The sequence below is a fragment of the Barbatula barbatula genome, assembly GCF_947034865.1.
Source record: "Barbatula barbatula genome assembly, chromosome: 14".
NCBI classification, from domain to species: Eukaryota; Metazoa; Chordata; class Actinopteri; order Cypriniformes; family Nemacheilidae; genus Barbatula; species Barbatula barbatula.
In genome coordinates, this window is record NC_136777.1 from 17,994,697 (window position 1) to 18,221,791 (window position 227,095).

The window sequence follows — 227,095 nt, forward strand, 5'->3', positions numbered from 1 at the left end:
ATTAAGTGAATGCTTGGCTGAAAAGATGCGTTTTTAATCTAGATTTAAATTGGGCGAGTGTGTCTGATCCTCGAATAATATCAGGAAGGCTATTCCAGAGTTTAGGTGCTACATATGAGAAAGCTCGACCCCCTTTGGTGGATTTAGTTATTCTAGGTATTATCAAAAGTCCTGCGTTTTGAGATCTTAGAGAGCGTGATGGGTTGTAGTATGATAGAAGCTCTGTTAGGTAGGTAGGGGCTAAACCCTTTAAGGCTTTATAAGTGATTAAAAGAACTTTAAAGTCAATACGATACTTAATGGGTAGCCAGTGAAGGGTTGATAAAATTGGGGTTATGTGATCATATTTTCTGGTCCTGGTTAGAACTCTGGCAGCTGCATTCTGAACTAACTGTAGTTTGTTTATTGATGATGCAGGACAACCACTAAGTAGCGCATTACAGTAGTCAAGTCTTGAGGTCATAAATGCATGAATAAGCTTCTCTGCGTCAGCAACACACAGAATATTTCGTAACTTGGCAACATTTCTTAGGTGGAAAAAGGCTGTTTTTGTGACATTTGAGATGTGATTTCGAAATGACAGGTTGCTGTCTAATATAACGCCTAGATCTTTTACTGTATTTGTTGGAGTAACAGTACATCCTTCAACTTGCAGTTTATAATCAGAAATATTTGGTTTGCGTGTCTTAGGTCCGATAAGTAATATTTCTGTTTTATTAGAATTTAAAAGAAGGAAATTATAGGTCATCCAATGTTTTATATCATAAATGCACTCTGCCAATTTGGGTAGCTGGGAGGAATCATCTGGTCTTGATGAGATATATAGCTGAGTATCATCTGCATAGCAATGGAAGCTAATTCCATGTTTTTTAATAATGTTTCCAAGGGGAAGCATGTATATGGAGAACAGCACGGGTCCCAGAACCGATCCCTGAGGTAATCCATAATTTACTTGCGTTAAATAGGATGATTCCCCATTTAGATGGACAAATTGATGTCTGTCTGACAAGTAAGATCTAAACCATTGTAGTGCCTGTCCCTCAATACCGGTATAATTGTGTAAGCGATCTAGAAGTATGTTATGGTCTACGGTATCAAACGCAGCACTAAGGTCAAGCAGGACCAGGAGTGAGATGTGACCTTTATCTGATGCTATAAGCAGGTCGTTTGTAATTTTAACGAGCGCAGTTTCAGTGCTATGATGAGATCTAAAGCCTGACTGAAATTTTTCGTGCATGTCGTTATTTTGTAAGAAAGAGCACAACTGAGTGCACACTACTTTTTCTAGAATTTTAGACAGGTATGGGAGATTTGAAATCGGTCTATAGTTTCCTAGTTCATTTGGATCTAAGTTTGGTTTCTTGATAAGAGGCTTAATGACGGCCATTTTAAAGGGTCCTGGGACATGGCCTAGATTAATTGACGAGTTAATAATGTTATAGATGGGCTCAATTGCAACAGGTAGTAACTCTTTTAATAATTTAGTTGGTATGGGGTCTAGTAAGCAAGTTGTAGGTTTAGAGGTTGCGATAAGTTGAATTAAATCTTCCTGTTTTATAGTTGAAAAACGCTGGAGCCTTTCTTTTGGAGCGATGGTTGGTGCTAATTCATAGGACAGATTTGGAGGTTGAGTTTTTACAATTTTGTCACGAATGTTTTTGATTTTCTCTGTAAAAAATTTCATGAATTCATTGCTACCAAGGTGCGGCGGAATAACAAGGTCAGGTGGTGTCTGTTTATTTGTTAATTTAGCAACTGTGCTAAATAGAAACCTTGGATTGTTTTTGTTGGTTTCTATGAGGTTACGAAGGTGCTCTGCCTTTGCTGCTTTTAGTGCCTTTTTATAACAATTTGCACTCTCTTTCCATGCCATTTTAAAGACTTCTAATTGCGATTTTATCCATTTGCGCTCTAGTTTGCGTGTTTCTCTTTTAAGGGCGCGAGTGGTGTACCAGGGTGCAATATTTTTCTCATTAATCTTTTTTGACTTCATAGGTGCAACAGCTTCTAATGTATTAGAGAAAATAGTGCCCAATTTCCTGGTCATGACGTCGAGCGATTCGTTATTTATTGGTCTGGTTATTAAAGGAGTCAGATCTGGCAAGCTCTTTGCGAAGCTATCTTTAGTAGCAGAGGTGATTGTTCTACCCTGTCGATAACGTGTTAAAGGGCTGATTCCAGACGTGCGCAAAGTACCCGTTATAAGATAGTGATCGGTGACATCGTCGCTTTGAGGCATAATATCTATATTGGTTAGATCGGCTCCGTGAGATATAATCAGGTCTAGTGTATGATTAAATCGATGAGTTGGTCCTTTAATGTGTTGTATTACCCCAAAAGATTGTAGTAGTTCTGTAAACGCCACAGCTAATGCATCGTTAGCGCTATCTACGTGGATATTGAAATCTCCGACAATTAGTATTTTATCAACGTTAACCAATAGGTCCGATAGGAAGTCCGCAAACTCTTTCAGAAAATCAGTATAGGGACCAGGGGGTCTATACACCGTAGCCAATGTAAAAGAAAGCAATGGTTTTTTACTTTTGTTAGGAATAATTATGTTCAACGCAAGCACTTCAAATGATTTAAATTTATGCTCTGTTCTCTGAGATACAGTAAGAAAGTTTCTAAATATTGTAGCGACGCCGCCACCCCGACCAACCGGACGTGGCTCATGCATATAACAGTAACTTGGTGGGGTACACTCATTTAGGCCGAAATAATCATTTGGTTTAAGCCAGGTCTCGGTAAGACAGAGAATATCAAAACTGTTGTCCGTGATCATTTCATTTACAATAACTGCCTTTGAATTTAGTGATCTAATATTAAGTAGGCCGAACTTTATAAATTGGTTTTGGTTGTTTATTACATTGTCTTCAGGTTTAATCACGATCAGATTTTTTCTCTGACTTTTGCCAAAATGTTTACTTTGTAGTATTATTCGGGGGACACATATAGTCTCTATATATTTGGAAACAGTAACATTTATAGCAGTTGAGGCGCACATACTATGGTTAAAGTTTTGACTTACCTGAGGGAGACTTACCTGAGGGAGACATAGTCAACCGGTGCGCAGCGCCTGCGAGATGTTGTCGGACAGGAGAGCCGCTCCGATGCTGCTTGGGTGCAGGCCGTCGGGGCGGAAGAGCCTAGGTCGCTCCCAGAACAGATCAAAATTATTTACAAAGAGCAGCTTCTGTTCAATACACCATGACATCAACCATTGGTTAAGTGAAAAAAGTCTACTGAACTTATCATTCCCTCGTCGGTAGGTAGGCAGCGGTCCTGATACGATAATCCTCGCTGTGGGCGATGCGTTGCGTACCGTCTCGATCAGACTCCTGAAGTCCCTCTTCAGGATCTCCGACTGCCGCATCCTGACGTCGTTCACTCCCGCGTGCAGCACGACAGCTTCGACGTTAGCGTTGTCCTTCAGGATCGCAGGTACCTGCGCAGACACATCAAGAACACGAGCGCCGGGAAAACAGTGAGTGCGCACCTTACCTTTAGTAGATGTAGCGCGTATGTTCCGGACGATCGAGTCTCCGATGATCACAGCGTTGCATTCGGTCTCGCAGAGGGCGGCAAAGCGGTTCCTGGTCGGGATCTCGAAGACTGGTGGCGGCAGCTGAGTCATCTCACCGGTCCTGGCTAGCGCCTTTCGCCGTTGGTGTGCCGGTGCAGGAGTGAAGTTCATTTGGGCTGGTCGTGTTCTCTTAGCCTGGGCTCTGTGCAGAGAAACACGCGGAGTAGAAGTGGAAGAAGTATTATAATCGCGATGAAAACTTACCGCGGATTTGCGAGCTTCAGCACGGGATGTTTCCAGCGCCGTTATTCGTTCTCGCAGCCGTGTTTGCTTCTCAAGTAAATCCTGGATCTGCTTCTCCACAGCCTCCAATTCCGACTGAAGCGCAAACGTTTCCTCATCTGCACTTAAAGGTACAAACACGTCTGAAGCATTAGCATTAGCCATTAGTGATGTAGTAATGAAATGAAAACAGCGAGTTAAGCAGTATGCAGGCGGATAATGCTAATAGCCTAAGGGCTAACACAGAATGATCCGATACAAATAATGTATCAGTACGTTTAACAACGATTTTTGTTTATGCTATAGTTAAGGATAGGTTTCACTCTCGCTTAATAACGATTTAAGAAACAATTCTTCAAGATGTAACAAGAATAATTAGATTTGAAAGAGCTCCCGCTCAAATCACGCGCTCTCAGTAAACTCTCAGCAAACAGCAAACAGGAAATGACGTCGGGACAAGACAGGACTAGGACTAGCTACACTATACAAAGACTTAAAATAAACTCAACGCAAGAATACACAAGAAAAGAATACACAAGAATACACTTGCTTGGTGGGGGACAGTCTCACATATGCTTTATGCTGATGATTTGGTGGTTTGGTCTTCCTCCAGTGCGGGCCTGCAGCAACTTCTTAGAATATGCTCTCAATATGGACTAATGTTTGATATAAAATTTAACTCTATGAAGAGTGTAGTGCTGATCGCCAGAACAAAGGAGGGTCCTTTTTCATAGCGGATACCGGTTGGAAACTAGTGAGAGGATCTGCTGACTGCCTGGATGACGGGATCCCGGGACAGAGTGCACCCCTGGCGGATCAGGATGACAATAAGCAATCTCCTGGTCTATCTTCCAGCAAATGAGACTCAGGAACATCTGAGATGGGAGTATAGGTTCCGGAACACCGGTCTCAGGAGCCGTACTGTTTTGTCTAGAGAGGGCATCAGCTTTCCCTTTCTGGTGCCCGGGCCGAAAGGTTACTTTAAAGTGGAACCGGGTGAAGAAGAGAGCACATCGAGCCTGCCGGGTATTTAGATGCTTGGCCTCTTTCAGGTACTCCAGATTGCGATGATCTGTTACGACAATGAACGGATGATGAGCCCCCTCCAACCAGGTTCTCCATTCCTCTAACGCCAACTTGATGGCGAGGAGTTCCCGGTTGTCTACATCATATTCTTTCTCCGCCGATGAGAGCTTACGAGAGAAGTAGGCACAGGGGTGAAGTCGAGGGGGGCTCCCCTGCCGCTGGGTGAGTATTGCTCCAACTCCTGTCGAGGATGCATTCACCTCCACCACGAAGGGGAGATCAGGGTCTGGAAGCACCAAGGTAGGGGCTCGGCTGAAGGCCTCTTTGAGTTCCTTGAATGATGTCTCGGCCGCCGAAGTCCAAAGCAGTGGCTTGTTTTTCTTCCCGGTCATGGAAGTTAATGGCGCGGCTACTGAGCTGAACCCTGCGATGAACCTTCTATAAAAGTTTGCGAATCCTAAGAACCTTTGCATTTCCCAGATTCTCTTCGGCATAGGCCACTTCCGTACCCTATATTTACCTTGTGAGGGTACATGGTCACTTGGTTGTTCGAGATGATATACCCTAGGTACTGTATGGTGCGACAGGGGAACTCACACTTCTCGAGTTTCAGGTAGAGGTGATGATTGCAGAGACAATGGAGCACAGTGCTGACCTGCATCACATGTTCAGACGGGGAACGAGAGTATATGAGTATGTCGTCGAGGTAGATACTACAAATCTTCGGATTAAGTGGCGTGCTTACAGTGAGCTTGAATGCAAGCAATACAAATGATGACAAACAAATCCGCACAGGATAGAACACACAAGGGCAATATATAAGATTGACAAAGGATAATTAACAAGGGGCAGGTGTCGGGAATGAAACACTGAAGGCGAGTCAAACGAGAGAACAAGAGGGGCAGGGCTATGGACGAGACCGGAGAGAGCGCATGTTATGTCAGAACCAACAATCTCTCTCCACACAAAACATGAGGACCTGCCATGATTCTGCCACAAGACCAAGAGAGACATGACATGATGAGGCAGAATCATGACAGGTAATATTAAACATCAGGACACGAAATTGAAATTCTTAAGAAAGTACAAATTTATTATTTCATCGTCAACCACAGAACTTATTTGGTAGACTGCTAATTACAGATATTCGAAGTAGATAAAATCATGTAATTACATAGTAATTACATAAAAAACGCCCGATAATATGTTGCTAAGCAAAAGTGGCGCAAATCTTCAATGGTGGGAAAGAGCACTGAAATGATACAATGTCTGTAATGCATATGATCAATCTGACCGACATGACAGTACAAGGTAGAAATATAATTTTGCAGCAATTTTGTGTTTTGTAATTTTAATAAAAATATACATATATTTAAGAAAAGTCAGCGTACAGTAGTTATATGGGTTTTATTTCAACAAAGTTGTTACATTGCAAACTTTGAAAAAGGTCAAAATGACACCATCTCTTTTCTACTCTTTCTATCCATTAAAAAATGTTGGCTGTGTATACTTTGGTAGGCTATATGAGACCAGTTTTACTGTGCTTATGCTTTTTGTTGTCCTTTTCTTGTTCCAATTGGTTCCATTATTAACAGTACCTCATTTGCCAAAGCGTCTGCTTAATGCCAAAATGTAAATGTGTAAATGTAGTAAAGTTCCTAGATGCTACAGTGTTTTTGAACCTGTATCATGCTGATCCTATATCAGTGTGAATTTGTAAATCACGTTCATGCAGTCTATAGGATATTTAAACTTGTAGGAGCACAAGTAGGAGGGTCTGGGGCGCACACAACGTTCTGACGCAGGCCAATTAGGGAGCAGCCTGTCATGAAACTGCTCCGAGACTTAGGGTGAGATCCAGATGCAGCTTTATTAGAAGGGTAATCCAAAGGGGTAATCCAGATAACAGGCAAGGGTCATACACAAACAGGCAGTCCAAACAAAGAAACAAACAAAACAAAGAAACAAACAAAACAGGCAGGGACCAGAGGCAAACGCGGAAACGGGGAACAAGGCACGAAATCCAAAAACCAAATGACAAGAAACCAGGAAAACGCTCGGAATTGCAGTGTGAACAAAACAAGACTTCGCAAAGATTGAGAGTCCAAACACAGTATATATAGGGGAGTGGTAATGGGAATCATCTGGTGGTGATTGTCTGTGATATGAGACACCTGGTGGCGGTTAGCATGGGATTCTGGGAAATCAGTGCTGATGAGTCCGGGTAGTGAGTTATGGGAAATGTAGTTTGTGAGTGCATGATAAGTTTGATGTGGAGTGCCCTCTGGTGGTTTTCAAGGGCACTCCAGCTGGTGACCGTTACACAGCCTCAGGTCAACTTTCTGCAAAAAGTTTGTGTAGCTACATTAACATTCGTTTGTCCGGTGCATGCACGTAGAGTATATATGTATTGTCACAAATTAACCAAATACAATTTTAAATAATATTTTTAAAGAATGCAAACACAGCTACCAGACGAATATAGTGTGAATAAATCTGTTTATTTCAAAATTATTATGTTGACTGGCCGCCACTGCTCACGCGACCTTCCAGAACTGTCGCTACGCTTGATTTATTGGACTGTTTTCAGTTAGGGGTCTCACCTATCATAAGTTCAGTACAGAGTTCCACAGGGCTCAGTGCTAGGCCCTCTGCTCTTCACATTATACAGTATATGCTATCCCTAGGAGCTATTATTAAAAGGCATGGTGTTAATTTTCACTGTTATGCTGTGTAAAATAATGATATAAAATATATATTTAAAAAACTGGATGACTTGCAACTTTACCAGGGCTATACATATATGTGGATTGTTCTTTGAAAAAATCTGTCTGTGTCAAGAATACATTTACCTGTGTGGCATGCATGTGATACATTTACATTTAGTCATTTAGCAGACGCTCTTATCCAAAGCGACTTACAAAGAGTTTGGGGAGCAATAAGCGATATGTCATACAAAAAGCAATAGTACAATAGATGCTAATACAAAGTTACTAGTTTCAACAAAAGCTCGATCACTACCTGTTGAGAGAAGATCTTTTTTTTCATTTGTCTGTCAAGTGATGACGTTTGGCAACTGCATTAACATAGCTGTGTGTTTACGTGAAGTGTGTTTGTTATTGTTCTTGTAAATGTGTGTCATTAATCGCATCGCTATTTTACTCATACTGAACAAAATTATAAACGCAACACATTTTTTGCCCCCACTGTTCATGAGCTGGACTCAAAGATCTAAGGCTTTTTCTATTAACACAAAAGGTACACACAATTTTTTTTAAATACTGTTCACAAATCTGTCTAAATCTTTGTTAGTCAGCACTTCTCATTTGCCGATATAATCCGTCCACCTCACTGGTATGGCATATCAAGATGCTGATTAGACAGCATGATTATTACACAGGTGTTCCTTAGCTGGCCACAATAAAAGGCCACTCTAAAATTTGCAGTTTTATCAAACAGCACAATGCCACAGATGTGGCAAGTTTGTAGGCTGCGATTGGCATGCTGACTGCAGGACTGTAGGACTGTCCACCAGAGCTGTTGCTGGTGAATTAAATGTTCATTTCTCTACCATAAGCCGTCTCCAAAGGCGTTTCAGAGAATTGGGCACCTTATTATCAAAGACATAAAGATTGGACCATTGCAATGCCTTACTGGTGCTCTGATACAAAAACTTCAGTTAGTCCAAAATTAAGAAGACACCCAGATAGCAAATTGGTTATGGGCCTAATCTGGTAGAATTTGGGCAGTAGTTATGGCCCAGTCCCCTCGTATGGCCCTTAGCTGCCTAAAGAATACCACATTAATACCACCATTCCTGAAGCAGACCAAAACTCACCCACGACTTCTTTCATGTTTCTGGACCTTAATGTCCCATAACACTGCCTGAATCCCCTTGTGTAACCCAGTAAAGAGCCTAAACTTCCAACACCTTTACACAAAACTCACCCACAACCCCCAAATTCAGCCATAACTAAACCAACATTATCCCAAAATCCCCAAAACTGAGCCTGAATGCACTCTTAAATAAAATTTAATTGTTGTGAAATAATAAAACCACATGCTTTAAACATTTTGTGTTTTACCTATAAAGCCCTGCATGGTTTAGCTCATCATTACTTGAGTGAACTTCTCATGTATTACAGTCCATCACGTGTACTACGCTCTCAGGTGTCAGGTCAGTTGGTAATACCTAGATTTCAAAATGAAGTGCAGGCGGCAGATCCTTTTCCTATCTAGCGCCTAAACTTAGGTACAATCTTCCCTGCATTGTCCGGGAGGCAGACACACTCTGTTCAATTCAACTTTATTTATATAGCGCTTTTCACAATTTGCATTGTTCCAAAGCAGCTTTACAGGGGAAAAATAAAAAAACCAAAAAGGGTAAACACAGTGTTTTATATAGTAAATTAAATTATTCTAGTAAATAATATCTAATGTCAGCATCTCCTGGTGGTTTATTTAGCATATGTTGCATTAAGAGAATACTTGGCTGAAAAGATGCGTCTTTAGTCTAGATTTAAATTGGGCGAGTGTGTCTGATCCTCGAATAATATCAGGAAGGATATTCCAGAGTTTAGGTGCTACGAGAAAGCTCGAATCCCTTTGGTGGATTTAGTTATTCTAGGTATTATCAAAAGTCCTGTGTTTTGAGATCTTAGAGAGCGTGATGGGTTGTACTGTGATAGAAACTCTGTTAGGTACGTAGGGGCTAAACCCTTTAAGGCTTTATAAGTGATTAAAAGAACTTTAAAGTCAATACGATACTTAATGGGTAGCAAGTGAAGGGTTGATAACATTGGGGTTATGTGATCGTATTTTCTGGTTAGAACTCTGGCAGCTGCATTCTGAACTAACTGTAGTTTGTTTATTGATGATGCAGGACAAACAGCAAGTAGTGCATTACTGTAGTCAAGTCTTGAGGTCATAAAAGCATGAATAAGCTTCCCCGTGTCAGCAAAACATAGAATATTTCTTAGGTGGAAAAAGGCTGTTTTTGTGACATTTGAGATGTGATTTCGAAATGACAGGTTGCTGTCTAATATAACGCCTAGATCTTTTACAGTATTAGTTGGAGTAACAGTACATCCTTCAACTTGCAGTTTATAATCAGAAATATTTGGTTTGCGCGTCTTTGGTCCGATAAGTAATATTTCTGTTTTATTAGAATTTAGAAGAAGGAAATTACAGGTCATCCAATGTTTTATATCTACAATGCACTCTGCCAATTTGGATAGCTGGGAGGAATCATCTGGTCTTGATGAGATATATAGCTGAGTATCATCTGCATAGCAATGGAAGCTAATTCCATGTTTTTTAATAATGTTTCTGAGGGGCAGCATGTATATGGAGAACAGCACGGGTCCCAGAACCGATCCCTGAGGTAATCCATAATTTACTTGCGTTAGATTTGATGATTTCCCATTTAAATGGACAAATTGATGTCTGTCTGACAAGTAAGATCTAAACCATTGTAGTGCCTGTCCCTCAATACAGGTATAATTGTGTAAGCGATCTAGAAGTATGTTATGGTCTACGGTATCGAACGCAGCACTAAGGTCAAGCAGGACCAGGAGTGAGATGTTACCTTTATCTGATGCTATAAGCAGGTCGTTTGTAATTTTAACGAGCGCAGTTTCAGTGCTATGATGCGTTCTAAAGCCTGACTGAAAATGTTTGTGTAAGCCGTTATTTTGTAAGAAAGAGCACAACTGAGTGCACACTACTTTTTCTAGAATTTTAGACCGGTATGGGAGATTTGAAATCGGTCTATAGTTTCCTAGTTCATTTGGATGTAAGTTTGGTTTCTTGATTAGAGGCTTAATGACGGCCATCTTAAAGGGTCCTGGGACATGGCCTAGATTAATTGACGAGTTGATAATGTTATAAATGGGCTCAATTGCAACAGGTAGTAGCTCTTTGTGGCGAGGGGGGCGTGGTTTAGCGAGGTCTGCGGGAGGAGAAAGAGCCGGGAGACGAGCGGTGAGTAAATGGAGCATGTGCAAACTATCAACACCTGTATCCAGTTCCAGTGAGGGCGCGGAGACCAATAAAAGGAGCAGGCCGACAGACGGGTGTTGAGAGAGCCGCGAACTGAGCACGAGAACCGAGCTGGCGTGCTACATGTGCGGAGACTGTTCGTGGTGTGCTGGAGAATTCGCCACCCAGTTATTTTCTGTTGACCACCCAGAGTCTGTTTCTTTTTGTTTATTTAATAAAACTCTGTTGTCGGACTCACAACCCTCGTCCTCTTCCTTATCTTAGACTGAACCCCGCTACACTGGTGCCAAAACCCGGGAAGGAAGCAGGAGGCAACCACCGCTATGCAGTCGTCAACCAGTACGCCATTTGCGGACGTCATTGCGTCACTCGCGCTCCTCCACCGCGAGCAGCATCAGGCTTTAATGGATCTGCGGTCTGATAACGAGCGCTGCTTCCAAGCGGTCTTGCAAGCCCAGCAAGAGGACCGCGAGAGGTTCCGCAGCTGGATAGACCAGGGGGGCCACGCAGCCACAGCAGCGCCTCCCTACCCCGCAACCCTTCTACCAATGTCCAAGATGGGACCTCAGGATGATCCGGAGGCATTTCTCAAACTCTTCGAGACCTCTGCAGGAAGCTCCACGTGGCCCCGGCAGGACTGGGCAATGAGGCTGCTTCCGTTACTCACGGGGGAGGCGCAGCTGGCTGCACGATCACTGCCGATGCAGAATCTCCTGGTCTTTGACGACCTCAAGAAGGCCATCCTCCAGCGGGACGGACACAGCCCGGAGGAACACCGCCAGCGGTTTCGATCGCTGAGGCTTGGCGAAAGCGGCCGGGCCTTCGTGATGGCCCACCAGCTCCGGGATTCCTGCCGCAAATGGCTACTGGCAGGGAAGGGCGACGTCGAGGACATTATCAATCGTGTGGTGCTGGAGCAGTTAATCTCGCGGCTGCCCCGGAAGATGACCGAGTGGGTTCAGTGCCACCGCCTGACGTCGCTGGACGCTGCTATACAGTTGGCTGAGGATCAGATGGTGGTGTGCCCCGGGGTGGGCGAGTCCCTGCTGACGATTATGGCACGGGTCCACGAGTCCAACCTCGGGGCTCCATGATTCAGTGGGACCATCGCTCTCTCCGTGCCCGAGACGTGCTCCGTTTCCTGCCACTCGGATGGCGGGGACGTCTGGGCCGGCCTGCTGGCGTTGCAGGGACCCGGAGCATTCTGTCGATTGTTGCCCAGTCATGGAAATAGGCACAATGATCCGGGTCCCTGATGCGTCGGGGGAAACAAGCGCGACTGGGAAGCTAAGCCTATCCGATCACGATGACTTTCCCCTGGAGCAGTCCCGAGATGAGACTCTCAAGTTTCCATTTGAGCAAGTTCAGAGTATTGACGGTCAGCCTCTCCAACCCGCACGTCCGCTATCGTATCCCTACTTTTCGATCGTAAAAGACCGGTTGTATCGAGTAACCCAAGATGCTCAAACAAAGGTGGATACAACCCAATTGTTAGTACCACAAAGCCGCCGGGAAATGCTTTGTCAGGCGGCTCATTGTAATCCAATGGCGGGACATTTAGGGCAGGCATCAACACTAAATCGCCTAATAACCCGGTTCTTTTGGCCGGGCATTCACGAGAATTTGCGCAGGTGGTGCGCATTGTGTCGTGAATGTCAGCTGGTTAATCCACCGGCCTCCCCAAAAGCGCCATTGCGCCCACTACCCTTAATGCAGGTCCCCTTCGATAGAATTGGTATGGACCTCATCGGGCCATTAGAGCAATCATCGAGAGGACATCGATTTGCATTAGTCCTGGTGGATTATGCAACCCGATATCCCGAAGCAGTGCCCCTCCACAGCATTTCCGCTAAGAGCGTGGCAGAGGCACTGTTTAGCATCATCTCCCGCATGGGGATGCCCCGTGAGATCCTCACGGACCAAGGCACGGCGTTTATGTCACGAACAATTCGCGAACTTTATGAATTACTGGGCATTAAATCGATTCGTACCAGCGTCTTTCACCCACAAACGGACGGTCTGGTCGAACGCTTTAATCGCACTTTGAAAACCATGATTCGTAAATTCGTTCACGAAGACGCAAAAATTGGGATAAATGGTTGGGACCCCTCTTATTTGCTGTACGAGAGGTCCCTCAAGCCTCCACGAGGTATTCCCCCTTCAAGCTTATCTTTGGACGACAGCCCCGAGGGGTTTTGGATGTCCTAAGAGAGACTTGGGAGGACGAACCCTCTAGCGCTAAAAATGAAAATCAATATTTCGTGGACCTGCGAACAAAACTACACACACTGGGGCGGCTATCGATGGAGAATTTGTTACAGGCTCAGGACAAACAAAGCCGGCTATATAATAGGGGTACCAAATTACGAAAATTTGCACCGGGAGAGAAAGTACTTGTATTGCTCCCCACGTCAAGTTCCAAATTACTTGCAAAGTGGCAAGGACCGTTTGAGGTCACACGGCAAGTTGGGGATCTCGATTATGAGGTAATAGGAACAGATAGGAGCGGGTCACGTCAGATTTACCACCTCAACTTCCTTAAAAAATGGCAGGAGGGGGGGTCTGTGATGCTGGCGACGGTAATAACGGGGGAAGATGATCTCGGTCCAGAGGTGAATATCAAGTCACAATCACTCGCTCTGGCTCCTGGGGGAGATCATCTCTCACCCTCCCAGCTGACGGATGTAGCCAAGTTGCAGGCAGAATTTGCGGATGTGTTCTCGCCCCTACCTGGTCGTACAAACCTCATACAGCATCATATTGAGACTGCACCGGGCGTGGTAGTTTGCAGCCGGCCGTATCGGCTACCTGAACAGAAAAAAATGTGGTTCAGAAACAATTAGAATCGATGCTTGAAATGGGGGTAATAGAAGAATCCAGCAGTGACTGGGCGAGCCCGATAGTCTTGGTGCCCAAGACCGACGGTTCGGTCAGGTTCTGTGTGGATTACCGCAAGGTGAATGCGGTGTCGAAGTTCGACGCCTATCCAATGCCTCGGATCGACGAGTTGCTTGATCGGCTAGGCACAGCTCACTTTTATTCAACACTGGATTTAACAAAGGGATACTGGCAGATCCCCCTATCACCGTTATCCAAAGAGAAAACTGCTTTCACAACACCGTTCGGATTGCACCAATTCGCTACCCTTCCATTCGGCTTGTTCGGAGCACCGGCCACCTTCCAGTGCCTTATGGATCGCATACTCAGCCCATATGGCATATGCCGCTGCTTACTTAGACGACATTATCATTTACAGTAATGATTGGCAGCGGCATATCCAGCACTTGAGGGCGGTCCTGGGGGAGCTGAGGGCGGCGGGTCTCTCGGCCAACCCGAAGAAGTGTGCGGTTGGGCGTGTGGAAGTTAGGTATCTGGGTTTCCACTTGGGTCACGGGCAGGTGCGGCCCCAAATTAATAAGACCGCAGCCGTTGCGACATGTCCGAGACCCAAGACCAAAAAGGAGGTAAGACAGTTCCTGGGGCTGGCGGGATATTACAGGCGCTTTGTACCTAACTATTCGGCACTCACCAGCCCGCTGACTGATCTCACTAAAAAGGACGCACCAGATACCGTCCAGTGGACGGAGCAGTGTCAGCAGGCGTTTACCCAAGTGAAGCCTGCCCTGTGTGGCGATCCGCTCTTACACTCTCCTGACTTTTTTTTTCTCCCTTTTCTGTTACAGACTGACACGTCGGACAGGGTGCTGGGAGCCGTCCTGGCCCAGGAGGTGGGGGGTGAAGAGCGGCCATTGCTGTACATTAGTCGTAAGCTCTCCAAGAGAGAGACTAAGTACAGCACCATAGAAAAGGAGTGTTTAGCCATCCGATGGACCATTCTCACCCTGAGATACTATCTCCTGGGCCGGGAATTCACCCTCTGTTCGGACCACGCTCCTCTGCAGTGGCTCCACCGCATGAAAGATACCAACGCTCGGATCACCCGGTGGTATGTGGCCTTACAGCCTTTTAAATTTCAGGTGATCCACAGGCTGGGTGCACGGATGGCTGTGGCCGACTTCCTCTCCAGGAAATGGGGGGGGGGCTGCAGGCCGGATGGCTCCCCGGCCTGAGAAGGGCGGTGGGGGTATGTGGCGAGGGGGGCGTGGTTTAGCGAGGTCTGTGGCAGGAGAGAGAGCCGGGAGACGAGCGGTGAGTAAATGGAGCATGTGCAAACTATCAACACCTGTATCCAATTCCAGTATAGGCGCGGAGACCAATAAAAGGAGCAGGCCGACAGACGGGTGTTGAGAGAGCCGCGGACTGAGCACGAGAACCGAGCTGGCGTGCTACATGTGTGGAGACTGTTCGTGGTGTGCTGGAGAATTCGCCACCCAGTTATTTTCTGTTGACCACCCAGAGTGTGTTTCTTTTTGTTTATTTAATAAGACTCTGTTGTCGGATTCGTAACCCTCGTCCTCCTCCTTATCTTAGACTGAACTCTGCTACACTATTTTAATAATTTAGTTGGTATGGAGTCTAATAAGCAAGTTGTTGGTTTAGATGTTGCAATAAGTTTAATTAAATCTTCCTGTTTTATAGGTGAAAAACGCTGTAGCCTTTCTTTTGGAGCGATGGTTGGTGCTAATTCAAAGGACAGATTTGGAGGTTGAGTTTTTACTATTTTGTCACAAATGTTTTCGATTTTCTTTGTAAAAAATATCATGAATTCATTGCTACCGAGGTGCGGCGGAATAGCCAGGTCAGGTGGAGTCTGTTTATTTGTTAATTTAGCGACTGTGCTAAATTAAAAATCAACCTTGGGTTGTTTTTGTTGGTTTCTATGAGGTTACGGAGATGCTCAGCCTTTGCTGCTTTTAGTGCCTTTTTATAACAATTTACACTCTCTTTCCACGCCATTTTAAAGACCTCTAATTGCGATTTTATCCATTTGCGCTCTAGTTTGCGAGTTTCTCTTTTAAGGGCGCAAGTGGTGCTATTGTACCATGGTGCAATATTTTTCTCATTAATCTTTTTTGACTTCATAGGTGCGACAGCTTCTAATGTATTAGAGAAAATAGTGCCCGATTTGCTGGTCATGTCATCGAGCGATTCTTTATTTATTGGTATGATTATTAAAGGAGTCAGATCTGGCAAGCTCTTTGTGAAACTATCTTTAGTAGCGGAGGTGATTGTTCTACACTGTCGATAACGAGTTAAAGGGCTGATTCCTGCCATGTGCAAAGTACCCGTTATAAGATAGTGGTCGGTGACATTGTCGCTTTGAGGCATAATATCTATATTGGTTAGATCGGCTCCATGAGATATAATCAGGTCTAGTGTATGACTGGCCTGGTGTCCAGTCAAGTGTCAAGTCCTGCCCTGGCGTCCAGTCAAGTGTCAAGTCCTGCCCTGGCGTCCAGTCAAGTGTCAAGTCCTGCCCTGGCGTCCATCCAGCCGGTGGCTCAGCCAGCCTTTCAGCCGGCGCCCAGTCTGGCAGTTCTCCGGGAACAACAATAGTTCCCCCCAGGACTTCTTCCATCAAGTCCCCGGGGACTAAGACTGCCCCACCCTATCCCAACCCTATTGGACTTTCCCCTGTGAACTTTGTTGTTCCCCCACCCCCCTCCCATGTTTATTATTTTTATTGTCTCACCCCAACCCTGTTTGTTTGTACTTTTGTTTACCCCTGATTTTGTTTTCTATGTTTTGCCTTGTCTTGTCGTTGTCCCAGTCTGCCTTGTCTTGTCAGTCTACCCCTTGATGAACACCTGGAGGTGTTAATTTAAGGGGGGGCTTATGTCATGATTCCACTATCATGTCATGTTTTTTTCTTGGTCTTGCAGCGGAGTCATGGCATAGCCTTAGGTTTTGTGTGAGAAAGACATGGCTTTGTTTTGATTTTGACTTGCCATGTGGTTTCTCGTGTCTCGTCAGTGTTTCCCGCCCTTTTGTCTCGTTAGCCTTCCCATTAGTGTTTCATTACCTACACCTGCCCCTTGTTAATTATCCTGTGTTTGTTCCCCTTTAAAACATCCTCGTGTTTATTGTCCTGTGCTCGTTCATTGTATGTGTTTGCTGTATGCTGTTTCCCAGTCTGTATCCCATGGATTATATTGTCTCTAGTTCTTGTTACATTGTGTTTTGGTGAGTCAGTCTAGTCCTTAGTGTTTTATTTTTTTCCAGTCTAGTTAGTCCATGTCCTAGTTTTCATTATTTTTCCTGTCTTGTTTTACCCCCTCGTGGGTTTTTGTTTTCTGTTTAATTATAAAATAAATCCTGTTGACCCCTTCATCCCCGCGTCTGCCTGCAATTAGGTTCTTCCCTTCACAGTTCATGACACAATGTAGTACTAAAGAACGAAGACATTCAACACTCATTAATGATGAAAAGGTCATGAAAAGGTAAAAGACTTACAACAAAGAACTTACCAATCACAACAGTTTTAAGCTCCAAACTTTGAATGGCGTTTTCCTATTTACACCTCTCCAGTTTATGGTTTTAGCAAAGTCATTTTTAATCGCATGCTTAATTATTCTCCAGACCGTGTCTTTCAAGTCGACCCCACCCAGCAATCTAAGTTAGAGTACCTGAAATGTTTATACGCACGCTTTTAGTCCTTAACCACTTTCAATAATTTTGAATACGGATTAGTAATAACACTACACATAATTTATCCAAAAGATGAGAAATGAATCTAAATCTTAATTATAACAGTAATTGGAAACAGATATGGAAGTGATAACAATAGGCATTAGGAAACTGTGCATAACCAATAGTGTTGCCAACCACTTTTCGTCTCATTTCTGAAATGGGATTGAAGATCACTTTCCTGCTAAATTCATGATCTTAAATCTTCAACTCTCTCCAATGGCCACTGGAGGGTACCTTCCCCTGAGATCTAATTCTGTTCTGGACTACATTACCCATATGCCCCGTACCTCGGACTAATCACCACCAGGTGTTCCCATTCCACTCCCCATATAACTGGTTCCAAACGCTCAATCAACGCGAAGTCTTGTTTACCCCGTCTAGCATTTCTTAGCGTTTATTTCGGACAGTGTAGTTGTGTATGATCTTGGACTGCTCCTATTCTATTGATTCTCTGCCGCCTGCCCCTATTCTATTGATTCTCTGCCGCCTGCCCCACTGACCCTCTGCTTTGTTTCTGACCTGCCTATTGCCTGCCCTGATCTAAGCCTGGTGACCGACCTTGATTCAGTCTGTCTGGGATATCGTTGATGCTGATGTTAGACCTGATTATATTACTTTTTCTAATAAACATTGCAAATGGATCCGAACGACCCTGACTCGTCATTACAGGTACATACTTAATGAAAACGAATCAAATATATAAACATTTTAAACAAACATTTAATAATAGATAAATGAAAAATAGTCAAACACAGAAATCAACTCCAAGTCATATGCTTATTCGTGTATAGCGTAGAACAACCAAACAAATGTGTGTCCCAGTGTAGAAAAACGTCTGGAGAGAGAGAAAGAACAGGAACAACAACTTTTTAAATGTAGAAGGGGAAATACAGCAAACCTGCACTGTCCTTCAAGAGGCAACCTCACATACTTGTGTATATTTTATCTAAGCCTTGCACATTTCAGCTCCATTGCAAGGACTGAAACAACAACTATTCCTAACTCCAGAGAATCTATTGGGTAGTCAAATAAAGTTTATTTCTTGGTGTACTCTTTATAAACAAGAAACTCACTCCCTTCAAACCACATAATGCTTTGTTTGTAAACAACAACATTATTTACCTCAATACAATTATTACCTTCTGAAGTTTTAATGACCACACCATCCATAATTAACTCTCTGAACTGCTTAACAGTTCCATGAGACAACCGTGGTACTGGCCCATCTGTGTGCATGAATTATGTCTTTGATTTCAATCCCTGACCTTCAGTACTGCTGTTTGAGTGTACAGTATCCACTTTTCTGACAGCCTTCCAATTACTTGAGTTAAGGGGCGTTGTGGTTTCCTGATCTTTTTTATTCAATTTCTACAAGTAATTTTCAGAAATGAAACCCTTATTAAGTCTTAATGACCATGAAGTCTCACATCATCACTTAGGTGAATCAGTCCATGTTTATTGAACACCACAAAATCGAAATGTAATGTAAATGTCTAACTCATTTCAAAGTTATGAATACTTGTAGAATATCAAAATGACAATTAAATGTCAATGTTTTGCTTCAGACTGTCACATTTTCTTCATTCTAAAGCAATTCATTATTCTTTTGTTTTTATTCTGCACATGGACACCTCCCTGTCTGCATTAAGTGCCCATCAAGCTAATCTTGTCAACACAGCCATGAAATCTTTTTTCTTTCCAAAAACACTAGACTATTACATCCATGGAATTCATTAAAATATGTTTAATCCCTCATTTTAATATACCTTTTGATAAGGTTTCTGCTCGAACAAATATTTAACGATTTTGACTACATCAAGCACATTTTTATTATTTAAGTTGTTTTAGACTTAATTAACCTTTTATTGATGTATGACATAGATAGGAATAATAATATTTCTTTACACAGGCTGGATTTTTTTACTCTTTGGCTAACCAAAACCCACCCTAGGTTTACAGCAGACTATTTTGACCTCAAGGGCCAAAAGTAAGCCAAATTTGGCCCAGATTGTTGGCCCACCCTCAATGCCTGACTGAGCTCCTGTGGCATTTTCGCATTTGAAGAACCCGATATGACATTGTCATCTAGTGCTTGAACTTGGTGTCGCAGTGCCAAAAATATTGGATGTGTAGCTGAAGTTACGTTCGGGCCACAAAAGCATGCATAATGGTTGTTTATGTTGTTGCTTTGAAACTGTCTGTTCTTTTGTCATTATGTCTGTCTTTTCATTCTCCGAGGTAACCAAAACTGGATCTGGCTCATAATTCGGTCCGAAGGGATGAGATGATGGCCATATAAACATTGTGTCTATTTATCCTTTTTATAATTTTCTGTTTGTCCGTTCTCAAGATTAATTGTATAATGCAGAAATGTTAGCTTGTACACATTTGTCAAGATGCAGCAGTGTTGTGTTAACAAGCCAGCAGAGAACTGTCTCTCCTGTCCGAATCTATATTCTGCCAAGGTTTCTTTCTCCATTCATTTACATCTTTAAAGTTTTGCCAGGGGCCGGAGCCTGAGTCCATATGTCCGAGGGGGGGAGCAGGGGCCGGGGGAACCCGCTACTGTCTACCAGGGGGGGCGCGAGGTCTAGTGCTCAAGGTCACCGCAAGGCACCGCGAAGGAGAGTACCCCGGCTGGTTGAGGACCGAGTGGCAGCATGTCGGGGAACCGGACTAGAATTTTTTTTCGCTGGCAGTCGCCCGTGAGTGGGCTGCCGGCTGTCTATTTACGTTTTTATTTATTAATTAAAAGTTGTTTTATGTTCGCCGGTTCCCGCCTCCTTCCTTCCTTTTATTGAACTGTGTTACAAACATATTAGTCAGACTAAAACCATAGAGACATATACCTGTTTTTCCCAAAAATGTTAACTGCAACCCATGATATTATTGCAAATTCTTTTTGACCTGTTAATAATATATATTGTATATTAGCTCATCTGTAAGACTTCCAATAATACCATGAGAATTGTCAAGTCAGCTTTATTTATTTAACGCTTTTTACAATTTTCATTGTTACAAAGCAGCTGTACAAGAAAAAATTGACCATAAACAAAACATATAAGGTTATGCAAGTCAAAACACAGGTCAAATATCAGACAGACTATAAATTCCTATATGCAGTGTAAATTAAATAAAACATACAATTCTAGTGCAAAACAGTATGCAAACGGTGGCAAGGAACCCAAAACTCCATTGGAGCAGAAAAAAAACTCAGAGGGAAACCAGGCCTAACCAGGGGATTCCAGTTCCCCTCTGGCAAAAGCTTGACAGTGCTTACACAACAAGGCAAAATAAAAAAATTGATTTAAGATTATACTTAATAATCTAGAGTCGCCACGTCCATTGTCCAGCTCTATCATCACAGCTTTTGTCAGGTTTGGGCTTGGACTGCGTCCTGCCGCTCTGGTAACCTTGGACTGCATCCTGCCCGCTCTAGTAACCTTGGAGAATTGTACACTGTATGCAATGCCAACAGGTAGGTGTTTGTGTTTATACATGTGTGTGTTTGTGTATTCATTTGTTTTTTTCCCTTACCTTCTCTGTTTCATATTACTTTTAAGGTTTACCTTACTTTCTGAGTGTTCAACATATGCTTTTCTTGGTTTTGGTTCAATTGTATGTGTATACTTTTAATTGAATTGATGAACTCTGCAGTCTGAATTTGCTGTTGGTCATTATGACAATCAGAATAGTGTCAATAAAAAGGAAGGAAGCCAATTTGAAAGCGAGAATAAAATGACACACATCGAACAAACCTAAATCTACAGTTTAAAAAGAGAGCTCTTGGAGGCTTAGTAATGTTTATCCAAGGAGGACTGCTAGAACCGATGACAAAACACTTAATAAAAAAGAGCAGCTGTAAATGTGCAAATGACAATTCACAGAAGTCATCAACACAAATAGGAACGCTACTATTTCCAAGTTACAAACCACGTATGATACATGACCTAAGGATGTTTGGCTGTGACCGATCGCTACTTAAATGATGACAAGCACTATTCAATACAATAAACTGAAACTATTATTATTGCTGTCATAATCTATTGTTGCTCATATAATGCTTATAGTATACTGTATACACACTATAGCTGGTTAAAACTGTAGTGTAGGACAGTGGGTCAGTTTGCGGCTTGCAGAATGTTTGCAGAGCTCTGCCGGAGCCTATCTGTGACATACTACATCTGACTCCTAGTGCACTACCCTATACAGTGATCCACTGTGAACCCAACAGAGAGTTTGCCTTTGCTCCCATCCTATCTTAAAGTTTAGCCGGTATTATTGTAAACATCAATTACTTACTTATTTTCTAAACGGTGATTATGTGCCACACATTTGAAACAAAAACAAGAAATATTTTTTGTGTCTGAGAACCTGAAGAACTGTTTCCCTTGTTAGCAATTTTCGCATTCACCATAGAATACACATCTATGATGCACAGGGCCAATAAACGCCCCCCAAACCCCCCCCCCTCATGCCAATCCTTATGTTTGAAGACCCCAAACAGCAGCATTTGAGTGCAGAATGATTCTTTCACGAATATGGCGGTCAGTGTTTGCATAGGATAATGTGTCAAAGGAATGAAGGCCTCCTGGGCCCGAGGGTGGAGTGGAGCTGATGGATCAGATTTTCTTCTGAGCAGGTTCTGCTTGGGCTGAAGTCAATGCTGGGACCAGAGATATCTCTTTAAAATTGCCTATATGATCACTGCAGGAACGGTCAAGATAGCATCAGCAGTGAACTGCTTCTCAGGAATATGTAAGTGAATTTTAAATATCTAAAGTTTACTGATGTCAAACCATTGCGGTTCAGCAATTGTTATGCTTACATGGAAACGCTTAAAAAAGCAAAACATGTTAACAGTACTTTATATTATTACTAAACTTCAAAACATTTAGCTGGACTGTTTGTTCTTTTATTAAAAGGTCAGTAAAATGAAATGTTACAATAATCTTAAAAGTGTTTACAAATATGTTTTTCAAGACTTGTCTTTAGAAAATAGAAATTCTTGCTGCAAATAATGAAGTCTTGTATTGATTATTTTACAGCAGTTACCTCCTTTATATTATTTCATATGCATTTGGAATTTAAATGTTAGTTAGGAGTCAAGTTGATGTGAATATCAAGCATAAAGTATGTACTGTTGTGCTCAGTTTTGTTGTCATTAAGGTCTCGACTCCCAAAAGCATTATTTGTATGTATTGATATGTTCACACTTTATTGTTTGCAACGGTTTGTTACATCTTATTTAAGTGTAATTTTCTGCTCTTCTGAAGGCATATTTAGATCCCCACAGCTATCATATTCACAATTCCAGTTTTGAGCGAAATGCTGGTCATCACAGTTCTTCTGGCTGTCTTTGGCCTGGTCAGATGCCAAGATTTACCAAGTAAGCACCCAATTGACCCCTAAAGTCAGTATCATGTGAAAAACAAAACTTGGACTTTAGATATTTCAGTTGTTTGCAGGTGCACCAGAGCGATGTGTAAGACTTTATTTGTTTCTCTTTTACACCAGTAGAGGGAAGCAGGGACCAGTTTAAAGACATAGCCAGTATGTCATCATTGATACAGTGGAGTCTGAACTTTGAATTCCATATCCAGTCTCCAAACACATCTATCTTTTCCAGTTTTTACTTTTTTCCTTTATTGCATAACATCGGAGAACAAAACATGATGGAAACTTTGATAAATAATTGTAGAGTTTTGTGTAATATTTTGCATTATGCTGCCAAGGAATGTCTTATTAAGTCATGACATGTGAGAGCTCATGGAAATGTTAGCTTCTTCAGTTTAAAATGAAATCACATCAGCCACATTCAGTTTTAAAAATTACATTTGGAATACCAAAATCTAGCTTAAAGACCAAAAACATTGTCCTGAACAGTCCGTTTGATTTTCTTCCCCGAAGTCGCTATTAATGTGAGACTAGTTTCCTTGTCTATGAATGACATTTCCAATTACAAGAATCTGGCACCGTTTGCTTTTGTTTGTCACATTAATGTTGTGTTTATTTTAGCGTATGACCTGTTGGAAGAGTTTCGCCTGTCTAAGTCCAGAGGGGTGAGAAGGGTTGATGGATCTGGCCCTGAAAAGGTGGCGTACCGCATTAACCCCTCCCTCCATCTCAAGAAGAGCACAAGGTATTTATATCCTCCTACTCACAGAAGACTTTTCCATTTTATCTGCTTTTCCATCGAGTGCAATCACGTTCGCCTCCAAACTATATTTCTCATGTCCTGCTTCTCACAATCTTCCAATGGTGTCATCTGGACTATTATGGTGACTTCATTTAAAAATATTCGGCTGCTTGCATATCGGTTCACAGCCACCTACTGCCGACATAAGCTTTGCGTTCTGACAGTCTAAGTGTACCATACATGACTCAATTAGACAGCTTACATATAGGCAATACATTTAGCCTCACCCTAGATTTTAGTATGGGCAAACCTGGAGAAAGTCAGCTTTAAAACGAATAAATATAGCAGTATTTTTATGCAACATGTCTCCTGGATTCATTTTTTCACCTACATTGTGACAATGTATTCTATGATTTTCTTCTTTGAAAAGGATGCTGCATGTGAATAAATGGCCTACCATTAGAAACAGGATTTGCCTCTGGAATGAATGCACCCATGATGCTTTAAAACAGCATCTTTGTAGGCAACTCAATAACTTATCTAATGTAGACAAACAGAGCTTGCTGTCCTCAAATAACATGCTCATTGTCCTCGAACATTCGCATTAAATTTATGTGTTTGTCAAATATCAGCAGCTGTGCGTTTGTGTCAGCAGTGGTTATCCACAGCTACCTCCCACCAACATCCCCTAGTCGACCAAAGAATCTTGCTTGTGCAGTGAGAACAAGACAAGAATAATATCAGGAAATAGTTACCAGGAAATGTGTTTTCAACAACAACAAAGAGAGCTTGAGGGAGAGCTGTGGAACCACACTGTGCATAGATGATCACATGGAAACATTAGGTGATCATTTCAACAAACTGACTATGCTTAAAAACAAACAGGAGCAGAAAAACAATTGGAAACGATTGGAGAGCATTTGGTTTAGTTTAAACTCAACTTTTAACCGTCATTTATAACCCATTTTCCTTCAGTGAACTCATGATTTAATTGATAATGAAAATTCTGGCACATTGATTGTTTTTGTAAAATTTTACAGATTGCAGCTTTAACATAGGGTTGTGAAGTTGTACTAAAAGCCCAAACAAAAATAATAAAAATGCTTTAAATGTAATGTGACATATACTTTATTTCTACTTCATTTGAACATTTTTATTCTCTGAAATAGCTTAGAATACCAGCAAGAACATACTCTAGTGCAAGAACATGGCACAGCATTGATTTCCAACAACTGTATACAACAATAAGTACCATCTGTCGACACTGTTGTATGGGTATCAATTTCCATTCACTGTTATGATCATGTTTATGAAAGAAATTGTGAAAAGATAGCACATTGTGAGCATTTTTTGCATTACTCAAAAACCTCTTTCCACGATGTCTCTTTCTCTGTGAAATGGACATACACCCTCTGCCATCCAAACATCGGCCCACCCATTCGCACAACACATCCATGCAGTGATGTCTACCCAGATGGTCTACCTTCAGACTACTCCGTCATTGCCATCTTTAAAGTGAGCAAGGATACAGCCAAAACAACCTGGAATCTTTGGCAAGTCAGTGACCCCGAAGGCAGGGACCAGGTGGGCCTTCGTTTTCAGGGAAACACTCAAACTCTGGACTTCTTCTACACCAGACCAGAAGGCACGCAGATGCTGCGGACATTTCAGAGTGTGGAGAAACTGTTTGACGGCGAGTGGCACAAGTTGGCACTGAGCGTGAAGGGAGAGCAGGTGAAGCTCATGGTGGACTGTGAGGACATCAGCGTGGAGCCATTGGATGAGCCACGGCCAGTGATCCGAAAAGGTTTTACTTCCATTGTAAAGAGGGCTGTAGGTGACCGCTCAGTCTCGGTAAGTGGTGAAGAACTTTGGAATCACTTTTGTAAGACATAAGAACAACATGAATTGAAATGAGACCAAATTTAAATGTTAGGTGGAATATCTAGACAGTTTAGAGACCGTTTTGTTTCAACACATGGTTGGGTAAGATATGGACAAACCCAACAGTTGCTTTAAATGAACCCTCTAATGTCCATATGAAACAACGCAACAAAGAATCATTAAAACCCAAACCAGTACTTACATTAGTAAATTATTTAGAGAGCTTCAGAATTTGAGGCAAATTGACTGGTCAGCCTAATTGGATATTACAGACACCTCTTGGTTTCAACAGGTGGACCTGCAAAGGATGGAGGTCTCCTGTGATGCTGACCAGGCATACTCGGAAGGCTGCTGTGAACTCTCTAATGTGGTGAGTCAGCTGCCCTGTGTGTTTGGGCTCTCGCTCAACTATGCATGAGCTGATCTCCAGCCTGTTCTCACTGACCTGTTCCTTAACAGTGTGGAGGATATGCTGAGATTGGTTTAACTGCAGGGAAAGAAAGAGCCACCTGTAAATGTGTACATGGACAGCCTGGTGTTCAGGGTCACCCAGGACCCAAGGTATCTATAACCTCCCCTCACTGAATATTACATCAACAAAATATAACCAACTGAACATTTGGAACTGAGTCACAATGTTAAGACTCTCGCTGCTGTCCTTCTGAAACCTCGTATTTCTTGACTTTTCTTTTTGCCATTAATCATTATTGTTGGTCACTATTTATGTTACCATAAAGTTTTGCAAATAAAGTACAACAAAAGCGATTGTTTAATAATTTTTTCTTTTGCTTTAAAACCGCAAAATTGGAAATCTGGGGTTTTGGAAGGACAATGGCCATATGTGAAATTAAAACTGCTTCTGGGCCAGTGTTGTTTACTACTTGCAAAGTGGCCTATAATGAATATGTGCATGCACACGTTTATAATTGGGACAGGAAAATGATACTCTAATATTTTTCGGGCAGGGTCACAGAGGCCTGCCAGGGGACACGGGGGATCCAGGCAGACTGGGTAACTGGGTAAGAATGCTGTTTGAATTATCTCACTATAGTGTGTAAGCCTGCTGTGTTTGAGTTGGGCAAACTACAAGCAGTAGTCACTGGTCATTAGAATCTTAATAGAGGAACATTGATGACATTCGGGCAAACATACAAAGGTAGGAATTAAAGCAAATAGAGTTGTTTGAAAGAGGGATGGGGCGGGGTTGATGAGGTGGGGTTAATGTCGAATAGATCCTGCCTGGCAAGTGAAGTTATGGAAAATGGCAGTAGAAGCATTACTGTATGGTATTATGGAAACAAAGTGAAAAGTCATGACTCGCTTGAAAAAAACTTGTAAACACACAATGTCCTCTCTCATTCACTCGTCCCGTGACAAACAGGAAACTGACAGCAGCAGTAGTAACTGTCAACGACTGGCAGTTATTGTATAGTACTATTCTAACTAAAGGCGTAGTTAAGAATGCAGAGAAATCGGTGTCCAACAGTAACTTATATATAGATAGATATGTATGTAGGTAGGTAGGTAGGTACTTTGATTTTTCGCGAAATGTTTTGTTCAATAAAGAAAACAAATACGTTCCATAATTCTGCTGCTGAGCTCTATTAGAAATGTCTAGATCTGATCAAAGATGGCATGTGACTAAGAAGATGTTTTCAGAACCTTCATATTTATGGTACACTGGCTTGCGTTTGAGTTGAAATGGTATAAATAAACCAATGGAAAAATCTGTTGTGGCGTCAGGCTTCAAGTCTCTGAGACGAACTCAAAGAGAGCAAAATCATTAGTGTCTAAACAGGCCCTGCAAATCTACAGGACACCGTCTGCTGATCAGCTTAATTAAAGGACATGACAAAATGCATCAGGACCCAATTACTTGTATACAGCCGGGTTATGCACGCTCGGCCCAAGTTTGTGAGCCACCATGGGCGGTAGACTTGATTCTTTCCACCCTAGATTTATGACTAATTTACCTCTTTGATCCGAGTCCAGTTCTCTGTGGCGTACCGGAGTAATCTTTAAATATCAGCCCTGGCGGCAAGTGATGCAATGAACATGCACCTTTCCAAGCAATCTCAAAATGATAAATTCTGCCTTTGCAAAAAGAACTTGTTTAAACTCACCCAGATACTGTAAACATGCCTGCTACTTAAAACATGCGACACAGTGAGAATTCAGTTGAAGTGGAGTGTCAGGCTGAAGGATTGTACAGCAGAGCGCAAGACTCACTTGTTTACTGCCGCCCTGCCGGGGGCTAATGAATGCATTTTCTGCCCCACGAAAACACAATATAGTTTGTTGCTGTGTGTGGTCTCTCTTTTTATTAGGTGGCGTTTGTAAAACTCATTATGATCCTCTGCAAACAAATCCATCCCGTGATAGAGATTAGTCCACTGATCACACAGATCAGATGAGTTTGTAGAGTTTGATGTGCTGTTCTAAAAGGGAGTTCTTTGCTAACATAAGGTTTGAGACTGTTTATTTAGATAAATGTTGCGATCGGAGTTCTGACGGAATTTAGAATGAGAAAAAATAGTGGCTTGTTTCTTTACTGCGATGTGATTGGATCTATAAAAACAGCTGTTGCATTTTGAAATGGAACTGGGAGCAGACTGACAGTTGAAGGGGAGGAGTTAACTGATTTTCCACCCAAGCTGTCTAATTTACGCCATTTGAGATATACACTAAAAGGCGGAAGTGCATTTTCAGATTTTAAAGGATAAATGCGGGATTTTTAGGAAGATCTTTTGATTGAAACGCAATATATTATATAAAATTACGTCTTCAGTTTAGTATAAAGACCTTGCGTCATGACACATTATCTTGGTATTACCTTAGAATAAGCTATTTCGATCTACATACGGAGCAGGCCTATATCATTTCATTTGGAATTTGCCATGTTGCACCGCCATGTTTTGTAGAGTAGGCCTAAAAGGACCAACAGCTCTACAAAGCACGTTTCTTCTTCCTCCCTCTCCCTGCTGTCTATTTAACACATATTACCATGTCTAAATAAAAAAATATCACAAATATTTTCCCAAAATCAGTGTAAAAGTCATGGTGGGTCTGATTATGGCTGACCGATGGAGTGAAGAGAGATGAATTTCATGAATAAACCAAATGACACTGAAGCAAAATGAGCTTTGTTACAACTGTTAAATATGTCAGAATGCTGATTCTGGCCTTTTAAACTTTCATTGCTTTCCATGTAACATGGTTTGTTCCTCATTAAAAACCCGGCAGAATCCTCTGAAGCTATTGGCAGTATTGCAAGTAAAGATACTGTCTGGTCAAATCCTTTTTATACAATCAGGGAGGGAACCATTTTCAGGACTATACTGTAGCTTCAGGGCTGCTATATAGTGGAATACATGCTATATTTTTACAGGACCATAAACACGATCCTTTACATCGTCCGCCAACCTTATTGGCCAATTAAAGTCTGCATAACAAACTGTTTACTATTTCAGGCAACATTGCAAACGTTTATCTAAAACACGTCTTTACTCAGGGGATACGAGGGGACACTGGAGATTATGGACATGAAGGGGAACCTGGACCTACGGTAAATGGCTTTAATACACAATCCCATAGTTTGCTTAACATTACAGAGCTACTCACTGGTCAACATGTGTCCTACAGGGTGAGGAAGGTACCAAAGGAGAAAAGGGCACGAGAGGACTTCGAGGCCAGGAGGTAAAACGATACACACCTGCACAAGTCTTTCAGTTTTGAATGTCTCAGTTGTTTTGAATGTCTTAGTTGTATACAATGCTTATGTGTGTGTGTTCATAAGTGTATGTGTATGAATAGATTTCAGAATAAGAATACGTTTTATCCTATTTTTTGTTCAACTTACGTTTGTTGGTTTGTTTTGTTTTTCTAGGACAGCTGCTTTGATGCAATGCAATTTTAAAAGCACTATAAAAATAAAATTGAATTAAATTGAATGTAATTTATCTCATATGTTGAAGGGTGACAGAGGACCTAAAGGCCTGAAAGGATTAAATGGCGCCACAGGCCATAAGGTAAAAACAATGGCAGCACAGTGACACTTTTTTTAATTGAAACATTTTAAAGTATATTTGAAGTTGAAGTGTATTTGAAAGTTTCCTTTATGCATCACGTACACTTATATCAATGTACAAGTAGCTTACTACTTAGGAATAAATTTGGCTGCTTTTTAGTTCTTTACTAAATGTATACTTTACAGGACACTAGTTTACAATTAAGTTTTTTGTGTAGCAACTATACTTAATGATTTACTTGTTCAATGTTCAAGCACATTTAGTTTATGAAAGTACATTTTGAAGTATACTCTCTATGAACTCCTAGTTTAGTTTTTATACTGCAAGTGTACTTGTAAGTAGTTAAGTAGTGAACTTAATATCATACCTACAGTTTACTGGTTATACAATATATTATTTTGCTTTTGTTCTATATAAGTTTTAAGTGCGTACAAAGAATAATCAGGTTGTTACTATGTAAACTTGAAAATGTAAAGTTCAAGTACAAATACAGACCCAATAGACTTTTCTGTCAAAAAAAATATACTTTCATATTTTTGAGGTGTAGAAATAGTACTGATAGTAGTACTGAACATATCAATAATAACATTGATATGTTGTTTGCAGAAGGTTACCTATAGATATAAGCTACTGTATTTAAAAACAAGTTCACAAAACACTTTTTTTCTGCAATATGATACATGCAGTTTGAGTTTGGATTGGATTCAATTTATTGTCATTACACACATACAAGTACAGTGCAACGAAATGTATTAGAGTTAAGCACTAGATCATACTGACATGCTGTGATAATGTCCATATCATCACAGGGAGTGCGAGGGACTCCTGGAGAAAGGGGTGAAACAGGCCAGGAGGGTGAAGCCGTAAGTTCTGCTGCAGAATCTTCATGTTGCTTTGAACAATTTATGTGTGATGGCTTGTGCAATTGTAGATGTGAATGACTCATTCACTCACTCCCCGCCACATCTCCCAGGGTGCATCAGGAGAGCAGGGATACGAGGGCATTGTTGGATATCAGGGAGTGAAGGTATGTTTTCTCCCTCGCTTTGGTTTACTCTCTACTCAGTCAGACATCTCACAACTGTGTCCTTACAACAGGGAAATGAAGGCTTAACCGGAGCCGAAGGATCTCGAGGATCACAGGGTCGCCAGGTATGAAAACAGGCAGTGAACTCTCCGTGCTGTGCTTCATGACATTTAGGACCCAAAATCCGCTCTTAAATTCAGAATCTGCCACCTCGCGGGATCCTCTGCGCTTGTGCACTACCCGAATGATTTATTTTCTTATTCACGGTAGGGGCCGGCACGGAAGTTAAGCACAGAGGGTAACTCTGAAGAAAACATGCATCGCATTTCACCCCAAAATCATAAAAAAGTGACCTGGACATGTTATTGACAGATTCATGCCTGAGGCACCTGAAGGTTTGAGTCTTTATAAGACCAACCCCACTTAACCGACAGATTAGTCATTGTCAGTCCTGTGGGTTGGTAAAATTTCAAAGCTTCAAGGGAACCCACAGGCTTCAGATTCCTGTAAGATCTTTGGGGTTTGGAGAGAAATTAAACTGTTGCAGAAACACAATTTAAACGTCAAGCAAATTGTTTCAAAATGTCAGCTTTGAAACATAAGTGTTAAACAAGCCAAAATCGTTTGGTGTTTTGGGAAAATCAAAGCGCAATTTACTATTGAAAAAAATTACATATATATTCTGAATCTATCATTGGTGGAAATCCTGGCATTTGATACCACAAGTAGAAAAACTTTCTTTTTAATCATGCAGCTGCCATGTGGATGTCAAAAGCTTAATAACTTCATGTTTTTCTGTCTCTGCTTTGCGACAGGGCATTGTGGGAGATCCCGGTGAGCGAGGAACACCTGGAGAAAAGGGAAAGCCAGTACGTATTACACTCGTAAAGTTATCACATATCTACAAATCAAATCATTCAAGCAGCAAATAGTAAAGATTTCATCTATATACAGTACATGTGAAGGTAGAGCTCTATTGTTTTTGCTCTCCACAGGGCACTCAAGGGCGAAAAGGGAGAGTCGGTGGATTGGGGGAGAAGGTTAGTTGTTTGACAAGCAGTCGCAAAATTTTTACCCAATTAGTGAAAGGTATAATGATGACCTGTTGGGATGTTTTAGGGCATTGTTGGTGATCCAGGTTGGTCAGGGCGAGACGGAGACCCCGGCATTGAGGTACCCACAGCTCTTTCAGCTAAAATCTACAGTGTCTTTTGTTTTCATGTCCACTTTTCTTTCTAATATCGTTTTGTATCTGCCACAGGCTTATCAAGGACCACAGGGACCTGAGGGCAGAAATGGACAAGATGGCCAAAGGGTGATCAAACTCTTCTTCTATTAAGAACTCCAATTTATGAACTTTAGTGTTGGGAATAAAAAATATGCCTGAATTAGGTTTCAGAGATTTTTATGATGTTCTTTTCTGATCTACATTCTTCTACTGATGTGGCCATTCACATTCACATTGCGATCATTAATAGCCAAACATTAGAGATGCGCTAGAGGCACATTAACAGTATGTTTTACATTCATGATTGTGATTGTGAACCCTGCCATTGTCCTAAAAAAGTGTAACTTTATTTTGTATAGTATAGTTATCGTTGTAATGCGAACGGCCCTTTCCTGCACAGCAAGTTATTATATTTTTAAAGTCTTTATTATTCCCATATCTAAAGAAACTTAAGCTTAACCTTTACCTGAAAGTAGTATTGCGTGTCTGTGTAATTTGCTGAACTGTTTTTCACACAGGGTGAAAAAGGTGAACTGGGCCCTTCGGGGAACATGGGCCCTCCTGGACCTACGGTAAGAGCTCATGAAAACAAATGACCAACCTACTGAGCCATACGTGACCTTTGTAAATGCCACCTGAATATTTTGCTGTGAGGTTCTACAACAAAAAATACAACCTGCCTTCAGATAGATTTATAAAGTGCTCCAATCTCCAGGGTTTACAAGGTTACAAGGGCTCTGCTGCAAAGCCAGGAAGACCAGGATTTATTGGGCCCCCTGGACCAACAGTAAGTTTTCATGATAAATTATCCCAAACTTCTGAAATATTTAAGTTAGTCCCCTCTAAAATGTTAAAACATTGCATTTCTCCATAGGGGCACATGGGAATACCTGGCAGACCTGGGCCCAAGGTAATGAGCTCTACTCACTTACTCTACTTACACTTCACTAGATCTTCTTTATAGACAATGTATTTTTTAATCATTACTACAACTGTTATAGATCAACATTTTGGAAATAATTGTCTCTAAGATAATGGGTTTCTAAATAGAAATATGACCTAAGTATTACTGCACCACTTTTGTTTCATCTGTGTTGCTTGGCAACCACTTTGTTATTTTTTTTATTAACACCATTTCTCTCATGCGCCCCAAAAAGCGATCACTTAAGTATAATATTAACAAAGTACTGTATAAAACCCTTACCCTGCTTGAAATTCAATGTGCATAGTCACGTTAAAAGCCTTAAACCAATTTGAACATTTATTATATAAAGACAGATTAAGCAAACATACATTCAAATATTATGTTGGCCTCAGGGAGCTCAATATTGCTTTGTATATAAAACATGTTACAGGCATTCGGACAGCTTGTTCAATGTGCAGATGTCATATGTGCCTGTCTGCTTACGTTTAAATGCCCAAACTAACATGAACACACATTTTGTACAGTGACAGCCTTTCATGTGATGGTTTTTTAAAAGTTATCTGTGTTTTTTTGTAAATCCACTTCCTGCCTTGTCTATAAATGTGGAATTATGATGATATCAGCATTTACAGTGCGCAGCACAACATCTGACGAACAGATGGGCTTAACCGCTATGACAGACGAGCATACTGTAATAAGACTTGTGAAATATTCTGTATACTACACAATGTGTCAACTCATTCATTTAGGCCTTGACCGATTGTTGTAATTTCATCTTGACAAGTAGGAACTGACCCATTCATAAAAAAAGTGAATGGAGAAATGCCATCTGTTGTGGCTGTGGAAAGCTTATAAAGCCAGCGTGTTTGCACACTGGAGTCACGTCTGCACAGCAGAGCTCTTCATTGGTTAGCACACAACTTTTGGCACATTGTGTCCTGTCGCTTGGCTTCGGGCGCAGTCACACTACAAAGCGTGTTAGACCGAAACCATTGGACCGAAAGACTGCTCTGTTCTCTTTCCAGCTCTATCATTACTCTTATATCTAAGCGCCCGAGAAGATCTCTACGCTTTATTCAAGCAAGTCAAAAGAGCGCCAGGTGGTGAAGCTTTTCATAGATATATTTGAAAATAATCCAGAGGTTCTCCAGCATTGGATCAGAAAGGAACCCATGTCGTATTAATAATCGTATTAATAGAGCCATTTCGATTCCTTCCATGCACAGGCGTAAACATTATTCTACACATTATTTCAGCCAGTCATGAATGGTAATGCAACCAGTTATTGATGACTTTTTACAAGATTTCTGTCTTTTCTGTATGTTAGGTGCGTCCTATGAAATTTGATTTAATGTTTGGTCATGAAGGTGGGAGTCTAATGTTGAATTAATGTGTTATGTAATGGAATATACATGGGGAGAAGTTAGAAAATGGAAAGTATTCGTTTTCTTCATGTACTTAGTATTTTAGTAAAGAGGTGATGCTGTTGGATTTAAACTCATATGCACACATGATAGAAAGGAATATAAAAAAGAAAGGAATTTTAAAATAGTTATGATTAGAAATACTGCAGGAAACACTTCGACCATCACAATGCTTGTGTAGAGCCTCAGTATGAAGTTTTGAAATGGTAGAAAATTACATAGTGCTAATTTGTCAAATTTCTGGGTTATTTTCTGATTAAGACACATTAAACTTAATGGTTATCCTCTCATTTTGACACCTTCCTTTTTAAACAAACACACAGCGTGCATTATTGCGAATTTTAGAATTGTTCATTCACAACACCGCTATCCTCACCTTCAAAGTTGTTTTGTCTTACAGGGCGACACTGCCATTCAAGGGCTCACAGGAAGCAAAGGACAGAAGGTTGTTATAGACTCATATGCATTTATTTTCAGTTTGCACGTTTCCACGATCATATGGTTCCAGTTTCTCACATCGCCAAATTGTTTCCACAGGGTGCAAAGGGAGTCAAAGGACCTAAAGGCAGGGTAAGAGATTACAATACATTACAATACAATATGAATGACCACATTTGGTTAAGACCCTAACATTTCGGTCAGTTCATTGTCACAACAGCTTGAGAAATGCAGTTGGATTATATTTAGAAAGCTGGTTCTGGAAAGAAGTTATTCTGAGTTATCATTCAGAAATATGTACGCTGTGTTAAACTGTACTTGTTTGTTTATGGGTGTGTTTGTATTTGTTTGTGTTTCAGGCTGGAGATGGGGGTGTGCCAGGACAACAGGGAAGAAGAGGAAAGCGAGGCCCGGCTGGAGAGGAGGGTAGAAAGGGTCGTGTTGGGTCTAAGGGTGTGATAGGTGACAGCGGTCTATTGGGATTTCAGGGACCACCAGGACCACCCGTAAGTCGGAAGACGTTGATCCTGTTTTACCTTAAGACCCACTGTGTGTAAATGCTTCCTCATTAGTCCTGCTTTTTCTCCAGCTGGAGGCAATGTTTTTCATTTAGCATGCCTGTAAATCGACAATGATGATGGTGAAATATTGTTTCTCCATTATTACACAGCCACCCATTTCCCCGCTACCACAGCCGAGAGCTGCTCTGATATAAGCTCTGTGTTTCAATGTCCTGTCTGAGCCAGCTATCTCAGTAGTAATGATCTCTTTCCTAGGGGCCTACTTTCCCTGCTCAACATGTAATCGAGGTATGCAAGCGGGTGGTCCTGGAGCAGATGTCCACATTTGCCAACTCTGTAAGAAGGACGTGTGCAGCCGTGTGCCCGCTTTATGGAGATGTACCCATGGGCCCCCCAGGTCCCCCAGGATCAAAGGGACCACCTGGACCTCCAGTAAGTTTCCCACCTCACCCTGAAAGACTGGAGCAGTTTCAAGTTTGCTAGTGCTTGGAAACATGAGCATTTAAGATGTGGTTTGTTTTAGACATCACACAGTTACACATGTTTTAGCCATAGTAAACTAAGGAAGTACATGCTCCATACATCAAGTTTCTTCTAGGCCAGGTTTGAGATGTACATCATGGAAGGCCCCTGGAGGTCATGCAGCAGTGTTTGGCAGTATACGTTGGAATTAAAACATTCAGAATTTCCAAGTCCCCCTGAAAGATAAATAGGAAGTCACAGACAAGGCCCTTTCTCTGTGTTGAATGGATTTTGGAGACAATCCCACCTTCACTGGAGTGGAAAGCCCTTCCATATTTCTTAAGACAAACTTTTTTAAGCTTCTTGAACATTTTCACTCGGGAGACCCAAAGGCCGATTAAGGTTCAGACAGCCTCAAATACAGAAATACGTTTCAAACAAGTCATAAAAGGAAAAACTGTATACAGGAGTGAGCCAAAAATACGTATATCATGAAATCTAAACTTGCTGTTTGTTGAATAAACCATAGTATTTTGTTATTACTTTGAGTAACTATTGCAATGTCCTTAAAATTAAATGTGTAATGTTATTGTGTGTGAATGTAAACAGTCTTCCAAGTTGTAAAACCAAAAGTGAACGAACAACAAAGTTATTGGCTTGGGAAAATAGGAGTCGAATCACGCAAGCGAGTCATCTGTTGTTCTAACCTCAGATTTGCATCACTCCGTATAAAGTTCCTTTTGCGACACTGCACGCGGTTGACCAATCACAGCAGACTAAACCATCTGACCAATAAAATCAGAGTAGGCTGACAGGGATTAGACAGATGAATCGCTCAACAAATCATTTGAGAGTCAGTCACAAAGTAAGGTAACTATTACTGCCTATTAATAGAAAATGAAAGTGTTTTTACACTGTGCATGTACGTAAACTTGGACACTCAAAATATTAAGATAAGCACATAAAAGTGCTACAGTTAATTTACGTATGTAGTACATATGCTTTTTGTACATTCACAGCTTCTGAAGCTACCGTATACAATAAAATAGATCACCAAGTCCATACAAAAGGCCTACACAAAAATTTAAGATGTTCCCTAGAATAATTCTCCAATCAATATTGTAGGTCTAAAATGTCTTTCTTTTGAGGCCTTATAAAGTGCATATCGTATGTCCCAAGGCATTACTATTACTATTATTCTTGCATGTCCCATGTCCAGTCCCAACATGCCAGCTTTTAACATTTTGTATGAAAATACATAAGGTTTGACTTGAGACTCGAGCTAGTTAATAAAGAAAGATCAAATTTTTTAGGTAAACTATTTTTGTCCCTTAACCATAAGGGTTTGAACTGGAGTGTGGTACCTGTAGTAAGTCATCCTATTAATAAATGTGCAATGTCTTTAAATACCATTACAGGGTGAGGCAGCCATTGATGGTCTTAAAGGAGAAATTGGGCAGCAAGGATTCTATGGTGAGCCAGGTGACCAGGGCAGATCGGGCTCACCAGGTAAGATGTTTCCACACTATAGTACAAACAGACAAATGGAAATTCACATTTTAGTGAAGGGTTTTTGTCAGCATTGCTCTTGGCTGTGTTTATGGCTTGGCTGAGGAATTAGTATAACAAATACTTGTCAATGGGTTAAAAGGCTGCCCCAGTGAGCTGCCCGAATGATGGATTCACCCTCAAAAGACACTGTTGTCTTTTGAAATTGGACATTCATCATGAAAAAAGATATGTATTAAATGTTCGCTTATACTGGGGCCACACCAATACATTTTAAGAGTTTTAAACGTTGAGAGACCACAAACATAAGGATAAAAAATCCTAGATTTCATCATTTTGCTCCTACAATGTGTGGTGCGCTGTCATGTGGTGGAGACAGCCCACCACACACCAACAGATTTTCAAAAGGAGTGTGGTGTGCTGTCTTCATCACATCACAGCGCACCACACATTATAGGAGCAAAATGATTAAATCTAGGATTGACTGTGAACACAGGGAATCTCGCAAATTCTCTCGAGACTTCAGAATGAGTTATTTATAATTGCATTGTAAGCTTTGTTTATGATATATGTTTTCAATATCAACAAATGTGTAAAAATGTCATTAAAAATTATTATTAATCATTGTGAAATTGTTCAAGGAGCGTCGTCTAAATCTAAGGTGGCGCGGCACTAAATATAATTTTTTGCAACTCAAATATTGTGGTATTTATGTCTTCACAGTAATTAAAAAATAATATGAACACAGTTTTGTAATAAATAGCTGCTGACATTATCACCTGAAAGAGTCTTTTGGTGTGGCCCCAGCATTAGCAGTGGAAAATGAATAGCTGTATCACACATGAACATTGATAAGCCAGAGGTTTACAGTTTTAACCAAAGAATGAGTCAAACAAATGTTTTAAACAAAGATTACATCTGATATTACGGTTTTGGTACAAGAAATAACATTTATTTAAAAAAGATTTAACCACTTTTAATACTTAAACTACTCCAAAAACAGTTAGGGTCAATTTAACATAGCTAAACTAGTAGAAGATAATTAAAATAGCCAACGCTACTAAATAGACAATATGAATGCAGGGTGATTCGAAAAATCTCTGCTAAAATCTCAGGAAGCTAAGCCACTTCGGCTCTCATAAAACTGAGGTAATTTGCCACCAAGCGATAACAATATGTTCAGTAAAAAAATACAATAAAATTGCCCCATCCGACAGCACTGCAGATGAGGATTGTTGAGTGCATCTGTGATGAATGAGGCATTTAAATAGCGCTTTATAGTGTATAGGGGGTCTCTCCACAACCACCACTAGTTATGAGTGACCATGCCTCGAGTAAGTGCAAAAGTTTACTAAGCTTTTTATCATATTTGTGAATGTAGCTTGAAACATATAGCTTGAAGGCTTTCTCTTCTTTGGTCGTCGATATATGATGTAGTGTTTGGATCATTTCGCTCCCGTCGTTGACCGTAATCCGAGGTGCATCTTGAAGTGATTGAGTGAAAAACATCATTGTTCCCTATGGACGTGTGCGGGATGTAACTGAGCTGGCTGAGACAAGGATCGTGTATAGTCTTTTGTTACGGTGTTATGGTGTCCTTATGCAAATAGTTTGCTGAGAAACCTATATATAACTGCAGCATCGAAACTCAACATTCTACCAGAAATATTAGGGCAGAAAAATAGACAAACTTTACTAATCCTTAACCCTAAACTTTCAAACCCGATAAAAGATGTTTTGTTAAAAATAGCTTCATTACCATTCCTACTTGTCAATGTAGCTTTTTCTACTATACTATACACTGTGACAAAACAGTTTACACTGTGACAAAACCAATTTATTTTCAATTTATGTTTTATGTTTTTTTAATGGCCGACATTTGATTGGTATTGCTAGTTTCTCTGATGTTACATCCGTTGCAGGATGCCCAACCAAGCAAATGAAACTGAAGAATATTTAAAATCTCCATTCAGCAATTATCTCATCACACACAAGTTATTCTGTGTGTCTTGTTATTTTCATCGAATGTAGGTGCTTATTTCTTATTTTCTTTTATTACAGGTGACCTGGGTGAATCAGGGGACAAGGGAGCTAAAGGCTACGGCCTTCCTGGCCACATTGGAGACCAGGGACCAAAGGGTAACACAATAATGAGTCCATTTATTACCTATTTAATGACCTATTCTTCATTGAACGCCCAATGTGTTATTTTTTCATGGACAGAAATGCAATATAATATACATAACTATGTCTTTGGAGACCTTATATAATGAAGCGTTGCTTTTACCTTAGAATTTCCTATTCCTATCTACATACACCACGGGTCCCCTTGCATGGAATTCACCATGTTGTTTCTACAAGTAGCCCTAAACGGACAAACTGTAGAGCGCATTCGAAAAATATGTTATCTCATTTGGCAAAGAAGCGAAAATGTGATGAAATCTTAGTGCTGTGTCAGCCACCTTGGAGCGTGAGCCTTTGGTTGCCATTGGACTTTTAAAACTTCACAGAAGATTTGGAAATGGGTATCTAGCTGTCATGTTCTTTAACTTGAGGTTCATGCTGGACATTGTCACTTCATTATTAGGTCAGCGTGGGAGACCTGGCCAGGCATTTGACGGACAGCCAGGTCGGATGGGTGAGAGAGGCCTAGTCGGTCAGCCTGGTTTTAGGGGGTATCCTGGTCTACGCGGGGTTCCTGGAATCTGTTTGACCTCTGGATGCGCTTTACTCAATGCAACCGCTAATGGACCACCTCAACAGTTACATGCAGTGACAACTCAACGGGCACCTCAGCGGGTACCTCAACGGGCTACTACGAGGTTTAGGGGACGCCAATGAAAGCTCACACAGTGACACTGGAATCAATGTGGATATGACAAAAAAAGCCAATGAAATCTTAAGGTAATTCATGTAAATATAAAACTGAAATTGTACATCAGAAAACTGAGACACTGAATCAACATTGTCAGCTTCACTTAATTTGTATTGCTGACCAACTTAATCCACAATTATAAGAAAGAAAATCTGCATATATTAAAATAGTTATCACTGTACTGTGGTTTGCAAATCGCTTTGTTGTCACAAACACTGTTTATAATAAAAATGAAAAAAAAATCTATATCCTACTACCTTATTTCTCATTGAACTGCTTCTTATTCTGAGTGTTATAGGTGTTGTCTATTTATAATTGTGATTACAGTATGTGCTTTATATGTAGGGTACATTAATAAAGCTTGCCTTACGTCGTGTAATTCTGAAAGAGACTGTAAAAATAAATCTGCATTTTGTCTCGTTTTGATCTTTTATTAAATTGTTTTTATTTCATTAAAGTAAAACAATTTGAAATGGGGGAATGTCACATTGTGAATTTTTTTCTCTCTAATACACCCATGACACAATTATTGGCACCTGTAAAAAGTATTATGAAGTAAATATGTCCCAAGTATATTCATATGTTTTATATCAAATACCAACAGACAAAAAAAATTAAAACCTGACTTGCTCTGCTAGAAATATTTTAATGGGCACATTGGTTCAAAACAAATATCAAAATCAACAAAAATAACTCCCTGAGCACTACATCAAGGTCCTGCCATAGCCATCCCAGTTCCCTGACCTGAACCCTATAGAAAATGCAGTTGTTTTATTTGAAAGAAATGTTGGAATTTTAAAGATTTCTTTGAATAAAAGATCAAAAGCAATGCAGATACATTTCACAGCCTTCTTTTCTCATTTTTGATAAGGGTACCAACAATTTTGTTGTGTTTGACAAAAACTGTGAAGCCAAGCTTCCAAATAATGACCCCTAACTTCCATGAAAGTAACAGTTTATTTCAACAGTTTTATCCTGGCGTTCCTATTTGTAATGACATAACTGTGTAGTAATAATACTTTGGAAATCTCTTTGGTCATGACTGACAAACATTTTCCTTGAAGAACGGAAAACCGCCTTTTTTTGCAAACCAGCTGATTCACAAGCTACGTGAGGGAGTTTCAGACTTGTCTTCCAACAGTGCTTCATGCACGAGACTGTACGCACTCCCCTGTGCATCAGATCCTTCCATGGAAATTCTTATTGCCTCCGTCTCCGTCTGAAAGTCAACCTAATCGCCAAGACACACCACACATGCAATCACGTTTATTGTCGTTTATTGTGTGGAATTAGAAACCATTACAGTCTTACTGGTGTGCCCTACCAAAACAAAGAGTGTACAATTATTTTGCCAAAGTCTTAAGTGGTTCAACTAAAATGAACAAAAAGAAAGGAAGACTTTAATGTATTTGCCACAGCAGTATGAAATATCTTTCTCGTGATATTAAGCAGCAATGACCTTAGATTAAAAGGCCAACAAACCTTTAATGGGTGCTTTTTATCAAGTATGGAAACCATGCTACATATTAATAATAGGCAATCCACACACATTTTCCCAACAGTAAGTAGGTTTATTTTGCTTGGTTTACTACCCATTTTCTATTCCATAAAGCCTCATGTCTTTGTAAATCTTAATTATGAATGGAGTTGGATCCTTCATGTTTTCTAGTGTGCATGTGTGTGTTTTCCACAATTTCCTAATTTGATAATGCTTGGCTTGAGTGTTTCAAGCTACGTAACCACACGGCCATTTATCATGTTTGTGGTGACACTTTAATAGAGTTTTTTTCCCACTCAGGGAACAAATATGGCTCTTACTTCATAGTTGTGCCTTTTTGCCATTTTCCAAACCCACCAGAATATGGAGTATTAGGAATCCAGCTGTACCTTTGAATTACTAGAAGCCCTGTGGGAAGATACCTATTACATACAGCGGGCTCTCCGGACTTCCCACTGTTAACGCATCAATTATGGCCACAGTTTTCCCAGACTAAGCATTTGTCAGGCTATGAGCGGGTCTGGCAGGTGTTTGCCAGCAGGTGGGCTTAGTCGTCAGTGTATATGCATCAGTTTTTTAAAGATCTGGCTGAAATAATGGCTGAAATGTTAAAAGCTTGAGAGAATCTGCGTTTGGATCATGCACTCATCTACACATCTATACTGATTTTAAAGCACATTTTAACATAGTCCAAAAGTGCACAGCTTAGTAGATTTGCCTCTTAAAGTCTTTAAAATCTCTTATTTTGCATTAATAAATTGTTAGATGCATTTCCAGATGTTTATCATGTTATTATAGTAGTCAGTTAGGTAAGATTATGTTTGATTTAGAGTTCTAAACTATTCCCCATCAATATCACATTTGCCAGAAACTCAATAACATAGTTAAAAATGATCCAATTTAACTAAGTTTTTAGAAAGATTTTGCCAAGAAAACTTTGGCTTAGTATGATTTCCCAGACCAGATCTTCATGTTCTCCTCTACTTCACTGTGCACATATGGTACTTGTAGTGCCAAGACCAATGCACGAGAAAATGCACGGGTAATGCCACATCTTTAGTTAAGTTTTGAGTCCCAGAACATGAACAGATGCCTTTCTGTATATTGAACTTGTTCATTCCCATAAACAGTGTCATTCCAGACACTGTATACTAATTACACAAAACTCTGAAAATGCAGATTCATGTGAAATCATGACAGCCAATAGCCTTCCTCTTCTTTAATTAGTCTCTGAGAATCTCAAAATAAATTCCTTGAGCAAATCTTCTGGCTCACAGTATTTAACCTCTCAGCTCTGCAACACAATCCAACTTAGGAAGCACATGGGAATTACTTTAATTTTCCTTTTGCTTCCCAAAAAGGGGGCTGAGTTCTCCACTGTTTTATTTACTCAAGTTCTTATCTGCATCTTATTTCAATCTCTATATCCAAGTGAGAGAGAGGGGGAGAGAGAGAGTTGGAAGGTGAATGGGGAGGGAAGTCTCACATCTGCAACTTTGCAGCCTCCTCAAACCCACCTCCTCCCTGAGCTTTGCAGAGCTCTGGCCATGGGACACCAGGCAGTGTGAGTAAGGGGGATTTTTATTCAACAGGAGTCCAGCTCCACGCACATAAAGCTCTGGTAAATCTTTGTCTTTTCTATGTTTGAAAATTATATTACGCTTTGTATTGTTGTGATATTTGCACTTTTTCCTCTGGCTGCAACCGCATGCATAAGATACTGTTGCACATCCCAGTATCTAGTGGCTTCTCCAATTGATGAGGTCATGTTAAAAATAGCTTGTTTGAAATTCATCCAGAGCTTCCTGAGAACTACGTTTTTTTATATGTTGGTGGTCCGTATAATTTTCTACATGGTCCAGAGATGACTCGATTCCTTTTGAGAAACATAAAAAATGCTGTAAAATATGTGAATGCTGGACATGCAATCCCATAAGCGTCTTCCTAGATCTTATGATAATGCATATTTTGCAACGGACTGACATGCTGCATGTTGAAAACATTAGGAATGATTATCAGTTCCTTATTCAGACCACTGTCACAAGTGAAGAATGAATGGAATTATTTAACTAGGCTTTGTCCGGCAGCCGTGCTTCACGGGTAAACATTCAAGCAAGATATTGAATCCAACCGAGGGAACATTGTTGAACTATGAGTTGCGTGTCTTTGTTTGGGTAAGGACAGTGATAAAAAAACAACAACGGAGAGGAGCCAGCAAACATCCAAGGGTAAACTCTCCAACTTGATCCATTTGACTAAGACATGCATGTCGGTAACGTGCGGAACGTGGTGGAAACCCGCTGTAACAGTTCTGCCCTCACTAATCTACTGCCTTTATGTCTCGATTATGTAAAATCATTTCAGTGGTCTCTCTGATATAATGCTTTGGCTATCTCATTGGAGCCTGAGGAACTTGGCCTCGTTTATTTTCCCCTGATGTTGGCAAACTAATTTTACATGCTTTACAGCAGTTGTTGACTTTGGTATTGAAGATAACTGCATAACAATAGCACATTTATAGTTGCGCAATGGAAAACAGACAGAATGGTTTGACTAAGACAATGACTGCAAGTTAGAAAACATTATGATGACTGATCTATAACAAGGCAAACTCAATAAATCAGTAGAAATGTGGAATAAAATTAGAGGCACATGAGAAACGCCACACCTGGAAGCATAACATATCTGGCATCTTTCCCACTTCAAATACGGAGAGGTTAATGCCTCATCTGGAGGACAGCGAGGAATCAGCTGTTCAACAAGTCTTTCCTGCCTCCCACATCCAGTTGGCTGCAACCCATCGGTGTGAAATAAATCTTAAGCAAGTATCGCTACAAGCACGATGAATTACTCACCCCAAAATTCCAGTGAGATTTAAATGTCATGTTTTGGAAGAGAGACACTAAGGATACATTTGACTGAATTTAAGGTTGAAATTCCTGTTCAGCAATGGATGTTTAAATGTGTGGCATTCCAGCTTCATTACCTTTCTCAAGTCTCCTTCATCTTGACCTGGGAATGGAACCGTAAACTGTCTGGAGGGCCCTAATAACTTTAAGGTCAACGAGAAGGTCATGGTAGAAAGAAAAGCCATATGGCTAGAGGTACAGACTGGCAGACGCATGTGTCTTGTTTCCGTGCTAGGTCCGTAGTCACTAAGGTTATGAAAGCAATGGTGCATTACAAAACCCATTCAAGTTTGTTCTTATTTTTCGGGCCTTAAGTTGCCTCAGCTTTCTAAAAGTATATGAGTTTGGTCATTCTCCAGAACTGGAATTTTACTTGCAGAGATATCCAGTTCGGAGGGAAAAGTAAGTGGGTTGACGGGGACAGATATGCTCGTGAAAATAATGAAGCGTTCCACATACCTCCCCATGTGCTGGGCTCTGGAAAGCACTGCTGTGAGGGCCAGTTCCACCATGGCTGTATGTTTCACCTCTAGGTGAAAGGTTCCCTTTCTGTCGGTCTCTCGACGTTGTGTCGAAGCCGACAGATGGGGTTCGCCCTTGAGAACCAATCATCTCTGACCATTTTGAAAAGGCCAATGAAATTGGCGAATGAAATTTGCATGCCGGGCTCCGCCCCCGGACATCCGGGTATAAAAGGGGAGCCGGCGCGCTCATTCATTCACCTTTTGTTCTTCGGAGCCTTCGCATCGAATGACTACTAGAGCTGAATTCTTGACGTGGTGCAGCGGATTGTCCCTTCCAAGCGATCATCCCCCCGGCGTTTCAGCAGTTCCAGAGGTGTTTACTGAAAGAGATCATTTCCTAAAAGAGCAAATTTCTCAGCTTGGCATGTCCCGCTGCTCTCGTGGTTGCGGTTCCCTCATTGAGGAGGGGGACGGACACGATGCTTGCGTCAGGTGTTTGGGGGTCCAACACGCTGAGGCAGCCTTCGTGGAGTCATCCTGCCCGCACTGCGGGCGGATGGCTATACAGACGTTGCGGTCACGGGTGGCTGCACTCCGTCTGCTTCCCGCTCTGCGACCGCGGTGGCCACGGCCCCGCCGTCAGCGGCGGCAAGCAGCTTGGGTGGCATGGGGATTTCCGTGAGCGTAAATCCGTCAGCCGATGGCTTGCGGACCGTTCACGCCCGCCTCGCTCGTCTGACCGTTCCCAGGTAGACGGTTCCACACAGTCTTACTCCTCCGTCACGCAATCGGGCTCGATGCGTGACGACGATGAGATGTCCCTCGCAGCATCGGAGGGCGACCTTCTGGCATCCGACCCTGACGATTCCTTCGAGCCGTCTCCGTCCGGAGATAGAGTTCAGGAAAAGGCAGACGTAGAGTTCAGGAAAAGGCCACTCCCTTCCGGGACCAGGTGGTGACCTTGCAGGCGCTCCCCACCGGGGAGAAAGACCCAACCCCGTCCGTGTTGTGTCCAGTACGCGCCTTGCGCCTCTACGTGGACCGCACGCAGAGCTTCAGAGGCTCTGAGCAGCTCTTTGTTTGTTTTGGAGGTCAGCAGAAGGGGAGAGCTGTCTCCAAACCGAGACTGGCGCACTGGATCGTGGACGCCGTCACGGCGGCGTACCGATCTCAGGATTGCCCGTGCCCGCTGGCAGTGAGGGCACACTCCACCAGGGGTGCTGCCTCCTCGTGGGCACTGGCTCGGGGCGCCTCTCTGGCAGACATATGCAGAGCTGCGGGTTGGGCTACGCCCAACACCTTCGCGAGGTTCTACAACCTCCTCGTGGAACCGGTGTCAGCTCGAGTCTTACAGGATAACACCAGGTGAGACCGGCGGCCGGCAGGGCGTACGCCTGCGAAGAGCGCCATCCCCCTTCTTTAGGTAGGTCAGTGCGCAATCATCTGCCTCCCTTCTTTCCCCTCGGGCGAAGAATAGGCATTCCATCCATCACTAAGCACTCAAGGCAGCGGGCTGGACGGAGCAGCCTGCCACCTTTGGCGGGCCCAAGTTGAGTTATCTACGTGTAGATCTAACCGACCTCAGTGCTGCAGACATGGTAACCCCCCAGCAGGGTGGTTCCGTCTGAGATTCCATCATGAGTTGTTCCCCTCCTGGAACCCATGACCTCCCCCAGGTGGACAGCCACCTTGCGGCATCTCGCACATACCTCCCATGAGTTCTTCCTTACCGGTAAGACCATGCTGATTCTCCACTGTATTCCCCCCGAGGGTGGGAAGTGGTCTCCGTAGCGCACCTCCCCCTTGAGGGAATAGCGCTTACCCAGTGGTCCTACGGCACCGGATGGCTCTCGCCAATGGGGCCGTCTGAGTTGGCAGAGGGCAGGGGATACCCATCTTTTCTAAAAGCTCTGGGTCCTCCTGTCTACCTACTGGAAGGTTACAATTTCGCGAGAGCGCTTACGTCCGACTCGCCTAGGCTGGTCAACGTCGCTTCGCTGGAGATTGTGACGCGGCTAGTGCCGTGGCGTTTTCAATAGGAACCCCATCTGTCGGCTTCGACACAACGTCGAGAGATCGACAGAAAGGGAACGTCTCGGTTACGTATGGAGGGAACAAGACGTTGTGTCCTTCATGCCACGACAATAGCCGTCCGCTGCAGCAGTCACGAGATGCTCTCAGGCTCCTCAGCACAAAAGGTGAATGAATGAGCACGCCGGCTCCCGTTTTATACCCGGATATCCGGGGGCGGAGCCCGGCATGCAAATTTCATTCGCCAATTTCATTGGCCTTTTCAAAATAGTCAGAGATGATTGGTTTTCAAGGGCGAACCCCATCTGTCGGCTTCGACACAACGTCTTGTTCCCTCCATCAGGGAACAGAGGCTACATACGTAACCGAGACGTTTTCCATTCTAAGTCATACAACTAGCAGGGTTACAGCTGCTGATGGAGGCTAAAGGAGGTACAAAACGTTCACGCATGTTCCCGTCATGCTTATCTTTCATCTGGTGTGGATGGTAAACTTGCGTTTGGATCTTTGTTTGATCTTAGCAATAAGCAGGCCAAGACAGCACCCTCCGTCTCTTCTAAAGGGAGCATATCTGGTCTTCATTTATTACTTTTGTTTTTTAATAATGTCCGCAGTTCTTTCTCAGTTTCAACCGGAGAAAGAGTAAGATGAGGAGCCAATTCAATCTATTACATGCTTCTTGGTGGTTAGATGGTTAAGTTTATAACAAATAATATATGACAAAATATTTTTCACATCACTTCAATTGACAATTAAGTACAAATTTTGCAGAATGACCAAACTTTTCAGTTCGGATGTGTACATTTCATAGACAGCATGCTATTCATTTATAACAAAAACTATAAAACTATACTTTACATACCACATCAGCAAATCCAATTGCATTTGTGTAAAGACATCTAAGAAATGCATGTTTTATCTTCATTTCTCTTCAGGTGCAAAACTGGAGCTTGGTACTTCAGGAACATGGGTTGCAAAACAAGATCCATGCATTTCGTTTTTTGGTGTCTTTACTTCATGCTCCTTCACTTGTTTTGCACAGCACAAGATGAGGACATGAGATTAAGTAAGCGTGCTTCTCTCATCTCCATAAGTGTATGTTGCATGAAGACTATTGACTCCGATAACATCACCTAATAGTGCAATGTTCATTGTGGCTGTCCTAATACAGAGCAAAAATGCAAGGCCAACTCAAGCATGCAAAACATTGTTATTTTCTCTTCGCTTCTCCATTTCAGGTTGTAGGACAGCGCCAAGTGATTTAGTATTTATAGTCGATGGATCATGGAGTGTGGACGACATCAACTTTGAAATTGTCAAACGGTGGCTGATGAATCTCACAATGAGCTTCAACATTGGTCAGAAGTTCACCCAGGTTGGGGTAGTGCAATATAGCGATGACCCCATCTTACATATACCATTGGGAAAACATTTCTCAAGCCTTGAACTTATCAAGGCCATGGAGTCCATAGAGTATATGGGTGGGAACACGAACACAGGGAAGGCTATCAAGTTTGCCAACGACAAACTCTTTGCCCTTTCTGAGCGAGGTCCGAACGGCATTGCAAAAATTGCTGTGGTTTTGACGGACGGCAGGTCGCAAGATGAAGTGCTGGCAGCTGCAGAAGCCGCAAGGAAAAAGGGGATAATTCTCTTCGCAATTGGCGTCGGATCCGAGACAGAGGAGGCGGAGCTCAGAGCAATTGCCAATAAGCCATCCTCAACATATGTTTTCTCTGTGGAAGACTATAAAGCAATCACAAAGATCGGTGAAGTTATTAGGCAGAAGCTGTGTGAAGGTAAGCCTGTGTGTGTATTAATTCTTAAAATTTAACCACAGTCCCTATGCTTTCATATTTCCATAGGTGTTTTGACATTCATTTGTGCACAATTTTTTCACATGTCAGCGTGAAATGATACAGTTTTATGGGGCTGGGGAGGAAGAGTTTGTTGCTTTACCGTCATGTAATGTCAATGATGACAGGTTTATGGCTTCTCCACGTTTAAGGTGCATGCATAAATTGGTTCCTTCCACCTCCCTTAATGGATCTAAGTCTGATTTATGTCCTACAACAACCAGGTGTTCCGAATTTACCTACATGTAGGTGGCAGTACATTTTTATTCAAAAGTGTGAAATGATGGATCAGGCTCCACATTGCTGAGTGTATTAAAAAAATTGTTACATCAAGTCCCTCTGAAAAAGGCCAGTAATCTTTTCAATATGTATACATAATATAACACTTGCCCATTTATTGGAAGACTAAGAGACCATTACATTTCACGCCTTTCGCGAAGGAAGCGATGCAGTCACGACGCGCATACAGTGCGGTGTAAAAATGTTTGTAGGTGCGTTGGAACCGCATCAAGATGGAAATATTTCATCTTTTCAGAGTGCATGTGACAAGTCATGTGACAAGAGAAAGTGGCTCGTGTTTTCCGCCACAAAATGCAAATGGTTCCTAAAATGTTTGTCTATAGTACATTCCTTGCAAACCTTTTTTCATTACAGTGAGGTACGATTTGGATTTACAATGAATTGTTAACAAATACACAGTAATAAATGTTTGTGGGAAAAAATCCTCCCTTATTTTCCTGAAAAGGGGAAAGCACATTTCCAAGGCACTTTTCTTTTCTAACAATGGATTACTCAGCAACAGTTCCACACGGAGTTGTTAAAAAGCTAAAATAAATTAGCACAATATAGCCATAAGGCTGGAAAAACTAACCTCTATAAACGTTTGTTGAGACTCTTGAAGCTTGTGATAATGTGTACCCAGACACTGGAAAAGCTAGCGATCAAGGCACTTTATGATAGAGAGGGTCATCTCTTGTCTGGTATTTGTGATGGTTTGGGACATTCTTAAGCCGGATATTTGCACAATGTCCAATGCTCCACGCCAAGGTCTCCCACTACAGACTTTTTTAGCTGACCTCCAGGCCAAATAAAACTAAGCAGTGCATTCCATAAATATTTAACCCTTTCCCGCCATTTTAACCCACCATACATTTATCATTTTTTTTATATATACATAAAAGGACATAAAAAACACTAGTTGATACTTCAAAACAACAAGACTTGTGATTTCATTTTAATTTAGCTCATGACAATATACTTCAGTTTTTCTCATTTTCCGAAACAGTATAATTAATTCTTTGAGTGCTTCAAAGTTGTAAATAAAACCTATCATGTTTTATAGAGACTGTGTGCCCAACAAAGATTCTCATAGATTCTCGAGATGAGAAGGGATTTGACATTCTTTTCCACCTCAACTTGGCCAAAAAAGCCAAAAAGACACAAGGATCATTTATGGGCAGCAATGCCTACCAGGTGACATCCCGAGTAGACCTTACTGAGAGCACCAGGTAAAGGTATTTTCAAGCGTTGCTGCTGTTGTGAGCACCATTACAATGCAATGCTTGAACTGAAACAGTGTCTTCATCTTAATGTCCATAGGATGTTATTTCCAGGCGGACTTCCACCATCCTATGTTTTTGTGTCTACTCTGAAATACAAAGGCTCTGTGGTTATGGAGGAGTGGGATCTGTGGAGGATTCAAACTAAGGATGAGAAGTCTCAGATGGCTGTTACTCTGAATGGAATAGACAGAACAGTGATATTCACCACAACCAGCAGCGCACCAAGTGGAACTCAAACTGTTATGTTCACTAAGCAACCAGCCAGGGTAAATACACAGCATGACAGGGGAATGCCTAAAACTAACTGTGAATCAATAGCTAGTTAACACTTGCTTGATCGTCATCAATTTATTCATTTTCGTAACAGGCAAACTAGAAACCAGAAAATGGTCAGCAGCATAGGTTACATTTCATATTTAGATGCGCATAACATGTACAATGGTGTTGTGGTGTCTCAATGAGGTTGCTTTCCTAGTACATCAACAAAATTACTTTAGCCTTTTTTCATCAGAAAGACCAGGCTAGTAGGCTATCCAAGCGGATAAAGTCACAGTTCGCTTTATTTTACAGAAACTATTTGATGAAAAATGGCATCAGCTGCGTCTTTTAGTAACAGAAGAGGAAGTCACTCTGTATGTTGATGATCTGGAAATCGAAACTTTGGCATTGGAGCCTCCTGTCGGTATTTTTATAAATGGAAAAACTCAGGTTGGAAAGTACGTCAGCAAAGAAACAACTGTACCTGTAAGTACACTATTGATTATCTTGGAGGCTTTACTATAGACTATTGTTTTGTGTACCACACTACCAAAGTAGTATACACTTGAAAGCTGCAATGTGTAACTTTTTTGTAAAAAAGTAACAAAATACTTTCTAACCACAACAGGTAAAAACCTGTCTTTATATATTTTAAATGGAGATGGCGATATAAAGGCAAATGTTACAGATTGTGGTTATAATACATTACAGAGAAACTTTGTACAAATACTTTACCTAAAGGAAGACTGATAAAATATAATTTTGGTAAAATATGTTTGATGTATAAAATTAACAAAATCACGACAAGGCATATGATATAATTCGTATAATGATATTTTGTTATTGGAATATTTGTCTGCATTTGTGATCCTTTGCCAGCGAATAAACATAACATTAAAACATTTTCAACATGTGCAACACAGCAGTGTTCTTGTGGAAAAGCAGACACCACATCATGTTGACACCAAAAATGTGTTATAACGCCATTTTCCTTTCCTACACCCCATCTTTCTGATTTTCTTTTCTATATTCTTTGTTGTATCCATTTCAGTTTGAAATACAGAAACTCAGAATCTACTGTGACCCTGAGCAGAATAACAGGGAGACAGCTTGTGAAATACCTGGAGTTGTGAGTACCACAATATTTCTGTTTTGGCCCATTCCAAATGTCATATTAGTGTGACTAAGACTTCATCCCTCACTCTGTTTTGAAACATTTTAACAAAACCTTTATAGAGAATAATTTCCCAAAAAGTGAAAATTCTGTCATTATTTACTCACATTAATGTCTTTCCAAAAACATATGCTATTATTTTGTGAAAGGAATACAAAAAAATCCCTACAGAAAAACTGCCGTTTTAAAAGTTGTATATTATTAGTAATAATGGCTGTTGACTCTGTAATGGGTCCCTGTAATATTATTCATGTACCTGCAAGATTACAGTGTTGCTTTCAGCATTGCTGGTGACTAAATTATCTTAGACCGCATAAAGCATGATGTGTATTTGAATCTAACTTGAATCTAAGTCCGGTGAATGAGTATGGGTGAAGGTCCTGATGTGGAGGGTGTGGTTGGCGGCAGTGGAGTTAGAGGGAAGGTGATAGTCCATTGGGCTGCGGAGGTGGAGATGGAGAAGGAAGGGAGGGTCCAGAGCAGGGTGAACAGAAGGACCCAGAGACCAGCCAAGAGGAGATCCCAGGGTGGAGTCGAGGGAGGGAGAAGCAAAGGTGGACGAAACCCTCCGACGGAGATGACGAAAGAGGAGTCCAGGGTGGAGCCCGGGCAACACCAAAGGTCGGAAGGGCCGAGGCGAAGCTGATTGCTCAGGCGACCGAGGCGAAGACATGGACACCGGAGCCGAGGTGTAGCCGCTGGGTCAGAGGACCAAGGTGGAGTCTGGGTCTCAGAGGCATGGGGGAGAGATATAGGATACTCCATTTCAGGGGTAGTTGGCGGCTGGAGATCCAGAGGCTCATCCGACATAATGGCAATTGGCTGGGAGGGCAGGAGCTTCCTGGGGACTGGCGAAGTTGACTGCTGAGGGAGGGCTGTGCACAGCAGTGGATGATGTTGCCGGCTCAAGCACCTGGTCAGATGCGTCTTGAGGCTCAGGCTCCAGGGCGAACGCAGGCTCAGTTGCTGGGTTGCGTGCTGCTGTCGGTGTCGCTGTGGGCTCAGGCTCTCCATCTGCAGTGACGTCCGGCGAGTGCTCCTTGCTGAGGGGTGATGGCTGGCTGGTCTCTGGTTCGGGGCAGGATCCGCAAGGTTCGGAGCAGTGGACTGTGGAGGATTAATTTATGGCGCGCATCCCGGTTGAGCCGAAACAACCCTGCCACAACTGTACTCGCAGTCATTACTTTGCCCGATGCAGAATTCACACCCCACTGCCTGCAGGACTATAAATAAAATCCTCCAGGGGGTATTCATCTGCGTCAATGAAATCCTCCGCATACCCCTGACATGCCGTCATGGCAGAGCTGAATCAGCTGGGTCTCTGGAGAGGTGATATCAAAGTCCAGGTCGGAAAGGGGGTCACTGAAGGGGTCCGGTGATGAAGATGGTAAAGTAGTGGTCATCATTGGCGGGGGTCAAGTCTTTAACACTACAGGCAGAAGGACGATGACACACGGAGAGCTAAAGTTGACTGATTTATTGCAGGGAGAACAGGTGCACAGAAGACTGGATCTGCACTGGCATTCTTTTACATACTCCTACACCCCATCATTAACCCTGCGTTCAGCAAATGAGCGGCGCCTTGTAATGTAGTCACATAAGGGCATTAAATTGCTTTCCTGCTCATTCTCCTTCACAACTCCTTTCTGGTTGAACATTCTTCCGAACGTGGTCCGGTCAACCACATCTCTCACAACCTTCAAAAAACTAGTAAAACACACCTCTTCTGTGAATACTTTACAGACAAATGAAAAAAAGTACACTAGGGCTCTTCTCTCAACAGGTAGCGGTCTAGTTTTTGTTGAAACTAGTAACTTTGTATTAGCACCTAATGTACTATTGCTCTTTTATGACATATCGCTTATTGCTCCCCGAACTCTTTGTTAGTCGCTTTGGAAAAAAGTGTCTGCTAATGACTTAGGCCTAATGTAAATGTAAATGAAACAATACAGGTAACAGGTAAAATCCACTGGTGAGTCAATAAAGGACATGTAACATCCACGAGTAAATATATCCAAGAGGTAACATCCACAGGTATCAAGAAAAGGGTCTAACTAGTGCAAAGCATAACATTTACATTACATTTACATTTATTCATTTGGCAGACGCTTTTATCCAAAGCGACTTACAAGTAGTTTTTTATACAGTGGCACATTACTGCAGAGCGATCAGGGGTAAGGTGCCTTGCTCAAGGGCCCTTCAGTCATGACCTGCTGGCACTGAGATTAGAACCGGCAACCTTCTGATCACAAGCCCAACGCACAACTAGACTTGACAAAAAACACAACAAAAGACTCAAATAGGCATATATAGTGTTTTGGGGATGAGGTACATGTGTGAGTGCAATAATGGTGGGGGGTAGACATGTGGCTGGTGGCGGTGGAGTTGTTACATTTGGATGATCATGAGAGCAAAAATCATGGCAGAATTTTCATTTTTGTGTGAACTGTTTCTTTCCTTTTGATACGTCCTAATTCTATCCTAGAGCATTTTCTGTAATGTGTTTAGTGTATTAATTTCATAAAATTTAAGCATTCTCAGTTTCAAAGAGAGCATGATATTTGACCAGAACTGGTTATTAAAAAGTCTTTAACCGCCTTGTTATTGTTTCAGTTAACTAATCCATTTGGGATGATGGGTAGTTATAATCAATGTTGCAAACACTTTATTTCACCCATGGTATTCTTTCTTTTTGCACTATGCAGTGTTGCACCTTTGAGCATGTTATTTTATTTTCTCCCGTCATATATTTTTATTCCTTTCATTTTTAGGATGGAGAGGTATGTACTTTGGAAGATGGCTTTGCAAGCTTTCAAAAGTAACCGGTAATCTAATTTTAAATGGCAGGGGTAAGATTTGCCTCATGTTCCTTTGAAGTGTCCAAATATTATCATAGCTGGTTTTAGCTATGTGATATCTTGGACTGCTAGAAGTTTCGAGAATGCTTGATTGTATGATGCTTATGTGATTGTCCACAATGTCCCTATACTGACAAAAGTTACTGAAGATTACTGAAGTGCCAAAAATTAGGAATAGTTTGGATATAGATGTAAACAGCACAATATGGAATGATGAACATTTATGTTCTGTGCCTTCATAATTCAATCACACTTAAAAATATATATTGGTGGTATCATTGTCATTTCTGTGGCTGTACACTTCATCGATATATACACTCACAAGTCAATATATCCCACACGTTTTATGACAGCCTTATTTAAAACTCGTAACAATGGCCTGAGCTGTTTCTATGCAGCTATTAAAGTAAAAAGGATGTTAATGTGTTAAGGAAGCAACATGGGTTCAGCCATGTTAACTTGAAGTGTAAAGCAAGTAGCTAATAACAATGCAGGAAATAGGTCCACAACTTATATTCTGCATAATCTTTTGCTGTTTCAGAACAACTGGCTGTACTGCTGAATAAACCAAAAGCAAAGAATATCAAATTGATGTCAGAAGCTTCAAATTTTATGAAATGTGTAGTAAAACTTATTTTTTTATTTAGTGCACTAATGGACCAGGAGATATTGATTCAACCCCAGAACCCTGCATCTGTCCACCTGGGCCACCCGGTACATCAGGACAAAAGGTACAACACATGGCTTATAATGATGTTTGTGCCTATTAAGTCAAGCTTTTGCTAAGGAAGTGCCTTAATAATCTACTCATTGAATTAAATTCACATAAACCTACAAATGTCAGGATTTAAAGTATATAGGTCATGCCTATATTTAAAAACGCATGTTGCAGTGATTGCAGTAATATCCCTTTAATCAATATTGTAAACTACCTAAGGCAAAATCTCTTTAGCTGTAGTATAACAGTTTTTTATAGTCTTAAGGGAAAAGTTAATCTCAAAATCAAAATTGTGTTATTTTTTACTCACTCACATGGCGTTCAACATTAGTGATGTAACGATTAACTCAGCTCACGATGCGATGCGATGCAAGTCACAATTCTGATCTCACAATGTGAATTTATTCACAATTTTTGTTGTGGCAAATGTGAACATCTAACCTTTCATTATTTCTCTAATGTCGTATTTTATGGAAATAACTCAATTGCAGTTTAAAAAAACGAATAATACAAAAGTCTCTTTAATATAAACAGGCTTTATCTGTGTTTTTCCTAACTTTTTTTAAGAAATGTCAGCATATCCACATTTACTAAGTTTGCAGAAAAAAACAGTGGCCCCTGCTGTTCAGAACATGAAATCCGATTCTTTAAATGTCTAATCCGATTTGAATCGTCACATATTATATTTTATTTTCAACAGGCTCATGGTGAATGGTTACATCCCTATTCAACATGTTTTAAGACCTCTCTGCGTCGTTTTGAAGCGACGACAATGCTTTGTGCCAAAAACAAACTAAAATAATGACTTGAATCAATATATTCTCCTCTCAGTCTATGGGGCGCATTCACGAGAACACTTAGACGCATGGACATTCGGTTTGTACGGTTGGGCAAAAAAGTGCACTAGTCTTCCTCAATATCAAAAATCTTTTGCGAAGATCAGCTTATATACCACATGCGTTTCTGGGTTGTCAGTCGGAACGCTGGCGTCTGTCCCCACCGAATGCGCATTCGTCGAACATAGCCGCGGGAAGTGGGGGTGCTGAGGGGGCTTCAGCAACAAGTGAAAGACATTTTTTTACGGTGTTAATAATATATAAAAAAAAATTATTTTATTAATTTGTCTTTTAAATAACATTCATTTTAAATATTAATGACTAAACTGTAAAAGGTAAGCAATGGCAACGCAATTGTCTCATGATGTCAGTTCGTTAGTGAAGGTCTAGTGTCACGAGCGGTCTTTTTGTCAAAAAACTGATTTTACACAGCAGAGACAGAACCTCCAGTTTGCAGGCCAAGCGGATGAAAGAGCTTTCAAGCGGATGAAAGAGCTTTCAAGCGGATGAAACAGATTTTAACCCAAAACCATTGAGAAGGCCTTTCACCAGCAACAGCACCTCCGTGAGTGAAGCAACTGCGTTTATTCTAACAATCACTCGACATCAACCATTCAATTTCTGTTTTCCTGGATGGCAGCATGCAAAAGAGATATTTTCTCGTTCATTTAATGCGGGCTGGTTCCACAAATGGAGATTATCGCGTTGTTTGTTTTAACTGTGTAAAAGAAGTGGAAAAAAATTCTTACCGATGCCAAACACAAACTCGCTGCTCTATAGAATACACCAATAACTGCGCTTTTATCTGACGCTTCCCGCCAAATCCAAGACACAGCAAGGCATTTTTTGGAACTAATGTTCAGGTCAGTGTTGTTCCTAGGAAAGTCAAGTCAAGTCAAGTCAGCTTTATTTATATAGCGCTTTTTACAATTTTCATTGTTACAAAGCAGCTGTACAAGAAAAAATGACTATAAGTAAAACATAAAAGGTTATGGAATTCAAAACACAGGTCAAATATCAGACACACAATAAATTACTATATGCAGAGTTAATTAAATAAGACTATCAAATTCTAGCAGCCCCCCCGGCCAGGCAAAACAGTGCAAAACAGTATGCAAACGGTGGCGAGGAACCCAAAACTCCATTGGAGGAGAAAAAAAACCTCGGAGGGAAACCAGGCCTAACCAGGGGATTCCAGTTCCCCTCTGGCAAAAACTGCAGCCTCTGCACAAGCTCAACAGTGCTTGCACAACAAGGCGAAAATAAAAAAAAAATTAGATTTAAAATTATCATTAATAATCTAATAGTGGCTGAAGTTTTGTAGGGACGTCACTTCCTTCGTCCAGCATTTGTCAGGTCTAGGAATGGATTGCGCCCTGCCCGCTCCGCTCTTGTAACCTTGGAACAATGAGACAAGACTGGCTGAGAGTAGAGTACTGTTCTGCACTCTTTGATGCAACAAATGCATCAGTTGTTATTGGAAGTGTCCCTGGTTCCGGTTGATCTAACTAGTGCAGCCTAGATCTTTGAAATACATATATTATGATAATCTAGTGTATGCAAGATTAAAAAGATGCGTCTTTAGTCTAGATTTAAACTGACAGAGTGTGTCCGCCTCCCGGACATTGCAGGGAAGACTGTTCCAAAGTTTAGGCGCTAGATAGGAAAAGGATCTGCCGCCTGCACTTGATTTTGAAATTCTAGGTATTACCAACTGACCTGACGCCTGAGAGCGTAGTGCACGTGATGGACTGTAATACGTAAGAAGTTCTCTCAAGTAGTGAGGAGCTAAACCATGTCGGGCTTTATAGGTAATAAGCAAGATTTTAAAATTTATGCGATGCTTTATAGGTAACCAGTGCAAGGTTGACAGAACCGGGCTAATATGCTCATACTTTTTTGTACGTGTAAGAACTCGAGCTGCCGCATTTTGGACCAGTTGGAGTTTTTGTAATAGGCCTGCAGGGCAACCACCTAATAGTGCATTACAGTAATCTAGTCTTGATGTCATAAAGGCATGTATAAGCTTCTCCGCATCTGATGATGACAGCATATGACGTAATTTAGATATATTTTTAAGATGGAAAAACGCAATCTTACAGGTTTTGGCGACCTGGTTCTCAAATGACAGAGTACTATCGAATATAAAGCCAAGATTCTTAGCTGAAGATGAGGGTTTTATGGAACATCCATCAATAGTTAAGCAGTATTCTTGGTTGTTACGTAGGGCGGTTTTCGGTCCGATAAGTAACACTTCAGTTTTGTCCGAGTTCAGTAATAAAAAATTGCTACTCATCCACTTTTTTATATCGACAATGCATTCCACTATTCGATGGAATTGCTGTGTTTCGTGAGGCTTCGAGGAAATATAAAGTTGCGTATCATCAGCATAGCAGTGAAAGCTTACTCCGTGTCGCTTTATTATATCTCCTAGGGGTAACATGTATAATGCGAAGAGCATAGGCCCTAGTACTGAGCCCTGTGGTACACCGTACTGGACTTGCGATTTGCGTGATACCTCATTGTTTATTTTTACATATTGGAAACGGTCGCATAAATAAGATCTAAGCCATTTCAAAGCTATTTCCTTAATACCGACATAATTTTCAAGTCTATGTAGGAGCATGCTGTGGTCAATGGTGTCGAATGCAGCACTAAGATCTAGCAGCACCAATAAGGAGATACAACCTCGGTCGGACGCCATAAACAGATCATTTGTAACTCTAATCAGAGCAGTCTCTGTACTGTAATGTGCTCTAAATCCAGACTGGAAATCTTCATTAATCTCATTCCTTTGGAGGAAGGAACATATTTGAGTTGAGACTACTTTTTCCAGAACTTTAGATAAGAAAGGTAGATTCGAAATAGGTCTATAGTTAACTAGTTCTCCAGGGTCCAGATGGGGTTTTTTGACAAGGGGCCTTATAACAGCCACCTTATATGCTTTAGGCACATGTCCTAATGTCAGAGATGAGTTAATAATGCTAAGTAGAGGATCTATAATTTCTGGGAGCATCTCTTTCAGAAGATTTGTAGGTATAGGGTCTAGCATGCATGTAGTCGATTTAGATGATCTAATGATTTTCGATAGTTCATCGTGATCTATAGTAGAAAATAAACGTAATTTCTCCTTAGGGGTGCTGTAGTAAGTCGTTTGTTCAGCGGGTTTCGCATCTGGTTGCATAGTTATAATTTTCTCTCGAATATCTTGGATTTTATTTGTGAAATAGTTCATAAAATCATCACTGCTATGCTGGTATACAGCATCAGAAGTCGCTGACGATTTATTTTTGGTTAATTTAGCCACTGTATCAAATAAAAACCTAGGGTTATGCTGGTTTTCTTCTATTAGTGATGAAATGTAGGCGGATCGAGACGTTTTTAGGGCTTTCCTGTATTTTTTTGTACTATCCTTCCAGGCAGTACGAAATACCTCTAATTTAGTCTTTTTAAAGTTGCGCTCCATTTTTCGTGCCGCTTTCTTTAGAGCCTGAGTGTGTTCATTTTTCCACGGTGTCGGTCTGTCATTTTTAATCTTCTTTAAGCGCAAGGGAGCAACTATGTCTAGCGTTTCCGAGAAGGTGGCATTAATATTTTCAATAGTAAAGTCAAGATCTTCAACGTTATTACTCATGCTAGAGATTTGAGACAATTCAGACAAATTATCAAGAAACGCACCTTTTGTAGTCGAAGTTATTGTTCTACAATATTTGTAACTTGGAGTTTGATTTGCCACCATTGGGTATTGAAGCAAGCATGATACCAGATAATGATCTGAGATGTCTTCGCTCTGCTGAAGGATTTTAACATCGACCACGTTTATACCGTAAGACAAAATTAAATCTAAAGTATGATTACGAAGGTGAGTAGGTCCTGACACATGTTGACTAACGCCCATGGAGTTAAGAGTGTCTTTAAAAGCCATTCCTAAAGCATCGTTATCATTATCTACATGAATGTTAAAGTCACCAGCAACAAGGACTCTGTCTGCAGACAGTACTAGTTCTGATAAGAACCCACCAAAATCTTTAATAAAATCTGTGTGGTGCCCTGGAGGCCTATATACAATAGCCAGAATAAATTTTAAAGATGTTTTGTCCTTAATATTAGGTATTGATGCATCAAGTACCATGACTTCAAAAGAATTATATTTAGGATTAGACTTCTGAGAAATGCTAAAAGAGTTACGGTAAAGTGCAGCAACACCTCCCCCTCTGCCTTTTAGGCGAGGCTCGTGTGTATAATAGTAATCTTGGGGGACAGACTCATTTAACGCAATATAGTCATCTGGCTTTAGCCATGTTTCTGTTAGACAGAGCATGTCTATTTTATGATCTGTTATCATATCGTTAACAAAAAGTGCTTTATTAGAGAGAGATCTAATATTTAGCAATCCGAGTCGTAACAGTTGATTATCTGTATTATGTTCATGTTTAGTTAGTTTAACGTTAATTAAATTACCTTTGAGAGGTTTACGCTTTATTTTATGTTTACTAATCCGGGGGACAGACACAGTCTCTATTTTATGATGTTTGGGAGAAAGTATTATCGCATGTAGTGTATTATGTGTGTTCTGCAACGTGAGACGGCAAGCAGACCGTTGGTTAAGCCATTCAAAGAAAGAATTGACAGTACCCGTGATAGCATTTTGTATGAACTTACGCTTGAACGTCCTTAAAACCTTCCAAGAGAAAGACAGTGGATTGAGTGGAGAGATACATGGCTCTCAGAGACAATCCAGAATGAAATCATTCAGCTGTATGCCTGCGCTTTTCAACGTGAGGTTGTCTCGTGCCACAACTAGTCCGTACTTCGGACTGACAGCTGTTGGAACCACAGACTCCATTACAACAGAGCAGTTCTCGCTGACACTGCAGTACGTGGATGAAAATTTGGAAATTAATTGATTTTCTTGGATTTTACAATGCCCCCAACAGCAGCGGAGAGATCCTGTTCAGGTGCAATAAAGATTTCTCCGGCTAAACATCCCAATTGAGCATCTCCATGGATATTGTTTCGATGGAGCTTCTAACATGTCAGAACGGTTTTTGGGTATTCAAGCGTTTCTTAGAAAACAGTGTCTCCTGGGCTGTCTGTTCATTAAATGAACATTAATCCGCCGCCAAAGCAGCAGACTGTTCATAGTCCAATACGCTCAACAAACATGGTCACGACGGTGATGACAGACGCCTCCCTGCTCGGCAGGTGTGATGTGCGCAACGGGCATGCAGTGTCGGGGCTTTGGGCCCCTGCCTGCAGTGGCATATCAATTGCCTGGAGTTGCTGACTGCTGGGCCTGCTCTCAAGAAGTTCTACCTCTCATTCAAGACGAGCATGTGCTGCTCTGTTGACAGCAATGTCAGGGTGACATTTTTGGTCACGGCAGATGTCGCAGAGTCAGCAGCGGATGGAATCCCTGCGGACCACTCTTCCCGGGCGACCTCAACAGGACAGCCGATGCACTCTCTCAGCAGGTTATGCGCCACAGAGAGTGGCGACTTCACCCCTCGCTGTCCAGCTCGTTTGGTCGCAGTTCAGGCCGGCACAGGGGGTCCTGTTGCCTCCCTGGACACTGCCATTGCCCGTTTTGGTACGCCCTGACCAAGGTCCCCCTCGGCACAGACACCTTAGCGCCCTGCTGCCCGCGGGGCAAGCAGAAGTAAGTTTCCCCCCAGTGAGCCTCCCTGCACAGGTTCTGTGCAAGATCAGGGAGATCAAGTACTGCTAGTTGTGCCCTATTGGCCCAACCAGACTTGGTTATCAGAGCTGATGCTTCTGACGACGTCCTCACTGGCCAATTCCTCAGAGAGAACCTGCTTTCTCAGGGGAATTGCACATTTTGTGACCTGAGACCAGAACTCTGGAGCCTACACGTCTGGCTCCTGGACAGGACGACAAGATCCTGAGTGACTTGGGATTACTATCACTCAGTCCAGGGCTTCCACTACTAGGCATCTGTATGCCTACAAGTGGCGCCCTTCTAATCCTGGTGTGCTTCCCGGTGGGAAGACCCGCAGAGTGGTGTGGTCAGGGTCGTGCTCCAGGAATGATTGGAGTGCAATCTCTCCCCTTCTACCCTTAAGGTGTATGGTTGGTAGTGCTCATCCTAGACTTGTGTCGGTTCGACACAACGTCGAGAGAGTGACAGAAAGGGAACATCTTGGTTACGGATGTAGTCTCAGTTCCCTGATGGAGGGAACTAGAAGTTGTGTCCTTTATGCCTCAACGCTTTGCCCACTGCAGCGACCCGGGTATCCTTCCCAGGTTCCTCAGCCCAAAAGGTGAATGAATGGGCTTGCCATTCGCCAATTTCATTGGTCTTTTAAAAAGTACATGAGAGTTGATCCCTATCTGTCGGTTTGACACAATGTCTCATTCCCTCCATCAGGGAACTGAGGTTACATCCGTAACCAAGATGTTTTCAGCATGCCAAAGCCAGCGCACTGGGTGCCCTTAACTGTGCCGAACTGCTTATAATGCGCATGGATGTCCTTCGGGATGATCCAGTATCAGATACAATGCTACAAACTGTATCCACAGCAGGTCTTGAAATACAAGGATAAAGCAGGGTGGCAAATACACCAGCACATTTTCGACATGCAGCCAGGCCAGAGTAAGATGCACATGGTGATGAGAATTCTATGAAGCTATGGACTTGGTCACAGCAGAAATAAAAAGAAGATTCGATCAAGAAGGTATGAAAACAACAGCTCTCAGAGAAAGTGTGCTTATAAAGGCAGCAAACAAGGAACAAATTGTGGATATTGATTCCCTTCACCTTCCATTGCACTTTGATAAAGCCCGACTGGAGATTCAGCTGAAAATGATAGGAGACCTCCACACCAATACTCCCAAGACAGTTAAAGCTACAAACATATCCAATCTCCATCCACAAACAAGGGCTATTTTTAACGAAGTCGAAAACCTTATTAAGCTCTGCGTAAGTCTCCCTATTTCAGCTGCTTCATCTGAGAATATTTTCCACTGTCACCCTTCTGAAAACATGGTTACGCACCACCATGATGCAAAAAAGACTGACCCACCTTGCTCTGATGCATGTTCATGGAAATATACTGGATAGTTTGGACATTAACGCACTAATGCGCGACTTCATCAGTGTCAACCCAGAGAGAAAGGCGACATTTGGGGTTTTGCATGCAGGCCTGTAAGGTAAGCAGTAAGGTTATTTATTTGTATTTAAATCAAATTGTGGCTGATAGGTCTAAAGTCATTATGTGTACGAGTTGATCGTGCAGTTGTGTTTAATCATGTGAATTATTTGCCCATGGAGGTTTATCCCTATACGAACAGGTTTATATGGCTATATGCATTTATTTATGTGTGTGTTTGTTTTATATGTCTCTTATAATCACACTGGCATGCTTCCTTATTATCGGCAGCAGCTAATTTCACATTCACACATCGTTTCAGTTATTTATTAACAAACTATTAGTGGCTCTGTCCATGGCACAGTCATAACTTCAGTCCTGGCAAAAAAAATTAATCACAGCCCCCCCTGTTTAAAATACGTTCCCGCGGCTATGGCGTCGAAGTGTGGCTCTTGTGAACGTGCACCATAGACTGACATGACAGAGGAGAATATATCGATTAAAGTCATTATTTTGGTTAGTACCCTTACAGAAGTTATATAGGTTGAACTATATTAATAATAAATATATTTTGTATATTTAAATGTTCAAAAATTAAATAGACAAAAATATTTTATATCTATATGTTAATCTATTTTACAATATATGTTAAAAATAAATTAAAATATTCGATTTCAGTCCCTTTCTTATATTTTTCACATATATTAAACATGTGTTAATACAGTGGTTATGCAAAAGTTTGGGCACCCCTCTCAGATTTCATGATCATTTGCTCTACCTTTATAAGAGAAGATCACAGCAACGAGATTTGTTTACCTACAGAGACGTAGACATTTTAGTGTTTTCCAGACCGAAATTCTTAGAGTAGTTTTATGATAATAAAATTAAATATAAAAAATGGGATGTGCAAAAGTTTGGGCACTTTTTAATCGCATTCATTTCAAGACCTGTAACGATTAAAAGCTGACAGTATGCAGCACAAAATTGCTTTGATTAGCTCGTGAGACCTTCTATTACAAAGACAGGTGGAACCAATCATGATAAAAGGCTGTTTAACATAGGTTATTGCTGGCTGTCCTTGTCCTCTGTATTTTCTTAGAGTGTAGCAAGATGGGGGCATCTAAACAGCTCTCAACTGACCTAAAAACTAAGATCATTAATTATTATGAATTAGGAGAAGGGTACAAGAAATTATCTGGAAGGTTTGGACTGTCCGTCTCCACAGTCAGAAATGTAGTGCAGAAATGGAAGGCCACAAGAACAGTCCTTGTGAAGGAAAGATGTGGTAGGCTGAAGAAAATACAGGAAAGGCACAGGCGGAGGATGGTTGGAAGGGTCACAGACAAGCCACAGACCACCTCCAGAGAACTACAAGAACATCTGGCTGCTGATGGTGTAGTTGTTCATCGTTCCACAATCCAGCGAACTTTGCACCAGGAAAAGCTAATTGGAAGGGTGATGCCCAAAAAGCCTTTCCTGAGTGTTCGTCACAAGAAGAGTGGTATGATGTATGCAAAAGCACATCTGGACAAGCCAGAAGCATTTTGGAAAAAAAATACTGTGGTCAGATGAGACAAAGATAGAGTTATTTGGTCAGAACAAGAGGAGGTATGCATGGCGAAAAAAACACACTGAATTCCATGAGAAGAACTTATTGTCTACTGTGAAATTTGGTGGAGGATCCATCATGTTATGGGGCTGCATGACTAGCACAGGTACTGGAAACCATGTTAAAGTTGAGGGCCACATGAATTCCTTAGCAGATTCTTGAAAATAAATTTCAAGAGTCATTCACAAAGTTGAAGCTACACCAGGGTAGGATTTTTCAGCAGGACAATGATCCTATGCACTATTCAAAATCCACCAAGGAATTAGTTTTGTATGGAGGAATGGCCCAAAATACCACCTGCCAGACTCCTTGGCTAAAGGAGGCATTTACATGCTGTTATTGCACCAAAAGGAGGCTCTACTAAATATTAATGGTTTAATAATGACTTCACTACTGAGATGTTTCTGTTTCCATAAGGTATAACATATGTTAAAATGAAGTTGCGGCTTCAAAAGTTCAGCAAGTGACAAACTGATGCAGTAATTTTCCTAAGGGTGCCCAAACTTTTGTAATGGGTAATGGATATATTTACATGTATTTATTTCCTTTTATATGTATATAGGTTTACATGCACATCTATGTAAATATATACTTTTGCAATGTCCATAAATGTATCTTTAATATTTGTTAACATATTAGTTTCCTGGTATATTTCACATCTAAAGAAACATATTTTCAATTAATGCTCCTTTAGTATATTTCACATAAAAGTCTTTGACTTTATTAAAAAACACTCCTAACATTTCATTTTACATACATTTATAATCTGACACTCCCTCAATAAATCGTAGCACTAAATAGCAGTAAAAGTTTTTAGTTAAGCGTTTTCTCTTAAAACCTATTCACAAAGCTGCAGAGAGAAAGGGCATGGTCAAACTCATTATAGGTTTTTTTTCAACCTATGCTGGGTTATTTCAAGCCAGAATGCTGGATTGTTTTAATCCATTGTAAAATCAAAGATAAACCATTTGCTGGGTTAATTTAACCCAGTGGTTATGTTTGTCCCCTTTTAACCCAGCATTTGTGTATGCAGATTTTAAAATTAAACAAGTATATGTTCAGTAAATTGTCAGCCTCACATTAGCACTTGTAAACACACACTAAAGCACTTGTGAAATACTAATAAAGTAAATATTTACGAGTCTTGAAATTACCTGACACAGTCATTATTTTTAAGAATTTTTCCAAAAACTGTAAGTTAGGAGCTACATTTGGCCTTAAGATACTATCCATGCTTAAAGGGATAGTTCAGATAAAATCTGAATCATTTACTCATCCTCTTGTCATTTCAAACCTGCATGACCTTCTTTCTTCTGCAGAACACAAAAGAAGATATTTTGAAAAATGTTGTTAGCGGGACCCCATTCACTTGTATTGGTTTTGTGACCATACAATAGAAGTGAAAAGGGACCAGTGGACATAGGAATTTAAGCAGCTATATACCAATGTAATGTTAGACCGTCCAGCCACCTTGTGTTTCCTGGACACACTCCTTAAAAGAAATCATTGTTTTTATCAAAACAATCTTCAAAATAAATTAAAAAAAAATCACAAATATTCTCTGTTTTTACAATGCAGTTCCACACTATCTTGCAAGAAATGAGAGCAAACATCTTAAAACTATTCAGTTTTAGTTTAGTGTTCTCTTGTACGTAATAATTTTATCTCAGGACTGATGAGCGGGAAAAGAGCGTCACCAGAGCATCACACATCGATATAGGATTTTGCCTTATAACCTGGATTATAACCTGCACATTGAAGGATGTACTGTTCCTCCAACAAATACAGTAACATTTCTAGGGTTATATTAGACGGCAACCTGTCATTTCGAAATCGCATCTCAAATCACAAATAAAACGCCTTTTTCCACTTTAGAAATGTTGCCAAATGACGAAATATTCCGTGATGCTGAAGTAGAGAAGCTTATTCATGCATTTGTGACCTCAAGACTTGACTACTGTAATGCACTACTTGGTGTTTGTCCTGCATCATCAATAAACAAACTACAGTTAATTCAGAACGCAGCTGCCAGAGTTCTAACCAGGACCAGAAAATACGATCACATAACCCCAATGTTATCAACCCTTCACTGGCTACCCATTAAGTATCGTATTGACTTTAAAGTTATTTTAATCACTTATAAAGCCTTAAAGGGTTTAGCCACTACCTACATAACAGAGCTTGCATCACACTACAGCCCATCACACTCTCTAAGATCTCAAACCTCAGGACTTCTCATACGTAGCACCTTAACTCTGGAATAGCCTTCCCGACACTATTTGAGGATCAGACACACTCTCCCAATTTAAATCTAGATTAAAGACACATCTTCTCAGCCCAGCATTCACTTAATGCAAAATATGCTAAATAAACCAACGGGAGACTGCTGACATTAGATATTATTTACTAGAATAATTTAACTTGTTATATAAACACAATGTACTGTGCTAAGTTTGACCTTTTTTGTGTTTTTCGGTTCTTCTTATTTTCCCCTGTAAAGCTTCTTTGGCACAATGCACATTATATATAAATAAAATTGAATTGAATTGAATGGTTATTCTTAGTAGAAACCACACATTGCAAAAAAACACTTAATTTAATATTTGTTAGATGACTTGAGACATGAAATGTATAAATAAACATATTTAGAAATGCAACATTAACATCCGTTTGTAAGGTTTAGGATATATGTATTTTAAAAATATGTTTTCAAAATATATTTCAACATCATGTGGGTCAGTGAAAAATAACACAATTTTGATTTTGAGAATAATTTTTCCTTTAATTCAGTGCTGCACTGAATTATCTTGAAATTATCTGATTTTAAATAGTATTATATTATATTCAGATATTGCTAGACATTTGCTAATAGGTAGCATGTAATTTAATGTAGGACCTTGAATCATGTTCTCTAAGGAATTTATATAAACACAAACACATTGCTTTTACTTTCTTAAGGGAGAACAAGGAAGGACCGGAGATCCGGGTAAACCTGGTGCTGCTGGTGCTGATGGTAAGCCTGTGAGTACTGTACAGTTTAATACAACCTCAAATTAACTTGAGCACATGCTGTGTTCAATGCAAGCTCCAGGACTAAAAAATGCATTAAATGCATTGAGACAGTATAGTCTACTGTATGTTATTCATTTGATGACATGTCAGAGAGCAAAGGGGTACGAGCACGAGATCTGGTAATAATGACAAGTGCCACCATTTTCACCATTTAAAACTTTCAACTGGGAGGAAAATCAATAAAACTACAATGGGAAACAAGACTGTGGCCCAGTGGTTAGAGCGTTGGGCTTGTGATCTTTCAATGATCCAGATCCTACATTTATCATTTTGACCGGGCTGCTACATTTCGCATTATATATAGAAAGAAACTTGTTGTGATGGACACTTCACAAATGCTGTGAAGAATTGATGAAATACGGTTAACGGATGATTAATGATTAATATGCGTTACACACAGCAGCATCCTGCACTCTCAGGTGTAATTTAAATTTGACTTATGAATTCTAAACAAAGGTTGAGGGCTGCGTTTTCTTTGTTAACATGCACAAATATTCACAACATATCAGTCAATAAACTGTTTCCATCACCTTAACGGTAAAGGTAAACTCAAGATAAAATCCTGTTAAACTTCTTTGATAATTCTTATATTATCGTTGCATGTCCATTTCCATTTAAGCTTTTTTATGCGCATTTTCAAAACATTAAAATAGATACATAGACATCATCTCAAAGATTGCATATTCCATTACTTCTTCCCACCCCACTAACGCCCCTTTATTCCAGCAATTTACAAATTAAGCACTGCATTCAGCACAAAAGTAATAATCGAATAAAGCGAATCAATTGGTCTGTGCAAGAGACTGAACGCTATTATCATAGAGGCTATGGCTACTGTGGCATTTTAGGGTGAATTCCAATAACATTCATGTGCCCTACGCACTTAGAAGGGCAGATCTTTTGAAGTGCAAGTTCTAGAGGGAGATGAACAACTGTTTTTCGTAAATACAGCTGTTTAAATCACACATAATGAATGCAGTAATAATAAGTAGTTGCCTTCCTGCAGTTACTTTTAAGGACACAAGATGGGTTTTGGTACGCAACCTATCGTGTCCGCAAACCGACTGCCTGTGGCTCTGGATTGCTGATTATAACGTTGTAAATAATCAAAGGCAGACGAAGTACACAGCTTGCTTGTAGTGGATTTGACCCGTAGTATCTGTACTTTCACTCAAGTAAATGTTGTGTTCTGTTCACAAGTCACATAGCATTGTGACTACTATTTAGAAAAATTGTTAATTCAGTGCTGCGGTTGCGTAATGACGTAACTATGTAATGTTGGTGAAGAAAGTCGAGTAAAGATGGTGAATGTTCGCTACTCCGGTCTCGGTTGTTTTTACTGTTGAAGAACTACCTTGCAAGACACCACACGTTTTAAAGACAGATTCTTAAGTAAAAGAACAGAAGTACATGCTTTTAAAAGTACTCAAGTATTAAAAGTAAATTTCCTTTATGTCAGTGGTGCATTGTTTTATTGTCGTATACCTTATGCATCTGATGCAACCTGCTGAATACACTGAGTATCAGACAGTTTCAGTGGTATTAAAGGTGTAGTTCACTTCAAATTTGTACCCATAGACTTTCCATAGTAATTTAGCTTTATATGTTTAGCATACATACAGTATGTTTAGTTTATAAATAATCATGAATGATCGTTTAGCCTTATTATTCTCATTAGCCAACTAGGCCTTTATGTATTTATGAGTAGTGTTTTATATTTTATATATTCCCTTTACCAGTTTTAGCCAGCCAATTTACCAGTAAGTAGTATGGTGCTTGTCTATAGTAAAGGTTAGAAGCCATGTGTTTGTTGGATTTATTACCATTTGTTTAACTACAAGCATATTCTATAGCTACTATGACGAAACTATGGTAATGTTTTTGTTCCTGTTGTTTTAATAAACATAGCTTCATTTGAGTATGGTTACTATATAGAGAATTTTTTTAATTTGTGTATACTGTGGTTTTGCTGCAAGAAAAATCCCTTCTGAAAAAAACAATGGCTCTGTGAATTATAATGCGATTTTTCTATTAAATTTCTCTTTGTAGTGTATTTTGGGTTTTATCCCAATTGGATTTACAGTCCCACCCATATAATCTGTCACATACAAGTAGACAACAAGTATCTGTCAGGGAAATGCAGGGGGAAAAACCCAAGCGCAGGCAGCAGTTGCGAACATGCAACAATATTTGGGTAAAAAATAAAAACCCACGATGGGGGAAAAACAGGAATGTAACTACATATAAACATGAAACAAAAACTTCCCAAGATGGGGCAAAACAAAGAAGCAGGATAAATGCTAAATAAACAAATCAAACCATCAACTGACTAAGAGAAGACTAATGATACACACAACAAAAAACAAGGGAATCCAACAGGGCAAGGCCATCCAAGAGTCAGGGAAACAAGAACTCAACAAGGTACATCGGAAACAAGAACTCAACAAGGTACATCGGAAACAAGAAATTGCACAGGACAGCAAACACAAGGGCATTAAATAGGGAGTCTAACAAAGGATAATCAACAAGAGGCAGGGTAGGGAATGAAACACTGAAGGAAAGCTAACGACAGACGAGAGGGGCGGGGCCAGGGACGAGACCGGAGAGAACGCATACTATGTCATGACCGACCATAATATGTTTCTATCCACACAAATCACAAGGTTCTGTCATGATCCTGCCACTAGACCAAGAAAGACATGATGATGCAGAATCATGACAATATCCATGTGGCGAGCAGAACGGGACGAGAGCCGTGAGGGGTACTGCGCAAGGTTGTTTGTTTTTGTTATATTAAAAGTTGTTTTACGTTCGCCGGTTCCCATCCTCCTTCCTTTCTTTTATTGAACCTTGCGAAATTGGTGCCGAAACCCGGGAGGAAGGAGAGACATGCTGTCGGAGAGCCCTTGCTGCCAAGGTTGATTGCGGTGCTGAAGAGTTCGAGCAGAGCGGACGAGGGAAGTCCACGGGTGGCTGCCCGATGCGGTGGTGCTGGAGCCAGTATGATGATGGGACGTAGACCTCGCTGCCATGCTCCTGGGTCGAGGTGGGGTGGCTGCCGTCCGAGAGGGACCGGAGGAATCACCGCCATTCGCCATGGGCCAGAGCCTGCTGCCGTCCACCATGTAGGGGAGGAGCAGTGAACAGGGGAGGAGCTGCCAGCTGCCCTCAGCCGGAGGAGCCATCGCCGGCCGCCAGAAAATGTGTGATATTTGTCTTTCAAATGTAGTGAAGCTAAAGTCACAAGTACTCAAAAAGAATAATAGGCCTACTCAAGTAATGTATACTCAAAAAGTGTACTCAAGTACAGTACTCAGGTAAATTTACTTTTGTTACTGTCCACCTCTGTGAATAACATTATGCTTTTGGACAGACCGATCAAATCGCTTTTTAAGACGTCACCTGTTATGAGCTGCGAGAATCACTTTCGATTGCATCTGCGTTTTGGACTTTCAAAGATGTGGCGTCTCAGAACTTGCATTTCTTATTGCACACCGTTCTAAAAGTATCTTCACTTATCTGAAATGTTAAGGCGGGCCAGGCAAAGATGATTGGTGGGCCGCATTTGGCCCGTGGGTCACAAGTAGACTAACCCTGGTCTATAGTTTGTCATTATTCTTATTGGTGGAAATAATATATTAAACATAAGTGTTTTAAGACATTGCATATACAAGACAATGTACATTTAATGCTTTACCTTAGATTTGGATACGTAAAACTAAGAAAAGTACTAGAGATGCATTTCATTATTCCGAATTCTCCTGTATGAAAGCAGAGCACTCGGATTAACATTTCAGTAATGTTTTACACACACATACATTTTGCAATCCTGCTGTATGTGTATAACTGAGCACTGGTTGTCTGGGGCCTATTTTCTTTATTCTTGATAATGAATTTCAAAACATATGACATTGTGTGGGCCCAAGGGGCCACTGCTGAAACGTTGAGTGTCTCCTCTCCTAACAATTGTGATCTCACTCCAAACTTTTGATAAAACTTGAAAGCCCCGATAATGCACAAAGCATTGTTTCACTGATCTACAGTATAGTTTTTAATGCTAAACAAACTGTCTTGCTCCGTACCTGTTTGTTAATTTCCCCAGGCTGGGCAGCAATGAGCTAATTGCGGCACCGCACACCCATTCAGCCCGCACCTGTTCCTCGTTTCCTTTTTCCTATTTAATCCTGCCTCTTTTATGGTCTACGTGGGTATATCTGGTGTACAGTGTGATTTGTGGCTGCATAGGTATGGTTTGTGCACAGTGTGATTTGTGGCTATAGAACCTGTGTCTTAAAATAGATTATTACATTTTTGTCCAGAACCATCAGTCCTCTCTGTACACTGTCCCTGTGACGCAGACAGTGAGTTCTCTGCCTTTTCTTTTATCCCTTTTCTCTTCCTTTTCTGTTATTCTTTTGTTTCGCTCTGTTTTCCTGACATCATAAATGTTTTCTCACACTACCCTGCATGTGAGTCCTTCTGTTCCGTGACACAAACCACGGAAGTGGCTTATTCTGATTACCCTCACTAACAAGTTCTTGCATTGTGTGTCTGTGTGTGCAAATGTTCTCAACTCTATTATAGACCCCAGTTTGGAAGAACTGGTCCAGGACTTTCTTTTTACATTTTTAAAGGGCTCCTACCTGTCTATTCTTTTTGTCATAATTATGTTTTGGGGTGCACTAGTATAGGTTTTCATACTTCATTGTTTAAAAAAAACACTCTTTTCCTTCTTTTAAAAAGGAGCTGTTTTTTTCAGTCTCCATGAATGCATCGCTGCCTGCCATATCCGTGAGATTGGTCAACTGATTGGTCAACCTCTCAGTGTGTATCAAAATTGTCCCATCTTACCATAACACTGAGCTTTAACTCTTAGTTGCAAACGGTAACAATGACGTCAGTTTTGACTTATCAGCTAAAGAGAAGGTTTGATGAGATTTAAATGTTTAACTATAGTGAGTGTGTAATGTAGCTGTTTAAGCAAAAACAACATCTGCAAAGTTACAATGCTCAAAGTTCACTGCTCCAACACTGCCCTAAAGCTGTCTTAAATGTCTTGATTACCTGCTTCAGGCGTGGTTCTGTCTCAATCAACTCCCGAGGTCCTGAATCAGTATGTCGTGTACAAGGGTTTCGGGCACTGGTAAGGCCCCTGTCTCACTGCACATCGGGACACTGTTCACTTATTTTCCTGTGACGTGACTGAGTAAGCACGTTGTGATAATTCACAGCTGGTATTTATCAACAACAGGCAAAATCGATGACTCTTTGGCTTTATTTTTAAAGACTGGTTAAAGTGCATTATGAAAAACACTTTCATTATTCTGTTACATATCCGTGCATGTATTTGAAGGTAAATTGTGTTCTCTGCCTGTCTTGCAACATTGAGTTAGATATTTAAACAAAAAAAATGTTCTTTAACGTTTCCTGAAGTTTTTTGAGTTCATTGATCACAGCTCGTGTTAAACGGATTAAAATAAGAGACAGCCCTTAAAATGTCCAACTTCCTGATCAGCGCCCCGTGTTTGCTTAGACAAGCACCACGATTATATTTACCATACAACATAAATCCCACTAACTTACAATGAAAAGTGGGCCCATATGCCACAACAACCCAGTGTCAAGGCAGTTTGTGGCATAGACACGAAATTTGGAATCTATTAATTTGTGTTCATGGACACGAATATCCCCTTTTATTCGTGTTCACTTACTGCATGTGTATTTTCATTTATATATTTAGAACCTGATATCAATAGAATTCAAACATATTTTTGGACCACGATAACCACACGAATGAGCCACCTTGTTAAATAGGTACGAATTCCCATAATATTGCATATTAAAATATATTAGATTGAAAGTGTGCTGGTTGACAGGAAAAAAAGTTGTGCTGACTGACGTGAAAAAAAGGGGGAAATTTGTGTCAGTAAATAAAAAATTAATAGATTACAGTTCGTCACAATGTCACGAATTTGGCAATGCTTCCTGCCTTTGGCAACCCTAAAGAATTGTATTGGTTTAACAGATAGCAAATTTTTAGAAACAATTTTTCTTTCAAAATGTCATTTATATAGTACACTGTTTGTATGACTGTGACTGTAAAGCAGTTGGCCAGATGAATATAAAACTCTTTCTTTATCAAAGGGAGTCCCAGGTTCTAGAGGAAGCCCTGGCCTTCAAGGCTCTTCTGGCATGGAGGTATGAATTAAATGATGATAAACAAACTGACATTACTTTTTCCACAAATCTTTATGGCACACGTGATTACATTACTCTTTTTCTGTGTTTGATCAGGGAGCTGATGGACGAAAAGGGGAAAAGGGAAGTGCCGGGGAAGCAGTAAGAAGCCACTTTAATATTTAATTTGACCCTTCGATTGTTGTAACATATACATTATATTTCATGCTTGCTCTGGTGCACTAAAATTAATAAGATTCAAATTTTCGTTTCAGGGTATATTGTCTCTCAATGATTTACAATCTAGTAAGCATGGAGCAAACTGGCCTGAACACTTGAACACGAACGAGACAATAGAATCAATTACTCAGTGATCAAGATCAAACAAACTAGGGTGTATCAATCAATGTGGTTTGGTTGTGTGTTTTTAGCAAGGACTTACACTGCATATTTATTATTAGGCTTTTCTTTGTGGGATTCAATATGCATTTTTTATTTCTTCATGTTTTAAGTCCAAGTTTAGATTCTCAAGCTTATTCAATGTAATATTGATATGTAACTTAATATTTTATAAGTAACTGGACCACACAATGAGTTTATCACTGTGTCTGCTGGTTTGTTTTTCTGTAGGGTGAGAGGGGTATCCCAGGATTACCCGGGCCACCTGGTAAACCAGGTGAAAAGGTTAGTTTTTTCAAACAAATATTCATAAATATTTGGTTACATAAGTAAATGGGAGTTGCTGTTTTATTTTTGATAATAACAATATCAGTGGCAATACTATAATATAGGTGTACGTGTGTTCTATTTCTGATGAAGCATTGTTAAAAAATGCTTGCTGTATTCTTTAAGGCCAAACAAAACCTTTTTTGCGTTTTCTGTTAGGATTTTGGGAGAAAACCTTTATAATGTATAATGCAAAAAAAACAGACCTTAGGTTACTAAACTCCTCGTGGCAGTTGGCACTGTAGAAAAATAAATTTTTCCACCATTTTGTATGTTAGCCATGTAGTTATTAAAAAAAACTGTTCCCCAGCTAATGAATATTCTGTTGTTTACTCCCCATCATGTCGTTTCAAACCCTTATGCTTTTCTTTTCCCTGTACAACACAAAATAGCATGCTGAAGCTCCCAAACAAGGGAAGGTTGCATATGTGTTCAGTAAATACCGTGAGAAGTCTAAATTAAAAAGCACGTGGTGACAGACTTCTCTATAGGTTTCTCTGGCAAAATGCTGTTAATTTTAATAAAATATGCTGTTGAAAATAATAAAGTTACATGGTATGAAATATTAGATTAATACAAATTAACAACATGTTATTTACAGTATGTAACACACATTCTATGGAAAAAAACCTATATGTGGATTGTATGCTCTTTAACTGTTACGATCACCAGTGGAGTGTCCTGCAGATCCACTAGAGGGCACTCCATCCCACATCCTTTACACATATTCAGGACTTCTTTTCCCACATACCCCTGCAATAGATTGATTACTGCCACACCTGTTGCCTTTGTCCTGGGGCCTGTACCATGAATGTAGCTGAACAAACTCAGGGTAGTTGGATTAGTTTTGGGTTTACAAAACCAAACCAACGTGATCAAGCTTTGTTGGTACAATGAAGCAGCTCGTGGAGTTTCTTTGTCAACTCAAGCTTTGATCCTGAAGCTAAGATTAGTTTGCGCGCGTGCAAATGAACGAGTGACGTCAGCATGGCTAAACCAATCGCATTATAAATGGATAAAGCGATTTCCACACTATGAACACAAACATGAATTTCAGCCATGGACTGATATGTTTCTGCTGTCTACGCAAGAGAGAAGTATTTCAGAAACACTGCTGATTGCGTTAATGCGCAAGTTAAACGACTATATAGTACACATATTTACTTTAGTGCTGTAGGCAAACAGGATCCGCGGGGTCCTCGGTGGAACTACAAGGGGTCCGTGTCCTTGCGGGCAACTTTTTTATGTAAGGCATGGGTACAGAAATATTACAACAAATGTTCATTGAAGCTCCTGCATATTGCAATTTTAACCTGCGCGAGGACAAAAAACATCCATTCAGGCAGCAGAAGCAAGAAAGTTAACCTTACATCTGCTTCATCATTTCCCTTCCGAGTACACATGAGAGGAGTCGCGTGCAAATAAAGTTCATTCTCATATATTCCTGAACTAACAAATTTGTTAAAGCTGCAAACAGCTTATTTCACAGGCAAATGACACGCACCGCTTCTGCATTGTAAACTCTGACATCTTACGTGTTTAAAATCAATAAATGCACCGTGTACTGATGGTTCATGTCAAACAAGTTGCCCAAAAAATAACGCGGACTGGTTGCATGTTGGTCTCCTTTTAGTCTGATATGATAAAAACTAGTTTTTTTTTGCAGAAAGAAGACGGAGCTCAGAATTATAAAATAGCGGTGTGTTCTGCAACACAGAGAAGCGGAAGAAAATATAAGAATTACACATAATAAAACGGCCTGCTTTTACAACAGAATGCATAAGCCTCTACCTTTAATAGACTAGTCTTTGCGCCATTAACCAGGTCAGTCATTTTATTGAAGCCTTAATAAAAACTACGGTTCAGGACAAAGAAAAATGTCCTAATACAGTGAAACTGAAAGTGTTCCTAGATGTTCTGCACCACAGACAAGAATGTAAAGATGCAATGCAAATACACGTGATACAATAAAAGTGGAATATAAGTAAGTAAATTGAATTTCATGTGAGTGTAAGGGAAAGCCAGCAAATCTGTAAAATCAGATTTTACCTATATAGTAACCAATATTTGATTTTATATTTGTAATATATATTTTTATATTTGTATATTAATATTTTTATTTTATTAAACAGTATAAAAAATAACTAGCCATTCTAACACGCACTGTGAGTCAGTTACGTCATCTATATGTTTATTTGCTCACAGCTGATTGGTCAAACTTCAGTCTGAGATCTCGAATCCAGAACATAGCCTGCCCCGGAGCAGGTTAGCCGTGCAGCGTAAGATACCATGGCGACGAACACCGAAGAAAGCCGAGCTACTCTCATGGTACCTAAAACCCAAGGTTGGCACAAACTAAACTGAAACAGCTGGCTAGCCACCTAAACCAGCTTTATGGTACAGGCCCCTGGTAACATAACCAAATGGTTTCCTTGGTTGTTGTGTTTTGATCTGTGCCTGGAAATTGTTCCTAATTGTTTGCTGCCTGCCCTGACCATTGCCTGAACTGGGTTTCTGATTTTGGGTTACGTCCGATGTAACTGTTTGCCTGGATTTATGACCAATGCCTGTTTGTTGGATTTTGCTTATTAAACTGCGTTTGGATCTACCCTTCCCTCAGTCGTCATATTACCATAACAAAGCTCTCCAACCATGTTCCATGAGGTCCAGATCTCCAGCTCCTACCTACTCCAACACACCTGCCTGGATTTGTTCTAGCATTCCCAAAGACACTATTTTTTTCAAACCAGTTAAGTGCAAACCACACCCCTTAAGCGTAAACCCCACCCTGCAGCCGTGACTCACATCTCTGCCTCGATTTTATTGGTCAACTGCATCACTGTGCTGATTGGCCATGCTTTTTTACTTATTCCTTTACCAATTTCCGTCAGTACAGCGATTTCTCAAATATTGTGTGGTTCATGTTAACTTGCAATGTAGTGCATAAACACAATGTGCTGAAATGAAAATACCTTATTACTTCTGTAAAATAAATGAGTCACCCTGCCACTTAAAGCTCACAGACAATTAGTTTATATAAGAATTTTAACTGTAATGGCTCACAACGTAGGATTGACTTAAGAAATCAAGCTAGATATATGAGTTATGGCTGCAGGGAGTGGTTTGTGGTTAACTGATTTGGGAAGAAATGTCTCCGGTTACTGAGATGTGAAGTGAAACAAATGAAGAAAATGCTACAGGCTTAAGGAAATGAGATGCAGTATCTTATTCCCCATCTCATTGAACCATTGTTACAGTCATTTGCCTGAGACATTCCCTTTTGAGGGAACATAACACTACGTCATGGAATGAATGTGATCTATGTATGACGTAATACCCACTATGCCATAATGAACTGTGTCTGTCCTAGTGTGAAGGTGTCTATGCACATCTTAGGACAAAAAACCTGGGATCCAGGTAAGCAAAAGATGTCTAGAATGTGGTATCATGAATGTATGCCAGGAAGACCAACCCGCGGCATCACAAACATCTTGCATAGAAGCCCCCGATAGAAGGGAAGCCCTATTCCTAATTGAATGTACCCTAATTAGCAGAGGTGAAGGCATTCTGCACACATCATGAGCTAAAAAGATTGCCTCTACGATCCATTAACTAATGGTCTGCTTAGTGATAGAAATAGCTTAGAAATAGGCCAAACTCTACTTCGAGATCCGATTAAAACAAATATTTTGTCAGATTTTCTCCATGAAGAGACCTGCTTACATATTCCTCCAATACTCTGACAGGGCATAATGAATGTAATCTTTGGTGATCTGCTGACTCGTGAGGTAAAGGATAAAAGGCCTGAAGAACCAGGTACCTTAGTAATTTAACCCGGTCTATGGTACTGAATCGTCTTAATCCTCCCTGATGTGAACTCCAAACTAGGGGGCGAAGCTGATAAAGCTTGAAGGTCACCCACCCTCCTCGGAGAGGTAATGGCATATAGGAGGGCTAACTTCAAGGACAAATGTTTGTCCGAACTGGATTTAATGAGCTCAAAAGGTGCCTGGGAAATCCCTTCTAAAACTAAAGCTAGATCCCATGCTGGAACTCTAACCTGAGAAGGAGGCCTCATCCTCAAGGTGCGATGCAGGAACCAAACAAAGACCTGTTGAAAAAAAGGTCCTGAAGAAACTCCAGCGCTGAAGCCAACTGGCAGTTAACTGGCTCAAGATGCCTTTCAATCTCCACTTTAAGGCATAACGTTTTCTGGTTGAGGGTACTCTTAAGTTAAGGATTGTCCCAACAACCTAATTTGAGAGAACCTGATTCAACATTTCACCCACTTAGTGGCTAAGCCCATAGTTTCCATAGTCCGGGGCAGCCACCGACTTGAGTCAGAAAGTCTCTCCTTAGGGGAATCTCTCATGGCTGACCCGCCATGAGAGTTAGAAGATCTGAAAACCATACTTGGGCCGGCCAAAAAGAGGCTATTAGTAAGAGACTTATCTGTTCCTGTCAAACTCTCTCTAGAACTCCAAGAAACAGAACGATGTCAATGAGACATCTCTTGAGATGTGAACAGATCGATTTCGGCTCAACCAAACCTTTTCCAAATCTGCTCCACCACCTTGGGGTGGAATCTCACCTCCCAGGCCTCAGCCCCTGCCTTGACAGCATGTCTTTTTCCACATTCTGGAATCCAGAAATGTATATTGCTCTGAGTGGCAAAAACTTCTCCTGGGCGTAGAGAAGAATCTGGTGTACCAGTCTACACAGGGGGCGTGACCTCATGCCCTCCTGATGGTTTATAGGAAGTATTTTCAGTGCCCATAGTACAGCTTACATCTCCAGGCAATTTATGTGACATCGCGCCCCCAGTTTTAGATCTTGATTCAGAAACCAAGAGTTCTTCCGTATAATCAGGGCACGAAGGCATGAAGAACAGGTTGCCTCTCAGGGAAACCCCTTTGCTTTGTATCCACCACTCTAAGGGTCTCCTATGCAGGAGGCCAAAAGGAGTAATGTTGGACTCTGCCCCATCAGACCCATTATTCTCTGAAAATGTTTAACAGTATAACTTTGTCTAAACTGATCCTGGACACTGCTGAGGAGAGAGCTGTGCCCCCATCGTGACAGAATCCCAGCTGGAGGGATTCTCGATGTCAAACCACCATCTCTTGAGACTGAGCTACGTATCACTAATCAGTCGTCTATGCAATTTAATATGCAAATCCCCTGAAGTCTCAGTAAAGCAGGGGGTGAATGGTCTGAATCCATGCATTTTGTAAAGGTGAGTTGGGAGTGAGCAAGGCCGAATGGAAGTACTCAATATTGTTAAACTTGGCTATCGTAAGCAAATCTGAGAAACTTCCGATGTTTAGGAAGGATGGATATATGTAAGTATGCATCGTTCAAGTCTATTGTGGTTCTCGGCTCTGATTCCGGCCACAATAATAGGTACAGTGAGCATCTTGAATTTGTATCTCCTCAGAGATTTGTTGAGATCTAAAATGAGCCTCAGCCCTCCATCCTTCTGAACTATAAAGTACCATCTGTAAAACCTTCAAGTGGGGGGAACCTACTCTATGGCCCCTTTCACCAAGACAACACTTCTTTTTCTAACAACCGATGCGGGTCCACCCTGGTGGAGAACACCTCTCTGAATTTCAGAGGATGGACAGTGAACTGAATTCTGTAACCCTTCCAAACCGTGCAGAGAAGCCATTGTGTGAGATTTTGCAGCTTTCGCCACTCATGGAGGAAGTGCACTAAGGAAGCCGTGGGGTCAGCTGTGGCCTGGTGGTTAGAGAGTTGGGCTTGTGATCAGAAGTTTGCCAGTTCTAATCTCAGTGCCAGCAGGTCATGACTGAAGTGCCCTTGAGCAAGGCACCTTACCCCTGATTGCTCTGCAGTAATGTCTCACTGTAAAAAAAACTACTTGTAAGTCGCTTTGGATAAAAGCGTCTGCCAAATGAATAAATGTAAATGTAAATGGAAGCCAGCTTCTCGACATTCACTACGGGTGTGTGAAGTTCGATCCCCTGAAGTGATAGAGTGGCAGGAGATGGTCGAAGTTATGTAACTACAGGATTTCTTTGCATGTTCACTAGGTCTACTGTGTGTTCAGGTAGACTCTGATGAATCCGTGCTATGGAAAACAGCATGTCCCCAATCGGCGTGGATGGTGGGGTTAACATATCGATTTCTTGAGGGCTTTTTAGGTGGACAGAAGTTCCCTGGGAGGACAAAAGCCTTGGCAGCAGCCTTTCTGATTTGAGATTATGACCGTTCTAATATCGTGTTAAACCTGCCAGGATGCCTTCTGAGGTTGCTGCCTTGACCCCAAGATCTCTGAGGGGGAGTGCAAGAAGCCACAATCTGTTTTTGCTCCTGCCTGTATGAGGAGCATTGGCCTGCCTTTGGCCTGCAGCCCCCGGGGATAAGAGTGGTACAGAATATAGAAAAATGACACGCACAACTCTTTCTGCTTTTCAACGCCCCGGAGGGGAATTTATTAACGGGGCGGCCAACGGCCGGTGATGAAAACAATAGAGAGAGAGGTACAGTTTCGGTGCATCCAGGTTTACGGTGGCGGGGAGGCTCCTCCTCGATCCCCATCTCCGTAATGTCCTTGCTTCTTTGTAAACCTTGTGTCCGTGCAAACCCTCATATCCGTGTAAGGTGTTAGTCAGTCACATCCTAAAATATGTACGACGCGTTTTGATATCAGGTTGTGAATATATAAATGTAAATACAGTCTGTCTATTGAAAGTCGGGCTGAGTGACACGAAAAGAAAGTCGTGCTGAGTGACATTAAAAAAACGGTTGTGCATATTGACACGAAAAAATGGGGATATTCATGTCCATGAATACGCATAAATAGATTCAAAATGTTGTGTCTATGCCACCAACTGCCGTGAGACTGGATTGTTTTGTCGGCTGAACATAAATATAGAATATATATTGATTATTTGAATACAAATTTTGAACACGTTTTCTGCTTTAGACAGACCAAAACATTGATCAAATAACAGTTTAAACCGGTTGTGTTGTTATACTGATTGCCCCCTTAGGGGGATTTCAGGTGCCTTTCACGCTAGCTGTTTAGTTCATAACGGGGCATGGTTTGCATATACAAATGCTAATGTGAAAGCTGTCTTGCGAACTGGGGTGCGCATCAGGGTACCGAATGCTTCGCATGCATTTTAGCTGATTACAATTTAACTTCAATAAAACACATGTAAGAGAAGAGAGCGTTGGAAATGTACCTTGTATTCGAGGAAGAGTGAGCCTGCACTTCACAGTTGAGTGTGAAACCAAACCAATGCTGGTGGGGCAGCGGCAACAATCGCACTTGGGTTCAGACAGCAGTCATTATGCTTCACTGGAAAAATGTATGTATTGCGATACATGGTCCATACAAAAAATATTATACAAACACATTGACAGCTAATAAAAATACTACATTCCTATTTGCTTAGCAATGGCAGATGCCAGGAGAGTGCAAGCTCCCAACGCTTGGAAAGCATCGCAGCTCGCGTTTTCGAACCATTGTCCGTGAAATATGAACGGCCCCTTAAAACCAAACAGGGGCCCCTGGACATATGGGGCTCATAGGCTGCAGCCTATGTATGCCTGTGCGTTAATCCGTGCCTGATGATCAACAGTAAATCCTGATGTTAAATTATGTTAAGACATTTACATAAAAAAGTTATATATCAATAAATCATCAATGATTGCAAGCAAATGCACCACAAAGAATGCAACAAGGCAACCAATTACAGCGAGTAAGAAATTTTATCATATCATTTATACAGGAAGAGGGTATATAACATTTTCATTTAATAATCAGTCTTTATAGAAAATCATTCAACCACACATACAATAGCCTCTTTTTTATTTAGAAAAACAATATTTATGTTCACAGATATACTTTCACTTAAGGACCAGTTTGACAGAGATGTGTTTTATCAACTTACAGCGAATGTGTTTGGGAAACACTGAAATTAATGGACTTAAGTGTAATGTTTGGAAAAATATAGCCCTCCATGACACAGCCTGCAGCCTCGGGGCATGCTGCCTCCATCACAGCCATGCTGATATAGAGCCCTATCACACTCCTACTCAAGCGTCATTGCATTAATATATATAAATATTTAGCTCACTGTAGTTAACCCATAGCTAATTTGTAGTAACTATCGTTTTATTACAAAATTATGTAATGTAAATATACATTAAAAACATTTAATCACACTAACTAATTTTCTCTTAATTAATTTTGCTCTTTACTGAATGTAAACTTTCTCCTCTCTAGGGATCTGCTGGTAATCAGGGTATGCAAGGTCCACCAGGCAAAGACGGTCAACTGGTATAAATAAGTTTCTCTTAAGTACTTCTGCTAATTTCAGCTCTCCCTGTTATCCCTGTTTTGTCCTTTTTTTAAGAAAAATGAAAATTCTTTCATCAGACTCAGATTGTTCTAAACCTGTGTACGTGTCATTGTTCTGCCAAACACATTGAAATAATGTCAGAAACCAAACAGATATGATCTCCCATTGACTCCCATAGTATTTTTTCCCTACATGGCAGTAAATTGAGATTTAGATCTGTTTGGTTACCGACATTCCTCCAAACATCTTCCTCTGTGTTTAGCAGAACAAACACATTTATGCAGGGTTGGAACAACCTGAGGGTGAGGTAAATGATGACAGAATGTTCATTTTTATGTGAACTATGCCTTTAACAATAGGGATCATTTGGTCAAGCTTATCAACTCTCCAGTAAAACGTTACGATCTATTATATTGGACATTTAAACTGTGTATTCTGATTTGACACTAGAAGCCTCAGCACTTTTAACTATTTGTTTGCAGTCCATATTCACCATATTTACAGTCATCTGTGTAGCAAGGGGAAATCAGTGACTTTCTACCTAATAACTTGTTTTTGAACAATACCATACTCTGATACAGTATCATTTTGGAATTAGACATGAACTGTGTGCTTAGTGATATGCTGATATGGGCAATACAATACAACAAATGCATGCAAGAGTTAATGGTTTAAACAGCAATGAAATATTTGATATGTTCTGGTGCTGCATTATTGCATTAACAGACACACCATCTATTTTAGGGAGACAAAGGAAGCATAGGGCCTACGGGTCCACCTGGAGATCATGGACAGCCTGTAAGTAACAGTCAATCATTTCACTTTTTTGAATAGTCTATAGTATAAATAGTATTATGGTTTAATGCTGTTTTTGTTTTTTCATCAAGGGATTACCTGGAAGAGATGGGAAAGATGGCATCCCAGGCGAAATTGGTCAAAAGGTACTGATGCTTGTTTTTTTTTGTAGGACATCAACAGCGATTAATCCGTGAACATGGAAAACTTCTCAGTATAGAGAGCTATAAAGAGCACCATCATTCCCTCTTCCATGTTGATTTATAATGTCTGCTTCCAGGCGTAAGATGAGGTTTTTTATTACATCATTCCCATTTTAGTGGTTGCCTTAAGGATAAATCCTGGATAATTTGCTTAGTTTAGCATTTTTTAAACATCCAAGACTCTCTTAAAACACATCTACATTTCCTTTTCTCAAAGCCAGAGAAAATGCGAAACTAGGTGTCCGGGCATCACTCTTTGTTTTGACACTTTTTGGGCTAGGCTCAAAAGCATGACAACTTCTTAAGATTTATTAAATTAGATATTTCAGCCATATCCCTTGCTTTAAGAAACATAATTAATGTTTTTTTCTGACATAAAGAACTGTTGACTCATGGATCCCAAGTTTGAGTCCAGCCCCATGAATACAATTTAATTATATAATAAAAACAGTGTTTTGCAGTACTTGAGACGTTGTAGCTGCGAGACAGCATTGCAACATTGCTTTTGTTCCCAGCAGATTCAAATGTGTCTGCAATTCTTTTCCAGCATTTTGTTTTCATAAATCCTTTCACTGCACATTGTACATGCAGTACAACCAAACGAACACATATACAGTACAATGCCATGAAATGTTTTATGTCTTATCACATTATGAGACATTATTCAAGACACACTAAAAAAGAAAGCCAGTAAAAAGAGCAAATAGTCATTTGTAAGAGATTAATAAATCTCTGGTGTAGGGGTTCTACATCTAGCATTGTAAAATACTGCAAGGATGTCCAAATGAAAGAAAGAACATCATTAGCACATTTTAAGCTTCGACAGTTTCAAAGTTATTTTATATTTGGTTCTTTATATGGCTGTAAGTGACATAAAAAACAGACAATTAGATAAATCATGTTACAAAAACACAAACATTTCATCATCATGATGACAGCTCTAACCCCTCATAAAGTAACTAAAATATATCTCATGACACAGAAAGAGGGATGCTTAATGTTTGGTCTTGTGTATTTGTGTACATATCATCCTATAACCTACAGGTTTGTAAGGTTTATATAAAGTTTTTGGTATAACTTTATTTTACAATCGTGCTCTGGCCTTATCGCTGTGTTATTACTGCAGTAGCTACCAGCCCGGAACCTAACCCTATCCTAACCCATTTATACACACAGACCATTATTTTTTTGTGTAAATACCATGTAATTTTACATACTGTAAAATGAGTTTGCTATATATATATATATAACTATATGCTATATAAATATATATAACTATATATTTTATGGCACCAAATGCGCAAACTGTATCATTGTCTATTTAATACTTTACCTACTATTGTATGTGACAAAAATAATTCGTAATGAAGAGAAATAATTTAGAAAAATTACATTCTCAGACTTGTGGACCTTGCTGTTCTCTTCTGCTGTCGAAAAACATAGTCTATGAGAAACATTAAAGAGTCCTGTCGTAAGTTGATTGACTATATTTAACCATTCAGGGGGATCCGGGACCACCTGGTATTCCTGGACTTGATGGAAGAGAGGGAGTTCATGTGAGTATACCGTATCTTCATCACAGTATATCTGCTTTGATCATTGACATGAAAGCAGAGAAGCTTGTGTGAAATATATATATATATTTTTGCATCTAACTTTTTTGTTTGGCTGACTTCATTGACATGAATAAATATTGGTGTGTAGTTCAGTTAACCTGGGCTAGGCAGGTGATGATGCATTTTACTGAATATACGTGAGTGTGTGATTGATTTTATACTACAGTTCAAGACAAAATGGACTTGAAAGAAAACCCTCTCATGTCTGGAAAACATTTAATGCCATGGATTTAGCTGTTCCTCAAAATATCCATCCAAGTCTCTGTCACACATTAGTCATGTTATAACTGGCAACAGGGACTCTGTTTGTTTCTGAGAAGTAAACAGAGAGGCGGTATGTGTGTGAGAAAGTGTGACAGAGTGTGTGTGACTGATTGTGAGTTAGCCTATTGCATTGGTATAGTAACAATATTGTAATATAACACAGCAAGTTTAAGCACAGAAGCATTTGCCCACAACACTGCACCACAATTTAGCATTTTAAACTTGCCCTGTGCTTTGGATCATTGAGTGAACAAGCTTTGTTTAATATTTCAAAAAGCTTTGAGGTCTGAAGATGGTTTTGACCCATTCATTTTGTGTGTGCAAATACTTCATAAAATCTGTAAAAAAGTGTTAGGTGTTGGATGGACGGCATAAATTCGCAAAACCTGTAAGACGAATTTAGTTTTCATTTCTTGTAACATTCTTTTTTCCAAGGCCATTTTCAGTGACGTGAGAATTTATGTCCTGACAGCAATGGAAGATCCTACATTTTGCAACAACTTTCCATGTTCTTTTACTAGTCCCCACAGAACAAACCCAGACCAAACATCTGCTTCCGCTTATCATGGAAAATGCACCGAAAAGCTATTTCAAGGTGGCTTTGCTGAATATGCTAACATTGTAAAGTCTTTGTTTATTTGTCACTTCATTCACAAACCACCACCCTCTCAAAGGCTATTTAAATAATGACTGCCATTAGTCTGTAAACAACATCATAAACATATATGTTTTCCTCGGCTCGACAAGTGCCTGCCAATATCAATTACCAACGTCAACATTTGTTGCACTAATCTCTAAACACTGGGCAAGTGCCGATTGAATTGTTTTTGCATTGATACTTGTTTCGCTCCAGTAAGACGTTACAGTAAGTGTTTAGAGGGCAGCGCCAAACTCCTGGCACATGAAATTGGGGCAGCTGTTTCTCACTTTCTCACAGACCTACAGCATTGATTATATACAGAGAGAGTCAGTGCCGGGGAGGTGAGGGGTTGTTGTTGGGCAGAGTATAACTCGGGTTTAAAGGAATAGCTATCCCAAAAAACTGTCATGGTCACTCTCATGTTCCAAACCAATATGCTCTTAAATTTTCCATTTCAAATCGTCATTTTAATTCACACTATCCCTATCCCAGTTAATAAAACAAAACAAGAATAGCACAACTAGAATCAAAAGACTTCCCAACCTTTGCAAACCGGAGAAAAGGATCAAAACTAACACGATTTAGACAGGACTTGGAAAAATAAGGCAACAAGACTAGGTAATAATCCAACATGAAAAGGTAATAATCCAACATGGTAAAGTCACAAAGCAAACGATTGACAGGGCAAGGCAAAACGAAACAGCACACGGCAGCAAACACAAGGGCATTCAATAGGGAATCAAACAACTGGGAACCACAACAAAATTTGTCAAGCAAACATTGTGGTAACACTTTACCAAAGGGAACAATTATCACTATTAACTAGTTGCTGATAAGCATTCACATTATTAACATATTGGCTGTTTATTAGTACTTGTTATGCACATTTTCTGCATGATCACAATCTACATCCCTAACCCTTCCCATGTTTGGTTGGTTGACAAACGTTCTATGGGTATGCATTAACTTTCAGTAAAATGCACACCTATGAAGGTGTTACAGGTCTGTGACTGCATTACAGAAATTTGTGCAGTTTCAATAAGCATTTCAAAAACAAGATATACATATACTGAAATCGAATAAATAAAATAACTAAATAGAAAAACAAAATGCATTAATAAACACAGATAGCCTACTGGTTCATCTTATTCTTCATGCTGCTTATAAGTAATAACACATATATTTTGATAGACCTACTCTTTCAAAGGTTTGGGTGTTTTTAAACATCATTATCACTTGCTTTTATGTCATATTACCGCAAACATGCAGGTGTGTGTGCGCTCTCTAGCTCTCTCACACACACCACTGGCTCAAGCTTCCGAGTCTGTTCTGAAGAATGTCCTTTGTTGTGGTAAGTAATAATAAGTTATAAAAATGATTGATGGGCTAACAAAATACAACATGTTTGTCACAGCACCCTGCTTTGTATTCTTTTTAAGACGCAATGTTTGAGAATGTGAAATTAAGCTAAATTTGTTCATTTAAAAGAGATCATCCGATGGTTTCCGCTGACCAGACTGTAAGTGAAGTGATGGTGAGCCAATAAAAGAGCTGTGGATATGCAATAATATAACAATGTTGCAGTGAAAGAAATGTTTTCTGAAGAAAATATGGCCTAGACACACATTACAAAGAGAAAGGATGCAATAAGGAATTGTGCATGACCACTGCAATACTTTAAAATGATAAAACGACAAATCTTGGCATGTAAGCAATGTTCTGCTATTAGCCTTAACCTAAATTGTTATGTTTTATAGAAGCTTCAAGAACAGCCATTCATCCGTGCAGTGGTCTGTGTTTTGGATTTTGAGATACAGTTTGATATACTGTTTTCATTTTTATTGCTTCTAAGAGAGCGACCCTGCCAGGAAAACGCAATACTGTGTAGGGGTAATAAACAAGCTTGGGGTTTCCCAGAAAGAGGTTGCTCACCCGTACTAATTGGGGGCTTATCCGGGATTGCTATGGTGTTGTTATGTTTGACCCAAATGTTTTGGGTTGTTTCCAAGGCATTGTACAGATAAGGCTGTTTCATAATAAACATGTAGCATGGTGGCCGTCTAGTAGCGACTACTCCACCCCAAATTAATGTGGAGAACTCCTTTATAATAAAGACACACAAGTTCTATCCACTTAAAAGAACAAGGCAGGAGGCATGAGTTTCCGTACAAACGTTTTTTGGCTTTATTTAAAGTTGAAACGTCCAGCTTAGTCACTTAAAATCTAACTACAGTAGTCTTAGTCAAAACTAATTCAATAAACAAACAAACAAACACACACACACACACACACACACACACACACAGGAGACTGAAGCTTCCTTCATAGGCCGACTGATATATTAGTTTATAGCGGCACCAATAATATAAAATAAACCACACCCAAATCTCAATTACACCAAATACTCCACAATTAATGGCACTGCAAAAAGAGAACACCACATGGTGCAATAAAACCAAACTGCTCCCAGAAGCACTCAGCTCCTGCAAAACAAAACAAAAAAACATAAACATAACACATTAAGGAAAAACAATTGGGTAAACAAACTGCATTCAAAACAATTATATACTACAGAGTCCCTAAAGTATAAATTCATGAGATTGCAAACTGACACATCATATTTACATTTAGTCATTAAGCAGACACTTTTATCATTCAGGGAGCAATAAGCGATAAGTCATACAATTAATAGAATACATTAATAGAATCAAATAGAATAGAATCACAAAAGTATAGAAATCACTTTAACTCAAGACCAATTAAAGATAACTCAGACTCAAACAAGCTAGGACACCACGATTTAGGAATGACCCACTCAAACCAGCAGCGTGGCTCCAAGAACCAATGAAGTCGCCACCATTACATTGACTGCTCTTCCTGCGCCCAAATTCCGGCACACACACACACACACACACACACACACACACACACATTGAAATGTGAAAATCTAATTTAACAGACATTCTAGGTTTTCTAGTTTAAAATGAACTTACCCGACAACACAGTATACACAGCAATGCCCACAGCGCTCATTCTTCTTTAGCCTCTACCACACCCACCGCTGCGAGCCATGACGGCACGACGCACTGAAATGAGCATGTGACTCCCTTTAAATAACACCCAACTTAAAAACATAAAACAACTTAACAACCATAAAAATATAGCGTTAAACTTACCCTGTAAACAGCACATTACGCACAGCACGTCTCACTCATGAAACCGCAACCAGCATGCTAAAGCGAATGCCTTGATGACCCATTGTTGCAAGAGCCATCAGCAGCGTTACACTGTATAGGCCATAGTGACGACAGGAAGGGGCAGGTTGTCGACCATGATGCACACCCCAGAGACCCTAACCACAGGTTTACATACATTGAGGAAGCTGCTCATTGGTTAAAGCTTAACGCAACTAAGCAAATCACATCCATCACAACACATAGCAAAAGAAAACAAACTGTACACAATAATGAGGTTAAAGATTCCATGTTTTTTAACAAATGGTACTTAGCACTTTTATTAAAATAACAGGAAAGATTTAAGCTTCTGTAAATTGTGAAGGTTTGCAGATCCAAGGTTATATCCGGTGGAGATGGTCCCTACTGTATATAATTGTGCTATCTGAATATAGAACACTCTGTAAAAACTATTAAACCTTTTGGCTGACAAAGCCTGAAAATGCCATTAGGGAAGCATTTGATTAATCCAGACATCCCGTGCATGTTAGCTTCCTCAGAGGCCAAGGGAAATCCCTTACATAACGCAATGCTCTCAGTCTACTGTAGAAATCAAGTTTCAAGTTTGTATTTATTTATATAGCACATTTAAAAACAGCAACCAGGGCTGACCAAAGTGCTGAACAATACACAAGATAACACACTTTCATAACAAGAATTTACAATGAATCATACCATGCATATAGGTATCACTTTTGATGGATAATTCACTATTTCTAAAATTGTTTGGAAAACTCTTGCATGAGTTTTATAAGTCTCCTTAATATTGGCCTGCATTTTCTAACATGTTTGTTGTTAAAGAGCGGCAAGTTTTGACTGTGATACAATGCATTATTTGTATAAATGACTGTTGTTCTTTTTTTAGGGCATGCCAGGCATACCTGGAAATGATGGTCCACATGGAATTAAGGTGATGTTTTCCATTTCTCATGTGGAGGCTTATCTATTGTTATTTGGACACATCGAGGTTGTGCCAATGACACATTTCTGACATTAATTTACCATTTCAGAGCAAATAACACACAACTGTTTTTGTTATCTAAAATACTTTGTTTTCAGTGAAAAAAATTAACTAATAACAATAAATGTGTACTGTTTGTTATGTGCTCCTTTCTTTAATAATAACGTACATTTAAGATGGGATGAACTTTGCAAGTTTGTGCAAACCGTTGTTATCCATGTTATCCATCCCAGCATGACTAAAGATTGTATTGTGTTCTGCAACAGAAACGACTAAATCTGACCTTCTAGGCAAAGTAGTTTAACATGCTCAATGTCATACATTTGAGTATTCGATTATTGACTGAAAATTTTACAGAATTAAATATTTTGTCTCCATTTTGATTCCAGAAAAATTAGACTATGAATACCAGATGTGGTCTCAGACCTTTGGATTCTACTGTCTTTTCCAAAAGAAAAAGAGCTGTGCTGTGCTTGCTTTACAAACACGTTAAATAATAACACTAATGTACATCTCTTTGGTATAAAAGGGTGAAGCTGGCATGACGGGACATAAAGGAGCCAAAGGTGTAGCTGGAGAACCTGTGAGTGAATCTGTAGTTTTATTTAGAAGTGTAATATTTAGAAATTGCATATGCATTTGTAGTAGTTTCCTCTTCAGATGTAAACTTTATGGGAGGAGAGACTAAAAATTACATTGTATCGGTTAATTTACAGTATGTCAAAAAAAAACATCTCTTAAGATCTACTAAATTGTCTTAAAACGTGCAGCATTATATGATGTGTTGAACTAATTTCAAGTGAAAAATGCAGACAGCGCTAGACATATTCAGTGGCCCCAACCCCCTTTTAAAACAACCAATAGAGTTTTGTTTAGCAGCGTGATAACCGACCATCATTGATCTAAAATAACCCGTTTTGCAGCATTTTCAGTTTATTTATACAGTGTATGTTTAAAGATTGGGTATCATGCTATATGACATTCTGACTTGTTTACAGTATTAAACGTGCTGGCTGCTCATGCTTTTTTAATATTATTTATATTTTATTGCTTCACATTACAATAATGTTATGGTTGTGGACAGAACCCAAGCGCAGGCAGACATGTGTCGAACAACAAGACTTTATTTCAAAACAAAGACCCTCGATGGGGAAAACATGAACACAAACAAGACTGAAAACTAAAACTTCCCACAAGGGGGACAAAACAAACAAGGTCTTAAGAATAACAAACTAAGTCCACAAACTTGAGTCCAGGGAACAGGAACACGGGTAATCCAGACAGACGAAGGGTAAATGTGCAAAGTGTGCAAAATGAACCGACAAGGGACCGACCAGGGCTGGAGACAAGACTAACACTAATGGACCGCTAACCGGGGAAACAAGGGGGCGGGACTAAAGGACGTGACACCGGAGAGAGAGCATGGCTTCTCAAACCGAAACAATGCTCTTTCTCCACACAAAACACATGGGACTGACATGATCCTGCCACAAGACTCGAAAACCAAGACAAGGAGAGGCAGGATCATGACAAATAATTATAAACATTCATATTGAAGGGATTGCATTAATATTATGTATAACATTACATTTGCAAACCTAACACATAAAAAACGTAAATCATAAATTTAAATGAAAGATACAATAATACAAATTATAAAAAGTACTTTATTTTTGTTTTTTAGCAGAGTAAGGTGGTAGAAAGCAATTAAACATCATATTTCTGTTCACTGGTGATCTAACAATGATGTTTAATATCTTTCACTTTTTTGTTTTTCTTCAATTTATAAAGGGTTTCAGCAATTTTTTAAAACTCTGAGCAAAAAACTATAATATAAGGTTTAGAATCTATAACTTTACATTTATGGATTTAACTTTAACTAGATTTTGAAAACATTGTCCAATATAGTGAAGCCATTGTTTGAAAATAAACATAATTTCTTCTTTAATATCAGTCAAATGATTTCACTAATTAAAAAATAATGAATTCTCTGTCTACAATAACCTTGTAAATGGACATCTAAAAAAGAAGTTAACCACTGATTCATTTTCATCACCACAAAAAAGAACAATCTGGTTGAATATCCATAAACTTGGACAAAAATAATTTACACGGGTAAAAGTTATGGAAAATTTGTATGTGAAGTTTTTTAGCTTTGGTTGGTATTACAAAATTATTATGAACAGACCAGATGTTATAGGAAAGTATAGAAGGGTACATTTGCATTATGTACGAAACACTTAATGTGATGATGTATTGCTTGCTCGTGCTTTAGTTCCATCCCATTCTCCCTACTAGTTCCACCTTTCATTTTGATTTCAACGGCATTTAAACCCTGCACTAATTTGGGGCGCTCTGAGCAGATTCCGTTGGTCATTATGGGAATTAAATATTTCACCTGGGTTTAGCCTTGAAAGGAAATCACCTGCAGAAATTTCAACTCCCAATCGGTGCTTTAAAAAAATTATTTCGCCTTTGCGCCATTTTGGTCTGTTTAGTTAATCTAGCCCTAAACCTTAGCCAGCAATCTGATTGGTTGTTAGAAATGTCATAATTTCATGTACGCAAGAAGAAGGGATTTTATGTATTTTTTCATGTTGGTCTCATTTCCTGTTTGTGTTGGTCTTTCAACAGGGTGAGAGGGGTTTGCCTGGAACACCTGGTTCAAATGGACAACCTGGCCCTAAGGTCACAATGCATGTCTTTGACCTCTAAATGCCATTCATTATGTTTAAATTATATTGAAATCATTGATTTGGATTCGCTTTACATCGTTTTAGAAAATTCAAGCCATGTGCACAAGATCAACACACTAGTGTGATCAATATTTACTGATGTAATGTCAAAAACGCTTAAATCTGTTTGTCAAAATTTCACAATCACCTTTATTATGTATATAATTATGCATTTGAATAGGAAATGTGATGTGTGATGTGTAATGGTGTAGAGCCAAAGGTAACAGATGTCCGAGGAAAACAGCTCAAGATTATCTCTAATGCGATTACCTTCAAATATCAGCAACAACATTATATCAATAATATCGCAAAAATAATGTTCTGTTTGATCGCATTTACGAGATTCAATGTAGACATTTAGAAATATGTGCTGTCTATATAGCATTTTTGCCCTAAAAAAATAAAATAAAACAAATAAAAAGCTTTGCATCCATTGTGAACCTGCCAAAACTTAGCTGGTGTTTAGTTTTTAATATAACTCTGACAGGTGCCTAAATGTTCAAACCATCCATCCATGAAAAAGTCCGTCACCATGCTTTTTGCTCAATCTATCATACAATAGTACTGAATTATTACAGAGTGATCTCTGGCAAATGTAATCATACATTTTTTTATCATTCACAGAGACTATTCTTGCATTGTATTTTATTAGCCAAACATTCATATATACTGACATGGAAATGTAATCTTTCTCATCATTAGGGCCATAAAGGTGATAATGCAGAGCCAGGTCAACCAGGACATCCAGGGCCAGAGGTAAAATATTAACTTTTTCAGATTAAACACTTAATTATTGAAGTTTCTTTAATATACAAAATACTGAAGGTTTTAAACATGAGATAATATTTTACATGCATACACTACATGTTTGTGCATGATGTTTTTAATCAAGGGTACGGCAGGAGAACCTGGGATAGCTGGTCAGCCTGGACATCCAGGAATGCCAGGATTACAGGGCCAGAAGGTAAATAACTATTTAAGAAATCACATTATATCTGGGGTTTGGATGTGTCAAGCTTTCTGAAAACCAAATCATTTTGATACTTTTTCCAAATAACATTTATTTCTTCTGATTTAATGAAGGAATAATGACATTTGCAATTTTGGTCAAACTTGGAGGCAAAAGCACACTTCATGGTAACGGATTTTCTGAATGTAGCTCTTATTAACTTCAGTAAGGTAATGATTATTTATGCCATGGCAAAGAACAGCATTCATGAAAATGTTACTTGTGGTTCACAACCATTTTAGTTACACTAAATACATTTTCGATGGTAGTTTTCTATGATTCAAAATTGTTTTCTCGATTTTAGATGATAATGCTGAATTTCAAAGAAAACAAAGTGGTTCTTTGAGGGGAAAATGGTTGTTCTATGGCATCGCCGTAAAGAAGAATGTATGAGGACATCTTCTAATAACAGGTTTCATATACAGCAGTGGCAAAAGGTCCTTCCTGGAGGTCATATTTTTACACAATTTGCTTTGAATTTCCCCTGAATGATGCTGTGACAATGGGAAAAAAGCACCACAATGCTGTGGGGGGCGAGACTGCTCCATAAACACACAATGAATAGGGAAGCTGTGTTTTTTTGGGATGTTTCATCAGATTTAAGTAATGTTTAGAATATTTTTTTTTGTCTCCAATTACCCTATTATAATCTTAATAGTAAGAAATATAACATTATGCATTGTAAAATCATCAGCTTTGAAAAAAAATACGTTTAACCTTTTCTAATCATCTTCATGGTTTTTAAATGTGTTCACACAGCAGAGGCCAAAAAAAAAACTTTGGACTATTCTTTATCTTATCAAACATAAAAATTATTTGACACTTAATATCCCTATTTCATGAAGAAATATTTGGGTTCCTCTAGATGCCGTCTTGTATAAGAGAGATTCTGCAGGAACCACTTATATGTTTACAAATCTTACAATAACCAGTTTTTAAAATTTGAGTTCCTTCAGTAACCTGCAAAGCAGTCCCAGTGTAGCAGAACTTCAGAACCGAATATGGGCTTATTCAAGAATCTTATCAGTTCCTGGAAAAACCCTCAAGACTATATGGTTCCACCAATAACCCTATTATGAGAAATATAATTTGGAAGCACTTAAATTACAGTTTAAGGGGCACACAAAACATGACATTTGAGGCACCTTTAATTTTTACAGTGTTGACTCAATAACCTTGCTCACGTGCCTTCTTAAACTCTCCTCAAAGCATAGCTGAAATTTACACTCCAAACACAACTATACAAAAAACATAGACATTTTATTATACATTTTCATAATTAGTTTGAATAAAGATCAGTCAAAGTTGGACATCAAATTTGGCCATGTTGTCAACCAAAATGGGAAAGGGATGATAATAGTAAAATTTATTAACAAAATAAACAGATTTTGCCAAGTGAGAAATGTTCACGGAACAAATGTGTTTTGTTTACCCTGGAACAAGATTTTTGTAGAAAACGCTTACAACCTGCCCAAACCCTAATCCCTACCTATCCCTAAATCAAGTCAATTCAGCTTCATTAACATAGCTCTTTTTACAATTTTCATTGTTAGAAAGCAGCTGTACATAAAACATATTGTCTATAAGCTAAATATTTAAAGTTGAAAACACAGAAGACTGACACATACACAAAGCTTCAAACACATCCACATACAAAACACAGGCTCACACCTCCACACACAATATACACACATACTAACACACGCAGACACACACGGACACGCACACACACACGCACAGTGGTTATTTCAGAGAATCACACATTTAAGATGAAGGAGAGATAAACACGGGTCAAATATTAAACAAAATATAAATTCCTATATGTAATATTAATTAAGTAAAACTTTAAAATAAAGCAGCCCCCCCGGCCAGGCATATAGTGCAAAACAGTATGCAAACGGTGGCGAGGAACCCAAAACTGCAATAGAGAAAAAGAACCCCAGGAGAACCCAGGCCTAACCAGGGGATTCCAGTTCCCCTCTGGCCAAAGCTGCAGCCTCTGCACAAGCTCGACAGTGCATGCACATTTAGGCTAAATAAATATATAAATAAGGAATAAGGTAAATTATAGGTTTAAGATTATGATTAATAATCTAGTTGCCGTTCAAATGTTTTAGTGAAGACATGTCAAGTTGCCGTGTCCTTCTTTATCCAGCTCTATCATCTCAGCTCTTGTCAGAACTGCAACCCGCTCGCTGTGGTAACCTCGGAACACTGAGACAAGACAGCTGAGGGTAGTTAACTTCTCTACATCTGATAGTGACAGCATATGACATAGTTTAGATATATTCTTAAAATGGAAAAATGCCTTTTTACAGGTGTTGGCGACATGGCTCTCAAATGACAGATTACTATTGAATAAAATGCCAAGATTCTTTCCTGACGACAAGGGTTTTATGGAACATCCATCAATAGTTAAGCAGTTAACCAGTTAACCAGTTACTCTTGGTTGTTACGTATGGCGGTTTTCGGTCCAATAAGTAACACTTTTGTTTTGTCCAAGTTCAGTAATAAAAAGTTGTTACTCGTTGTTTTTATATCGACTATGCATTCCATTATTCGATTGAACTGCAGTGTTTCATGAAGCTCGAGGAAATTTGAAGTTGAGTATCATCAGCATAACTCTGTGTCGCTTTATTATATCTCCTAGAGGTAACATGTATAATGTGAAGAGCAGAGGTCCTGAGACTGAGCCCTGTGGTACACCGTACTGGACTTGCGATTTGCGTGACACCTCATTGTTTATTGCTACAAATTGAAAACGGTCGGTTAAATAAGATTTTAAGCATTTCAAAACTATTCCCTCCATGCCGACGTAATTTTCGAGTCTATGTAGAAGTGTGGTGTGGTCAATGCTGTCGAATGCAACACTAAGGTCTTGCAGAACCAATAAGGAGATACAACCTCGGTCAGACTCCAAAAGCAGATCATTTGTAACTCTGATCAAAGCAGTCTCTGTTCTGTGATGTGATCTAAATCCAGACTGGAATTCTTCATTGATGTAATCATTGTTGAAACTACTTTTTCCAGAACTTTAGATATGAAAAGTAGTTTCAATATATGTCTGTAGTTGACTAGTTCTCTAGGGTCGAGTTGGGGCTTTTTGACAAGGGGCCACCTTATTTGCTTTTGGTACATGTCCTAGTTTCAGAGCAGGGGTGGATTTAGTGATTTGCACCATTTACTTTACTGCAACTGCCATGGTTACGGATGTAACATCAGTTCCCTGTTGGAGGGAACGAGACGTTGTGTCTAGACTGACAGAATGGGGTTTGACTTGAGATCCTATCAATCTCCGATTACAATGCCTATGAACTTGGCGACTGGGTCGGGCACATTCAGGCACCTTTTTGGGCTGAGGAAAGTGAGAGAAGTGCCTAATGATGGATGTGATGCCTATACTTGGCCGAGTGGATGAAGTAGGGAGGCTGGATTATTGCGCTTACTCACCTGCAGAGGGGAGAAGGCACTTCGCAGGTGTACGCCTAACAAACCATAGGTCTTGCTCTTGCTTCGACATTGGTTCCACGCCTGTGCGAAGTGCTGGGCGTCGCCAATGAGGAACCTACACCCCAGTGGAGTAAGGTGTCACTGACAGTGGGCAGGGCCTGAGGGCAGTGGACCAAATTGATGGCGTCCGCAAGGGTTAGGTCTTCCTCCCATGGGTGGAGCAACGTGGCCATGCTGGGGACTAACCCAGGTGGGGGTTGCCCTCAAGCTCTAGGCACTTGTTGGACACAGAGGGTGCATGCAGATTCCCCACCCTCCTAGGGGTCGAGCGCCATCAGGAGGACTGTCTTCATCGTTAAAGAGGAAGGTCAGGAAGGTGGAGTTTGTGTGGGGAAAAAGAAGACTTTGGCAACAATCTTTTGTAAATCATCTTTTTTTCTCTCTGCTGGTGTAGCTGCCTTTCATTGTTAATTACTTTAAGTTTGTTTTGCAGCTAATGTACCACACAGTGACACTCTCGCTGTAGGCAGTTCTACTAACTCCGCCGCTATGTTAACTTTCTCCAGCTAGTGTCGAACTTGTCTCGCACATATACAGTGCTAATGGATTGGTCCTCTCTAATCTATAATGGGGGGGGGGGGGAGTGCCTTTGTATAAATGTAATAACATTGGCACTGAATAATGTTGGTATTCTTTGATAAATAGAATAGAATTTATTCATTTTAACCTGGAGGAGATTTTAGCAGTCATTCATGCAGACATTTGCTTAAATGGTCTTATATACAGAATCTAAATTAGACACTACAGTCAATACAATGCTGAAAAATACAAAAATACAAATACATTGACAATGACTGGCAAAAACTTATGCTGTTTATATTTCAATTAACATAATTAATAATCCCCCACCATTGTCCCTGTACCCAAGAAACCAAAAATAAACTACAGATAACTAAAGCCTGTAGTGACTAAATTAATACAGACCTGTTGCTTTAACGTGTGTGGTCATGAAGTCATTTGAATCACTGGTGTTAGCCTACTTGAGGGACATTGCTGGAGTCTTGCAGGACCCTCTGCAGTTTGCTCGCCAAGCAAACAGCTCTGTGGATGAAACAGACAACATTGGGCAGCACTTCATCCTAAAACATCTGGACAAACCAGGGACTTATGCAAGGATCCTGTTTGTGGACCTCAGCTCCGCTTTCAACACCATTATCCCGGATACTCTCCTGTACAAACTGATACAACTCTCTGTGCCCACCTCTCTCTGTCAGTGGATCATTAGCTTCTTGACAGACAGCAGCTAGTGAGACTTACATCCAACATACGCACCATCAGCACTGGAGCAGGGATGTATGCTCTCCCCACTGCTCTTCTCCCTCTACACTAATTATTGAACCTCTAAAGATCCCTCTGTCAAACTCCCGAATTTGAATATCTCACCACTGTCATTGGTCTTAGCCAGGATGGTGAAGAGCCTGCTTACAGACAAGAGGTTGAGCATCTGGCTGTATGGTGCAGTCAAAGCTGAAGTTATTTGAGCTGAATACACTTAAAACAGTGTAGGTGACAGTGGACTTCAGGAGAAACCCGCCTGCACCCACTCACCATCATGAACAGCACTGTGACAGCAGTGGAGTAATTGAGGTTCCTGGACACTACCATCTCACAGGACCTGAAGTGGGACATCCACATAGACTCCATCATGAAAAAAGCCCCAGCAGAGGTTGGACTTTCTTCGTCAACTAAAAAAGTTGAACCTGCCACAAGCACAGATGACACAGTTTTACTCAGCTGTCATTAATTCAGTCCTGTGGTCTCCTATAACTGTTTGGTTTGGGTCAGAGACCAAATCAGATAGAAGAAGACTGCAGCGGACTGTTAGGACAGCTGAAAGGATAATAGGTGTTAACCTCACCAACCTTAAGGACTTGTACAACTCCAGAGTGAAGAAACAGGCAGTTAACATCATCACAGACCCCTCTCCCCCGGCCATAATCTGTTTGCACTTTTCCCCTCATGCAGACGTTACAGATCTCTGCCCATCAGAACATCTAGGCATAAAAACTGTTTTTACCAAATGCCATCACCAGCTTAAACAGCTAACAGAATTGTTTCCTGTTTTATTACCTAATACTTTTCTTCACTCCTAATCAACACCTTTCTCTCAAGTTCCTGTAAATACATATGCATATTTTTATTTATACATCTGTATATACTGTAAATGCACAAATCTGTACATAGATCTTCCCATTGTATACAATTGCATTATAAAATGTTTCCCTTTTTATTTTTTCTTAGTAGGCTACTACTTATATTTTACTTAGGCTATTAGTTGTTCTTCCTGTTCTCATGTCATGTGTATATGTTTAGATTCCTTGTTTGCTTGCATTCATTTGGCCAATAAAGCAAATTCTGATTCTGAATTGGGCAGGCGTTTTACAATAGCTTTGGTTTAGTTTACATACATTTTCTCATTCATTATTCCCACTGTTAACTCTTTTTTTTACAGGGACAACAAGGAGATACAGGTGAAAAAGGGGCAGAGGTATGTTAACCTTTTTTCCCCAATTTGCATTTACAGTGACAGTTACAGTAGTATGCAAGTCTAAAAAGAATGTCTGGATTAAATGCACATAAATAATGTTAACGAGTTTAATACCTTTAGGAATAAAAATTACTATGGAAAGTCAATGGGGGCTTATTTTGAAGTGAACTACAGTACTTCCAGAGATATTCTTATACTGTATAGGTAGATGGAAGGGTCTGTAACACTTATCATAGGAAAACGCGTAATCCTGGATCATGTGAGGAACCAATCATATAATGGCAGTTGCTTCAGGGGCCGGAGTTCAGTCTTACGGCAGTCGGTAACTTTACGTTGCAGTTTCTCGTAGATTTGTTTGTTCCTATTGTCAATAAATATTGCACAAGAAAATGATTTAGTTGGTTATCCTGTTATCGTTATTGTTAAAAATATACCACATGACTGTATTTGTAAATGTATTATAATTGTTTAACTCTAGAAGTCAAAGAAACCATAACTTTATATTTATTTATTTGTTTATTTTACATTAAATTGCATTGTCATGATCAACGCAACAGTCAAGTCATTACATCTCAAATGTATTTATTGAAATATTTTCATTTCATTCAACAACAAATATACATTATAACATTTTACATTCCTCATGTCTTTTTTTATAAAATTGCATCAAGCAGTTTTAGTTATTTTAAAGTCACAACTGCTGAAACCTGAAAGCCATCGTTCAATATATGAAATATATTATAATGTCTAACAAACAGCTGTATTTTCCCTTTCACTGGGACTTTAAAGTTCATTTAAAAACACCCTGCAGCTAAGATGGAGCTCTATTACTACTGTTTGTTAGGCAACCCGAGGAAGGCACTGGCTGATTCTAACTACTGAGCACTGCATAATAAATTCAGTGACAGTGATGTTGTTCTCTGTGCCAAACTCTGTTTGAATCTTGTTTTTTTATTGTGCATTCCAATTAATATAAATCAAGCTGCAGTTGGTTTGTTTTGATTCAAGCCACAATGACAAACAAAAAACAGCCAACTAACCACTAAAACACAAAAAAAACATGATGACTATGAAAACTTTAGAATGACTATGTTGGCATGCTATTGACTGCTATATGACTGTTGACATGACTATGTCATGCTATTTGGACAGTAATTAAAACTATTTATTGCTTAATTCAGAGTTATACTGAATGTAACAAGAGCAGTTTTTCAGGGCATTAGATTTAGATACCCCATATGTAGTACACATTATGTTGTCTCAGATCATAGCAGTCAGCCATTTAAATTCTAATCTTTTAGATATTTATATGAGATGATGACTGTTTATATGTACAGTATATGTTATAAAACATTTATGCAATTGCACAGGGGTTGAAAGGTGAAAGAGGAGAACATGGGAAACCCGGTGTTCATGTAAGTTTTGCTTGAACAGTTTAACACACAGTACATCAGATTTTATACCTTAAATTAATTCAAGAAATCAAATTAGCTAAAAACATACCAGTCTAGTTGAATAATATGTCCACCAGGCCTCATGTTGTATGCAATACCATACAAGTTATTTGAATACAAAACAATGACATAAAATGTGTAAAAGGTCTGTTGTAGTACAATTAAATGATTTCCTTTTCTACCTAACGATAAATGAAAGAATGTTGCTGTTTCTCTTAGCTTATGTTTTATACACTAACTTTAGTGTTCCTTGCAGTGCCTAATACAGATCTCTTGACATTTTTTCAAGCAGTTCTAAACTTTTCATTTGCTAATATTTCAAAATACAGTTGTCAAGTATTGTTATTTACAGTATATTGTAATAGCACTGTTTAAATAATAACATAATAATACCCTAACTTCTATCTGTGTATTAATTATAGTGTCAAATGCTCTTTTATAAACAGGGTTCAGCTGGGCCAGCGGGTCTGAAAGGCGAGGTGGGCTCATTTCTCATCTGAAAATGTGCGGTTGACATTAGCTGTGTTGGGAGTGTGTTAAGTTGTGTATGTTTGCATGTCAGAAAGGGACACCAGGAGAGGCTGGTCAGAGGGGTCAGATTGGCCACCAGGGGCTCCCAGGACAACCAGGTTCAATGGGACCTTCTGGGCCCAGGGGTCAAAGTGGTGAAATCGGCCCCCAGGGAACACCTGGACCCGAGGGACGACCGGTATGTATTATATTTCAAATCATCACTCATGCTGGTATACATGTGTTCCTGTAGCTCAGTTGTAGACCATTGTGTTAGCAGTGCAAAGGTTTGATATCAGGGAATGTACTTTTACTGTTAAAAACATGGATAGTGTGAATCCACTGTCCAAGTTGCTTTAGATCAAAACGTCTGCCATATGTGTAAATTTTATTGTATGTATTTTGAATGCAGTAATATTGTATGGAAAGTTACATTCTGAAAAGCAGCTTGTGTTTTTGCAGGGCAGAGAGATGTCTGAACAACTTATTCAACAGATTTGCAGAGATGTCCTTCGATGTAAGTACCTAAAATGAACATTTCATCTTTCTGTATTTCTCTTATGTATATTTATACATATATTTGGTTCCAGCTGAGATTCCAGCACTTCTATTGAGTAGCCAACACAATCATAACAGAAGATGCGAGCACTGCTACACAAGGATGGGAGCCCCAGGGCAGCCGGGGCCAGCAGGTCCTCAGGGTTCACGGGGATTCCCAGGTTCACCTGGTTCTAATGGGCTGCCGGGTCAGCGGGGTTTACCCGGGCGACCTGGTCTCTCTGGCATGAAAGGTACTGGTATTTCACATCCTTTGCTAAGCTTTCTGGCTGTAATACTACACGTGACTATAAGGGGGTTGTCTAATAATTAGACAAAAGATATCAAGACCATGCGTTAATGTAATGGTCTGGAAGGAGATGGAAGGATTCAAAGCGGACATAACACGTTTCTGCCAATCTCATGTTAACCTTGAGTACCTATAGAGTAGTATTGCATGCTTTTAAGAATCTTCAGTTTTATCACATTTAAAAGACAGATACAACTGTACGATTCTTTCCAAAAACAGTCAAGCTCTTAGAGACGTGCAGTGGGCGGAGCTAAAGCACAAGCACACAGTACATCATCGAATTATCCCCGCATAACAGTATGTTCGTGATGTTTCCACTAAACATTATAAACTTTTAGTACAACGACTGGTTCACTTGGACAGCTGAACTTCTTTAACCATTTAACCCTTCTTTAACAAAACACAGAAACTTTGTTGCTCATCTTTCGTTTGAACCACGTTGGCTTAACAATATGTGGCGGAGTAATACTGTCTGCTAATTAATCTGTTCAGAACAATTTAATGTCATATTATTGCTGTAAATACCGTGCGCTCCATCTGAAAACTATTTTTGTTATCGTATTTTTGCTCTCTGTTGTTTTATTTCACGATATTTAAATCATTTATCAATTTTCCCCCCAGGGATTCCCCAGGGTCCTAGAGCACGGCGGTCAGGCACATGTGCACCTTTTAAAAACAGCGCTAAGAGTTAAAAGATGTTAAATTGAATTTGTGTATACTGTATTTAGAATGGTGGATATAGCATGAATTGCATGTTGTTTGCTTACTTTGCTCAAAAGCATGATGCATTTAATGTCATACTATCAAGGCACTATGCATGTGACCACAGCTCTAGACCTGTAATGTCATCCCACACAGCTTTGTGATACTGCTTGCGATTAATCGTTGGAACAATGTTTTTTTCAACACTTAAATTCAACTATGCTGGAATGATGGAACTTGTGACCATAGTTGGAAAACAATGCTTTTTTTTAAACACAGCCCTGGTTGATGCGTATGCGTGCGCTGTTCCGGGAGAATTGCCTTTAACAGAAATTTCGTTGTGTAACAATGAACCATGTTTGAAAAATATATTATACATAGCTGAAGGGGTGAATTTGGAACAGAAATACTACATTATACGTCCAACTATTTTTTTAACACTTTAACAATGTTTAGCATGATAAATCATGCTAAAATCTTTAACAGTGTAAGCAACTAAGAAAGCATATAATAGAATTAGACAGCACCTTTGAAGTAGAATGATGTAGTAGACGTTGCAGTGCAGCATCTCAAAAACAGACATGGGACAGCTAAAATCCCATCACATTTGGCACTTCCGGTAAAAACAATCTATCTCAAATTAAGGAGAGCAATCTAAATTGGCCTTAGAAGCAATAGGCGTTTTTATGCGATGTATGGTTTCAAACTGTATATGAGCATAGAGTACATTCAACTATACACAACTATAAATGCTAAAAAAGTCTTTATTCAAGTGCAGACACAAATATTTTTTCTGTCTTTTATAGGTGATCCAGGTGAAAATGGTGAAAAGGGAAAACCAGGACGGTCAGAGATTGGTGATCCAGGTCTACCAGGTCCACCAGGTTAGGACATTTCTTTAACAGGTTATGCATTTGCCAGTTAGCTAAAATGTGAAAAGCATAGAAAAATCATTTTGGTCTCATCATGTAAAAAACAAGCAATTGCTGTCTTTGTTTAGAATCTCCTACATTTTTTACAAAGCCTGATTGGTATTACAAAATGATTAAATGTGCCGGTCAACCTTACTAAACTTTAGCTGCTTGATTTGTGATATGCAAAAGCTGACTTTTATTGTTTCATTTATGAAAGCAGAATAGGGAGGGTCCTAGGCCAAAAAGCAATAGCAATATGATGTGCACCAATGTTTAATGAGCAATTTAATTCATTATTAATAAGAATCTAAACTTAGTTTGTTCCAGTGAACAACACTTCATCCACCTGAACGTGGCATTGATGGATTCATAAAGAATGTGATTTGCCAGTCAATTATAATTAAGCATGCCGACTAGATATAACAAAAACTTGTAGTCAAAACCATTTGAACTGACTATTGCCTCAGCTTGTCAGTTCCAGCTCCGGATCTGGCCTTATTGCTCACCCCAGTTCAGTCAGATGCTCATGCTTCTGCCACCTGCTGATGACTGTCTACAGCCACAACCAACAGTCAAAGTCTGTTTATGGGAGTCTTGCCACTCTTGAGCCGTGTTTGCAATGCCTCAAGGCAGCTATTTACGCCAATGCAAGAATGCTTTCGAGCAGCTTTTTACATCATAGCAAGACAACAGGCAGATATTTCTAAAATTATTACATGTAATTGCGTATTTACATCATAAACTGTACCTTAACTTTTTCTGCAAAGCTTAAATTGCTTTTTCGAGTGGCCATATTGAGTGTTGCATTCCTTCCCATTCATTTTAAAAGCACTGCAGCATCTTGTCTATTGTCTGTCTACCACAACCAGAATAATATGATACAAATGATACAGATCGCCAGCTCTCCTTTGAAATGAATGGGATCATGTCACTTGGAATGTCGATGGGGCATATCCGCTAACCACCGGCGACTTGCAGTGACAAAATCGCTTATATTGTGAACATTAAAGGTGCCATTCCCTGTCATACCAAATCCCAACAGCCTGAGAAGCCAAAGCTCGCTGATATGGAATGGGTGGGACATCTTCAGACACACGCTGTAAGCGGTGAACCAATCACTACTAATCTGGGTCAGCTTTAACAATCAGAGCGTTTCGGAAGTAGGGCCTTTATACAAACCAGAAAAAAACTTTCGAAATCGTTTTGTGAAAAGACAGACAGCGGTGAACAACACTTGAAATATGTGAACTATAAAGCGTTTTTTTTAAACTAGAATAAAAATAGTATAATGCAATGTAAATCGCTTTGGATAAAAGCACCTGCCAAATGCATACATGTAAGAATGATGTAGAGTTTAGAAGGTTTCGGGAAATACAGCCATGATTACAATAATAGAAATTAGACATCAACCAAATAATCTTAAGTGTTAAATATGCGTGACAACACCCTGAGAGTTTTGCGGCATTCTGTAAAGTTGGGAGTTTTTCATCTTGCTGTGGCATAGATGCGCCTGGAAAAATAGTACAGTACATTAATACAGTATTTTTTATATCAGTTTAAAACAAACAACATTATTTTCAAACAATGAGAAGGTCATTAAAAATGTATTAGCTTTTTACTTGTTATTTAATTAACTTTGTTATATGCAGTTTAAATTTACATTTTCAGATATTTCTATTTATTCATCTATTTATTTTGCATTGGGGTGGGGGGCACAATGTAAAATCTTGCCTAGGGTACCAGTAGATCTTAAACCTAAGTTGCGCATTTAACTGTATATAGATTATATTTGCATGTTATTGTATTATTGCAGATCAGTATGTTCTGGTATAATTTTCAGGAGTTTCCAGTAGTGATAATATTTAAAATAATATACTTCAATTGAATAATATACATCAATTGAAATACGTGGTATTTATTTCAGTTCAATTTCATTAATGCATAGAGCATATCTGGAAAAAATACCATGTCTTTATTTTATTTTATTTACCTACTAATATTTCTTAAATATAATGTATGTGAAGCAGCTTTGCAAAAATAATATTGTGAAAAGCATTGTGTAAATCAATTTGATTGACTTGACAACATTTTCGTTCCAGGTCCAGTGGGCCCGACAGGGGTCGGCAAACCGGGTCACCCGGGTAAGCCAGGTCCCTCCGGTCACAATGGGGAAGAGGGACAGAGAGGTTACCCCGGCGAGCCCGGTCAGCCAGGCGTTTGTCATCCATCGATGTGCTACAGCGCATTGTTGCGAAGAGATCCTTTCAGTAAAGGGCCAAACTATTGAAAGAGCTTGGATATGGTGCTGCTCAGTGAGCGAATGTAATAGTAACAGCCAATCTCAGGATAACCATATTTGTCAAGAGTGTCTCTTACTCATGGACACATAAAGTACCTCTTAACTTGTAAATACGCCTTCTTTTATACCACGCATGGTCCATGACTTAAAGGTACAGTTCACCCCGAAAATGTGGATTCTTTCATCATTAACTCACCCTCAAGTTGTTCCAAGTCTGTATAAATTTCTTTGTTCTGATGAACATAGCGAAAGATATTTAGAAGAATGCGTATAACCAGACAGTTCTTGTCCACTATTGACGACCATTGCAGGACAAAATATTTCTACATTTCAAAAACACAAATAGAGGAAGTATATAGGAAAGCAAACAGTTCTATGGCACTTTTGACGACCACTGTTAGTTTTCCTCCTATGGTAGTCAGTGGTGGCCAGGACCTGTTTGGTTACAAGCATTCTTCCAAACATCTTTCTCTGTGTTTATCGGAACAAAGACATTTATACAGATTTGGGACATGAGGTTGAGTAGATGATAACAAAACATATTGTGTGGTGAACCGTCCCTTTAATTCTGCCCTTAATTTGTTTTTCTCTGTCATAAGCTGATATGTGCCCTGATTTCTTCATGCTCTTTGTCATGAAAAGTGAAACACATGTGAAAAGCATCCAGTGTAAGAAGCTTTCCAGCACTGGCCGTGGAAATCACTTCAGCTTACTTCTTCACTCTCTAGCTCCCTCAAGTGGCTTTCAACCATCAGCAGCCAGTGATCTCATTGTATTTATGATACCAGATTTACTGTTTGTTTTGGCTTTGTCGCATTTTTTTGTTGTTGTCAAACTTGTCTTTTGTAGCGTCAATGTAAACCATGAAGCTCAATGAGCATACAAGCTTTAGATGGGAGAAGTTTTTGTCTGGAGTCATTTTGTGTTGTGTCTAATGTTATCTTTCAGAGTTTTGATCTCGGTCCTTTCGGTTTTACTCCGAGAAGTCCCAAACATTTTGACCAACGAATTTACATGACTTTTTGATAGGGCAATTTATAGCCAGTTAAGTATTTTAGAGCTGACTTCAAGTAGAAATATTCAAGTAAATCTCCACTTTCCATGTTTTCTATGCACTTCTTTTATTTCGCGAATTAAAACTGCAGGTATTTTCATGACTGTATAGTAACCCTGTAACTACACAATGGATTTCAGAGGGGAGCGTAATAAAGTGTAGATATTTCACACAATTAGTAATGTAAACTGGATGTGGTTTTTCATCAATAAATGACATTTTAAAACTACACAACTAGTTATTGAAAAGAGAACAATTCTGACAACTCATTTTTCGTTCACGAAGGGTGTGTCATACAGTGTAACAGAAACACACCTTCCTATAAATGTATACTTTGTTGTTATTTATAAGAACTGCTCCAGCAGTTACAACAATTCCTGTGAGAGCGCTTACTTTTGAATTAATTATTTTTTTTGTTTTAATTTCATGTGATTGAATGACTTTTGATAATAGTAATTAAAACCTTTTTTTATTAAACGTTCACTGTTGTTTCATCATTTTCCTTATGTGTAATAATGGGGAATATTTCCGTTGCATCAATATTCCACCATGGAACTTGACACAATGTTCTTATCAGAAAGTAACTGGAAATGCCAAAATAAGTTCGATCAAATGTTGCTTGGTTAACAACTTTCTTCTGAATATCTTAAGTGTGCTGCAGAAGGCAAAAAGCCATACAGATTTGGAATGACATTTCCGCGAGTAATTGAAAATATATTTTGATTGAGATCTACCCTTATTTATTAGGTGATTAAACACTGAAACACAATTCTGATGATGCACAACAGACTCATAACTTAAAATAGAAATAAACAACCATATACACATAAATCTTGACGTGGTAGTTCATGATATTGATGTTGAAAGGTGAATAAACTAAACATGCTAAAAATGGTAAAACTAACACTGGCGTTAATAAGCAGCATTGCATCTTTATTGTATTTAAACGGAAACCCATAGATGCTTATCTGCGATGACTAAAATCTGAGAACTGGTTCTAGAGGTCGCTGTTACTCTTTTACAAACTCTTCATATTCCATGAGACCTGCGCCCATCCGGAACAACTTGAAATGTTGAAACTTTTACGTGAAACAGTGGCACTAAAATTGAATTGATGTTAGGTAGATTTTATCATACGTATATATATAAATATATATTTTTACGATTTTAGAAAAAAGATCAATGCAATTCCATTTAATTGGCTTGTGGGATAACAAAAAGCAACAAAGAAAATTCACCTTGTGCTTCTGGGCTACACACTCAATTGTTGTGAGCTAAAATATCAGCCAATAGTCTGAGCACTCATGAAATAAAGCTGACAGGTGTTTGCCCGCCTGGATTTTTCCTTTGACTAATCACGAAAGGTCTCATATATCAAGTGTCTCTCATTTCACAGTAAGGTTGCATTCATGCCCCAGGTCAAAGATGTTTTATATACGACCGCTAGAGGTTGATACACACCCTCGGGAGTGTGGGACGGACTACCGCTTTCAGCACTTTTTCAGGGATGTAGTCTACTGTTGAGGTAGTTCATGCACTGATTTCTGAAGCCGCGCACCTCTGTATTGCCACATCTTCCAGCGGTGTCATTTACAAGTGAAGAGCGTTCTGTAAGTCCTTTCTAATTGTTTTACGTATGTGACGTAGCCCACGTCTCTATAAAGCTTTTATCACAACGAGAGTGATGAAAATGTTGCCTTATAACGGCAGAGCAGATTTCGCATGGTAAGCAAGCGAGATTTGACCCGAGGCACCACTGTGGGGTCTAAAGGACGTGTGGACTTGAAGGGAAAGAGATCAAAGCTACGAGAAGAGAGCGTATTTTCAGAAACCAAAAAGAACAAAACAAGTATTAACGGTGCGCCATGGAGTGCACCAGCATCAACCCAGCGCGCCCTTTTTGAAAGCATCATCCTGAGAGATGAAGATGAGAGCGCCAACATTTGGACTTCTGTGGAGCTGTCTGGGCTTTCTTCACAGCGTCCAGTGCGGTTTAGGGGACAACCATGTGCATTCCAGCTTTATTTACAGGCGGTTGCGTAACCACGAGCGGCGAGAGATCCAGAAAGAGATCCTCTCCATCCTGGGCTTGCCCCACCGTCCCAGGCCCTTCTCCCCGGGGAAACAAGCGTCGTCGGCACCTTTGTTTATGCTGGACCTGTACAACGCGATGACGACCGACGAGGAGGACGCGATGCTCGGAAAGGCGCTCGCTGGGAAACCGCGTAAAAGCGCGTCTGGAGTTGCGCATGGATACTGGCGTGCGCCGCATCAGGCGTACCGCGCAGCGCCAGCGGCCAGCCAGAATCCGCCTCTGGCCACAGAGCACGACACCAACTTTCTGAATGACGCGGATATGGTGATGAGTTTTGTCAATCTAGGTAGGTCCGTTTGCTTTGATAGACGATTGCAGTTTGTGACGCATATCATTGTATCTGTTTGTGCGTGTTACTGTTAGCCTATAACAAGTTTTGTTTTCAATGCCTATGCGCAAAAGTAATTATAATGCATTATGTTAAGCCGGTCAAAATAATACAAATAAAATGTCACATTTCTGTACGATATTGAAAGCAAGCATTTCTGAACTGTCAAAAATTGTACGAAAAGAAATAGAAAAGTGCAGAAACGAAGACAATGTAATCCGAATAAATTATTCACTGTATTACCGAACGCGTACCTCATTTACCATTACCTTAATGCAGTGGTTCCATATTTCTACTTTTAATATCTGTTTGATTTTTCTTTACACAACGATATACATCTGGTACTGTATATTTCATGTCTTTTAAAATATCACACGTAGTGCCTACATACAGTAATTATATAGTCATCCGTTTTTAAACTGTCCTTGAAAACTCAATAAACTGTATATATAGGACTGTATGATTACTGGAAACTCTGAGACAATTGCAGGTTAGGAAAAACCTAACCTGTGTGTGTGTGTGTGAAAGGTAGTCAAATCGGATTTTGACAGTTTTTTGAAAAATGCCGTGATGAGATGATAAGTATGTACTGTGAAGCCTATTGCTTGGCAGGCTGTGACCCCTCACCTCAGAGTTCATGTAAATGTATCAAGTGCCTGTCTGACCTGCAGATAATTTGCCTTAATTACTTCCTGTTGTTAAGCAGAGGAAAGAAAGGCCACTTTTGCTCAAAATCATGTAATCTGGTACCAATAGCTACTGGCTTTTTCCTTTCTTTGCTAATCTAATTTAAGTGTTAGTGGCTGATTCAGCCATTTCTGCTTGTTCTTCCATTAAAGAACATGCCTTTAAAAGGACATTGTTCTGATTACTGGGGGCATATCATTTTACACCACAATGAATCACATAAATCTTGTATGAATTAGCTTTTTCGCCGAAGTGGCGTTAAGAAATACAAATAGAGCTCAAAATAAACCAAAATTTGGTTGTCTCATATGGCAGTGTAAATAAACGTGTGTGTTAATGTAGACTTCACCATCATCACCTTAACCCTCTGTTTTCATTCAGGAGTTTGAGGGCTCTTTTATGGAATCATTTTTGTGCCAATTAGAATGAACGCAAACTTTTAAAAAAAAGTTCACACACTGTTTTCTAAGTTTGGTTTTTGAAAATCACGGTTTATGAATTTGCTGCTAGACTTATCATTTGTGCTTTCAGAGTTTTCTCGAGTTTATGTTCGCCTTTCTCATAGCCATTGAGAGAGAGAGTCGCGACAACAGAAATTAAAAGTCACATGATTCATGGATAGTTCCAACAAGTTATGTTTTTTTTCTTTTAAAGCCAAATACTGTATCTTCACAGTATGGTGGATGTATTTCGTCCCTTTATTTACATCCACAGAGAGTTCCCATAAAATAGTATCATACATTCAAATGACATTTTCAAACATCTCTACAACATAAGATGACACAATTGGGGGTCTTCGTTTTATCAATTTAGTCTGGCTCTTGCAAACAACTCTTCCATTTGTATATACGCACCTACATAAAACAGATTTAAGACATAACAGATTACAGCATAAAAGAGAGACTTCTTAAAATATAAACAGAACAGAACAATTAAAGGAACAATACTATAGAAACAATACATAAAATGCCATAATAAAGATGAACTGAAAATGTAACACTTTATACAGTAATACTATTTCCTAATAAAAACTCACATAGTGTACCTGATGTCATTATTAATTATCAATGACTGTACTCCAAACCCACATTAAGTTAAATCTGAGGATATTTATGGCTATGCTGTATTTACTCGATGTTGACTTGTTATGTGGCGTGAGAGTTCCTAGTACCGTGTTAATCCAGTGTATAAGAAAAAAACTGATTATTTGTAAACCATGTTCCTTGAGTTTACCGTTTTCATTATCAAATAATTTTTCTTCTTTCTCATTATATATATATATTTTTTTTTTTGTTTGTTTCCTAAAGGTTTGCGTTCAGTTGTATTGGCACAAAAACAATTCCATACTCTTTCAGTCTAAAACTTGACAGTGCTAATATAGACCCTGCATTTTTTGTGGAAGAATTTAATACATGTATTAAATTGTATTGATGATATGCTGCATAAAAGTAAAAATTTTAATTTACAATTTTAAGAAGTGCACCTATAGAGATCTTTAATATCAAATTAGATTGTTTTATCATCCCATTATTATTCCATTAGTATGAAGCTCAGTGTCTCACTTTAAGCTAAAATTGTCCAAGATACCAAAGCTTTTCACTCTGTATCTTTCGCCTCTGTCCTTAAGTTGAGTCTGGCCAGCTGGTATAACTGCAGCCTGCCCTCTGGCCTCCGTGTGTTAAGTAACTACAGACTTTCACTGTAGATAAACTATCAGAGAAGTCAAGCTGCACTATTTCACCAGCACCACAAAGTAGAACACACTCCGCGATGCTCTTCACAGGCGCTGCTGTTGGACTACATATCACCCTGCATACTTTATATTGAAAGATTGTGAATTACATGCATTTACTATTGGCATTGAATACACTCTATATGAAAAAGTTATTTACATTTTCATTGCATGTATATTAAAATTAATTGTATAATTTCTATATAACCACACACGAACAAAGACACAATCACACAGTATTTTTATGATTTTACCTTGACTGCTGTTATTTACATTGAATTCAAGAGGTCTTTCCCATAGAAAATAGCATTAAAATGAAAACAGATGATATGTCAATTCTTTTTAAAACAGTACGTGCAAAAGTATGAAAGAGACATATGAAAATACTCAGCATACCAAATCAAAAACATACAGTTTGGACTGTTTCTAAAACGAAAATTTTAGATTAGCCCAAACTTTGATCAAAAATACGACAGCAGGCCATGTAAAATATGATCTTGATGTGAAATCGAAACCTTGATGGTTATTTATCGTTTGAATCGTATAGATTCTGATTCCGATTCTGCTTATTGATTTCAATTCTTATCGAGTCCCAGTCTCGATGCCACAGTTGAAGTTAAACATTTAAATATAAACCTGTTCGGTCATTTAGCCTGCTTATTTACTTAAAATATATATTTATATGTGCCGTTTTGTGTAAATATACACTCAGCAACCATGCTTTGTCTAATATATTACTTATTTGTAATAATTATATTACTTATTTATTATTTGTATTACCATAATTTTACTATGGTTAAATTGTAGTTACTATAATGAAACAATGGTACATTTGTGGTATCTGTGCTTTAATATTTTCGATACCCTTTGTATGGAAAAGTTATGGTAAAGTATATTAACAGCTTAACAAACTTTTGGTATCTGTTCAGCAAGCCGTGTAAAACTACTAGGTCTTTCTTCCTCTTGAAAACGACCCAACATTTTATGATTCACTTGACATCAGAATACATGTGGAGAAATGGTGTTTTCTAGAAAGCTGCAGTGTCAGCTTGTGAATTTTTGTCCAGCACCTGAATGGTAGATATGTTTCAGCCCAGTACACAGCTTTGCTTTTTTACAGGATACCAACTGAAAAGCACTCTATCAGAGGCCTCTTGGAGGGTAAAAGCCCAATTCGAACGCAACACGTAATAGCCATCTGGCAGAACAGTTTCTAGATATATGGGGTATGCCTCATCTGAGAGGCACTTCCTATCAAAATCCTCTCGTGTTAGGGTTTCCACTGTTCAGGACACATTTAAGAGGCCGTATGACTTTGATAGCATCATGGTATTTTCAGGAGATTTCAAATGGGCATCCTGGGAGGTCAGACCTTGTGATACGCTGTTCGCGAAACACTAACTCTAAATATGTGTCTTGTCAGCTTTTCGCAGTGTGTTATTAGTAAAGGATTGTTTTTCTTACCTGACAGCCCATTCATCATGGAGAGAGAATACAGGGAAGGGCCTGTCTAGAGGCTGCTACCTGTGCTCAGATGGCTGATTTAATGGACTGGATATTGCTTTTGTTGGGTGTCTGAATGTTTGCATTGGGCCTGAAATGTTGAAGATTTGATGAATGACTTTTTGAAGAAAGCAGCTTTTGACGTTTACCATGTGAGCAGCAATATCCCCACCATCCAACGGTGGAATCTAGAGTGACCCCATGAGTCCTGTAGGCTTTCTAAATGTGCATTCTCTGTTTTCACACGCAGTTGAGAGGGATAAGGATTTCTCCCATCACAGACGCCATTACAGAGAGTTTCGTTTCGACCTGACTCAGATTCCTGAAGGTGAAGCTGTGACTGCTGCCGAGTTCAGGATATATAAAGACCAAAGTCCCATTCGATATGAGAACATCACACTCAAAGTTACCATATATCAAGTCATCAAAGAATATCCAAACAGGTGAGCAAATATACATTTTTATCATTTATGCTACCTTTCAAAACTTTATCAAACTTTACTAAGATTGAAACTTATGCCAGGTTACCAATAAGGGAATTTATTGACAAAATTCTTTTTCGTCAGCTAGTTTTGCATGTGCCATTTCAGCCTGAGTTTTATTCACTAACCACAATCCAGTTTAACCAGCTGCTAAAATTATTTAAAGTCATTGCCATTCATTTTAGCCCAAACACGCCTCTTTATTAAGGCTGATTTTAGATAGTGTTTTTTCACAAACACATTGGGAAAACATTTTGCAAATGAAATTATAAGAGCAATTAATGATTGATCAAATGATGAAGAAGATTTAACACTGTGGTGTTGTTGAGAACAATTTTGACTCCAATGCTGATATAGGGGTCGGGATTTATTAAATTCCCATTGCCCAAATCTTTTTTTCTGTAGCCTATTTTGGGATCAGAAAAGCTAAAGTGATCTTAAATGCTCCATCAACTTGAAATGGGTGCTTGACCAAAAATGTATACAAAGTTGGCACACCAAATCTCCAAAATTATCAAACGTTTTAATAGACATACATTACAAACGTTTTGAGCACACATGCTCTTCATCAGATGCTCAGATACCCTGCATCTGAAACATGATGGCCTGCCTGAACTTTTATTGAATGCTAAGGTGTTTATAAAAAAATGTACACTTGTATATCATACTGAGTGAAATTATCAATATATGAAGAAGATCATATGAGCCTAAGCCTTTAAATTAAACCTGACATCCAATAAAAGCGTTAACACAGACTTTTTTTAAAGCTATGCCTGGTCTGTAAAACACTTTAGGCAGGCAATCAAGTGGAAAATAAAAGGACATCCTGTTTACACAAGTGAGTCTGGAGCCTGTCTGGAGTTTTTCCCTGTAAGGTTTACACTGAAAGCATCAGGGCTGTTTTAACAGTGTAATCTGTCACCATTGAACATGCTGACAGTGGTACAGAGTTGGATTAATCTTTTAGATACTTCTGAAAATATATAAAAAACAGATTGATTTGTTTGAAATTTCATTTCGTTTGATTTAATCAGGGACAATGCATATGATTGATATGTTTGAAATACAGAAGTAACATTAATGTAACATATGTTGGAATTGATACAAAGATGACGTTGTGTAACACGTTTCAGGAATACATTTGCTTTCAAAACTTGCTGCCTCATATCATGTTCTTGTTAAAACCACACATTGTGAACAATGCTCAAAATATACACAATTGGCCTTCATTCAGAGTGAAAATATATAGTTTCAGCTGACTTTATGTGATCCAAAATCACATATTTTGAAAGAAAACACAGTAAAGGGGCAAATTGCACATGATAAAATATAACTAATGTACGGCTGCCCTGAACCGCAACGTGCTTCGTTCTTCAACGTTTTCAACATCATAATCTCATTTTTGACCAAGGTGGCTTTTAGAGGGTTCTGCATCTGAACTCTTCGTATGCTTACTACAACATTTATCAACATGTTTGACAGCTGGAGTTGTTCTAAACAAGCACTACAGTTGCGGCGCCTCTCTCACCAATGCTACAGCCATGAATAAATCAGCTGATCAGAGAGAAAACACCTCAATCCTCACCTCAAGTTAGTATAGTCCTGTAATGCAAGTCCTTTTATAGACTCTCGCTCAGAGATTTGGGAGGTCCAGGCAGTACCGTCAGCCTACACTGCACTAAAGATTGCATAGCCATTGTGGAATGATGTATGGAAACGTTTTGCTAAGGAAAACTACCACAGCCCTGCAGATTTTTTAAGATACGCCAGCTTGGTTTAACTAAACATCCATGGCATTAGTTCAGCTCTGTTCCATGTAATTTTGACCACCTCTTCCTCGCTAGGAATAATGCTTTACCAGGTGCATGGCAGAGCTCACCCGAACCACAGCGACCCTGTTCTTTCTCAATCTCACCAGATATGCTCTCTGCTAATGGTCATGGATAAAGCTTTCCATTTACAGCTCATTTGCAAGCTCCAGCACTTACTGAAGTCTTGAAAGTCCATCAGTTATCACTCTTTGCATATCTGTACAGCTTGTCAGAGCGCTTGCACCTCAGAGAGTTCTGGACATCTGGCTTTAATAGAGGGCCTGTACGTCAAGAGACGTCCAAAGCTCCCTCAAAGTGAGCCAAATGCCCACCTGCCTCTTCACATTTTGAATGGTCTTTTAATCTAGATTAAGACCCATGACTTAGTCAAACTAAAGCTGGAGGCTTTTTCTCAGCCCAAACATTTTGGACTCTCTTGATGGAATGAGACGGGGGTTTTAAATTGTCCTGAGACCTTTTACTCTCGTAGTTGTGTTTATGAGAGACCCACATCGCGGCTGTGATTTTTATGTGGTTAATGGTATTATAAATTTCACAGCTTAACACTTCTTACAGTCTGTGAAAGTGTGCCCTTTCAGAGAGTCCTATGGCAGTGTGTTGCATAAAGTTATCGCATAAAGTTATCGTATTTATTATTTCTAAATTGTGATCTGCTTCTCTTATAAGTTTTCATGGAGGCTTCAAGAATGTTAGAAGCTATCCTAAACTAAAAAAGGCTGGGTTGTTTTAACCTGTGGTTGGTGTAAAATATGGCCAAACACAACCGTTGGTTTCAGTTGGCCTAAAAATGTCCATAACAATGGATTAAAACAACCCCACATTTATATAGTGCAGAAAAAGGCAAAACTTTAAAGAATTGTGAATGTTTTTCTTACTGTACCACAGTCAACTTTAGCTTGGAGAATACTGTAAGGCAGTAGTCTTGACAGTAAGCTGCAATGATTCATTGTGAAAAAACAAACTTCTGAATTGTATTGACAATTCTTCTCCTCATGTTTATACATCTAACATTATTCTGTTAGATCACAGATCATCTTATCATGATAATTTCTTTAACTTCACAACAATGGCAATATTAGGCTAAATATTTGATTTTGGAAACAATATTAAGCATTTTAATATCAAATTAGTATTTACTGTATAAACAGGTCTTTATTCATGAAAGCAAACAGACGATTTAATATTTTTAGAATGAGGTCCCTCGCAAAAAGGGGGGTTCTCTTCAGTGGTTTCACACTTGGTTTGATTGACTGATCCAAGCCTTAGTTCAATTGCTCCCCCCTGCCCCTGCTGGACTGGGTTCATATTATTTAATTTGGGTCCGAACTGCAGTTCACTTGCGTCATCAAGCCAGCAGCTGTTTTCCCTCTCGTATAGTAACGATGACACAGGAGAAGGCGGCAAAATGCATAACATTGGTCTTTTCACTTTGATATATTTAAGTTTTTTAACCTATAAACTATATTTAGTTTGGTTTCCAAAGCTTTAGTAGGCTACATAAGGGCACTTACGTCCGTCTTACGGATAGACTGCAAATGCTCTAAGAACGCTGAAGGCAATGAGATATATTGTACAGCGCTCTGCTTGGAGTGTGTCAGTCGTGCTCATCGGAAAAGAGAGTGAAACTCAGACACAAACACATTTTTATCAAATAACACATAATTAATAGCGGTTCACTTCCGCAATTTGGCACGATTGCGTTCATATCAACAGCAAACCGTACCAGAGTTCACCATACCCTGGACCTCCCTTTTTAAGCGGCCTTGGGTACGGTTTGTTGGTTGTGCACCCGGGTTCGGGAGACAGCTTTCACATCATCCAAACAAACCGAACTCTGACATACGAACCCAGGGGCACACCAAAAGTGCTAATGTGAAACCGCCCTAAGTTACAATTATAGGCCAACTATCTACGATTTTTTGTTGTTGTTATTTTCTCTATGTCAGAATGTTTGATTCGCAAATACACCTGCTGAAAGTAAGTCAACAATTCAAATATTGTGATGTGGAGGGCAACAAAAGAGCTGCGTGCCGTTTGTTCTCATTGTGGCGTGTTAAGACGTGTCACAGTCTCCCATCAGTTTTCCTGGACCTGTGAAATCAGGGTTGCTGTCCCACTGTGTGGCCCATGTGCAGTTTTGGAACGCAGTTAAGTAGACGAACAGGAATGGATTGTTGACAAAACTGTGGTTGAGATGAAAAGAAAAGGTTAGGAGAGAATTTGGTCGCACTTATCTCTTGGTTTGTTTTTGTAGGTTATAACCAATGTTACTAATTAAAATGTTTTATTACTGCAATTCGGGAATTTCAGCTCATCTGTCTTAAATTTGAAACATGCCGTTCTAATTCAACAATTGTTTTTTGTGTGGAACACTGAAATATGAAATATAATTTGAATCATATTGTGTCTTTGTCTCATTAGGGATGCTGAAACATTTCTCTTGGACTCTAAAAAGATCCGTGCTTCTGATGGAGGATGGCTGGTGTTTGACATCACAGCCACCAGTAATCACTGGGTTTTGAATCCACAGCAGAATATGGGCCTTCAGCTGGGTGTGGAGACCGCTGACGGTGAGGATCACTTTCACTTTAGATTTGACACCGATCTCAAGAGGGATGGTGCAATACCAGGGCATACAGTAGATATAAGAAACACAAAGGTTTGCCAAAAAAAGAACTGGAGTATAATTGCACACTGGATTTCATGGCTGCTGCGTGAACGTGTGCTGTGCTTTCATCCACGAGTGCAACAAATATGGATGATGTGTCATTTGTTGTTGGAAATAGTCCTTTCTAACAACACATTACACATCATTATTATATGACCCGTATGGCATTTCCACTGATTGCAGTGTTAGGTACTATCATCAGAATGATCTAATCTTACATGGTGGTGATGACCGGATTTTAGAAGAATCATTCTTTCAAACTCACATTCGACACTAGTAAATATTGCTACCTTGTTTTCTGAGAACTAGCGTAGGTGGTCATAATATGTTGATTTAATAATCCAAATGTTATTACATGGTGTGTTTTGTATTTAGTGTACTTTTCAATAAATATCTGCCCGATTTACAGCACATGTTACGTTAAATATTTGTCGTGGATTTTATTTAATGCTAACCATTTGGTCACTTTAAAGCTGCAGTCATATTTAGCGTTCTGTCCATCAGAAAATGTTTTACTCTTTTAATTATTGTTGCATTCCCTGTTCAAATGCAGCTGCTTTCAGTTCCCTTCACATTGTTATTATATTCATTTCCAAACAGACACGTTTACCAACGTCAGATGCCATTGACCGCAAAAGTATCATCTTTGAAACACAACTACGCCCAGCTTTTTCTTAAATGGGAACCTGATGCCATAAAGTTGTCTTCTATACATGATCCGATTTCAGCTCTCTCCTTTTCTGTTCCACATGTGGACAATCACCACAGTGTCTGCGAACAATAGAAACCATCATATATAGTTGTGATGACTTTGCTACACAGGAATGTGGTGTTTTAAAACATTTGAGACACATCTACTTGTTTTGCAGGTAAAAGCATCAGTATGAAATCTGCTGGCGTAATTGGAAGAAACGGCCCTCAGTCCAAACAGCCATTCCTTGTTGCTTTCTTCAAAGCCAGCGAAGTGCTTCTCCGTTCCGTAAGAGCCACGGGTGGAAAGAGGAAGACCCACAACCGAAATAAAACCAAAACCCAACAAGAAACTTCACCGGCTCTCAAAAGTGGAGGTAGAGTTGGATTTCCCAACAGTAAAAATATCTAAAAGTACTGTAATTTTAGCAGATGCTTTTATCCAAAGCGACTTACAAATCAGGTAAACAATGAAAGTAATTGGAACAACATAAGGACAACAAAAAGCATAAGCGCAGTGATACTGGTCTCATATAGCCTACCAAAGTATGCGTTGATCGACGCTTCTGTTGCACTTAGTCTAGTGACTATGCAACACACCCATTTACAGAGCCAATAGCACACACGTTTTTTTTTTTATCAGTCTGCTTGTAAAACCATATATATGCCTAATTCTTCATTAGCAGTTGATTGTATGGTATATGGTACGCAAGTCGTACGCCATATTGGAAAGAGCCAAATCTGTCCCCAAACACTTGAGGGCACGTTGACTGTGCATCATTTTAGGCTGTCAAGTTATGCCAAACTGTTGTGAGCCTACACCTACAGTAGCTAATAGAAATGCCCCTCTTTACAAACCTCAGCCTGTACGTAGAGACGCACATCAGCAAAAGAGTATCTCAAAGTCTTCCTGGATCGATTTCTGTAATAGATTTCTGCACGTCTTCTGTTTACGCCACATTTATGACCGTTAGTTTGCGTTTAAACAGTGGCACTTTTAATCCACGCTCCGTTGATTAAAAGTGACAAAATATGTTTAAGACCTTTTAACCTCCAGCAATTACATGTAATTACTTAAATACATGTTGGGGTCTTTACTGCCATTTAATCACTGAGTATTTACTAGATCCAGTGTCTGTATACAAAGCTATCCTGCCAGCTGCGCACATCGAACGTTTCAAGCCCACACACGCTTGTAGACTAAACAACAACACAACTGCACTGTTTCAGGACTCAACGTCCGTTTTGTTGTTATCTAGATCAAAACACCAGTGAACAGAGGCAAGCCTGCAAGAAGCATGAACTGTACGTTAGCTTCCGCGACTTAGGATGGCAGGTAAAATCAAGTCATATACATCACGTTTGATGCATTTAACCAGACTCCGTCTCTCTCTCACTGTCTCTCTCTCTCATTTCAGGACTGGATTATTGCTCCAGAGGGATACGCAGCCTTTTATTGTGACGGCGAGTGTTCATTTCCACTGAATGCACATATGAACGCAACAAACCACGCCATTGTCCAGACCTTGGTGGGCATCTATTATTTTGTCAAATGTTGAATATCTCTAAAACTACAGAACTTAAACTCAATTACATTGTACTTTTATAAAAATGCATTTATATAGTAAGAATAAAAAGTAGCTACACTGGATACAGTATAGTATTTATGGCAACATTTTACTAATTTTTGTGATATATAACATTATTAGATATAAATCTAGCAGGGTCATTGGTTAAATTGGGTATTTAAATCAGCTATCCATAACAGTTTTACGTAAAAACCAGTTGATTGTCTACATAAAACTGTCTCCTTATCAACAGCTTGATCTGTTGGTTTAGATTTTATGGGAAATTGTTTTTCAGGACACCTTTCAACTAAATTAACCTTGTGTGATTACTACAGTATACATTATATTTTATTGTGGTACAGGGCCCTTAATGATAATACAAAGTAGCCAACGCTACATGACAATGCATGTTTCTAGAACAATTGTACTACAGAATGGACATCATTTCTTCTCACTTTCTGCTGTTGTAGGTCCATCTAATGTTCCCCGACAATGTGCCAAAACCCTGCTGTGCACCAACCAAACTAAATGCCATATCAGTGCTGTATTTTGATGACAGCTCCAACGTGATATTGAAAAAGTACAGGAATATGGTGGTAAGGTCCTGTGGATGTCATTGAAGGCCGGAGTGCTTTTGTGATATTGCTGGAATGAAAAACATATCAAAATAAATAGTTTTTGACATTTTATGTACAGTATTGTGTATATATTAGCTTACGTTTCCTCTTATTTATTTGCCTTTGCTTTGATAAGATGATATGAAGATGTAGATCAGTAACTACTTCTACAGATCCATGCCTTATTGTTTTTTTCTGAGACAATGTTAATACATTAGCCCAGAATTACCATTAACCAAGTTGACCACTTCAACAAGAACTTGCTGCTATTTTACAGAAGAAACCCCAAAAATAGTTACATAATCACAATGTTAGTTTTCCAAAAAGAACATGTCATTTAAGTGATTTAAGTGAAAATTTTCTTTGTCAAATATACATTAAGTGTTGTTATAAAAGCACTGAGTAAGTGTCTTAGGACATTTCATGTTTCACAAATTGTCTTTGGGAAGTGTTGCAACCCACAATACTGGTTTATGTCAGTTTGTTGTGGGTAGCGGCGGGTGGATATACAAATTATTATTCATTTTATCATTATTTTATTGTTGTTATTATTTTGTTTGTATTCAGAGAAAATAGTATTCCAAGATTCTTGTAACTTTCATATGCTTTCTTATACTAGTACGTTGAGTAATATATTTTTGAAAAAATATTGCATTTATTTTAGAACATTTTTTATGTATCATTAAATCTATTTTCAAATATATTTGTCTATGTCTGTCTCTACCACATACAATTTGTTGGATGGTAAGAATTTTGTGGGTTATAAATGAAGCATGGATGGAAAAAATGGATATTAAAATGAATGATTATAAATAACTATATTTTAGTTTTGTGTAAATGCCACACTTGTTTTGCTCAAATTTGCTTTTTTGTTTGGTCCTTGGGAAATTCTGCCAAACTAAGGAATTAGTTTAGGGATCAATGTATCCGTGCAAATCCTGACTTTATCTGCTCAGGAGATGTGTGAGATATGGCATTTTCTACCCCTTGAAGTACATTTTTTGTTGAATGAAAGAAAATTGAGTGACTCTATTTGACTTAATTATAACCATTGGTTTTGGCTTCCCAGATGTTATGCGTTCCAGATCTAAAAAGAGGGTTGACGTTCAATGAATAGCAGAGGCCACCTGCTAACTTAACTCCTAGTTGTGTGGATGATTTGCATTCCTGTGGCCTAATGCCGGCATGATTACACCCACCGCTTTACAATCCCATCTACTGTTTAATATCATGGATTCCTTCCAATTCAGCTAAATGTCTTCCTTTCTGCAACACCACAGCCAGTATGAATGCTCCTATGTGGAGGAAGTCTGTGCTAGCGAGCAGACTCTACAAACATATGCCCGGCAGCCACATGAAAGCCCACAGCCGCCACAGTGAGTGCAGACTCAAAGCGTTTGTCATTGGCTGTGGAGTGTGTGCATATGCACACAGTCGTTTAGAGTGATGCTCTTGATGTGCTCAGACCCTTATATGACCTTTGCCATTCAACCTAAAATGCATGTTAAACATTGACAACATTTATGTAAACGAGCAGTTTGGCATATGTAACCAATTCAGTTTCTCTTTCCAAAATTTGCAGTGCTGCAAAGCAGCTTCAAAGAAAATTCTTTAAAACGAGACATGCAACATAAAAAGAAGAAAATTATATAAAACTGTATCAAAAATGCAACAACACAGTATTATAGGACTTTTATTTTACTTTGCAAACTGTTAAAACACTATATGTGTAAAATAATTGTAAAATCACTTTAAAAAGTGATCTGTAACGTTTTTCGTATAATCTTAATAGTTTAGAATACTTTGGAATACTAATAAGGTACATAAAACCAAGGAATCACCAAACTGCATATTATTTTAAACAACATCAGTTTTACAGTTTTCCCTCATTGGACATTATAGTCCACAATTGTGTAAGAATTCTGACTTATAAACTCACAATTGTGAGAAAATATAGAACTGTAAGACAATTACCTAAACAATTGCTTGGGCAAGTTAATTTTTCAATGTGGCAATTTGCATAGATTTTGTCTTGAGGAGTATGTGTACACTTATATAATGTGACATAGCTCATTCAGGGCAGAGCCAAAAAATATTAAAATGAAATGTCTATGAACCCGGAACGCTCCTATTTTGTTACAATTATTATAATTTTGTACATTCGGCAAGCTGTACGACACATGAACATACGCCGTGTAACTGTAGTTTAGGAGGCTTTTGCAGATTTACATGAATTGCCTGTTACGGGTTAGATTAGTGTTTAAATTAAATAAATGCCATTAGAAATCCTTTTGGTAATCTAAAACACTTTTTGGGTATAACTATAATTTGACTACTACCGATAAAAGTATCTGTAATAATAATGTAATGAAATACAGTATGAGCGAGTAAGAAGGTTACCTACAATCTTGAGTGTTGATATCAAGGACATGAATGACAAGCTGGTTACTTTGCAGAATTGATGAGAAAGCATCTCCACACCTCCACACACAAAGCCATGGTCACGTAAACATGGTCTTAAACAATAAAACCACCCACCGCCACAAGTCTGTGCCTCATAACTTTATTTCCAGCTCTGATTTTTGAGATCATGCATTAAATAAACATGTGTTTGATGTTTTGTGCATTCATGGTGGCAAATGTCAATCATTATCTCTGTGTTGTACAGCAATAAACGTTGGCATGCCTGAAATGAATCTACAATGGAAGACTAAACAGTGCTTAAAATGTTACTCTGTTAGTCAAGACACAGATTAGAATGATTACGAGGGTATCTAGTTCAGTAAATAAATAGCTCAGACACACTACACTCATGAGAGAACACAATCTCAGTTTAATAACATAAAAAACACGATTTATCCCAAATTGTATATTTTTGATCACATTTTATTTTTTAGTTCATAATGTTTTTTGGGGGTAAAAAGGTTGAAAATTATTTTTTCAGTTTGTGAATAATTCATGATGATGAATGAAATGGTGATGAACATATTAGCTTGTTCAAGTATCAGCCCTCTGGTGTTTATTTGTGAAATTCTTCTGCCATTACTCTAGTGTAAGCTACAACATTACTCCTGGCCTCATCGTTTATTTTGATAGTGTCACCTTCAAGTCAGTCCACAAACCAGCTGAAACTTGATCTAATCAAAATGTTTTCCAGTTTACTTTCTTCATCTTTCCACATGCATGTTTTCCTATGTAGGTTTGGTGGGTGGGCTGTGGACCTCTATTACAACTCAATCAGGCTTCCATGAGCACTTCAACCATCTGGGTCACATTTTTTACTCGCTAGTTTTTAGGACAAGGCTGAGGCTCACAATACAGAGGATGTGTCCCGTGTCAATTTATATGTGTGTGTGCGTGTGTTTGTTTTGATTCGGCTGAGGAGAGAGGAGATTATATTTGACCACAGAAGTCTCATTCAATCTGTGTTAAAAGGAACACCTGTATAGTGAAGCATTCACCGGCCTCTTTCATCTGTCGAAGCCAAACCATTACCGGTGTTTCAGGATAGCACTGTGTCGTATTAACAACACAGTCTTACAGGAATTCGTGATATTGTCACGAACTGTAATCTATTCATTCTTGTGCGTGTACACGATTTTTCCCCTTCTTTCGTGCCGGTCAGCACAAGCTCTTTTCCTGTCACGCAGCAAGACTTTCGATCTACAATTTTTAGAAATTATATGTATATACATCAATGGAATCTAAGGGGAGTTCACATACCTACTTTACAAGGTTTTGTTATTTTTTTACTTTTATCCTGTGATGGTACGTTTTGGGTAGCCATCTATCATTGCTTTGACACCGTTGGTTAGCCACCTCCTAAAATATGTACGACTTCTTTTGATATCAGGTTATAAATATATAATTGTAGGCTACATGCACACGGTGCTGGCTGATGAGAAAAAAGGGCGGAAATTCTTGTCCATGAAAACAAAATCAATATATTCCAAATTTCGTGCCTATTCTCCGAACTGCCTTGAGACTGGGTTGGTATTAAAGCAATATGCCACTTCAGCTCCTGCATTGAAGTGGTTTCACCACAATACTTTTAACAATGTTAGATTACACAAGATTACACATCTCCTATTTACTTGATGAGAGAATCTTTTGGCTGTGTGGTGTTCCAGACAGCCACTGCCTTTCATGAAACCTTAAACCTTGCAAGTGATGTCACAAACAATCAATTCAAACTCATTTCTATAGTGCTTTACAAAATTTTGCATTGTTCCAAAGCAGCTTTAGGCTGAATACATCTTAGTAATAGGGAAGAACTAAAAACTGTAAATAAAAAGTAAATAGAATACATAATATATTTACATTTTATTGTATTATTGCACTATAAGATGCAGACACTTAAATGAAAGTATTTCACAAATCTATGCTTAAAAGATTATCATGTCTTTAGTTTAGCAACATGGCAACATCAAATTCGATTGAAAATAACTGAGTTGAGTTTCTCATTTAATTTGTGTGACAGGCAGTATTTGTATACTGACCTCAAACTGGTCAATTATGAGGCTCGTTTTGGGGCTCGTTTTGGTTATGATGGTCAGAAAGCAGCTGTTTGTCTAGGCGGGTCTTTAAACAGCTGGTGTCACATTGTGTGTTTTTCCAAAACAAGACGTAAATGTCATGACAACCACGAAGCGGCTCTAACACAGCATTTTTGAGCCTACCTTAAACATTGACAAAATCTTTTTCACGGGAGGCAATCACTCCCAATTCTTCAATGTAAAGTAACTCTAGTTTATAGTCATCTCATCTGTTACTTGATTTATCATAAATAACAGATGCCACGTGTCTATGGTTCTTTAGCATTGCATGTTGAGAGTAAAGCCATGGGAAAGACAAGAGTTCTTTCAAACAGGGCAGACAGACAAAATATTACCTCACATCCCATGTAGACAGCGTTTAGGTTTTCACATTGTTTACTTTTCCTCTCTTTTGCCTATGTTTCACTGCATATTTGGGTTGAACGGGACTTTCCGTGGATTTCTCTGTGCCATGCTCTTAATATTTCAGTCTTCAATTCATGCAAAGTCCAACAATAAATCTGCGAGGTCACACTGTGTGACTCCAATATAGCTGTGGTCACAATGAGGGCACTGTATTTCAATAGAATGGGGCTGTATGTTAGATAAACTCTGGATGGACTGGCTGATTGATATGTGGTTTAAGGATAAGACATGTGCATTAGCAAATTACTTTTAGCACACCTTATCTGTCAGCAGATGTTTTGAACTTCTGTAAATGGAGTGCTGAAATACTCTATATCTGAAGCGTTTTCAAATTCTTTGGATTTGCTCCTTGTGTGGATTGAGGAAATCTTCGCCAGAATTCTTCAAAGGTGGAATTTGCACAATACACAGAAGCCAATGATCAAATCTGTCTGAATAAGCTGTGTCAAATTGTGTTAATACGTCACAGTAATTTGACTAGACCTAAAAAAAATCTAAAGCCAGCCAAATTTTATCAGCTTGATGTCTCACGAGAATACTGGTCATAAAGTATTATGTTATTATAGAATCATACCATTCATCACTCATAAATCATTTTTGTAGGGGTTTATAATAATAGGTATTGTTATGTCAGCATGATGGAACCATAAGTAAGGACCACACATTATGTAGAATAAAATCCCTTTTTCTCGAATAAAGATCTCTCTTGATCTCACGTTAGTGGTTTTCAACAAATTACTATTCATTTCTTTTTGTAACACTTGTGTTGATACAAAATCAAAACAATGAATAGTTCTCATGTGTCGTTTTTCCTGCCATAGAAAGACTCTATGAACTTGTGTTGTCGCAATTAGAATTAAATCTATCCGAGCTGATTGAAATCGTATGGTGAAAAATGATTGAATCTGGCTTGCGTTTTCTGAACTTATCTGATGGCTCAAACCTCTTTGATGCTTCCTCTTAACCTGCTCCCCGTATCGAAAATTTCTCATATATGTTTTCATCCTAAAGATGAAAAAGAGGAGGGTTAAAACTTTCCTTCGCATAATGTTACAGATTACAGCAGCACTCCAAATAAAACATCATCGCATCTGCCATTTATCTTCTCAGTTCAATTGTGGCATGGAGCTCCATTTCTTCTCTCAGTCAAGTCATTGAACAGATTTGGAAGTCAGTGTTAGTCATGGATATAGTTTCAGTGGAATGAATACTCTGGGAGAAATTCTAAGTATTTGGCCCTGTTTACATAACATGTTCCTTTTCACTGCTCATTCAACATCCAAGGTAGTCCAAGAAAATGCATGAAGTACATAGACAAGTACTGTACATCGCTGATAAAAAGAGTTCAGTTCAGAATGAGTCTGTGGTAACCACGTATATGAATCACTGTAATGTTGTTAATTGCACTACGGGGGATGTCTAAGATAATATTTGGGTAAAAAGCAAGAGGTAATGTAACCCATGCTTTCAGCTAATGGCTAATGAAATTGTGCTTTATTTAAAATCGTTATCTTGCTGTCATGCTCAGATGCTGAATGTTTACACGAGCATGAATGGAATGATAAAAGGACTTCAGAAAAGCCCCCACACCGGCTCACCTGTGCTGTGTTACTTCATGTTTTTCAGGATTGCCCTCAAGGTGTAGCTCAACTCTTTGAAGTAAAACCGACAGCTGGTATTTGTCAAGACGAATGTCCAGTTTTTGTCCTTGTAGTTAAAGAGCATTCAGAAAAAAGGAAACGCTAAGTGGTTTGGTAGGGACACGGATCTAATGCGGCTCGCTCCAGATGGGGGCAATTCACAATCATACATACCCCACTGCAGAATGTTTCCGGAAACTCCGGATATAAAGAATGAATCAAGTCCTTAAAGATAATTTTGTAAATGCTGTACGTGTATGCAATAAAGAGAAGATATTTTTACTAATTGTAAGAATTCGTACATTTGTATCTTCTTCATTCCTTTTCAATTTCGCCATAGGTTGCGGTTTTGGGTTCATTATTACTTTCTTCTTGTATGTTTTTGTGCGATTTCATATTGCCCATATTTATACGAATGCCGTAAAACATCTTTTGGAATTGTTTGATTTTATGAATTTTCCACAGCAGAACCATAAAACAAGCTGGACAGTGCTAAAGAAATAGAGCCGCATAACCCCTTTTTTACTTTCGTCACATTTAAAATAAAATCGTATTACCTAAAAATTGCTCTTGTGTAAATGTTTTTCTTTTTTGAATGAATTTAATGATTAATCAGCTATCAAGAATTTTCAAAACCCTGAACACAAATCACCAGGAAGGTCATGGATAACTCTTTCTTTGATATTTTTGTCATAATATGTTGCATTACAGTGTATCATGAGAGAAATGTTGATATTTAACAAATGTGGACCCTGGACACAGCAGTCACATTTTCCCCCGTGAGAGAGAGAGAGGCCAGAGCCTCTCAGAGCACACCAGCGTCTTATTGAGGAAGAGCTCAACACAAGAGCTTCCTTAAACCTCTCCATTGTAAGCACCTGGGCCGGGAAGAATGGCCCTTTCACAAGTAAATTGCGGCCCAGCTTTACAGAGAGATTTTATAACAGAGCAAGAGTTGACATTGGCAAGAGTGGCACAGCCCGCCATTGAAAACGTTCTGTTGCCTCAGTCACAGGGGATCAATCAAGTCAGCGTATTTCCCCGAAGCTGTAGATTTCCGCTGGGGAGGGAAGCCAAGGCTAGTAAAATAAGTAGCGTGTGGTTTGTCTTATTGTTAAGCCCAGAATCCCAGCAGGTCCCATATTTCACGTGAAGCTGTCATTGGAAAGCTAGCAATACCCCCTCCTCCCCGTGTAACTGAGCACAGGCAGTGATGCTGCTGCCATGGCAACAGCTGAGTCATTCTGTTATGAAATGCTCCCTTGATGCTGGTTTGCTGTTCCGGTAGCTCACGAAACAGTGTGAGGAGGCGCATATGAACTCTGATCTCTACAGGTGTCATCGGCATACGACCCTTGGCTAGTAGACCGTGCTAGCCCAATGGGGAACATATCCACTGCGGTCAAGCACTGCCAGAGCTATGATACTCTTTTGGGGGATTATCCTTGGTTGCCACGTCTGCCTTGGGGAGAGAAGGTGGGGGTTTGTTTTTCATGTGCATGATTTCAAGAAATATCGTCAGAATTATAAGGTTCTATCTGCATTCTGAGCAGTACTGTGATACTATTGAGCTTTTTGCGTTCCATTTGACCTTGTAGAAAAATACCTTTTTGTTTGCTATGAAAAGGTCTCAAAATGCACATGTAAAGAAAAAACATAACATAATGTAAATACATTTCATAGAATAAGCGTATGTGAATTTTGTCAATTTTGACAAATTATTATTCTAAGTCGACGATATAGGAAATGCAAAAAATCAATCGCTAAATCAAATGATAAAATGTTCAGCTAGTCTGTAAATTTCATCCATTTCCTTTTCTTCATGTGACACACAAAGTGAAATATTAGGGATAATGTGAAACGTTCTCTTGCATAGAGTAAATAAAAATGTCATTACCCAAAGATAACTATAAAGGGGGCTGAAACCTGAAATTTAAACAAGTAGTTCAGTACAGATATTAAAGAGCAGAGCCACTTGAGCCTCCAAATGTTAAGAAATCCATTAGGATAAAGTTGCATTCGCATATGGCAGATGCTTTAATCCGAAGTGATTCACATTGCATTATACTATACATTTTTTAAAACATAAATGTTGTTAAGTAATACTTTAACATTAAGTACATTTGCATTTGGCAGACACTTTAATCCAAAGCGATTCACATCGCATTATACTATAATTTTTTTCCTGAGTATGTGCAATCCCTTGGATCGGATGCTTGTATTTCTGTTTCAGCAGTGAGTTACTGTAAAAGAGAGTAACTGAGTTGGTAAGTGTGTAGGCTACTTACTTCAGGATAAAATGCCTCAACTGTTCTCAGCCGAGCAACTGCATTTTACATGTAGAGAAACTATGCAGGCTATGTGGGGTTCCTTAAAGAGAGGATTACCTTCTATAAACGGCCCATTGACTTTTGGAAACACTAGTTTTCAAATTCAAAAATCAAGTTTAGGATTTACTATTAAAAGTAAGGAAATGGTTGCAATGCACATAATGTCATTAATACTCTGGCAAGGTTCTCAACACCAGTTTCAAAACATGATGCTGTTTTACGCACCATTTCACAGGAAGCAGTGCAACGTGCAATTCAGATTTTTCATGCAGCCTTGTGAAGTTGGTCCTCCCTTCCTAATTTTATTTTCCGTTACAGTGTTTTGACCTGCCCAAGCTTCCACATTTTGTCAAAATTGTGGAGGTTGGGCCAAGAGATGGACTTCAAAATGAGAAGGTAGAGATTTCACTTTTTGTTTCTAGCATGTTTTATATCCCCTTATTATGTCCCATTTCATATAAAAAAGTAACTACACAAACTAATAATGTACTAATAATAATACAATTTTCTCGCGGATGAGCTTCAGGTAACAAAGGTTCCACGATTTTTAAGATATGTTAGTAGATCTTCATCACTGGTTGGCCACACATAAATTATTATTTGCCTTGCTGTCAAAGTTGTTCAGACTACCCGAATGTGTCCATACACACTGGCATTGTTTCATCATTGTCTTTCTGCAGGAAATGGTGCAGACGGAGGTCAAAATCCAGTTTATAGACATGCTCTCTCAGACCGGCTTGTCTGTGATTGAAGCCACAAGCTTTGTGTCTTCAAAGTGGGTAGCCCAGGTAATAACCTTCTGTAATAAGAGTGTGTTGATGGGTATCTGTGGCCTCTTTAGATCCACCAAAAACCACTGAATTGGGTGTTGTAGTTATGTTCAGAAAAAAGTTATATTATGTCCAATATTTTTTTCTTCTGTCAGAAGTATGTATGTGTTTAAATGTAAATGACTATATGTTTTGTGTGTAGTGTAGTTTGTTGGTTACTAATAAGTAAAGCTGTGTACAGTGTTGCTGGTGGCTTCATATGATCTCATGACTGGGAAGTCGGTTGCAGTTATTGCAAAGTGAATAAAGTTTTTATAGGTAGGAATGTGAAAACTTGTATTTGATTAATTTCATTTATTCTTAATCACTGAAAGTATAAGTACAAGGCTTAAGACAAAGGTAATATAATTTTTTAAGTGTTACACCCTTATAACCCCTTATTTCCCATGATACAACGCGATAAAAGGTGGGGTGTCCGATTTCCGAATTACGCTTGTTTAGACAAAGTCGGGGCCGAGTACCAAAACAAACCTATAGCCAATCAGCAGTAAGGTGATTAGTCGAGCTTGAGCACTGACGAAAGCAAAAGATGGGGGTAGGGGTGTGTTTGTTTTGGTAATTTGAACATCAAGAACAGCTAAGAGAAATCGAATTTCATGGAATTTCTAGAATTCTTTTCAAGGATTAGAATTGCAAATCATGAAGAAAAATATAAAAAATAATCTTGCATTCTAAAATTTTCTAATATAATAGCATAATAAATAATGTAATTATTTATTTGTTATGTTGTTAGATGGCTGACCACACAGAAGTGTTGGAGGGGATTAAAAGGTATCCTGGCATCAGATACCCTGTTCTGACGCCCAATTTTCAGGGCTTCCAGGCAGCTGTAAGTAAATATTTGCATAATTTACATTTATTTACAAGTGACATTTGCAGTTTGGCTTTCATGGCAGGTCAGAGTGATGTTTGTCTGGTACAAACCTCTTTACTTAAGCCTGTTCTCTACCTACGCTTCACTTCACCTCACATAAGAGTGATGTCTTTGCCATTTTTATCTGATACATTTATTTGTAAATGTTTGGCACATGTTTTTATTTGCTTTCCTTGTTAATTGAGCAAGCTACAAGCATAAGCCTGATGAAATGTTTCCAGTTCCATCCATAAAATTGTCTCTCCACCTTCAGCTGTGGTCCAAACTTCTGAGTGTCAGGTCAAGTCAAGTCAACTTTATTTATATGGCGCTATTTAAAATTTTCATTGTTACACAGCTGCTGTACAAGAAAATATATTGACTGTAAGCAAAACATATAATGTTATGCAAGTCAAAACATAAAAAGGTGAAACATAGAAGACAGACACACAGGTTCAGACACACCCACACACCAAACACTCCGCACAACACGCACCAACACACACATACAAACGCACACGCACACACAGACACACAGACACACACACACAGGCACAGGGGCCATCAACTAGAACCACACAACCAAGATGAGAGAGAAACACAAGTCAAATATTAAACAGACTATAAATTCCTATATGCCGTATTAATTAAATAAAACTTTAAAATTCTAGCAGCCCTCCCGGCCAGATAAACAGTGCAAAACAGTTTTCAAACGGAACCCACAAAACCATTGGAGGAAAAAAACCTCAGAGAGAAACCAGGCCTAACCAAGGGATTCCAGTTGCCCTCTGGCAAAAGCTGCAGCCTCTGCACAAGCTCAACAGTGCTTGCACAACAAAAAATTTGATTTAAGATTATCATTAATAATCTAATATCAGCTGAAATTTTGTAGTGAAGACGTGCCAAGTTGCCGATTCCTTCTTTATCTAACTCTATACTCTTGGCTTTTGTCAGGTCTGGGTACTCTTGGACTGCGTCATGCCCGCTCTGGTAACCTTGAAATAAATATACAAGACTGGCTGAGAGTAGAGTACCGTTCTGTACTTTTTGATGCAACAAATACATCAGTTGTTTGTAATGAATTATGTGACTGTTCCTTTTTTTTGGCCATGTGAGGTCCTCATAGTTTCCTTTTTGTCACATGTTCTCGTTATTGATTTGTTGGTTTCACCTGAACCTTGTTTAAGCTGCTTATTTAATACCCCTGTCATTTTGAGTTCCTTGCTCAGTTTTGAGTTGACACTGGTGAAGTCATGTTGACTAAACATGTCCGTGAGTAGTGTCAGAGTATTTTCCCTGTGTTTGATGCGGATTACTTTTGTTTTTGCCTTTTCAAGTAAAACCCTTGAATTTGCTACACGGGAGACCCAGGTTCTAATCTCAGTTGGACATAACAGTTGTTATTGGAAGTGTTCCTGGTTCCAGTTGATCTAACTAGTGCATCCTAAACCGTCTGCCTCCAGGACAGTGAGGGGAAGACTGTTCCAAAGTCTAGACGCTAGATATGAAAAAGATCTACCACCTGCACTTGATTTTGAAATTATAGGTATTACCAACTGACCGGACGCCTGAAAGCGTAGTGCACATGAAGGACTGTAATACAAGAGAAGTTCACTCAAGTAGTGAGGAGCTAAACCATATAGGGCTTTATAGGCAAGAGATTTTAAAGTTAATGCAATGCTTTATAGTAGGGCTGGGAATTTAACGCGTTAATTTGATTAATTAATCCCTGGGAAAAATAACGCGTTAATATTTTTAATGCAATTAACGCGCCCCGCCCTGCCCCGCCCTTTGACAGACCTGTACACTTTTTAGAATTGCAGCCTTCTAGTAACAAAACGATCAAGATGCAAAACGAAAAGGACGAAGAACTGCATGGCTTGCTGAAATGCCATTTTAAGTACAAAAGAGATCTCAATGGAGCCATTGACAAAAGCAAAGTAATTTGCGTTATCTGTGGCAAGGAATCATCGAAGCAGTTCTAGTTTGAAATACCACCTAAACTCGAAGCATGTTTTAGCAAACCACGCTTCCTGAGACGAGTCGCCAAAAATTAAGTAAGTCTACATCACAATCGTTAACAAATGCGATATCTAAGTGGATTGCAATGGACTGTAGGCCTATTAATGTTGTGGAGGACAAGGGGCTTATGGATTCATTTCGAATTGCTTCCTCCGATACAACCTACACACCACCGTCAAGAGGTACTGTACTTTCGAGAATAAATCAGCTGTACGACACAGAAAAAAAAACTAAACGGGACAATTTAGCTCAAGCTAAATATGTGGCCCTAACTGGAGATCACCGACGACTGGGGCGTTCGAGAAAATGTGACAACCATCGGAACTGACAGCGCACGCAACATGGTCGCAGCGGCAAGAAAGCTTCCGTATCATCACATGCCATGCGCTGCCCATATACTACAGAGAACCATTACGGTTTGTCTCTCTGACAGTGGATTCACTGACACATTGACAAATTGTCGGAAGATTATTGGACATTTTAAGCACAGTCCTGTTCATACAGAAGAACTTCATCAAAACCACACAGCATTGGATCAGAAGGGAGAGCAGCTGATACAAGACGTTTCAACGAGGTGGAACTCATCACTCGACATGATCACCCGTCTCTTATGAAATGAAGAGGCTGTTAAGACTACTCTGGCCCAACAGAAACACAAGTTAGTCATGCTGACTGCATCGGAGTGGGATAAACTGCACAAGTTACAGAGCCTTCTTGAACCATGCAAGTGAGTAACGTTACATTCGAACCATGTTATATTGTTGTGTTTTGCATGTTGTCATAGACTATGAAATAGAATGTCATGCTTAAATGCTCTTACTGAGAAATACAAACCAAAAATATTTGTAAAAGATTTTTAAGACTTTTAAAAGCTTCATAAAATTAACATATGACAAAAATGGAAAGGATTTTACAGTAAGTCATCCTTTATAACTGATGCTAAATAAACTAAATGCATTAAACTTATTTATGGTTCATGTTTATCTTCTACTTCTGGTGCGTCACTGAACTCCTTGGGGGTGGGCTTATGTCTCCTGCTCTGTTGTGCTTCCTGCATTCTGCCACCTTCAGCATGTAATGAGGAAAGAGAGAGAGAGCAGGTATGGTCTACCCTTGAGAATATACTACAAGAAGGAGGACTCCGCGCAGATACTCCACAACCCTTTGAGAAACATGAGCCAGCTAAGAAGAAGAAGAAGAGAATCCTCCTGCTGGGTTCAGACTCGGATTTAGAGGAAGAAAATTACCATAGCAATGCTTTACACCATAACAGAGCTGAGCCCAGTATTGCAATGGATGAGTGTCCTCTAGAGTGGTGGTCAGCTCATGCAGGAGCTCATGCTGCACTGTCTTCCATAGCTTGCAAATATTTGGCCACTCCTGCAACCACAGTTCCATGCGAAAGACTTTTCTCCCTTGCTGGCACTGTTGTGCAGAATAAAAGGGCATCTTTAAACTCAGAAAATGTTAACAAGCTAGTCTGTCTTAGCAACTGGTTAAAAGAGAAATAAGAATTAAGGGGGAGTTTTTGTTAATTGTTACATTTTGACCATTGTAGCATAAGGGACAGGCTTCTGTTCAATAATGCCATGTCCATTGAAATGTAATTTATAAGATTGTGTTCAGTTACAAACAAAATTGTCATGGTCATTACCCTAGAGACATTGGTTTGTTTTCACAATTATTAAAAATGTTATGACCATTGTAATCTAATTAATAGGTTTGTGTTCATTCAGTGATAAGAATTTCAAGATTTTTGTAGCCTGAGTTATAGGCTTGTATTCAATAATAAATGGTAAAAAATTAGCTAGTTGTAAAGTCAGTATGTATGTGCGATTAATTAATCGCCATAGCATGTAATTAATTAGATTTAAAATTTTAATCATTTGACAGCACTACTTTATTGGTAACCCGTGCAAGGTAGACAGAACCGGGCTAATATGCTCATACTTTTTTGTACATGTAACTCGAGCTGCCGCATTTTGGACAAGTTGGAGATATTTGTAAAAAGCTCTGATTAAAGCAGTCTCTGTACTGTGATGTGATCTCAATCCAGACTGGAAATCTTCATTGATGTCATTCCTTTGGAGGAAGGAACATAATTGAGTTGAGACTACTTTTTCCAGAACTTTAGATAAGAAAGGTAGATTCGATATAGGTCTGTAGTTAACTAGTTCTCTAGGGTTGAGTTGGTTTTTTTGACAAGGGGCCTTATAACAGCCACCTCATATGCTTTAGGCACATGCCCTAATGTCAGAAATGAATTAATAATGCTAAAAAGATGATCTTTAATTTCTATAATATAATCTCTTTCAGTAGATTTGTAGGTTTGGGGTCTAGCATGCTTGTTGTTGATTTAGATGATCTAATTAGTTCATCGTCAGTACTAGTTCACCAAATTCTTGAATAGAATCTGTGTGATGCTCTGGATGCCTATATAAAATAGCCAGAATACATTTTAAAGATGTTTTATCCTCAGTATTAGGTGTTGATGAATGAAGTAGCATGACTTCAAAAGAATTGTATTTAGGATTACACTTCTGGGAAATGCTAAAACAGTTATTGTCCTCTGCCTTTTAGGCAAGGCTCATGTTTATGATAATAATCTTGGGGGACAGACTAATTTAAAGTAATATAATTATCTGGCTTTAGCCATGTTTCTGTCAGACAGAGCATGTCCATTTTATAATCTGTTATCATATCGTTAACAAAAAGTGCTTTATTAGAGAGAGATCTAAAATTTAGCAATCCGAGTAGTAACAGTTGATTATCTGTATTTTGTTCATGTTTAATTTATTTAACGTTAATTAAATTACCTTTGAGAGGTTTACGCGTTATTTTATGTTTGCTGATCCGGGGGACAGACACTCTATTTTATGATGTTTGGGAGAAGGGATTATCGCATGTTGTGCATTTTGTTTCTTTCTCCGACGTGAGACGGCAAGCAGACCAGAATTGGTTATGCCATTCTGTCTGCTTCCTGACCTGGGCCCCAATGAGTCTTAGCATTAACTTTTAGCATTAAGACTATGTGCCATATTTCTAGACTGGAGGAAAGCACCATCCCAGGAGAGTTGGAGACTGTCACTTTTCAACAGGTCAGGTCTGCCCTCAAAACTCTTCCAGTTATTTATATATAAAACTATATAATTCTGTAGGCACCATTCAGACAACTAGCTATTTAGTTATGATAATCTGCTATGTATCTCATCACCACGGTAAGCAGGGGGGGCCAGAGAATATTACAGTGTCTGACATCGTGCTTGCAAGCTCACACACCTCTAATATTATCTTTTTCTGATCGCCGATTGACGGAGTCGAACATCATTTGTGCATGTTGATGACAATAACGATGTGAATAACAATCTTATTGAATTTACGATAAGCCTTAGCACATTTAAATTTGACTTGATGTCAGGCGCTCTGGCTTAACGTTAAATAGAATCACAGATAACTAGGGCACTTTCAGCAGGTTTCTCAGTCCAATTCAGGTGCGTCACTGAGTGGGGCAAACCTGTTCGAGACTGTAATCGGAACGGTTGAGTGATGTTTGGCCTGCGACTACGCCGTCTCACAGTCACAAGGTTTCCCAGCTGCGGGGGATCTTCAACAAGAACCGAGCTGTGCTCGCTAACGTTGCTCGCATCCAACGTGATTTATATGGTCTTTACACTCTTACTATTCTCAGATAAAGATTGGATGCGAGACTTTAATTCTGAGATCTTCTCTGTCAGCCTAGCTATTTCCCTAGCTACCTCACTCCAAATACCCTGTGTCTCCAGGCCAGTAATCCTGAAGAATTTTCCCCTGATTAAACTTGATGATCTAACTAAATTAGTTTGTTCTATGAAAATGTCTGCTAGTCCATTGAATGTCATTCCCACTGCCTTGTTTAAAAATATTATCACCATGATTGGTCCCTGTGTGTGAGCTATAAGTCATAAGCATCTGGTCAAGTTCCTATGTATTTTAAACAAGCTGTTGGAACAGCTCTGAATTGGTTTTCTTCATACTTATCAGACAGATCTTTCACAGTAAGCTTTCAAAAGTATGTTTCATTGACAGGTTTTCCCCGGGGTTCAGTTTTATCCCAATTGCTCTTTGCTTTGTATTTGCTGCCTCTGGGGCAACTTACAAGTAATTGTGAAGGCATTCGTTACCATTGCTGTGCAGACTGTACATTTCAGTTAGGCCCCATGAAATTACAAAATTGTCAACTCTTTTAAATTGTATAGATCTGATAAAAGTCTAGATGGCAAACCATTAATTACAGTTAAATCCTGAAAAAACTAAAGTACTTATCTCGGCTCCCGATGGCATTTTCCCAAATTTTAAGGAATGTCTTGGTCACATCACATTCAGGTAAATCTACGCAATCATAACTTAGGTGTTCATATTTTTTATTTTTATTTTAATCAGTTGATTGAGGCAATTTGTGACCAGGGCGGAGAAGTGAGAATAATTATAAACGCTTTTTATTTTCACACCTATATCTCCAGTAGGATTCTGAGATCCTCAAATCAGATTTTGTTAGTTGTCCCGCGCTCTATATTGAAGACAAAAAGTGACTGTGTTTATGAAGTAGTTGCTCCCAAGCTGTGGAATGCTCTGCCACTGGATCTGAGATCTGATGACATTTAAAAGAGGCAGCTGAAAACTCACCTGTTCAATCTTGCTTTTGTCTAAACTGTTTTTTAACTGTCGTGTCTATTTTTAATCTTCATTTTATAATTTGTATGTCTATCACACTGCCCTTGAAAGGTGCTATAGAAATAAATATGACTTACTTACTGTTGCAGATCGCAGCAGGAGCTTCAGAAGTGGCAGTGTTTGGTTCCGCCTCAGAGACCTTCAGCAGGATGAACATCAACTGCTCCATAGAGGAGAGTTTGCAGAGGTTTGAGAAGGTCATCTCTGCAGCCAAACAGGAAGGCATACCAGTGCGCGGGTGTGTGCCATAACTCAAAACTCTCTGCTCAGTGTTTCTTTAGAGATTTGGGAAATATTTTGACTTTATTTTGACAATGCACTTTGGACATTTTACTACAGTATAGACCTCCTTCAGCCTGCCACCATGTTGAATTCAAAACGAGGCCGAGAGGGATAAAAGTCCAGAGCACTGCATTTATTTGTACCAGGATGCCGGCTGTTCGGCAATCAAAACACAAAAATACATAATTTCACTAAATTCCATAAGACAGAGAACTAAAGAAAATATGGGTTATTTAATTAGACAGGTCTTTGCACCTAATTTTGAGATAAGAGTAGTACATTTTGATGCTAATGGCTGACTTCTGATGGTGTAAAAATGTACGCTTGTCTTTAAAACACCACACTAGTGCTACAATATGATATTTTAAGACATCAAGTTTACATCCAATTTACATCTCCAATTTGATATTTGGAGATATATCACCTGCTGTCATTGCCAAACAAAAACACTGACGACAGCTGTAGTTAAACACATTAAAATGAGCGGACTGAACAGAAACGATCGTCAAAAATGCTTGCTTTTCACTTCATAACACTACAGATAAAAAAACTACTGTCCTTTGTTGGTATGGATTATGATTTGGGTATGTGTCTAAAATATCACACGCCTGCCCAAATCAGAAACTGGGGTACAAGGTTTTTTCCACATATAGCGTTAACTTTTGAACTTTTGAACTATCGGTCAGAAACTTAACATAAAGGAAACTTTTTTTCATCTCTTTTTCTTTAGCTGTCACAAGAGCATTAGTATAGAGGGAGAGGGAACAGTGAGAAGGCTCATGTTTTGTGTCAGGTTTGTGTTCAAGTACATGCTAATGTTTGCCACTGTTAGCACACGCAGGCATCTATACATGTATACACTCTCAGTTTATCTTTACTATACACGCTTGGTTTCTCTGTCTGGTAGGTGCAGAAGTCAGGCCACTTAACTGGATGTAAATCCTATCAGTTCGTCCCTGGATCAATTGAGTGAGCTGGTACAGGTTGGCCAGGTACCTTGCGTTAAAGTTAACTTTTTCAAAAACAATCTTGGTCAGACAGTGAGTGTTCTGCCTCCAGGTAAGCTCTTCCTGCAAAAACATGTAATTCCTAGTGGTTAGAGCGTTGGGTTTGTGATCAGAAGGTTGCCCGAATGTCAGTACCAGCAGGTCATGAATGTAGTTCATGAAGCAAAGCACCTTACCCCTGATTGCTCTGCAGTAATGTGCCACTGTAAAAAAACTACTTGTAAGTCGCTTTGGATAAAAGCGTCTGCCAAATGAGTTAATGTAAATGTCTATAGGCCTAGATATTAAGCAGACAGTCAACTAAAACTGTAATGACTGGTAGTTGAAAAGAAGTTGCAAAATACTGACAGTATTTGGAATGATGTCAAAAATTCCACTTTGCTGTCACACGAGGCTTGCCTAAATATAGACAGAAGGGAAATGTGTGTTTCGTGTGTATGTGTGTGTGTGTGTGTGTGTGTGTGTGTGTGTGTGTGAGTATATGTATATAATTCAATTCAATTTTATTTATATAGCATCAAATGTATCAATTTTTATTGTTGCAAAGCAGCATTAAATTCATTATAATCAATAGGACATTAAAATAATAATACTGTAGATTAATAAAACAAAGACATAATATTAAAATAAAAGTAAAATAAAATATATGCTATCTATGCAAGGTACATTAATGAAACTATATGTAGGGCCAAACAGGAAATAATTATATAAAATCAGAATATATAGTTATAACTACTGAATATATCAATGTTAATCCGAATCTATGCTTATAAATCTGAATGTAATTCCAAAATGTATGTGAATATTTATCTATATTAGTCAAATTGTTAAATTGACAGCCCTTGTGTTTATTAAAGCAATTATTCAGAATTTACATTGGCAGAAGACTTTTTGCTGTTTTGTCTCTGTGGATTTTTTACTCTTTCAGATGATGAGTTACAGCACTCCTTACCATATAACAGTGAAAACATGCAAAGCTAAAAACATCTCGTCAGTGGTAGGGAAAGAGTTAAAACCACACGAGTCCATCCCAGCTTCATGATATCAAACATGCTTGATGTTTTCGGAAGCTCAAACCATTATCTTAAGAGGGAGTTGAGTCACAGGGGATGTTGAGTCTTTACTGAGAGTGGCCACTACAACAAATGCCTCTGATTCCCCCATTCAAATATAATCTTAAAATCTTATAAAATGCAAGCTTTATATGCACGGGCACTACTGGATAGAGATCTGGAATAGTCACTAAATGGTTGTAGGTCCTGTAGCAGTCTTGCATTGGACAACATAACATACGTGCCTGGAATCCGTAGGATTCTGATACCATTGAACTTTCTTCTTGCTCTTGGTATTTTACCTCCACTACCTAAGTTTAGTGAAAGTCAATTTAAAAAGTGTAAAGCAGGGGTATTCAATTAAAGTTCCAAGAGGTCCGGTCTTTATATTTTCTTCCAAACGGAGGTCCGGACAATATGTTTTTCACAAACCCAACTCTCTAACCACCAGGGCACAGCTGACCCCTTTATGTTTAGGCTCTGTGGCTTTAGGGGAATGCCATCTTAATAGAAGTCTGATATTTAATATTTGTAAATAAATTAAATACTACTGACAACATGCAAACAGCAAATGTAATATAACAATTAAAATGCTTTATAACAATTAAAATAATAAACAGAAAACAGATTTACAAACTAAATTTGCCTTTCCAAGTCATTTTCACCTTTTCACTTTCATAACAGAACTACTTCTATCTTTAAATAATTTCCCAATTAAAACGTTGTTCATTACAAAATGTAAACCAGCTTGTGAGAACCCAGCAAATGTCCTTGAGAAAATCATCCTACAGAATATTCTGTGAAAATATAACAATATATTCAATATTGATGGGATAATACCAAAATCTTAGTGAACGCTTGAAATAATGCTTGAAATTAATCTTCGATGCTTGTTATAATGATCAATTCGATAATGAGATGTTAGCCTGGGTATTCACAGGGTCACAAATGTTTACACGCGGATCAATAATACTAATGTTAAATGTAGATAAATATGTTATGGTTCATAAAATATCACAAATCTGCTTGAAAGTTTGGAGACATATACTGTAGCAAACAGTAAACAGACTGACGGATACAAATACTTTAATATTCGATGCATTTTATTTACTGTTGTGTGTCCATTTACCTGCTCTCTGCGTATCTGCACTATTGGTGTTAAAATAAGCACGTGTCTGCTGCTCTTCATGCGGCGCATCATTTGCGGGTGAGAATGAAGCGCGTTTGGCGCTAAATAAAGATATTAGAGGATATAGCGGAAAAGATCAGGTGCATAATGTTCATGAGAGAGCGTGTGATGTGATTATCCGTTGTGAAGACCCTCGGCTCAATTTAAACAACCAAAATTATAAAAAGTTTGAAATGGTTTAAATTGTCTCGTGGTACGGATGGAACGAAGCAAAGGTCCGCCTGTTGAGGATGACTGGTGCAAAGTGTGTCTTCGTAGACTTTCTTACTTTCTATCCATTACAAGTACATGTCCAGATGTGTCGAGCGTTTTCAGGCAGTGTTCCTTCATTGAACACATCTCTGATAGTAAGCAGCCATCCCACAGCTCCAGCAGTCTGACGCACTCATTCTGGCAAGTGTGACTAATGCCTGCTGTTTCAAGAATAGAGAAAGACTCTGTGGAAAATCTGGTAGCAAGCGGCAGTATCGTCTGACGACCACAGGCCCAAGAGAAACATTTTCAACTTTTCACTTGTTTGCTTGCTGTTTTTAGCAGAACACGTTTCCTTCACATATGGAAAGCACATATAGAGTGCATATCACTCTTCAGCACCATTTCACATTTCCACTGTCAACACTCTTGGTCCTATTTGTCACAACCGTTTGACATTGACTATACGTTTTGCCGGCTGCTGAACATTTATTTTTATTTAGTGATAGATGTAATCCGCATAAACACATTTCTGGCCCCTATACACGGTTCTATTTGTGGTTGCGATAAAACAGCACTTGGCATTTACTTCACCTACTGTATGTTATAGTTTTGTCACTTTTTGTGAGCTTATGTGTTTTATAATCTGCTGGACTTTGTTTTGTTTACATCCAGGTATGTTTCCTGTGCACTTGGCTGTCCGTATGAGGGACAAGTAAAACCATCCCAAGTCACGAAGGTATTGCAAGAGCTCTGTTCCTATATTTGATTTGTTCAATGTTAAAACTGCCAACAATACATTTTAAATATTTTAAAATAAATTGCATTGTGCTGTAGTAGGAGAACATTACCAAACATTGAAGTATCATAGAAGTAATCTGCAATAATTGATCCAAATATTGGATCTCTTCCTCCATAATACCAGGAGACCCTTATTACCACTTATGTACACCCCATGTACACAAATTGTCACCTCATACAGTACATCATCTTCACCAACACCACAAAAGTTTCTGAAACACCATCCAAAACCCCTGGGATAATAGTGAATAAACAACAATACATTTTAAATATTTAAAAATAAATTGCATTGTGCTGTAGGAGAACATTACCAAACATTGAAGTATCATAGAAGTAATCTGCGATAATTGATCCAAATATTGGATCTCTTCCTACTTAATCCCAGGAGACCCTTATTACGGTGTTTGCACAAAAACCTGCATGATGCTGTAATACTGCCGGCCTGTCTGATGCTCAGAATAAGCTCTCTGTGTGCACAACTTCATCTTGTTTATGTTTCCCCAGGCAATGGTGTTTTCATTACTTTTCTCTCTTCCGGCCCAGGTGGCGAAGAGGTTGTTTGAGCTGGGCTGTTATGAGGTGTCCTTGGGGGACACGATTGGCGTAGGCACGGCGGGCTCCATGGCCAAGATGTTGAGTGATGTGTTGACAGGGGTGCCCGTAAGCGCACTGGCAGTGCACTGCCATGACACCTATGGTCAAGCACTGGCCAATATTCTCATTGCTTTGCAGGTAAGGGCCTACTGTGTTATTTTATTGAACTAAATGTTGGAATTAATTGTTATATTAGAAATATTAGAACTTAACATCTGCTTGAATACCCAAGCAATTAAATACCTTAGAGGCTCCAACCACCGGGAAGTGTCCAAATTAAAACCTTAATTGACTCGTCAATCTAAAATGATGCTATTATTTATTTGCAATGTATTTAAGGATTTACTTGAAACTGTGAAAGCTGTGAGTGGAGGACTTATATAAAGCTTGTAAATGTCAAGGAATGATTTCTGACGGCATTGAGATTTATTCATTTAGCAGATCCAAAGTGGCTTACAAACATTTACCCTTAAGAGCCATCAATAAATGCACCACACGATGCTACATTTACACGTAGGAATGGAGTCGATGCTAGAGGAGAGGACTGTTTTTAGATGTTAAATGTTCCAATGGTTAAAAAGATGACAGATTAAGGAGGTAACCAATAGGTGAATGTTTCTAAGAGCAATTTGAGAGGGAACTACTAGAAAGTAAAAGGATACACACACACACCTGTAGGAGTGAAATTTCAGTGACTGTCCTGGAGGGCAGTGTCAGAGCCCTAGATCTGATACAGCTGACTACAGACAACCTGTGGTGTGAGATCAGGAGGGGAATGACAACTGTTGTACAAAATTCACTTACGTGTGTTCTGATTTTGTTATGGGAAAGCATATACATTTGAGTGCATAGCAGGAGTATACAAATACCAGAACATGGCAGTCACATACATCATAATATAATCTATATTTTATTTCTGTTTAACAGTGCATTTTTAGTGCATCTCTACAGCTGTTTTGCAAAAGTGCAAAATTGTGAAAAGCACTATCGAAATAAACCCACCTTGACAACTACTCCTTCCATTTTAGCATTTCTTTAATCATTGTTTTCTATTTAAAGGTCGAGGGCATCTAGTGGTGCGGCCTCTGGCCTAATCACAGCTATGCTGATATAAGACGATATTGCATTATTATTAATACTGTGTAGCCTCACTAAACTCCACCCACTCACAGTGAGTTGTGGGTAATATTGGCTGTTTGTGTGTTTGGGGAAACTTCCCATTTTCACCGAAAACAGTAGAGCATTTTGAGTAGTACTGAGGATGCCCATTTCAACATACTATGATTTGGGACAGTGGAAATTTTAAGTGGAAAGAAAGTAGAATTTTGATTTGTTATAACCAGGGGTGCCATGAGAGCACATGGAGATTTGGTTTGGTGCTCACACCGCATATATTGTGAAAAGTTAAATAAAAAAATAATAAAAAATAAAAGTAAAAAAGTAGTTAAATAATAAATAAAATAATGAAGTGTGATAATAGTATATTTATTTTATTTAACACTGTAAATAAATAATAAACACACTAATAAAGTGTAATAATAGTATATATATATTTATTTATTTATTTAACACTATATTTTATACTATAAATATTTTATTTGGAATAAAAAATGAAAAAATTATTTGGTAGCACGGTGCAGAGCCAAACATTCACAGAGGCTGCGTGTGATGCTTGCTTCTCCTGAAACGAAAGCAGAAACGATACGGATGAAGATATCAATACTCTCATAATTTTGCTTCGTAACCACACATCACTAGTAATCAAAATTCAGTTCAAATGGAAATCTTATCCAGTATTGCATTTAGTCCAAAATGGTGAATGGTGTGCATTAATAGCTTTTAATGTCAGTACTCAAATGAGCGGTCTGAACTTATTTACCCAGCGCATTTTTTATGTACAACCACTTATGTACACCCCTGGTTAAAAACTGGAAACATAAACCAGTAGCTCACAAATTGTCACCTCATACAGTACCTCATCTTCACCAACACCACAAAAGTTTCTGAAACACCCACCAAAACCCCTGGGGTAATAGTGAATAAACATTTTCTGCACTTTCATGTACAAACCGCAACACAGAATACTACCCACGGCACAAAAACCAACACAACATTGTTGAATGTATTTGAATGTGTTAAATACTGAATGCTTATGAAACAGTGCCTTCCTGTGGTTAAAATACCCACAGACACGGTTCAGAAAAAGCATGGCTTTGTCAGCTATCCAGGGCTCTTCATGAATCTGAACTCGGTTTGTCTTCGCTTGTTGAGCGCCAATGTTCTTTGGGGGTTGGGCGGGTCAGCAGATGTGAAGGGGTGTACACAAAGGCTTACCTATTAGATGTCTGTTTCATATGACAGTGGCTCGGCCCTTGACAAAGCCCATGAGATGGAGGCTAGAGCGGGGCCCTCGGGGGCTTTAACTCATCTGTCGCTAGGGCCGTTGAACTCTTGTGACAATGCTGCGCTTAAAGGGCAAGGGGAAAATTATCCTTTCATCACCCGCTACTAAACAGAGGGAGACAGGGGAAAAGGAAAACTCTGTGCTCTAGTATATTACATCCTGTGCTCCCTTCCCTTTATAGCCCTGTCTGTCTGTTTATACATCTCTTTCCAGCTGAAACCCTAACTGTGATCGGTTCTCTATGAAAATGGTCATCAAGTTTTCCCCCTGAGAATAATGCGACATGCGGGAGGGGGATGATGGGGTGGTGTTGTAAGATTGAAAAAGACCATAGAGACTGCACAATATGAGTGCAACTGCAAAGTTATTCACATACCACTGAAGTAATCCAGAACCATCATTGTCCAACATTTCCTTTACAATAATTTAGATTTATGGGAATTTCGTCCTCACCATTTTTCTGTTCCTCTTTGTTTGCAAACACACACTATTTTCCAAAGTTACTTGCATTGTACAGTACTTAGTTCCAATGAATAAGAAACTCAAAGGGGAATGCTGCTTGGAAACTCTCACATGGGATGCTTTGCTAAATAGCTTTTCATCTTTTGAAATGTAACTTTACAACACTGTAAAAAGTGAACATGTATGTTGTTGGATAATCTGGGTTCTCGCGACCCCCTGCTCTGCATATCTTGTATGTTATCCCATCGGAGGTTTGTTCAATACGACCGTAAATGCCCTGTGGTGTGAACATCACTGGATATTCTGCCATGATTCCAGTTCGAAAGGAGCATATGGAAGATTCGAGGGGATTGAGAATAAAACGTACCCAAATCTCATGAGTTTTTTATTATATACTGTATATTTGACAATGCAACGTTTGAACACATCTTTCACGTTGTTTGTAAACATAAATGCAACAAAACTGGAAAGCGCTTGGGGAGCAACTCAAAGCTGAGCGGATTTCAGCGTTTTGACACAACACCCATTTATTAATCTAGAAATGGTTAATTTTATACTTATAGCATCAGTTTTAGATTAGATTAGATTCAACTTTATTGTCATTACACATATACAAGTACAGTGTAACGAAATGTAGTTTAGGTCTAACTTGAAGTGCAGTTAGCAAGTGCAGGATATACAGTTAGAATAAATACAGAATACAATGTAAGAGAATATAGTACAGTGGGCATGGATTATAAAAATATTTTGCAGTAGGAATGTTCTATGAAAATGTGACAGAAGGTATATACTATGAACAATATATACAGATGGCTATATACTATGAACATTAATGTACAGGTGGATATGAACAGATAATAATTTAGACTAAAATAGTGCAAGTGACTTAGGTATGCATAAATTATTGACATTGGCTATTAAGTGCAATAGGTGAGATAATGCAGTTGTTGAAGTTACAGTGCAGTGGATGAGTTAATGCATTTATTAAAGTTACGGTGGAGTATACGAGTTAATGCAGTTAATAGGTTGCAGTCCAGAAGATGAGTTAATGCAGTTTATAGGTTACAGAGCAGTAGATTAGTTAATGCAGTTATTGAAGTTACCGTGCAATAGATGAGTAGATGCAGTTTATAGGTTACAGAGCAGTAGATTAGTTAATGCAGTTATTGAAGTTACAGTGCAATAGATGAGTAGATGCAGTTAATAGAGTTACCGTGCAGTAGATTAGTTAATGCAGTTATTGTAGTTACAGTGCAATAGATGAGTGGATGCAGTTAATAGAATTACAGTGCAGTAGATAGGTTAGTGCAGTTATGGAAGTGGTCCATTAGTGCAAATGAGCATTCAGTTAAATATTCCTGGTGTGCAGTATAGAGTGCAAATGATGCTGTGTGTGTGTAAACAGTCCGATAGAGCAAATACATGAAGTACTGGTGTGTACAGTTCAGTCATGCATGCAGCCCTGTAGTGCAATGTAAATGTTATAGCAGCATTGGAGTTAAAGGTGTGAGAGGTAGTGGAATCAGTGGGGGGCAGAGTTCAATAATGAAACAGCTCTGGGAAAAAAGCTGTTTCTTAGTCTGCTGGTTCTTGTCCGGAGGAACCGGAACCACCTACCAGAAGCCAGAAGAGTAAACAGTCTGTGAGCGGGGTGAGAGGAGTCCTTGAGAATGCTGCGAGCTCGACGCAGACAGCGTTTCTTCTGGATGTCCTCAATGGCAGAAAGTGTAGTCCCTGTGATGCGCTGGGCTGTTTTCACCACCCACTGCAGTGCCTTGCGCTCAGCAACAGAACAGTTCCCGTACCAGACTGTGACACAGTTGGTCAGGATGCTCTCTATCGTGCAGCAATAGAAGTTCACCAGGATAGTTGAAGACAGTTGGTTCTTCTTCAGTGTCCTCAGAAAGAAGAGACGCTGGTGAGCCTTCTTGACCAGGCATGAGGTGTTGGTGGTCCAGGACAGGTCATCCGAAATGTGAGTCCCCAGGAACTTAAAACTGGAAACACGTTCAACAGCCATCCCATTAATGTGGATGGGGTCGTGTGTGCCTCCTTTCGCCTTCCTGAAGTCCACGATGATCTCCTTTGTCTTGGAGGTGTTAAGGAGCAGGTTGTTGTCTAAGCACCATGTGGCCAGGTGCCGGACCTCATCCCTGTATGCAGTCTCATCGTTGTTGCTGATGAGACCAATCACTGTTGTATCGTCTGCAAACTTGATGAAGGAGTTAGATCCGTTCACAGGCCTGCAGTCGAGTGTAAAAAGGGAGTAGAGAAAGGGGCTCAGTACGCAGCCCTGTGGTACACCAGTGTTGAGGGTGGTGGTGATGGAGCAGATGTGGCCTAACCTAACAAGCTGAGGCCTGTTCGTCAGGAAGTCCATAATCCAGTTGCTGGTAGGGTTGTTGATGCCTAGGTTTCCAAGTTTGACGATTAGCTTGGAAGGGATGACGGTATTGAAAGCAGAACTGAAGTCTACAAACAGCATACGTGCATAAGTGTCCTTATTGTCCAGATGTGAGAGCACAGACTGCAGCGCCATGGACACTGCATCATCTGTGCTCCTATTGTTGCGATTGGTATGGGTCCAGTGTGGGTGGTAGAGAGTCCTTTAGGTGTGCCAGGACCAGCCGCTCAAAGCACTTCATGACAATGGGTGTGAGTGCTACAGGGCGGTAGTCGTTCAGGCACGTCGGGTTAGAATTTTTTGGAATGGGCACAATGGAGGTGGATTTAAAACATGCTGGAACCACTGCTTGGGAGAGGGACAGGTTGAAGATGTCCGTGAAGACCCCAGCGAGCTGTTCTGAACATGCCCGGTGCGCGGCCAGGGATGCCATCTGGGCCAGCAGCCTTGCGCGCGTTGATCCGACTTAGGGGAAATTCTAAGAAAACGTCATGACTCTGAGAATTTTCTTAGAATTTGGCCGCTAGGAGCCACTTTTTGCACTTTTTGCCCTGGTCAGTAAATACTTTTTTCTTTACAAATTTTCTGTCACATATTTAATTTTTATTTCTGTTATAGGGTATTCTGATTTTTTTAAATATGGAGAGTTACAACAATTGCAGACTGAAAACATTCATCTAATCCTGAACACCTTATCAAGAGTTGTGAGATGAACAACAGCAAATTCTATTTTGATTATATTTTTCAAAAGGTTGTGTATGTTGTAGTAGATTGCAAAAGGCAATTTAAATTATAATTTTCTACATGTATTACTTTTAGGAGAACAATACGGATACGATTGTACTCGCTACTCCTAATAAGAACTTCATGAACCATCTGCTGACACTGGCATTGCCTTTGAGGGATTTCAGTTTTAAATTGTTTGCAAGATTTCATCATCAGTACAGTTCAGTGTAGACTACAGAAAAGACGTTGAACTTCTGTGGTGTTTGTTTGTAAGCCTGTCCAGAAGTAGGTTTGTATGTGTATCTCTAGTTCCTTCTGACAATTTTGGATATATTATTTATGTCCCATTGTTTTGTTTGAGACTTTGCACATTTTTCAGTCAAATTATTTTGGATTTGGGGAAATACTGACAGTGTATTGAATGAAGGAATTAATGTAAATAAGTTTAAAAAAGCAATTTGAGTATTGTGATAACATTTACAAGCAATTTCAGTAATAAATAAATAGGTGAATATATTTCCAGTTTTGTATGTCATTTAAGACATATTTTTCAAGGACTAAAATAATGTGTGGTTGTTGCATTTATTGTTGTAGTGTTACATGTGAACAGTGAACAACTGTGCATATTTGTTTTTGCAGATGGTTGTCAGGATAGAATTCCCAATAACAATCCCCATTCACAGATCAGTTTTGTGGGGATCAAGAACAGCAAAGACCAGAAGGTGGTTTGTGAAGGATGATTTTGTCAATTTTCCACCCTTGGTGACCAACAACCAACAAAGACCGGCCCAGCTATCATTTTATGTACTAAACAAACGATTACTGGTGACTAATGTATGGATGTTTCAGCTTGTTTCACCATGTTCGAACATAGGATTGCTAATGTAGGCAATTACTGTACCTAGGCGTTGTAATCATCAGGACAGAATATTTCTCATGCAACGTCACTAAACCAACAAGGTGTGTGGAAAAAGACAAAGTAGGCTACTCAATGTAGAATTCAGAAATCAAGAGGTAGAAATGTTCCTTTATTTTGTCAATGCGTTCATCTAAAAGGGATATTTAGAAAGACAAAGACAACATTTAAAACTTACACTCCATCAAAATACATTTTGGCATAGATCAGGTGAAATATAGTCAGCAGTGGACAGTTTTAAACAAGAATGTTGTTTAACGTCCTTGACAACAATGAAAATAGAGATGACCCTGGTTCCTGGAGGTTAACCTGCATTCATCGCACCCCACGAGCACAGAAAGTAATAACTGCCTGCCTTTTGTCCTTTGTCATGGACCCCTAGCAAAACAGATTTTATCATGGATTTTCATTAGAGGTTGCCAGTAGTCTCCACCACCAGCTGAGTCAGAAATGAATTTCAGTAACCCTGTTAGCCAAGAGTCACCTCGGGTTTTGTTCACTATAATGATGTTGTATGTTCTTTGTTTGTCTTTTCTCAAGGAAGTTTTGAAAGGAAAAAAATAATGACCTCAGACAGTTGCTCAAATAGGTGGTCTGGCTGCTTATTGGGTTTTTGTAACCAAATTATCTGAACTACGGTGGATTTATCCTGTCATGAGTAGAACACCATATACCAGACTGTTCTGAGTAGGCAGATTTGTGCTGTACTGGCCCAACTTTGACAATTTTATCGATGGGCAATGCCAGAACTTGTTTTCCTTCCTGACACTACATGCCATGGCAACTTATCCCTCTCATAATTCAAGTCATACTAGGCAACCTGTAAGTTATGTTAGTAAACGGTTCTAAATAAATCATTAGGTGCTGGAACATATCATCAGTGAAACTGGTCAGTGCTCAGTCACAGCTTTTCTCACTTGAAAACAAACTTATTTTTATATATTGAGCAAGGTGATATGAAATCCAGGTTTTTAGTAACAAGAGAGGAATTGGTGCCAAGTTTGTTTGTTTGTTTATCTAGACAGTCTGATATAAAATGCATGTCTTCCTAGACAGCAACGATATTGAATGGAGAGCAAATTTAGATTTGCATGCAATTGCATGTTTGCAATTAAAATGAGACACCCAAATTGAACATCATCATGAAAAATAAGTATTTCGAAAAAATTGGCAGCTAGAAATTTCAAGGTTATGCGTCATCCATGGCCGTAGCCAGGGTTTGAAAATAAGTGAGGTCCGTGGTGGAGTGTCAATTATTGAACCTTATATAACCAAAAATGCTATAAATCATTAAACTTTAATAAATATAATGAATAGCAAAGTTAACAAATGATACATTTAAACAGGGTTTTCCAAAATAACAAACTGGTCCTATCTCGAAACACATCGGTCCGGTATGGGAGACAAGCGATCTAATGTGCAGCGTCTGTCTCTAGAACATGTCTTGAAATTGGAGAGTCAGGTTTACTTGCCCAGCTTTGAACCAAGCCACCCAGCGTTTTCACTGTCAAGAATTATTTTTTGGGGAAATAATTTTATATGACTATAATTGACAATGGCATGCTGTGAGATCGTGTGTCGAAAAACATGGCCAAAATAACGAAAATGTTCCCATACGCAACTCACCACCAGGCCGTATTATGAAGGTAGATCATTAGCAAAACTTGAGAGCATGTAGATTTTAATTTGTGAACATGTTAGATGTACATTAAAATGTACACTCACAGATGTGAAAAATTGGTAAAATAAAAAACTGAAGTTGAATGTTGAGATAAGCACTCGTGGACAAAAACTAACACAAAATTGTCACACATGTATTCAAAATACATTGGCAGATACAAATGCGTAGCACATATTTACACGTTTTGCTAGATTCAGATTTGAATTGCAACCACAAATAAGCATTTACAACCTCTCAAACCTGTCACTGCAGTTTTAAATCTACCCCGCCTTGACTTTTGCTACTACTTTCGCGTTAAACCTGTTCCAAAACAAACTTGTTAACTTGAAAGCTCAGAGGTGAGCCAAGGAGCGGCATTTGATGACGTCATGTTGCTGAGCCACACCGCCCCCTAATGGCAGGAAAATCATATAGGGTGAAATCATATATTCAGTTTTTTATTTGACAAGTTTTCACATTGGGGCTGTGAGTGTACAGGTACAAATACTTACTTTGCAAGTTCACAAATTAAAATCTACATGCTAAATTTTACTACTGATTTACCTTCATACTATAAAAACTTCTTAAAGTGTAAAGTCATCACGTGAAAACGGGTATCCAAGTGAAGTGTGTCATTAGAGGTATGCAGTGCGGAGATTGCATACCCATGCACGCACTCACTCAATCACAACTATCTCAATCAGATGACTCCGCCAGCCTCCCGCATCAACTCAAATTAATCCATCTTTTACACCACGGACAATAAACAACTTTGTAAACTGTATAGACTGAATTATATACGTGTAACATAAGCTTCACATTTTATTTTTTAAATATCCGTGACCTGGCTCTGGCCATCATTTTTGGGAGAGCTGAATAATTTTTGAAGATAGAAATAATATATCTGATACATTTCATTAATTTCCAATTTCTCAAATGTTTAATCTCGTTTTGGTAAACTGCAGTAAAATTTCTATATACTGTAATGGTTTGAACCTTACTATAGTAAATATTCAATTATGCAACTGTTTTTACATTTATGCATTTGGCACACTTTATTCCAAAGTGTCTTACACTGAATTGTACTATACATTTGTTTCTGACTATGTGAAATCCCCTGTGATCGAACCCATGACCTTGGTGTTGCTAGCACGATGCACTAACCAATGAACCACATGAAAGCGACAGTCAAGCAAATTACTATATACAGTATTTAATTTTACAGAATACTGTCGTATACTATAGTACTACACTAGCATAATTACTATAAACACCGTATACTACAATTTACTACAGTTCATTCAATTATAGGATATACTACAGTTTACTTATTTGGGTTATGACTCCACCTCAACAATTGTCCCTGTTTGGTCTATTTTAATTTTCCCAAAATAATTTTGAAAAAAAAATTAAACAATGTCTCTCAACCATAACTGTTAACTCCTTTAAGACTTATACAATGTTCATCTGAAGCACCCTGTTATAAAACGTGATATCAGCGGTTTTAAATAGACTTTAATGAGTGATTACTTTGAAAACATAATGATAAGTGAGGGAGTTTCACAGGTTGGACTCGAGGGGAAATGTACATAAATCTGTGACTGCTTGGAGGGTGCTGACCTGAGCATGGGGCAATGACCTGTGTTTATGCAGCCATGATCTGAGTATGGAAGGTCAGTCCCAGAGGTCCTGCGGTTATGGCTGGGAAACTCACTGACTGTAAGAACTGTTTCTGAAGTCTGAAAGAAATCATGAGATTTAATCACAGCAGGTTGCTTCGGCCCACAGAGCCTTTAATGCATTTCACGCTGGGTTCCAATGATTTATCTGATGTCCTCTGAAAAACATCTCGGAAATGTTGTGAAAGCCAGCCTGTTGTCCTCTAGACAGAAATAAATACCACAAATTAAAAACACAGCAGGTCTTTACACAATTAAAATACAGTTACTCGCCAGTTAGCGGAGTTACTCGCCAACTGCGTTTCATCCTTCATCAAACTAAGATTTAGCAGAAATTTAGCATAATCTCTTGTGAAAATGTCCAAGTTAACTCGGTTTCACAGTAAACGGACTACTGGACACTTTACCCCAGGCCTAGTCAACTGGCGGCCCACCAATAATCTTTACCTGGCCCACCTCAATATTTCAAATAAGTGGAGAGACTTTAAGAACGGTGTGCTTTAAGAAATGCACATCTTGAGACACCACATCTTTGAAAGTCCAAAAGCTGCTACATTCAACACAAAAGTAATTCCAGTGGCTAATACCGATTAACGATAAAGCGATTTGATCGGTGTGTCCAAGAAACATTTACAGCGTTATTATCGGCAATCCACAGCCACAGGCAGTTGGTTTTCGCACACAATAGGTCGCGTTCCAAAACGCATCTTCTGCCCTGGAAAGTAACTGCAGGAAGGATACTACACCACGTGAACTGTAGTCTCAGATTAGGGAAACACTTTGTTGTTTTTATTACTGGCTTCATTATGTATGATTTAAACATGTATTAATTTCCATCCAGAACTTGCACTTCAAAGGATCTGCCCTTCTAAGCTCGTGGGCACATGCATGTGATTGGAAATTCAGCCGAAGATGCGATAATAGCTACATCTATGATAATAGCAGTTTCTTGCACAGACCAATTGAGTCTTTTTATAAAGCGCCAGTTTAACATCAAGGGGCAGGGATTACTTTTGTGCTCCATGTAGGCCTATAAGCGTTTTTGACTCTTATTAATTTGAATTTCATTAATTCAACCATCTTCATAAATATCTTCTTGAAAAAACAACGCCACCCACATCTTGGATGTACTGGGAGTTGAGTAATTATATATATCAATAAATATTTTTGGGTAAACAAACGCATTAAGAATATAAAATACAATTAAGAAGACAATATCCCTTTTAATTAAATATCATGAAAAGGCACAAATACTGAATAAATAATAAAGAAATGACGATGATATGCTAAAAAACTGGCATGCATCCTATTTATACTTTTGGAATCTGTCCCTCAAAGAAAAGTAGTTGAAGACCCCTGCTTTACCCTTTAGTTTTGCCATTCTTACTTACAAGGCCCTGACATGTGAGGTGGTCAGTGCTCCTGTCGAAATTCAAGCTCCCCCAAATTCCTCTTTGGCTCATGCGATCTCCACCCACACCTTCAACTACACCACAAACTTCAGGCAGGTCTCTGTGGGCATTACAACACAACACTCTAGAGCCGACCACAGCAATCTGCACATCTGGTTCCTAAGCCAGGCTAATTGAAGGCCTGCAATTTGGAGTCCTTTGCCACTGTTTGCCAAGCTTTTTTGTCTTTGCACAACATTAAGATACAGCAAATCTGGACAAGGTCCCTCTGCTAACACATTTTACGTAACAAAGCATCTGCCCTGTACAGCATCCTGCACTGATACTAAGTCAAAAGCCCAGGTCTGGAAATCTGATTTACAGTGCAAAGCAGTATGAGTCCCTTTCCTCTCGCCAACAAAAACAGTAATTATAAGCGACAACACTAGCCCAACTATGAAACAGGGCTTTGTCGCTGTGAAAAAATGCTGGCAATTAGGAAGCAATGTTCTGTAAAGGAAAGCAGTTTTTTTTGAGTGCGCTCGCCATGGCCCACAGGAGCCAGAATTCAGCTTCTTATTGATATTCACAAATGCTACATCAAGGTCAAATGCAGGATATGAGCATTAATTTCACTGCGCTGTTGGATTCCACCCCCCCCGGCATCTGGCTTTGCCTGAGAAGCTGGAAAACGTCTTTAATATTCTCATGACAGTCAAGAGGACATATGGAAAACATTTTAATACATTAATCTGCACAAAAAAAGCACTGCAATTAATCTGCAACTTGTGGGTTTCAGAAGTTCTGAGTACCCTGAAGAAACTCATCATTATGTACATCATGCACTCAAGTCAGGACACCTGCTGGGTACGTGATTGCCTATTGAGGGATCCCCATACGTTCGATTCCGAAGAGCCCTTCAAGGGGTTTAACCTCTGGAGTGAGAAAGGGTTGAAGGGTGTAAGGGACCAAACAACGGTTAAAGTGCCCTCCTGCATCATCCCATGCCCATAAGGAGGCACCGTTGTCACGAATCATGGGATCTCGAAGTGTCCATCAGTTGAATCTTCGATATCCTTCATTCCAAAGGGCCCTTTGAGATACGAACACTTTGTTTGGAACAACCCTTCAATATGGTGGCCAAAATAGTTTTCACTTCAAAGTGCCCTTCCGAGTGCAATATATTCCGTTCGTCATAATTTACCTGGTATCACAATGTTCTCAACATCTATGATCTTATTCTTTTGTGAAACTCAGAAGTTCAGTAATGTAGTAATATACTATAAATCAGGTACAATTTGACAATGTAAGGGTGATTTTACTATAGTGGTTCAGGCTATAGGGATACCGAAATGACTGAAGAAACTTTAACAGCAAGATGGTAAGAACACTTTATTTCTTCTTGTAGCAACGACGGAAATAAGCGCGGTGAAAATAGTTAAAAATATGTGGGATAGCCTTGCTATAACATATATGTCAATATAATAACATATAATAATAACCATATTGTATTGTAGTGTGGAACGTTTAAATGAAAATAAACTCGTTTGCACATTTGAAAACGAAAGTGTAGTTCTCCTTTAAAATGAAAATTCTGTCATCATTTACATGCCCTCTTGTCATTTCAAATATGTATGACTTTCTTTCTTCTGTAGAACACAAAATAAGATATTGTGAAAGTGTTCCCGTTGATTCCTTTGTTAGCAGCACAAATACATTATACCTTGTATGACAGAACATTTTGGGTGAACATGAACCATCAAGCAGATGGTAGAAAGAAGTGAAAACCATAGATGCAGACACGGGGTTACAGAAGCCTGTGTAATACTAGTTTCCGTTTGAAGAATAGTACCTTCATACAAAAACATAATTGAGTGAACATAGAGCATGGCTGCTGTAAATAAGCTTGAGTCTTTTCCATTAAATGATATTCAAGAAGACAAAGTCTAGGTGTAATCCTTTTCCAAGCAGCGAGTTCTGGTTGTTTGGTTAAGCGCTCCTACAAAAGTCCAGACATTCAAGACCGGCCCAAAACGCATCATTAATTCTCATATGGAGGCCAGACACTTCTGGTTCACAGTAAAAATGCATTTCTTTACCCACAGCCTGTTGAATTTCTACAATTACACTGATTATGGATATTGTGCAATCCAAACTGATGCTGAGAGAGACAGGAGACACATTTACAGGTGATTATTTTTTCATATGTGCAAGCTGTATTTATTCAGTGCCACAAGAAGACTGAGGTATTGTACTCAAGGTTAAACCATACAGTAGTGCCTCAGCATAATTAACATTGAATAATTACGTCCCCTAAGGTTTAAATCTGCCAAAAAAGGAATCTTTGACATTAGGAAATATGGTTTTGGAAAATGGGGCAATGTAGCATCAGAGGTCATTAGACCTAGGACCTACTGTATGTCTTGATTTCTTTTTATTTCCTGTGATTTGTTTGAGAGTCTGTGGCACATAACTGTATCACAATCTTTTTTAGATTTGACGTACTGGGAAGGTTCTTTATAGTCCTTGTGTGACTGTAGCGGATAAATGCCTGATATCGTTATTGTGAGCTGGAGACCGGGTGCATGTTTGCAGTATGTGACAGAATGATGGGCCAGTGATAATAATATTATTTATTCCTCAAATTGTTTCTTTCATCAACAATAAATATAACATCATGCAAACTTTTGAAAGAGTAGGTCTATCATAATATATTTGTTATCAATTATAAGCAGCATGAAGAGGGAAATTAACCAGTAGGCTATGAGGGTTTATTTTTTTGGCATTTTGTTTTTCTATTTTGTTTTTTTTATTTTTTCGATTTCAGTATATGTATTTTTATATTGTTTTGTTAATGCTTTTTTTAGAGAAAAAAAGTGGCGGAGTGATATAGAACTGAAATGCGGTCATTAGACCTGGAACACCTTCATAGGTCAAGTCAAGTCAGCTTTATTTATATAGCGCTTTTTAAAATTTTAATTGTTACGAAGCAGCTGTACATGAAAAACTTGACTATTAGTAAAACATAAGGTTATGCAAGTCAAAAAACAGGTCAAATATCAGATGACTATAAAAACCTATATGCAATGTTAATTAAATAAAACTATAAAATTCCAGCAGCCCCCCGGCCAGGCAAAAAAACAGTATGCAAATTATTTACTGAAATTCAATGCATACAACCCATTTAGGTTGTAGCATTCAACTAGCGCGTGGTATTATCTAAATCAAATTTCTACTTAATACTTTCCTATTAGTCCTGTTTTCTATTGGAGTTAAACTTAACTTTAATAAAAATTAAAACAAATGAGCCTGGTCTCATTGTAGTAAAACTATTTAAAACTTCTTAAATTACGATAAATGTATATAACCAGAAAAGTCAACTTAGATATTTCGTCTTGTTTTATGACAGAAAATGTAAGAACTAGGGAAGTTTATGTTTAAAGCAAAATTGTAAATTAAATCTACAGTAAGTATCTTCATCAGTTTAAACAGTGAAATGGCATTGGCTCTCAAGAGTCTTGTGACTAGTTGCGTCCATACATTCACTTACATTATGCAATGGTATTGGCTGCCCCGCTCCGATTGTGTAACACGCTAGCGGTTTCCCTCACCAATCTGTGAAAAACTTAACTTTAATATTTTCTAAATGTTGTTTAAAAAATATTGAGGAAGTATGGCGTTTCCATTAAATTGCAACTGAAGTGCATTTTCTTTCTTTTGGCAAGTCATTCTGGCAATAATTCTTGTTTTTGGTGTTATGGCAGGTTGCAAACAAATGTTAGAGGGGCATATTGCCACCAACTGTGATGAAAGAGTGAAGAGAAATTAATATTGCCCTGAATATTTTTATATATCTTATTGTTTCTTATAAATCTCTATACTGCACTCAATCGTTTTCCTGCATCTGGACCATCATACTAGATATTACTAAATGTGAATTCGTTACATCCAATCTTTCGAAATGTTCTGCCCAAACATACCCTGACTGGTCATGTGACATTTTCGTACACCACGTGATCTGTATACACGGCAAAAAGTGTTTCCATTGCTTTATGATATTGCCTGAAAAAATACATTGTGAGCATGCCTTTAAAATTGAAAGCTTTTTTGCGATACATGTGTCACAGAGACACCAGGCTCTTTCACCACTCCCACATCCCGCACATCATCAGCCCCGTCATCAACCACACTTTAAAACACTCACCCAAACTCACAACCTTCGTCTGTGACTCTCTAACGATACCTACCTGTTGAACTTCCAAGTGTTTCTGTCGCAATGTCACCAAGGACATGAAACGCAACGAACCAGCACAGGACAGAAGACACAAGGGCATAATAAAGGGAACCAAATCAAGAGGGTAACAGGTGTGGGGCATGAACTCATTAACAATCAATAATGATAAAACAAGGGGGCGGGGACAAAGACGAGACCCGAGAGAGCGCATGGCATGTCAATACCAAAAATGCATGTCTCTCTCACACTAAACACGTGGGTCTGTCATGATCCTGCCACAAGACAAAGAAAACATGATCCAAAGAGGAAACATCTTTACAGTTTCTGAGTCTTCCGAGTGTTTCTGAGTCTTCCGTGTGTATCCAAGTCTTCAGAGTATTTCTAAGTTTTCTGTGTTTGCCACACCTTACCTGCCATCCAAGTCATCCAAGTTCTCCACGGCACCTACTCACCTGCCCCTCCCCGGATTCCTCTGCTAGCCATCCATGATCTCCTACAACAAAAGGACAGTATTAATCCTCTGCTTCTCTCATCAGTTCGTATCATATGTCATATACTCACCTGTTATATTACTGTGTGTCAATAAACTGCTGTTTGGAGTTTCACCATTATCTCACTTTGTAGTGGTTCTGTTACAACGTGGGAGTTTATGCGAAACGGACATAATTAAATTTGCGCTTTTTGAAGGGTAATGGAAACGCAGCTCTTTGTCAATACTTTTGAATGAAATACGACTGCGTGCATTCCTAAGGGCACGAACATCGGTGATTAAAGCCTACTGTGCTCACAACATTAATTGTACGGCTTTAGAAGACTCAGAATGCAACGCTACCTGTTTTCTTATGCATTTATTCAGTTTTTGGTCAGTATTTGCAATAAATACCCTTGGCTGACTTCTATTTGCTTGTTGCATGTTTTGTAGTTGGTAAGTTGGAAGGTTTGGGGTAGGAGAGGGTTTAGGCGTTCTAACTTTTGTTTTACTTTGTGCACGTGTCTGCTTCATAACTTTTAACAAACACACATAAGATGAAAAAACCGCGCCACTAGTGGACTTTCCACCCAAAAGATGCAGCGATTTGACATAGGTAGAGGTACATACAGTATTTCCCGTCGGTCTATGTTAATCATACTTAATTTCATTTAACAGCAGAATTCCCGGTGAAGAACTACTTTAATAATGATTCTGCATTAAAAGATCCAACTAAAGTTAAGTGGGAAAAGTCCAAAAAACCACTATTTACCATTATTCTGTGATTTTTGCCTGCAGTAAACACGTATGTTTTAAAAAAAATAATATTGGTGTTTTATCTTGCTCAGAATACTAAAAAACACACATAATCCCAAACTACGGCACTGCTACTTAATAAATAATTTACAGTAATCCCAAAAAATGGTTTTGTCTAAAACATACTTGATTTGTCAAAAATATATTTTATTATTTATGCACATCAGGCTATGCAGAGCTATGCACAGTCTACGGCATAGTTCCTACGCACCATCAAAAAACACCCTCAAGCCTCAGCCCCTGCCTCAACAGGATGTCTACTCCCTGATTGAGATGCCCAGGAACATAAACTTGCCTTAGTGAGAGCAGTTTCCCTTGAGATCATAGGAGAATCTGGCATGCTAACTTGTAAAGAGTTCACGACCGCAGACCCCTGGTAATTTATATGAGAAATCTCCCTTGAGTTGTCCATCCAAACAAGCACATGGTGGCCTCTGAGGTCTGTGAGGAAATGTTTCAGTGCTAGGAAGACTGCCATCATCTCATAATCAGCAATTTATGTGCCACGAAAGATTATGGCCTACCCATGGACCATTCCATAATCACCCCAGCCCATGAATCTCGCGTTGACAATGAGCCCCCAGCACAGGACCTTGGGACAGGAACTGAGCTTTCGTGTGCAGGGAAATGCTCTATGGCTCCTTTGCACAAGAGAGTATTTCAAGTTACTCCTTGTTTTATTGCTAGAGCCTGCTCAGGGCCCACTGTGGACAACACCCTGTTGAAAAGTAAATGTAAATGTAATCGTATAGCCTTGTTTCTCACTGTATGTAGTGTTATACATTTGGTATAATAACGCTGAAGATCTTGACTTTACCATTGAAAATTTTAAAGCAACCTTCTCGGAAACGCTAGACACAGTTGCTCCTCTGCGCTTAAAGAAGATTAAAAATGACAGTCCGACACAGTGGGATAATGAACACACTCAGGCTCTAAAGAAAGTGGCATGAAAAATGGAGCGCAACTTTAAGAAAATAAAATTAGAAGTATGTCGTACAGCTTGGAAGGATAGTAGTAGAAAATATAGGAACGCCCTAAAAACATCTAGATCCTAAAAACATCTAGATCCGCCTACCTTTCATCACTAATAGAAGAAAACCAGCACAACCCTAGGTTTTTATTTAACACAGTGGCTAAATTATCCAAAAATAAATCGGCAGCGACTTCCGATTCTGTATACCAGCATAGCAGTGATGAATTTATGAACTACTTCACAAATAAAATCCAAGATATTAGAGAAAAAATTATTACAATGCAACCAGAAGTGAAACCCGCTGAACAAACAACTAACTACCGCGCCCCTAAGGAGAAATTGCGATTATTTTCTACCATAGATCACGGTGAACTATCTAAAATCATTAGATCATCTAAATCAACTACATGCATGCAAGACCTTATACCTACAAATCTACTGAAAGAGATGCTCCCAGAAATTATAGATCCTCTTCTTAGCATTATTAACTCATCTCTGACACTGGGACATGTGCCTAAAGCATTTAAGGTGGCTGTTATAAGGCCCCTTGTCATAAAAACCCATCTCGACCCTGGAGAAGTAGTTAACTACAGACCTATTTCGAATCTACCTTTCATATCTAAAGTTCTGGAAAAAGTAGTCTCAACTCAATTATGTTCTTTCCTCCAAAGGAATGACATCAATGAAGATTTACAGTCTGGAATTAGTACACATCACAGTACAGAGACTGCTTTGATCAGAGTTTCAAATATCTGCTTTTGGCGTCTGACCGAGGTTGGACTGTCCTTATTGGTGCTGCCAAATCTGCATTCGACACCATTGACCACAGCACGCTCTTACATAGACTCGAAAATAATGTCGGCATTAAGGGAATCGCCTTGAAATGGCTTAGATCTTATCTATCCGACCGTTTTCAATATGTAGCAATAAACAATGAGGAGTCACGCAAAAAAAGTCCAGTACGGTGTACCACAGGGCTCCGTCTTAGGGCCTATGCTCTTAGCATTACACATGCTACCTCTAGGAGATATAATAAAACAATACAGAGTTAGTTTTTACTGTTATGCTGATGATACGCAACTTTATATTTCTATGTAACAGCAATTCCATCGAATACTGGAATGCATAGTCGATATAAAAAAGTGGATGAGTTACTGAACTCAGACAAAACAGAAGTGTTACTTATTGGACCGAAAACCACCATACGTAAAAACCTAGAATACCACTTAACTGTTGAAGGATGTTCCATAAATCCCTCTACAACCTGACAGTCTGCCACTGGGTGGCATAAGTTGCAGCACTGTGCCCCGAAGGCACAGAGGAAAAGTGCCTCACCCCTTACTACATTGCAACTGGACGGGCCTTACCTCAACATCTCTGATGCTCATGTAGACCTGACGCTTCTTATCCATTGCCAGATTGACAGTACTTAATAGAGATCTGAGTACTAAGTTGAGAGTGACCATAAACACTTCACAGGTGGCACCCTGTATATCTGGAGTCCAACACAATTCAAATTGTGTCTGGAATCCATCCCACCTTGTACAGTTTCTTCAGCAGGTCAGTCTGAAATCTCTGCAAAATAAATCAATAGTATGTAGATATGCCTCCACCCCCTACACAGGAGCAGAACCTGGGGCTAGTACTAGTCGATATACCAGGTTCATACCAAATACCGGTGTGTATTTTTGTCATGATATGCATTTTTAATATACTGCAATACCGGTGTATGTAGCTTAAACAATGTGCGGAACGTGGCGCAGCATGTTCCTTTTTCACTGTTGCACTGTGACTGGCCATTCACACAGAATGAGTCTTTCTATGCCGCAGCACTACTGTATCATTATTGTTCTACAGTATATAAACATCTGCTAAACTGAGCGGTAAAGCAGCCTTTATACTCGACGTATCCACAAGTTTTCAACACTACCAATAAATATATTTTCTACAGATTAAAAAAAACTATTATTTTCGAAACTGTTATTATACCCATATAAATTGCCCAATATTAATACGTTATCAACATGTTTAATTACTTGGCAAAAAAAATGTGCTCCAGAATCACATTCTGTATGTAAAACATATCCCTGTTAAATCTATTCTTTGAAGTGATCACTCCAGCTGAGTGTTCAGACCCATGAGCAAACAATACTGCATTGCCTCACTGTAACATATCTTCAAAAGTAGAGTGAGCCTCTTGTACAAAACATAAATCAGCCCTAAACTGTTTGGCAAAAATAAATAAAGCTTTCCTCTTAACATTACTTATTAACCCCCTATCATTAAATGAAATAACCGATAAATGTGACAGATTAATTAATGAACCTTTTACAACCAAATAGTATAAAGTTATTTAACCTTACAGTATTGAGATCAGCACATATACTGAAAAAATAAGTTAGGAAAAATACTTTACAGTTTCCATAGTGATTGCCAGGAATAATATTCCTCTTTGAAATATACTTATTTTGTTAAGAGTATAACTAATGCAACAAAATAACAATTACTGTTAAACAATACTGAACATAACACATTCCTCACAAACTATTCATATACCTTTCTGAACAGTGTGCAACCCAAACTTCCAGAAAAACATCACATTTAGATCGCAATAACCTTGCGAATTATGAAAATCTTGAGAAAGTGGCAAAGAATTAGACCTTAGTCGGTTTCTTTCATCCTTTAACTTCGGTACCTTCGATAAACCACTACCTCAGACGAATTAAGCAGATTTACCATCATCACATGCTTTTTTGATCAAAGGCCACAGTTTCTGTCTGTTGTCTGTGTCCTCCTTCATCAGATCCTCCTTAAATTGCATGCAATGGTTCCGGAGAAACTCACTACTTTTAGCCACCTTCCACACTGCATCTCTGACCTTTCTGGCAATGAACTAAATGATAGTTGCACAGGGCCTCTTTTCATTAACACGTTTGGTGCCCAGACGGTGAGCAACATCAATTGCATTGGGTAGTTTCGCCTCTTCATGTGGAAGCACTTCTTGGCAGATACGAATAACCTCCTCTCTTACATTCTCTTTAGATGTCTCGGTTAGCCCATGAAGTCGCATATTCTAACGATTCTAAACCATATTGGTCTAAATCCACCACCCTATTTAAACATACCTTGTTTGCTTGCTCACCCCGTCCATCCTTTTTCCATGTATAACATTGTATTTTTCAAATCTTTTATTTCTGCATTATCGTTTCCAGAGCATCGCTTCTTGTATTGATAAGATTATTGAGCATTTTATTATGGAGCGATTTTAGTCTCATTAATTATTCATGCGTAAAACAAGATACACACATGCGTAAACAGTTTCGCATGCATACAACCTAATTTACGTGCACATAGTATATATTTACATTTACGAAAAGCAATTCACGTGCGTAAAACAAAACTATTTTCTCACAAATTACGTTTCGCAAACATACAACTGCGCACATAACTTTCGAAAAGTTAAAATATACGCGTTTGTCTTGTTTTACGAATGTGCAAATCGTAAAGAAGCAGACGGAGGCGATTAAACATATCCTGCCCCGCCGCGACCCGGCCGCCTATCGTCCGTCGAGGTCCCGCGCGGCGCCTGCTTCCCAGCAGCCCCGCCCCTCTCCGACTCAGACTCCGGCTCCAGCGCCCCCTGCACAGGCGGCCTCCCGGAGAAGAACGTCTCGGTTACGTATGTAACCTCCGTTCCCTGATGCAGGGAACGAGACGTTGTGTCCTTCATGCCACAACGCTGGCCGCCCGCTGCAGCAGTCGAGGCAAGATCCTCAGGCTCCTCAGCACAAAAGGTGACGCCGGCTCCCTTTTATACCCGGATATCCGGGGGCGGAGTCCGGCATGCAAATTTCATTCGCCAATTTTCATTGGCCTGTTCAAGTCAGTCAGAGAAGGTAGGTTCTCAAGTCAAACCCCATTCTGTCGACACAACGTCTCGTTCCCTCCATCAGGGAACGGAGGTTACATACGTAACCGAGACGTTTTTTTGCGAGTGGAGGTTTGCTTGGAGTTACAGGTAACGATGGTAATTCATCTATACTTGCTAAATCCTTGTCTTGAATCCTGCCTTCGTAGTCATGGTCGTTAGCAGACAGCACAAATGAATCAGGATTTCCGAAGTCACTGGGTCTTTTTTTGTGCAGGTTTAGGCATGATTCCATTAACAAATATCTTAGATAGGTACAGAAAAGTCTTAAAAACAAGTGATGATATAATTTTCACTGACAGTTACGCTAGAAGCTTTCCTATTAAGAATTGGTACAGAGAACCCGAAACTAACTACTGTTCACGCTGCCATCTTCCGGATACACGCGTCCACAAGTTTGCTTTGGTGAGTACGGCAAACATGACGTCATCGCGGTGTTGCCCCATGAGCCCCTCCCACTGATTTCCACACCCAAGATGTTTGAATTGCTCGCACCCAATCACTGAAGAGCTGAGCCAGACCAGATCTAATTCACCATGGCCTTGATACTAAATCCTTTTAGTGGCCATTGATATTACTGTGTTTTTCATGTTTTTATGGAAATCCTTTTATCAAATAAATGTTACGTTAATTTAAAATGCCTATTTTACATTAAAATTCTAGAGGTTTTAGATGTAAAAAAATAGAAAAAGACCAAAGAAGTACATTGGGAACACATTGCAATGTCATTCCTGTGTAAAATTAATAAAATCGCACCTCTGAAACCCATATTACTGCATCCAATTCCAGCATATTCCAGTATATGTATATTATCTATGTTTATATAATTTAATTTAATTTATTTGATTGACATCGAGAGTTAAGGCCTTAAGACCTGGACGGATCAAATATTTCCCCCGGTAGTTCATCAAGCATTCACTTGAGACATAATTATGTTTGCGAGACACATACATTCTGATGTTCGCACTTTGGCTGTTTCAGTCAGAGTAAGATCATTAAACAAGTCCTGTTTAAAGCATGAAAGTCCACTTATGTGCGAGTTAAGCAGCAACAGTCAAGTGCAAGTCGTTAACTGAATATTGATTCGGTTGATAAAAAATACCTATCAATCCAGACTTTCTTTTTTTACTGACCATGCATTAAGTACTAAAATATAAATCTAAAATCTACCCAGCGATACAGATAAGCAGAACAAGACCAACAACGTTAATAATGGCCAGTGGTCTGAGAGGGCCTCGAACCGTAAAAAGATTTAGTCAGCGATGACAAAACCATCACGCTAACCATCAGGTTAACATCCACAGTTACAGGCTTGGCCACCTAAGAACTTTTAATGATTTCTGGTGACAGAAATTAGCTTATATAATATTTCAACCGATTGCATTTTTGCTTTCCAGATAAGCAGTACGCTATATGTAATAAGCAAGATATATACAATTGCTGACCACGTTGTGTAACCTTAAATTACCAAAGAGAAGAAAGCAAGCAAAGATTTGTTTAATGTTAATAAAATCATGTAAAATTATCAGTGGTAAATTGGTCTGGCTCAGTTCATAAATGATTGTTTGTCAACAGTTCAAATTTACTGGCTTTGGAAATCAGTAGGAGGTGCTCATTATATAACAGACAAAACGCCGTACATGAGGCTTGTTCTTTGCAACCAAAACTGCATCTTTTATACCGTCATGTGGGAAGACTTTGGCACAAAAGGCAGCGCTTTTCGGGCATCTTAAAACATCGTTAAATACGCCGTTATGGACGGCTTTACGCATGGTTTTTACGGTGTTTGGAATCGCGGTGGCATATTTTGCGGAGCAAATACTGTTCAACGCGGTCAAAGATGGCGTCGGGATATAAACGCATTTAATCTATGGCGTAATTGTGACACCATCGGCTTGCCATAGCTGGTTGACTTGATTACATTATCACCCTCTGTCGTTTCAAAACATATCTCAACAGAGATCGTGCCAAGTAAAAACGGCTCATCTGTTTGAGAAAGTGTAGCTCAGTGGTAAGAGCATTGCGTTAACAATGCAAGGTTTTGGGTTTGATCTCAGGGGATTACAGATACCTAGATGACGAAAATTACAAGGATGGTCTAACCGTTTCAAATTATTTTAATAATTATTTTATTGATTCAGTGAATTAAATCATCCAACACGCCTCTGAATTGCCTCATCCTTGTTCATCACCTCAGCTCTCCATTTGTGATCATGAGGTTCTGTGTTTTAAACACATTGATTATTTTAAAACAGATAAAATAACACAATCCTTATCTAACTCAAAAGCTAAGGATTTCTGGGGGCTTGATAGCTCTCTCATTAAAAAACATAAGGAGATTTTAACACCAGTTATTACATATATTGTGAATAAATCTATTGATGAGAGTATCTTCCCCAGTGTTTTTAAAACAGCAGTTATAACCCCAATTTATAAATCTGGAAGCAAAAATTAAATAAGTAACTACAGGCCCATGGGCGTAGCTAGCCCCTTTTTAGGGGTGCTTCAGCACCCCCAAAAAGAAGCTCAGCACCCCTAAAACTTGGGGTAAGAAATGTTGTTATTCTAAAACAAATTCGTCTTTTACGAGGATAAATAATGTGCAAAACATACTTTTGTTTAAAAATGTATGTGTTATGGATGAAAATTAAACATCCCCGCTAAGCAAATGGTGTCATCCTCTTCTCTTCTTCTACTTCTCCTCTGTACCTGCACCACTCAGCGCAACCTCATCCAGTGCGAAACACACGCGGAGTGAGAAACCGTTATGTAGTGTTGTGAATCAACTAAGTTGCTCCAAAGCTGTCTCACACTTCTTTCCTTTAACATAGAGTTGTTCCGATTGCGAATCCATATCGGTGAGTACTGGAGTCAGTATCCTGAATCACCTTGGTACACCTATAACAAGTGTTTATTTTCTGACTATTTTAGTCCAGCGGGTCGCCGCCGCTGTGGAGTAGCATAGGAAATGGGTGACTCGTCCATAGTCATAAACGGAGAGAAGTAGCGCCGGTTAATATGTTCTTCCGCAAGACGCATTCAGTTCTGTGTATAAACTGCTAGAGCGTGAAACAAAACAACTAAACTGCGGACCTGTGTCTCTGTTGTTAAAGTTTATCGTTTTAACAGTCTGGAGTCATGTAAACATAACGTCACGTGCGTCTTTTCTGGTCAGTCGTCATGGAAATGTGATGCCCTGGCGTTTGGACCAGAGTGTCAGAGGAAGTGATTCTTTCTGAAGCGCAAGAGTGAGGCTGGTACAGTTCAGATTCGTGTTCCCTTCACTGAAAGTCTTTTAGTGCTTTGCGTCGGCTCCATACATGGCTCAGGAGGACCACAGGCCAAAGCAGACTCCAGCACCTATAGCTGTGATTTCTATTGAGAAGGAGTTGCTTGAAATAATTGAACCCCAAAGGGTCAATGTGAACTCTCACAATTAAGCTGGTGTCCTGAAAGGTCTTAAACCTTGTTTGGATGTGTTAGCGACCACTCATTCAGTATTTTAAGTTTAGTTAGTTAAAACGGCTCCGTTCTAAAGTTCTTACTTTAAAGGGATTGCCATGCAAGGAATTCTGTTCTCCAAAATAAGGTCTAAAAAAGGTGTCAAAAAAAATCTGGATTTTGGAGTTAGTTGAATCAATGTTAAAATGATTAAGTTATTTTTCAATAGACACATTTTTTGTTTTTGTGTGAAAAGAGTGTGGGTGGTGGCAGTGGGGCTCATTGGGTGCTCAGCACCCCTAAAGCTCTGACCCTAAAATCGCCCCTGTACAGGCCTATTAGTATATTACCTATAGCATCTAAAATTCTTGAGAAAGTCTTAGAGCAGCTAACCGATCACTTAGATTGTAATACTTTGTTGCATTCTATGCAGTTCGTTTTTAGACGCAGCCTACTGCCATCTGATAGAAAACATAAAGGCCAACTTGGACAGGGGGGGCACGGTGGGTGCCGTGTTTTTGGACTTGAGAAAAGCCTTTGACACGGTAGACTACAGTGAGCGTAAAAAATGCATTGTCCTCTCTGAAGCCCAGCACAACTGGGGTCCCGCAAGGATCAATTTTGGGTCCCTTGCTGTTCAGTATCTACATCAATGATCCTCCGGCTGTGTACAAAGGCATACACATCATCATGTATGCAGATATGGAGCAAGTAGCCACTGAATTGTCCTCGGCCATGGACAAAATAAGTTATTGGCTTAAATCTTCTTGCCTAACACTAAATATTGAAAAAATAGCTGGAATGTATTTCCCTAATTCCAAAAAAGTTGTGAGATATACCCAACATCTATGTTAATGGATAAAAATTTACATCGTGACAGAGATAAAATATCTAGGTGTCCATTTGGACCAAATTTTAAGTTTTAAAAAACATATAAAAAAATGTGTAACTCCAAATAAATATAATATCTCCATCTTTAGACACATTAGAAGTAGTTTGACAACTGAAGCATCTTTAATGTACTTTAATGCCATGATCTCTCCACACATCACTTACTGTTTGTCATGTTGGTCTCAGGCCAACAAGACCACACTCAAACCGCTTAGATCAGTCTATAATCAGACATTAAAGGTGCTTGACAGAAAAGCCCCTTGCTATCATCACTGTAATATTCTCAGTAGATTTAAAATATTAAGTTTTGACTCACTGATTCAATATACAAATCCGGATGGCCTCCACCTTTTTCTCCTGGGGCTGAATTAATCCTCTTCCTACCTGGAAACCCAGGTACTGAGCTTCGTCGAGCCCCAGGTGACACTTCTGTGGGTTTGCGACTAACCCTGCTCTCCTCAGGTCGACCAGCACTCTCCACACTCTGTCAAGGTGTTCCCCCCAGCTCTCCGAGTGGATGACCAAATCGTCTATGTACGCTGCTGCATAGGCTTGATGGGGCCTAAGAAGGATGTCCATCATCCTTTGGAAGGTTGCTGGAGCCCCGTGGAGCCCAAACGGGAGTACCTTGTACTGCCAGTGTCCCGAGGGGGTACTGAAGGCTGCTTTCTCCTTTGCGTCTGGGGCCAGTGGTACCTGCCAGTACCCCTTCGTCAGGTCCAGGGTGGTGATGTAGCATGCTTTCCCAGTGGTAGCTCGCCGTATTGTCTGTACAACTGGCTTTTATGCCGGTTGAGATGATTCTCTGACGACCGACAGCTCGTTACCTCTCGCTGTTCCCATGGCGACGCTGATTGCGCTAGGGGTGACTCGCCACACTAACTCTGGTACAAAACATCTTTTCGTAAGATTAATGTATTTTGTACGATGGCCCTGACAAATAAACGAAATAAATAAATGTTAAATGTATAGGATAATGCAATGTAAGTCGCTTTGGATTAAAGTGTCTGCCAAATGCCTAAATGTAAATAAGTTGTTTGCAAAATTTGCACAATTAAAAAAGTTCTGTATTTTGATTGCAACTGTCATGCATCCTGATTCCTTCACTTCATCATGACTGCCACCTCTTTATCAACAGCATACTTTTTGTGGGACTTACAAACCTGTATACTAGTGTGGAATTTTTCTACAATATTCACTCACCATGACAGGGCATTTTAAGTCAATCAACTGCAGTATGTCCTCTCTCAATCAGCAGAAATTTTGGTTTTAAAATAGCGTCATTTAGCGGGATCGCAATACACAAAGCACTCCCAGATTACTCATAGATCATTTGTATACCTGTCCGTCGTGTAGTAAAGACATGGAGACTTTTAACACCTTTTTACATCTTATTGCAACCAAACCGCTTGAAAACCAACATGCACAGAGCACCTGCTGACGCATTAAAAGCTCACTTTGTTTATCACGGATGTGCCTTTATCCTTTCTTGTTTATACATCATCCCGCATATGACGTATCATTGCACCACTGGACTGTTTTGGGACATTCTTCCTCTTCAGGTACAGTCATACAGTCCTCAAAACGCAGAGTGACGCAGAATGGGTCCCTCGAAATCCTCGACCCTGATTCTGCTAGACTTATCTGCAGCGTCCAACACTGTAAATCACAAGATACTGCCTGCAACCCTGTCATCTCTAGGAATCTCAGACATTCCTCTCCGCTGGTTAATCTCCTATCTCTCAGGCAGATCCCTCAGGGTGTCATGGAGGGGCCTCGCTGTCCACTGCTCACCAAATGATCACTGGGATTTCTCATGGATCAGTGCTTGGATCGCTCATGTTCTCCAGCTACACAACATCCGTGGGACCCATCATACGGGCACATGGCTTCTCCTATCACTGTTATGCTGTCAACACCCAAATTCACATCTCATTTCACCCAGATGATACCACTGTAGCACCTTTGATTTGATTTGATTCAATTTATTGTCATTACACACACATTTATTGTCAAGTACAGTGCAACGAAATGTATTTTTAGAAGAAGAAAAAGCATAACATGGGGAAGGTCAGGAGACACAATACACCATAGACAAGACTTGCAACAGGGATGAGTAATCCAGTTTCGACAAGCAGCCATCTGATCCTGCTGCCATGGTGGCACCGTATACAGACCCGCTTGTCAGGCTGGCGGGTCAAAGCTACAGAGGCGATGGATCTGGGGATGGGTGGCCGCCCTCGAGTGCGGCCTATGTTTGTGTGTGTGATAGTCTGTGCAGGTGTTTCAGTAGAATGGGGGAGGGACGCAAGAGCGTCTCTCCGTACTGCTCCACTCAGGGTTGAATTCCAGCACCAGCCTTGGCCAAGGCTGATACGGGGGAGTCGAAAAAGATAAGATTGATTGTTTAGTCTTGGGGCGAGCAACCGCATTCCATTTCCACGGCTACTCTCTTTGTCCAATTTGGTCTCCAAGAATATCAATTTTCCCTTGCAAAGTCGTGAGCTTCTCCGTGATAGAATCCATATTGCGGTTAATAGTCTCATTTCCAGATCCGACCGCTCTTCCCACGACTTCCATCATAACGGGCAGCCTTGTGAGACTTTTGAGAGCTGTTACCGTTTTCTTAATTTCTCGATAACTAAGGGCACAGCCTAATCCAATCAGCATAATACCTGTTATCATGGTTCCGAATAGGTAGATATCTTCAATGTCCTCCACGGAAAGAGGAGCCAGACACACGATCCGCCATCTCTCCCAGGCGTCCATCTTGTAGCCAGCTGCGAACGTTCCGTCAGGGCAGACAGGTTCCCCCGAACCCAAGCTTCTCGTCGAGAAGATCGTGTCAATAGCGTTGAGAGACCAGTTGATCAGATCCATAAATTCAGTTGAAGAGCAGTGCAGAGAGAATCTCTCAATAGATGATACGAGACAAGACACGAGATCAACAGGAAAAAAAAGGGAAGGACGGGAGCAAGAAAAATGCGACTGCCTCCGTTGACAGAGCGAAGAGAAGTAACATCTCAGTTGGATGAAAGAGCATTACTTCTAGCTTGCATTACAGCCTGCCTAAAAGACATCTCAGTTGGATGAAAGAGCATTACTTCTAGCTTAATCCTACCAAGACAGAACTACACGTATTTCCGGCACACCCCACGGTGCAACACGATCTCACCATCCAACTTGGCAATGCCACAATCACTCTTTCCAAAACCGCTAGGAACCTCTGAGTCATATTTGATTAACAGCTGTCATTTAACGATCATATTGCAAAGACAACGCGGTCATGCTGATATGCCTTATTTAAAATTAGAAAGGTAAGACCCTATTTCACTAAGCATGTGGCTCAACTCATTGTCCAGGCCATTGAAATCTCAAGTATGGACTCCTGCTATGGTCTCCTTGCGGGTCTTCCTGCAAAGGCTATCAAACCACTCCAGCTGGTTCGGAATGCAGCAACACACCTCGTTTTCCAACAGCCCAAAAGGGTTCATGTGACACCCCTTTTCATCTCTGTCCTCTGGCTACTGGTTGAAGCCTGTATCAGATTCAAGTTCACTTATGCTCGCCTACAGGAATATCTCTGGATCTGCACCGGCATACTTTTTCCTAATTCCTACACTCCTACAACCCATCAAGAGCCGGCAAGACGCAGTCCAAAGGTAACCAGAGTGGGCCCAGACGCCTGCGTTCAGTAAACGAGTTGCATGTTGTATTGCCTTCTCGAAAGGGCGGTAAATCGCTTTTCACAACTCCTTCACCTTTCTGGTGGAACTTCTGAACATTCGGACCCAACATTAATCTACATTTATTAAATATATGCTAATTCGTGTCATAATTTAAAATACATACTAGTTCAAAATTAGAGCCTAATTTTGTGCTGAAGATCCTGGATATCCTGTCTAAATACATGCTTTAGGGATTCCAGCAAATATAAATTTATATAACAAACAATCAAAACCTGACTCTCTCTTCTAGAAGTCATAAAAGGGTCTAAGATTTAATCTTTCAGTAGGACAGTGACGTGAAATGAAATGAATGGCGCAGCAGCATGAGTTTCAAGGCAACAGTGGGCACTTTAATTCAAAATACATAGACATAATTTAAACATTAAACATATCATATCCCTACAATGCCCACAGGGTGCTGTTAACGTGTATCAATAAAGAAACGGATACATTTCCTGACCTGCAGGATCCTAAAATCTACCTGCCTCATCAACTTTTCATTGTCCTAATCTGGAGGCTCTTTGAAAGCCTGAGTAGTAAAAATATATGTGCATTTTGAAATATATATTTAACTTTGGAGCATAGACCGCGGAACTGGGGGGGGCAGGGGGGCTACGGCCCAGGCAACTTTTGTACTCTGACAAACTATCTTATATGAATTAAAGCCTAAATTGTATCTGTGTTTTTACGAGCCAAACAATACTAGTCACCACACAGCTTCACTCACTCTCACCAACTGCTGCCGATAAAAAACTCACACTGACTGCTGCGTTTTGATTTGAAATTAGTGTGCATTGTTTATCAACTACGACGTTACGTCGACGTAGTAAGTAGTTCTGTCATGTGAGAGCGTCGTCGCGAGCTAACGGCGGGCACCTGTTTAACCACTCGCGGCATTACCAGGCTGCGACAATAAGGGACAGAAGTCAATATCAGATTTTGAACAAATAAACTAGCAAAACAAAATTAGCAAACTACTCCAGCTTCCACTGTGGCTTCAACAACAGACCCGGAGCGTCCATCTCCACCACGGACTCCGATGAGCCATGCTACTCCTTCAAGCCAAGCTACCGACTGCCACTGTACAAGTGAGTGCTGCGGGGGATCTCACAAAACCCAATCAACCGCAAGACCCTGCTGTGCTTATGAAGACCAAAAAGGTACAGGGGACTGGGTCTTCACAACGAGCAAGATAATTTCAATATCAGTGGTTTAAAGATTTTAACTGGCTGACATTTTGTGACACGAGCGGAAAACTTTACTTGTTTTGTGGGTGTGTGTGTGTGTGTGTGTGTGTGTGTCTCTGCAGCTCTGCACATCAATCTGATTATGAGTCTTGACTTGTGATGATAATGACTACAATGTTGATTTAGATTCGAGGCAGCAAGATGAGTTGTGGTTGTGGACTGGATGTACTTTGTGTTTGCTATAGTTTCATCTGTGCGTTTATGTGTAAATAGGCTTGGCCTGTTGTGTGTGAATGTTAGAGTGGGATCAGAGGGGTTAATCTGAGGAAGCATGTGTGCGTGCTCATCATGTGTGTACTGTAGATGTGACTGTGTGGTGTCGGAATAAAATAAAGTGCTCCGCAACGTTATTTAATATATCAGTAATATTGTCTGTTTCAATGCATATGTGCCACCACCCCCTCTGCGTGACTTGAAATTATGGCCCCCCCTTGTTCAGATGCGTTCCGCGGTCCATGCTTTGGAGTCTGCCGGCTTTACCTGCTCTGTCGCCATCCTTGGAAGGGTAAATCAACTCTGTTGTTAGCTAACGTAATCAACCCTAGCTGTCCTTCTTTGTAGGTAGCCAACATAGCATAGCTGTATCACGGATCTTACAGGTTGAACATTCTGCTCACAACTGTGAATTTATTTCCCATTGTGTACATTGGATTTCTTGTGAAATAAGTATCTGTCATTGTTTTCCAACAAAGTATGCAGACAGTGCGGTGTTTCTCCAGTAAAACTGTAAAATCTGATCCGTCAGTCTTATTTACAGTATATAATGAGCCCACGCACACATGATTCATATTTTACAGACACAAGATGAATTTATTATTTCACAGCTGTCTTGTTGTCAGCTATAGGCTAATGCTATAGCACAATACTGGACTCCTGTTGTGTCCATTCACAGTCGCTCTATCAGTGAGCCAAAATCCATCAGCACAGAGTCTGCCTGTATTTATGAATGTATGTTAAAAGGAAAACATCTGTCATGATTCTCGAGCGGTGAGACATGGACAGAGGACCCAGGTGCAGAGAGCAGGTAAGAGGTTAACATATATTTAATAAATAAAACAAAGACCCACGTGGGGGTAACAGAACAAAACATGGGTACAGCAACAAGACAGGACTAAAACTACCTACACTTAAATAAACTCTTGACATTAACAACAAATAACTAAACTGACAAGACGTGAACTCACCAACCAAATCACAACGAACCAGCACAAGACAGAATACACAAGGGCATTAAATAAGGGAATAATCAAGATAGGGACAGGTGTAGGGCATTAATCAATAATGAGGTAACAAGAGGATGGGAACAGAGACGAGACCGGAGAGAGTGTATGGATAGCAATAACAATAATTGCCTCTCTCCACATTAAACATGAGGTTCTGATCCTGATCCTGCCACTATACTAAGATAAACATGACATGATGCAGCAGAATCATGACAGAAGCCTCTGCTTAAGGAGCAGCAACCTGATGCTCCTCAAGGCACAAACAAGACAGATTGTGACAATGGCTACATAATACCATATATAAAAAATGGGAAACAAGAGTCCAAGGGAAGGGGCACACAAGAGTCCAAAGGGCAGTCCAAACAAGGGCAGACACGGACACTATAGACTGCAGACACGGACAGGATGCACTGGGCTGGAATGGCGACATACACCGGGCTGGAATGGCCGCATGCACCGGGCTGGAATGGCCGCATGCACCGGGCTGGAATGGCCGCATGCACCGGGGCGGAAATGCCCGGCTCCACCGGGGCAGGTATGCCTGGCTCCGCCATGCAGGAGTCCCTGGCTCCACCGGGCGGAAATGCCCGGCTGGGGATCTTTGGTGGCCACAGGATTCCGGCGGCTTTCGACCCTGGAGGGAAGACCGGCAGTCTCGACCCTGGAAGGCAGTCCGGCGCCCTCGGCCCTGAGTGGGAATCCGGCAGTCTCAACCCTGGAAGGGAGTCCGGCGGCCCCGACTCAGGAAGGGAGTCCGGCGTTCTTAACCCTGGAAGGGAGTCCGGCAGCCTCTAACCCCTATTATTTAAATAATAAAACAAAGACCCACGTGGGGGTAACAGAACAAAACATGACATGGGTACAATAACAAGACAGGACTAAAACTACCTACACTTAAATAAACTGTTGACATTAACTACAAATAACTAAACTGACAAGACATGAACTCACCAACCGAATCACAATGAACCAGCACAAGACAGAATACACAAGGGCATTAAATAAGGGGATAATCAAGATAGGGACAGGTTTAGGGCATGAATCAATAATGAGGTAACGAGAGGATGGGAACAGAGACGAGACCGGAGAGAGCATATGGAAGGCAATAACAACAATGATTGCCTCTCTCCACATTAAACATGAGGTTCTGTCATGATCTTGCCACTATATTAAGAGAATCATGACAATATCTCTTTGTTTATTGCAGATTGCTGTGTAAAGGCTTTCCATGTCACCCATCACTGTAAATACACCAGTCTTTTATACTGATGCTAAGCTACAGCTAAAGCTAGTGGCCATTAAAACAAGTGATTTATTTGATCATTTTGCAAGTCTGTATGGGAAACACTTTCTTTAAAGGTTTTTCTTTAAATGTGCTTTTTTATTGCTGTAAAACAGTAAAACTACCTTTAGAAATTTCATGTAATTATGTAAACATTTTAATTTAACAAATGTTTTGCAGATATTAACATAAGGTAAAATAAAACAGAGGCAGGTAAATTAATAAACGATTGCTTTTTTTATTTTTAAGTGTTTTTAGAGCACCCTAGTGGCAAGTTTTGGAAATGCCATGATAGAAAACAGATAAAAGAGACTTGTTCTATCACCATCAAAAAAGACTTATAGACTTAAGGGCTCAGCATACTACATTCGAAAACGAATGTCTGTGACCTGATTTAGAACTAAATCTTGTCCAAACGACAATTCGTTTCACTAATTCGCTGCAGCAAACAAAACAGAACTCTCCGGGAAAGTTTGTGTTGGCCGCTAAAAAACAAACACACCACTATGCCCTTGCGATAACGCTCCTTCGTCATTGCATATACCTATGGTGTTTGTGTGGCCATCTATGGTGTTGTCATGTAAACCCCGCCTCCAGAAAGGGGTGCTGGATTGTTCGACTTATAAATATTTGCATATCGGGTATCAGTAAAACTTATCTTATAATTTTGAGACCAATTTGATTGTATATTGCACAAATCTGCTCAGCCTCACATTTTACGCTTTTTTACAATTGTCCTTTTACTATTTGTGTTACACCATGCAATGAGGGATCAGATTTTACTTTGAAAGAATATATTTATTACATTAAAATGACTCTCCTCATTTACCCTCAAGTTTTCTTTTACATGCCAATAATAGCTAGGGGTAGAATTACCATATTCAATTCAATTCAATTTTATTTAAATAGCGTTTTTCAAAATGTGCATTGTTCCAAAGCAGCTTTACAGAAGAAAATAAGACACCACCATCACCAACCGGACGTGGCCTATGCATATAACAGTAGCTTGGTGGGGTACACTCATTTAGACCAAAATAATCATTTGGTTTAAGCCAGGTTTCGGTAAGACAAAGTATATCAAAACTTTTGTCCGTGACAATTTCATTAACAATAACTGCCTTTGAATTTAGTGATCTAATATTAAGTAGGCCAAACTTTATGAATTGGTTTTGGTTGTTTATTACATTGTCTTCAGGTTTAATCACGATCAGATTTTTTCTCTGACTTGCCAAAATTATTATTTTGTAGTATTATGCAGAGGTCAGATACGGTCTCTATATATTTTGAAGCAGAAACATTAATAACAGTTGAGTGGGAGGAACACAGACTATGGTTAAATTTTTGACTTACCGGTTGGAGATGTAGTCAAACGGTGCGTAGTGCCTTTGAAATGTTGTCAGACAGGAGATCCGCACCGATGCTGCTGGGGTACATCATGGCCTGGTTAAAGTAATCGGTGGTTAGATGGGAAATCCAAGAAACATTCACTCACACAGAAGGTACAGCTTGGTGTACCAGATATGCCAGTCTCCAGGAAACAGTCCAACACAGAAAAAGCACAGAATACCTCAAGATAAAAAATGCTACTGTTCTCAGGTTTTACACCCCCTGGTCTTATAGGTTAATATTAACTGGCCTTTTCATTTGTGTCTGGCAGATGGGGGTTTCGGTGGTTGACTCCTCGGTTGCAGGCCTTGGAGGATGCCCATATGCCAAGGGAGCGTGTGGCAACGTTTCTACAGAGGATGTTTTATATATGCTACATGGTCTTGGAATTGAAACCGTAAGTTTCAGATATTTACCACCAAGAATGTTTCATTATTATATGTGGGTGCTATTTTAATGTATATACCCGTGGTCCATTTTGCCGCTTTAAGATTCACTGGTAACACTTCCCTTTATGGCCCGCAGTGTACCGCATAATTAAACAGAATTTACTAGTTTAATAGAAGTAACTAATTGTAACAATAATGTATCTCTACAGTACATATCTGTAGATGACGGTAGGGGTGGAGCGGGGGGGGGGTGCTTTTGGGGCTCAAGCAACAAATGCTTTTTCAAAAGCCCCGAATCTATCTCTGGTTTCTAAAATGAATTAATTCAGTACACTGGGTGACAGCATTCAGCTTTAAACTCGGCCCTCAACTCCAGTAAATTTTACAGAAAACGTTCAGATTAAAATAAAGGTAAATTATATGTGAAATAATATTTATAATTATGTGAAAACTGTTAGCTGATGTAGAGATTACCGGTTAATGGGTAATGTTAACAATAGTCGAATAGGCTATGTTGCTCAGTGTGTGGCGGCCCACTGTTGGGATATAAATTATAATTTTTTTCTGACTTGTTACTAGCTTTTCTTGTGATTTCTGTGCCCTATAGTAACTTGATGCAGCTGCATCAGCGGTACCAGCGGCTAGCGCTCATCAACTACAAGTTGACCTACCAAATGAGAAAAATGCAATTCCTGCCAAGCAAATTACAGAAGCCAAGCAGAATGTCAGCCAATCAGACTGAAGAATACCGACCTTCAGCCAATCAGCAAGCGGGCGCGTAACAGAAACCATTCGTGAATTCCAGCGCGGAGATGACTGTAGTCAGACGTATTCAGGCAGGCGCAACAAAGCAAACTGTTTACAATAAAAAATTTAAATAGTAAGATTCAGAGATGAAAACTACTTAACAGGCTTCAATAGTCTATATTGGTAATACTGTTTATTCCAAATTCATAATCAACCTTTCTTATGTAAATTCATAGTAACAGGCTTACAGAAGACATATTCTGCATGTTAACTCCTTTAAAAAAAGTTGCCAGCCTGCGTTTTTTAACATTTTCACTAAAATTGTATCGCTCACAGAACCTTTTCTGTAATGAATTTATGGTCAAACAATATATCAAATGAAAGAACAGAGTATCTGCTTTCAAACAAAAGAAACTGTATTATTCTATCTTCATTTATTCTTTTTTATCACCCCTTAGATGTGGGTAGGTTTCTTCAAAAAGCCATCACTTTTATTAAAGATAACAAAAGTCTTTGGTCAAAGACTCCACCCAGATTAGACTCAGAATAATCATTTAAAACAGATAAAATATATACGTTTTAGGTTCAGAGATTCTGTACTTTTTATAAAGGTGTGTAACAGCGCCACCTGCTGTACCACAGTACAAACACCGTTTACCGTAATCATTTGGCAGGGAACAGTTGATTTTTAAATGACGAGATAACTCGTCAGTGGCCAGGAAAGAGGAAATGTCATTGTGAACATTTGTTTTATTATGGTTTCAATATGATAGTACAAAGAACAATTAGGCCTATATAAAAAAAATAATATAGCTGCCATAAATTGGAAAAAAAATATTGTACTTGGGGGACCATGCCCATTCATTTGGGCTAAGCCCCCAATGTCTACAATGTCTGGTTCCGCTCCTGGGTGACGGAAACAATATACAAAGTTTAAAAATAAAATATTTATACTTTAAGAATTTTCAAATTAAGTATTTTAGTATAACGTGGTATGAATGACCTGCAGTATGCTATACAACAATCTTAGCATGGATATACACTATGTTTTTATAATCACAATGTACCCATAAAAAAGCTACTGTGGATATTAATTAAGTATGGCGTTCTTATTTGATTATTATAGGTAACACGAAATAAAGGCAAATTATGTGTTCAGTTTTCACGCAAGCAAAACAGCACGAATGAAGCTCGAGACTGTCTGTTAACTGTATATTTGACTTTTGAGTTTTAATTTTAGGGTTGGTCATAAATAATTTCTTTAAATTATGAGTTCCCTCTCTGTTGGTTTCTCAACGTTGTGTCGAACCGACAGATCGGTTTGATTTTGAAAACCTATCAACTCTGATTGTACTTTTTAAAAGGCCAATGAAATCCGCTAAAAAGACGTGATGGAATGCCCATCGGCTTGCTGTGTCCTCTGGGATGTAGCCACAACATTGCCTGCTTCCTGCTCCGCGGCAGCTTCCGGCTTTCGTACCATCTGCAGCGATGGCTCACGGGCTGTCTGCAGTGGCAGCTTCCAAGCGGCTTCCGTCAGGCAGATGAAGTCTGCAGAACCACTTGCCTCCCCGGGGCGACACCCCTGACGAGACAAACATTCTGCCAGGCACACAACCTCCCCCCACTAAGCTCTTCAGACTTCGGTTCAGAATGTTGACGCAGATGCACGTCCTGAGGTCCATCTGACAACGGGATTGGTTCGTGGGTATCGACCTGGAGGACACGTACTTTCATGTCTTGATCCCCCCTCACTCGAGACCCCAGCATGTCAGTACAAAGTCCAGTTCCTTGGAGAGCGTAGCACACAGGCACGAAGTGTGTTCCTATCACGCCTCACTGCTGTCACACCCTGGCCCCTTGGACAGATGTGTCCTTTCCTCAAGGTGGAGTCCCACTCAGGCAGGTCGAGGCGCATTGTGGTGACAACCCGGGTATCCTTCCCAGGTTCCTCAGCCCAAAAGGTGAATAAATGGGCATGCCATATTCCTCTTATACCCATATGTACGGGGCAGAGACTGGCGTGCCGCGCCATTCGCCAATTTCACTGGCCTTTTAATACAATCAGAGTAGATAAGTTTTCAAGATCAAACCCATCTGTCGGTTCAGCACAATGTCTCGGTCCCTCCATCAGGGAACTGAGGTTACATCCATAACCAAGACATTATTATGAGCTATTTTGATGAGTTTTTAATAAATTTTCCTTTCTCTTACCACTTTATTCCCCAAACTTTGCATATTGTTCCACTTTATCTACAGATATGTACTGTAGATGTAAATTAGTGTTATAAGTAGTTAAGTTGTAAATCCTGTTTAATTATGCAGTACATTGCGGGCTGTAATCTAAAGGGCTACCGATACACTCCCATGGAAAAGATGAGGGTCATCTGACTGACATGAAATCAAGGTTTGTTTTGTTTGTACATGCTGTTCAAGGACAGAATAATCTGAAATAGACTGATATAAAAGTTTGTCCCCATACAGTATGCAAACAGAGAGTGGATGTTGTTTCTGAAATTGAGTCTACATTTAGTGTAACTGTCAAAATTCTTCTATAGTTTTCCACAGCCATGTTTCTGCATGTTGTCTGTACAACAATTAACGAAAGGTGGGAATATAATTTTATAGAACATATATGGGTGTCTGTAGTGATGGTGCTTGGACGGCATTATTTGGGAAAATTGTGGAAAGCAGTCCTGATATACCTGATGTACTGGTGGTTGCATTAATTATGTTCTACAGTTTCTCACACACATCTTTATCCACACCCTACTGCCTCTCCTTTTTAACTCTCTCAAAGAAAAGCTTGCAGCAATATTAACATCTCAATGAGTTTCTTTTGGTATTGCACCCTCTGGTGCCCATGTTGCTAACCTTTTGAGTCATTGTTGGTTTCTGATTCAGGGAGTGGATCTGTTTAAAGTGATGGAGGTGGGAGAATTCATCTGCCAAGTCTTAAACCGAACGACTAACTCCAAGGTCACACGAGCCATGAAAACAATTTAGCCTTTGAATTCCAGGTGGAAAAGATTGATCAAATAAGAAATAGTCAGGATTCTGCACTATTTCTAGGTCTCTGTGTCAGTTGGAGCAAAGGTATGACATTGACCATGTTAACTTAAGTAAAATATGTCCTTGTTGTTCTCGAAAGCCAGCCGCAGATTGTTCTGATGATACATTGTGCAATTCAAAACTTTACATACCTTTTTTCTGTTTACTTTTTAAAGCTAGTTTTAAAGCTAAATTAAGAGCTACTGATGCATTATAATGTGCCAATAATAATTTGTGCCTATAACAGGTAACAAGAAAGATTTTTACACCAAAGACTTGACAAAATGTAAAACATGCTTGGATTATAATCTTCATTTTTGCAGACCATTAGGCTGATGACACATGGTGTGTGAGAATCATGTTCTGCTTAGCAGGAAGCTTTTGCAGTCTAGTAAAGGTCACAGCAAGATCATAATTCTTTTTTGCGTTTTGACTGTTTGATTACACGACAAAACACATTTCTGATGGCAAAAATCTGAAAAATATGACACACATATACGCATATAAAGGGTATTAAAAGCAATTCTGGGGAAAACCTGGATGAAATCTGTATCATAGCATGGCATGCATAATACAGTGTTTTTACTTCTCTTCGTGGATCCATGTAAACGTTTTTGACCATGTTGTTGTGTGAATGTGAAACTTTTTTTAAATGCTCCAGAAAACTTTTCGTTTTCTACTCCATTGTTGTCTTGTTAACAACATTGGATGTGGAGAATATTTAAAGCATAAACCACAAAAATCAGAATTAACTCTAAATTCAGACCAGGGGTGTATTCCAGAAAGCAGGGTTAACTTATCTTCAGCCAAACCCTGAACTCTGATTAACCCAAACCTTGCGGGTTATGTCGGTTCCAGAACACGTTTGAAGGGTGAAATATTATAAATCAGGGTTTTTTGCTCATTTTTAATCTTTTTAAATGTTTTGCAATTTAATTTATACATTTTTAAAACTATAAATTCTATTAAATATAAATGTAGTTAAGATTTATGTAGGCTACTATATATAAGTATTTTCAGACTAAGATATTTAAATTATATATATATCCTTGGCTATCTCTGTAAAATTTGTTGAGATGTTTGTAAACGTTATTTTACCACGTGTATGGTTTTCTACCAGTATACAGTATTTTACATTAATTTAATTAGATTGCTGATTGTGTAATCTGTATATTGAACCTGTTCCTTTAAAAACTACTTTTATTTGGTTTTGTGAAAACTGACTGCTTTATTTTGAACAGTTGAACAGTTGAGAGTCATATTAATGGAGACTCATTTAATTTTAGTAACTGCTACAGTTGTCATAATCTTAAAAAAACGTTTTACACTTCAGTACACATTAACATTTTACACTTCAGTACACATTAACCATGATAATTCATATGCATAAGAGGATGAAGGTCTGATGTGACAGAGGTAGAGAATAAAACGTTAGGCCCACAGTTACATGTCCAATATGTCATGTAATATATCCCTTTTAAATGAATGTATTTAAAATATATCGATTAAAATGTTTTGGTTTGACTTTGTGAGCTAAAAGGCCAGGGCTTTCCAAATGTTAAAAGAGGAGGAAACGGCCTATCCTGAAAGGCTCATTGTGATATAGAGAAAGGCCTTTCAATATTAAACTGTAAGTGAAGTCAAATTTTTTAATGTATTTTTATCCATATGGATTTTAAGTTATAATAAGAATTCAAATATGTGAACAGTATGCAACAGGGATCACATTGGGGGTCACCTAATAAAGCCTTGAAACCTGCCAGGGTTTAAGTCTGGCTCTCTAACCATAAAGACACAACTATCTTTGACCCAGTGCATCAAATGTTGCCTTATAAGTGGACATGAGTATCAGAGATGTTTTAATAAACCTAACTTAAAGTTTAAACAGTATTGAATATAAATAAAGTTTAACAATATCAGCTTACATAATTTTATTTAAAGTTTATTTCATTTTAAAAGGTTAAATAATAAAGCTAATAATACAATTAGTTGTGAATGCTGAATAGTGATGGGTGAGATTGGAAATGTAATAGTAATATTTGCTGTAAAATTATAATATATTATATGTAATGTGTCCACGCCCACTTGACACTCATCAAAAGCGCACACATGTGCAGACAACCCCTAAAGCTTAGGAACATTTCCTTAAATTTTATTTTAACAAATGCACACCAAATGCACATTTAAAACAGTACTAAAAGTGTTCATATGTGAGGCTTACTAGTTAACACTACTAAATCACTAAAAACTGCTGAACTACTAAAAATTAAATGTGTTGTTTATTAAATATAAATATGTTCAAACTTATGTTCAAGTATTGATGTCAATAAAGGTTGTATTATTATTTTATTATTTTATTTTCATATCTACCCACATTTGAGACTGACAGCATACATTGTGCCGTATGCCAGCATGTATGCCGAAAGCATACATTTTACTCTGTTTAAATACAGGTGGCCTGTACTCAAACACATGCTTTATCTTGATTTACAAATCCATCTCACGTAATCTAGTCCTTATTTACACTTCTTTACCTGTTATGTTTATCAAGTAAATGTCAAAGCGCCCGTTTGTTTACCCCTAAATTGCCTCAGGTGCATAAGAGAGAAAGCAAACTAACTATTGTTTATCACAGAACCATGATATGAGTTGCTCCTCACAGGAATATTTACCAAGCAAATGCTGACCAGCCTTAATCTAAAAATCATATAGCATTATGTTTGCATTGTAAAATGATGTGCGTGTGTGTAATTAAACAATAATAATTCCAATTGTTTTCCTTCCTTCTTTTTGTTTATCACCTGTCTGGTCCCAAATTTCTTCGTCATTGTGGCTTTGCATTTCTGGCAATCACAAAACAATACATTGCAGCTCTAGTAATCCCACAGGGGAAAGATAAACAAAGACACCTGTGTTTCAGGCATAGATACAAGATAGCCTGCACAATGCACAGAATTATAACTCTGGAAAATTCACAAACGGCCTGTTTATAATAATAATGTTCAATAAACGTATTTTCAATGCATTATAGAGTATTTATAAATAACACTAATACAATATAATTCTTATCTATTTGTGGTATAGAATATTGAAAAAAATTCAAACAATTATTTTCTAATCTATTAACCTTAAATAAAACCACATTGTTTATTTTGAAATTCACACATTTTCTAGGACAACGCGTATTTACACTAAATCTGAAGTCTTGCTCGTATTTAATGTGATTACATTCAGTAGTAGTTAAAGCCACCTAATGTTTAGTAGTACACGAAAGGAATATAAACACATTGTGTACTTAAAGACAAGTTCTAAAAGAACCCATGTTCCTGGGCTTGCTGTGAACAGTTTAATGTTATCACATGTTATTCCAAACCCAAATAATCCAATGTCAACGTCATTAGCGGTAAGCAAAAAGAGGGCGTTAAAACCTGTTTCTCCTTAGAAAAGGTCTGTTACAGTGCCTCTGATAGACAACTTTAAAGTATATTATCTCAATTTTAGATTTTTTTATACTTTTAAATACTAATTCTAAATACTTAGAATACTCTAACATACACCAAATAGAAACATATATTATCAGAAAGCGTATTTATTCCGCTTTCAGATGATTAAAAAATCTCAGTTTCTAAGAATTTACCCTTAACACATATACTGTATATGACAAGATATAATCAAGTATGAACATTATCTCATCTGTTTATCAACCATTCATTGTAGCATTAATGACATCGTATATTAAAAAGTGACTGTGAATGCTGACTAAGCGTGCTATACAATAAAATCAATAGACTTATACGTTATCAGACACCAACATTAGAGACTTTGACTGATGGGCCTCAAAACCTTGCTGTTTACCAGCAGCTTGACGTAATCTCCTAAAAATAAATCAGAACAAATAATAAGAGAAGCTTTGCTTTGCATTTTAATGCATTAAACCAATGAAACCTTACCTTAGTCTGTGCAAAATGAGGCTGACTGCAAACAATACCAGCACCATCAACACAGAGATGTAAATCAACAAGTACAACAGCTGATCTGGTAAACAAAAGAAAACAAATCATGTAAGAATTAAATGAAAATGTGCCATAGAAATGCATGCTCATGGAAGGTAAATCCCACATGAAATGAGTATATCAACTCACCACTTAAGAGCTCAGTGCTTAATTCGTCGGTTAGCTGTTGTTCAGAGCTTGATTCATTGGTTGGTTGCGGCCAAATATTTAATTCATCTGATAGTTTATGTCTGAGAGTATCTTTGGTCCTTGAAAGCTCTACACAATACAGTGGAGCAGTTAAAAAGAAATGCTGAGTCAACGGATTCATACAAATATGCCAAATACACAATAAATAACATTGGCTGAGAATCAACGACCTCTGTAAGCACTTACTGAAAAGTGACTTGTTTTGAAAAAGTTGTCGCAGTCTGTTACACGTATGTAGGTCTTGATGATGTAATCTGTCGCAAATACATGGATGGTGAAGTACTGATCCCATTGTAGCCACAAAGGCCTCCCTGCATTGTTGCTGTGATCCAAGGAAGAAGTCTGGATCTAGTATCTGTAGCCAGTCCCTTGCAGAATGTTGATGATCAAGCAGAGCTTCCTCTGCACCGAAACAATCCGACAGGTATCTGTAAAATTTCTCCCTGTGAATGGTAAACAGTTTGTTTTATTAAGGTTATTCTAATGCAGTGGTTCTCAAACGTGTAAGGCCCCATTTGTGTAGAGTGTATACAGATACAGATTTTTTTTCCTAAACTTTCAAAGCAAAAATATATTTTCAGTTATACAATGATAGAACATCAATTATTTTGGTTGGTGGTCTTCTTTTGTCTCATGTTTGATTGCATAAAATCTATGATAACTGTCCATATTTAATAAAATGCCACATAATCTGTTCACCCCTGGATCCATTTTGGGGCCCCCAGTTTGAGAACCCCTGTTCTAATGTATATAAGCACTGAACTGCAAAGCTGATTATATGCGCATGGCATGTTTCGGTCTTTGGTCCCCTTGTCTTTTTTCTTGATAAGCATAATAATAAAGGCCCATTTGTTGAACAGTTTCACCAGAAGAAAATGTGCAGGTCAACAGCTACATCCAAACTACTAATAAAAAATCTGAACAAAAAAACACTAACCAACTAGCTGACTACTTTTACAGACCCCTAGTAAGCTGTATTTACAGCTTTCTCACACCACAATGAGGTACAAACTCATATTCAGAACCAGATCCAGGCGTTTGTGTTGTGCGAGCTTCCACAAATAATAATCACAAATAACAAAAACTCATACACCTCTATCATAACTTACATCACAACCGTGATTAAACACTTTCTCTCAACAAATTATATTTATCCAAAACGCATGATAGCATTCTAGGAACATACATGGTGTGCATACTTTGCCATCAAGGTTTGAAACAAACCTGCACAACACCTCTCCAGAGCAGCTGTCCACGATCTCCAGGCAGGTCCTGGGTGTCTGTGACTCATCCGTCATACAGGAGCCAGAGTGTAGAGAGTCCTTCATCTGCTGGCATTCCTGGTCTTCTCTGTCACATTCACAGAACACCATTGTCTCAGCTCTACTGTGAGGAAGAGTTGAGTAGAAGTGACCCAGAGCCTGGCTGCACTGAAGCGGCTTGCACTGGTGAGTACTGCAGGCCTGAACAAACGGCACCATCTTCCTGTTACACATTTCATCTTCAAGACACGCCATTATCTCCTCCAGGCATGACCTGTTTATGCGGTGGCCTGTACACACATAAGAATAAACAATGAGTTGATTCCAGGAGGAGTTAATTGTATTTTAATGCACAGACCAAAAGCATACCTATTTGACCGTCGGTCTGCCATTCTGATTCATGTTTCTTGTTTTCTTGAGCTGGAAAACATGAAAGGATTTTATATGCTTATATTTACTTAAAGAGAGTCACTATGGCGTGATGCAATGTGCCAGTTTACATGTGTGGAATAAAAAGGCAACTCGCAAGAATAATGAATAAGTTGTTAAGTTCTCGACATTAAGCTTGAACGCAAACTGAATTAAGCTCAGAATAATATTCAGGCAGCACTCGCTATGTGAACCGTCAATTACATATGATCTATCAGAAATATTTAGAACATGCTGTATACCCAAATGGTGCTGGCATTGAGAACACATCTGTTGTAGAGTGCTGCATGGATCTGAAGAATAACAGAGGCACTCTCCCAGAGCTGGTGATCGCGTCCGTGTTATCTGAAGAGTGTTGTTACAGACCTTTGGATCAGTCAACTGGCTGCTTCCATCTAACCGCACAGATAAAAGAAAAAAAGCAGTAAAGCTGTTTTTACTCGAAGCCCTTTCAATGTCACCTATGTATCACAATGTGATCTATCCAGCAGGTGCTTTTGATGTAAGGTTTTAATTGGTAAACTCACAATCTGGTTATGATTTTTAATACATTAATGTCGACGGCTACTATATGTATCAATGCTGAAGTGTATAATCCTTTAATTGAATTGAGCTACAGTATAGAAAGGCCTCTACTTATCTTTGACTTGTAAAATGTCTTGTGTTTTTTTCCATTATTGATGTTACAAATATAGAAATATCGCAGTCATAACCATTCTTTCAAACAAATAGATGCTGTCATTTCCTTCTTGGTGTCCATGAGGTGAGGCTTATGTTTTCCTCCTCCTTGTTTTATTTCATTTATTTTGTGTCCCCTTGGGCTGTACCTATTATCTCACCTGGTGGACATGCGGCCACAATTTCGATCCTACAATTTGCCCAGGGCTATTGCTATTGAATACAATTATTGCCAATACACTGAAGGGCCATTGCACAATGCAGGGGAGATTGGGCTGGCACAAGATGTATCCTTTGTTGAAAATCTCAGAACAAACAGTAGGTGCAAAAGAGGCTAAAAAAATAAAGCTTCTAAATGCGCATATTTGACCCAACTGTGTAGTGACAGCACACATCTTTTTGGTATGCAACAACCCAACCTAGGTTGGATTCGTCCCTTTTTTTGACCCAACCAAGTGCTAAAAATAACCCAGCATTTTTTAAAGTGTACACTCTTTTCATAACTCCTCTTTACAACAATAATTATGTACCTTTAAAATCACAGATATGTGTGAAGAATCCTTGTTCGTTTTTGCAGAAGTGTGGAGAAACACAAGCGCCAATGTGTGAAGTACAGACCGTAGAAGTGCGGACTACCTGACACAGCAAATAAGACACTGGAGGAAAAAAACAAGACTTAATTCATATTCTAAAGTATATATACAATTAATACATAAGATTCATCATTTTATGTATGATAATTTCGTTTCACTGTTCAGCATGGAGGTAAACAACGAAAACATTATCTACAGCTTTCTTTAGCCAACATTCTAAAAATTTGTTCGTTTTTGTTGCACTTAAACCTCATTAAAGAAATCAGTTTATTAGACAGATTACGTCAATTACAGGTGAACTGAAACAGAGATGTTTCAATCTAACCACAATTAGAGAAACTATTGGACATGTCATGAAAGAAATCAATTTAAATGAGCACGTCAGATTAACTAAAAAAAAACAATGAAGCTTTAAACAACCACAAATGCATTCATTTATAAACTCTACTCACCAATAAGTGCTGCTTTTATGGCCCTCATAGAGTAAGAGTGGCGTGTCAGCGGCATGTCAGTGTTCAGCATCTGTGCGAATGGACAGCAGCTCTGCTTCAACTCGCTCTACAGTGACGTCACCATGGCAGTTAATAACATCCCTCACCTGCTCAACATCAGAGTCAATAGGCAGGGCTAAGTCCATGCAACTCATTAATATTGAAACATTTGTCATGCTAAGCCGTACTGAATGGTTAACTTCAATAACAAAAAAGCAAAGAAAAATAAAGATAGTTTTAGTTTCTGTGGTGGTTCACGCTAGTTGATTTGTGTTGGTCTAGCTGGTGTAGCAAAAGAGTATAGGGTGAAAGTATCTTTATTCATAATTCCCATGGAGAGTTTTGGGCAAAAGTGCCAAAATTTACAATATACAGTTACACATTGTTGGGTTTACCATACACACATGCAACTTGCAGCAGAATTTAGGCCTACACATTTTTGTTCATTTACAAATGTATTTTAGTTTTGAATCACACAGTATATATTATTTACATTTCCAGGTAGCACTGTTTTAAACATTTTCATTTACTGTACAAATGGTACAAATAATATTAATAAATTCAATGACTTAGATGAACTTAGACAAAAATAACTGAATGCTACTTACAAAATATAATAACAATTTACTTACTAATGACATTTGCAGCATCAGGTACCCATTTTAAATAAATAACACAAGATCTCAAACACCTGAGAGATATCAACAAATAGTTTTACAGTTGTCAGCAATGCATGTAGGCAGGCAGTAAACCTGCAGATGATAAAGTTCAACATGATATTTAATAATAATCAACAAGTCAGTCTCAACAAAGGGCAGCATAACAAAAACACGATGGGACAACAAGTCAAAAACTATGTGCACACGGGTGATGACGTACTTCCCAATGTTGTGTTAATATATAAAGATCACAAAAGCTGTAAACATTGTAAACCTTTGTTAATCACAGATCTTATTTTTGCGATCTTCCAAAAGTCTATGGGAAAAATGCATAGGCTTCTGTCAAGGGAACAAAAATACGTTATTCCTGCACCACTCCATTATGAAATTCTATACTGGTCTATAATAGGTATGATTTCCATTTAAACAAGCATTTGCATTATGCTGTTCAGTCATTTTGAGGAAGTAATGTTATTTATTATATGTTATAAAACTGTCAGATCTGAATGGTCCTTGATTCTTCTTGGTTGAGTCACGTTCTAAGCTGTTATAAAATACCTGGTTTATAACTGCCGACAGCATTACATAGCCTAAGTTTCACTGCGCCACTTTTGCATCCGTGGTTGCCCTTCCTATGCATATGGAATAACCATTTTATTTAAGCAATAAGCCCCGTGAAACAGTGGGCTACAGTGCATTTTAAAACTGCTAAGGGAGTTTAAGAACTCGCGTCATGGCTAACAACACCCCTTAGCTGCTATAAAATGCAGCCACTGCTTCTTGGGATTATTTAAAACGCAGGCCAACAACAAAAGCAATCACCATCGACTGTAAATCTCCAGTGAACACATTTAAAGTTGCCGCCAGACGAAGTGATACGTTAGCTAGCATAGCATTGGATCTCGTGACTGACTGCGCCATGATTTCCCTTTGAACGAGACCTGACCAGAGATACTCTTATTATAGAGATGGAAGGGTCTGTAATACTTTCAATTGGAGAACCCCTACCGGCTAACAAAACCCATTTACATCCATTCAAAAAACGTGCATCCCGTCTCCTTTCCTGCGTTCCGGTGAAGCCAGTGCGTAAGCATTGGCCGTTATGCTTTTTTGCCTAATGGTAGCAGGCTTTCCCTTTAAAAGGGCTTTGACCTGACTGCGTATGTTCATTGCCTTCTTCGTATCAATTTGTTTTCTTATGGATTCAGTTTACAAGGTTTGCAACATGAGCTGTTTTGTAATACGTTTATACAGTTTTTTCACCAATTTATGTAAGAAGTACCTGTGACTGTCCTTTCACTCAAGTATTGTGTATGCGTGTGAAATGGTTAGGTTTAGGCGGGATTGGGGTTTGGGGCTTGAAATCATCTTAAATCATAAACGATTTATATCGATACAAATGCCAAGATTTAAATGCGCATTGAAGTTTGTTGTTTACCTCAGAATAAAGCGCTTCACATCCAAGGCATACTTTCGAAAACGATCCTCATGCTTTTCTTATTTTGATTTAAAGTCTTGCACATAAGTGACGGACAGCACTTGTATAAAGTGCTTATCAGAGCCGATGGTAAAGATAGAGAAAGATTCCTTACTGATAAATAATGTCCCATCAGATGGTTGTGACATTTTTTATCAAATCCCTCTAGGATTTGTGCTTGTGATGCCCCTTTGAATTATTATTAACGTGAAAGGGATGATACAGATACATTTATATTTATTAAGATAATACATATATGATTAGTTTATTATTTATTAAGATAATACATTTATTACATTAAAAACTAAATTGATGCCATCCATACCTTTATACATAGGAGCATTTCTTAATTTTCAATGTAGGCCCACAGGTAATACAGTTTACTGGGCTATTTGGTCTTTGACATTTAATGTTGTAAAAGTAAACATTTTGTTATGTCGTGTCTTTTGACTATACTTTTATTTGATCACTGTCCAATGTTTAGGACAATTATATATTCACACAGAAAATGTCAGAAGAGCCTCGTTGAATAATTAGGTTCGCCTCTGCTTATCAATGAGTAAGTACTTAGTTTTCTTTCATATTTGTGGCTGTAGCTTGAAACAAATACCTTAAAGCCTTTCCCTTTTTTGGTTGTCGATAATAATTTGATTCACGTCCTCTTGAACCAACTGAGTGAAAAATGCTATTGTTCCCTATGGACGCTATATGTGTGTCGAATGTAACTGAGCTGGCTGAGACTAAACGCGGAGGTGATCATGCATGGAGTCTATTGAACATCTTAAATAGATGGTTAAACAATATATCTGAACTGAATAAACCCATATGACCAGAGCAAGCAAGGAAATGCCGGAACTGAAGAAATACAAATTAAAAGACCATGAATTGAACTAAACTCAACTAATGCTTTTCACTAGGGCTGTTCGATTCTGAATTTTTTGTTGTCGATTCCAATTCCTGGTTTGTGTATCGAAAGAATCGATTCCTAGCTGCAGTTTTCGATTCCTGCTCAATTCTATGTTTTACTACAGATTTTTATTTGTTATTAAAACATTTACACATTTTTAATGCCATGAAATTACTGATCATTTTTTAAAAGTTATTCAGCAGTGTACACAAAAATATTTTAGGACTATAGTTAATCTTAGATCGATAATCAGTAAATTGTATTAAGAATATAGAATACTCGCATATTAATATTAATGTTAAATGCAAGTAGTGCAGACCAGTGTTGAAAAAGTATCCAGCTTTAACAGTAAATATGTTGTGAGACTGTGGTTTATAGATGTATTTCTCTTCACGCACATACCGAGCTCGTCGGTGGAGAGTGAAAGAGATGACTGCAGTCCGTCTGAAAGTACTTATATCATTTGTTAAATGTGTGGATACATGTCATTATATCTGCATTGTGTTTGTGCAAACAAAGCTTTTGCTTTTATGCATGCAGACTATTTGATGTCATTCCACAGCTAAAATTCCATCCGTTTTTTCTGAAGTCTGTACTGTTTTGGACAAGAAATTAATGTCATTTAGTTGACCAATGACATCAGCTAAGGGGAGGGTTTGTGCTTATGCAGGCTCTTAAAGAGGAGTCGATTCCAACCTTTGGAATGTACTTTATGACTCCTCTGCAATCAGCTGAAAACACAGATATTCTGAGGGTTCCAAACCTCTTGACCCAACTAGCAGAATACATGATAACAATCTGCTCCAAATAGGCTGACAAATTGTGTTGTTTTACATTTCCCGTAATACACTGGAAAACAGAAACGGCTGGTTCAAACAGCTTTGAAGGGATACTTCACCCAAAAACGAAATAATTTACTCACCTTCGAGTTGTTACAAATGTGTATGCATTCGTTTGTTCTGATGAACACAGAGAAAGATACTTGGAATAATGCTTAGAACCAAACAGATCTCTACACCCATTGACTCCTATCGTAGGACAAATGCAATGGTGGTCAAGAGTGCCCCAGAACTGTTTGCTGTCCTGCATTCTTGGAAATTTCTTCTTTTGTGTCCAACAGAACAAAAAAACGATAAAGTAATTTTTCCTACCATGGGGGTCAATGGGTGTTGAGATCTGTTTGGTTCTAAGCATTATTCCAAATATCTTTCTCTGTGTTCCTCAGAACAAAGAAATGTTTACACATTTGGAACAAATCGAAGGTGAGTAAATGATGACAGAATTTTAACTTTGGGTGAAGTATCACTTTAAAAAAAAACATTTTATACAGTTTAGACATATGTAACGGTTGTATGTAAAAAGCTGGGAAACAGGGGAGTCAACACAATGACCCAAAAGATTTGTTGGAAGTTTTGTTGGATAAGTTTGTATACACTGATGCCCTGTTTTCTTTCACTATATTATACAGTATGTTCAGTCCTTTCTATTATACGTATAATTTGTTTTGGGGCGTTATGGAATGTTTAAATATTGAATGTTTCTTTACAACTATCACACTGTGTGTAAACAATAAAATAATTTAAATAGAATATAATTGTTTAATTAATAAGCAATGGGCTCTCTGCACGCATTACTTCTAAGTTTAACGCATGAACCTCTTCAGCTTTCATTTGGGGAGTCTTAAAGCACAGAGAAATGGGAAACTGAGAAAATAGTAAAACTTAGCCGATGTTCTACACTGCGACACACAGCAGTGGTATATAGAAGGGCTGTTCTACCGTATTTGAAATGATACTTTCATAAGTTTAGATGTCATTATAACATAAAGTAAACATACATATATATATAGATAAAGCATCAACAAAATAAGCCATGGCTGTTTTGGGTGTTTTAGTGACTATGGTTCCTGTAGTAGTGCAGAACTCTGCGATCGGCAGAAATAATCGAGCGTTCTGAGCATATTTACTGGAAAATCAGAGCCAACTGTTATTTAAACCATGCCTTGTGTAAAGTACTTAAGTATCATTTAAATGAGTAGTTAACCACAAAAAGGAAAATTCTGCTTTTATATAAACCCCTGCAAGCGGATTTAATGAAATTAGTAACTTAACATTATGACTCAATTCAATTCTTAGTAAAGGACCCAAGAGTGTCAGTAACGCAGCATGCACGGCTAATTTTTACTTGGATGAGTTTCAGGTAAGTAAATGTACATTGACACCTCAAGGCATTGCACAATGTAAGCGTGATGAATTCAGCAAATCTATTTAAAGAAAACTTTTTCTTCAAGGTCATTAGTGGCCATTTGACATAAAGCACACTGTTAATAACTCTGTTTGTTGTTGTTGTTTCCTTCCCATAAGAATACACACTCATGCTAACAGAGATGAACCATCGTGCACACCATATAAGAGGATAATGGGGTTCATCACCTGTTACTGCTCCACTAGTCACGCTGTGAGCAGAAAGTAACCCCAGTTCAAAGGGTAGATATTTCAATTCCACGGAAGGTTTGTGAGCTCCTATTCAAGACAGAAACGTGAGGGTAATTCCCTGAGGCTAATAGGTGTATTCCTCCTTAAAACAAGACATGCACATGTTCAATTGTGTGATTCCACATGCCGCTTCATCTTGTTAGTGAATTTAATCCTATGAGCCATTTTCATCTCTCAGTTCAAAGCATGCACACAGTTGCTCCATTTTCCAATTGGTGGTCAGCAGTTGTGACCGCTGAAATGGCACCCTGTTGGAAATAATCCTGCCAGTCCTCTACACAGCCTGATCAGATATCCGTGAGATGTTGTCAAAATTGTTTACTTGAGTGGACAGGGATTTACGACTATCTGTGCTAGTTCTTCCTCTAACCCTCTTCTTGTGCGTCTCATCTCTCCCGAAGCAATGACAGATAAACGCAGCTTTAAACTCCTCCCGAAACTTGCCTGTGAGTAAGAAAAAGTCCAGATACACTTTAAAAAAGCATGAAACATATACAGGAGTAAATATTAAACTTAAGCAAAAAAAAAATAAAGCCAAATCAATTATAAAAAGTATTGTTTAACAGAAAAAATTCATCACAAACAACTGCATATTTTTATTGCAATGCATTAAAAATTATTTCATGCATTTTACACTGAAGATCTGATTTCCTGTTTGTGAATGAGAGTACGTGTGAAAGAAAGGTGACATATGGGGAGATGGGATCCTATGGATTTTGAGGATTAATTGCTGCCTTTAAAATACTTTTGATTTCAAATACATTGAGATGCATTAATGGTGTATTTTTACATTAGTTATTGGTTTAAACTTTAAAACACAATGGACAAAGTATTACAGTGGGGATTAAATGGATTATTTCCTCTTCAAACTGTGCACTTTACTGAGAATTCTTTGAAATGGTCAGGTAATGATGTTATCAGAGATGTGCTCCTGCTGTTTACAAAGAGAATATTGCAATGCTATTAAAGAATGAATTTGGGTTATTGGGTTGGGTTTTTTTCTGGAGGGCTTTAAAGCTTTGGGATTTTGTGTGCTAGAAATGAAAGGTGTCTCGGTGTGATGTCTCGGTGTGACCAGCAGATGGTGGAAACGATATTTAAGCCACTTACCACTAAGGAAATTGTAGATGATTGGGTTGGCAGCACTGTTGGCGTAAATAAGCCAGTGTGAGAAGGTGAACCAAGCATAGACAGTCTCCCTATTACCGGTGTTCTTAAAAGCACCAAATACTCTGAAGATAGACAGAAAAAGGGAAAAAATCATAAAAAGTTTCCAACATTTTAAATAAATATATATATGAAGAGATTGGTTCCAAAATGTTCCATATGTTCCAAATATTTTTTTATTATGTTAACATGTTTTTATTGTGTTAGTTAGCAGCATTTTTTGAGTTATTATGGCTCAAATCCAAACCAACCAACTGCAGTTCGATTGGTAGTAATTGCACGATAAAAAAACAGGAATTTTTAATTTATTTTAAAACTGAGTTATCTCATTTTGGGATCAAACTCTTCATATATACTATATACAGTATATATATTATGAGTGAAGTCAATCTAGTGGATGGGGTTTTCAAAAGCACCTTACGACAAGACATGCACATGTTCATTTCTGTGATTTCACGTGTCACTTCATCTTGTTACTGAATTGTATTTACTGCAATGTTCTTACACCATTCTTTGTTAATGTAGTTAGTTATAAATGGTTCTGGATTTTATACATTCTGTAAGGTGCAAAAAAATATCACACATTCATAAAGCTTATACAGCTTTCATATAATATTTTAGATTGCTTTTAGATTTGTAATTTGTTTGCCTTTGTGGCCATGGATTAGCGTAAATGCAAACTAACAGTATGTTTAAATTGCATTTTCATTTAGGGTTTTCGGCAGACACTTTTATCCAAAGAAGGTGCTTTCAACATACAGTATGTCGTATCGAACCCATAACCTTTGAGATGTAAATGCAATAATCTACCGCTAAAATCCAATAACACTAAAGAAGATAAAATTCACCATCAGAATACCAAACCTTGGTCTTATGCATGAAGGTGGAGATACTGTATGTCCACATACTAACACAGAATCTCAGCCTATATAGCTTTTCAGATATCTAACCAATTGGATATACGACTTTTATCTAGCAGTTGACAAAATGGATGAAAAAAATCACTTAGACTTACACTAAAAGGGGGACTCAAGCGGACCAGAATGTCAAAAAGACTCAGGGAAGACACTCAGAATAACCCATCATCATGGCTGTGAGTTTTGCACGGCCAAGCACCGCTCACATTTCCTCCGAAAATTCTTCATAAATCAATCATTTGTATTTCAACATGACTAATGTAGTATAGATTCTGTTTTAACAAAACTCTACAGGCTGTATTTAATTGATACAATCTCAAAAGTCTATTCCTTGCATAAAGGAGGGATTTGCCTCTCATTTCTTACCCATTGATTAGACTATCCGAAAACACACTTTTTATATGTATTACATTATAGATACTTTTAAATTTTCATATTATATTCCACATACATTGATAACATATCAAACAACATAAAAGCATTGCATTTTACCCCATTTTGAATGAAAAGAAGGATGAACATTATGAAATTTATCAAGAAAATCCCTGGGTCAACATTTTGTTTCTCACTATGTGTTCATGAAATTACCTGTGCAAGTTGTAAGTTGTTTATCTAGAGAGAAAGAGAAGTCTATGTGTTATACTCTATTAATTACTACATTAAGTCATGGTTTATGTACCTTTTCATGATGTTAAGAACACTGATGGGCAGATAACAGAGGGCAAAGACGAAGAGAACCACCATCAGCATGCGAGCGGTCTTCCGTCTGGCTTTAACCTGTTTGATCTCAGCTGTCACGGTACTGGTTCGGTCTTTAACCGATTCTCCAGAACCTGAGGCCTGTGTGGAAAACTGCAATGACTTCCATTGCCTCTGAAGAACCGACGATGCACCAGGAATCTGCTCAGAAATGAAACAGCGAATACACAAAACTTTATAACTTTTCAAGGTATTATTACATTTTATTAACAACCTAGTAAGCTAGAAAGAATGTGAAATGTTTGAATGGTTAAATGTAAAGAATACTTACATACCTGTTGACACCAGAGTTTATGACATATCTGAATGTATGCCAGGACCATCAAACATAATGGAGCAAAATATGTGACGATAAAGAAGCAGGTATGGTAGACTTTAGGGTAGATTTCATCTGCAAGAAGCAATGATATAGCATTGATGTTTAATTAGAATCAGCTACACAATATTACACTATGCAGATAACAGAAAGTGGAATAAAGATGAATGTGATCCTATCTTTAGGGAATGCAGCAGGTTAGTCGACAGTGCACCAACTCCCCTTTTTTTATAAGCACTTTATGAGATTTTGAATAAAGCAGGTTTAGGCCTTTTTAAATGGATTCCCTTTTAATTTTTATAACTTTTGTATTAATCCTAATATCATGCTCTTGGAATTTAATATTTATTCAAATTACTGCACATCTCTTGTTTAATAAATTGTGAAAAGCTACCAAGTGTTTTTGTAAAGTATGATGGAGAGGTGGATTTTTACTTTTATATACTTTATGAATATTCTCATATTTTACCATCTCTGTTGTATTCTTCAAAATGTCTTATCTTTTTAAGTGAATATGAAATGTACTTTATCTGATGGATGACTGAGTGTCGGACCTAGGAGTGCAGTAACTGTATTTTTCCTTTAGTTCTGAAGGTCTTTGTGCATAGGAAATGTACAAGGTGGGTAAAATTAGTACTTATGTAAAAATAATGATATAAAAATCAACCATTTTCCTGCGTACCAGGCATATTATTTGTTCGTGTATGCCTTTGCTATTTTATTTATTTACAGTATGTATTAAATAAAATAAAATAAATATTTAAATATTAAATAGATTTATTGATTCATTTTACAAGCATAACAGTTTGCATAAGCATATTGTTATTTGTAGGCTATTGTTAGCTAACACATACAGTGTATTCTTTATTATACAGTAGATCAGTGGATGTAACATAAATTTGTCAGTCATTACCTTGGGAATGCAAGAGTAAACAGATGACAAAAGATGTAAATAGCGGTCACTTTATGAAGGATGATCAGATATTTTTGTACCTGATCTGTCTTTAAACTCGCTCTAAAAGTGTGCTTGGTCGACAAAAGAAAAACTGGTAGCCAAGCAACAGACAAGTGACCAATCCTGAGTGGTGACATCACAATATGCATTTGACAGGCATTAGACAACCGTGCGATGAATTCCGAGTTGAGAACAGTTTGTAATTGTGCTACAGTATGCCGAACCATGCTCAAGTGAAAATATAACAGTAACCATTTCCTAATGATAGTTCACCCAAAAATAGAATAATTTACTCACCATTTTGTCCTTTCTTCCACAGAACACAAAAGAAGATGTTTTGAAAAATATTGTCAACGGGACTCCATTCATTTGCATTTGTTTTGTGTCCAAGCGAATGGGGGCCAGTGCTGTTCGGTTACCAACTTTCTTGCTTGCCGCTATCTAAAGCATTACCGATTTAGTTATATTAAAGAATGCTTTAGGACTATCAATATGAAATTATACAAAACAACAATGTGGTCCAAATGAACACGGGGTCAAATTAGTATGGTGGTGTAATTTCTCATTTCATAATAATCTATGAATGACAACACAAATGAACAAATGATCATTTAATGGAGGTTAACTTGCTGTGAAAGGTCTCTTCATTGTCATTGAGATGCTTGTAAGACACTTCAGAGAGACCGATTATCTCTGTAAACAATCTCACTGAACTTTAAAATAAACAATTTGAATGTAAATTAATTTCCTCTATACCAGCATATGAAGCAACAGTTTAGTGCACATGGCACTCATTTTATCAATCCGAATCTTTGAAATTTCATTTCCCAGTTCATCAAACACCGTACTGAGAGAGACAAATTGCTTCAAAAGCATCTCGTGCTGTTTGGAATGACAGTCCAGCTTTGCCATATTTTGCAGAAATGTATTTTAATCATAGCATTTGTGTGGCATTCATTTGGGAAAATAATATAAAGATGTAGCAAGTGTTGATAATAAAACCCATTGCTAAATCTGCTCAAAAGTATGGTGGCAGACGATGCCTTTTAGTTCTATGATTATTTCAGACTCCTGATATCATACTGTCAGCTTTAGGAAAGATTTGATCATTATATGAACAACAGTTCCCAAAAAAGTGACAGTTCATCAAAATCAAGACATTTTTAAAAGACCTTGTTTTAAAGATCAAATATGGGCAGCAAAAATTTGTTGCCCAAGAGTAGAGATGTTGATCCTATATTGTGTTCTCTTTGATCTCATATGGCATAGGCTCCTTTCTTCCTTCCTTTTATGGTTCTTTGTTACAGCGTATTAAGATCTCATGGTGCCCCTGGGGGGCAACAGCCCCAGAGGTGCCCCATCCACCCACCTACCAACAATTGATCAAGCAGGAATCCAGTTATTTTATAAGATTTTATAAGAATGAATCCTTCTCAGCAATTTACAGCATACTATTTTACAAGAATAAAACATTAACACGACACTTTGGTAGAACAGAACACAAAAAACAACTCTTTTATAAAGTATTTAATTAACTATGTCTGTAGTGTAAGGGACAGTTCACCCAAAAATTTTCTCATTTACTCACCCACAAGTTCTTCCAAATCTGTATAAATTGCTTTGTTCTGATGAACAGAGAATTTTTTTACCATAACAATAGTCAAAAGTGCCCCAGAACTGTTTGCTTTTCTAAATTCTTTTCAACAGATCAAGAAAATGTATTACAAAGCAATTTTTCCTACTATGGTATTGCTGGTTAAGTTGGTGCCCCTAAAGTCTTGTGCCCCTGGGCATTCATCAGTTCATTGCCCATATGGTCAGTATACTGTACATGTATGTGTCATGATCCTGCCTCTCCTTGTCTTGGTTTTCCAGTCTTGTGGCAGGATCATGTCAGTCCCATGTGTTTTGTGTGGAGAAAGAGCATTGTTTTGGTTTGTCACGCCATGCTCTCTCTCCGGTGTCGCGTCCTTTAGCCCCGCCCCCTTGTTTCCCTGTTAGCGGCCCATTAGTGTTAGTCTTGTCACCAGCCCTGGTCCATCTTTCCCTTAGTGTTTTATTCCCCTCACCTTTGTCCCCCTTGTGGGAAGTTTTAGTTTTCAGTCTTGTCTTGGTTCATGTTTTCCCCATCGAGGGTCTTTGTTTAAATAAAGTTTTATTATTTAGCAAACCGCTGCCTGCGCTTGGGTTCTGTCCATTCCTCATAACAGTATGCACTAAGGTATTCACAATGAATCATTGTGAAATACAATGAATCACAAGGCTAAGACAATCTCAGAATTATTTTTGAACAATGCCTTACATCCAGCCAGTAGTGTAATGGATAATTAGCATGAATGAGTAGCCGACATAATGATTTAGCACCTGACTCCCATGCCGGTCCAATTGCCAATTTCATCTTGCTCAGAGCAGCTTGGGATAGGGTTGTAATTTGAAAAAAAGTGATTTCACGTTATTTTATCATCCAGCAAATTGTCTGTACCAAGAGAGATTACTGTTTGACCCCATAATCGTCTCATGGGCTCTCACCTCCTCTAGATAAACACCAGCGTTATTGTGGGATAACTGACTCATTGGGGGCCATTGTAAAGACTCATCAGGGGGGACAGCCCACGATTCTCATCAGGGTGCCGCTAAAGACCTTCTGTCTTTGAAGTCCTTTCAGCTGTCAAGATGTCGTTTTGCTCAGCAGTGCAACAATAAATGCAGACAGATTTTATATTTTCATTGGAATATGCAGCAAAGCATAATAAATGTTTGATTCCGCAAAATAGCTTTGTCCTCTTACTTCAGTTCAACATGGTGTGACAACAGGGTGCTGTTCTCTAGTGGCAATTTATAGAACATGAAGAGGTTAAATTGCATAAAAAACTAGTCCCAGCTGACACAAATTATTTATGAAGTAAGACTAATCCACAACTAGACACCAGAGATTTATTAAATTGTATTAAATTGGTTACTTAATTTACATTTATGAACATGTCATACTTTAATACACTCACACATTTGATTTCATACATTCTAAGGACTTTCCACGGACATAAAAGCATTTATATTGTACGGAGTGTACATCCTTTAACACTCACCCTACTACTAAACCTGACCTTAATTGAAACCTTGTGTTTAATTTTGTGTTTAAAGAATGCAGGTAGAGTTTTCTCTACCAAAAAACTTCTTAAATAAATAGTGACTCAAGAAATAACTATGTGCTGTATTTTTTAAAAACCTTCACAGTTCTTTTTGTGCTGCAGTATATTCCAAGGCTTACTTTTTGAGGACAAGCTTTGTGTGAAAAACTGTGCGATATATACCGTACATGCAATAGATGTTTTTGACAGAGAAATGTCACTTTTTCAGGAAATAATGCTTGTAGTTGAAATAATAAACTTTGACGTTTGTAACAAATGTGATGAGCAAATATTTTGCGTGAAACTACCCCAATAAATGTTATTGATACTCCAATAATAGTTGATATTGCATGCTTTGTTGTTTTGTATTTGACGACTGGGCTTGATTTAAGAGAAGACTTTTGAAGCTATACAAAAAATAACTATACACCCTTTTTTCCACTGCAGTAGATCGGCTCTCCAACCTTTCTTTCTATCTGTGCTCACACAGCAATAATAAATAGCCTTTACAGAGCAGAACATACGGTAACCCCACTGTGCCTTACTGCAAGCTGGTGCAGTTGCAAAGAAATCTCTTACCTCCCCACTGTTCATCACACGCAGTGAATAGGCTGGTTTTGTTGGTGAGCTCTGGGAGCAGACTGCTGCATTCCATAACTACAGCTTGAGGAATCATGATGACACAGGAAACCAGCCAGATCAAGATGATACTCTTGCGGGCTCTTTTGGCAGTGCTCTTGAACTTCAGTGGATGGCAGATAGCGTACCAGCGATCCTGGGCAATGCAGCTTAGTGTCAGGACCGATACAGACACAGAGATTGTCTGGAAAGGGAAAGACAGGGAATTGAGATCCAGAGGTTTGAGCATTGAGCAGACATTATCCTCAGACCATGAACTGTATGCTAAACAATAAACAAATACATTTTCATAAAAATGATTTGATAAAAATTTGCTGTTTGATTTTTATAATGGTTATGTGGTGAAAATGGACTTCTGTTTAACATTCAAACTGAGTGCATTTATTTCTACAGGAGAACGTACTCGGGTACTAACGTAACCTTGGTTCCCTGAGATACGGGAACGAGAACTGCGTAGCAGGGCGCTATGGGGAAAACTCCCTTTTCTCCGATGACTGAAGCTTTTCAATAGCGCAGTGAAAACTGCACAGCCATCGGTGTGAGAAAAGTAAAACTCTAAACCAATGGCAGCGAAGCTGAACGGACCAATCGCAATGTCACCTACCAAAAGGGGCGGGGCTTATGGCTATATAAGCAGACAAATCGGCATAGGTTCCTCAGGTTACTTCGACTGAAGCGACGGCCATATGCAGCTTGTAGCACGGCCAGGAACGCAGTACTCGTTCCTGTATCTAAGGGGAACCGAGGTTACGTTGGTAACCGAGTACGTTCCCTATCGATACTTCACTCATACTACATACTACGCTATGGGGAACCAGTATAATCACGCCGTGCTACAAAGTGGGACGAAAAACACCAGTTTGTCCCTGAGCCTTGGCTCTGGGACAGGGTATGGAACAGGAAATCCCTGCTGAATGCAGAAAAGACCGAGCTAATAGGTGGCCTAGTACGGTTGATCGTCCCAACAGTGTGTTAGGTGCTGGTGCGGTTTTGAGAAGTGAGGTCCAGCAGCCTAATTTTAAGAGGAAAGGATCCGGGCCTGGAGGGCTGGAATGTCCAGACTGTAGAATCTGGTAAATGTGGATGGTGAAGCCCAGCAGGCTGCTACACAGATATCCTTTATGGAGACACCGCTAGACCAGGCCCAGGAAGAGGCAATACCTCTAGTGGAATGGGCTCTAATTCCTGTGGGACATTGCAGAACCACAGAAGAATATGCCAGCGCGATAGCCTCAACTATCTATTTAGACAGTCTATGCTTCGAGACCGGGGAACCTCTGGTGCAGTCCCCGAAGCACACAAAAAGCTGTTCCGACTGCCTGTAGGGGCAGAACGATCAATGTACATCTTTAACGCTCTGACTGGGCAGAGCAGGTTCAGCTCCGGGTCCAGCTCGGAGGAGGGGAGCAAAGAGAGCATAACTACCTGTGCTCTAAAGAGAGTAGAGAGCACCTTAGTTACGTAACCATGGTTTGAGGACAACCTTGAAGTCGTTAGGCCCAAATTCAAGACAGGAAGGGCTCACGGAGAGCTCCTGTAGGTCGCCCACACGGTTCACCGATGCTAGAGCTAGAAGCAGAGAGGTTTTAAGCGTTAAGGAACGGAGGTCCACAGATTGCAGAGGCTCGAAGGAAGAGGTCCCGTCTCAGGGGAATAGGCCACGGAGCTGTTACAAGCAGCTAAGACAGTTCTGCGACCCAATGCTGGTTCTGCCACAGAGGGGCTACGAACAACACCTTGTGCGCCTGTTCTCTGATCCTCCTGATTGTCTGCTGAATGAGAGTGATCGGGGGAAAGCATAGAGGATTTGTGGGCCAAGGTGTCCCTGCCCTTCGAAAAATAAGTTGGGCAATAAGTATTGTCTTCTGAGGCAAAAAGGTTGACATCTGGCTTGCCGAAGATTTCCCAGATTTGCTGAACCGACCTGGGGTGGAGCGTCCATTCGTCTGAAGGAACATTGCTCCGAGATAACATAACTGCTCCTTGGTTCAGTCTGCCTGGAACATGGGTCGCCCTGAGTGAGCGCAGATTGGACTGGGCCCATTCCAAGAGGCGTAATACCAGGGAAAAAAGGCGTCTTGAGGAGAGACCTCCCTCGTGATTTATGTAGGATACCACCGTCATGCTGTCCGATCGGACTAAGATGTGGCGGTGCCGTAGTACCGGCAGAAAGTTGTGAAGAGCCAGCCATACTGCCTGCATTTTTAGGCAGTTGATGTGCAGGCTTCTTTTCTGATTCGACCAGTGGCCGAAGGCCGGCTCGCCATCGCACAGAGCCCCCCAACCTGTGTTGGGTGTGTCTGTCGTGACCACTTTCCATCTGTATGTGGTGCCCAGGGGCACACCCTGCTCCAGCCAAAGGGGATCCTTCCATGGGGCTTGGTCGGGTATGCAGGCTTGGTCCACCAAAACGCGTAGGCGTCCGAGATGCCAAGCGTGTGGAGGAACTCTCGGTTTCAGCCGGTATTGAAGGGGGCGTTTCCGGAGGATGCCCAACTTCAGCACTTGAGATGCGGAAGCCATGAGTCCCAGCATTCTCTGAAACGCCTTGAGGGAGGCTGCGAGCTGCCGAATAGCCAGAGCACGGTCTGGCGTGATTCTGGCCATCATGCGGGTCGAATCGGAAACTGCCCCCAGGAACGATATGTGTTGGCTGGGGGACAGTGCGCTCTTGGCAGGGTTCATCCTGAGCCCCAGGTATTCCAGATGGCTAAGGAGGAGGGATCTGTGGGACCTTGGCTCGTCCTCCGACTGTGCTTGAACAAGCAAATCGTTGAGGTAGTTCAGAATGCGGATTTCCCGTCTGCTTGAGAGGGGATAGAGCCGCATCCATGCACTTCGTGAAAGTTCGGGGAGCCAGTGAGAGTCCGAATGGGAGGACCATGTGTAGATATGCAACCCCCTCATAGGTGAATCTCAACAATCGTCTGTGACGGGGGGCTATCTGGATGTTGAAGTACGCGTCTTTCGGATTCAGGGAGAAGAACCAGTCCTCTGCGTGTATTTGCTAGAAGATCTGTTTCAGTGTAATTATTCTGAAACGCCATCTCATAAGGGCATGGTTCAGATGTCTGAGATCGAGGATGGGGCGGAGGCCGCCATCCTTCTTGATCACCCCGCGGAATCACGGGGGTCGACGAACAAACTGGAGTGAATATCCTTGAGATATTATTTCCAGGACCCAATCCGAAACACTGGGGATGGCCCGCCAGGCCTTGGCCCTTGTGTTAAGAGGTTGGGTGCAATGAGGAGGTACATCACCTTTTGGGGGCTTGACTCCCGAGGACAGTGGAAGAGGAATCTTGCTCTTTTTTCTGTCTTATACATTTTTTTCCTATAACAGCAATAGGTTGTGCGGGCGTTAGAACAGACCCTGCACTCACAACATGAAACAAAAAAACCCTTTTTGCCAGCACCCGGAACTGGACGGGGTGACTGGGCGGACACAAGAGCCTTTTTTCAAGGAGGTCCAGCTGTAGCGGACCTGTTCTCTTTCTCTTCCTCACATTGGTCTCATGAAGGAGCCTGAGGCGCAGGGTCCAGCATGATCTTAGGCCGGGGTCCCTGTAGTTGCGGGTGTGGGAAGCTTCTCCCAGAGAGGGAGCGTTGGCGTGTCTCAGCTCCCGTAGCTTTCTGAGCAGCAGGGGTTTTCACCGGCTGCTGAGTCGGAGCTGGCTTGGGGTGAGCTGACACAGGTCTGGATCCGGGTCTTTTGGGCAGGAAATGCTTCATAGCCTGAGAAGATTTTTGCGCTGCCGTGAAGCGTTCTGCAAACCCTCCACCGCCGGTCTGAAGAGGCATGTAGTAGAAATTGGAGCGAGGAAGGGGACCTTGTCGGCTTCTTCGATCTCCGTGAGCATCAGCCACAGATGGCGCTCGAGCACTATGAGACTTGCCATGGGCCTGGGCCGTGGCCTTGGTGGTGCGTAGCGCAAGATCTGTTGCACTGCGTAGCTCTCTGAAGAGTGTGGGGTCAGGACTGAACTCGTCCATTCCTTGAAGGAGTTTGGCCTGGTACATCTGAAGCACTGCCATTGAGTGTAGTGCTGAAGCCGATTGGCCGAAGGACGAGAATTCGTGTCCAGCGAGGGCCTTAGCGGTTCTGCACGGCTTAGAGGGATGAGATGCCTTCACCGTCCATCCGATGGGCATGGGCAGACACAGATGTGCGGCCACTGACTCCTCTAGGGGGGGCTACTTCTCGTAGCCTTTTTCCTCAGTGCCGTCAATTGAGGTGAGAGCGGAGGAAGAAGAAGGTCATAGACGGGCCGTCTACGCCGAACGAGATCATGCCACTAGCGGCCACCAGTGGGTGCTGATCAGGCTGGAAGAAACGAACCAGCAAAATTTTTCTCTGTGGAGAAGGCAAGGCACTTCCCCGAGCGCTTAGTTCCACTACCCCGCCGCTTCATCCGCACAGAGGCCTGTGGGGGCTGAAGCGGGAGAGAGCGAGGGGCGGATTCGCTCTCTGAAAAAGAAAGCTATCCGCGAGCGTAGAGAGGAGAGACTGAGTGCGTCTTCAGCGTGGGAAGGTCCCAAGGAGGACCCCACATGAGTGACACGGACGGCGTGGCCTATTTGACCTCTCGCTGGATTACAGCACAACGCTATTGTGTCAATGCAAAATGGTCTAATCTAATCATAATAATAATTTTGGGGTTAAGCATACATTTGGGGCAAAACTACGAAGAATTTGTCAATACTTTGTGAAAGTAAGTTCTATAAATATAGGCCTAGACTGTGCATGTGTATAAAAGTACTAAACACTCTCCAATACAGCCAAACGTGGAAACGTCACTTCATATTCACTCATTTATTAGTCTTTTGATTTTGTGAAATAAAAGGTGTTGCAGGATTTTAATAATAATATTACTATAATTAAGTGGCCACTAATTATAGAATTATAGCAGTGTCCAGAGGCAGGGTGTACCCAAACAGATATGGGTTGTTTGGAGAGGTATATGATAAAAGGTTTGGAATACACTGCTGTAGCTCAACAGAAAGAACATGAGTAATGACCTTTAAATCATTGTTTTTAAGATTTGCAAGTGCAAGGTAGATTTTTTGCACTTTTGGGCCTTTTTCTTTTAAACAGTTCAGTGGGTCTTTGAGCTTTCAGAGCTTTTGTCATGATTCATTTTTATTTCAGTTTAGAATTAAATTGACAAAAATCCAACATAGAATCTGAGTATATGGATATATTTTATAAATACACAAGACACAGAAAAGAACATGTATGTGCTCTACTGTATAGATATGTAGAGATGTGCAAGGAAAAACGTGCACAGAAACTGAAACATGATGTACAGGCAATTTAATAAATACAATCGAATCGACATATTGTAGTTGTACAGTATTTCACTGCGGTCCTATTAGATTAGATTGCCAAATTATAGTAGTGCACTATAGAGAGATTTGTAAGGCAGTTTAATTTGTTCATGAGATGCATGGCCTAGAAAAAATGATCTGTTATGATGGTCTAAAGAGCCAGAGAGCAAGGATTCAAAGAGATAGTGTTCTTGGTAGGCTATATGGGGACCAAAATTGATTTTGGATACCTGCTTTCTTACTCTAGAGGTGTACACGTTATGAAGCTAGGCAGAGGAGGACCAATAATCTTTGCAGGAGTCCAGACTCTCCTTAACATTCTTTTTATGTCTGATATGGTAGCCAACCTAACCCGACAGTAATTGAAGTGCACAGGACAGATTCAAATAGGGCTGACTAGGAGTCCATCAGCCACTCCTGTAATTGTGCTCATACCCACTGATGCGTGCGAGCGCTCTCAAGTGGCCAAGACTGCAAGTGGGGGTATTTGAGCACAGCCAGAGAAGAGCCAGAGCCCAAGCCGCCATCATGTGCATCTTCTACAGAGGCACCATCGAGAGCATTCTGACTAGCTGCATCACTACGTGTTATGGAGCCTGCAACGCATCCTGCCACAAGACCCTCCAACACATAGTGAGAGCAGCTGAGAAGACCATCTGTGTCTCTCTCCCCTCCCTGCCCTATCCCTGCTTGTAAAGTTGCATTATATATATATATATATATATATATATATATATATATATATATATTTAACCAGTATTTATCATTTCAACCGGACGATCCGACGGTCGCTGCTCGCATTGCGGCATGCCTGAGTGACATCTCACTTTGGATGAAGGATCATCACCTGCAGCTAAACCTTGCAAAAACGGAACTGCTTGTGATCGCAGCCAACCCAAAGATTCACCACAACCTTGCCATTCAACTAGGCTCATCGACGATTTCACCGTCCAGCACAGCCAGAAACCTGGGAGTGGTAATCGATGATCAGCTTAACTTCACAAGTCATGTTGCCAGCACCGCCCGGTCCTGTAGATTTATCCTCTACAACATTAGGAAAATTAGACCTTTCCTATCGGAGCACTCTACGCAAGTCCTAGTCCAGGCTCTTGTCCTGTCCAAACTGGATTATTGCAATGCGCTTCTGGCTGGACTTCCTGCTTCCACAATCAAACCAGATGATCCAGAATGCGGCGGCAAGAGTGGTCTTCAATGAACCGAAGAGAGCGCATGTAACTCCGCTCTTCATCAGGTTACACTGGCTCCCTGTTGCCGCCCGCATAAAGTTCAAAGCTATGCTCCTGGCCTACAAGACCAACACCGGATCTCTACCATCGTAAATGCAGATCTATGTTCCTGCCAGATCACTGCGGTCTGCAAAGGAACAACGACTAGTGTTACCATCCCAAAAAGGAAAAAAGTCACTCTCCCGTACCTTCTCTGGATCTGTTCCACATTGGTGGAATAATCTACCAGCTGCTACAAGATCAACAGACTCGGTTGCCATCTTCAAAAAACGCCTAATTTTTTTATTTAAAAAAAATCCTTACTAAGCTCACTATTCTTAGCTTTTTATACTGTGCTAGGCTTTAATGGACTAGTTTGATGCACTTATGTATTTTGTGGCCTATGTTGTTATAATTGCTTCCAATGTTTCCTCATCTGTAAGTCGCTTTGGATAAAAGCGTCTGCTAAATGACTAAATGTAAAATGTAAATGTTATCAATTTATCTGTATGCACCAAGGGTCTGAGAGTAAAGCATTTTCAACCCTAAGTATGCATGTTCTGTGCATGTGGCAAAATTGACAAAGCAGACATTGACTTTGTTTACTTTGACATAAGCACAATGTTTATTATTAGGAATGTTTATTATTGTTTCTTATAAGGAAAGTATCAAGATGTATAAAGCTTTTATCTAGATAACCTGGCCTTCAAAAGAAAGAGCATTTACTTTAGCCCTTTCTGAGAACTCTTTTGGCCTTTTCTCAAATACATATATTCAATCTTTAAATTTGCTCCTTGTATGAAATATTTTATAAAAAAAAACTTGCATACATCCTCCATTGTGTTGCAAACAACCCTCAATAGGCACGATTGTGACTGAATAGAGGCGATTTTATCCAGACATATATCAGCACTCTATGTCGCTGGCTCGCAGATTCTCCTTCAATCTTCATAACTTCACAACTCCCATTAATATTCAAGCTGTCCCACTCAGGAAGATAACCGTGCCTTTTCAGGCATGGAGAAGTGACAGCCCTTGTAGATTTCAAAATGTAGATGGAATAACAGCTTAAAAAGTATAGTCTGCTAGGTTATTCCTAGAGAGAGCCTGTGTGGCACAACTTTCACTTAAAAATGACACAAGGGTGGCATGTTATTGTTCACATCTCCAGGAGATCCAATAGCTCCAGAGTTGTCATCACTGTAAGACGCAAAAAAGACAGTTGACATATTTTGCATTTTACACACGTATTAAAATGCTATAGCCATCTAGTTAGTCTGTCGTTGCAGTAGCTACTAAAATGAATACAATTCAAGTAATCCATGCAATTTCTTTACTATTTGAATAAGTGGGTTCATAATGGTTGTTACAGAGAAATTAATAATGAATTGAGATTAAAAGAAACTTAAAGCAGATAAAACCTGAAGGAGGAAATTCAAGATCAAGGCTGACTTTAATATTCCCTGATGTTCTCACAAATATCTAATGGTGTCATGCAGGATGTCTTCAGAAGAAAAAATCCTCCCAAGTACATATCAGACATTTCAAAAAACCTTTCAACCAATTTGAGATGTTGACGCGGTTTACATGGGGTAAGTGATGCAAAAGTGCAAACAGCCTCTAGCAGCAAAAGCTTGTGGTGGGTATTCTGATGTGTCCGTTATCTGCAGATGTGCAAGATCAAAGGTGTTGTAATACGCAGTGTATTAATTCTGAAAACATTTCAAACTTCATGCGGATGATTTACTACATAAACAAACTGGAAGTTTGCAGTGCCAAACAACTGAATAAGAGTACAGTAAATATAGTACATTTTCAATTTACTTACCTGTAAGTAAGGTAAGATCTTACATAGGGTCTTTCCAAAGAACCAGGTTTCTGTAATGTCCACCACAAGACTTGCAGGAAGACATGTGATTGTCACCAGGATGTCAGCAAAGGACAAGTTCACAATGAAGTAGTTGGTCACTGTGCGCATGTGATGATTTTTCCAAACTGCAAAACAAACTGAAAAGAAGGATGCCTTGAACAACGGCCCATCAGTAACTACAGCTGAAACTATATTGATGCCACTGCATTATATCTCATGAACAGTACTTCAAAAGACACTAGTAGACTATGATGGGATGTGAGAGAACGAACTAATCTACATATCATCAAAGACTGCAGCTAGCTTTGCAGTATCAATTTAAATGTTGTTTTACCAGATGAAGAGCAATTGTTATTGAAACACTATGGGCCAGATTCACCAAACTTAATTTCTGCAGGTGATTTGCTAACAAGGCGCAAATAAAAAAGACACAGGTGCAATATCTCGACCAATAAGCAACATGACCAACTGAGAGCAGGGCAAATTAGTGCAGGCTTTTTTGGGGCGTTAAAGGGATGGTACACCCAAAAAGGAAAATTATGTCATTATTTACTTATTATTTAGATTGTTCATATAGGGTAAAACCCAGTCCCACTTTGCCGTGTACCAAATGTTGCATATTGAGAAGCCAGGTGAACACCAGTTTCCAACGACCTCATACAGACGCAACAATTGTTTTAAGCATGACTTTTATATAATGTTCTTCGAGAGAAGTAGTGACATCAGTTAATCAAACTGTAGATCGGGTGGCGATCCCTCCAATGTCAACTTGAAGAATAAGTTACTAAAAAAACATTGTAAACTGTGTGGCTTTAAAAAACAGTGTTCATAGGTTGTGGTTAGCATATAAAAACTAGATTAACTAGAAAATTATTTTCAAAACTACTACACAATAATGAAATTTACTTTTTCAAACAGGAATGCAGCGAGTTCTTGACAATGTCTTACATTCAAGTTACCAATAAAAAGTTAATTTAAAAGGGTGATTCGCCAGAAATATGTGTTTTTCTTTGTCTTTGGTGTGTTGCCCATGCATGTATTAGACACGTAAAATAGCAAAAATTGAAGTGTCAGAACAAAAGATGTATTTTATCTAGAAATGAATGCTCAACCAGACCTGCCTGAAATGCCTCGTGTAACCACACCCCGGCAAACAATACCGCTTCATGGTATGATTTGACTAAGGCCGCCCAAATGTAAACGAAAGTAAGGTGGGCTGTCTTGTAAATCTCATTGTACCGGTCCAGAGAGGAGGAGCAAAGAGGAGATACAAACAGCACGAAATGTGGAAAATTTAACGTTTTTAAACCTTAAATCGTGTATACACATTGTATTACATCTAAAGCAAACAATAATATTCGTTTTAGCCGTGTCAAATGACCCCTTTAACATCACTGCATCTAAAGAAGAAGCACAATTAAGCATCTTACCAAAAGACTGTCCAAAACGTCCCTTTCTCCTGGCATTTTTCTTAGCAAGGTCTTTCACAATATCCATCTAACGCGCACTGGCTTTCATTGCTGAGAATGGCAATTTCAGAAAGTCTCTCTGGGTCATTGCATTTTTCAGACAAGTTTTAACGTTCATTCGTTTTGATTAAGAAAATGACATCTCGCCACTTGCCATGGTGACAGGAAAGCTTTAGAGCATAGCCACATCTGTCACGCTAAGACACCATTTTGGAGATATTTAATCGTACCCATTTAGCAAAAAATACAAGACAAGCCGTTGCATTGTATATGTGTGACATCAATCGTTGATTGTTTCCTTTTTTATTCGATAGTACTCTGTCATTTGAGAACCAGCTTGCCAACACTTGTAAAATTGTGTTTTTTCCATCTTAAAAATATATTTAAACTACGTCAAATGCTGTCACCATCAGATAAGGAGATGGTAATTCATGCATTTATCACACACCGGACGCGGATGCGCCGTGCAGCGTAGCGCTATTGTTTGTAAAAATAAACATTCTATGAGTTTACACACATTGGTGCCACCATTCGCTTCCGTATCCGATGTGTGTCCCCCTTTTGCTGTGACGATCCGCTCCGAGACTTGAAGGGGTTGAGGATCTAAAAGCAGCTTTATTGAGAATAAAAGGCAGTAGGTCAGGGCAGGCAGCAAACAATCGTAAACGAGGTCACAGGCGATGGTCAGACAGGTAGCAGAGGTTCACAAAACAATAAGTGAGTCCGAAAAACAAAACACAAGTAATCCAATAGAGAAATGCTCAGATATGCAGTTGTAAAAATAAGATTTCGCACTGAATGACAGAATGGACCAGGTATTAAGCTTGTCAATCAACGTCACACTGTGTTGAATGTTCTGCCACGTTGGGGGGCAGGCTGCTATTGTGTTCAATGGAGTGTCTTGTTCACTTTTGATTTCTCCATATATCAATCAAAACAAGTAACGGTACCTATCAAAACAATAATAACAGCAGAATATGAGCCTCCCAAGATGGCGGAGCATCCGGCAGAACTGCAACATAAAGCGCAGGGCAGGCTGGCACTTTGGGGGGCAGGCTGCTATTGCATTCAATTAAGTGTTTTGTTCACTTTTGATTTCTCCATATATCAATCAAGACAATAATAAAAGTGGAGTTTGAGCTTCCCAAGATGGCGGAGCAGCCTGACGTCAGCTTCACATTCAAATTTTAATTCCTATACATTTGATTAATTAGTAGTAAGAACACTGTTAAACACTTATAACAGCTGTAGTGTTCTACATATTATACACTTAAATTAAAACGTGAAGCCAGTGTATAAAGTTAACAAAGATAAAGTTATTAAATTACATTGTGGTTAAAGGATTAAAGTTAATCTAGTATTCTTTAGCATTGCTGGTGCAATACCATGAACCCTGCCCCCACATCAAACAGAATCAAACCGAACCATGACTCTAAAACCCTGATCCGAACTGAACCGTGGAATTGGAGTATCGTTAAACCTCTAGTTACTAGTGTAATGATAATCTAAGAGACCACAATTATACAAGAGTACATAACGGTAATCTGTGCCTGTTAATGCATGCCCAACTAAGGCAGTTATTACAGGAGTGTGCACGAGGTTGTGCGCACATTGCACTTCTGCAAATAAAGGACAAATGTTCAAAACGCCATCTAACTAACAACTAGGTTAATAGATTTCTAGGGCGTGGCTTGATTGCTTTATGATGTGACTATGGTATAGTTTGGTTGCCTGCTGTAAGCAGCCATTTTTCTGAGTGTTTTGCCACTCAAGGGAACATATTTTGACGTGTTCACATGGGAAAGTGACGTCACGTCCATACCCTCTATAGGACTCATCTAGTATGTGTTGTATGACTATACTGTAGGTTGACGTTGATTTATCCAGGGGAACAACTTATACCCCCTTGTGAGGTATGTTTTTACAGAGCCTGCCAGCCTCTTCCACTGTGGTAACACAGTTTTCTATGAAATCCTCTCTCTGAGCTATAAAAATATTCTGACGGACAAAATCTTCCAAGAAAAATATATTTACGTAGGTATTGCCTGTCCTATTTGGTTTTGTTGGGTAGTGGTCATCCTATTCCAAACCTGTATAAATGTCTTTGTACTGCTAAACAAAGGAAGATATTTGGTAGAATAACAGTAACCAAACATATCTCATCCACCCTTGACTCCCATAGTATTTATTTTCCCTACTATTTTTGGGTGAACTATAACTTTAAATAAAGCCACAAAAACCATTACAATGACGAGCACAAACCTTAGTAAATCATTTTGCGCGACTTTAAATACTCTACTCCCATACGTTTTGTGTCTGAAGAGGAAACGCCAACAAATGTATATGCACTGTAAGGTCAGTCGCCAAAACACCTGTGTCCACGCCTTTTCAGTGATAATTTTCACTGCTTGTCTTTAGTAAATACTGCCAGGGGCGTCACTAGGCCCTTTTTAGGGGGGCTTCAGCCTAACATATTATTGTGCATCTCGGCATTACATTGTGCAGCCATGCCCAGAAATGGTTAAATACACACATCATTGTCTGAAAGCAACAAATGGCACAGAGAGAGAACATCATGTGGAGTTATTTTGTTTTGTAATATTAAATTTTTTTTTGTATTAAGTAATAATGAATCATTAGTGTATCATGATACATTAGAGTAAGAGTAGAGTAAAGGAATTTGTGTTTTATTTTAAGTAATTGATTTATAGAAGTGGCAAATTGATAATTCATGTTGTTATTTTTAATAAATAGAAATAAATATAGAACAGATTAAACATATTTCCAAAAGACAATTACATTAATACATGTTTTGTCTATATTCTTATACATACACTTCTCGAATACAATGAAATAGTGGATAGCAATAAGGTTAGTAGTATACAAACCTACCCTAATAGTCAAATAATATTTTTTTAATCATACCCTTATTGGGGGCTGAGCCCCCCTAAAATGAAAATCCTAGAATCGCCCCTGAATACTGCCATTAGTTTTTTTACGTTTGTGCTTCCGCAAGCTGTTAGTTAATCTGGCCCTAAATGCACATTCTCGTAAGTGGTTTAGTTAAATAGCATCCGTGCTGCAAATTAGTGTAAATATTGTTTAAATATAAGTCTGAGTGGTTCATGAATAAGGCACGAATTAGCCATGGATTACCAATCAACTCACCAATATGCAGTTGCGATCATTTGATTAATGTTGATTCTATTTAGCATATTTATCGAAGAACTTAAAGAAATCAATAACTAAGAGGTCAATTAAGGCTTTGGTTCTTGAACCTAGCGAGGAGCTTAAGCAACCAGCAAAATGCACGCTGGCAACAAAAGACTGCTTCAAAGGTAAGGCAGCATTGTTATACTTATGCTTTCTAAGATTCCTTCTTCAGGAAAAAATCTTTTGGCAGCTTTGTCACAATTATACATTTGGCAATCATATCCAAATGTACTTGCAGTGCATTCAAAGAATAAATGTACTCCCTGGGAGACAAACACACAACCTTTGCACTGCTATTGCAATGTTGCTTCAATAAGTCACAGAAGTAAACGCCATATGCATAATTTGCGGAGAAGGAAAACTTAGACTGCTTAACCACAAATGAGAAAAATCCACCTTAGTGTAGGAGTGTGGTTGTGTATTATTAAAATTTATTCAATAACTATAACATCAGATACAAATTGTTTAGCCTGACAAAATGTATGTGCAAGTATAAAAAGCTAATAGAAAACAGGATTTCATTTCAGTCATGCCGCAGGATTTTGCATTAGCCAGCAGGCTGATAGGTCAGGTTTCAAATCAGAGAAATTGACAGAGAGCTATTATTTAGTTACAGGTGTGATAATATATTCATATGTCAATTAAATTCACCAAGATATAAGGAGTGAATGTTGATGATATTTACACTTACATTTATTCATTTGGCAGATATTTCTATTCAAAGACACTTACAAGAAGGAAACCATATAAACATTTTGTCAACACGTTACATAAGTACCGATATATTAAATGTTTTACACTGGCTATGATTAGCGATGTACAGGGACGTGCACAGGGGGGTTACATGGGTTCAGCACTGCACGTGACCGGCACCTGAGCTGAGCCAGCATGAGCGGCCCTAGAATAGGGTGGCCATTTCCATAACACCAAAAAGGAGGACACTTTGCGGCATTTAGTGAGCTAAGAATAAATGCATCTGGTGTACTCACAAATACAATACAATTTTGTCTATCATATCTATGGTATCATGATACAGTGATTCCGAAATAGCCTACTCTATTCGTAACCAGACAATTTGATCTACGACATATCTTGATGTAGACCTTTGTGTAACAGAAGCAAAAAAGTTGTGTGTTCACAGTATTTATTCAAGACACTCCTGTATGACTGGTGATGCTTGACTGCATGATAGACTTTACAAAGCTCTGCAGCGGAGATTTTGTCATCCTGAGGTTACCTCTCGAAAATAAGACCTAAGGGAAGACGTACCAGCAGCTCATCGGTTACCTTTATGTTTTTCAGTGCTGGCATGTCGGCTTTCCCTTTACTACTAACGTCCACTTCACAGCGACATAGTGTACAAAATCCATGGAAATCATCTCTACTGTTTACGTTTTTAACCAATGATCTATCAGATATTTATTTGACACCTCTTTCAGCCAATCATTTGTTTGACCGGAGATCTTACGGCGTCAGCCGCTATGCTGCTGCGTCCCAATAAAGGTTTTACAGCGCGTTTTTAAAGGCCGATTCAGCGCAACTCCGAAAAGGAGGACAAATGAGTGTCCGGCTTGAGGTTGCGCCGGACGCTGGACAGGGGGCTTAAAATCCGGACTGTCCGGCCAAAAGCCGGACGTATGGCCACCCTACCCTAGAAGGAGATTGTCGCGGTTATCGGGTGATACGACTCAACGCCACACGTCTGGATTTCGGCCGGACAGTCCGGATTTTAAGCCCCCGCGTCCGTGGCAGCCTCAAACCGGACACTCATTTGTCCTTCTTTTGTGCTGAATCGGCCTAAACAAAACCCGCTTTAGAATATTTATTGGGACGCAGCAGTATTGCGTCTGATGCCGTAAGATCTCCAGTCAAACAAATGATTGGCTGAAAGAGGTGTCAAATAAATATCTGATATATCATTGGTTAAAAACGTAAACAAGCCTGCACGACGTGGAAGTGGAGTCCACGTGCTGGCTTCGTCACATCATAACGGTAACTTGCTGAAACCCCATTTAATCTGGAATGGACAAAAGAGCACAACTTTATATAAAAAGGCTGTAGAGACACTTTTCATGGATGTCGCTGTGAAGTGGACGTTTGTAGTCAAGGGACATGCGTCATGCCAGCACAGAAAAACAAAAGTAACCGACGAGCTGCAGGTACATCTTCCCTTAAGCTTAGGTCAAATATTCATTGCCAGACAATTTTTGAAAAAACAGAGTAGGCGATATGATGTACAAAATTGAATTGTAGTTGCGAGTACACCAGAGTCCTATGCAATTATTCTTGCCTCACTTAATACTGCAAAGTGTCCTCCTTTTTGGTGTTATGGAAATGACCACTATTACGTTGTCAGAAAAGGTAAGTTTGTGATGTACAACAAACGAACGATAATCATCATCAAGTTTTGTGAAATGAATTAAAATCTTTATAAATCCAGGCTAAGTTTGCCATGTTTAGCCTAAATAATAAGACAGATAGCTTGCGGACAAGCAGCCTGCTACTATTTTTTTGGTAGGTAGGCATTAGTTAAAACTAAGCTACATGTCTGCTGATAGTTAGTTTCTCACATTTCGTTTTAGCAAGAAGAATGAATGATGGAAGCATTGCATCACATTAATTATTTTATTCTAAATGGTTAAATGCCTAAATCCTATCACTATTTTGGATAATGTTTGAAGCCAAGATGCCCATGAAAGGGAGGCGGATTCAGGAGAGATGTATCAGGGAGTTATGTTTTTCTGTGTTATTATTAGTACAAGTTAAGGTGATTGAGAGCTGTATTTCAGTGTTTTATTTCTTTATATATATATATTAATAAAGACCCTGTTATTCTCAGTCCTTCATATAGCCTGTGAGGTTTTTTTTGGGGGTGGGGGTTGCCCTTTTTTCAGGTCAGAGCAACTGCCCCTCAAAATTCCTGTGCACGTCCCTGGCGATGTAACCATAACATTTTCTTGGATAAAACCAAACATTTAGGACATACTTTGCTGAAAACCAAAAATTATAATGACATCAATCCTGATATGATCCTTAAGAGATAAAAATGTCTTTCCCAACCCCCTTTTCACATACGATATTGTTTCTGTTCAAATATATAAAATGTTTGACTGAACAGCATCACAGCCACTGCACAAGGACAGGAGGTCGCTTTTTATTAAAGCAATTATAAGCAATTTTTTCTAAGAATGTGGGTTTTTACAGAAAGACAAATACAATCTGAATGTGCAATCACAGAACATGAGCCTCATTAACTGTCATGAACCTGGCTTTGTCTATATTTCATCATTAGCCAGCATTCATATTACATCTACAGTAGGCCTAATTCAACCGGGACCTGTATGCATATACTGTATATGAAAAAGTGAAGTCACTTGTGGCCAAGTATGGTGTTCCATACTCTGAATTTGTGCTCTGCATTTAACCCATTCAAGTGCACACCATCATTGAGTAACACACACACACACACACACACACACACACACACACCGTGAGCACACACCCAGAGCAGTGAGCACAGGGAGCAGTGCTTTGTTCAAGGGTCTCACCTCAGCCGTTATATTGAAGGTGGAGGAGAGCGCTGATCATTTACTCCTCCCACCTACAATGGGGCTCAAACAAGCAACATTTGGGTTACAAGTCCGAGTTTCTAGCCATGAGGCCACGGCTGCCGCTGATGTGTGTACTGAAAATGTACATTTCTGTATTTACAAATATTTAATTCTTTGTTATAATCTCCAAAAGACATTGGTTACATATTCTTTTGAAATACAAATATACATATGTAATTGCAGACCAGTTTCTCGCATTCAAAGCCTTTCAGGGAATTGAATATTATGTCCTACACACCAACCTACACACTAAGAAATACAGTTTTGTTTTGTTTGTCCTCTTTCATTATCAATGGCTTATACCGTGACTCAGACATTGATGATTGCTGTGCACACAGGCATGTGCTAAAAAACTATTGCCATCTAACATATAAAATGTAGCAATTTGATCGTTCTTGGGAATTCTCACTTTGTTTCTTTTGTAAAAAGTTATATGGGAGATATTTTCACACGTTTTTGTCACCACAATTGGAAGACCCTTGACTGAGCTTCAACCCGAAAATGAATGAAGACACAACTGATAAATCAGTCCAGAGGGAACAGAACAAGATGTGGCAATGTAATGACCTGTGGGAGTAGATCTAAAGCCCCAGACAATAAAAGTTTTGGCACATGTCCGGATTTGGCTGCCAACCTCCCTTATAGCTAAAATAACATGGTCACTGATGGTCCCAATGGTCACTGAATGAAAGACAGCGGGTGTTATGGACAACAATGCAATATAATTATGAGAATGTTTCACTCTAGTTGGGCTTGTCACCCTCCTGCCCTCTTTCCCTTGAGTAAAGGGGATTTGGCACATAAAGATGCTTTGATTTAGCAGCTGAGCAGAGGCATCCTCACATTGTCTCTATCACATGACCATATTGTGTTAGCATATTCCATTATGTGCGGAGGAAAGGCACTCACACTTTCCAAAGCTCTGCAATAGCTCTGTGAGAAAACTCTTTACTACACGCTGATTGCATATTTACATGATGATACAGTGAGTGTGGTATAACCCTTTCAGGTTTATATAAAAATAAATGAACGTGATAATTTATGAATCAAACACATCATTCAAGACCTGAGATTCTGAGGCTAATGTTTGATCTAGATCCCCAAAAGCCCCTGGGATTCATTAAGAAGATCTGCAGCATGAGTCCAGTATTTACAGTTCCTCTGAGTTGTATCATGTGAGTCCCTGGTGCAAAAAATCCAATACTGTTCAAAATGCTAGTTGTATTGCTTGGGGGTCAAAAAGAGCATTGACCATTGTTGTCTTCAGTATGATTTATGAACTCTTTCACTACACTGAATAAAACCATCAGATACACAATTACAGCTGAATGCAATGTTCAAATGCCCACAGCACAGTATACAAACAGTGGTCATTTTCTACGAGTTCATTTTCATATGATTAGCACATTTACATTCCATGGAAAAAACTAGACAATTTTAAACGTTCTAAATGTTTTTGCACAGTTGTACGTCTGTGAATTGCATTTAGGGTTTGTGAAACGTTTCTTTTTGAGAATATCATTTTATTTTATTTTACGCATGTGAATTGTTTTTTGTGAATGTTTATACTTTGTGCACGTGAATAGCATCGAAGTGGAAAGTGCATTAAGCAATACATAATGTTGTGATTAAAGCAGCAGATTTTGAAACATTTAAGCAAACATCATAATGACTTGCTGCTACACCTTTTTAACTCTTATTTCACATGATTTATTTTCTTTTTACAGTATCACACTTCTCTCAGCCTTATGTCGCTATCCATTATTACATAATCTCCTGCACAAACCTGTCAATCAACTCCCAAAGATTATAAACTGAAAATGCCTGCTTTGCTCGGCTCAGCACTGCATGCCATTGGCGACATTCTGTAGCGTATTTGATGAATTTTACCTGACATTCTGATCTAAACACCATATAAAGGAAGAGGTTTTTTTTAACAGTTAATAACAATAGTGGCATTCATACAGCAGCAGGGGTTAACAGCATAACTAAGTAAGCCTGTGCATGGTCTTACATTCGACTTTGGTTTAACATGCGCCTCACAGTCAAACCCCTGGCTGAGCTTCTAAGCAAACAGGTTGCGATTACATATGATGTCCCTAGTGGCACAGAAATGACACACTTCTCGTTAAAGGGAATAGCAAATTAAAATAATTCCAACTGAAGTACAGTTTCAAAAGATCCATAATATTTCAGAATTACTCATCCTCTAATCCAGAATATCTAGATTATTCATGAGTTAAATTGTTGTTTCTAAAAAAGATGATCAATTTTGCATCATCTTCAGTGACGATGTAAAAATAATAGAATCACAGTAGGCTATGACTGTATGTTTGAATCTGTAAAACGAAAGTTCACAATAGGGTTACAGTGAAGAAAACAACCCAATGGAGCATGTGATTTGATTTGCCTGATGAAAAGATTCTGCCAAACACGTTTTGCAGAGCAAAAATACCTTTGTTGGCAGGCAGCACATTGTGTTATAAATTTAGCAAATGGTCAAAAACGTGCATGTGAGGGGGCTACTATAAAAATGTTCAAAAGGGTAACGAACTGCATTTTGTTTTATATTATATTTTATATCATATGCTTTAAGGTTCTTTATTAATATTTCCATAATAAAGCACAACTAATAGTTTGTAATCATGTTTGAGAAAAATCAGTTAAAACCACCTTTTTAATAGTAACCATTGCACAATTACTGAAAATCCCGAACTGAACCAAAAACACAATCCTATTCACATGAACAATGGGTTAAGCGGCAAACATATTGGAAAAACCCTTTTGTTTTTCTCTGACAGAAAAAAATACATTTCTAACTTGCCTGTGCAAACTTACCTAAGGTGTTTCCCACCAAAGAGACAAGGAATACGATAATATATCCAGCTATGAGCACCCATTCATACTGTTTAGGATGCAGGTATTCTCTCCAGATGTACTTCAGAAGTTCTTCATCTTCATCAATATGAGGATGTGAGGAGTTAAGAAGCGGAGCGGATGACAGGCAGTCAGTACAGGCGGAATTAACGGGGGTCCCGGACATCTTCTGCGTCTGAGCATCGCGCATGAATGAGGCAGAGAGAAAGGGAGAGGGGGGATGAAACTGAGAGTCAGAAAGAGCCGTGACGCAATGTCAGTCTCTCAATGTATAACCAATTACTTACCAAGACTGAGGAGCTTTTTTAAACCTGTAGACTCCATCAAGAAACGAGTGAGGATGCTTGTTTATTTTTCAAGTGAAGGTGATGTCATATCAAAGCAGAAAATGATGTCTTCTTATTTAGTATTTTTATTGAATTTGATTAATTGTATTTTATTAAAGAAGTACATTTTAATTGCACTTTGGCCAAAAGGGTAATGCATTTGCATAGATCCTTAAATAAGCAAGGGATGTAGCATTATTGATGAGAGGCTGCTGTTTAGACTTCTGGGATATAATTGATGCACACGCTGAAATGTAAAAGAGACGCAAGTGATTTCCGTGTAACACTGCTTAAACTATCCGAGGCTGTGATCTCTGTGACAATCCAGGACTTCAATGTAAATCTTTTTGGCATTCATTTGGCTTTATCTGCACAACCTTCATGTCGTTCATTCATATAAAAGGGTGGTCGTCAAGCCATAATAAGTAAAAATCTACATTATATTCTCCAAACATATATTTAAAGACCTCACCCATGAAAATCTTGTGAGAGCGTTTTAAATTCAAATGTTGAATTATAAAATTGTGCAGGAATTTCAGCTTGCCGTGTTATCTACAAGTTTAACTATGCAGGTAGGTTAGAGCACACATAAAGATGAAGTTCATTTTTAGTGAATGGACAAACACTAGTGGTTGTTATCCCAGCCGCGCAATAGGCAATTAATATGCGATGTGCCTCATTACATTACATTACTTAACTTCCACTTTTCCATCAGTGGAATTCGTCTCACTCTGGTACTCAATCAGATTCTCCCACCTTGCTTGACATAAGGTCAGCAGAATAAGGCAGAACACCTGCCTGTTCCTTCACATAACAAAGTTATGTTTTGTTACTGTAATGTATTATAATAATAATTATTATAATTATCAGTATTATTATGTGTATAATTGCTATACATTATACTTCTTATAAAGCTGAACTTTGACCACCTGCTAAAGTACAACAGCTACATCAATGTTAATTTAAAACAGAGATATTTTTCATTATAAATAAAAATGAATGCATGAATAGAAATCATAACAAATAAAGCAATTTAAGAGGTCCATTACATCTTTTGCCTCAATGATTGTAGGACATTTTAATAAAGTTTTTTCGAAACCTTGTTTGTTATTGACTACAATAATTAAATAAGACTTTTATTGGGTTCAGTACAGGTTGCACATGCTGTTACCCAATATCGACTTAATGATGGTTAGATTGATTTCGTGAAAGGTTTGACAGGGGTGTAACGATACACTCAGCTTACGATTCAGAACATATCTCGATGCTGGCTGTAACAAGGAGTCAGAGACGTTCGGATCCATATGCAGTATTTTAATATACAGAATGGTCAAACAGGCAGAGATCATAGAACAGCGTCAGGTATGTCAGGGGATATCCAAAATCAGAAACAATAGCAAGCAGAGGTCGAGGCAGGCAGCAGAGAATCACAGTCAGAATAAACCATCCAAGATAAGACACAGGAGGAACAAACACACAGACAAAGGAAGGGAGGGAGGGAGGGAGGGAGGGAGGGAGGGACGGACGGACGGACGGACGGACGGACGGACGGACGGACGGACGGACGGACGGACGGACGGACGGACGGACGGACGGACGGACAGACAGACAGACAGACAGACAGACAGACAGACAGACAGACAGACAGACAGACAGACAGACAGACAGACAGACAGA

At 39.4% G+C, this 227,095-nt stretch overlaps 6 protein-coding genes across 6 annotated transcripts; 4 read left to right on the forward strand and 2 right to left on the reverse strand.

Moving 5' to 3' along the window:
- Positions 1–22,753: 22,753 nt before the first annotated feature.
- LOC306903913 (uncharacterized protein) lies at positions 22,754–39,851 on the forward strand (the record flags this gene model as incomplete). The annotated part of the gene is made up of 25 exons (XM_079473455.1): positions 22,754–22,814; positions 23,444–23,567; positions 25,025–25,418; positions 25,741–25,818; positions 25,908–26,009; positions 26,414–26,467; positions 28,960–29,013; positions 29,091–29,144; positions 29,423–29,476; positions 30,286–30,339; positions 30,450–30,503; positions 30,575–30,628; positions 31,319–31,372; positions 31,499–31,543; positions 31,623–31,676; positions 31,765–31,818; positions 32,250–32,303; positions 32,447–32,518; positions 32,606–32,641; positions 34,618–34,650; positions 34,878–35,024; positions 35,295–35,471; positions 36,920–37,010; positions 39,072–39,149; positions 39,598–39,851. The coding sequence occupies 25 exons, from the start codon at positions 22,754–22,756 to the stop codon at positions 39,849–39,851; spliced, it is 2,286 nt and encodes a 761-aa protein (XP_079329581.1).
- Positions 39,852–42,903: 3,052 nt separating this feature from the next.
- col21a1 (collagen, type XXI, alpha 1) lies at positions 42,904–108,795 on the forward strand. The gene is made up of 29 exons (XM_079473505.1): positions 42,904–43,004; positions 47,723–47,853; positions 48,026–48,586; positions 49,986–50,151; positions 50,243–50,471; positions 50,776–50,949; positions 51,515–51,592; positions 55,143–55,226; positions 67,726–67,788; positions 73,984–74,037; positions 74,134–74,178; positions 74,647–74,700; positions 83,003–83,056; positions 83,823–83,876; positions 83,966–84,019; positions 85,579–85,632; positions 90,695–90,739; positions 91,320–91,373; positions 93,425–93,478; positions 94,228–94,281; positions 94,418–94,489; positions 100,497–100,532; positions 101,903–101,947; positions 102,433–102,465; positions 102,549–102,695; positions 102,959–103,013; positions 103,087–103,287; positions 104,852–104,929; positions 107,059–108,795. Exons 2-29 carry the CDS (start codon positions 47,754–47,756, stop codon positions 107,244–107,246), a joined length of 2,886 nt encoding a protein of 961 aa, XP_079329631.1. The 5' UTR covers positions 42,904–43,004; positions 47,723–47,753; the 3' UTR covers positions 107,247–108,795.
- An 852-nt stretch (positions 108,796–109,647) lies between these two features.
- On the forward strand, positions 109,648–123,210 carry bmp5 (bone morphogenetic protein 5). Its single transcript, XM_079472259.1, has 7 exons — positions 109,648–110,693; positions 114,908–115,100; positions 119,393–119,541; positions 120,509–120,706; positions 121,589–121,665; positions 121,748–121,858; positions 122,368–123,210. The coding sequence occupies exons 1-7, from the start codon at positions 110,234–110,236 to the stop codon at positions 122,515–122,517; spliced, it is 1,338 nt and encodes a 445-aa protein (XP_079328385.1). The 5' UTR covers positions 109,648–110,233; the 3' UTR covers positions 122,518–123,210.
- A 7,285-nt stretch (positions 123,211–130,495) lies between these two features.
- On the forward strand, positions 130,496–184,379 carry hmgcll1 (3-hydroxymethyl-3-methylglutaryl-CoA lyase like 1; the record flags this gene model as incomplete). The annotated part of the gene is made up of 9 exons (XM_079473456.1): positions 130,496–130,591; positions 131,764–131,841; positions 132,126–132,233; positions 133,009–133,104; positions 139,950–140,098; positions 144,258–144,321; positions 144,927–145,115; positions 180,509–180,634; positions 184,278–184,379. The coding sequence occupies 9 exons, from the start codon at positions 130,496–130,498 to the stop codon at positions 184,377–184,379; spliced, it is 1,008 nt and encodes a 335-aa protein (XP_079329582.1).
- Positions 184,380–186,785: 2,406 nt separating this feature from the next.
- gfral (GDNF family receptor alpha like) lies at positions 186,786–192,139 on the reverse strand. The gene is made up of 9 exons (XM_079473594.1): positions 192,041–192,139; positions 191,526–191,651; positions 190,560–190,712; positions 190,258–190,308; positions 189,851–190,178; positions 188,813–189,069; positions 188,567–188,695; positions 188,375–188,459; positions 186,786–188,299 (listed from the first exon to the last, which is right to left on the reverse strand). Exons 1-9 carry the CDS (start codon positions 192,108–192,110, stop codon positions 188,215–188,217), a joined length of 1,284 nt encoding a protein of 427 aa, XP_079329720.1. The 5' UTR covers positions 192,111–192,139; the 3' UTR covers positions 186,786–188,214.
- Positions 192,140–197,891: 5,752 nt separating this feature from the next.
- Positions 197,892–225,258, reverse strand: hcrtr2 (hypocretin (orexin) receptor 2; the record flags this gene model as incomplete). Its single annotated transcript, XM_079473604.1, has 7 exons — positions 197,892–198,061; positions 198,728–198,849; positions 200,381–200,601; positions 200,736–200,851; positions 205,439–205,682; positions 213,881–214,059; positions 225,054–225,258. 7 exons carry the CDS (start codon positions 225,256–225,258, stop codon positions 197,892–197,894), a joined length of 1,257 nt encoding a protein of 418 aa, XP_079329730.1.
- Positions 225,259–227,095: the final 1,837 nt, after the last annotated feature.

What these genes read in the sequence shown, in the direction of transcription:
- col21a1 (XM_079473505.1), top strand. Translation starts at nt 47,754, where the DNA reads ATGGGTTGCAAAACAAGATCCATGCATTTCGTTTTTTGGTGTCTTTAC. An exon ending in TCACTAAGCAACCAGCCAGG is followed by an intron (nt 50,472 to 50,775) that starts GTAAATACACAG and finishes TTTATTTTACAG; the next exon opens with AAACTATTTGATGAAAAATG. An exon ending in CCGGTACATCAGGACAAAAG is followed by an intron (nt 55,227 to 67,725) that starts GTACAACACATG and finishes TACTTTCTTAAG; the next exon opens with GGAGAACAAGGAAGGACCGG.
- bmp5 (XM_079472259.1), top strand. Translation starts at nt 110,234, where the DNA reads ATGAAGATGAGAGCGCCAACATTTGGACTTCTGTGGAGCTGTCTGGGC. An exon ending in GATGAGTTTTGTCAATCTAG is followed by an intron (nt 110,694 to 114,907) that starts GTAGGTCCGTTT and finishes TTTCACACGCAG; the next exon opens with TTGAGAGGGATAAGGATTTC. An exon ending in ATCAAAGAATATCCAAACAG is followed by an intron (nt 115,101 to 119,392) that starts GTGAGCAAATAT and finishes TTGTCTCATTAG; the next exon opens with GGATGCTGAAACATTTCTCT.
- gfral (XM_079473594.1), bottom strand. Translation starts at nt 192,110, where the DNA reads ATGCTGAACACTGACATGCCGCTGACACGCCACTCTTACTCTATGAGG. An exon ending in CATAAAAGCAGCACTTATTG is followed by an intron (nt 191,652 to 192,040) that starts GTGAGTAGAGTT and finishes TTTTTCCTCCAG; the next exon opens with TGTCTTATTTGCTGTGTCAG. An exon ending in AAGCACTGAGCTCTTAAGTG is followed by an intron (nt 188,460 to 188,566) that starts GTGAGTTGATAT and finishes TTTGTTTACCAG; the next exon opens with ATCAGCTGTTGTACTTGTTG.